Below are 244,951 nucleotides of genomic sequence, written 5' to 3' on the forward strand. Positions count from 1 at the left end.
CACACAGGATAATGATCAGTTATATACCACACACAGGATAATGATCAGTTATATACACACACAGGATAATGATCAGTTATATATATACAGTTATATACCACACACAGGATAATGATCAGTTATATACCACACACAGGTTATATACCACACACAGGATAATGATCAGTTATATACACACACACAGTTATATACCACACACAGGATAATGATCAGTTATATACACACACAGGATAATATATACACACACAGTTATATACCACACACAGGATAATGAGTTATATACACACACAGGATAATGATCAGTTATATTCAACACACAGGATAATGATCAGTTATATACCAGTTATATACACACAGGATAATGATCAGTTATATACCACACAGGATAATGATCAGTTATATACAACACAGGATAATGATCAGTTATATACCACACACAGGATAATGATCAGTTATATACCACACAGGATAATGATAAGTTATATACCACACAGGATAATGATCAGTTATATACCACACACAGGATAATGATCAGTTATATACCACACAGGATAATGATCAGTTATATACCACACACAGGATAATGATCAGTTATATACCACACACAGGATAATGATTAGTTATATACCACACACAGGATAATGATCAGTTATATACCACACACAGGATAATGATCAGTTATATACCACACACAGGATAATGATCAGTTATATACCACACACAGGATAATGATCAGTTATATACCACACAGGATAATGATCAGTTATATACCACACAGGATAATGATCAGTTATATACCACACACAGGATAATGATAAGTTATATACCACACACAGGATAATGATCAGTTATATACCACACAGGATAATGATCAGTTATATACCACACAGGATAATGATAAGTTATATACCACACAGGATAATGATCAGTTATATACCACACAGGATAATGATCAGTTATATACCACACACAGGATAATGATCAGTTATATACCACACAGGATAATGATCAGTTATATACCACACACAGTTATATATATACCACACACAGGATAATGATACACACACAGTTATATACCACACACAGGATAATGATCAGTTATATACCACACACAGGATCAGTTATATACCACACACAGGATAATGATCAGTTATATATCAGTTATATACCACACACAGGATAATGTTATATACACACACAGGATAATGATCAGTTATATACACAGGATAATGATCAGTTATAAGTTATATACCACACACAGGATAATGATCAGTTATATACACACACAGGATAATGATCAGTTATATACACACACAGGATAATGATAGTTATATACCACACACAGGATAATGATCAGTTATATACCACACACAGGATAATGATCAGTTATATACCACACACAGGATAATGATCAGTTATATACCAGTTATATACACACAGGATAATGATCAGTTATATACCACACACCAGTTATATACACACAGGATAATGATCAGTTATATACACACACAGGATAATGATCAGTTATATACACACACAGGATAATGTTATATACCACACACAGTTATATACCACACACAGGATAATGATCAGTTATATACCACACACAGGATAATGATCAGTTATATACAACACAGGATAATGATCAGTTATATACCACACACAGGATAATGATCAGTTATATACAACACAGGATAATGATAAGTTATATACCACACACAGGATAATGATCAGTTATATACCACACACAGGATAATGATCAGTTATATACCACACAGGATAATGATCAGTTATATACAACACAGGATAATGATCAGTTATATACAACACAGGATAATGATCAGTTATATACAACACAGGATAATGATCAGTTATATACCACACACAGGATAATGATCAGTTATATACCACACACAGTATAATGATCAGTTATATACCACACACAGTATAATTATCAGTTATATAACACACAGGATAATGATCAGTTATATACCACACACAGGATAATGATCAGTTATATACCACACACTGGATAATGATCAGTTATATACCACACACAGGATAATGATCAGTTATATACCACACACAGGATAATGATCAGTTATATATATATCAGTTATATACACACACAGGATAATGATCAGTTATATACAACACAGGATAATGATCAGTTATATACACACACAGGAGTTAATACACACACAGGATAATGATCAGTTATATACCACACACTGGATAATGATCAGTTATATACCACACACAGGATAATGATCAGTTATATACCACACAGGATAATGATAAGTTATATACCACACAGGATAATGATAAGTTATATACCACACACAGGATAATATCAGTTATATACCACACAGATCAGTTATATACCACACACAGTTATATACACACACAGGATAATGATCAGTTATATACACACACAGGATAATGATCAGTTATATACACACACAGGATAATGATCAGTTATATACACACACAGGATAATGATCAGTTATATACCACACACAGGATATTGAACAGTTATATACCACTCATGATAATTATCAGTTATATACCACACACAGGATAATGATCAGTTATATACCACACACAGGATAATGATCAGTTATATACCACACACAGGATAATGATCAGTTATATACCACACAGAGGATAATGATCAGTTATATACACACACAGGGATACCACACACAGTTAATGATAAGTTATATACCACACACAGGATAATGATCAGTTATATACCACACAGGATAATGATCAGTTATATACCACACACAGGATAATGATCAGTTATATACCACACACAGGATAATGATCAGTTATATACCACACAGGATAATGATCAGTTATATACACACACAGGTTATATACACACACAGGATAATGATCAGTTATATACCACACACAGGATAATGATCAGTTATATACACACACATCAGTTATATACACACACAGGATAATGATCAGTTATATACCACACACAGGATAATGTTATATACCACACAGTTATATACCACACACAGGATAATGATCAGTTATATACCACACACAGGATAATGATCAGTTATATACCACACAGGATAATGATCAGTTATATACCACACACAGGATAATGATCAGTTATATACCACACAGGATAATGATAAGTTATATACCACACAGGATAATGATCAGTTATATACCACACACAGGATAATGATCAGTTATATACCACACAGGATAATGATCAGTTATATACCACACACAGGATAATGATCAGTTATATACCACACACAGGATAATGATCAGTTCTATACAACACAGGATAATGATCAGTTATATACCACACAGGATAATGATCAGTTATATACCACACAGGATAATGATATAAACCACACACAGGAAAAGTTATATACCACACAGGATAATGATCAGTTATATACCACACACAGGATAATGATCAGTTATATACAACACAGGATAATGATAAGTTATATACAACACAGGATAATGATCAGTTATATACCACACACAGGAGTTATATACCACACACAGGATAATGATCAGTTATATACCACACAGAGGATAATGATCAGTTATATACCACACACAGGATAATGATCAGTTATATACCACACAGGATAATGATCAGTTATATACCACACACAGGATAATGATCAGTTATATACCACACACAGGATAATGATCAGTTATATACCACACACAGGATAATGATCAGTTATATACCACACACAGGATAATGATCAGTTATATACCACACACAGGATAATGATCAGTTATATACCACACAGGATAATGATCAGTTATATACCACACACAGGATAATGATAAGTTATATACCACACAGGATAATGATCAGTTATATACCACACACAGGATAATGATCAGTTATATACCACACACAGGATAATGATAAGTTATATACCACACAGGATAATGATCAGTTATATACCACACACAGGATAATGATCAGTTATATACCACACACAGGATAATGATCAGTTATATACCACACAGGATAATGATAAGTTATATACCACACACAGGATAATGATCAGTTATATACCACACACAGGATAATGATCAGTTATATACCACACACAGGATAATGATCAGTTATATACCACACACAGGATAATGATCAGTTATATACCACACACAGGATAATGATAAGTTATATACCACACACAGGATAATGATCAGTTATATACCACACACTGGATAATGATCAGTTATATACCACACACAGGATAATGATCAGTTATATACCACACAGAATAATGATCAGTTATATACCACACACTGGATAATGATGTTAAGGTGTTATATCAACATAAACAATCACACTAAGGTGTTATCGTTACATAAACAATAACACTAAGTTGTTATTGTGACATATACAATCACACTAAGGTTTTATTGTTATATAAACAATCACACTAAGGTGTTATATTAAAATAAACAATCACACTAAGGTGTTAACGTTATATAAACAATCACACTAGGATGTTATTGTAACATATACAATCACACTAAGGTGTTATCCTAACATAAACAATCACACCGTTATATAAACAACCACACTAAGATATTATCGTAACATATACAATCACACTAAGGTGTTATCGTAACATAAACAACCACACTAAGGTTTTATCGTTATATAAACACTCATACTAAGGTGTTATCGTTATATAAACTATTACACTAAGGTGTTATCGTAACATAAACAATCACACGAAAGCGTTATCGTAACATAAACAATCACACCAATGTGTTATCGTTATATAAACAACCACACTAAGGTGTTATCGTAACATAAACAATCACACTAATGTGCTATGGTAACATAAACAACCACACTAAGGTTTTATCGTTATATAAACAATCACAGTAAGGAGTTATCGTAACATTAACAATCACACTAAGGTGTAATCGTAACATAAACAATCACACTAAGGTAATATCGTAACATAAACAATCACACTAAGGTGTAATCGTAACATAAACAATCACACTAAGGTGTTATCGTAACATATACAATCACACTAAGGTGTAATCGTAACATAAACAACAACATTAAGGTTTTATCGTAACATAAACAATCACACTAAGGTGTTATCGAAACATAAACAATCACACTAAGGTGTTATGGTAACATATACAATCACACTAAGGTGTTATCGTAACATAAACAATCACACTAAGGTGTTATCGTAACATAAACAATCACACTAAGGTGTAATCGTAACATAAACAATCACACTAAGGAGTTATCGTAACATAAACAATAACACTAAGGTGTAATCGTAACATAAACAATCACACTAAGGTAATATCGTAACATAAACAATCACACTAAGGTAATATCGTAACATAAACAATCACACTAAGGTGTAATCGTAACATAAACAATCACACTAAGGTGTAATCGTAACATAAACAATCACACTAAGGTGTAATCGTAACATAAACAATCACACTAAGGTAATACCGTAACATAAACAATCACACTAAGGTGTAATCGTAACATAAACAATCACACTAAGGTGTTATCGTAACATAAACAATCACACTAAGGTGTAATCGTAACATATACAATCACACTAAGGTGTAATCGTAACATAAACAATCACACTAAGGTGTAATCGTAACATAAACAATCACACTAAGGTGTAATCGTAACATATACAATCACACTAAGGTGTAATCGTAACATAAACAATCACACTAAGGTGTTATCGTAACATAAACAACCACACTAAGGTTTCATCGTTATATAAACAATCACACTAAGGTGTTATCGTAACATAAACAATCACACTAAGGTGTAATCGTAACATAAACAATCACACTAAGGTGTTATCGTAACATAAACAACCACACTAAGATATTATCGTAACATAAACAATCACACTAAGGAGTTATCGTAACATAAACAATAACACTAAGGTGTTATCACTATATAAACAATAACGCTAATGTGTTATTGTAATATAAACAAGCACACTAAGGTGTTATGGTAACATAAACACTCATACTAAGGTGTTATCGTAAAATAAACAATCACACTAAGGTGTTATCGTTATATAACCAATCACACTAAGGTAACAAAACAATCACACCAATGTTATCGTAAAATAAACAATCACACTAAGGTGTTATCGTTATATAACCAATCACACTAGGGTGTTATGGTAACATTATACAATCACACTAATGTGTTATCGAAACATAAACAATCACACTAAGGTATTATGGTAACATATGCAATCACACTGAGGTGTTATCGTAACATCAACAACCAAACTATGATGTTATCGTAACATAAAGGTTATATAAACAATCACACTAAGGTGTTATCGTAACATAAACAATCATAACGTTATATAAAATATCACACTAAGGTGTAATCGCTATATAAACCATCACACTAGGGAGTTATGGTAACATATACAATCACACTGAGGTGTTATCGTAACATCAACAACCAAACTATCGTGTTATCGTAACATAAACGTTATATAAACAATCACACTAAGGTGTTATCGTAACATAAACAATCATAACGTTATATAAAATATCACACTAAGGTTTTATCGTTATATAAACAATCACAGTAAGGTGTTATGGTAACATATGCAATCACACTGAGGTGTTATCGTAACATCAACAACCAAACTATCGTGTTATCGTAACATAAACGTTATATAAACAATCACACTAAGGTGTTATCGTAACATAAACAATCATAACGTTATATAAAATATCACACTAAGGTGTAATCGCTATATAAACAATCACACTAAGGTTTTATCGTAACATAAACAATCACACTAAGGTGTTATCGTAACATAAACAACCACATTAAGGTTTTATCGTTATATAAACAATCACACTAAGGTGTTATCGTAACATAAACAATCATAACGTTATATAAAATATCACACTAAGGTGTAATCGTAACATATATAAACCATCACAGTAAGGTGTTATGGTAACATATGCAATCACACTGAGGTGTTATCGTAACATCAACAACCAAACTATCGTGTTATCGTAACATAAACGTTATATAAACAATCATACTAAGATGTTATCGTTATATAAACCATTACACTAAGGTGTTATGGTAACATATACAATCACACTAAGGTGTTATCGTAACATAAACAATCACACTAAGGTGTAATCGTAACAGAAAAAATCACAATTAATTGTTATCGTAACATAAACAATCACACTAAGGAGTTATCGTAACATAAACAATAACACTAAGGTGTTATCACTATATAAACAATAACGCTAATGTGTTATTGTAATATAAACAATCACACTAAGGTGTTATCGTAACATAAACAATCACACCAATGTGCTATCCTAACATAAACAATAACACTAAGGTGTTATCACTATATAAACAATAACGCTAATGTGTTATTGTAATATAAACAATCACACTAAGGTGTTATCCTAACATAAACAATCACACCAAAGTGTTATCGGTATATAAACAACCACACTAAGGTGTTATCGAAACATAAACAATCACACTAAGGTGTTATCGTAACATAAACAAATACACTAAGGAGTTATCGTAACATAAACAATAACACTAAGGTGTTATCACTATATAAACAATAACGCTAATGTGTTATTGTAATATAAACAATCACACTAAGGTGTTATCGTAACATAAACAATCACACTAAGGTGTTATGGTAACATATACAACCAAACAGAGGTGTTATCGTAATATAAACAATCACACTAATGTGTTATCGTAACATAAACAACCATAACATTATATAAACTATCGTACTAATGTGTTATCGTAACATAAACACTCATACTAAGGTGTTATCGTAACATAAACAATCACACTAAGGTGTTATCGTAACATAAACAAACACACTAAGGTGTTATCGTAATATTAACAATCACACTAAGGTGTTATGGTAACATATGCAATCACACTGAGGTGTTATCGTAACATCAACAACCAAACTATGGTGTTATCGTAACATAAACGTTATATAAACAATCACACTAAGGTGTTATCGTAACATAAACAATCACACTAATGTGTTATCGTAACATAAACAATCATACTAATGTGTTATCGTTATATAGAAAAAGCATTCAAATATATATTTAATTGCAAATGAAATGTAGTACCACCTACAATGTAGATAATGATGAACGATAACAAATTACAAGTACGGACTATACCAGATTATGTTGATAACATAATTAATAGCATCTGATTTCAAAGACCGGTAAAACATGGTGGGTGATATAGGTGAAATGATAACTATAATACTATATATCTGTACACCGGACATTGGTGTCGACGACCCTTAAATATCCATTTTGAAATATCATTATTGAGAATTAGGTATTGGTTTTTGAAATCTGTTTCAGCCAGCGTGCGCAGCGTTACGGTGTTTTCTTGGACCTCATTCTGTGTTACACCACACAGAAGCAGACAACTGATTATTACTGTAATCGGTATGCTGGGTTTTCATTTACTGAGTACATACTCGAACCTTCATCCCTATGATGGCGATACTACATGGCTTCTAAGTTTGTATAAAGTACATGTGAACAGCTAGGCTGTGTGTTAGGACGCTGTGTGCTCTGCGATCCCGCCCTTATCAATGAAGACAGTTCTAGTGGCCTTAGCCATAGAGCCGGTATGGCAGTAACAGTGAGGGAAATACGAAAATCCCGATAGAGAGCTGAAGAGTAGAGCCACAAATACACACATTTCATTTTACTTAAATGAAACGACGATGCACACGGCCAACAAGTTGAGTGTATGATAGGCTGTAGAGTGGACCTTTAGGTTACGACAGACCACGTTATCCGCTCGTGAATATGAAGTCACCAGGAATACCGTTTATTTTGTCCTGTGTTGTGTTTTGGCACCATGTCATATTTGGAGAGTACCGCGAGTATGTGACAAGGCCAACCCTATACGGTACGATCCGGGGGGTCGTGACCAACCGCCTCGCGGGCGAGCACGTGGAACAATACTTGGGCGTGCCCTTCGCAGCCCCACCCAAACACAGCCTACGGTTTGAGGTATGTATGTCTGTAGCAATAGTAGTTCAATACGGTTACCGGTTGTCCATTTCACGAATGTTGTCAAACGCAGTAAAAGTTTGCAAATGCTATTTTACATTACAATTTATGTATAATGAAAAGTAAAGACATTAAGAAGTTTTCTTTAACCGATGAATGTCTGAACATTGCATTTTCAAACATCACATTATATCTCTGTGTTTTTGTGTAGCATTTTGGACAAATTATGAAAGAAACAAAACTTTGTAAACTGGGATCAAATACTTGACATCTATGGGTCTTTGCATCCTTCTATCGTGAATGATCTCGACCAGAGTTTTTTGTGGGTTTTAATATAGATAGCACTTGATAACAACTTCAAGTTACCTTTTTTGGTATTGCGCCTGAGCATTGCCAATTACAGAATTAGTTGTAAGCAATGCCAGTCTACTGCCATGATTACCTTAAGATAATTTCTGGTTATAACTGAAGGGTATGGTGAAGGAAGTACCCATGACACCATCAACTTAATAGTACTATTTCCTTCGTATATGTTTTAAAAGATCCAACAACTCTTCACAAAGCAATTCGACCAGAACTATGCAATGCTTTCGAAAACATAAAAAAAAAATCATTTATCCAGCTACACATTTATCCTGATTTTTCTTACTTCACAATGGACCAGTGCAAAATTTACTGGTTAGATTTTTTTTTTCTAATTTACCATTTTCGATGAAAGTTGAACTTTTATAATAAAATTACCAGATTGCATTGTAAACGAAAAGGACACGTGTAACAATGAAAGCCAGCATTGGTTTTAGTAATTTGAAAATCAATTTAGAGCTCGGCGAAATCAATCGGGCTAACATGCTTTCCTATAATGCATCATATTATCAGGTATGTATTTAAAAAAGACCCTCTCAGAATACTTAAAACCTCCTTCAAACTAGCACCTTTACATTTCGGCTGGTTTGATTTTCATAACTAGTCTCTCCTTCTACATTTTCTCGAATCTCACTCGAATCTTAGAAGGTAGTGCGGATCTTTTTGTTATTCAATATGTACTTCATCACATCTATTACTAAATCTATATATGAATGTGCAGTTAACTTGTGTTTCTTTGGTACAATCTTCTGAAAGAAGTACAATGTGTCTTTATGTCTGCAAAAATAACTTTGTATACATTTTCGTTGGGCACTGTTGATAAAACTGCATTTGCGTCATTACAATTATGCGGCGAGCCATCCGCTGATTGTACATGTTATATTTGTTATTATGATATTATTTATAGCTTTATAGATTTAACGCTACATTATTTACAGCTTTATAGATTTATCGCTACATTATTTACAGCTTTATAGATTTATCGCTACATTATTTATAGCTTTACAGATTTATCGCTACATTATTTACAGCTTTACAGATTTATCGCTACATTATTTACAGCTTTATAGATTTATCGCTACATTATTTATAGCTTTACAGATTTATCGCTACATTATTTACAGCTTTATAGATTTATCGCTACATTATTTATAGCTTTATAGATTTATCGCTACATTATTTACAGCTTTATATATTTATCGCTACATTATTTACAGCTTTACAGATTCATCGCTACATTATTTACAGCTTTACAGATTTATCGCTACATTAGTTATAACTTTACAGATTTATCGCTACATTATCTATAACTTTACTGATTTTTCGCTATATCCTTTATAACTTTACATATTTATCGCTACATTATTTATAGCTTTACAGATTTATCGCTACATTATTTACAGCTTTATAGATTTATCGCTACATTATTTACAGCTTTATAGATTTATCGCTACATTATTTATAGCTTTACAGATTTATCGCTACATTATTTACAGCTTTACAGATTTATCGCTACATTATTTACAGCTTTACAGATTTATCGCTACATTATTTACAGCTTTACAGATTTATCGCTACATTATCTATAACTTTACTGATTTTTCGCTACATTAGTTATAACTTTACATATTTATCGCTACATTATTTACAGCTTTATATATTTATATACAGCTACATTATTTAAGCTTTATAGATTTATTACAGCTTTACAGATTTATCGCTACATTATTTACAGCTTTACAGATTTATCGCTACATTAGTTATAACTTTACAGATTTATCGCTATATCATTGATAGGTTCAAAGATTTATCGCCACCTTATTTATAACTTTAAATATTTAACGCTATGATATTTAAAGCATTACGGATTTATTGCTAGATAATCTATAGCTTTGGAGATTATCGCTATATCATTTATAACTTTACAGATTGATCGCTATATTATGTAAAGCATTTCAGATTTGTTGCTAGATAATCTATAACTTCGGAGATTATCGCTATATCATTTATAACTTTACATATCTATCGCTACATTATTTATAGCTTTACAGATTTTTCGCTTTAGTATTTCGTCAATTAAAACTAAATAGATACTAAAGATTATTGTTGAAGATTCTACACAATATACATCAGTATAAGTATCTGTCTATACCTTATTCTGCAATACGTATCGCACAATATTATCAAATGTGAAAATGAAATTGTATCATTACTCCCACCGGACTAGTTTATTACATTTAAATACGTCTGTACTGTTTGGTAATTTCTTCGTTCCTTACCTATTCGGGGGAGAACGAGTTTGATTACTCTGCCAGCAATGAGAAGCCTCGGAGATGAACATAAGTGTGATAGAAATACAAGTATTGAGAACTGATTCCAGTAAGCATTCATATGGCCCATGATTACAGGAAAACTTTACACAGAGCGCAATTACAAAAAATCTGAGTGTAAGAGTCAACAAATGCACAAGTTGCGGGTAATCTATATATTTTGAAAAGTGTATTTTAGAATGGAATAGACATCAGATAACAGAATAAAGATACCTTGAGTTGAAGAAAAAGTCAGATGTACTTGTGCGATGTGCTCAAGTAACCGGCATAGAGGCGTGGTATATGGTATATAACAGCCATAGTGCTCATGGTATATGGTTAAGTTTGTATAACCGGGGACCAGACATGATATTCCTGGTACATGGTTAAGTTTGTATAACCGGGGACCAGACATGCTATTCCTGGTACATGGTTAAGTTTGTATAACCGGGGACCAGACATGATATACCTGGTATAAGGTTAAATTTGTATAACCGGAGACCAGACATGATATCCTGGTATAAGGTTAAGTTTGTATAACCGGAGACCAGACATGATATTCCAGGTATATGGTTAAGTTTGTATAACCGAGGACCAGACATGATATTCCAGGTATATGGTTAAGTTTGTATAACCGGGGACCAGACGTGATATACCTGGTATAAGGTTAAATTTGTATAACCGGAGACCAGACATGATATCCTGGTATAAGGTTAAGTTTGTATAACCGAGGACCAGACATGATATTCCAGGTATATGGTTAAGTTTGTATAACCGAGGACCAGACATGATATTCCAGGTATATGGTTAAGTTTGTATAACCGAGGACCAGATATGATATACCTGGTATAAGGTTAAGTTTCTATAACCGGGGACCAGACATGTATAATGGGGAACCAGACATGGTATTCCAGGTATATGGTTAAGTTTGTATAACCGAGGACCAGATATGATATACCTGGTATAAGGTTAAGTTTCTATAATCGGGGACCAGACATGGTATTCCAGGTATATGGTTAAGTTTGTATAACCGGGGACCAGACATGATATTCCAGGTATAAGGTTAAGTTTCTATAACCGGGGACCAGACATGTATAATCGGGGACCAGACATGGTATTCCAGGTATATGGTTAACTTTGTATGTACCCGGGAGAGTTACTGATTTGACACATTTCGTGCGTTTAGGCGATAGTCTTCGTGTATACAGATAGATGATGCTTTACTCACGGTCATATATGTTATAATTATTTTTATTATCGTGTCGTCTTTCTTCCATCTTTTCGGCCAGTATTTGAAATATTTTGTACTAATTAGAAAGTTCAATAAGGCAATTATTGCGATCTGCCTACCAGTATATAATACTACATGATAGATTGGTTATCTTAGAGAAAACGATCCGCCATCTATTATTATCACTAATCTTTATTCTCCTCTGCGGGGATTAGGTTACAATAAGTATGATAAAAACACTATAGAATTAAACTTAATAATGATAGATAGATAATCATAGACTGAGTCAGTTTAGTGGAATCCTGCCTGGTAGCGTCTCGATTCATGACGTCATATTAACAGAATAGGTAAACATGAGGTGTTTGTCTTAGGAACATCACATACTGAAGATGGTGTGATTTTGCACGTGCAGGATATCCGCACCAAGTACGGTTCTGAGAAATTCTTCATTTGTCATAGATACATTCAATTCTAAATTTCCCCGGCACTTCAATCAGGCGCCATTTCATCATATTGCAGTGTGACATCACTCAGTTCAGGATGACAGAGGTGACATTGTGATGGTGTGATGAATTTATTGACAGAATGTACGCTTTTGTTCTGTTTAACGTTCGTTGGTATCTAGATGAGTTATAATATCAGATCTCTTTCATCAGACACTTAAACTGGAGGTCACAGTTATTGTTTCTTATCTAAACATTTTTTCGTGTCGGCCATGGCCACACCTTGGGCATGCAGACCGAAATATGTGACAACACTGACACAAAACGGTAATGATCCAAAGAAAGCGCCTGGTATCTCTTCATGATAGATTATCCGGGTTGGCATTAAGTCTACGACAACGGGGAAGAAATGATTGAATAGACGATAGTCAGGGAGAATTAGTTTAAAGACGACGGTATGAGAAGAGATGTGTCCTCCCCAGGTAATTGGACAGGTAAGGTTGTAAGAAGATCCGAGTTTAGATAACAAGAATAGTTTCCTAACTGACTCAAGACGATCTTGACTTTTTGTCTCCTTGGATACCGATGTTTGATTTGATGATATAAAGTTCTAAAGCAATCGTGTTAGGTTAATATACAACTGAAGACAATGTAGAGAACTTCTTTCCAAAAGATTTTTTTTCTATAAACGACAAGCAAATTTTTAAGCATTCCATGTTTTAAAAAAAACAACGAAAATTGCAACATGCCAACAGATTCTTAATTTAAACTCAAAGTCGATTCAACTAGGTTAAATATGAACTAAAGAACTTCAAAAAGTGAAAAAAGAATAAGACAGGAAAAGGGTTTCGGTTCGTTTTTATATAGTAGAAATAGCAGGAAATATATGATAACCCTGCAGATAACATGTATTGAAACCGAGGCGTTCATTTACTATCATATATTGCAGCTCACCTACAAACACCATGTATAACTTGCTAATACATAGACCACGATACAAGATATCGCAGTGGTAGTACTTAATTCAAGTAGAAACACTAATGCGGCGGGTGATAGTCTAACTCAAGGACATGCTTGGATAAAATGGTTTTCCACTATAGATTTGTCAAGAGCTTACAGAATAACGATCACTTCATACACCATTTTCTGTAAATGCGCGTACAACACATGGTCCTGTTTAGACGGAAGAGGAAAAACATAGATGTATGTATATCATATATAAACACTTACAGTTCAAATACCGTTATGTTATCATTAACGTTATACCATGTGGTCGATTTTTCAGCTTGTGTGTGATTTAGATCTTCTAATCGCTGTTAACCGTGTGATTTATATATTGCTAACATCCCTTTTAACCCCAACGTAGAAATAACAATGCTTTAAAAATCTACGCCAGCGGTAGAGGAAGGGACTTTTCATCATAACAATAGCGCTCACATGTTTTCTCAGAGCGCTGTTTACAATTACCTACATGCACGGATCTAAGAAAACAGAGATAAAGAAACACGAGAAATAAAGAAGATACAAATGGACACGTGTTTTAACAAGCACTTGAAGTCCAACGGCTTCCAGTTGAAAGTCAAATGCAAATATGAGATGAGTTTGATATCATTGATTGATCTGTTTACAACATTGGAACATGAAAACAGCGTTAAAACGACGCTGATCTTGAATGCTAGAGCGTGTGTGCGTTTGATAGTCAGAGCGATACGTCCATCTACCGCAAACATACTCGAGACGTTGCTTGACAACGTAGACATGGATAGAATAGTATAATATTATTTCATGCGTTTGGGTGTCGGATATTCCATCCGAGGGGTCACAAAATGTCGTAAAATCTGAGACTTTGTCGAGGGTTTTAGAATATTTTGTGATCTCGAGGATGAAATATCTTATCCTCTACCCCGGCATAAGAGTATTTTTCGCTCATTTTTCGTTCTAAAATATTGGGCAAATAGCTTCAAACGTCGACAATATATAACAAAGGACGCCATATTACACAAAAATCATATTTTCAATTTTTGTTTTATTGATAAATTGACACGTGCATGCCTGTAGTGCTTGGGTGGGTATGTAATACAAGAAATGCGGACCTGGGTGTATTTCCCTGGAAAGACCAGTATTACACAGGTAGAAATGAGAGAAAAAAAAACAGTAGAAAAATGCTACGAAATAGCAAAGATGTGTTACCCTGAAAAAAAAGGTTTTTCTTGATCTGGACACTGTCTTTCACGTCGCATATTAATATTCACGAATCTTTCCACGCCTTCAGTGTACGGTTAGGATTTACAACCAATCAGCGTCCTGAAAATATGGCTTCTTTTTCTCTTGTCATTTTCATAGAGTAACTTTACGTAGTATGAAGTGATTATTGTAATATATTAGAATATCGACAATTACAACGTAAAACTCTGGTATTCCAGACCCATTGTTTCTGTCTACCGTAGTTCTCTACAATAGCTGTGTGATTAGCTTCATGGCCTATCACAAGTCGTACGTAAAACAGTTTACCTTCTCTTAGCAAACGTATTGGTATGTTGCCATGTGTATGTCCGTAACATCATTGAGCGGCATGGAATCTGTCAGTTTTTACAACGTTTACTAGAAAGTGCTGACCTAGTAGTAAAAAAATGTTAAACCTCATTTATGTTTACATAACACCGATTTACATCACGTTACCAAGCACAGGAATATATTATACTTTAATGATACATTTCTGATGTCATTTATTCTCCTACTGGCAATAGATGTTAAGTAATGTGTGTTGGCAACGCTCACTCTCTCATTGAAGCAGTACCTTGTTGCTTGACACTCTGAAATTTGGCGCCGGTTTAATGCGAGATTTCGTGTTGCCACATTGATCAGCGCAAGGATATATAATATAAATGATATTATGACGCTGAAAATGTCGATCTCAAATTTAGAACCAACAGGTAAAAAGTGAAAAAAAACATTTTGTAAGAGTCTGATGTTATCGCAACAGCTCGAACTATATCAATAGCCAGAGTTCAGAATGAAAAGAAAGACAAAAAAAAGAAAAGAAATGATAATGATAGCAGAGAGCGAGACAAAAGTCCTCGTATGCAGTATTTATCTTACTAATCAGTAAAGTTTGAAATTAGAACCCAGAAAGGAAAAAGTTACAAACTTGATTCATTCTGAGGATAAATTTTTAAATGTGCTACACTCTGAGGGTACGTTTACGAAGATGACATATTATAAGAGTAAATTTATAAACATTACATTCTGACAAAAATTTGCAAACGTTTTACATTACGAGTGCAGTTGCTATTGTAAAGGACGCGTTTTGTACCTGGACGCGCATGTCACCTTACCGCTGGGGGATTTCCTTTCGTCTCGGTGGTAGTGTTCAACATGGAAGTCTGGATTCATCGATTCCTTCCCTAGTGAAAGTTTTTTTTTCATTATCTACTTGCTTCCGGTTACACTTATAACATTTATCATGAAATCGTTAACAAACAGTCCAGAACGTCGGTATAAAAATCAATAAAAGATAACTTCTCTTCTCTTTCGTTCCTCGTCGATAAAATAAACCAGTCGCGGGGAAAAAGGGTCAAATTTTGTATCATTTTAATCAAGATAAAACATTTCAACACTAGAATCCCATCATGTTGTATTTACTTTACACAAACGCGACCCGGAAGCATGATTATTATGTCGTTCATATATTGTTGGCAATATTTATATCAAGAATTTTTTTACAGACCTCTGGTCATGCTGCCTTTAGTTATAGGAATGATTATGACCATAACACCAAACAATGTACAAAACCAATGTTAAATTTATCGATATTTTTCCATATTATCAGACCACAAAATCGGTTGAGAACGTGCCTCTCTTCAAACAAACTGCAACATCATCACATATAGACGCGTTGGCTCTTTTGTTGTGTTTAGATGGATCACAATCCAGTGAAGCAGTGGTGACTATTTTTCGTGAATGGTTCTTTCCCGTTAAGCGTGTTTTTTTTCTTTGAGTCAACGGAAATAAAACCGTCCTTTTATATTCCGTCCGTAATGCGCACGCTTCAGTATAGCAAAACAAGCTGTTGTAGCAGAATGGTAGAATGCAGCTGACCCAGGTAAACATGTATCTATAACTAGGTCACATGTAACTTGTCAGTGATATGGAATGCAGAAATAAACTGTCTTGACGTATGAATAAATGCGAAACATGATAATCAACCGGAAGTGACTGCTATGCGAGTTCCGGCTTATCACAACACGAAATAGTGTGACCATTGACAATCTGGAACATACACTGGCGTTTTTTTTTTCAAAAATGTAATACACTCTAGAATGCTTCACATGCTATCACAGAGTGAGATGAAACATTCCTGACTGAATCAGATACCCCTTTGCAAGGCGTTAACACCGAGTAAATAGATTCGTGTCCATCCCAGAATGCCGAGTGTCCTTGGAACATGCCCACGTGTTAGAGAAGCAAGGTAACTGACAGGGAAAAAACTGACTGCGAGTGACAAATACATTAGCGTCAGCCGTAGTAATAACGCCTGGGCATTTCTCCAGAAAAAAACTTCTACCCATAAAACAAATAGTGTTAAAATTAGGACCCATGCGGTCGTCTATTTGATAATATCTACAAATTGAAGGTGATAGAACGCGCAGTTGTTCGCTGTTACTACCAATATTATACAGTCTATCTACCAAAAGTACATCGTGGAGAATCAACAACGTTTCACGGCGACCTATATGCAGGTCAAAAAGTGCATTTTTTCTTCAGCATACCTACACATCTTGCTTGAATATTTGAGGCTAAGACCGCAGTTCAACGCAAGGCATTACACATCATTTCAAAATGATCAACTGATTTTACAATTTTGAATGTTAAGGTATTTGGATACTGCATTAAAGCGTATTCTAATTATTCCACAGTAAATCACTGGTACCTCCTTACTGCAATTAAAGCAAGTCTGGCATGTATGACATTGCACAACCCAAGGCAGAAAAACGTCGAGAAATTGTGTCCATTTCCAGGATTTTCTACATACCATCATTGCTGTGCACTGTGCAGTTGTATTCGACCGGGTAATATACTAAGTCATTACTATTACTCAACATCCGGGTCTGTATGTTTTCGTTAGCAGTAGGCCCCGCTCCTTCTTCTACCATCCCCCCTCCCCCCTCCCCCCCCCCAAAAAAAGAAAGGTAATTGAAGAAATAAAGATATATGCAAATGTATTATTATTTTTCATTATATTGAAAATATCTTAATTTTTGTTTTCCCCAATATTAGAAACTGTACCATTCGAATTCGACAAATAAAATATTTGAACCAATAATTCATTAAAGAAGATTGGAACTTTGATAAGTGCCATGCTTAGAAAAGATGGATAGAAAAAAAGAAACTCTGCTAAAACTGAATGAAAAAAATGCTACCAATTCCAAAAAAATAACGTCCAAGTTCACAAACTGTATATTTTGATTCAATGTACGCTTCACACTGATTCCGATAAATACATGATTTATTTTTGTCGGGATTTTGAATCTCCGTAATATAATGTATACTTCATTTAAAACTGAAGTGGACTGTATTTATTTTTAAAGTGAATAGGATTGTATTTTTTTTAATCTAGAACAAAATAATTGAATTCAAACGTATTAAACTAAAATGTTTACTTTTGGATTTCTAATCTTTTCCAGTTCTAATATACATTTCAAGTTTTCACTGCTTTGAATTTGATTGAAGTTCTCTATTTTTGACAACATATAAAGGATATATAAATATTTTTAGAGTTAAAGACAGGCCTGGTAGCACATTTTTCACTGAACGTCGAATTTCTAAGTAAACTATTAATGGAGCAGCCCTCCTGTTTGTCCGGTCCATGTTGAGAACCTGCTGAAAGGTAACTGTCCATCTCATTCAAGGACATTTTCCATACCACTACTAGTTTATTTCAGTGAGCTAATTTCCGGAAATTTGACCTAGTTTCCGTAGGACGCTATTTCCGGTACGAAATCGCTCGTCGTGCCCTTGGTTAAATCTTTTAAAGTGATTTACTGAACAAATCAGCGTGACAGTTGTAATCATCGGACATAGCTGACGATTAATAGATAAACTGAGACTCTGTATGTGGAATGTATACAACTCTAAACACCCTATTAGTAGGCAATGGACAACCTGTAGACGATTCACTGTTTACTTCTGAAGAATATATTAGCAACCATTATGAAAAAAAAAAGTGGGATTTGTCACTCAGAATAAACTATCAGTCACCCTAGGATAGCCCTTGGACAGTTCGCTTCTGTTATAAGTGTAATAAATATAACAGTTACCATCACACAGTCTGGACAGATCAATGCATTTCTGGAGGAGTCGTCGGACACGACCTCACAACACTCTTGTTAACTTTGTGTATGCTCTAGACAACGTACGGACAAGAACACTTCATAGTTTAAAGAAAAATTATACGAATTAAATAGGGAAAAGTAAGGGCAGATAACCGTGTATGTGATTCCATGTGTATCCAGCATTAAGTTTGTGGACAATTTACTGTGCCACTCTGTAACAAGACATTCCCATTAGTCTTGGTTACTCAGTACTATTATGATCATTCTAAACAGTAATTTGATTATCTAAACTCAAATTCAAGAAAACTAGAGGCAAAAATGAGCAAAGGGAAATATAGAAATTAAACTGTTGGTTTTATTGTTTTTTTCTTCAAAGATTTTGTTGCCTTTAGCAATGGTAGACATTGTCAACTTACTTTCGCGAGAATATTGGTAAATGCATTTTATCTACTTTTCTTTCTCTACTTCTATATAACATTGAAATATTTGCAAACCTTACTTCATTGTGATGACAAGGATATTCCGAAACTATTTCATAACGATGCGAGGCTTTGTTCTTTTGTTTTTGTTTTGTCTCCATTGCCGGTGTCCAGGTATGGTATGATGGTCTTTCTTACTATCAGTATAAAGACTTGCCATCTGAAAGCAATACAAAAATCAGTTTAAAATATATCAAAGTTTTGATAACTCGTACCGGGAGGTCGCTATCTATTAACTATTGAAAGAATAAAATCATCGTGTCACTGATTGACAGCAGAAAGAAACGAAACATCACCAATAAGTGTTGCTCATTTCAATCTTTTAAAGAAGCTAATCAAACACAAGTAGCAAAGAATAACATTAGATATCTTCAAACTGAAAATGAAACTTAATTACAGCTTTTATTTTTGAACTAACAACTGTTTATCTTTGTGGTTGCGTAAGTACCTTTTTTTCACCAAGTCCTTATATTAATAGGGAGGGTTTACATATTGCTGAATGCTCTGCAATCTTAACAGTGGCCTTGAGATGAAAATACCAACGAATCCTCTAAGGAAGGGTCCCCGAGCCTGAAAATTCAAGGCCTTGCTGGTTTTTCGGTATAATATATAACTTAGTTTATCCAGAGAGATTAAGAACGAAGTGAAAAACGTCAGCCTACACTCAAAAGTCCATGTTTGGTTGTCGAATTTCAGCTAAACTGACTTGGCCTACAAATCATTGAATATAATAATGCATAGATTAGAAATGAGCAATATATATAACAGTCCGAACAATGAATTCTAAAACTTTCATTAAACAGGTTGTAGTAACAGTCTTCATTGAACTAAATACTAGCAGCATTTTCGCCAACATGATGTCTTTTTAACTTTTCCTACCTTCACTGACGAGTTATTAAGGAACTAGTTGTATCTACTTAGGGGATAGTGTGCTTGTTTTTTATACATATAATGGAGATTCGATAATGAATTATGTTTTAACACTCGAACATGCTTATCACCATTCTTAAAAAAATTAAGTCTAAGAGCGTTGTGATCATCGTGATATAAAGGAAATTCAACAAAAACTAAGACATGATTGTAAGAAGATTATTGTAAACTCAAAATGCCATCGACCATAAAGAAAGTCTTTTATCATTATTATTGCCTGCGCAACTTTTCGCCAATCAAAACACTCCTTTTAACCAAAGATGACGTGGAAACTTTTCTAGTCAAGTGGTCGGTATATTCAGGTAAGGATGTAGATTGAGGCAGATTAAAAGGCTGCAAATGTTTCTCTGCGTGGATTATCTGTCTGAATTGATGCTCATATTGATTCCTGATGTGGACATACCTTAAATCCGCCATGACTATCTTTGAATTGTTAATTTAATTGTTTACTAAAGTAGATCGATAAAGCAATGGACATCGGGGAGAGACATCGACAAAAGATCATGATGGGGTACGTTTCTTTCAAATACAGATAGGGATTTATATATTGTCTTCTATATTATTATCCAATAAAGGTAGGAGACAATACCAAGTAATTTTATTAAGTTGTAATATTATAACTGAAGTTGATCCCGGGATTGAGAAGTTTACCTTTAGTATCGATTAGGCACATTGTATCGTCTATATCCACATTCTGACATTACCGACAAACTCGAAGCAGAGAAAATTCGATCGGAACATGTTACAAAAATATCATCGTTTCTCCATTTCATATTTTCGTGACATATCTTAGCATGTCGTCATACTAAACTTCTCCACTGCCAAATTCATGTCAATCATCTGCCTCAAGGATAAGATGGCCACCATTTTTGGGCAACTGTCAGAATTCATGAGTATGTCGGCGATGAGATCGATCATGTAATTATCCAATAAAAAGAAGTGTTACATAACCGTAATTTTTTTAATATTCCGCATACACAACTATTGTCTTAATCTCTCCCAGAGTGCATTGCGATACCCAATAACACATCTTTTCAAGATTCTTGAAAAACGTATTTGTGTAAAATGTTGAAGAATGTTTTTTTATTTTTTTTTATTTTGGATTATTCTTTGGAAAATAAATGTTTGTTCATCTCGAAAATGACTACATTAGTTTATAAACGTCATGGATTATATCGCAGTAAATGAATTTTGGGTAAACATCACCAACCGTCATGTTAACATTTTGTACTTTCACTTTTCAATTGCCGACGTGTTCTCGAGATACATTAGGATATACTGTGATAGCAGTGACAATTTAGGCTAATTCGTCTACAGTATTGACACATAACCTCTCAAAAAGTCCAAATGCTGTTTATTTTAGGTGATCGGTGCCATACAAAACAGTCTACAGCTATGTCCTTCGTTCAAGTTGACCTCGCGGTCAGGGTCAAAGTTTGACGTCGTGTAAAACTATGGCGGCATTCCTGAAAACACCAACGAATAACACAGCTGTAGACTGTTTTGTATGTCATAGATCAGAGCGAAATACAACATTTGGGTTATCTGAAATGTGTCAGTTATCACCGATGTTACAGTATATTACAATTTATCGCAAGAACACGTCGGTAGTTGAAAAGTGACGGTTGGTGATTATTACTAAAATTTAATCTTCCGCGATATAATCCATGATGTTTATAACCATATAAATTAATGTAGCCATTTTCCAGATGAACAAACATCAATTTTCAAACAGAAAAAGGATGATATACTTAAATTATTTGACACAAATACGTTTTTCAAGGTCCTTGAAATGGCGTGAGCAATTTAACAGTTATTGGGGTACCGCAGGAGGGATTGGTTGTCAGCGTAACGTCAAACTATCTGACGTCAAAGAGCGTGCTTATATTTCCCGAACTTTTTCTTAAAACCTGTTTATTTTATGTTTGGATCGGCTATTTTTCATCTGTGATTCCTTTTAATATATGATAAAAAAATATGGTTTTCTGTTTTATATATATATATGTATATTAAAACCATTAAATATCTTTTATATAATACCTTGCCTTCTCTACGTTACTGAATTCAAATTTTAATCGCCCAAAACTCTAGAATTTGTCTACTTAATATGCATACCATAATATAGCATACATTTTATTCACGTTTGCTTTCGTCTGTTCCTGTCCTTTATCCGAGTTGTCTTTAATGTGCTTCCATTTGGCCTTTATTGACCATTTGACTGGCGCTGCCAGTTGTGTATTTATTTGTAGTTGACGGCTGTAACGTGTGGATGACGTGTGATCACATTTATTTGTGGGCATTTGATCGAAGACAGAATACACACCAGCATATTTATGTGAGGCCTGGACTGACGACATTCAGTAATTCTTCTGTCCTATCTGTTGGTTGTATTGATTGCACTGGACAGTTAACAAGGTCGGTCCCCAAACCAAAGCTTACTGATAAACGATCCGTGTTATACTCCACATTACCAGTCAGGACCAGCAAATTCTATGTAGCATCGTCGGGATACGAAAAATGACCTGTCTCAATATATATGGTGTTTTGTGTAGCTACTTTTTATTTATCAAGCTAAGCTTTCTAACATATTGTCAATAATCCTAATAATTTCGAAGCATTTTATAAGAAAACGTATCACCGAAAATCAGTGTTTTTACAAGTACCCGACCCTCTCAACTCAGATCAACTTGATGTATCTTACATAGACTCTACCAATGACATGGACACTTTACTTACTTCTCGTGTTAATTACTACCTCCATGCATTACTATAAAGCTTGCTGCAGACGCTGGACCTGTAACACCCTCTAAGTTTCGAGGCCTTGCTGCCAGAAAGTTCTCTTCAAATTTTTCTTTTATATATATAGATTTGAGATGAATTAGATTTATTGGTTTGAAATGTTTCTTGACAAGGAAAATGATGATATTAACCAGCATATATGTTAACCATGATATATTATATAGTTGTCTTCTTTCTGTGTGTACGACCATTTATATATGTATATAGTATAAGATAATCGTCTTCTTTTTTATGCATGTGATCTTGTATGACACAAAATTGTATTATTTATGACACAAATATCTTGTTTTAAGTAATCTAATTCGAAGAGTCAGGATGATATATAGTCGTGGTTCGTCCGTCGTGCGCCGTCCATTTAAAGTTCCACTTGTGGGATTGGCCTGAACGATATGATATTTTTTATAGATTCCTTTTAAATAATTCACTGTATAATTTAAGTACTGCATTGATACTTTTGATTGTGATAATTTTTTTTTAAATCAAGAAAATGCCAACACGGCAACATAATCAAAATCCAAACTCAAATTCCATAAAACTAGGGCAAAATATTAACAAAAGAAATATTTACGCGGAGATTCCTAAAAAAAAAGTACAAGGATAATAAAACCATGTGTTCTAGAAGCGTAAGCGTCCTCTGCTTCATCGACGACACCCGCCATGTACACCTTGGTCAATCCAAGTAAGCAGCGTTACGTTCTCAAATGAGAACAAGGTATACAACAACGGAACCAACAGGCAAACTAACAAATTTCATCAAAGTGCATCCTTTGAATCCCTGTGTTACGAGTTTGTCCGTCAGTTGACGACTTCTTGCAAGAAAATCGTGATAAGTCAGTATTCTACAAAGATATTAAAATTACGATACATAATGGTAGTATCATTACTTGAACATTTTTAGGTATAAAATGGCTATGCTATCATAAATATCTCAAATATGGAGATTTCCGTATCGCTAAAGACAAACTGACATTTACAATCACGTTATGACCTTCCATTAACTCCGTGTTAACCTGCGCTCTATTCATATGACGTCATTTTGACGCCATGTTGACCTATATACATGTCAACGTTTCGCACGTCGCCATGGACAACAGTTATTACAGCTTTACCGAAATAAGTCAGACGAATAGGATTTTTAGGAAGCTCTGGCAGTAAATTTATGATTTTTACATAACTGACGTCGTTGTGTGATCGATAAAATATTACATTCGTTCAAATTTCAGTCCACATTAATTAGTTAATACATGTCTGTTACATTTTATAATGACGTTCCACCCAGGAATACACACATTAATGCTATTGTTATACTTAAACTGTCATACATACTGTATTTTATACTGATGTGTCTGGCATTCATCATTTATAGTCTATTACGGTTAAAACTTGTACAGTTTTTAAAAACGTTAATAGGGAGAAAAGCGTCACACATAATCATACCATATTAAACTATAAAAGTATATATGTTTCAATATAAATCTCGCCATTACAGATATAATAGTTTTGGATTATTTTTGACGAATTTTCTTTGACATTTATCTCTCATGAATAAAACATTCAACTTCGACTTTAAGTTGCCAAAGTGTTTAAATATCAATCGCAGTTGATGCCATGAACATAACTCATCCACATAGGTATAAGTCATTTGTGTTTCCATCGTACAGTTGGATGGTTAACATTTATGGTGGACACAAGTCCCTGGGGGTAAACCGTATCCCTGCCACATCAAAGTTCTTGTGAATAGTGGCACTTTGCGGAGTGTTCACGTGTACCCGACATTCTCTGAAAGTTATCTAATACTGAAAATTTACGAAACTGAGTACAGCGCATCGCCGTGTTTATTTGTCAACATTCGTCTCGGTCGAATTGATCACGTGTATGGTGACTTTTAGTTAATTATTTGTTAGATGTTTTTTCTGATACTAAATTTGTGTTGAAAGATATTATTTACTTATTGGTATCATCATCTCATTTCTCATTTTTGGAAACGTTCCAATGCTTGGATTATACGTAGGCTAATTTTGTGGATATTGTCGACGATGTATATGGCGACACTTTCCCGGAACATCGCAATTATCCTCTCCGTTATTTTCCTGGACTTTCCTTATTTTTCTTATATTCATAGGAATAAAAGTCAGTTTCTGGAATAGAAAAAAGACTTTTTCGCTAGGTGTGGAGGGATGCAGGTTAATTAAAATTATCGAGAAGTTTCACGGTCGTCATTGCGATCCCGTTAACCGACCCTGTTCTCATGTTGAGAACATGACATTGCATGGCTTAACTATTTGGATCTGTATGGTGGGTAATGAAGTATAATGCGCTTAGCATCGATAAACATTTTACTTCATTCTTTTGTACCTTCTTTTTGTAGTTTCCGTCATATATTTAGACCTTTTTCGATAGGTTCTGGTTGTACACGATAAAAACATCGTTATTTTTTTCCTCTGTCTGCATAACCAACACTGAGGTACACTTAATTTACAATAAAACACGAGGTACTGATATCAGTCTCCTTTTGAGTGGGCGTGGGTAGGACGCAGTGTACACAAGTGCTAGATATACAAGATATTATAGACACAACAGAGAGGGATACATTGCAATGATTCGGTAAGGAAAGTGAAAATAGATCAACAACATTAATATTTCAATATAATAACTGTTCATTACACTCATTTATTTCCTTCTAAAACATCGGCATTATTCAGTGCTTTCTGGCGTGCCTCTAAATATGATAAATATGTGGTAAAGGACATCTTACTTCTGACCTTTAAAATCTTACCGCTGATGTTGTAATACCATCTGATGGTTCACGACCTTACGGATCTGCTAAAAAAACATGGTTGACATTTTGTTACGTTGTATAAGAACGAATTTCATAACAATGGGCATCAAATTAAGACTGCATAGTATAAGGACACGCGTACTGCCACCTACAATACACATGTACCGGAATTGCATTCCATTTTTTAAAATCCATTGTTATAGGTACAAAAATAATTGTTTGAAATAACCATTGAAATCATCCAACTATTGAATTACGTAATCATTGGATTAGGGTCATAAAATCAGTTCACGTATAGCAGCTGTTACAATGGCGCATGCACGATGACGTCACGAAAGGAAAAAGTAATGTAGTTTTATATTCCACGTTCGACTTAAAAGTATTTTCGTGAATTTTATCCTTGGTTGTTTACAAACCATCATCAAGTCACATTAGGAACAGAATACCGTGGTCGATAGGCAACGTTTTGATAAGAGCTTTTGTAATTGTGAGGTTCATTTCTTTAAGATAATCGCAACGCTATATTGGATAACTTTTATGAAAACCGACAGCATTTGTGACATAAACCTGCATGTTGATGTTTACATGATAACGATAGAAATATATAAATTTAGGTTTGTATCTGTCAGCTGAACATTTTAGACATTTTTCATCTAATGAGACGTGTATTCCATAGAAGATTTAGTGACATACCAACCAAAATGAATCTGGAATCATTGCACTCACGGGAGATGTCCCTGTTGTTATTTTAGGAAGTCGGAACTTTTTCGATTGACCAATCAAAGGTTGTGTTATATCGCGCTAAACCACAGAGCCACCGTTTTAACTCACTCCAGTTAATTGTTGTAATACAACACTAGCCACGATGACGTCATTATGAATTCTAAAATTTGTGTCAATATTTTGTTTGACACACTTCACGGGTTCAATGCCAATCTTATAATACAAATGTGAAAAAAATTAATGAAGTACATGTATTTATTATTATTAGCAGACATACGGCCTAGTTTGCTTACACAAATAAGAATTACCTCATGCTATATAGAGAAGTATTGATATCATCTATACTTTTTCTTAAACAAGGTTTTTAGCTGGCTCAGGCTGTTGTTTGAAAGATCATTCATCCTAAAATCTTTCAAAGTTGAGCGCAACATCTGCCAACAACGATGATGTTTTGTCGTTTAACACTAAGATATATAGACTATGTTGACGATATATCCATGGGTATTTGAATTCGAGGACACAGTAATATCTTCTAACCTCTATCTTAACTTTAAAATGATGACATTTTATTGCAAAGCTTATTATTTCAATGCTGTTTTTTCTGAATTTTCCAGTCCTTAATAGTAGTATTTCTGCATTCCGTACCTCATTTGTATGCTTATTCCGTTAAATATGATTTCCGGTTTTGATAACGTCTGCTGTAAGACGGTCATTCATCACTCAGACTATGAGACGGTGCTATGGTAACTATCATTTTGGAAAATGTTCTATTATTGAAAATGTCATACTTATGTTGTAATCCTGTAACTTTTTTACAACATTTCGCTACGATCTTTTTTTAATTTTTTTTTATACTGTAGTTATTTCCGTGTCGGTTTATATCATGGCCCTAATGTATCGTCCGCCGAGTTACTACAGTCATGTCTATACGCCGAAGCGCCATGAAGATTTATCTAATTGCTTTTAACCGATTGATTGATTCGGTAAGACTTTATTGATCTACCCGATGCCAGTAATAACTGGCGTGAGTAATTTTCAGGCTGACGTAATGCTAATTAAAGGTTTTATAGAGAAAAGATATAATCATGTCTGTCTTTCGACAGATATCGGTCATCGCCTGATAAACCATGAGATTGCCTACCGCGTTTCAGATGCGTTGTACGATTAAATAGAGTTTGTATAATGTTGTCTGTTTAGTTTGTCCACTACACGGCTCCCTTGTTATGCAGTGTACGTGTGTTTCATATCATTTACATTTTTAATATAATCTATTGTATTGAAAACCGATCATATTTAGTCATCTTAATGTACTTGATAACTCTCTGATAAAAACTTGTAAAATTACAAAATATTGTGTGATTATTAATATTTAATAAATTTGCTGTAGTCTTTTAACTGCAAATTATTTGGTTTTAACTTAACAAGGCAAGGCTACATGTACTCAATGATCGCTGAATTTTTATTTATTTATGACCATCATCGACATGTCAGAATAAAGTGTCTTGGTCAGTAATTAATATAGTCGTATAGCTATAAGTAACGTTACCATGGTAACATATGCAAACACGATAGGTAACGTATTTAAGTACAAGTTACGTCACCAAAGAAAAATGTAATATCACCATGGAAATTGATGTAGACACAGTAAGTGACGTATTTTGTAACGTCACCATGGAAACTTATGTAGACACAGTAATTGTATAACGACACCATAGAAACTGGTGTAGACACGGTAAGTAGCGTTTACTTTGACGTCACCATGGAAACTGATGTGGACAGTGTAAACAACGTTTGTGTAACGCCATCATGGGACTGGACATGTTAAGTAACGCTTTTGTCACGTCACTATGAAAACTGATGGAGACGCAATACATTCATTTATATGCGAATCCTCGCGAAACTTATATACAACTCTTATAAGTGTGTGTAAATATACAATGATTACTGATGTACTGTCGGCGGTAACCATGTTAACAAGCATGATAAGTATGTGGTAGGTTACCACAGAGACTAATATAACATGATAAGTATGTGGTTAGTTACCACAGAGACTGACATACTTCAGATTAATGACTTAAACACAACAGAAATTCGGTAACATAGATACAGATAAGCATATCTGAACAACACGACCAGACTGTATTTTTGACAGAAGAAAGGACTCGTCGGGAATTTCAATGATTGTTTAATGTTAATTTAATATCACATGTGAAGAGATCAGTTTACATATCGCTTGGTATGCTCGGCCCCTACAGATCCCCACAGACCCCATCATATCCAGCCATGTCCCCACAGGTCCCGACGTAACACCTTTAATCGACATGTAATCGTTTCGGGTCTACATCATTTGTTGCAGTGATCTTCCCAGAGGGTACTACAATCTGTCTGTCTACAGGCACTGCTGTAAATAAAGCAAACTAACAGGCATGAAAGTGTTTCATGTTGAAATGTTAAACAAGGTCAATGCTCCCGGACTGGAAACTGCATTTAGTATAGCTAGATTGTCATCTTAGCCTTTCCTTTATATCTTATCGCTAATGGTTTCTTTTGAGGTTACTAGACTTCAAGTTCAATTATCTTTTAATAAAATATTTCTTGGAAACAAACGCAGAAAATGCCGACATTTAAAATTATTGCCAAATATGTTGTTAATTTCATAGAAATTCCCATAAATCTGTTTTTTTTTTTCTGAACATATTTTTTTTTTCAAATCCTCAGATCTTTAAGATCACACGAATACTGGTACATGTACTTCCGTGTGTCTGCCTTATCATCGTTAGACCACACGTCCTCCTGGTTAATCGGTCCCTCGTGAGACGTGAAGGCCGTGTCGGTCAGTGATGACCAAAGGCTGGAAGTAGTCGAAGAAAGCCCTGCTTTGCATGTCTTATCGCTTTGCACTGAAACACGCGCATCCCTTATACAAATACGGAGCGATCAAAACATGTACAGGATTTAAACTAACAACAATAAACACATTTCCTCTGCCACATTGCCCTGGTCGAATCACCTCTTTGGTACATAAATCTGCAGTCGGTCAATTGTCTACGTAAGTGCAATATAAAAAAAATCTTACTAATTTCCGTACGAGACAAAATCCGATAGATGTCTTAAGAAGCCTATTAGGCTACAGAGGAGACACTAGTTTTGCATGAACTTACATTCTGCGCCGACAAAACAGGAAGGGAACAATGGTATTGTATTGTTATACAGGGAAATATGACCTTGTGCTGTTGTGTAGGATATTATGACATTGTAATATTGTGTAGAGAACTGAGACCTTGTAGTGTTCTGTACAGAACGATGACCTTGAACAGATGTAAAGGTCACTATGAACTTGTACAGTTTTTGAAGGGAAATATAACCTTGTATTTTTGTGAAGGGATCTATAGCCTTGCTGTGAAGGGAACTACAGAATTATACTGTTGTGGTGCAGGAACTATGACCTGAACCTTTGTATAGGGTACTACGGCCCGGTACCCATGTGTAGAGAACCATGGACTTGTACGTTTGTGAAGGGAAATATGACCTTGTACTTTTGTGATGAAGGGAACTATGACCTTGTACTTTTGTGATGAAGGGAACTATGACCTTGTACTTTTGTGATGAAGGGAACTATGACCTTGTACTTTTGTGATGAAGGGAACTATGACCTTGTATTTTTGTGATGAAGGGACTATGACCTTGTACTGTTGTGATGAAGGGAATTATGACCTTGTACTTTTGTGATGAAGGGTACTATGACCTTGTACTTTTGTGATGAAGGGAACTATGACCTTGTACTTTTGTGATGAAGGGAACTATGACCTTGTACTGTTGTGATGAAGGGAACTATGACCTTGTACTTTGGTGATGAAGAGAACTATGACCTTGTACTGTTGTGATGAAAGGAACTATGACCTTGTACTTTTGTGATGAAGGGTACTATGACCTTGTACTTTTGGGGTGACGGGAACTATGACCTTGTACTTTGGTGATGAAGGGAACTATGACCTTGTACTGTTGTGATGAAGGGAACTATGACCTTATACTTTTGAGATGAAGGGAACAATGACCTTGTACTAAGGGAACTATGACCTTGTACTTTTGTGATGAAGGGAACTATGACCTTGTACTTTTGTGATGAAGGGAACTATGACCTTGTACTGTTGTGATGAAGGGAACTATGACCTTGTACTTTTGTGATGAAGGGAACTATGACCTTGTACTAAGGGAACTATGACCTTGTACTAAGGGAACTATGACCTTGTACTGTTGTGATGAAGGGAACTATGACCTTGTACTTTTGTGATGAAGGGAACAATGACCTTGTACTAATGGAACTATGACCTTGTACTTTTGTGATGAAGGGAACTATGACCTTGTACTTTTGTGATGAAGGGAACTATGACCTTGTACTAAGGGAACTATGACCTTGTACTTTTGTGATGAAGGGAACTATGACCTTGTACTTTTGTGATGAAGGAAACTATGACCTTGTACTGTTGTGGTGAAGGGAAATATGACCTTGTACTTTTATAAAAGGAATAATGACCATGAAATTTTATATATTGGTTAATGACATTTTTAAAGCGAACTATGGAATTATTTTGTGGTGGTGAAGTGAACTTTGACCTTGTACTGTTGTTTAGTTAACTTGTAACTTCAGCCTCGTTCTGTTATAAAAAATCTGACTTTGTACTGTTGTATAGGGAACTATGATATTGTACTGTAATAATCAAAACACGACACTTTCTGTAATTTGACTGAAATGTAAGCGATATTTCAACGGGAAACCATAAATTTTCTTTTTAGATAGATATCACATTTCTAATAGAAATGTGAAAATAATATGTCAAAAATTAATCAATGGTTCATATCGTAGTAAGGATATTGCCAGTGTCTTTTAAACGGACTATTCTACCGTTCTCTGTAGTTACCTGTCAGTGACATCTTAACCATTAGTTAACAATTGATATTGATTTAGAGCGCGAAATATTCTACACTTTGAACATCTTATCGATTGTTGGACTTTAAAACAATTCATTAATATGATATCGATTCATTGGATTACGTAACCTCAGGTGAAGTTCTGAGGTGCGGGTTTTTGTTTTATTCCGGGAACCAGTCTGTGCTAACGTGGTTGTGTCCATGGACAAGACTTTTTATCCTTATTACTTTGGATGGTATGCGACGGACCTTCCGTGAGTTGTTCAGTTGGTTAGCCTGCAGCTACATCTAGATGACACCGACTCTTTATAAACCAAAACAAACAGACATATTAAAGGCAATCCGATTTTTTATGTAATCCAGGTGCAAGTGCAACGCGAGAATATGTTTAAGTTATCGACGATACAAGCTACTTAACGATACCATAAAGAATCAAAGCTTTATCACGTGTTACAGTCATAGTTAAATCTCGCGGGAAAATCCAGACAATAAATATACATGTAGACTGGTGTTTCACATGCAAAATTGGTCAATTAATTTATCCAAGGCGAGTATGTGAAACTTTATCTGCTTATTTTTCTATCAGTGTACAGTGCAAAACGGAAAAAAATCAAGATTTCTGGTTTAACCTTGAGCTGATTTAGATCTATCTTTGTACTTAACATCCCATCTGTGCCACAAATCCGAATATATGGAAAGTATCCCATAAACCCTTATCAGACTATTTCATAAGTACATATGTGTGTGTTGGATAGGGATAGTCAACCCGAGGGTCATGAAAAGTGATAAAGCCCCTCAGCTGAGCTTCAGGTTTTAACAAAACCTTTTTTTGAAACACATCATTAGTTAGCAAACAACAATTACTATACAAATGTATTTGAAATATGCCTGACTTGTCAATATGCGCGCGTAAATGTATTTTATATTACACTCGCAGACGTGTTATATATGCCCAGTAAACCCGGATGTAATACCCAAGACAGACCAATAAATTACACACGTAGAAATGAGAGAAACATACAGACCAACATAACACAGGTAGAAACACTCAGTAACACACAGGTGTTATGCCTAGGACAAACCAATATCACACAGACAGAAATGATAGCAACACTCAGATAACACAGGTGTAATGTCCAGGACAGACCAATATTATACAGACAGAAACGATAACAACATTCAGATAACACAGGTGTAATGTCCAGGACAGACCAATATTATACAGACAGAAATGATAGCAACACTCAGATAACACAGGTGTAATGTCCAGGACAGACCAATATTATACAGACAGAAATGATAGAAACACCCAGGTAACACAGGTGTAATGCCCTGGACAGACCAATATTACACAGACAGAAATAATAGAGACACCCAGGTAACACGGGCGTAATTTCCAGAACAGACCAATATTACACATGTAGAAATAATAGAGACACCCAGGTAACACAGGTGTAATGCCCTGGACAGACCAATATTACACGGGTAGAAATGATAGAGACATTCAGTTAACACAGGTGTAATAAACAGGACAGGTCAATATTACACGGGTAGAAACGAGAGAAAATTTATGAAATACATAATCGATATTCCTCCTGGAATACCGACAGCTTGGCTTGCCCATCACCCTGACGTTATCGACGCGAGTAAAACTATAGCGTTCTGTGAGTTGTTTGTGTCGGAAACGATGACCGGTCAAATTCCACATTTGAAATATGTGTCGTGAGACATGTAATAATAATATATCATTACAAAGATGATGGACAATAATAATTTGTATCTTTCATATATGACACCCAGGTACGGCTGACGACCGACTCTCATTATAGTCTCCATGTCAAATTATAATCGGTGGCCACAATAGCACGTGATTGACCGATCACTTTCCAACTGCGCGGTAATCACGGACTACTTCCGACCAGAGGATAGTGTAATGTACATGTTGCCGTTATGGACTGGCATGCTATCACAGCAGACATTCATTGCTTCCGTTAGGCAGGAGACAACGGTGATCCAGGTAGACAGCCAACAGCACTTAAGGTTTTGAGTTATCTAGTCGTGTTCTACTTCGTGGTAATTTTCTCTTACTTATCAAAGAGATCAAAATCCAAGGACCAATTCCTTCTCTATAATTATAAAGACAGGAACTAGTCTATATTCCGGGTAGAATTTAACATGGAAACACTCCGCGTATCGTCATAACATGACAATACTCCGTGTATCGACACAATATGACAATACTCCGTGTACCGACACAATATGACAATACTCTGTGTACCGACACAAAATGACAATACTCCGTGTACCGACACAATATGACAATACTCCGTGTACCGATACAACATGACACTACTCCGTGTACCGACAAAACATGACAATACTCCGTGTACCGACACAACATGACAATACTCCGTGTACCGACACAATATGACAATACTCCGTGTACCGATACAACATGACACTATTCCGTGTACCGACACAATATGACAATACTCCGTGTACCGACATAACATGACAAAACTCCGTGTACCGACACAATATGACAATATTCCGTGTATCGACACAACATGACAATACTCCGTGTACCGACACAACATGACAATACTCCGTGTACCGACACAATATGACAATATTCCGTGTATCGACACAACATGACAATATTCCGTGTTCAGATACAACATGACAATATTCCGAGTACCGACACAACATGACAATACTTTGTGTATCTACACACCAAGACAATAATCAGTGTGCCGACACAACATGAAATACTCTATGTGGAGAAGTTATTGTTTATGGGTCAGTATTAAACTTCATATGTCGGTTCCCATCGGTCCTTAGGTCCACACTGTCTATTTTTTAGACAGATCAAAAAAATAAATGACTGACAGACGTCCACCTAAGGTAATAACATTTACATTTACCGTTTTATTCACGGTCAATTTTTACACATGATCCCATTTGTCCTTATAGCTATATATTGTCCGTTCTGAAACTGTTTGGAGAAATAAAACGGCCGACAGATGATCATTTTTTATTTTGACATTTATTGGTTTGTTTTTCCTGTTTCTTGAAAATATATCATGTATTATTCTTAAATAACGTTCTTGTCGGTCCCATGTTGTGTATTGTCCGTTTTGCGACTGATAGGGAAACAAAATGGCCGATAGGTAACCATCTTGGGTTTTGAACATGTGATTTGTTACTGCTATTTCCTAAAAAAAAATGCTGCTACCGTTGAATACTGTTACCATATGATTAATTCCCTGTTCCACACAGCTTAAATCTCAAAGCAAGTAAGACTCTGTCACGCTGATAGAACAGTACTTTGACAATAGGAAATCGTTGAAAATATATTCCAGTTTCAATAACAGTTTTATTGCAATATAGATGTAAGAGAGCGGAGGAGCACTACATATCAATTATCTAGGTCAACTTTCTATCCTTCAAGTAATATAAATCTGAGATTGAATGAAATCACGTGATCTAACAAGGAAGTGGTATTGGGCTTATTAATTCTGAACGTTTTAACTGTCCAATGAAATGTCAGCATACACGTGATACCCTGTAGATATTGCAGGTCAGTAACTGATAAAACAATCATACTACAGATAGTGTGAACCAACTGTATTATACAAACAATGACCCTCATTCAGAGAAAAAATATTCACATCGATTTTTCAAGTCTCAACGCAACCGTCAGATTACAGCTGTCAGTCAACGCAATACACATGTATGGAAGACGGAGCTGTCTGAAAACGAGCACAGATATTTTACCTACCACTGGAGCTGTCCGGGGACCCATCCCCTGTACTTAACGGATTGACGGAGTTGTCCAGAGAACCATCACCTGTACTTAACGGATTAACGGAGCTGTCCAGAGAACCATCACCTGTACTTAACGGAGTAACGGAGCTGTCCAGAGAACCATCACCTGTACTTAACGGACTAACGGAGCTGTCCAGAGAACCATCACCTGTACTTAACGGAGTAACGGAGCTGTCCAGAGAACCATCACCTGTACTTAACGGACTAACGGAGCTGTCCAGAGAACCATCACCTGTACTTAACGGATGAACGGAGTTGTCCAGAGAACCATCACCCGTACTTAACGGATTAACAGAGTTGTCCAGACACGGATCACCTGTACTTAACGGAGTCCAGAGAACCATCAGACAACCATCAACTGTACCTTACGGATTAACGGAGGTGTCCAGACAACCATCCCCTCTACCTTACGGATTAACGAAGTTGTCCAGAAAACCATCACCTGTACTTAACGGACTAACGGGGTTGTCCAGAGAACCATCACCTGTACTTAACGGAGCTGTCCAGACTGTACCTTACGGATTAACGGGTTGTCCAGAGAACCATCACCTGTACCTTACAACTGTAACCTAACGGAAAACCATCACTGTACCTTAACGGATTAACGGGGTTGTCCAGACAACCATCCCCTGTACCTTACGGATTAACGGGGTTGTCCAGACAACCATCACCTACCTTACTTAACGGAGGTGGACTTACCTTCCAGAGAACCATCACGGACTAACGGAGTTACCTTACGGACTAACGGGGTTGTCCAGACAACCATCAACTGTACCTTACGGATTAACGGAGGTGTCCAGACAACCATCCCCTCTACCTTACGGATTAACGAAGTTGTCCAGAAAACCATCACCTGTACTTAACGGACTAACGGGGTTGTCCAGAGAACCATCACCTGTACTTAACGGACTAACGGGGTTGTCCAGAGAACCATCACCTGTACCTTACGGACTAACGGGGTTGTCCAGACAACCATCAACTGTACCTTACGGATTAACGGAGGTGTCCAGACAACCATCCCCTGTACCTTACGGATTAACGGAGTTGTCCAGGGAACCATCCCCTGTACCTTACGGATTAACGGAGTTGTCCAGGGAACCATCCCCTGTACCTTACGGACTAACGGAGTTGTCCAGACAACCATTACCTGTACCTTACGGATTGACGGAGGTGTCCAGACAACCATCACCTGCACCTTACGGATTAACGGAGTTGTCCAGGGAACCAGCACAGGTACACGTTAACTGATAAGAACCAGCACGAATACGTGATTGAATTATTTTAATATCCAGAGAAGTCATCCCTTGTAATTCGTGGAGCTAACGGAGCGGTTCAGAGAATCCGTACTGGTCCTTTGATCACTATCGGCGCTGTCCGGGAAAACAGCATCGTTACTCTACAAACTAACGGAGAGGTGTATTTCTTGCCATGATTATATACAAGTATTATGTGTGATGTAGGTCTTGCAGATAAAATGTAGGATTTTGCGCAGGTAACGTCATTAGACAACTCAGAATGATGTAATTAATAAAAACCCCTCTGTATAACAGGCAAGTTTCAAATAATTCCCAACTTTGATAGAAACACATCAAATACACGATCGCATCTGCTCCTGCCATGAAAGTAGCTATTCTCAAATCGAATGTTCATTCGGACAAAGAGCCCGTTTTGTGGATTTTGTGGCGTCTGGTCTGTACCAGAGAAATTGTGAATTCGAAATGAGGACTTTATGAGAATTTAACGTTTTCAATCTCAATCTGTAATTTTCTAAGAAACATAAATTGAATATCCGACCCGCCACCGCACCGTCGGCCCACCATAAAACTGGGAACGACGACCAGTTAATGACCTGAAAGACTAGTATCCAGTAATTGAATGTTGGCGAAGTAATTAATTTAGTTTAAATGTGCTTATAAACTTCTACAAAACGCTGTATGGTAAAAAAAAATAATTGAGTGTTTAAAAACCCAGTGTTATCTTCACAGCTGATCTTAATGTAAACAGAAAACTTCGTGTAGACTTACACAACGAGAACAACGTAAATGCCGAGTTCGTGATAAACAGTTAATGTCAAGGCTAAATTGAACAGCAAACTAAGCTAACAGAAGCCAACCAGAAGCCGCTCACTTACGCGGTACGTATTGGAATTCCTGTTACAGAATTTACAGTGCCTTAAACGGGATAAAAGAGTCTGATCTGATACGGAAACTATAACTGTATTACATATATATTGATAGCAATTTTCTGATAGAAACATTGTGATTGATACAGATATTCTGTGAGTGCATATGAAACGTATACCATATTAGGCTTTGCAGGTGTTACGAATGTAATCCAGGGTCTAAATAACGAAACTTCACATACTGATCAATATCGCAATATGCATCTATCATCAATTAAATCGAGATAACATTAATTTAATGGTATAAAGGCAAAAGCCATATTTATGTCGTCATCAATATTATGACGTCATAATTGTAAAATGTGATACAAGTTATTCTCAGAAGGAGTGGTATAGTAATGATGCATACAGATATTATAAGAAAATTATTGATTTCAATGTAACGTTCCCTTTAAGATAGTTCCTAATAGGAGGTATTTAGCGTGACGCATCTTCTCGGGAGCGTAGTTAACGGTGTTGTGATGTAATATATTTCGTTAGATATAAAAGAATAAAGGCATACCATTGTTATTTTAAGACAAATATTTCCATTGTCATAAAGGCTTACTAGATTGGTAACAGTAACATGTGAGTTTATTTTGGGTATTTTATGTAACTAGAGTCTCGTCAGTTTATATAACATGAGAGTCAGGTATGTATTTGAAAATTGTTGACTTACCTCCAGGAAACGATCCCTTGTAACTACAAGTATTTTTTTTTACACGTTGTTTCTTGTACATTCCGGTAAAAGATATAGGAATTGAATTGTGAACGTTCATCTTAAGGACTGAGATAAAAATAGCAGATGTAAATTTTTAAATTCGTGAAATTATAAAAGGAAGTTCATGAATGACCTAAAACTAATAAAACAGACGAGTTTTGTTGTGTGTTACGTACGTGTTGTGTGACATAATAATGTTAATACGAAACAGGCAAGCATTATATCTGAAACACGTCATTACAGGAGCCAGTTTTAAAAAGAGGATTTCAGGACGTCCGATTGAATATTCAGTAGTGAGGACTTCCGAGTGTATATTCAGACGTCAGGACGTCCGATAGAATATTCAGTCGTGAGGACGTCCTAGAGTATATTCGGTCGTCAGGACCTCCGAGAGTGTATTCAGTCGTCAGGACGGACGAGAGTGCATTCAGTCGTCAGGACGTCTAGAGTGTATTCAGTCGTGAGGACGTCCTAGAGTATATTCAGTCGTCAGGACGTCCGAGATTATATCCAGTCGTCAGGACGGACGAAAGTATATTCAGTCGTCAGGACGTCCAAGAATATATTCAGTCGTCAGGACGTCCGAGAGTATATTCAGTCGTCAGGACTTCCGAGAGTGTATTCAGTTGTCAGGACGTCCGAGAGTATATTCAGTCGTCAGGACGTCCTAGAATATATTCAGCCGTCAGAATACCTAGAGTATGTTCAGCTATCAAAATGCCAGCAGCATGCTTACCTTGACCTGAGTCCTCTCCGATAATTTTTGAGAACAATCCATTTTTCCAGGGCTTACTTAGAGCGTATCCAGAATAATTTGTTTTGTCTGTTTCTGGGTTATCGCCCGTGAACAATCAGTGTCATTTTGAAGCGGTGTATCCTTGTAGCAGCTGATTTCTACTTCACTGAACAACATACGGGAGACCCGTCGCATGCCATCCAAATCAGTTAGAAACTCAGACCACAACGGGTAGGGAGCGCCGAACCAAGCACCTTACCAGAGTGCAAAAGTTTTAACTGACTGAGTTGTCGAGGGCCCTTTCCTGAATCAGAAGAGCAGCAAGGATTTTATCTTCAGTTTTGTACATTTTTTCTGGAATTCTGAAGATTTTTGTGTCCTGAACAGCAGTCTGCTACATAGCGTATATGTTATATATATACATTAGTGAGAATGTGAACTTAATGAACCAGATCCTTCGCTAACAAGGTACGCATTCAGCATCATTTGGAATCATACAGACACAACTGGGCCTCACGCAGGTACAAGTAGAGCTGCGATGCATCAGAAGACGGAGGGAAGAGAGGAGGAGAATCACGCGCTTGGCACGCAGGTTACACGGAACATACTCAAGTACCACACAGGTACCACTCGTCCAACAAGGTTCACGCGAAACTCACGCAAATCTCGGCATGTTATAATACGTGCAGTACATCAAACCCGTATATTTGCCCTGGGTTTCCGGACTTGCGAGAGTCACAGCCGGTCACACGCGGTTCCTACAGAGAACTTCCACTTGCCAAACATGAGAGGTTTTACATTCATTCAAACTAGATCTACATCTAGGTCATCCTAAGCTCTAGTCACAATGTCAGTCACGCTGCTGACTGATCCGAATTTACTCTGAATCGTCGTCAAAATGTCCTAAATGTTCTTTTAAAATAACAGTGAATTAATATGTCCATAATATAGTAAAATACAATATGATTTGTAGAACCAGTAGACAATGAAGGTTACACTGGATTTTGTAAACACATTGACGCTCTGTCGGTAACCAAATTCGGTGGTATATCGTGAAAATGAATTGCCAATTATGTATGTTACTTAAAAATAGATAGCAGTCACATAGACCTTGTGTTGTTTGGTAAAATACATACGCCTCCGCGTCTTACTATTCTACAACACGCTTGTTTGATGGGGTTGAAAATGAGTTGAACGCTAGCCATCAGTAATGAAGTTTAATGTACTTTTATAGTAAAACACAAAACAACATGATTTTGGATACACTGATGATGATTAGCATATGTAAACACACTTAAAGAACACAAGATGTTCTCAAGACAACGTACAGAAAATTCATTAGATATTTACTGTCTCTGTAAGTATTTGTTTTAAATGAGCGAATGGGTGCGGATAGTGAAGTAGGAAAACTCATTTGCAAAAATTGCTTGTGTCGTAGACTGTTTTATTGTACTGTAGGTGAATTTGAACTGCTAAAGTTAGGAGACGAGATAAATTTCTAGGAGCAAAAAGATGGAACGATGATGCAAATGGATTGTCCACTGATAGAGAACGTAGAAAACTATACAACAGAAAATGTAGATCTATCAGCGAAACAGATTATAAATTGTGTGAAAATTTCGTCGATGTTAAACATGCTTTTGGTATTTCCCAATCCGTTACCAACCGTAATGATTGAAAAAAATACAGGAAAACGTTAGTTCTCTAAAGGATATCAATCGGCTTGACAGATTTATCTAAACTCTGAGAGATGATACGAATGTACGGCGATGTAGTCGTGAAAGACCTTGGCGATAAGGAACGTAAGTATCGTAAAGAGTTTTGCCGTGAACGCACGTAAATCCCAGTGACATAAATTTTTATATTGTAAGGTATAGAAAACTAAAAAATTGCCGCAAATATTGATAAAAGTTAAATAAAAACACCAAGGGTATTTTCTTTTTTAATACACATTTCAACATTTAATGGCGATGGTTATGTAACGGATTTTTAAAATTGAATAATTTTCATGATCCAATTTTCGAAAAATACTCCGACGCTAGCTTAAAAACGGTGGCCTTCTTTCCAGTTGAGATATATGTTTGACAAATTCATTGTAACGACCGACCCAAAGGTGTCATCTTTTCTGCCCTTCAAGTGAGTTTGTTGTTAATGTCAGAACGACGATACAGACGTCATCTGTCCTGTAACGTCATGTGATATTCTCAATACAGAGATTAAATACAGTTTTAATATCACGACTAAAATAAAATCATGTCACATGATGTCGTCTCCAAGTATAACTGGATAATTCTATACGAAATGGTACGTAAATACCATTCTCCACTTGAAAGAAATGTACTGACAACTTCTGGTGGGTCTGACGTCACGGTCTCTTGTCGATACCTCTCCACGATGACTGGGAGATAGACGTTATAGTTTTGGATGTCGTACACTAAGAATCAACATGAATTACCATTATGAGAAATAATGTAGTTAGAGAATCATTGTAAGCCTTTTCATATGTATTGACAAATTGACTGGTAAGTGGGCAGAGATTCTATGTCATCAATGGTTTAAAAGAGCGTTTTGATTTGAACACATGAGGGACCGTTGTAATTTTAAAAAATGCATATCTTAGTTTTTGTTGAATTTCGTTGGTATTGCGATCATAGCATCACTTTTAAAATAAAATTATTTTAGAAGGATAGTATGTTTATTTTATTATATACTAAAGATTAGATCACGATTTTTGGTGCGTCTCGTGTTAAAATGACAGAATTCATGATCTTATCTCCAGTAACAAGCATGCTGTCCCCATTCTAAAATAACGAAAGTGTTGATTTTTTATTAGAAATCGTTTGACTTGGTTTATTTATTTATTTTTTTGTTTGTTTGGGTTTTTTTTAATCACATGATTGGAAAGTTTTGCTTAATTTGGCGGGAAAATTGGCGACTAAGTTATCAGTTTACCCTTAGTTTGTATATCAAGCTTATCCTGATGACGCTATTCTAATTGAATATTCTCTCAAAGATTGGTTTACAACATATCTATTCAAAATTCGGTAAACATTTTTGAAAGTTGAGAACATCTACACTCAGCTACTCGGATGGTTTGTGAAGAATCGGAGAAACTCGCACCGAGTGTAAGTATCAAAGTTTGCGTGAATGTTTTTTTAGATTTATCAGGCCCTTGTGACGAGTGAAGACACTTTACGAACGCTTTTTATTTCAGAAGTGGTTTAGTAGGGTCATTTGACGAAATAAAAACCAGCGAATTGCATATATATGACCTTCTACTGCAGCGCAGACATTTTACTTCCAATGTATCCTTTTATAGTTTTCATGTAAAACATAATTAAAGTTGTAAATAATTCAAACTGACTGAAAAACATGCAATACTGTTTTAGACGCATATGCCAAAAGCTTGTCGAAAAGAAAACATATTTGATTTCCCGTTTATAATCATCTACCGGTATTCATTTGAGTTCCGGTTTAAGTGTACTGAAACTTGCAAGTCTTGTCAGTCAAAACATATATCATAAAAATATGTCCTTTCAAAAAGGAAATAATACACATCAATATCAATAACGTTAAGACTTCAAAATGTTATTGTTCTGTTTTTCTGACATTGACAAAACCGGAAGAGCGACACGATCGCTTGTTCTCTGTTAATGGTATCTCTGAACACAATACAAAGCATGCTGGTTCCCCCTTCAAATGAATTGAATAATCCATCCCGGTCCAGTTTAACTTACAACCGCTATCAGGTGTAGAGCAATATATCTTTTAACAGACAAACATGCATCATACTGTTCTTAATGTCATATAAAGACCTCGTTACGAGGGGTGACAATTTATTTGATCTGTTGGCAGCTACAAAGAGGGTTGATAGCACTTCTGTCGACGAATTGTATCGCAGAGTTGCCTTATCATATAACAGTGAGCTAGTTAATAGGGTTAAGGTTAGGGTTTATCTGCATGCAAATTTTGGTAGCGTTTGATCGTTTCTGGAGTGCTAACATTGTTGCAGATATTTTTATGTATCTTACTCCACCCATGGGCTGGAGTATTCAAACAGTCTTCTATTAACAGCAGCAATTTGTGTAAAACTTTACCTTTTTTTTCAATGTTTTTCCTATCATATTTCAGTTAAAAACTTCGATATAAGATTTACGTACATAACAGAACATATTAACAAGGTTTTAGGTGATACGTGTACGCGTAAATAAACTTAGAACCCAAATAAACACAGAAACCAAATAAACATAGAAAATGAAGCTGAGCGAATCACAGTTGTTCCACAATAAAACTCAGTAGCTACCGTGAACTGAAAGAGAGGAAGACGGAACATGTGACGTAGCAGAACAACAATCTGGTGATAAAGGGTAACAAACTGATTCACAACCGTGAGCTTCATAGGCATTTCTAGGGGTAAAGTTTATTAAAAGTTTGTTTGAAAAACGGACGACAACTGCTGCTAAGTATAAAAGTTTGTTTGCGAAACGGACGACAACTGCTGCTAACTATAAAAGTATGTTTGCAAAATCAACAACAACAGATATGTTTGCAAACCGTAAAAATGCAAAACGGATAACACCTTATTCAAATGTATGTTTTCAAAATGGTCAAAAGCTGTTAGTGATAATGAAGCGTTTAAAAAACTTTCCAGAAGTATGTTTGCAAAACGGACAACAACAGGTAATCATAGGGGTATATTTGCACAAAACGGAAATAACAGTTTAGCATAGGAGTATGTTTGAAAAACGGAAATAACAGCTGATTCTTGAGCTGTAAGTGAACAATTGAAAACGAATATTCCATAAAGCAACGATAGACAAGGAGGAAGTATTCACATCTCTCTCTCTCTCTCTCTCTCTCTCTCTCTCTCTCTCTCTCTCTCTCTCTCTCATTGTTTTAGAAAGGGTTTTTGATAAGTTTGTAAGTAAAATTTGTACCCAATCCTATTGCTACTTAAGTCAAAAACAAAGCAACAACAAAAACTGTAGAGCTATGTTGGCAAAACAAACAGCAAGATTTTACTCTAAAGACGTGTATTCAAAACAGACAAGTTCTAAGTCTAGAGATATGTAGCATATATTACCAATTGCAAAACTTAAAGTGTGCAATTCAGCTGCTTAAGGAAAAGATATAACGCAAAGCTGGCGATACCAAAATTTGCCATTGAATGTGTACCACAACCATACCTCTGACAACCTGAAAACAAACAATCACTGGTTTAAAAAAACGAAGATATTCAAATTCATCGTAATATTTCCAGTGTATGAGAGTAACTGCGCGAGTGTTGACACAGTTGCTAGGACGACCACTAAATGTGTATTTACACAAGAACGCAGTCATATCGCATTCTTCTCATCAAGTTTTAAATGACATCATTACCAACAAACAAGAAAGTGAGACGTAATATAAGATTTTAATGCATGCTATAGTACGTTTTGTGCAGCGATCGTTACTCCTATCCAATAACATTGATACGATTTACTTCCTTTACCGACAGTGCCTCTCACCCCATTACCGACGTCGGTTATGTAGTTTAATGGGATGTATCGTACATCAGGTGACAGCACCGTACTCTAACACAATCAGCTCAACTAGGCTCTGCATAAAGCCGTTATGATATAAGTTTGTGTGGAAGTTTCCAGCCGTAATCTGTCTTCGACGGTTGTATAGACCTACACATGATGAATTGACACGTTTCAAATGAGTTTTCTTTATACTTTTAATATTTATGAGTCAGAATCACAGGGAGACAAAATTGATATATTCATATAACGACGGATACACAAATTGCATATTGGGACAAAGTGGTTTCTATTTAAATGTTCACAGGTTGTTTCGACATTTTTGATCCATTAAACGTCTCGTTGAATATGCAATAAACATGCGAGGGAGAGGGGGGTGGAAAGAAATGTTAAAATATTGTATCTCAATTAAAATCTGTGGTAGAACTGAAGTCGTAGATGAAACTCATTTTACATAAGTATGCTCAGCTTATTGATATTAAGAACATCATATATCAGACAGTATTTGTACAGTCGACCATCTTTCTGTAAAATGAATCAATAGTTTATTTCCGGCAATAACGCGAATAACCTCAGAATTTCGTAAGGTATTTTAATCACGCTTTGATTAAGTAAAACATCTTTTTAATGTTTGATCAATAACTTAAAATCTTCTTCATTGCTTGTAAAAATTCCACAGAAAGGATTTTCGTCTGGTGTTTTTCAAACCACTTTGGGTTTTGTCATTATAATGTATGTTTTTGTCTCATGACGTCATAATGAAGTTTTTACAGGATGTATCAAAGTGTGTTGTGCCAATTACGTAAGTGAGCTGTGGTGTGTATATATGTATATATAATTGTTTTGGCTGTGTTCGCGGCCATCTTGCATTGATGAAATATGGTATAATCATTATATACATGTACATTGTAATTCCATGTGCTGTCTCAAACGAAACAAACAAAATATGAATTTAAAAACGTTTAATTGTCACGTGTGTATTGTCACTGTACTATTTGATATGCTTCACCTTGCAGCGCCCCCAAAGACCCCGGTCCTGGGAGGGTGTCTTGGATACTCTCGAGCTTCCTCCTGCCTGTCCTCAGATGCACGATTTCCAATATGTCCACCAACATTACCCCGACTTCTGGAACGAAGACGAGGACTGTCTCTATCTCAACATATTTGTTCCCTTGGTAAGTGTTTAGTACCACCACGAGTACAGTACTACAGTCCTAAAAAATATGATAACTCCTTGAAAGTACAAAACTTGGTCGTCATCATAGATTTATTGTAAATACAGCTACTTAATACCATCATAACACCATCGTAAATTATTGTTAATTTTATTTAATCGTTTCGAATGAGAGGTGATGAATTTTCAAAAAATGGAAAACATAGATTACATATAACCAACACCCCCCCCCTCCCCACCTTACTTTCCACGCCCTCAGATCAAACCAAACGCATTCCAAAATGGTGAGATTGACGACATTATCCAGCACAGGGCTGTTGTACGAGATATGGAACCGGAAATATCATATATACACGTATAAGTATATTTTTATCGTAAACACAATCAAAAGGAGCATCCGACACGATATAGCACCACCTTGTTGGCGTAGCGCGTGCGGGGGCGGACTCTGGGTCATGCGTTATAATTAGCGTCTACATGTGTATTAAAAGAATCGAGATGAACGATTTTTGTGCATAGAGATAAATACAAACTTTCATCTCGGTTGACGCCAGAAGAGAAAAGTTTAAAATAGCTCGCCTGCTGGTGACGTAGTATGTAAACAAGTGTTGGAAATATGCACGTGGCTTTGAAAATTTGCACGCTCCTGTTAGAATCTTTATTTAGTTGTGGTAGTTGTTTTATCATTTGTTGTCATGTTAAGTGCTTTAATACTTGAAGACTTAATTCGTCCCTATATAGTGAATGGGATGTAAGAAAATCTGTAAATATGTGCTGTCTACAAACCCCCGTGTTTAAATATCATTAACATTGCTCGCTACAAATCCTTGTGTAAACAAAAAAAAATACCGTCATGTTAACGAAATCATAATGCAAACAAAACATTCGATGAAAATGGGAACAAAACAAAATAAAGATTTACACGGAAACTCCAGCAAAAGTTCAAGGAGAATAAGGTCAGGTAATCTTGCTCACTAATCCTGTGTTTACATATCAGTAATATTGCTCACTAATCCTGTGTTCACATATCAGTAATATTGCTCACTAATCCCTGTGTTGACTATCAGTAATATTGCTCACTAATCCCTGTGTTTACATATCAGTAATTTTGCTCACTAATCCTGTATTTACATATCAGTAATATTGCTCACTAATCCCTGTGTTGACTATCAGTAATATTGCTCACTAATCCCTGTGTTTACATATCAGTAATTTTGCTCACTAATCCTGTATTTACATATCAGTAATATTGCTCACCAATCCCTGTGTTTACATATCAGTAATATTGCTCACTAATCCCTGTTTACATATCAGTAATTTTGCTCACTAATCCTGTATTTACATATCAGTAATATTGCTCACTAATCCTGTGTTCACATATCAGTAATATTGCTCACTAATCCCTGTGTTGACTATCAGTAATATTGTTCACTAATCCCTGTGTTGACTATCAGTAATATTGCTCACTAATCCCTGTGTTTACATATCAGTAATTTTGCTCACTAATCCTGTATTTACATATCAGTAATATTGCTCACCAATCCCTGTGTTTACATATCAGTAATATTGCTCACTAATCCTGTGTTGACTATCAGTAATATTGCTCGCTTCTCATGTCATCGCTTACAAAACTATAGCATAACTTATCAATAACGTTATATACCAGTTATGACGAACACTGACTACCAAAAGTATAGAATTGGTTTATATAATCATGGTTTGAAGATCGCTTGGTGTTTTTGTTATAAACTATAATTGTTTATATATTCCAATGAACTTGCAAAGCAGGCAGGAGAGTTATTTCCTAAGCCAGACTATAATTGTGACCGGCAGATAAATTAATTACAGTATGGTTTCTCACTGCAGATCGCTGTAGGTAATTCGACAAGCGTTTTTTACAACACTTCAGATCTAATTATGGGCTGTAAATCTGGTCCATGTCAAATCGCAAGGGACGACAGACAGAATACATAAAAAAACACCTTGATGGAACACATAGCTGTCTATCGGGGTAACTTACTATGAAGGTTAGGGGGCAGAATCAATCACACAAATTTATTGCAAGGACAGAAAATGTTTAAAATGGTGTAAGGGGGCGGGGCATGTCGTTGAGAAATTATCGGTTTGATGTTATATGGATGTAGTGGGTTAGGGGCTGTAGGGACAGCTCCAGGCTATCATCCGGGAGTAAAAGGGGTTAGAGAAGGGTAGGGGCAGTATAGTGCACGTGATCATCACTCTGAAAGGTAATGGGAATTGTCGGGTAGGGGTGCAGCAACAGAGATTAAAATTTGGGAGGAAACGTGGAGCGGTAAGCTATGGAGAGGACTAAAGACTACTCCGAAGGTAGCACAACAAGAAGGGTTACTCATCGGGAGAGAGCATAGAAGTAAGGAAAAAGGGAGAGGAGAAGGGGCCGGAGCTACAAATGGTTATCCCAAGTGTTATTCGACTTAAACACACAAAACATCCCTAGGAAGAAAATATAATTGATACAGTGATAACTCTGCATGATAATCTCGAAAAACAGGACAGCTTGTTTTCATCCTAATTAATACGGTATCGCTGGTAATTTCCACGACACGATTTTCTTTTAAAACGACAGAGAAATATTTGAATTTTTCCGATTTTGACGTAAAAAGACATATAATACACTCATGTCTATATTTCAAGGATTTAATTTTCACGTTAATGTACCGCGAAATAGCGAATATATTATCCACGGGAAACTAACCAGCAATACGGTAGCTTGAAATCACTGACTTGTGTGTACCCAGAATCCCAGTGCAGACTTAAGGCTGACAAGTCATCAACTGCCGGAATATATCTTCTTGGACTACTGATGAAGGAAAGAAAAAATCGACAACTCTTTACCATGTTTATAGACGTTGTTTAAAACTTTGATCTCGCCTGGAGGACACGTCTACTCATGAAGATTGGCTGTACATTAAATTTTCGCTTCATGATGCTATCAATATTTGTCGATGTAAAAGGAATCGTTTTGTTTTATGGGCCGTTCGCGAAATTCTTCTGCATCATCAGTTGTGTTTGACACACCGACATTTTTTCGATATCTTCTCTACGTTCTTAACTTGTGATTATTTTATCGATTGACTACCTGCACACTAGATCAGACGGGAATTTTCACACTCGATCTGATGGGAACCTGCACACTAGATCAGACGGGAATTTTCACACTCGATCTGATGGGAACCTGCACACTAGATCAGACAGGAATTTTCACACTCGATCTGATGGGAACCTGCACACTAGATCAGACGGGAATTTTCACACTCGATCTGACGGGAACCTGCACACTAGATCAGACGGGAATTTTCACACTCGATCTGATGGGAACCTGCACACTAGATCAGACGGGAATTTTCACACTCGATCTGATGGGAACCTGCACACTAGATCAGACGGGAATTTTCACACTCGATCTGACGGGAATCTGCACACTCGATCTGATGAAAACCTGCACACCTGATCTGATGGGAACCTGCACACTAGATCTGATGGGAACCTGCACACTCGATCAGATGAAAATCTGCACACCCGATCTGATGGGAATCTGCACACTAGATCTGATGGGAACCTGCACACTAGATCTTATGAGAATCTGCACACTAGATATGATGGGAACCTGCACACTAGATCTTATGAGAATCTGCACACTAGATATGATGAAAACCTGCAGACTCGATCTGATGGGAACATGTACAATAGATCTGATGGGAACCTGTACACTCGATCTTATGAGAATATGCAAACTAGATCTGGGGGGAACCTGCACACTCGATCAGATGGGAGTCTGCACACTAAACCTGGTCAGAATCTGCACACTAAACCTGGTCAGAATCTGCACACTAAACCTGGTCAGAACCTGCACACTCGATCTGGAAGGAACCTGTTCACCTTGTCTTCGGGCGCCGACGCTCAAGGTTTGGATTATGTTCATTAGAGAGATGCTTTAACCGATCACAAGTCCATGTGGCTCGAACAGGGCAGACCTCCTGAAGAATGATAGACCACTATCATGGCGCTGCATATTGTTCATCTCAGCAAAACCAGAAAATACCAGCACCTGAATCTATTCAAACTGACGGTGTCACATTTCCAATCAAGTCAGCAGCGTCCTCTTACTTTAGCAAAGTTTAATGAGAGATTCTCAATGGTAGTGTCGTTGATAAGGATCGGGATGCTTGACTCAAACATATCCAACAGACCTTTGAAACAGCCGATATGATGTAATATAAGTTCGCAAATGAAAAAAGAAAACAGAGGAAATGAGCCGCATCACTCACGCCTATCAAATTCATCCGCAGTATATGCATCGGTGAACGAATCAGGAACTACTCTCCAAACGGGACATCAGAAATGATTTAATGTCACTGAAGTACCAAGGATGATCATACTCCGTGGCGAGCGCATTTATAGCAATACAATAGGTATTCTTGTATTTCTTCCTCGGGCTAGTTTTAATGTCAAGAGAAAAACATATTAATCACACTTTTTATCTGGTGCTGAAGTGCGTCGATTAAATCATCTTTACGCATGACGTCAAGGACAGGAGTGTGTCTGAACATTCGGTCTAGTTTTCTCAAGGTCTTTAATAACGTAGAAATGTATCTTCCCTTGAACAGAGTGTAGGTTAAAAGGAAACACATGGATTTACTCTATGTTTCATATAGTTAAAGCCTATTTGCTGACAACTGTGCATAGAAAAGTTTGATATTAACCGAGTTTGAAGTTTACATATGTGAGACGCGTTTGTGAATACTATTGATATAAGACAATGGTAATATTTGCCGGTACAGTATAAAACAGTGGACTAAGATATTTCATTCAAGAATGCTTTATATAATGATGTAATGTGTTTGAGATGGTTCGATATCAAAGACATCATATACAATTTATGTTGATGGGAAACATTATGACCAGTAAAATCTTGATCATATATATACAGTTTCTTTACAAAGTATACAAACGGATTTCTGGAGGTTGATAATTAGTTTATCAACCTGAAAGAGTTTTGCATTAACCGAAGTTGACGAACGTGATTTATGTGACCGAGATTGAAGTAATTTATGTATATGTTCGTAATGCTGATGTAGTGAATATGGTACCATGTCATTCAAATGATAAAAGAAAGTACGAGATTGGCTCAACAACGACCATAATTACGAAAACTTGAAAGGATTCCAAATTTATCGGCAACTTCTCGACAGAGAAACAACCCCATGTTGTTACTAGAGCGAACACGTTGACCTGGTATCATGTAGATATATTGACTTTTTTATAATTTAGATCATAAATTAATCAAGAACTTAAAATACCAATCGATTTGAAATTTTATTTTAATTCATTGTCTTTTTTTCTTCTCAAAAATGAGTTTGTTGCACTGACAGTAGAGAAACCAATATAGAAGAGTATAAGACAAATATGTTAGATGTTGTAAACTGCATTCGAGATAATCTGTGAGATTCTCTATGTCATTAACTTCACAGTGAGATGCTGTATCAATCTCTAGTTCGTTATATCCAACATACCACATAAACGTCTAAAGTGATGGAGCGAGGTCAAAGCGAAGGAAATGAAATGCAGACTTCACACGATAAACCACGGACTTAAAAATTAAATACAAGAATATTGCAACTAAAGCTGATCCCGGCATTCAGATATTTAATGACATAATAAACGATATCAATTACCGAAAGCCGTCAAACCTCCGACTGCCTCCCGTCGTGTCCGATTAACCATGGAGACACTATCATACTCCCTATAGGCCTACTGAGCAGACTCTGTGGTCCGTCCTATTTTTGGAGCTCTCCTGTTTGGAGGCGTGATTGGTGCATTGGATGTCTCTGAACTTCTTGGCATGTTTATGTTTTGTACCTAGTCAATTGGAAATTTATTTCACATTTTAACTTCTCTCTAGGTATTAAGATATCCATTCATGAAATATGTGAAATTATTTGGCACGATAACAAATTTGATTGCATAACTATCTGTGAGAAGATCAGGGTTGCGAGGCACATGCTGATTGAGACCAAACTATCCTGGGATATACTCTAATGAAATTACAGAAGCGATTAGGCCACATTCCGACCCATTCACAAAACGCTTTCGAGAATTTATCGCAGCGTTGAGATAAAGGAAAAAATTCAAATACTCAACTGTTGATCTCCTGGAATTTAGAAATGACTAAAAATAAAAAAAGAAAATTTTGGAATGTGCTTGTAAAAAAATACTGGTTGCCAGTCAAAATTAACAAATTATCAACTGTGCAGAACACAGCTGATGAAGGAGTTTTATTTCTGTATCATCGATAGTGCTGAGTTATCATTTTTCACATCGTATTTCGGATTTGTATTAATGTGAACTATCGAGTTTGAATATCATTGGAATATATTAATTTATGTCTCAGATGCGCTCTTTTTATTGACACATCAAATATTACAAAGCGTTGTTTTACAGAAAATCTCAAACGATGTTCAGTTTATTTTTTTTCCAATTCTGGAATATTTTTATAAAGGAGTTATGACAGTCGCATGGTGATATTGTGTTTTTTTTATCACGTTTGTTTCTACATTGTAAACATCAGTAAACCGATATCACCCTCAGAATAAAGTTCGGGACATAATTTCCCCACTAAGTTACTATGGAGAGTTATCTCACTGTTGATAATATTATAGATATAATACACCGGCTTTTGGAATATTGATGTGGCAAACAACGCAGTTTTATAACGACTGGCTGTAAAATTGATATAATATAAATGGATTGGATATTCATGTGTCCATAATTTATCTAATTATGTGCTTCAGAATACGTCTACAAATAATCCACTTCCGGTGTTGCTGTACATCCACGGTGGGTCCAATGAAGTCGGAATGGGTGGCATGTTTGACGGGGATATTCTGGCAGGATTCGGGGACATCATCGTCATCAATTTCAACTACAGACTCGGGGCCTTCGGTAAATAGCAACACTTAATAACTACATTTTCTCGAAATATCAGAAATCACGACGTTCAGTTAAAACTTAGGTCTAAGCTGCAGCGAACTTCTGATAGATATAATCGAAGTGATTTTTATTACGAGAGGTATTTCATATTGTACGTAAAACGGTTTGTTAAGTGGTAGGCAATGTGATGACGAAACACAGTTCTAGTATGAAATTTTGGTTTGGACTGTGTCTTAAGAAGACGCTTACTCTTCCGGAACACCTTGTCTTATTCTCCTTGTACTTTGGTATGACTCTCTGTGTAAACCTTTCTTTCGTTCATAATTTTCCCTCTTTTTTCATGGAATTTCAGGTCGGATTATGATTATGTTGACATGTTGGTATTTTCTTGACTTGTTGCTTACATATCGCCAGACAACTCAAATACTTGGTATATATTAACACAATGATATTCTATTCTCAACATTGAATTGTATACATATCGACTGATCACCTATGCAACAGTATATTTCCGAGGTCTGGAAAGGAACAAGAAGAACTCATTTAAAATATTTGATATATTCCATGTTTGTACCGATTGACGAGTTAAACCTTGGTTATGACTACCATATCATATCTCTGTCACCTAGAGCTAATCACCCACGACATCGCCATTGTATTTTACAACACACAAGTCTTTTTAATCTGCAGCGAATGACGCACAATAAATCTGAATACACAATCCCGAACTTACACATAATCAAAGTATTATGCAATGTCCTTTCGCGGAGACGAGTCAACAATAGAACACCCCTAAAGGATGACAGCTCGAGATTGCAATATCCTTTTTAACAAACAGTAGACAATGGCACTATCAGTGTTTCGGATGTGTGGCTTTATTGTAGCGCCCTCTGACGGTGACACCTCTGACAGTGACAGGTTTCTCATTTGTATTTACATTGTAACGCCAGTGGAACGGTTGGAACTGTTAATTTCCATTCTGCGTTGACCTTCAGGCTTCTTTGGTGCGAAGGAGGAAGGTTTAGAGGGAAACTATGGGTTCCTCGACCAGGTGGCAGCCATGAGATGGGTCAATGGCAACATCCATTTTTTTGGCGGTGATCCTAAACGCGTGACGATAGATGGTCACAGCGCAGGCGCAGCGGATGTAGGATTCCATTTAATTTCTCCTCTTACTAAAGGTACTTTCAAGTAGAAATATGGTAACTGTAGTAATACTCTATATATCGGCAGTGACCCCGATCATAACGACAAAAATGTGTTACTGATAACGAAACAACAGCATACACATAAAACAAAACACAAAAACGAAAATTACGGATTGTTTTGATTAATGTCAATTTGCCGCCATATTTACCTGAGACATTTGCTATATGAATCAAAATCATTTTTTGTAAATGACGGGTAAATTAGACAAATTAGGACATTTTCTTCAAACACATTCAACAATCGTATCATTTTATAGGTTTATTCCAGTATGCCGTCATACAGAGCGGATCACCTTTGGCTTTCTGGGCCATGGCGAAATCTTCCTGGAAAAAGGGATACAATGTAAATCTGACTTGTCAGGATTACTGGTGTCCCTCGGGCTCCAACTCCGTAGACTATAAACAGTTCCTGAAGGAGCTGCCCATGAGCCAGATCAGGTTTATACCAGGAAGGGTAAATATTTACTCATTTATTCTATCAATATTTCACACTTGATTTTAGTCTTTAAATCATGGCACAGTTAAGATATAAATTTGCTCCAAATTGAAAATATTCATGTTTATGGAAATGCAACAAGCGGTTTAATCTGATAAGATATGGAAGTTAAACAGATAAGTCGAGTTTGGCCTAAAATAATATACGGAAATAATAACATTTCCAAATTTTTACCTGGTGTAATATTCAATATGATTCTTTTAGCGTTCCTCTGTACTCTAAGTCATTGTAGGTACCTCTAGCGTTCCTCTGTACTCTAAGTCATTGTAGGTACCTCTAGCGTTCCTCTGTACTCTAAGTCATTGTAGGTACCTCTAGCGTTCCTCTGTACTCTAAGTCATTGTAGGTACCTCTAGCGTTCCTCTGTACTCTAAGTCATTGTAAGTACCTCTAGCGTTCCTCTGTACTCTAAGTCATTGTAGGTACCTCTAGCGTTCCTCTGTACTCTAAGTCATTGTAGGTACCTCTAGCGTTCCTCTGTACTCTAAGTCATTGTAGGTACCTCTAGCGTTCCTCTGTACTCTAAGTCATTGTAGGTACCTCTAGCGTTCCTCTGTACTCTAAGTCATTGTAGGTACCTCTAGCGTTCCTCTGTACTCTAAGTCATTGTAGGTACCTCTAGCGTTCCTCTGTACTCTAAGTCATTGTAGGTACCTCTAGCGTTCCTCTGTACTCTAAGTCATTGTAGGTACCTCTAGCGTTGCGTTCCTCTGTACTCTAAGTCATTGTAAGTACCTCTAGCGTTCCTCTGTACTCTAAGTCATTGTAGGTACCTTTAGCGTTCCTCTGTACTCTAAGTCATTGTAGGTACCTCTAGCATTCCTTTGTACAGTTAGTGATCTCAAGTGGAAGCTTTCGTTCTTATAATGCAACACAGAATTGCTTTTATTAAAAAGAAGTTTTCGGCTTTCTTCGACAATTGTATTAAAAACAACCGGTTCACTAAGACATTTAGATCGATATGATAAAGACGGATGGGTTTGCTTATATCAAATTACAAACACGCTGTCAGCAACGAGTTTTTGGTTGTAATCGCTTGAGAGGTGATAGCCGATCATAACACATAGGCTAGGTTGATATTACGATATTTTACGTATGACAATTTTTGTTTTGGCCTCGTCTATGATATCCGATGTAAATTGATTTTTTAAAAAAAATTAATTGCTAAGTCATTTATCAGCTACACCTATATACGATGAAACCGCCACGCTCATGTTTCCGGTACACACTGATCCGTTGTATTTACATCATGACTCCGTGCGTTGATATCACCAAAGGGATTATACTCTTTTGGATATGAGAGGACTAAGACATTTAGATTTGGTTTAAACTAATTTCTAGTTTCCTTACAGACGACAGCAAGTAACCTGATAACCTTTCCCGCCGTCGTTGATGGTTACTATCTAAAGGAGAGACCGGAAATGACGTTCCAGACAGGCAGATTCCATGGCGAGGCCTATCTGATGTCTTTCACCAGAGATGAGGGTTCAGAACATGGTAGACAAATAGATTTTGTTTTAAAATGAAGCATTACATGCAATGATCTAGGCTAGAGTCTGGTGGTCTTACACGTCGTTGAAGCGGTTACATCTTATCGCAAATCTCAAATTAATCATCCAAGATTTGTTAGAGGGATCCTCTAGTGTTTGCCTGTACAATTTCGTACTTCCTTTGATGTGTTCAGGCAATGATTACATCACAAGCTATTTTTGCTTAAAGTTAAATATGTTTCCCAACCTAATTTGCGAAGGGGCTCCGACAAGAAAATTGTTTAACAGTTTGTCAATTCAATTGTTAAAAATCCACCTTTTAAATATATCTGATTACTGGTTACCATCAAAGTATGTATTATTAATATTTCAAAGCTCCGCTCCATACTCTCAAAGCAACTTTTTAGAATACACGACCAACGATGTCCTTTACTTATGCTTGATCTTCGACATTTCACCTCATTCTACATATACATAAACTTGTTTCTCGAGTTTTTTTTCTTTATCTGGCCTTCGACATTCAAAATATTCCATGTTTACGTGTGCCTTATGTAACTTTTCTTTAAACCACCTTCGATAGTACAATAGCTTCTATATACACTTGTGTCTTGTGTAACTTCAGCATTCCTGAACTACGATATTTCATCCGTTTATATATTTACTTATGCCCCATGCGGTTCATTTATCGATGAACTTCATCAATGCCGTCGGTTTCTAGATGAATTAATTTTGTCGGTTTTTCATTTTCAGCTCAAGTACTTCTGGACCAGTATGATAAAAAGGAGGAATTTTCAAAAGAAATGTTTAAGAAAGTGTTACAGCTTTACAAATCAGCATTTCCTAACGTTTGTGGCCTTACAGGTACAAAACAATGTAATTTCCATTTCTCCTTGAAACTGTCTCGCTATTTTCAAACTTTGAATAGTACTTGAGATTTTTTTTTGGTGTTTTTTCTTCATTTAACATAGGGCGTTACCGATATCATCAATTTTTAACAGGGGATGCATTAACAAGAAGCTCCTTTCTTCTAGCCTCTACAACGGAAATAACCAGTTTCCTGGATAACGTTAATTTGACATTTATCTTAACATTTAATATAGAAAATGTTCCAGTGGTAAGATGCCTGAGCTCTCAGCCGACATTTTAATGATTTTATAAAAGTGCCGAACTATTTGTTGCAGAATTGATCCTGCATGAGTACTCTAACTGGAACTACCTCCGCCGAGAGAATGAGTCCCTTCTCAACTTTATCGAGGTACTGTTTTGTATTGTATAACGACTAATTAAAGTCTAGGTAAACACATCTATTAGAAGTGTGGTCAGAACTATATTTGTCCTGTATTTGCTTAACTGTTATAATGAATCTATGTCTTCTTGCTTCTGTGAGAACTTCTCGAATACTTGAGATTCAGATGTGTGACCTTATCGCTTTTAATGCTATTCAAAGTAAACGCATATCTAAAAAATGTATTACGTTAGTTAGATGATAGAGTAAGCTTTGTGAATTGTTCTTTAATAAAAGAACTCGTAATCTCTTTTTTGAAATGAAATTTTTGGACATATTTTATTAAGATTTCCTGTCGTTTTAGATAATATAATCAGGGGGTTAATAGAATTGACACCATTACCTCGATGGCTGGTATGTCGTCACTTTGACTAATATAAAATCATAATAAATTTCACATTGGGCTTACTATAAAATTCTACCACCTCATTAGGACTGACAGATAGGAACACAACCATCCGTTGGAATAGCCGCATGTGCAATTATTAAGTGTTCATAACATGGTGGAAGCCATTTGGATCTTGAATACGTGTGAACGTGTTATCACAATGTTCAAGGGGAAGTGATGCGGTATCATTTCACGGAGATTATACGGAAGCTCTCTGGTATTTACTTCTAAACTGACACTTCACATCAAAGCAAGGCCTTCGACGTCTTCAGATCTAATCAACGATACGTCAAGAAATGGGAATGGTATGGGGAGCTATCCATGATACCAGTAGATGAAAGTGATGATATCCTACTAGAAAATTAACCAACTGACGCCAATTCAATTCTTACACAACAGATCATCACTGATTTTGCACGCTACTATTGTCGACGTATAAATGTGTAATAATTATGCTTGATCCTTTGTCTATCTGCTTTTCCTTTGTTTAACATTTTACAGACCAATGCAGTTGGTAATGGACACAGAACGTTTGCATTGGAAGTAAAATCCGTTTAAGTTGGATGCTTATTACACCAATAGACGCATTAAATGGATCTCCAGCCTTTGCATATTTATGTAGAACACACGTGTCTCTCACTCTGGACAGGTTTATCCATGAAGTTTATTCGGTGTTAGATTTCTTTGTCTCACCTTTGGTTCGAGATTAAGGATTTCCCTGTCAGAGTATTAAAATGACATGACAAGAACAATTTCTTTTGTATCTTGGACGTCACGTCTACAAAGCGAAACAGTGGGACAACAAAAACACATACGTTATGAGACTAGCCAGCAGGGTGAGAGAAAAATAATAATTCAACCTCTTGTTGAAATGGTACAGGAAAAGAATAAAACACGACTTTGTAACTATACAGAAGGTTAGGTATACCTATTGTATATCGTAATTTAATTTCATCATACTAAATATGGCTTCAGCCCATGTGTATGCGACCTCGATATAGTGCTATATTCAGCATTGTTGTTGTTTTATCAACAATATGTTTACTTAATATGCAAGAGGTTGGAGAAAATGGTCAATCATATGTAGAAATTAGGTAAAATGGATATTGTACTATCGGGTATACAATTTGTATCAGAATGTCTGACTCGAGTTTTGCTTGAATAAGACTGGATCAGCGGAGTCACCAAAGCTATGAAGGAGTCGTACCAGCAGTCCCTAATCCCTCCATAAAACCATGTACTGAAACGTTCTGCTGGAAAATAATTTAGTTAGATAGTTAGATCTTGTATTGGTACACCTATTGGTTTTTAATGGAAATTGATAAATCGATTGGAATTTGAGACACTTTTATGACAGATCAAATCTACTCAAGTAAATTAACAGAACATTTTATCTCCACTGAAAGTTTGTGTTCTGATTAACAAGACACATGAATCAAGGTAAAACCCGATATTTAGAACAGGTAGAATAACGAAAGGGTGAACGTAATGCTGAAATACTGAATGTTAATTATGTTCAAGGAGTAAATATTTCACCAAAGTTTGTCGGAGAGAGTTCAAATGAACAAAAGATTTGGAATAAATTCAGAATTTTTTTCATTAGAAAAGACAATATGGCTTACATAAATAAAACCAGGACAGTAGTGTAATTCCTTGATAAAACGTTTTGTAAAATGGACAGGTAGACTATTATAGACTCTGTGATTGATTACACTTTGTAGCGCAATATATATTTATCTTCACATCCACAGTTCTCAAGTAGTCTTGGTCATGTCAAATTTTCACATTTCCTTTTGTTTTAAGCGTCTGCAATTACTGAAACTACTTTCTGATATTTTGGAGAGACGGGTCGTAATTTTGGGGAAAAATATATTGAAATGAAATTAACACTGTACCACAATGTAATATAATTCTTTGATATTTGTTATACTAAATTGACCCTGGTCAAGTGAAAGCGTCCTTTTTATTTGACCTTTGATCTATTCTGCCACCTCAAACTCTTCTGTAGCTAACTGTAGTAGCTAACTGCATTACATTTACCATATGATGCAGAAATTCAACGACAATGAGTTTTCCATGATTTTACTGTTTACTTTGTATCAGATTTATAAAATAATGATGATATATATAACTTGAAAAGTTTATTTATGTAGTGAAATGCGTTGTTATGTTTCATTGTTGTTATAAAGACACAGAATGGTAGGCAATCAGATTTTTCGGTCTTGCGTCATTGGTATACTGGTTACATAGGTATCTATTTAGTTGGTCGTCTTGATAAGTAAATCATTCATAAAACATGTGTCAAGCGAAGATGTCACCAGTTTTTATCAGAAATGCTGACTTTTCACAGAAAGCACCGATTCCAGAAACAGAAATGTCATTTTTCTCTCGGTGGGAAAACTGGCGAACTCGTAACACAGGATTTCAAAAGATGCAGGTTGATGAAAATCATGGTCGTCATAGTGATTTCATTGTGAAATATTCTGTTTCTTTGTGTGATATGAAGCTACTGGTGTTTGATGCTCGTTAGTTTGTCTGTTATTGTTGTTATCATTTGAAAACGTGACGTTACTTAATTGGATTGATCAAGATTTACATGGCAGGTGTCGTCGATGAAATAGAAGACGCTTGCTCTTCGAAACATCTGGTCTTATTCCCTTCGTACTTTTCCAGAGTCTTCGTATAAATCTTTCACTTGAACATATCTTGCCATTGTTTTACGGAATTTTAGTTTGTATAATGATTATGTACATGTTAGTTTTTTCTTGGTGTTTTTTCAACAGTTCCAAACCATTCTATAAGCTACTGACTGCATTTGTCTTATCTGCTGTCTGTACGGAAAAATCTAAACACTGTTAGTGGCAATCACTGGTTAAGGTACATTACTTGGAGGACGTATCTGTCATGGAATCTTACAGAAGCTAGAGACAACGCTATTTTCTAAATCAATGTTTTTGATTTATAGAGGTGTTGCAACAAAGTATATGGTTAGTGATTTTAATAAATCGATATGTCCTCCTTTTAGATGGAGAGTGATCTGGTTTTTGTCGCCCCAATGATTAACATGGCCAACATGATGGCAGAATGGACGAGACGCTTGTTTCTATTCCGATTTGAGCACACATCTCATCTTGCACCAGGACCAAAATGGAAGGGTATGATATTATACCAGCATTATTACTGAATGCCACCAACAGACCACAGTAACGTTACAATGTCAGTATATTAACGTTTTAGAATGACGCCACAAAGTTATCATTTGAAATTATCCGAGCTGAGGTCGGTGCTATTAATGTTCGCTAACATTTTGTAGACGACTGTTTTGTTTATGCCGTACATTAGCATGTTTTCTAAATGGTTAAATGTTTTACCCGAGTCCGTTAGCGATGTGTAAAAACTCTTTTTTTCAAATACATATTTGTATATGTGTTAAAGTATGGTTATATATTGAAGTCATTTAGTTCATAATATATCATTTTCTTCAATTATTACCAAAAAAAATTGTAAATCAAAAATAAAGTTAATGTTCATATTGTACCAAAACATATCCACTCGCCATCTAGGTTGCCTGATAAACTTATATGGATGTTCATGATCGCTCTGCAATGTATTGCCTGTCGTAGTTTTTCTACTCTTCACTAGACTTCACCTCGAAAATACAACAAGTCTAATGACCAAAAACATATTGTAACGTAACTTATTAGTCATCTGTACCGTTCAAAATGAATCAAATATATTTTGCTGTTTTACTGTATTGTTTATCAACAGGTGTTCCGCATGGCCGAGACTTGTTTTACATATTCGGAGCTCCATTAGTCGGACACCCCCTTTACACGTATAGCGAGACGGACAAACAGGCCAGTCGCACCGTGATGACTCTATGGAGTAACTTCGTAAAACATGGGTGTGTAGAAATGATTTTTTTTCATAAATATTCTGCAAAACCCGCCCACATATCTAAAAAATATATTGATTTGGCTGAAATTGGTCAGTCTTCCTTCTATCGTGTTTATATATCGATATTTGATCACCTTACGGAAATACTCGCTTACGGTTCATGTTCAGTAATTTCAATATCCATGTCCTTTAACTCAGTAAATGATAAGTGTTTGCCCCTCAAAACACCCAAGTTGGAATTTCTTGACAAAACAAGTGTTTATTTCCAATTTATGCATTTTAATTGCAAACTTATGCATATATCGTATGTTTCTACGAAAACGGCAAGTCATCCCATTCTCTAGGTTTTCGTATTAATTCACTTCTTGATTTAAGCTCATATATTACAAAGTGTTGAGAAATTATGCAATGTAATATACATTGTATGTCGATAAGACACCACATCCTTGAGATAAAAGGCTTTGGTGTTATGAATGAAATATTTGGCTTCTGTGAGGAAGAGGTGCGTGACTCGATGGAAGGGATATTGTTTCAAAAAAATTACCAAAATGTGGTATGAAGCATTTACAGGTCAAAGGTCAGCGAAGTCATGCTGTTAGATGGCCTTATAAAAAGTGATTGCTCCTTTGATATCGACGGAAAAAGGTCACGTGTCAAGGAATTGTAACCTAATCTGGTTTAAACTGATTTATATCTATAAAGAATTCTTAAGAGATACTCTGCAAGTATTCTTTGTGGACTTACCGATGTGCCCAATAAGTGTTCGCTAACATTGTTTCATTCATACGATCTCCAATAGAGAGATAATAAGCCTGTAGTAATATATCTCACTGTCAAATCTGACTTCTAAACAGTGAACAATGCTTAAATTTTGGCATGATTCGTGCAAACAGTTTCCTTCATTTACACATTATGAGAACAACGGATTTCAGTGATTGAGATCTTGTAGATAAAACACTTTAAATAAATTTACACTGTAAAGAAATGGAAGATTCGCCTTCTTGTAGCGTAAAGATTTCTTAACAGTAACCAAAATATGTTTACGACTATCTCGCTGTAACTGACGTCTAGTCAACGAATCAACATCAACAAAGAAAGGGGATATAACTCTCATATATAAACTACCTGACGTGAATTGGTTTTATCTGGCAATGAGATAAAAGCTAGCCTTATTGTGGTAATTTCACGTTTTCCTTTTGTTTCATATTGTTTATGATAATTATGACCATGTCCCTTTGTAAACTGCAGGATAGAACGTGTTGTCGAAAATATCTTAAAGTCCTATTATCACTGGAAGGATACAATTTGCACTATGTTACAATAAACGATAATTGTTCTGAAGAAATACCTACATGTGCATGCATTTAATTATTTTCTATTTCCCATCGCGGTTGCATGTTTGTATATTTCTCCTGTGAAGTAGGAAGGAGATTCATTACTCACCTATCTATACGTTAATGTTATCATTACTCCTATAAAATGCTCCCATTGTTAAATAGCACAAGGTTTCGATTATTGAGGATATTGTTAGTTATTCAATATGACAACAAATTATTCAGACTAGATGTGTTAGTGCGATAGACCTGTGGACTATGGAGCTCTTTAGTGGGATTGGCTTTGTAGAAGGTATACCACTCATGTCTGACAAAGCCTGGCCGCCAGATTTAATTAATTAAATCCAAATGATAAATTATACAGTCCTTCTAGGATTTGTCAGTGATAATAAATGCCTATATTTTGTAACATAGAAAGCGCCTGAGGAATCCAAGTTGACCGAAAAAAGTATTTAATTCTACAAGTGGAGTTGTACTCTTCAACAAATTCTTAAATAATCTCAAAAAAAAAGGTTTTTCATGTTTTTATTGCGAATTTTGCGAATGAATTAAAACGTGGCACTTGGTCCACAGCAGTATCTACCATTTGCAATCTTAAAGATAGCTTAGCTTGCAGAACGTCGCCTCAAACTTTCCACAATTTGGTTGTTATACATTCAGACTCTAACCATTGTGGTGATGCTGACACAAGTGATATTAATTGTACTAGAGACTTTCCTGTGATGTTTTGATTCCTTATGTCGTCATGTACCTAGCTTTAACCCCAGACCTGCACACAGCCATCATTTTATTGATGATTAATTCTACATTAAAGAAATAAAACACATTTAGATTTACTTTATTTATTTTATGTTTCAGTAGCCTTTTAAATTTATTTAAATTTGAAGAATTGCCAAACTATGTAACTCTCTTGATAAATTTTGATACACCTTGTGTGACCACTCCAACCTTGTGTTACTGTAAAACAGAATTAACCAGAGGTATCGAAATGGCAGACAAGCAGCTTTACATCCTTGACAAAAGGTGCTCAGTGATATTGATTATATTGTTTTATTGTTTAGATTCCTGACCCTGGACGGAGAGACACCGTACCTTATCTACAACACGTCAACGCGCTCCATTAATCGTCTACTCTTGGACGAAGAGAAACTGAACATCCAAGCCCACCCCAACTTCAAGCCTAGAAAAATGGCATTTTGGAACACATTTCTACCTCAGATGGACAAGTCTGGCTGTATCTGTTCCGCCAGTGGCTTGTCCTTATATGTAGACTACGTCCTCCTGTCAATATCCTTACTATTATCTGTGTGGTGTGTGGGGCGTGGACTAGACAGCTGATGATTCACATGGCTTTGTACTGTTGAATATTTTTATATATTTCCACCTTCATAAAATACATGAAATTCAATTATTGAAAATAGGGTGCTGCAAAATGGCACAAGTGCACCATGCGTATTCATCAATTTGCCAGAGACTGTCTCGGAAAGCAATAAAGCGTTGGACTCTTACTGGAAACTGACCAGTTATGTCCGGTCCATCATTGTCCGAGATGTCTGTCTGTCGCTGTAACAGTATATACGACCCAGACGTAATGCCAGTAGATATGGCGATCAGCTTTAACATCGAGACAGATCGATGGTATCGGTCTACCTATGTTGATACTCCGTTACGGATACGAGTGTTATGACTCGTGTAATGCACCTATTTTATTTGCCGGAGACTGGAAAACTAAGAACAATAGACAATTAGAAAATATCATGTTAACACAAGCTACAGTATCATTAGCATCAATACAATAACTTTCAGAATCAGAAGTGTCTAACTTTAGTAGTTTACGCAATAGTGTTGGAATGTCACATCCAAGACATTTGTCATAACACTATGAATTATTTTAGCCATAGGCTTCAGAAAATGAAACCATATACGTAATATCAACTGATTTTATCAAAATTTTTGCAAAAACTGAGTTTATGTTAATGCTTCAAAATGTTCTTAATTTCGTTTGGCAGTCATTTTTTCATTCGCATTTTTATATTATATAACAATTAGTTTTTTACCACTTTCTAACTGGGTATTGATCATGTATAGCAGAATTCTACTAAACTGAACAAGTTTATGTGTATGTTGTTAACAGTTTGAAATTCAAGGTTATCAACGGAAATGTATTTATCTTTAATTGTGTTATGTTATTTGTAATTTAGTTATAATTTTATATGTATTGATAGGTTGTGGTTTTTACCTGTATATGTACAATACGTTATCATGTATATCAATACAAAATATATTTGTAACAATTCGTTAATTTACCTGTACAGTTAATAAGTCATATTTCATTATACAAATATTTATAATTGTATATTACTCGTTTAGCTGTATCAACGAACACAAGATGCAGATTAATTTATGTTTATTTTTCATGTTTTTCTTAATTATTAATTCATTAGTTTTTTCATCTTTTCTTTCTAACAAATAAAAATGTCTCCAGATTTCAAAATGAAATTCCCAGATCAACGTTTAAAAGAAAAGATGACATGGCGTCGTTTCATCTAGAATTTTTCCAAATTTTTTGTCAAATATAAGTAAACATCAACACCAATGTCTCCTCTTTGGCGACTCTGGTTATTGTTGTTTATTATCTGTGTGTCGATATTGTTAAAAAAAGGGTAGAAATTTTTTCTCAATTAATTTTTTATCTGCTGCTGTTTTCTTTACTGTTTTTAGTTTTCTGTAATACAACTGTAAATTATAAAAAAAAAATATATACTTCAGCGATTCTGATCATCAAATTGTTGAACAAATTGATCATAACCCTGCTAGGAAAAAATTTGAATTAAAAAAAAACCAACAAATTGATTTCTTTCAGACAACTGGTGGAAAATTTTGTATGTATGCATAACGGATCAAAATCGTTTTCATAAAAAAAATGGAATTTCATCGCCACACTCCTTCCAACTATCTGACAGTCTGACCTTTAACCATTAAACTAATTTGGAAATGTTCACATATAGCATGAGCGATCAGAGATCTAGATCAATATCGATTCAGGAAGATTTTCACCATAACTCTCCTTATATTATAAATACATAGAGCATCGGTCAAAATCATTGTCCACTGTTAATGTCACACACATATAAGTGGCTAAAGACCGTCCCTTGTCTGGGTATAACAGGGAACAAGTGTTGTTGACCTCTTCCTGTGTTTGTTTGAGGGTTTTTCACATTTCTCCTATTCATAAATATTTAAATCGACTGAAATAATGTTATGTTGTTATTTTCTGGAAAACTGAAAATTATATCCGTGAACTCTATCATATATTTCGAATTTCGTCCCGCGGATTTATATAAAATATCTAAGTGGTTTTAAACATCATTGACGAATGGTTTGAAAATTACCTTTTCTCCAGTAATTTGTCCTGCAAAAGACGAGTCTGTTCAATGTAAATATGCACGTTATATCAAATGTTGTTATCAATGTTCTTCAGAACAGTACGTATATCACCATCGATGTTGTCTCTATCTCATAGCATTGCTACTTGTAATGAAGATCTTAAATATTTATCATTATCTGTCATATATATTAAAGCAAAATGCCATTACCTATGAACAACTTTATGAGAAAATATTGTCAGCTTTTTTTCTTGTCACTTACAGTTACCAACATGTAGCAGCAAAGGACTCATTGACAACGGTGATGTCGCATTATGTTTTACAATAATGTTGTCGCATTGAGTTATATCTAAACTCAAGCTTATTCGCATTGAGCTAAATCTAAACTCGTGCTTATTTCCATTGAGCTATAACTAAACTCGTGCTTGTTAGCATTGAGCTATATCTAAACTCGTGCTTATTCGCATTGAGCTATATCTTAACTCGTGCTTATTCACATTGAGCTATATCTTAACTCGTGCTTATTCGCATTGAGCTAAATATAAACTCGTGCTTATTAGCATTGAGCTAAATCTAAACTCGTGCTTATTAGCATTGAGCTATATCTACAACTATGGTTTCAGAGTGAACTTAGCTATAAATGAATTTATAGTGAACTATGTATATATAAAGCTATGGTTTCGCAGTGAGTGATATCTATGGTCATGGTTTCGGAGTGAACTTTGAGTTACATATATAAGACCATGCTATTGTACTAAGATTAAATTGTAATCATTGTAGTTAGCTATACCTGTAACTATGGTTACGCTGTGATTTATGACATAAGCTATGATGCAGCAATGTGCTCCAGCAAAATTTCAAGCCAAAAACAATGTATCCCCAAGGCATGTCAAAATGCATACCTAACCAAGAGTAAATAACATATCAAGCAACTTTGGAAGTAAGTGAAGTATAGCATAGTTTAAGCGTTTTAGGCAAAAGCATTACTTGTGCAAAGATTAAAACAAATGCACATAGCATGTGCTTTCCACGTTTCGTCAGCTTGTTATCTTACCGCTGTTAAACAACTAGTCAACATGTAACTCATATTTAGGGAATTTTCTTAAATTGGTATGCATCAGCATTCTTTTGTTTAACATTACTATATGTGTTATGTTTGTTTATAATACACAAAGTCTATTTATTATTGCATTGCACTGCGGTGGTAGGAACGAACGCCATTCTGTTTTAAATGATAATTAATCTGATATTGCTTGGTTTCTGGAAATCTACATTACCGTTACAAAAAAAATGAATTCATTCCAATGAATTAAAGACAGTATCAAACTTATTTATCATCAATAAATCAATAATCATAGCATAACGAATATCAGTTTCTTCTTGAAGCATGGAACACGGTAATTTTATTATCCCATACAGAAATCATTGGTCAGGTGAGTCGATCATTCTCTATTTCAAAATATTCGATCTGTTACTGGAAGGTATAACTCCCCAATAGTAACATAGCAGGGCCAATTATCAGGATGTTGTTGTTATGTGTATATCTTGTATAATTCTGGAAATATATGTGTTCTATTTGTTTATACTGTGTATAAATGTATATTCATATATGCTTGTTGTAGAGACAAGTGAAATAAAGTACTTTTTCTTCATACTGTGTTTCAATCCTTTATATACAGCAGTCAAAACGTTCCCTTTGAAACACTTTCTCTTGTCGAGTTGCTTTACATTCTGCCTTTAAGCTTTTCGGTAGATATACCTGATACAAGGTTTCTTTTCAACTCATGATCACTGAGATTTGTTTATTACAATTGTCATCCCCATCTGATAGCAAAATTAACTTCTTTAAAAAGCCTCCGTTCCAACTGATAGATCTCTGTAACACGTCTCCTTTCCTACTGATAGCCAGGTAGATCTCTGTAACACGTCTCCTTTCCTACTGATAGATCTCTGTAACACGTCTCCTTTCCTACTGATAGCCAGATAGATCTCTGTAACACGTCTCCTTTCCTACTGATAGATCTCTGTAACACGTCTCCTTTCCTACTGATAGATCTCTGTAGCACGTCTCCTTTCCTACTGATAGCCAGATAGATCTCTGTAACACGTCTCCTTTCCTACTGATAGATCTCTGTAACACGTCTCCTTTCCTACTGATAGATCTCTGGAACACGTCTCCTTTCCTACTGATAGTCAGATAGATCTCTGTAATACGTCTCCTTTCCTACTGATAGATCTCTGTAACACGTCTCCTTTCCTACTAATAGCCAGATAGATCTCTGTAACACGTCTCCTTTCCTACTGATAGATCTCTGTAACACGTCTCCTTTCCTACTAATAGCCCGATAGATCTCTGTAACACGTCTCCTTTCCTACTGATAGATCTCTGTAACACGTCTCCTTTCCTACTGATAGATCTCTGTAACACGTCCCCTTTCCTACTGATAGATCTCTGTAACACGTCTCCTTTCCTGCTGATAGATCTCTGTAACATGTCTCCTTTCCTACTGATAGATATATGTAACACGTCTCCTTTCCTACTGATAGATCTCTGTAACACGTCCCCTTTCCTACTGATAGATCTCTGTAACACGTCCCCTTTCCTGCTGATAGATCTCTGTAACACGTCTCCTTTCCTACTGATAGCCAGATAGATCTTTGTCAAAGTACATATACGTTTAAGCAATGTACGGTTGGAAGAAGTCCTGTTTATTGTACAGAACGTGACAAAGTTCTACATCGATAACGTCAGAATGTTTTTTTTATAACATTCCACGAGTAAATCGGAAACACAATACTTGACATCCGTACATCAACATGTCAACATTGTATCTTTTAGTTGCCAAATCAAGCTTACAATTCAAGAATTCGTTGAAAACAAAAATCTTGTAAACTGATCTTTAAACGTATCAACATTATACACGTGCTAACAACACGCGTAGGCACAATACCCGATCGCATGCCAAGCAGCACAATCATGCATTAAAGGTACACCTGTGTGAACTTATATTGTATTTGGTCAGGTACCACTCCATCTTCGTCTGCTGATATTTATCTTGATTCATATCGTTAATTTCCTATATTATTTAAATTTAATCGCCGTATTATTCAAGATGGAATGTTAATTACAAACAAACCATTAGTTCTTAGTGTTTTAGATCCGCCGTTATCTTCAAACTATCCTTTATTTACCTGTAGGAGTACCACACGCTGTTAAAAATTCATGTTCTCCGAGTACCTGACTTTGATTTTTGTGTTGGCATATGTTTTAATCCATCCCTATATATGTTACATGTTGAATCTAATATTGTTATGTATAAGGGGAGCCTGCATTCAACCATCAATGCAATCTCTGGTAACTACCACGAGTGTCCCAAACATCCGATGATAAAAAACCCTTAAGGACTAGGTCATGTCAGTCAGGAATGATGATAAAGATTTTTTTAAATGCATATTTGTAAATTTGGCTTGTCCAACAACCACCGATAGGACAATGATAGGAAATATAGGAACAAGAGAAAATCTTGAAAAATATCTACAACGTCACTTTCTAAAGCAACATCGCAACTGCGAAGGTTCTCTTGTTTTGGATTCGATTACAATTTGAAAGAAAAAATCCATTAATCACGAACTTCCATTAAATCTTAGCATCAAATGAAATATTCTTTCTACTTCACCTCACAAGCTATTCTGACAAATTTAATTTAAACCTGACTTCGGATTTCAATGATGTGAAAAGATTGTGGAAGGACGGAGGGGGTATGATGGATGGAATTTGATGTATGACTCCCACCTCTGGGAAACCATTTCCATGACCCTGGTTTCAGTTTTCGAATAGCTATTATTTATTTAGTTTTCTGTTCTTCTTGTTGATCCCATGATACTTGGAAAAATGATTAAACACTTTTGTGTGTAAATGATATTCAAATGGTAGCATTCCTAACAAGTCATTGACCTCTGCTTTAAATTCATTGCCTATGTATGGCTGGGGACTTTTAATCTCTTCAAAATATATCGAGATACAGTCTTCAAAGTAATGCATCTGACGGTATATACACTCCAACTATAGGTTACAGGAGCATGTACATATTCTTCAACGTTTGAAGCAAAATTCGTCATTCTCTGTATCATTATCCCACGCTATGTGACTTGAAACAATACTGGTATCCCATGTGTCATGGTTGGTGTAGTAGTTACAGCTGGTGAAAGAATGGTTCTCTCCTTCGTCATATCATAACTCCACATATGAAATGGACAGATATGTAATTCAGTGATCCATTCCTTTTCCATGCGAAACTTTTTGATTGAAATTCCTAGCTAGATATAGTTTTTTGAATCCAGATGGACATTCAGTACTGAATATAACCCATATGAGTAAACTGTTAAATAAAATACAACCAAAAGTCCATACATATTTCCACAGGGGAGTTAGAGGCTTCTCCTATGACGAAATAGCGAATTCACAAGTATATAGACATGTCAAAACGTGTCTTAAGGATGGCGTTAATTCATTGATAAATGATCAACAATTCAGCAGATTCACATACCATGAAACATTGCTTCCCAAAACTAGCCAATTCGGACTGGCACTCGGTGGCGACAGTAACATAGCATACCTTCACATAAAAAACACTAGTAGCTGTTGAGTAAATAACGACTCTCAAAATCATTGCTTGCCTGGTGGGATCGGGGGACATTTTAAACGGAGGCTCACAGAAAGAATCAAACCCCAAAACTTTCTAGTAAAAAAATGAAAGCTTATTTGTTAGTATTGTGAAAAGGCCGAACGGGAGTTCAGACAAATCCAAAAGATAAAACGTTCTTAAGATTTCTTTGTTTCTGTGTATTCGTAGTCTTGACAACCGACAAAGCAACTTCACCAATAGTGACGCAAACTGATATTCTAGTAAAAACAAGATCTAAACAGGCATTTTGGTAGGAGAATCTCAGTAAATACAAGGGCCAGAAGAACCATGGGTGGAATAAAAGATCCGAACCAAACGAACAAAAGATATTTCCAATTTTCCATTTTTTTGGATAGCTGATGTCACATCGATTATCAAGAATGACTCAGAGAAAAATCTCACAGTAGTATGTTACAAGTAACAACCATCAGAATTCTTTGCGTCCTTCAATCATTGTACAACCAAACTGCGAGGATGCCTTTAAGAATGATCCGACTGTTTAGAGATCCAGGAAACACAGACCTAGATTTCAGCGAAACTGCCGAAAGAGTCTCTAGCTTAAAGCGACATGGTTCTCGATCTAAAGAGACCCGGAGTCAGGACAGACATTCGAGGATGGATTAGAGGCTGTCTCAGAGGTTCGAGATCACCTGAGAGTAAAGGAGTGACGTTTCCATTGATGTTCTCAAAGGCATTGTCTTGTAAATGAAATATGTTACCAGCAATATCCCTACTCAACAATGACTCAAATCTACCGCAGATAAAACCGAATAGATACGATAAAAAGAGATCTGATTACCATACTTAAATCATCAAGCACCACGAAATGATTATCTTAGGAAATTATGGACGTTGGAGCTGGAGAAAAAAACGACTATCGGTAACAGATGCGTGTTAAATAGGACCAAGATGTCCCATTATGGCAACAGAGCTGGGAGTGCTTGAAGCATTGTATCAGAAGATGGGCAAATTATATATATAGTTACTTTACTGATATATCTAGTTACTTTACTGATATATCTAGATACTTTACTGCTATATCTAGTTCCTAATATACTGCTAATATATCTAGTTACTGATATACTGATATATCTAGTTACTTTACTAATATATCTAGTTACTAATATACTGATATAGATATATCTAGTTACTTTACTAATATATCTAGTTACTTTACTAATATATCTAGTTACTTTACTAATATATCTAGTTACTTTACTGATATATCTAGTTACTTTACTGATATATCTAGTTACTTTACTGATATATATATCTAGTTACTTTACTAATATATCTATATATCTTTACTTTATATATCTAGTTACTTTACTGATATATCTAGTTACTTTACTAATATACTACTGATATATATCTTTACTAATAGTTACTTTACTGATATATCTAGTATACTAATATACTGATATGTCTAGTTACTTTACTGATATATCTAGTTACTTTACTGATATATCTAGTTACTTTTACTGATAGATCTAGTTACTTTACTAATATATCTAGTTACTTTACTAATTACTTTTCTATATATATCTAGTAGTTACTAATATACTAATATATCTAGTTACTTTACTGATATATCTAGTTACTTTACTGATATATCTAGTTACTTTACTAATATATCTAGTTACTTTACTAATATATCTAGTTACTTTACTAATATATCTAGTTACTTTACTGATATATCTAGTTACTTTACTGATATACTAGATATATCTAGTTACTTTTAATACTTTACTTTACTGATATATCTAGTTACTTTATGATATATCTAGTTACTTTACTGATACTATACTAATATATCTAGTTACTATTACTAATATATATCTAGATTACTTTACTAATATATCTAGTTACTTTATTCATATGTCTAGTCACTTTACTAATATATCTAGTTACTTTACTAATATATCTAGTTAATAATTAAAACGAAGGATTTATATCTGAACATAGAAGCCCAAAGGCCTGACTCCAGTAACGACTATTTAAGACTAAGTGAGTTATAAGTTCTATTTATACCCATATATTATAACTATTAATATATTCATTGTTAATGTAATTCACCGTATTTCAGCTATCAGCATGTACATATAGAAACCAATTGTTAGGCTGAGGTCAATATGATATTAACTGATTGATAACACTTTAATCAATTATCAGTGAATATTTTTAATACAAACATTTAAACAATAGTTCAAGTTTATAATTAGTCGCCTCTAACGATCCGATACAAACGGGGCTTCATGGGGTACATCTGAATTATAGTTCCATATTCTATATTATCCACATTAACGAACTGTTAACCAATCTGATGTAAATATATACTTTTTAAGATAGTGATCATTAACTGCCATCTGGTTGCATGTGCTGTTATCATTTTTCCATTATTTAGTGTGGTTTATATTGTAACCCTCGTAAATACTATCCGAAAATACCGCTAGGTTAGAGAGAACTTCTCTTTAGCTCGATCGGTTGAGCACGAAATTAGTAAGTCAGAGGTCCCGGGTTCGAAACCTAGCTGCAATATGTAAACCGTTCCGTTTTAAATCGTCATGTTGAACCATTCTGAAATATTCTATATATCGCCAGCCTTTTAAAAACTGTGTTCAATTATCAGTATCACCAGGGACGTATAATATAGTTATATACGTCCCTTGTGGCATAGTTCTCTTGAGATGTGAAAGAAAATACTAAAACAGTTTGAGTCGGGTTTAAATAGTTTTCTATAATTGTGACTACATAAAAACTGCACCTGCTGTTTGTGAGTGTGACAGTATTGGCCGGCGAACTGATGCATCCCATCAATGTTTTCTTGTCTTATTTATTACTGGTGTCAGCCTTACGATTCTGTCGAGGATAGATTCGTTTACGTGTATATAGTACCACGGACTTAGGAAGACTACATCTGTGTCCTTGATAGTTCTAATGTGTAAAATGTATACTGCACTTAAAATGGAAAGTAAATAAATCATTAAAATAAATGTTATGTTTTCAGGTCATGTCAAAGTTTGTATATATTTACACTAACGTATTAATGTTCGTAGTGTCTTACCTATCGTAATCAATTCAGTAAGAGTGAGCTCCCTTATCAGAAGTCTTTAAGGTGTTTACGTTTGTTCGATTGACTTCGCGTCGTCCGTTTTCTGTCTAATTATTGTCAACTAACGCTTACAATGGGATATCTGTTCCACATCTGCATATTTTCTGCGATAACTTTAATTTCAATCTTACCAACATCAGGTTCCAGTATAGATGATGTAAGTATCTGAACACAGAATGGATATTTTCTGCTGTGTCGAGTGATCAGTGGTGATATACGAAAGTCAGTGTAAGTGACTCGAACTGAACAGCCTGTGTCTGAATCAAACCGGATGCTCCTACTGATGAAATATATTTTGTACCTAAAACACTCATGGAAACAAAGGCGCTGTTTACTTTATGAATAATTATAAACTTTAGACTGCCAAACAGTGCACAATGGACAGTCACGTGCAGAGTAAATCTATATTTAGATCTTCATGCATTCGTTCATAAAGATGTATGTATAAGGGTTCAACTGAATTCCTTGACTTCATTGTAAATTGTTTTGGTTACGAGTTCTTGTTTTGAATTATAAACAACCTTTGCATGTAGCCATGACATGTAATATATGCAATCGTACTCGCCCTTACATATATCACATTAACAGCAGGGATAAGCTTTTTGCCGCTTATAATGATAATACAACATGATAATATAATGTATACAAAAGTCCTTTCACCTCAAATCAAACTTCACTCAAGTTCCTTTGTGCAAGTCCATAATTGCAGTTATTCATTTGAAAGGATGAAAGGGCTACACGAAAATCAATCCACCAGATACATTGACCAATTAGGGTCATATGCAAATAAGAGGTGGGCCCTCATAGGACTGGTCAAGCTTGGTTCTGCAAGCAAATTGTAGACAAGTGAAAAGAATTCACTCTCACATGTTACACCACCTGATGAATTGGCTGTTGTTCACGCAAATTCGTTCATACATATGCATGATTGCAGTCGGCTTGTTTTAATAAAAATACAGAAGTTATTTATACTAAAAGTAAAAAATACAACATGATTAATTATATTGTGTTTTCAGATATGTTTCCCATTGAGTTGTAAAAAGAAAAGTTCCCTGGAGTGTCAGAACAGCACACCACGAGGGAGATGTTGTGTGATAACATCTGAGAATGTGATATACATCACAAAGTAAGTATCATATACTACTTGTTACAGTAGATATACAGCTGTACATACCATACAAAATTAGAAAAAAGAGAAACAAAGCGATTGTTGAGTACCTCATCATTAATACTTATTCAGAAACCATGATCACTAATTAGTATCCCCATCCTTTGGTTACCATGGAAGCAAATAGTCAATATCACTGATTTCTGCATTTCCAGATATCTCCAAGACCATTCTGAGCAATATTAGTCAGGAAACTTCCTACACACATCTAGTGAATGGTCTAGTAGTACCTTCTGCTATAGAAGTGTTTTCAGTTTCAGGATTTCATTGGGTACACTGGATACAGTCAATTCATTGCATTTTCTGAAGATATCTCTGAAACTTTTTAAAAAAATAACTTCATGAATTACCAGTAGACTTCAGTCACCACTTCCTTTCCATCATTCACATTAACTTTTACCACTAAACATTCTATATGTAGATTTACCTCTGTGATGTATTATACTGATGACTGGGATCCCATTGTGGAGGATCTGAACCTTAATATCCTTGTTAATGATTATAATGACTGGCAGTTTATACATTTATAACAATCCTGATGAGTGCATTAAACCTGAGATTATGTCAGTATCTCCTAAAGCATGGGATCCAGATGCACAAGGAACAGATAATGTATCGAATGTCTGTTGAATTATTATGAATGACTTTTTGAGTTCTATTAACATTTTTATTATTCTGGGACTGATGAGTGCCAAACCAATAAATGATAGTACAATTCTAAGTAGATGCCTGCTGTCATACTTCCTTGTCTGATCAGATGGCATGTTGGTCCTCCACCATGAGTTTTCCTCTAACATGGAAAACAGCATTTCGACAGTGAATTGTCCCTTTAGCTGCAGAGCAGTAAAATGTTTGACAGAGCTTAAGGTATTTATTGATAATGATATATACATCAAATGTTTATTTTCATGTACATCTATAATATTTGATTTTTCAATTATTATTTTTTTCTTTTTTTTTAGGGTGGATCTTTCCAACTGTAACCTTCAGACTATTGATAAGAAACTTACAAATCACCCTAACTTAACCACTATGTAAGTATATATGCCAGCTGATACTTTATATAACTCAGAAAGTTTAAGTGGATACATTTTGGCCAGTTGTTACATAAAACAAGATAATTCCTGCATGAATAGGAAGTCATCTAGAATCACAAAGATGCATTTTTCAAATGAAAAACTTTGGAATAAATAGAAATAATGATTAAGGATAAAAATTAAGAAAATATCACTTCCCTGTTATACTCTACAACAGGTACGTATACATTTCTGATATGTAATTATAAGTAGACTATACAACTTGAATGAATATCCATGATACTAATGTTACCACTTTCATTTTTTTGCAGATTACTACAAGGAAATAATTTGACGAGCATAACAAGGGAAGATTTTTATCAAACCACACAAATTGACCTCCTGTGAGTTTACTTCATTTTTAGGCTATGCCTGACAGACCTATTCCTATGTCCTTTGCAGAAAACCATAAACTAGTCTGCAATACTATCAGTCAATTCTTTCCAGCAAGGTTGGAAGAATACCTAGCGAGAGAATGTAACGGTAGCGTTAATTTCAAGTCACTGCCAGATTTCAACTTGTGCTTATCTTCCATAGCAACCAGTATATCATAATTAAATTTATAAGAAAAACTAACCAAACTGAAACAAGATTTTACTCCAGATACTAATGACAATGAAGTCTGGTCTAAGTACTGTCAAATTCCACTGTAAATGGAAGTTCCTTTTGTTTTGAGGAGAGAATATGTGCAGAGGATTATCGAATTATTAAAGTGTCTCGAGTTTCACAATATTGGCCACTGTCAACTTCAAAAAAATCGCTGCAAAGTTTCAAAATTTGATTGACAAATCTAAATATCATCTCTATAATGTATTTTCTTTATACGTTCTGAAGTTTTGAATGATCATGTATGTACTGTATGCATATATCCTGATCTAAAATCATCAGCCAGAATGTTAATAGAAAAAGATACACATTATCATGTGATCAATATCATTAGGTACATGTGTACTTAGAATCATACAGGACATAATACAAACACAATACTAAAAACAGCAATGGAAACCTATTAAGACTACAGCGTTATTTTATCATTTGTCAGAGTGTTACAACCAAACCTGAGGTGCCCAGGGGGACCTAATGCATGGGAGTCTTATGGGCCAGACCACAAGACAGACACAACTCGTTGTAAAGGGGAGATACAGACTTGTCAGCTCCAAAATGGTATAGTATATAATATGTTCCAACAATGTATCAAACATTCTGTAGCATGTATAAGGATATTCCCAATGTGTGCCAGGACCAGGTGTATTACATTTCTTGCCAAAATGTTTCAGTCTCTTTTCAAGCCGTCCTAAGAGAAAGTTCAAGAAAATCTAAAGCATAAGACAAAATGTAATAAATTGTTGTTATTATAAGTAGATTCCCTTAGGATTTTTAAATATTCTTATTTTGTATACATATGTATTTCCTTATATTAAATGGGGATTTTATTGTGATGTTGCAGTAACCTGTCCGAACACCAACAGTGTGTGTCAACATGTGGGGCCTAACATGATGGAATGTGTATGTGTGGATGGTTACCATGGATACAAATGCTTAAGATCGGTTTGTATTGACTATAAAATTGTATTTCTTCTAAGGAAAATTTAGTTCATTCACCAATTAAAAATCAGCCAGGTACTGAAAAAGTATTACTCGGGCAGTGATCAGTTTGACAATAGTTCATAGTAATGTACACGTCTAGGCCTTGTACTGATTAAGATGTTGTCGGGGAGCCGATGTTTATGGAACATATATAGTACATAGCAATGTACACGTCTAGGCCTTGTACTGATTAAGATGTTGTCAGGGAACTGATGTTTATGGAGAATATAGAGTACATAGTAATGTACATGTCCAGGCATTGGAAAGGAGTTAAATGATCATGATTAATGAATGACTCTCTGTACCTCTTTGGCTACAGCATTGTTACATACATAAACCTCTTTCAACGTATAATTGCCAAGAAAATAGACTGGTTTTGTCAACATTTTATCACAGTTTGTTTAGAAAGAGCTTCAACCTATATACTTAAAAAGAGTTCATGATAATTTTTTAAAAAAATCCAAACTTTGAATTGTCCCTTTGATTTCTAATCTTACCAATTATTTGTTAATTGTAAAAGCAAAATACATTTTTATGTAGAAACATGCAGTGAGAAGACCATGATCAGATATGATAAATTATGTAATCATTTAATATCATCTAATGTGATAATCGACAGTTATTTTTCATGATCAGTCACTGGTACCTTAATATTTTCTTGTGTTTATGCTAAATAAAAATCCTCATTATGTATAAATATAGATTCCACTTGGCACTGATATTCATTCTTTTGTGAATTCTAGATAAGTTAGGTATTGTAGTTCAAGTTATAAAAAAGAACACAGGATACACTCACTTTATATGTATATTGAACACACACAGCTGATTCATTGATTAACCACACTGAAAAGCCTATCAGATATTTATTAATTGATAATCAATTATGGATTTTATCTGATTTTCCCGTCCCAATCAATTTTTCTTTACATTGATCCATAGTAGTCAGTTTCATAGAATTAAGTACTGCATACAATTTGCCATTGATACGTCAATTGATATTTAGAATGTTGTGCATTGTTTTTCCAGGGACAGTTCCCTTCTACCTGGTTTATGATTGGACTGGCAGTGTGTACTGTTGTACTCTCCATGGGGTTGTGGTTGGTTGAGAATCGATGTAAAAGATCAACAAGGGTACCCACACTTTAAACTGACTGAAATTTTTCACCGCCCAAGTCTTTCTTACCCATTAGATGGATGTATGGTTTAAAATGTTTACAGCCATTATTTGATACTGATACATTTTACTACATTCCCATTGCATTTCCATTATATTACAGCAAATTCACAGGGACTTGGTGCAAATTCCTAATCATGATTTACATATAGTTACTATATATATAAAGACCATAGGTTAGAAATTCGTGCCAAGTCCCTGTGAAAAAGTTACCATGTTCAAAAATTTAAATGTTTGTTTATCAATGTGTGTGTCATTCTTTGTGAAGAAACTTTATTTTTTTTGGATGTTGGAGAATGAGTATTCAGATTATAAAATACTTGCATAGGTGCTTTAAACTTTTCAGTTAGCAATCTTGATGTGTATTTCACAATTGGTTCCATTTTCATTATTTACAAAAAATATTGTTCTGTGAATTTAACTGTTACATGTCTAGGATAGCTAAAAGCTAACATTGATAATAGTGTTTGGAATCAGTGGCATAGCAAATGTTTTTAGGAGTGTATGCTTTCAAAAGAGGGTCTAGGGGCAAAGCCCTAGTGGGAGGGGGTTGGGGTCTGGGGGGCAAAGCCCTGGTGGGAGGGGGTTGGGGTGTTGGGGGCAAAGCCCCCTGAAGGTATCAGGTATTAGCTTATTAGAAATATCTTTTCTATTTACACCAACATATTTTATTCAACAAAAATGACAAAATGCAGTAATAATTTTTGTTAACAATTATCGCTGTTTCGAGTGTATGCTTAAGCATACAAACATATATTATTGCTACGTCACTGAAAATCAATACAAGCTCAAGTGTATTGATTCTAATTTTCATATTTTCTATTGGTCATGCCAGATCTACTGATAAACAAGTGACTTTTCAGATGTCTCTGCATATTGTTGGATGTTATGATTATCTGTGTATAAAAAGGTGTTTCAATAAAAAATGGTCCTTCTATGTACTGATGGCTTGATTTACATAACTGATATAAAAATTGAAATATTATGATATATGCATGTTTTTAATAAAAGGAAAAATTATATTAAGATTGAGTTGTTTCTTTCTGTACTACATATATATGCGAAAGCAGTAAGGAAAATGATGATGTGATCTAGACATTTTATGAAATGATGACAGGTGATGGTGTAACAACAGGTGATGGTAGATATTGTGTGTAACAACAACAGGTGATGGTAGATATTGTGTGTAACAACAACAGATGATGGTAGATATTGTGTGTAACAACGACAGGTGATGGTAGATATTGTGTGTAACAACAACAGGTGATGGTAGATATTGTGTGTAACAACGACAGGTGACGGTAGATATTCTATGTAACAACAACAGGTGATGGTATATATTGTGTGTAACGACAGGTGATGGTAGATATTGTGTAAAACAACGACAGGTGATGGTAGATATTGTGTGTAACGACAGGTGATGGTAGATATTGTGTATAACAACGACAGGTGGTGGTAGATATTGTGTGTAACAATGACAGGTGATTGTGGATATTGTGTGTAACAATGACAGCTGATGGTAGATATTGTGTGTAACAACAACGGGTGATGGTAGATATTGTGTGTAACAACGACAGGTGATGGTAGATATTGTGTGTAACGACGACAGGTGATGGTAGATATTGTGTGTAACAATGACAGGTGATGGTAGATATTGTGTGTAACAACGACAGGTGATGGTAGATATTGTGTGTAACAATGACAGGTGATGGTAGATACTGTATGTAACACCAACAGGTGATGGTAGATATTGTGTGTAACAACGACGGGTGATGGTAGATATTGTGTGTAACAACGACAGGTGATGGTAGATATTGTGTGTAATAACGACAGGTGATGGTAGATATATTTTGTGTAACAACAACAGATGATGGTAGATATTGTGTGTAACAACGACAGGTGATTGTAGATATTATGTGTAACAATGACAGGTGATGGTAGATATTGTGGGTAACAACAACAGGTGACGGTAGATATAGTGTGTAATAACGACAGGTGATGGTAGATATTGTGTGTAACAAGAACAGGTGATGGTAGATATTGTGTGTAACGACAGGTGATGGTAGATATTGTGTGTAACAACAACAACAGCTGATGGTAGATATTGTGTGTAACAACGACAGGTGATGGTAGATATTATGTGTAACAACGACAGGTGATGGTAGATATTGTGTGTAACAATGACAGGTGATGGTAGATATTGTGTGTAACAATGACAGGTGATGGTAGATATTATGTGTAACAACAACAACAGGTGATGGTAGATATTGTGTGTAATAAACACAGATGATAGTAGTGGAAGATCCAGGATTTGGACGTTGTATTATAACTGGAAGAAAAAGGGTAAAAAACACTCCAACACTGGATATGCAATAGATCAGTCCTGTCTTAACCATCACCATATTCTCTCCCATATCTCAGTTTAAAAAAAACAGACGAAGCCTATGTTCCTTAAAGGCCATCTGACGTTCAAACATGCAAAGGGTTTTGTCACTGTATGGATATAAAAAGGGCCAAATCCTCAGAATTTCTCTCTCCTAATAGATCAAATTTGGTTGAAATCCATTCAGGCGATTAGGCAGAGTAGCGTTTTAAAGTTAACATTTAAACTATTTTCCTATCTAGTGGCCTGTCCTCGGAGATTTATTCGATGTCTTTTTCTTAAAAAATTATTATCCGTTCTTCACACAACCCACTCAGATGGCCTTCACCCGTCAGGCTTCAGACCAAAACTTGTTTGATGTATAGTCAGATGGTCAAATGATGAGCCTGATATACTGAGACAGGAAACAGCACCACGCACCCGTTGCATACTTTTTTTTTGGCTAGACATACACTTGAAGTCAATATGAACAACAGTATGACAAACATTCTCGCTTATCACCATTTTAGAGTCAATATCTGTCCTTTTCTCTGTCCCGCTGTCTTCAGTGTCGTTCATTTTATTTTTAGTTCACGCAGAGACGTATATATCACATATATGTGTTGTATATGTCTCTGTGTAAACGCAAAATTTGGTATGATGTATGATTTTTTATGAAACATGTCAGGAATTGTTCGATTTACTTCGCGAGAGACTCGTCTCATATAAATAAACTCTACTCTCAGTGTATGGGCGGTAAAGTCATGGAGTTAAACCCCGATAGGCATTGTGAATCTTCACAAGATATGATGACGTCAACTTCAACACCTTCATTAGTGTATATACCTACAGGCAGACATTCAAGGGAATCTCACTATATTGTTAAGGAAATGTATCAAGCTAATTTGTTGAAAACCGCAGGTATTTTTAGATAATTCAACACGCGTGATTAAGTAAACGGAAGCATACCTACATTGTACGGAAGGATTCTAAAGGTTATCTAATGGATATCAGATATATGAAAAACAAACATTGAGTGTTCTAGAAGTTGTTGAATCAAAACGGAAAACAGAATATGTAAACATTATTGCCACACGAAAACTTCTCTTGATACAAACCGCAGATCAAACAAAACCAATTCGTTATGATTTGAATTCGCCCTTACAGAAAATGTCTCGAGTTCAACTTGCTCAAACTAAACAACATCATGCCGAGATGTAACAAAACGTTGATTTTTTTTAATGTCAGTTTCCAATTAAACTTGCGACAGCACTCGTATTCATAATGGCTTTTTTCCTCAACTCTAGCACGGACTTACATAGTGAGAGACTAACGAAAAGGAAAGACTTGTTTTTCATTGACTTGACTGAATGACACCCAAATTCATATCTCGCGATGTTGTTGTTTGTGAATTCTGGTAAGTTAGGTTTTGTTATTAAAGAAGTTTTGAGGAAAATGGTTCCTCATTCGCAACAATGACGTATAATACAGTATATAATACTATACATCCCCGTTATCAGTATAAGATCAAGAGCGATTTTGTAACTGTATCGGGACTAGTGCGAGTTACTTCCCCTCCAACGCAAGTAGGAAGGCTTGTCGACGTTCAATACGAAGTTTTTATTATGTTTTTGTTTCTATCTGGGGATACCGTTATCAAGCATTTCCCTTCTATTTTCGCTCTTAAAATGTAACAAACTAGCACTCCTTCATTATGTATATCTAAACAATCGTTTGATGGTCACTGATGAACCCCCCCAAAAAAATGTCTGGTTCCCTTTGACCTCATGACGTCATAGGAAAACTTCCTGAACTGATTTCGGGAGAGGAACAAGTTTTTGACAACGTGTGCAGCTATTGTTTTTTGTTTATTTCTCCGTCCGGTGGTGTTAGATATCTACTTAACGCGTGAAATGAAGAAATCCGGGGCAACCAGTCAGGATATAATGATGAATCTACTCGGAAACTCATCGGATAGTGACCCAGAGCTACTAAATTTGCCTCCACTGAAAGGCAAAAGGCCCAAAAAGTAAGTTTTGTCTCAAACTCGCACACGTCAACCCCTTCTCAATATTCCCTACCATCTGTCGCATCGTAACTAAGGCATGTTTCTGAATAACTGCTGACTGGGAAACATGTATTGATCAATACATACATGTACGTCACTGAAACTCATTCTCCGACTTAAAAGGGTCAGTGTTATATCAGCGTTACATCGCTCGGTGTTATTGAATATTGTTGATATAAATTCAAGTACAGCCCCAGGGGTCAGACAGATAGGACTGGCCCGATTGTTAGATAACACACAAACATATGCATGTTTGGACGCTAAGTAATGCTTCAACATATTTGGTTGATGCACAGAATGAGCATTGTGTACAAAGCGTTATCACAGACTTAAATCTGTTCAATATTATTATGGGATTTTACTATATAATTCATTAGCCCTTGCTTAATCATGAAACTAATACATTTTAATGTCTAAATGAATTGTAATGCCTTAAAAGAAATCATTTCCACATATATATGGAGGGGTTTCCATCAAAACGCATAATTATTTATATTCACAGGTAATAAGGATTTTCATTTTTTTTATCATCATGTGACATTTCACTTAAGTGGGAAAATTTTGCACTTATGCAGGAAGTCTTTTGTTATGATGAGACAAAATCACGATAATGGACATGCTTCAGTACTCAAGTACACAATTACGTACTTGTGTACTTAATATCAATTCTTATATTGTGTATATACATATATGCATAAATAATTTGGTTACTGCAGAGACGTATATATATATATGTTATATATGTCTCCGGTTATTGCCATGTATGTATTTATCAAATAGAATGGTCTTATTTTGAAATTGAACATTCAAACAAATATGTAATACTCAAAAAGTTGTTTAAGTTTGTTACAATGTGCAAAAACCTGAAACCTTTTCAACAAATAAAAAGCCTGACTTTGAATATCACAAATTATTCTATAAGACATGTATATCATATTATGTATATAGTATCCTTATGGTTTGGCTTTTCTAAAGTTAGAAACATTCAGTCCATATGGTGCAGCTGTTCTAAATTTACAAACATGGAGTCCATATATATCAGCCTGCATATAACAATCTTTTATCTTACCAGAATATGGGGAAATCTTAATGACATGATTGATACTCAATTTTGCTGGGAAATATTGCACAGAAATACAGGAATGGAAGTCGTTTTTGTAACAAGTCGCTTCAGTAACAGGTCATTTTCCAGAGTCCTCAAGACGTTTCAGGATTTGAACAAGATTTTTCGGGACATGTTCTGGGTGATTTGGTGCATTAAGGAAAATGAGAATGTAACTTACTGTAATTGCGTTTTAGTTTTGTTTTGTTTTGGGGGATGGGAAAATTGAATCACATTTCATATTATATTAATAAACATATCTATGACGTCACCTATGTATCACCACTTCGGAAGGATTGAGGTCATGTTGTGTATCACAAGAATGTCTGACCACAGACTAAAAAATTTTAAGTCCTTACTCTGACAGTGTCACCTCCAGCTCCAGTGAATGCACAGGGGTTTGTAGGATTGACTGATGCTTCTAAATATTGATTAATTATAGTCATATGAAGTAAACAATTTTGAAAGAAAAAATTGTTAGCGAAACACAAGATGACAAAATATACATGTTTTAAGTTTTTATTTGAAAATGTGAAAACATAACGACACATGTATAATAATTAATATTGTCACAAGGCATCAAAATTTGACTGTATATTTCTGTAAAACTATGGTCTATATTAAGTTAAATAACTATTATATGACTTTAAATTTTCCAGGCCACTGATTGGCTCATTTCCAATATGCTTAGCTGAAGAAATCATTATATTTACCTTGCGTGCTCCCAGCAGGTTAATGTAACAATTCAGCCATAACCCTTTTATAGTAACAAGGGGATTTCCAATATCTGATCACTGAGCGTCCAATCAGAACGCTGTTATTGGCAAACGAAAACAATAACGAAGATTGAGGATAATCCAGGGCAGCCTAAAAACAGGCTTGCCACCTTGGATGAGGCTAAATTCAAACAATTATTGACCGAGAACGGTTCCAAGAATACCAGAAAAGCTACAGGTTTAGCGGTGAAAAACTTGTTTTCGTTGAATTAAAACACTTCTGTTGACCAATATTTACATGTAGGGTGTTTTTGATGAAGCAGGAGATACACACTCTTTAGGAACACCTGGTCTAATTCTCCTTGTACTTTTCAGGATTCCCCTGTAAACCTTTCTTTTCTTCATGTTTTGCCATAGATTTATTTGGTCACCCAAGTCAAGGTCTTAGAGCGACCTATTTCGATCCCCATTGGTCCTGACTTGTGTGAATTTTAACATTTTCGACTTCTTCTGGAAAACCCCTGAACTGATTTCAATGAAAATTTACAAAAACCTTCCATGACTAAAGGTACACCATTGTAATTGTAAATTATATGATGTTTTACTGTTCCAGGATAGAAAATTTTATATTGAAAAATTAAAATTTTGAGTGCAATTTCTTTTAATTCGAAAGTTTGTTATCACTATTTCTTCAGAACTACTGTATAAATCATTCTCAACTTTCATATAAAGGGTTTTTTTTAGGTCCCTAGTTGTGCCTATTTGAGTTTGGGATTGATCAGAAAAAAAAATGGCCAACAGGCAGCCATCTTGGATTTTGCCTAGTAAAGATTGTTATTGATATTTCTTAAGAAGTACTGAATGGATATCTCTGAAATTTCATACGTATGTTCCCTTTGATCTCTCCTTGTGCTCATTTGATTTTGGGATTGATCAGAAGAAACAAATTGTTTCAAAGTGGCCATTTTGGATTTGGCAGGTAAAGATTATCATTTATTCCTGCAAAGGAATGTTCAAATGTCATATCATCAAGAGAAAAAACAGAAAATAAAGGAAAAAATTTAACTTTCAAAGAGCATATCAAGATCAAACAAAGGTGGGTGCCAAGATCCCTCTGGGATCTCTTGTTTTACAAAATCATTTCCATGACATATTACAAGAAGCATTATGACTCGGGTGACAGTTAAGGCCTTTGGGCCTCTTGTTGAATTAGGGTTTGTATTATGATTCTATCTACATCTTGTCTCTGTGTTTTTCCATACTTGGTATTTGGATGATGTTGAAAGAGCATTTAATTATATATTTCAGGAAGAAGAACTTTGACTCGGACACGAGCCTGTGTAGCTTCTCGACTTTCCTAAAGATGTTTTTTGTGTTGTTACTCATCTGTGCTGTGTCTGTTCTCATGGTCATATCCTTTTCCCTCTCTGGACAGGTGGCAGAACTCAAACAAAAACTCCTTGAACGTAAGTATTACAGCATGAAACATTTTTACTATTAAATCTCAATTAGAGTAAGTATAAGCATAACAAAACTGATATAGTACTATTGTTTTTAAATCTCCTGTTAGTTAGTTTTCCAAGCTTATCCCTGCTCTCAGTCTAGACTCCTATCCTCTGTCTAAACACTTACCTTCTGTCTTGACTCCATATCCTCTGTCTTGACCTCTACCCTCTCTCTGGACTAATTACTTTCTGTCTGAACTTCCTTTCATCAGTCTAGACTACCTACTCTCTGTGTAGATTCCATGCCCTCTGTCTGGACCCTGGCCTCTTAGACTCCTAACCCTGTATAGACTTCCTATGTCAAGATTCTCTATGTTTACGCTCTGTCTGGCCTGTTGCCTGTCTGGACTAATTATATATAACGTCCCTTTGTCTGGATTCCCTAACAGCTGTCTAAGACTCCCTATCCTCTATCTGGACTCTTTATACAGGACTCTCTAGCCTCTGTCTGGACCCCTACACTTTGTTTACACTCCCTATCCTCTATCTGGACTTCCTATTCTCTGTTACTGGACTATCTCACCTCTGTCTGGACCCGTACACTTTGTTTACACTCCCTATCTTCTATCTGGACTTCCTATTCTCTGTTACTGGACTATCTCACCTCTGTCTGGACCCGTACACTTTGTTTACACTCCCTATCCTCTATCTGGACTTCCTATTCTCTGTTACTGGACTATCTCACCTCTGTCTAGACCCCATATACATTGTTTAGGCTCCCTATCCTCTATCTGGATTCCCTATTCTCTGTTACAGGACTCTCTAGCCTCTGTCTGGACCCCTATACTATGTTTACACTCCCTATCCTCTATCTTGACTTCCTATTCTCTGTTACTGGACTTCCTATCCTCTATCTGGACTCCCTATTCTCTGTTACAGGACTCTCTAGCCTCTGTCTGGACCCTACGCTTTGTTTACACTCCGTATCCTCTATCTGGACTCCCTATTCTCTGTTACAGGACTCTCTAACCTCTGTCTGGACCCCTATACTTTGTTTACACTCCCTGTCCTCTATCTGGACTCCCTATTCTCTGTTACAGGACTCCCGAGCCTCTGTCTGGACCCTTACACTTTGTTTACACTCACTATCCTTTATCTGGACTCCCTATTCTCTGTTACAGGACTCTCTAGCCTCTGTCTGGACCCCTGTACTTTGTTTACACTCTGTATCCTCTATCTGGACTTCCAATTCTCTGTTACTGGACTTCCTATCCTCTATCTGGACTCCCTATTCTCTGTTACAGGACTCTCTAGCCTCTGTCTGGACCCTACGCTTTGTTTACACTTCGTATCCTCTATCTGGACTCCCTATTCTCTGTTACAGGACTCTCTAGCCTCTGTCTGGACCCTTATACTTTGTTTACACTCCCTATCCTCTATCTGGACTCCCTATTCTCTGTTACAGGACTCTCTAACCTCTGTCTGGACCCCTATACTTTGTTTACACTCCCTATCCTCTATCTGGACTCCCTATTCTCTGTATAGACTCCCTAACATTTATCTGGACCTCTACCCACTCTCTGGACTATTTACCACATGTCTGAACTCCCTGTCATCCGACAAGAGTACCTACAGGTAGAACAGGCCTGAACAGGCTCCCTGTCTTCTTTCCGGACTATGTTTTCACTGCCCTTTATCTGGACTCCTTACCCGGTATAGACTCTCTGTCCACTGTCAAGATTGCCTATGTTTACCCTCTGTCTAGACTCCCTATACTCTGTTTGGACAAATTACCCTCTCTTTGGACCCCCTATCTCTTTTTTTGGTTACTATTCTGTTTTGAACCGTTTACTCTGTCTTAACTCCTTATTCCCTGTCTCCATATCCTCTGTCTAGACTAATTACCCACTGTCTGAACCCTATTTCCTCTATCTAGACTAATAACCCTTTGTCTGGACTCCCTACTGTCAGTTTTTACTCCATTTCCAGTCTTGACCCCTACCCTCTGTTTGTACTCCCTTTCCTCTGTCTAACCTCAATTTCTTCTGTCTGGACTAATTACCCTCTGTCTGGACTCCTATCCTCTACCTGAACTCTCTAAGCCTGTTTGGACCCCTACCCTCTCTCTGGACTAATTACCCTCTGTTTGGACTTTTTCCTATGTTTGGGATCTTTATTGTCTGTCTTGACACCCTACCATCTATCTGGACTCTCTTTCCACTGGACCCTCAACCCTCTGTCTGGACCCCCTGTCAGCTGTCTGGACTTCTACCATCTTTCTAGATACCCTATCTCCTGTTTTGACTTTCTTGCCAGTGTCTGAACTAATTGCCCTCTGTCTGGACTCTCTTTCCTCTGTCTTGTCTAATTACCCTCTTTCTAGACTTCCTAGATACTGTCTGGACCCACTCTCTCTGTCTTTGGTCTGGACCCTTTTTTTATGTCAAGGCTCTCACCCTCTGCTTGAATCCCTACCCCCTGTCAAGTTTCCCTGGAAATAAATTGATATCTGAGCCAAATGGTGAAGAAAGTTGGCAACCCATGTGTCTGTCAAAGTTTGCCTCTGCTCTAACTGCTTTATTCCTTGAGAACTTCTTATAATTATCAAGCTTCACACATTCATAAAGGGGTCAAGGTCGCTGTAACTATGCTGGATATTTATTTTTATAGCAGTTTCATTCCTATTTGGATTTTGATCAAACTACACTTGCAAATAACCACATTTTCTTGGACAAACCAAGTATCAAGGTTGTTGAATCAAGGTCACATTCTGAGGCACCGTTTTCAGAAAATCATTGTCAGCACCCTGGCGAATTCACACACTTGTAAAGCATTTAAATGTCTTTTTTAAGTTCGAGTTTCAGGGTTGTGCAAAGATCAGTCATTATTACTAGAACAAAGAGAATTGGTATCTTGATTCCTTACAGCATTTTTATCAAACCTCACACACTAAGAAATGACAATAACTACACATAGGTGATGAAACTATGGTCAGATTGTCAAACTTATGTATTGCATTGTTTCATTAAATTCAGTCACAAATTCATTGAACAATTTTCTATTTCTCCCAATTAACAGCAAACATCTTTATAATCATTAGAGTGTCATAGCTTGTATAGGGCAGGTAGGGGACATGTATTACTTTAGCAATGTTCAATGTGCTTGTTTCCTATCTTAAAGTAATCGGTAAAAGCACAAAAAACTGTATACTAAAATTACTAGCCTTGTTGTGTTTTATACCACTTTTCTACAAAAGTTAACCAACAACAAAAAAATTAAGAATGAAAAGTAGTAGAAAGCTTACTAACATTCCAATCGAAAATATTTACTTAAATGACAGTAAAACAATTTTCTTGTGACCTTTGGCAAGGAGCTTCTCGGGTCTATTCAACAAGTAGTTATTTTTTAATGTACTTAATCTTTGTCAGCTTGTATTATTATGTAAATGAGCACACATATATTTTACTTCATTCTGTCTAAAACATGATGAAAATGTTGCTGCGTCAAATAAGGCTCAGAAACCATATATATAAACATTTTTATTCTTGACAAAACCTATAATTTACTGCATGGTAATATTTTTGTTATAAAATTAAAATGACTAAATTCTCACTGGACGAAGTGATTTTGGTCAGACTGATTGGTGTGAAGTTGATTACAGATGAATACTGAATTGTACACCTGGTAGATAAGACTGTGAGAAAGAAAGCTTTGATGACTTCTTGGCTCAGTGAACAAACACAAAAGCAATCAGCTGCTCATTTCCAGTAGACATTTTTTCCCCATTTGTCCTTGATTACCTGAAAAAAAATCCCGTTTAGTAGCTCCCATAAAATATAAAGCATTGGGGATATGCAATGAAACCATAACATGATGTAAAAAAAAAGCACAAATTCTAATAGCTCCCATAAAATATAAAGCATTGGGGATATGCAATGAAACCATAACATGATGTAAAAAAAAAGCACAAATTCTAGAGACCGCAAGCTCATATTTTCGTGACAATATCTACTCGTAAGAAATGTTTAGACTGTTTTTTTCACACGTGGCTAATCATTCATGCAAATTTTTGCGGCAGAAAAATTATAATACGTCCAATCAGGAGCCAGTATTATCTATTTTCCGTAAGCGTGGGTTTACAACTTGTCACTTCCGGTTCGGGACGAGAAACTGACACTTCAGAAACAGCAGTAAGGGGGATTTTTCTTATTGATCCGCCAATGCTGGATCAACAAAGTAAAATTAATGTTGAATTCAAACCATCCAAAAGGATGAAAAAGCGTCGGGAACTCGATGCTCTTGTTGGCAACGGCAAAACACGGCGGAAATCTAAAAGCGGTCATGAGCTCCTGCGTTCTGACAGCGAATCGTCCGAGATAGACGAATTCAGTCTTTCGGCTCAAAAATCTTTCATGCGGAAGTAAGTTGCGGTAATTTTGTTATTAAAGTGTTGTAAACTTACAAGTTAAGACTAAGTCGACTTTTTTCAGTCGTTTCTCTTGAAATACAATAGACATCATTTTGGCGCAGTCAAGTATGTCGACGATTTATCTGTTTATCGTAGTGTCACCTGTTTCTACGTAATGCAATGTTTGTTTTCTGTACGGTAGCTCGATATATAGGTTACTAACATGACCAATGTGAACTTCAAACACGTTATATATCATAAAGTTTAAAGGACGGATAAATCGCGTGAAATAATACAAATATCGTTTATTGGTATTGAATTCTTTAATGGACAACACTACTACAATACCACACACGTGTTAATATATATTTGAAAAAATATGAAATAAGAAATAACTCTTCTCAATCAGTTTTAAAAGAAATCTTACTGATGGTTCAGATATATTCTGATGATCACTGTAGGCCTATGCCTTTTTGAATTTCCAATTTCCAATTTCCAACTGCTTTTAACAGTAAAGGACATGGTTCAGCAGGATGCTCATGCGTAACAGTTTTCGGCATCTTCCTGGTTGGCACTTGCCTTTTAGCATGTGTGGCTCTGTTATGGATGCACTTTCAAATGAAACAAGACCTTGATGAAATGAGAGACAAAATCTCCTCAGGTATATTATATCACATTACTCAAAGTATATTGTGAATCAGATGCCTAGTTTATAGTACAAATAGAACAAAACAGTATTGTATAAGACATGTATGTTTTAGTTGAGTTATCATCCTGGAAATGGTCTGTTAATGCAGAAAAGTATGATGTAGGGTCAGGAAACATTGAAAAGTAGCAGCATATGTGGTGTTAAATATTGTGTTTGTTCACTCATGAGCCGTGAAGTCATTGAAGATTCTTTTCACAGTGTTATCTAATCCTGTAGTGCCCCATTCACTTTTAGCCTGTTTTTATTGTTGACTAAGCACTGACCTCCTTGACCAGAGCCATTTTGACAATCAATGAAGCTCTTTTTCGAAATAATGATACAAATTAAATTATTATGAAATTAAGCTTGAAAGTGAAAATTACTCTGTCTTTTCAATGCCATTGATATAGAAAAAAAATCTTAATATATCAATCTGAAAGTGATTGAAACATATGGTATTATTTTTCAGCTTCTAAAAAAAAATAACTTTTCATCACGAAATTTGATCTAGACATGTCAATTATTTAAAAAAAAAAAATAGTGACTATTAAAGATTATTTGTTATGCAAGTAAGCATGTTATTCAGCTTTTTTATTACTGTTCATTAATATATACACAGTCTTCTGTATCTTGTACGTTTTATAGTTATCTTCTAGTTTGACATAAACTGATGTCACACAGAGCTGTATTTATTACTACACACTGATCATACATCGGTGTGATTGATCAAACATCTAAAATGGTCATTTCACACCTGGCCATTGATCTTGGAACCAGCATTAACATCACCCGCAACTGACATGTTCCTAACTAACCAATAATATATTATTGAACATTTAAACATAGCGTATGCTCATTTTACCTGTATTTATTTTATGGGGATGGTATACATTCTCGCATATGGCTTTAACATGATGGTAACATTGATGCAATTTTGTGAGTAATGTTGTGGCCACTGAGTTTTGCAAATGATAACTGACAAGATACTGTTATATATTAACAATAACTATATTAAAGCAATGTTACATTTGTGTATTATTTTTACATTCTAAATTGTTGTAAATTTTAGTGGAATCAAGAAACCAGAATGGTTTGGGAGATTATCAAGATTTACGAAACAAAGTTCAGACTGTCAACCAAACAATCCAAGGGATCAAGGCTGGCGGTGATGTGCAAACAGAGCGCATGAAACAGACACTGACTAACATTACGTATAAGGTACCCTCATCTCCTTCTGTTTGATCACACTGTATGTAATATGTTTGAATATAGTGTAATACAAGGCTAACCCAGGAAGCCAACCTACAAATTCTGATTGGATGGTCTTATTTCAGGACAATCAATGTTTGTAATTTTACTGAACAGCAGTATATAGGTGGGCTTATTACCAGGTATGGACTTATTGCCAGATAAACAGTAGAAAAATATTTCATAGTTGACAATTGTAGCATAGAACATTGTATATACTTTTTGTTATGTTGAAATTTTTTAAACTTTGCAATATTGAAATGAAAAAGTTCATGCATCATGAAGCCGGAATTGCTATTCTTAAATATGCTACCAGGCTCCTATCCTTTTCATGATAATAATGTTACACGGTTACATCTCACTTACTGCAGACATGTACAGTATAGTTTGTCTGTTGTACTGTTTTCAGATCCACCAGTTGTCCATGACTACTGAATCCTTACAAGATGGATTGAAAGCAGCTCCAGAAATAAAGCAGATAGCAGCCAAAGTTCCTGTGGTAGTATCTGTAAGCAATTTACTTTCTTTAAATACCAATTGTATTTCATAGTAGAATTTCACAAAGAGAAAGCAATTAAGTAGTCTATTACTGTTTAACAAAGACATATATCAACCACAATTATAAATAGCTCATCAATTTTCCCTTATTAATTTGCATATCAGTCCATTGTACAGAAAAGAAAGGCTGTTTCAATATTATGTAAATATTTGACAAATGTAGAAAAGAAATGTGTAATTGTAAACCAGATATAAGAAGTAAGTTAAAACAGCATTGAATTTAAGAATTTTTTCTTACAGACTGCAGCAAAGCTGGGAGTGAGTGTCAAATCAATGCAAACAACAATTGATGAACTGTTAGATTTTAAGAAAAAAACAGAGACTGAGCTGGATGCTTTGATGGATAAGGTAGGTAGCTTGATTTTGAAATAGTATAGGCAAATATAAATATTTTTGGATAGATCATTACTATGAAATACCTTGTAATAATTTTCTCTTGAATTTCATCTGTTTTAAGTGTACTTTATCGAAATATTTTGTAGTTTTAGATATTAGGGTAGTTTCATTGCTTACCATTTTCAGAATACATGATTAAAGTCTTATACCATTTTTGTTTTTTATTTTTCAGACTAGTACACCAACCACTTCATCAGGGGATTCTTCAAGCATGAATATGAATTTTCAGCAAGATACACTGGATGTAAGAATACTTGTAACAAGTGGACAAATAATACCTTATACCTTCAAGCAACAATAAGTAGTATTTTTTATACAAACATATATCAATGATACTGCAATGGTCTGAAAGTGCAATATAAAAATAGGTAATTGTGAATTTGTTGCAGGAATTAATCTTAAAGAGTTAGATATGCCAAGTGTTACCATGTGTCTGTAGACATGTTTTATAAATATTTGAAGACAGAACAATGTCTTTGTAGTCTCTGTAGACAGAACTATGTCTGTAGACTCTTAGACAGAACTATGTCTCTGTACACAGAATTCTGTGTCTGTAGGCAGATTTTACTAGGTCTATGTATGCAGATTTCACTGTCTGTAGACAGGGCTTGGTGTGTCTATGTAGACAGGAAGCAATGCTTGATAATCTGGTTTGAATTTGCCACAAGACAGGACTGATTGTGTCTGGAGATAATAATGTGTCTGTAGACAAGAAAAGTATGTCTCTGTGAACAGTTTTTCTGGATCTGTAGACAGGACTGGGTATGTCTCTTTAGACATGTTATCATACTTTGTAGACAAATTTTATTTTGGTTCTGTAGACAGGTTTTACTGTCTCCATACATTACCATATTTGTCTCTGTAGACAGCCCACAGTGGCCTGTAACAATGTTTCTGGGGGATTAAGACTTGAATGGTATATTATAACCCATAAAGAGGACCAACAATATACCAGCGAGAAATTTACCACCCTCAGAAAAGTTGCTGGTATTCAACCAAATACTGTTCAATTTTACATCATAAGTTTGTCTTAGTTGACAGATTGTACTGTGTATCTAGACAGGACTAGATGTATTTCTGCAGACAGGTTTAAATGCTTTGTAGACAGGTTTGTGTTTCTTTTGCAGAAATTTAATGCTATGACCCAGACATTGGCAGCTGTAAACAGTTCCTTGTGGAGCAAGATAGACATTTGGCAGCAGGATTTTTCACAGAGACAGGTACATTACAGATTCAAAAAGACATTGGTGCTAATTTTCTGTTATTCTTGTCATTATATTTACAAGCCAACCATTAGTAAGCATTTACATATAAGTGTATTTAAAATGTTTCTTAGAAATGATAATATATCTTTGAAAGTGTCCTAATATTGGGGTCATGGCGAAATGCTCTGAGGAAAAGATTGTGGCACCCTGTCAATTAATGTTACTTCTATTTAATGACTACTTTTCAATATCACTTTTGTTGATATTCCACATCATGTTTTGGGGTGTATTTGTCTGATATGTGTACGATTTTGGTATTCACTAATCTCGTATTAAAGTTCACTGGACTCGAGCCAAAAAGAAATCAATTCAAGTGAAACAAAATGATAAAAGGAAGAAAGAAATAAAAAAGTGTCTGAGTTTTAAAGCCCAAGACATAATGGAGATCAGTGGTACATTTCCTTGTTAAGTGTTAACAGAATGGCGCTCCTTAAAGAACAGATGGTCATTAACATAAAATTTGCACTATTACATTAATACTTATTTGTTTTTTGCATTTATTACACATCCAGGTGAAATTATGTATTTCAGTTTCCAGTCTGTTGTAATGGATATAAAATGTACTAGCTATTGAAAAAAGTATCTTCATAAATAGATTTAAACACAAATATTGTTTTCCAGTTTCCTTTTATACAATCAGAATTACTGAATGTTTTCTTTCAGGCCAAATATATTGAGAATGCTACCAATTTCCTTAAGATGAAGATGCAGAAGACAAGTGATACTGATTTGGCTCTTAGTGGATCCACTTCACCCCCAGGGGGCAGAGAAGGGGGCGATGGTGAACACATGACTGCAGAGTTAACAGATGCAATGGAAGCTGAAGTCAATGATATTGTCCATCAGATGGTATGTGTAGTATTCTCTTCAAGATTTGTACACATGATGGTGTATGTGTTGTAAATGTTTTCCAGGGACTTCAGATGTAGATAATTTTTTTTTGGAGAGGAATTTGAATTTTTCACCATATCGCAAAATCAGATATGGAACTATATTCCTTTTCCCCTAGTACTCCACTTATAACTGCAGTGGTTTACATAACAACTGTTGTTCACTCTACAATTTCAGCAATTAGATTTAGACATTATTGTTTAAAACATATACAATGATTCTCTGTTTCAGAACAGGCTTTGAGTATTAACTTTGAAGTGGTATTTAAATAACTCCTCTTGAGTTTTTGAGGTTATATAATATGTGATGAAATTGTCATCAATTTGTTGAAAATGAAATTTTTTATTTTAAAATACAGAGCGATAGTTTTTTTCTTTAGTTGGCGTCAGTAAATTTTTACAGTGATTGATTGTTAGACTTGGATTCTCATATTTTCTTATTTGGAATTAATACCCAATGGTATTTCTTAATAGGTATTGGATATGGATCTGATGAACAGAACTGAAGCAGATTCTAAAGCATTGGACTCGCTACTCACAAAAATGGACAATGTCACAGCCATTGTACAGACATTGAGAGACCAGTTTAATAAGGTAGTGTCAATATACAATAGAACATCAATAAACTAAACAGAGATCACAATTAAATGCACTATACTGTATAAAGCTGTTGTGACGTTTAGCCCAAGGTTCCAGGACATTATTACCTTACCCAGATACTTTGTTCTCAAGCAAAAAAATTCATCTATAATTCTGTGTATAAACAATAAAGAATGCATTTAAAATTTGTGTCTGATTTCCTTTTTTTGTTGCCATATAAGGAGCAATTTTATATATATCTATCTTCTGTGTTGTTAGGTGCAGAAAGATCATGTGTCTCTAGGAAAGTCAGATGAGACCGATGTTGAACAGGCAGACCAAATGAATGAACTAAAACAGGATGTGAATACACAGATACAGGTGAGTGACCAAAGACAGAAAACTAACAAACAGATACAGTTGAATGACCAAAGACAGGAAACTAACACACAAATTGATTGACCAAAGACAGGACACCAAGATACTGGTTAGTGACCTGAGACAGGACACATAGATACTGGTTAGTGACCTGAGACAGGACTCCAAGATACTGGTTAGTGACCTGAGACAGGACACCAACACACAGACATCAGAGTTACCCGAGACAGGACACTAACACACAGACATCAGAGTGACCTGAGACAGGACATTAACACACAGACATCAGAGTGACCTGAGACAGGACACTAACACACAGACATCAGAGAGACCCGAGACAGGACATTAACACACAGACATCAGAGTGACCCGAGAAAGGACACTAACACACAGACATCAGAGTGACCCGAGACAGGACATTAACACACAGACATCAGAGTGACCTGAGACAGGACATTAACACACAGACATCAGAGTGACCTGAGACAGGACAGTCACACACAGACATCAGAGTGACCTGAGACAGGACATTAACACACAGACATCAGAGTGACCTGAGACAGGACATTAACACACAGACATAAGAGTGACCCGAGACAGGACACCAACACAGACATCAGAGTGACCCGAGACAGGACACCAACATAGACATCAAAGTGACCCGAGACAGTACACCAACACAGACATCAGAGTGCCCTGAGACAGGACACCAACACACATTTGGATATGTTTTGATGTACTGACCAGTATTATTTAAGGTTTAAAACCTATTGATATAAATTGTCTGTACACGGACACATACAATATCAAATATTGATACAGGGCATCATGATACATTTATCAAATTCAAATTATATTGCTTAAATCCTTGAATCTTCTGTTGGTACTAGAAAAATATCACTTACATGTATCTTTTGTTCACACATTACAGGATCTCAACAAGACTGTTCAAGGTTTATTACATGATTTTGGTGCCGTGTCCAAACACTACCTGACCATGTACTCTAATCAAGTGAAAGTCATGGCTACTGTGGAGGGCCTGAAGAACTACTTGGGAGGGATGGAGAAGAAACTTAACCAGATTTCTGGTAGGAATCACCTGATTGTCTAGTGTTTTATATTCAGAAAAAATTATTCTCTCTATGGTGCTTTTTTCTGTTTAATTTAGGATGATATTTATCTTTTCTTCATTCAGACATTCAGATGTTTGTTCTTTATTGTTAGCGGGCTCTCTAGTGAGACATGTACCATTCTGCTTTTTTGTTACTTTCATTGGCGTCACGTCTGTTGTACAGTGATTTGCAAAACTGTTAGTTGTTGGTATTAGAACTGTTCCTGAAATGAATGATTAAGGTTTGGGTCAGGGGAAAGATTTGTAACAAATCTCAAAAACTGTTGTACTTATCATCCGTTGTTTGTGTGTGAACTATCCCTTTGGTGTATTTGTGTGTTATACTTACTCTCTAGTGTGCCTTTGTTTTTTCTTACTACTCCTATAGTGTGTTTGTGTGTTGTGCAACCCCTATAGTGTGTTTGTGTGTTGTACAACCCCTATAGTGTGTTTGTGTGTTATACAACTCCTATAGTGTGTTTGTGTGTTGTACAACCCCTATAGTGTGTTTGTGTGTTGTACAACCCCTATAGTGTGTTTGTGTGTTGTACAACCCCTATAGTGTGTTTGTGTGTTATACAACTCCTAAAGTGTGTTTGTATGTTGTGCAACCCCTATAGTGTGTTTGTGTGTTGTACAACCCCTATGGTGTGTTTGTGTGCTGTGCAATCCCTATGGTGTGTTTGTGTGCTGTACAACCCCTATGGTGTGTTTGTGTGTTGTACAACCCCTATGGTGTATTTTTGTGTTATACAACCCCTTTGGTGTATTTGTGTGTTGTAAAACCCCTATGGTGTGTTTGTGTGTTGTATAACCCCTATGCTGTGTTTGTGTGTTGTACAACCCCTATGGTGTGTTTATGTGTTATACAACCCCTATGGTGTGTTTATGTGTCATATAACCCCTATGGTGTTTTTGTGTGTTCTACCACAATGGTTTTCTTAACAATACATCTATTATTACTATTCCTTATATACCTGTAAATATACATGTTATGCAGGGTTCTTTAATATATATGCATGTCTGAAGTATTTGTTGTGCTACTTCGTTAAGTTTCTGTTATCCTGCTGTTTATTACTGAAGAAGAAACAAGTCCCACTAGTCTTTGTACGACTCCGCTTGACTTTTGTTTGCTTAATGTTCGTTTAACAAAATGCATGAGCTGTACCTGCATGTGGATGTCATTGGTATTCAGCAGCATCTACAGAACCCTTGGATACTGATGAGAGTAAAGTAACCAACCTTGTCCCTAATAAAACCGAGTCCCCACAGCAGCCTGCCACAGTGGAAAACCAACCACATGTCACAAGTACACCTGACCAAATGACTTCTCTTAAAAATGACATAGTTGTCTCCCCTACATCAACATCAAAGTCAACTTTGATACAAGGTACAGATTTTAAATGATCATATTCAGGCAATTACTAAAAAAAACTGTTGCTAACACTATCATAGCTTATGATATCTTAAATCAAACACTGTCATGTCTCCTTATAAACCTAACAATGTCATGTCTCCTTATAAACCTAACCATGTCATGTCTCCTTATAAACCTAACAATATCATGTCTCCTTATAAACCTAACAATGTCATGTCTCCTTATAAACCAACAATGTCATGTCTCCTTATAAACCTAACAATGTCATGTCTCCTTATAAACCTAACAATGTCATGTCTCCTTATAAACCTAACAATGTCATGTCTCCTTATAAACCAACAATGTCATGTCTCCTTATAAACCTAACAATGTCATGTCTCCTTATAAACCTAACAATGTCATGTCTCCTTATAAACCTAACCATGTCATGTCTCCTTATAAATCTAACAATGTCATGTCTCCTTATAAACCTAACAATGTCATGTCTCCTTAAAAACCTAACCATGTCATGTCTCCTTATAAATCTAACAATGTCATGTCTCCTTATAAACCTAACCATGTCATGTCTCCTTATAAACCTAACAATGTCATGTCTCCTTATAAACCTAACCATGTCATGTCTCCTTATAAACCTAACAATGTCATGTCTCCTTATAAACCTAACCATGTCATGTCTCCTTATAAACCTAACCATGTCATGTCTCCTTATAAACCTAACAATGTCATGTCTCCTTATAAACCTAACCATGTCATGTCTCCTTATAAACCTAACCATGTCATGTCTCCTTATAAACCTAACCATGTCATGTCTCCTTATAAACCTAACAATGTCATGTCTCCTTATAAACCTAACCATGTCATGTCTCCTTATAAACCTAACAATGTCATGTCTCCTTAAAAACCTAACCATGTCATGTCTCCTTAAAAACCTAAGAATGTCATGCCATGTCTCCTAATATCCCTAATTATGCCATCACTCCTGATAAACCTAACTGTCATTTTTCCTTACAAACCTTATACTGTTGTTACTCCTTATAAACCTAACAATGATCTTTGCTACAGGCTGACTTAATACTGTAAAGCATTAAAATCAGTCCTATTGCATTTATCACCAACAGGACAAGTATGAATATATTATAAATGTCAGTACTGGGACTGCTTTGAAGGACAACAATTTTTCTTGGATAGTGTCACTGTTATGTACATGGTTGGTTTTTTAAAGCATAGATCAAGATGACCTGTCAGATGATCTGAATCTCTATTGTAATTACAGCCATATTTCTTTTGAAGTAAGAATGCTTTGTGGTCTTTGTAGGATCATTACTATGTAAAGGAAGAGTGTAGTTTTCCACAATTAATGTCCGAAAAATGTGCTAAGAATTATCAGGAGACAACCAAATAGAATATTATTTACTGTTAAAGAAGTATGTCCCTCAGAATGTTGGGGTATGGAACTTGAAAAAGAATTGATTTCATTAAGAAATCTTTGAAACACTCAGGTGAGAGATACAGTGACTTTGAACCCCTGGTTGAACTTGATCTAATTTGAAAGTGGGTGTAATTTGTCTGTCAACACCATTCCTGGGTAGACAAGCAATACAGGCCCATGAAAAATGAGTGTCATATAAAGTGTACTTGTGAGAATTTAGGAGAAAATTGAACATGCTTCTGAATGTTATGGATACAATTATGTTTCAGAAGAAGACCATTCAGGCATTCCGCCCCCACCACCACCTCCACCACACTTTCCTGTGGTGAAGATTCCAGGTATCAACAGTTTATCAGGTAAGATTCCACAGAAAAATTACTGATGTTAAATTGAGATTGTGCCAATTGCCCATTTGGTATTCAAACGGTTCTATTTTAACATACTGCTGGGCTGGTATTGTGCGTAAGGATTGTCATTTTTGATGTTGTTAAACATTTTAATGCTAATCATATCAGTTAGATATTAGGCCTGACTGCTGTCCTCACCATTAATCACAGCAATTAATGATTTAGCCTACTTCAGCACACTAAATATAGATATCAGAAAGATATCCAGAGGCCTCTTTATCTCTGTGCATAATGAATATCATTCCCACAATACAAATCAGTTTGATTTGAAGTTTTTTCAACAGTTGATCAGAGTACGTGACGGGGATCCCCCATCAGTGACAACCTTTAAGTACAATGCTTGCAAAGTTTCAGACAACAAGTCTGTCTTTGTCAATGACAAACAATTGACAACATTTCTTGCTGTAGTTTTTGGGAAGTCCATTACATAATCATTATTCTAGCCCATACCATAAAAGACTGTTTGACAAGCATTTTGACTGTTAACATCTTTATGAAGCACCTGTCATGTACTTACGATTTTCTGAAACACACATATATTGTATTAAAATAATCAATGTGAAAAGTTAATCTATATCAACCCGTGCTGTAATAATGTATGTCTTCATTCCCTCATATATCATGTATGTGATCTGAGTTACAAACAAATTTCTGTTTTGTTAAATTGATTCCTCAGCTGCACCCTGCACAGGCCTGGATTACATTTTGAAACAGATAACAACACTGAACCTATTGTCATTCTTAAAAGATTTCCTGATGGAACAGTTACCCTGACCGAATCACTCAAATAAACCATATACTGCCTGCTGCACAAATTATCTTATTATTGATGTTTTAAAAAAAAAAAAAAAAAAAATTAGCAGCCCCCTTTCTTTCCATTTGGCCCCCATTTTGGGGCCCAGCTTCCCTCTCGGTGCCAGAACTGGATTGAACACTTGTTCTGTCAGTTTATGTTTCATACTGCACGACAGACTTGAGATCAGTTCCATGTTGTTTAGGGAACAACTTTTGTACTATTTGACACAAATTTTCAGACATTAAAGAGTTCTCTACTCAGAATTGAAATTACATTCCTACTAGCAGCACTCTATGTTAATATTTATGAATCATTATTATCCCTACCACCGGGAAGTTGGAAAGTGTTACTATAATAAACCATTTCTGTCACCATTTTTTGTTTCTGTTCTATAGCATATGTTGAGCTTTCTTGAGCCAATCCTTGTCAAACTTATTTAAGATAATAGTTAATAAACACTTTCATGCCTAATTTATATATATATATATTTTTTTCAAAATGGATGTCACTGTGACATGACATGGGTACACCCAGTATGTTGCTCCTCCCAGTGGACAAGGTACTATGGAATGAGGTCTGATTTTATCTGAAGATATCATTTTGTTAAGAATGTTTACACTCATATTTTGAATTACCTCCTCCTGTATTTTTCAGCTATACATTCTACCCACATACATTAATATTGTTGTTGTAGATCTGAAGACAAGCTTCAGTCGCTGGGACAAAGATGGTAATGAGCTAGTATCAAGGCAAGATATGGATGGATTCATGCCAGAGGTTCCTTCTGAGGAACTGCTCAAACCTTATGATATTGATAATGATGGACTCTACAGTCTTGATGAAATGATTGCAGCCTTTGGTTATACTGAGATGGAGGCACCACGTAAGATTGCAATTTAGCTTAGATGTGATCATTGATAATCCAGTGTTCGACACAGTTCATTGACTCTGTAGGATATTTGAAGAGAAGTAATCTTGCTATTGAAAAAAGGGCTTTACCAATATAAATCCTGTGGGAGAGTTTGGGAGTATTACAACATCCTTTGCCACATGAAAATGTATTTGATTTCCTTTTAAAATTTCCGAATGGCAAGATCTATGAGATACTTAATGAATACAAAGAAGAAAGTTACTTACATACACTTAACAGATAAGGAAGTTACTTACATACACTTAACAGATAAGGAAGTTACTTACATACAGTGAACAGATAAGGAAGTTACTTACATACACTTAACAGATAAGGAAGTTACTTACATACAGTTATCAGATAAGGAAGTTACTTACATACACTTAACAGATAAGGAAGTTACTTACATACACTTAACAGATAAGGAAGTTACTTACATACACTTAACAGATAAGGAAGTTACTTACATACACTTAACAGATAAGAAAGTTACTTACATACAGTGAACAGATAAGGAAGTTACTTACATACAGTGAACAGATAAGGAAGTTACTTACATACAGTTAACAGATAAGGAAGTTACTTACATACACTTAACAGATAAGGAAGTTACTTACATACACTTAACAGATAAGGAAGTTACTTACATACAGTGAACAGATAAGGAAGTTACTTACATACAGTGAACAGATAAGGAAGTTACTTACATACAGTGAACAGATAAGGAAGTTACTTACATACAGTGAACAGATAAGGAAGTTACTTACATACACTTAACAGATAAGAAAGTTACTTACATACACTTAACAGATAAGAAAGTTACTTACATACAGTGAACAGATAAGGAAGTTACTTACATACAGTGAACAGATAAGGAAGTTACTTACATACACTTAACAGATAAGAAAGTTACTTAAATACAGTTATCAGATAAGGAAGTGACTTAAATACAGTTAACTGGTAAGAAAGTTACTTAAATACAGTTAACAGATGAGGAAGTTACTTACATACACTTAACAGATAAGGAAGTTACTTACATACAGTGAACAGATAAGGAAGTTACTTACATACACTTAACAGATAAGAAAGTTACTTAAATACAGTTATCAGATAAGGAAGTTACTTAAATACAGTTAACTGGTAAGAAAGTTACTTAAATACAGTTAACAGATGAGGAAGTTACTAAAATACAGTTAACCTGTTAAAAAATAAGCTGACTGTATTTTACTTTACATTACAGAACCAACTGAGGAGTCTAATTCTCAACAGTGAGTGACTTCACTGAAGGCGTAACATTTGTCTGTGATATTCTTGGTCTGCTTGTGTAGCAGACTCCACATAGAGGTTCATCTCTGCTGGCAAGGTGTTGGACCTCGTTGTTTCAGTTGTTGTGCCAAACATTACCTTGGTGATATCCCATCAGGCCACAGCGAGGAAACAAACTGGTGTATATATCGGGGATTATAGCGAATACTCTTTTCATCATTTTTCAGTTCAGAAAAATTAAAAATATTGGTTGATAAAGTGCATTTAGGTCAAACATAGCTAGGAAATTCCAGGCTCAGATATATTAGAATATCTGAATGTCAAGATATTTTCTTGATAGTTAAAACTTTCAGTGCTGTAAACACAAATGCATATTTTAACATTTTGTTACCATAATAGAAGTATGTTTCACCCAAGAAAGAATAAGTCCTGTGTAAAGTATATCAGCTTTTTTATACAGTGATATTTGTTTTTTTAGATGTTAAGCATGAAATAAGGAAGCTTTTCATCAGATTCTGTATTTACTCAGGTCTCAATAACCTAGGCTTATTGCAAGGAGGTTTCACTGACTTTTTCTTTGAATAAAAGACAGAACATTATCAAACCAGTGATTAAAAGACAGAACATCATCAAACCAGTGGTCCTTTGTCCCTATCCAAGCAGACTCCATAATCCTACTCATCATTACAAGTAAATTAAGTAAAAACATAAAAATTTATTTGTATATTCTATGTCCTTACCAGGTATCTTCTACTTTCATTTTGAATATGTATGTATAAGAACAACATTCCAGTCATCCTTTGTACCAAGAAATTTTTTGATCCCAAATTTGCGAGAAATGTTTTGATATGTGCTACCTTATTGAACAATTATAATCCATGTTTTTTTGAGGTTTTTTTTGTCTGTCCGTTTTCGTATGTATTTTCTTCCATCATTTGATCTTGGAATCATGTGGATTTCCAGGATTAAAATGTGCTATTAATGAATCCTTGATGAAAAAAAAAGACATACTAGATATGAAATCAGTCTTTAATCTGATAGCAACTCCTTCGTTGTCTATTGTTGGGTTATTATTGTATGCAACATGTACTACAAGCAGTTCCAGTCTGGTGATCCTTTAGGAATCTTACCAAGTTTGATTCCTCAACAAAAACAACGAAATGATAAAAAAAAAAGCAGTCCGGCATTATAACTACCCTTATCTCACAGACACTGGTAGTAAGGAATATTGATAAACCAATATATTTTTCATCCTCAATGAGTGAAGAAAGTAATTAAATTTATTAAGTTTATTACATACCAGCACGTCAACACTCGAATGGTCACAATACAGTGAAATTTTGTCATCCTCTACCCTCACCTCACTCATTTCACTGGCACTGGTCGTGAATATATCGGAATCCACTTTTGTGCCCAGTGTCATAAGATGTGTGAAGCTAGGTCAAATGGTTTAATGATAATTCTGATCATTTAAAGATTGGCCAGTCTTGTGGTATATTTAGTGTCAGCTCAATGACCTGGAAATGATGGACGTATATTTATATATCATTTAACTAGAGAAACTAAAGCAATAAATATATAGAGTGATATTTCTGTCCTAGGAGAAAGTGTTGTTTACTTGAGATTCCCTAAATCATGATATTGTTGGTGTGAGAAATTTTAACATGCTTACAAGCAACTGTATATTGCTTATTTTCATCAAATTGGTATTGTACGTAAGGCATAGTATAGTGTTTAATCACTCATTTTATGTGTGTTCAATTAGGCTCCAGGTATGGCACATATCCTATGTCGTGGTTCCATATACAAAGTGTATGTCGCCTATTATGTGACTCGCTGAGCACTGATAATGTTAATTTTGTTTAAGTACAGTCTCTTCGTGCCCTATATAAAAAAATCCAAATCCTTATTCTCCCTTTGAAATTTTTCATTAAAATATAATTGATGAAGAAATTTGGACGTTTAATCTGAAAGTTTCTGTTTGAACGTTCTTGATCTGCCTATATAAGTAGTAAACCAAGTTGTGATACTTGACTGTAATCTGACAAATAATTTATGTTTTCAATGCATGAGTGTGAGTGTTGCAAGAGGCAAAATGTATCAAAGTCCATGTAATGTAAGAGTATAATGATAATTCAGTGATGTGAGTATATGGTTGCGTACTAGTAAATTGTTGCTGTTATGTTAGACTATTAAAGGCTTAGTACTTAGTCATTATTATGCAAGTTATCAACTTGTATTTGTTAATGGTGTATAGAGAGGTGTGATATTTGTGCACATGTAGATCTTATGTAACCCAAGCCAAACGTTATATCAATATTCAAACAGAAATTAGTTATTTATTACACAGAGTGGTTACATAGGTGAAGTAGATGACAGTGTTTGTTGCCAGATCTAGGGAGTAACTTCTCACAAACACCAGTGCAAAGGTTTGCTAAACCTAGATTTATCTTCCTTATTCTTAAAATAGTAAAAACTGCAGCCAAAGCAAATAAGTAAATCCGAGGATTTTTAGAAACATTGAATCAAGTACACAAATACTTGTGTACAGAAACCGTAGTAAGACTTTTGTAGAATTTCCTGGTGCGTAACCGGAGTTGTACTATTAACCCACCATTTGAAGATAAAGAGTAGCTACTGTAATGTAATGAGACTAGCATATGTAGATATCTTTGATAAGGGATGTTCATGATTATTTGAAAATCTATATCATATGTATATTGATATCAGCTTGTATGTGTTGTATGTACAATGGTGTTAATTTTTACGTTTTGTTGACACATGAACAACATGATCAGTATGCTGTATTTCGGTGCAACTTTTACCAAGTTGTATATTTTTGCGATTCGTATTCTGGAATCTGTCACCTTTACAGTCATAATGTTCATTAAACTTTTCATCATACAGATGGAATGGAATTTATATGTTAAGATTAAAGTTGGCCGGTGTAAATTTGTGATAGAAATTTTACATTGCCTATATGATGTACAATCAGAAACGTACAGCACAGGTTTGTAGGACTGTAAAGTTGATGTATTCATGTGTAATCACTAACTAAAATTGATACGTTTAATTTGATTGATTTTGATTTTGCTAATGAATTTTGATATCTGGATATTGAAGCTGACAATGTTACATTGGCAATACCAATATGTATTACCTCATAATTTGATCAGAGTTCAATTACCAACATTTTGTATAGTGTGTTTGAAGTATATTCTGCCATGTTTTTTTCTTAAATATCTGCATACTAGACAAACATTTTTTAAGGCAACAAAAAAAAATCTGTTTTTTTTTATTTTTGAAGTGCTTACCTTTTTTGTTTTTTTTTTTTTTTTTTTTTGACTTGCTGAGTGTATTCAACTTACATGTGTTGACATGAAGTAGGGTTGGATATTTCCAGTATGACACTATTTCTGTAATATTTCCAATCTACTTGTAGTTGATGTATGGTTTTATCTAGTCACAACATATTTCTCATTATTGTTGATCATTGTTTTTGTAAAATTTCTGGCATCAAAGTCTTATTTTATGGGTTTATTGATAGATCCTTACACTTCAGCCATGGGACTCTTAAATGTAGATTCACAAACCCTCAATAAACAACATGTGTTGTCTGTAATGACCCTGATGTTGACCTATGGATTTAGTCCATAAGTTAATGTGAAAGGATGGTCAATAGAATATGGTTAACGATGATTATTCCAAAAATATTGTATAAACTACAGCCAGTCCTTGCTATATATTCTGTATAAACTAAGTAAAAAATATTCAAACTTTTTTTTATATTTCCAGAATTTAGTTGTGTTATTCAAGCCTCTCAAATATGTTTCATTCAGAATTTCAGAATCAATCATATAACCAGACATTTGTTTTAGTACAGTTCCATTCCTAACCGGTTCTGTTATCATTATATTGAGAACCAACAACTCACCTGATCCTTATCATTGAAGTTTTGTCTGAAGCTGGTTCGTTTCGTTCAAATTGATAACTTATCAAACAAACATTTCGCGTTTGTCTACTGCTTCATTTGTATCATTAAATAGGACTTTGATTGCTGTAAATAGTTGATTTATCATATCATGTGTTGTCCATCAATTTTATCACATTTATCATATACAGTTATTTAAGTACTAAAAGAAGACATCTTTGTGACCTACTGATAAGAGGTTAAAAGGATGTATGTATGTGTGTGAACTGTATGTCAGCTCTATTGTACTGTTAGGTTGTCATACAGTTGACTTCATGGTGTGTAGCATGAATATCTAATTATCAAATTATTTCTATATAGCCAGTACTTCTTTGTTTCTTACATATGCCTATTTCTTATCCTAACTGTTATACAAGTGTCAGTAGAAATTGTACACCGGTAATGCCACTATCATCATATTGTGAAATGTATATTATGGACAATGGTTGTTACACTATATAAGTCTTAATCTCACCACTTCTTTCCACTTTTGGAGTCTTCAGAAGTAATAAGTCTGAAAATGCCATAATTTGGTAACAAATAACAATCCATTTGATTAAGGAAATTGTTTCTCAGTGGTTGTGTCCAAGTTATCGATCACTGGGAACTTGTCATACTTGTTTATCATGGTGTTCATGTTTCACTTGTTACTTTGTGTTACAAGATCTGTGCCACAGAAATCCTATTTACTTAAAAGAATTACAAATGTCTTTATATTGAAGTAACATAATCTGTTACCTCTATTTAAGAACGCATTCCTTGATTCTCTGGTCCCATACACTGTATTTTATTTGGCTCTTCAGTTATCCTTAATGTAGCCGGTGTCATAATTTAGGACTTTTAAAAGTGAAAAAAATCAACCATGACTTCTGTATTTAGTATCATAGAATATGAATGTAGTATGATAACTACTATGTATATGACTCTGTTCTATATTGTTTTGGATCGTGGCATACTATTTGAATAGTAGTTCAATTCACATGTGATGTTTAAATCAATCATGTCCAGTTTCACATTCATCGACTAGATAGAAAGCTCATAAAAACCAGTCATTATTTTTTAGTACATATCTTGACAGTAACGAGACCAAATGTCATGACCTTAGTTACCAGTCATGTCCTTTAACCAAAACTGACCTGATGTCATGACCTTAGTAACCAGATGTATCATTTAACTAAAACTGACCTAATGTCAAGACCTTAGTTAACAGTCATGCCCATATGACCTTAGTTACCAGACAACAGACCTGATGTCATGACCTTAGTTACCAGACAACAGAGACCTGATGTCATGACCTGAGTGACTTGACATCCTTGTGGGTATTGTGGTTTTTTATAGAGTGGTGTAATGTTATTGTATGAGAGGTGTACAAGTGAATTTTTAATAAAATCTCTGTAAAAACAACATTGAATTCAGTGTAATCATTATCCCCGGCAGTATTAGATAGAAGGGATGTCATGACCAGTATTTTCTCCATCCCACCGATCATTGAATTCATGTTATCATTATGAATATTAGACCTGATGTCATGACCTTAGTTACCAGACAACAGAGATGATGGTGACCTTATACCACCGTCCATCATTGAATTCAGTGAAATCATTATCCCCGGCGGTATTAGATAGAAGGGAGGTGTGATGACACTTCTCCATCCCACCGTCCATCATTGAATTCAGTGTAATCATTATCCCCGGCAGTATTAGATAGAAGGGATGGTGACATTGAATTCAGTGTAATCTCCATCCCAGGGATGGTCCATCATTGAATTCAGTGTAATCATTATCCCCGGCAGTATTAGATAGAAGGGATAGAGTGGTCTCCATCCCACCGTCCATCATTGAATTCAGTGTAATCATTATCCCCGGCAGTATTAGATAGAAGGGATGGTGACATTCTCCATCCCACCGTCCATCATTGAATTCAGTGTAATCATTATCCCCGGAACTATTAGATAGAAGGGAGGTGTGGTGACACTTCTCCATCCCACCGTCCATCATTGAATTCAGTGTAATCATTATCCCCGGCAGTATTAGATAGAAGGGATGGTGACATTCTCCATCCCACCGTCCATCATTGAATTCAGTGTAATCATTATCCCCGGCAGTATTAGATAGAAGGGAGGTGTGGTGACACTTCTCCATCCCACCGTCCATCATTGAATTTGAATTCAGTGTCCATCATTGAATTCATTATCATTATCCCCGGCAGTATTAGATAGAAGGGATGGTGTATCCATCATTGAATTCAGTGTAATCATTATCCCCGGCAGTATTAGATAGAAGGGATGAGTGGTGACCTCCATCCCACCGTCCATCATTGAATTCAGTGAAATCATTATCCCCGGCGGTATTAGATAGAAGGGAGGTGTGATGACACTTCTCCATCCCACCGTCCATCATTGAATTCAGTGTAATCATTATCCCCGGCAGTATTAGATAGATGGAGTGGTGACATTCTCCATCCCACCGTCCATCATTGAATTCAGTGTAATCATTATCCCCGGCAGTATTAGATAGAAGGGATGAGTGGTGACCTCCATCCCACCGTCCATCATTGAATTCAGTGTAATCATTATCCCCGGCAGTATTAGATAGAAGGGATGGTGACATTCTCCATCCCACCGTCCATCATTGAATTCAGTGTAATCATAATTACCGGCAGTATTAGATAGAAGGGAGGTGTGGTGACATTCTCCATCCCACTGTCCATCATTGAATTCAGTGTAATCATTATCCCCGGCAGTATTAGATAGAAGGGATGGTGACATTCTCCATCCCACCGTCCATCATTGAATTCAGTGTAATCATTATCCCCGGCAGTATTAGATAGAAGGGAGGTGTGATGACACTTCTCCATCCCACCGTCCATCATTGAATTCAGTGTAATCATTATCCCCGGCAGTATTAGATAGAAGGGATGAGTGGTGACACTTCTCCATCCCACCGTCCATCATTGAATTCAGTGTAATCATTATCCCCGGCAGTATTAGATAGAAGGGAGGTGTGGTGACACTTCTCCATCCCACCGTCCATCATTGAATTCAGTGTAATCATTATCCCCGGCAGTATTAGATAGAAGGGATGAGTGGTGACACTTCTCCATCCCACCGTCCATCATTGAATTCGGTGTTATCATTATCCCCGGCAGTATTAGATAGAAGGGAGGTGTGGTGACACTTCTCCATCCCACCGTCCATCATTGAATTCGGTGTTATCATTATCCCCGGCAGTATTAGATAGAAGGGAGGAGTGGTGACATTCTCCATCCCACCGTCCATCATTGAATTCAGTGTAATCATTATCCCCGGCAGTATTAGATAGAAGGGAGGTGTGGTGACACTTCTCCATCCCACCGTCCATCATTGAATTCAGTGTAATCATTATCCCCGGCAGTATTAGATAGAAGGGATGAGTGGTGACATTCTCCATCCCACCGTCCATCATTGAATTCAGTGTAATCATTATCCCCGGCAGTATTAGATAGAAGGGATGGTGACCTCCATCCCACCGTCCATCATTGAATTCAGTGTAATCATTATCCCCGGCAGTATTAGATAGAAGGGATGAGTGGTGACCTCCATCCCACCGTCCATCATTGAATTCAGTGTAATCATTATCCCCGGCAGTATTAGATAGATGGAGTGGTGACATTCTCCATCCCACCGTCCACCATTGAATTCAGTGTAATCATTATCCCCGGCGGTATTAGATAGAAGTGAGGAGTGGTGACACTTCTACATCCCACCGTCCATCATTGAATTCAGTGTAATCATTATCCCCGGCAGTATTAGATAGAAGGGATGGTGACATTCTCCATCCCACCGTCCATCATTGAATTCAGTGTAATCATTATCCCCGGCAGTATTAGATAGAAGGGATGGTGACATTCTCCATCCCACCGTCCATCATTGAATTCAGTGTAATCATTATTCCAGGCGGTATTAGATAGAAGGGCTGGTGACATTCTCCATCCCACCGTCCATCATTGAATTCAGTGTAATCATTATCCCCGGCAGTATTAGATAGAAGGGATGGTGACATTCTCCATCCCACCGTCCATCATTGAATTCAGTGTAATCATTATCCCCGGCAGTATTAGATAGAAGGGATGAGTGGTGACATTCTCCATCCCACCGTCCATCATTGAATTCAGTGTAATCATTATCCCCGGCAGTATTAGATAGAAGGGATGGTGACATTCTCCATCCCACCGTCCATCATTGAATTCAGTGTAATCATTATCCCCGGCAGTATTAGATAGAAGGGATGGTGACATTCTCCATCCCACCGTCCATCATTGAATTCAGTGTAATCATTATCCCCGGCAGTATTAGATAGAAGGGATGGTGACATTCTCCATCCCACCGTCCATCATTGAATTCAGTGTAATCATTATTACCGGCAGTATTAGATAGAAGGGAGGTGTGGTGACATTCTCCATCCCACCGTCCATCATTGAATTCAGTGTAATCATTATCCCCGGCAGTATTAGATAGAGGGAGGGTGGTGACATTCTCCATCCCACCGTCCATCATTGAATTCAGTGTAATCATTATCCCCGGCAGTATTAGATAGAAGGGAGGTGTGGTGACACTTCTCCATCCCACCGTCCATCATTGAATTCAGTGTAATCATTATCCCCGGCAGTATTAGATAGAAGGGAGGTGTGGTGACATTCTCCATCCCACCGTCCATCATTGAATTCAGTGTAATCATTATCCCCGGCAGTATTAGATAGAAGGGATGGTGACATTCTCCATCCCACCGTCCATCATTGAATTCAGTGTAATCATTATCCCCGGCAGTATTAGATAGAAGGGAGGTGTGGTGACACTTCTCCATCCCACCGTCCATCATTGAATTCAGTGTAATCATTATCCACGGCAGTATTAGATAGAAGGGAGGTGTGGTGACATTCTCCATCCCACCGTCCATCATTGAATTCAGTGTAATCATTATCCCCGGCAGTATTAGATAGAAGGGAGGTGTGGTGACATTCTCCATCCCACCGTCCATCATTGAATTCAGTGTAATCATTATCCCCGGCAGTATTAGATAGAAGGGATGGTGACATTCTCCATCCCACCGTCCATCATTGAATTCAGTGTAATCATTATCCCCGGCAGTATTAGATAGAAGGGATGGTGTGGTGACATTCTCCATCCCACCGTCCATCATTGAATTCAGTGTAATCATTATCCCCGGCAGTATTAGATAGAAGGGATGGTGACATTCTCCATCCCACCGTCCATCATTGAATTCAGTGTAATCATTATCCCCGGCAGTATTAGATAGAAGGGATGGTGACATTCTCCATCCCACCGTCCATCATTGAATTCAGTGTAATCATTATCCCCGGCAGTATTAGATAGAAGGGATGGTGACATTCTCCATCCCACCGTCCATCATTGAATTCAGTGTAATCATTATCCCCGGCAGTATTAGATAGAAGGGAGGTGTGGTGACATTCTCCATCCCACCGTCCATCATTGAATTCAGTGTAATCATGATTACCGGCAGTATTAGATAGAAGGGCTGGTGACATTCTCCATCCCACCGTCCATCATTGAATTCAGTGTAATCATTATTACCGGCAGTATTAGATAGAAGGGAGGTGTGGTGACATTCTCCATCCCACCGTCCATCATTGAATTCAGTGTAATCATTATTACCGGCAGTATTAGATAGAAGGGATGGTGACATTCTCCATCCCACCGTCCATTTTTATGTGACATTCTCCATCCCACCGTCCATCATTGAATTCAGTGTAATCATTATTACCGGCAGTATTAGATGTTGGTGACGTCCATCCCACCGTCCATCATTGAATTCAGTGTAATCATTAACCGGCAGTATTGATAGAAATGTTGATATTAACATTTAAATTCTTTTGTTCCGTGGTGTACATGTTGTAGTGATATTACAAGGGAAAACCAAAAAAAAATATCAGAATTTACCATCACACTCTGCACCATCCTCTAGAAAGAGATTTCCCGACACCTACCCCTACCCCCGACACGAGATTCCACCGCGGTACCACCAACACCGGGTTTTCCTGAAGCGCGTTTAAATAAATTTCTTAAATATTCTTACTTACATATTGGAGGAGTTATAAGGATAAAATCTGCGGACGACAGACAGACAGACCGGTCGTGATTCTAGTATGGCCTGCCTACATTTTGTTTTGTTGCTCCAATCAAAAATCCAAAACAATTAACGACAGATCTGGTTTAACATTAGGCGAATCGGCAAACGTCGGAGATAACACACAGAAATAATCTTATTTAAAGTCGTCCCAACTGCGCTCGATGAACATATGTTTATTGTTTTTGAAGCCTCTTAGAACATTATAACAATATTTCTTTTATCATTTTTACCTCACAACAATAACCTTATCCTTCCATCTCCCTTCCTAACGTTTTCGTCGCCATGTTATTTTTATTCTGCTTGAAGATCAACGACTCTAAAAGAAATATGCTGTTTAGGAAGACGAGAAACATTTTTTTCTTCAACTGTGCATCGAACACATCGTTACGAAATGGGTCACGATGATAAACATTTTTATATAAATTGCGCTTTGCTGACCATGAACTCTTTTTGATCAACATTTTGTCCTTGTGATATGTAGCTTCATATTTGATTCTTGTGTATTTGCTATATAATCGTAAGAATTAAGGAGAGTTGGCCTGGAATTGTTTTAAAGTTTTGTATATTACAGGAATCAATATAAGTATATTTATAACCTAAATTTGGTTTCGGTCCTGAAAGAAACCCTGGAAATAAAAAAGTACAAAATATGATTTATATAGACCGATAACAGAACGCTACGCGTGACAATATTATATTGAATATATGTCCATGATTTTACATGTACGAAAAGTTTGCAATATTGTGTGGCCTGAGAGAATTTATTAAATCTTTCTCCCTTAAAAAAGAAAATATTTACACTCCAACGCCCAATTTAGTTTCCCATTTTGTTACATCATGTTTATTTCACACCAAACGCACAACTCCCCCCCTCCCCCTTCTTCCTCTAAAAAATGCGCAAGTTACAGAGATTTCACAATATATTCGATTTGGAACTGAATTAGTTTTGTAACCAGAAAGAGGAATTAACGACGGTAGTGGTTAGACGGTTGTTAGAAATACTTTGACTGAAAACACATCATGTTTCCATCTGAATTTGATAAATAGGCGAGCCCTCGTCCTTGAATGACATGTATTCACGTGGGAAAGTCCATGTCACTTTTAGGGGTGAGCATTCTATAACCCATAAACATTGTATTAATTCAAATGAACTTGACGTACAAATTATACCAAACATAACTATGGCGATAATTTATATATCATTAATGATGGAAAGTGTACAGAGTGAGTTATCACAGAAAAATCCACCTCGGGTAGAACGTCAATAAATGTTCATAGCGAGCTAACTACCCTCCCTCGGACAACTATACTAAACTGTGCCATTTGGTTAGTTTTTGTGAATATTTTGATGGTGACCACTGGCCTATCTTCGCTGTTAACGAAACTGGATTTACTGGGGGACATGACAGCACTAGGTATGTCTATTTTAATTAATTACCTGTGATAGTTAATTATACAATATTACACCTATTAGCACAAGTAATTTTTAAGGTAGGAACAACTTACGTAACAGGTCAGGCAAGTTTGTCTTCGTCAATATGACATTTGAGTATATCAAAATATAATCATGTGGTAAGTGTGTTTATTTACACCAATGATGATGGTTAGCAATCAAAACATGATCGCCGTTCCGTCATGTTACAGGTGTACTCACGGCACGCGCTGTGTTTACACAAAACACGTGGCACGTGTTAAGTGCAAGACAACATATATACAAATTATGCGGTTTGGAGTATATCTCGGCGGTCTATCGTATATAACTATATGGTTTTCATGTCTATGTCAAACATTTCTCGAATACAACCAAATATCGCACGATTACTTCTTGAACCATTTAACAAACCTACAAGATGAAGAGACAACGGTTCTTACAGATATATCAACATTCCAGGTAATATCCTTACTACGATCTCCAGTCAAAACTTAAACATATACTTACCTGGAAATATCTTCCATTTATCTCACCTCATATAAAAAAAATCGATTACGATTTGCAGAGTTGTGTCGGCAGTCGTTACTAAGATGTTTTGACGGCATTAACAAGGCTACAGTTAGGGACATTACTAAGGTTCCGTGACGTTTCGTTCGATAAGAATAGGGTTCGGGACCAATAGGGTCTGCACCAGTTGTATTGCATGGTGGAGTAATATATTTAAGAAGCTTATACAGACAAGTTTCGCCAATATGACGCAATGGAGATAGAATTGTCTTATTCTGTGATTATGTTTTTGTTTTATCTCTTTATTTATTTATTTATTTATTCATTTATTTTTGCTTTTGTTTTTTAATGTTTTTGTTTATTTAACCGCAAATGCACACATGATATAACGTTGCGACGATATTATTGCCTCTTAATGGTATAGAAACGTTATCACATGTATGTATTTATGAACCCATTCAAAAAACAAAGCAGTTTTAAAAATTGACACAATCGATTTCAGTTGATATTAAGTATTGATCGTAAAAAATATTAATGACATATTGGCAGGCTATCTCCTTTGGAACTTTAAAACCTTTTTTGTTGTGATGCTGTAGAAATTAACACTTGACGTTTTTACCATGTACTCCGTGTTTTGTGTTACAGTAGGCTAGATATGGCATCACCAGACGCCATTCCTACCCAGGAGACGACCGGACCCCCTGACGATTCCGACGACTCGAATTGGGGAATCATCGTTCCCATCGTCCTCGTCGGTTTATTCATTGTCAGCGTCATCGTATTTCTTTACTGTCATTACATTCGGAGAAAACGACAGGAAAGTCCACCCGATACCACCAACACGTCACTGAGTCGCTTTTCTCGAAGTCTGGTCGGTAGTTCGACAACGGGAATAGACTATGTACGCAGTTCGACCAGGTCGACAACGCCCTTGCGGTCTAGCTTGCGCGGCGACCAGGCGTTCGTAATGCCGATGGCGCCTCACTATCATAGCGGAAGTCAGCCAAAGTTCACGTTCTACTGGGACAAGGACAATTGGAAGCTGTGTCCTGATAGCGTCAACACTATGCGCGGACATCTGAACCCTCTCTCCCCTATTGACGAGATGGACTCATCGCTTATGTCAGAGGACGTTTACACTGACGTGTCCAAAAGTTATGACGTCGGCGCACAGGCGCCATTTTCACCTTATCATTTGACGTGGGTGACACCACAGGCGCCGCCACCGTCTTACGAGGAATCGGAAATTGGATCTCCGGAGAAACGGCTTCGACTCATGTCCATCAATACCACCAACAGTGAGGATACTTACAGTACTTGTCAGACGTTCGACAAAGACTCGAACGCTTTCCACGTCCACAACAACACGCCTAATACAGACGCTGAATTCTCGGCACAGTGCACCAGTTGTCCTCCCAAAAGTGTCGTTTTAACCAGTGCTGTACTATCAGAGGCACTAACGAATACAAATCTTACAAATTCCCATATGACGTCATATCCTTCAACACCTCTGTCCTCAACAGGTGCCAGTATTTCTTCCTCTAGTCTAGACTCTGGGGAAGATGACGACACATCATTTGTGACGTCATACCACGACACTAGTTATCACATTTCGAGACAAAGCGTGAATAATCAGTCAGTGTATACGTCAGCGCGTGGAAGTCAAGAGGAAAGTGAGGTAAGCGGAGTTCCCAGCCTGCCGAGCAGTATTTTATACTACCATCAGAAAATGGCTGGTAATAGGAATGTGGAGTGGATGGAATGCCCGCCCAGAGCGTTTTCTCACCCTTACAATCAAAGCATGGCCAGTAGTATGGGTTCGGCAGAGTCACACTATACAGACAACACGTCGTTGCTTCCGAATGTTGGCAGTAGCAACACTTCAGGAAACCCTTCTATGTCGACGTCCATACCGCATTCCAACTTGCCCGGAGTGGTGGAGCAGAATAGTCAAGGAACATTCAGTCCTGGCGACCTGTCAAAACTTGTAAATGAGCTGTCTTCCATAAGACCAAGTTCAACAGAACCAACGTCCATCAACAAAGGCATCGTCAACAGCGCGTGCGCGTACGAGAACAATATCGGCGAGAGTTACGTGACGGAACAAATATTGCCACAAAATGCCTCGGACGGTGACGGAAACTTACGTCACAGCATCACGGAACTGTTCCGCAGCTGGAGCGTGACGGCAGAATTGGACTACAGTTCTATGAGTTCCCGTGGCACCACGTCCATGAATACCCCACAGCATGAGAACTCCTTCGCGTGGGACAACTTCCCTTGGCACAAAAATAAAGAGAAACAAGGACAGCACCATGAACTAACCCCTCACTTATTGGAGGACTACAACCATAACATTGTCGAACCTTGTGCCAGCGTCAGTGCTACGGATGTCAACCGACTGGCCACTCCGGGCAGGAAAGTGACATTTGACGTACCTGTGCTTGTCAGCAAGACGTACTGGGTCTGATAATGTCGCATATGAGGGTTTTTTTTTTCGGAATTAACCAAGTAACAATGATCCGATGTTGTATACATATTTTGGTAACGCAACTTTGTTATGTGACGATGCTATCAGAGACATTCGTTACAATTGTTTGTAAATAGAGACAAATACCAAGGACTAAGTGCTATTATCGAGATTCCTCAGAAGTTCACTGGACGATACTACTGACGGATTTGCGTGTTAAAATTGTACGACAAAACGATGATACCGACATGTGTTACGTCGGTCTTCGTTGTTGTTCCACTTTTGTGAACTTTTGCTCTGGAGAAAAATCTAAATATAGACTGAATACGTTATAACAGTCAACGTGATTTGTATGTTATTTTTAATGCTATAAAATTGAATACACAATTTCAATGTATTGTCTTCTTTTTTAACCCCTTGCCAATTTGCAGATAACACGGGTACTGAACTCTAAGCCTCGGAGCAGATATCTAAGCTGTTGTAGTGGTAATAATGGCGACATTTGAGGATCAGAGTACCACTGTGACATTTTTAAGTAGATAGCACTATCGTTCGTGCGATTGGTAAAATTTGAAACCAACTTACTACTTGAAGTTCACCTCGACTATTTGATTAAATTACTGAGTAAACGATTCCATGGATGGTTTCGATGTGACTTGTTACCACAGACACGGGAGACTAAATATCACGTGTAACAACAGACAAGAGAGACTAAATATCACGTGTAACAACAGACACGTGAAACTAAATATGATGTGTAACAACAGACAAGAGAGACTAAATATGTGTAACAACAGACACGTGAGACTAAATATGATGTGTGACAACAAAAACGTGAGACTAAAGATGATGTGTAACAACAGACACATGAGACTAAATATGATGTGTAACAACAGAAACGTGAGACTAAAGATGATGTGTAACAACAGACACGAGAGGCTAAATATGACGTGTAACAGCAGATACGAGAGATTTAACGTGACGTGTAACAACAGACACGAGAGACTAAATATGACGTGTAACAATAGACACGAGAGACTAAATATGACGTGTAACAATAGACACGAGAGACTAGATATCACGAGTAACAACAGACACGAGAGACTAAACATCACGTGTAACAACAGACACGTGAGACTAAATATGACCTGTAACAACAGACACGAGAAACTAAATATGACGTGTAACAACAGACACGAGAGACTAAATATGACGTGTAACAACAGACACGAGAGACTAAATATGACGTGTAACAACAGACACGAGAGACTAAATATGACGTGTAACAACAGACACGTGAGACTAAATATGACGTGTAACAACAGACACGAGAGACTAAATATCACGTGTAACAATAGACACGAGAGACTAAATATCACGTGTAACAACAGACACGAGAGACTAAATATGACGTGTAACAACAGACACGAGAGACTAAATATGACGTGTAACAACAGACACGAGAGACTAAATATGACGTGTAACAACAGACACGGGAGACTAAATATCACGTGTAACAATAGACACGGGAGACTAAATATCACGTGTAACAACAGACATGAGAGACTAAATATCACGTGTAACAACAGACACGAGAGGCTAAATATGACGTGTAACAACAGACACGATAGACTAAATATGACGTGTAACAACAGACACGAGAGACTAAATATCACGTGTAACAACAGACACGAGAGGCTAAATATGACGTGTAACAACAGACACGAGAGGCTAAATATGACGTGTAACAACAGACACGAGAGGCTAAATATGACGTGTAACAACAGACACGAGAGATTTAACGTGACGTGTAACAACAGACACGAGAGATTTAATGTGACGTGTAACAACAGACATGAGAGACTAAATATGACGAGTAACAACAGACACGAGAGGCTAAATATCACGTGTAACAACAGACACGAGAGACTAAATATCACTTGTAACAACAGAAACGAGAGATTTAACGTGACGTGTAACAACAGGCACGAGAGATTTAACGTGACGTGTAACAACAGACACGAGAGACTAAATATGACGTGTAACAACAGACACGAGAGACTTAATATGGCGTTTAACAACAGACACGAGAGACTAAATATGACGTGTAAAAAGACACGAGAGACTAAATATGACGTGTAACAACAGACATGAGAGACTAAATATGACGTGTAACAGCAGACACGAGAGACTAAATATGACGTGTAACAACAGACACGAGAGGCTAAATATGACGTGTAACAACAGACACGAGAGGCTAAATATGACGTGTAACAATAGACACGTGAGACTAAATATGACGTGTAACAACAGACACGTGAGACTGAATATCACGTGTAACAACAGACACGAGAGACTAGATATGACGTGTAACAACAGACACGAGAGACTAAATACGACGTGTAACAACAGACACGAGAGACTAAATATCACGTGTAACAATAGACACGAGAGACAAAATATGACGTGTAAGAATAGACACGAGAGACTAAATATCACGTGTAACAATAGACACGAGAGAGTAGATATCACGTGTAACAACAGACACGAGAAACTAAATATGACGTGTAACAACAGACACGATAGACTAAATATGACGTGTAACAACAGACACGAGAGACTAAATATCACGTGTAACAACAGGCACGAGAGGCTAAATATGACGTGTAACAACAGACACGAGAGGCTAAATATGACGTGTAACAACAGACACGAGAGGCTAAATATGACGTGTAACAACAGACACGAGAGATTTAACGTGACGTGTAACAACAGACACGAGAGATTTAATGTGACGTGTAACAACAGACATGAGAGACTAAATATGACGAGTAACAACAGACACGAGAGGCTAAATATCACGTGTAACAACAGACACGAGAGACTAAATATCACTTGTAACAACAGAAACGAGAGATTTAACGTGACGTGTAACAACAGGCACGAGAGATTTAACGTGACGTGTAACAACAGACACGAGAGACTAAATATGACGTGTAACAACAGACACGTGAGACTGAATATCACGTGTAACAACAGACACGAGAGACTAGATATGACGTGTAACAACAGACACGAGAGACTAAATACGACGTGTAACAACGGACACGAGAGACTAAATATCACGTGTAACAATAGACACGAGAGACAAAATATGACGTGTAAGAATAGACACGAGAGACTAAATATCACGTGTAACAATAGACACGAGAGAGTAGATATCACGTGTAACAACAGACACGAGAGACTAAATATCACGTGTAACAATAGACATGAGAGACTAAATATCACGTGTAACAACAGACACGTGAGACTAAATATGACCTGTAACAACGGACACGAGAGACTAAATATGACATGTAACAATAGACACGAGAGACTAAATATCACGTGTAACAACAGACACGAGAGGCTAAATATCACGTGTAACAACAGACACGAGAGACTAAATATCACGTGTAACAACAGACACGAGAGACTAAATATCACGTGTAACAACAGACACGAGAGACTAAAAATGACGTGTAACAATAGACACGAGAGACTAAATATCATGTGTAACAACAGACACGTAACACTAAATATCACGTGTAACAACAGACACGAGAGACTAAATATGACGTGTAACAATAGACACGAGAGACTAAATATGACGTGTAACAACAGACACGAGAGACTAAATATCACGTGTAACAACAGACACGTAAGACTAAATATCACATGTAACAACAGACACGTAAGACTAAATATCGCGTGTAACAACAGACACGTGAGACTAAATATGACCTGTAACAACGGACACGAGAGACTAAATATGACATGTAACAATAGACACGAGAGACTAAATATCACGTGTAACAACAGACACGAGAGGTTAAATATCACGTGTAACAACAGACACGAGAGACTAAATATCACGTGTAACAACAGACACGAGAGACTAAATATCACGTGTAACAACAGACACGAGAGACTAAAAATGACGTGTAACAATAGACACGAGAGACTAAATATCATGTGTAACAACAGACACGTAACACTAAATATCACGTGTAACAACAGACACGAGAGACTAAATATGACGTGTAACAATAGACACGAGAGACTAAATATGACGTGTAACAACAGACACGAGAGACTAAATATCACGTGTAACAACAGACACGAGAGACTAAATATCACGTGTAACAACAGACACGAGAGACTAAATATCACGTGTAACAACAGACACGAGAGACTAAATATCACTTGTAACAACAGACACGAGAGACTAAATATCACGTGTAACAATAGACACGAGAGACTAAAAATGACGTGTAACAACAGACACGAGAAACTAAATATCACGTGTAACAACAGACACGAGAGACTAAATATGACGTGTAACAACAGACACGAGAGACTAAATATCACGTGTAACAATAGACACGAGAGACTAGCTATGACGTATAGCAACAGACAGTTTCAGAAATATAAATCTAGGATCTGTAACTCTTGTACAGAGTAAATGTTGCTGATGCTGGATGAAACCTACATTTTATGCATCAATGACTTCGTTCAAAATCCGATCCAAAATTGCATTTCCTATACATAATACTACAACGGTTGCTGTAACAAAGGATGTTCTACGGAATGCATTTCATACTTCAACGAATCAGTTTTAAAATCAGCGCAGTCCACGGATTGTTCTCATAATTGCGGCGATTAGATAATGTGACGAAACTCAGGATTTATGGAAGTAAATTGTTTTACAGAATAACGGCACCATTGTTCACTACATTTATAGGTTAGGTTACGACAAATATTATTATCCAAGCAAAGTATAGGTCTCAACATAAATAACAAGGTATGGACCATTTTTTGTTACAGATGTAAAAAGATATCCAATAGTCTGGATATCCAACAGTCTGATGTAAACAGATATCCAACAGTCTGATGTAAACAGATATCCAACAGTCTGATGTAACCAGATCTCCAACAGTCTGATGTAACCAGATATCCAACAGTGTGATGTAATCAGATATCCAACAGTCTGATGTAATCAGATATCCAACAGTGTGATGTAATCAGATATCCAACAGTCTGATGTAAACAGATATCCAACAGTCTGATGTAAACAGATATCCAACAGTCTGATGTAAACAGATATCCAACAGTCTGATGTAAACAGATATCCAACAGTCTGATGTAAACAGATATCCAACAGTCTGATGTAACCAGATCTCCAACAGTCTGATGTTAACAGATATCCAACAGTCTGATGTTAACAGATATCCAACAGTCTGATGTAACCAGGTATCCAACAGTCTGATGTAAACAGATATCCAACAGTGTGATGTAATCAGATATCCAACAGTCTGATATGAACAGATATCCAACAGTCTGATGTAACCAGATCTCCAACAGTCTGATGTTAACAGATATCCAACAGTCTGATATGAACAGATATCCAACAGTGTGATGTAACCAGATATCCAACAGTCTGATGTAAACAGATATCCAACAGTGTGATGTAATCAGATATCCAACAGTCTGATGTAACCAGGTATCCAACAGTCTGATATAAACAGATATCCAACAGTCTGATGTAACCAGGTATCCAACAGTCTGATGTAACCAGGTATCCAACAGTCTGATGTAACCAGGTATCCAACAGTCTGATGTTAACAGATATCCAACAGTCTGATGTAACCAGGTATCCAACAGTGTGATGTAATCAGATATCCAACAGTGTGATGTAACCAGATATCCAACAGTCTGATGTTAACAGATCTCCAACAGTGTGATGTAAACAGATATCCAACAGTCTGATGTAACCAGATATCCAACAGTCTGATGTAACCAGATATCCAACAGTCTGATGTAAACAGATATCCAACAGTCTGATGTAAACAGATATCCAACAGTCTGATGTAACCAGATATCCAACAGTCTGATGTAAACAGATATCCAACAGTCTGATGTAAACAGATACCCAACAGTGTGATGTAAACAGATATCCAACAGTGTGATGTAACAGTGTGATGTAATCAGATATCCAACAGTCTGATGTAACCAGATCTCCAACAGTCTGATGTTAACAGATATACAACAGTGTGATGTAACCAGATATCCAACAGTCTGATGTAAACAGATACCCAACAGTCTGATGTAAACAGATATCCAAGTCTGATGTAAACAGATATCCAACAGTTTGATGTAAACAGATATCCAACAGTCTGTTGTAACCAGATACCCAACAGCCTGATGTAACCAGATATCCAACAGTCTGTTGTAACCAGATACCCAACAGCCTGATGTAACCAGATATCCAACAGTCTGATGTAAACAGATATACAACAGTTTGATGTAACCAGATATCCAACAGTCTGTTGTAACCAGATACCCAACAGCCTGATGTAACCAGATATCCAACAGTCTGATGTAACCAGATATCCAACAGTCTGATGTAAACAGATATCCAACAGTCTGATGTAAACAGATATCCAACAGTCTGATGTAAACAGATATCCAAGTCTGATGTAAACAGATATCCAACAGTCTGATGTAAACAGATATCCAACAGTCTGATGTAAACAGATCTCCAACAGTGTGATGTAAACAGATATCCAACAGTCTGATGTAAACAGATATCCAACAGTCTGATGTAAACAGATATCCAACAGTCTGTTGTAACCAGATACCCAACAGTCTGATGTAACCAGATATCCAACAGCCTGATGTAACCAGATATACAACAGCCTGATGTAACCAGATATCCAACAGTCTGATGTAAACAAACATAAGTTGTCATTCCTTAGAATATGTATAATAACAAAAACAGTGTTCTGAGCAGTAAAATGAGATTTTTTATTCTGAGTACAAATTCACAACCTATTATGTCATCAATTTCTCCATCATAGTTCTACTGGTGTTAACACCGCAAATGATAACATTCTGGACCTGGGTTACAACAATAACTTACTCTTCTGGAGAAAAAGTTACAAGGGAAGTCACTCTCACCAGCGTTTACCATGACAGGCAAATATAATACAAGGTTACAAGAGTAGGCATAACTACCTGGGTAGGAATATTTACCTGTGAAGTCATATTTACCTGGGAATGAATGTTTACCTAGGTATACTATTTACCTGTGTAGTCATATTTACCTGGGAATGAATGTTTACCTAGGTATGACTATTTACCTGTGTAGTCATATTTACCTGGGAATGAATGTTTACCTAGGTATACTATTTACCTGGGAAGGCATATTTACCTAGGTAACTATATTCACCTTGGTAGGAATATCTTATGCGTAGACATATATGCTTGAATAGGCATTTTGTTGCGTAAAGTTTTTAATTAGGTAGCTATATTCACCTCAGTAGAATCATTCACTTGGGTAAATCAAACTAAATATCCAACATTTTCACATTAGATCAACACCTCACTTTCTTAACAAATTTTATTGTACAATCAATCTTTAAAGAGAAACATTTAAACAATTCACATTTTCCCTGGTAATTCTAGCTATAGTTAGATTTTTCTCTCTTGAAAATGACATACTGTAAACATATATATTTTAGTGGTAGTAATATTTTAGCGTTTTTTGTGGTAAAAGTACATATGTTAATTATGAGTATGCTAATCACACTTTCTATATGCTTTTTATATAACTTTTGGATGCCTGAATTTACCATTGCCAAAAAGTGACCATCCGCAAAAATAAATATGTTTACAGTACAGCACTGTATTTCTTCACCTCAATTTCATGTCACAATCATTCAAGCATAAATAAACAAAAACAACATCAGAAAGAAACATTCTACTTTGGTACTCAAACTTGATTGCTCATCTTATGATTCAAATTCCAGTACTTGTGTGTTCATCCTATATACTGGTAAGGTCACAGATAAGAGAGATAATAGCACTATGATTCCTGAACACAGACGATACTGGAAGTCACAACATAATTTGTTGATAGGTACATGCAGTCCTATATTTTCACTGTTGATTAGACAGATCTTCATACTGCTGGGTTGGTACCACTATCATATACATGTATAAGCAAACATACAATCATAGGTTTTATTAGTAGTTGTAGCAAAAGACCATTTTTGTTACTGAAATGTTTCAAATATCATATTGATCTCTCAATGTTTTCATGTTATAATTGACATTTTTCGTTTTCTTAAATGATCACTTTTTTCAGCAGTGAAATTTCAAATTTTCAGTACATCTGCCAACTACTTGACCATGATTATACAAAACAATGTCTTCTGCATGTACTTCTGCATGTACTTGAGTTATTGGCCAAACTTCGTGACCCTGTGTCTTTCAGTTCTTAAGAGGAAGATTTTAAGAGAAAAGTTGATTGATACACAACAAATAAACAAATAACAGATGCTGCACCACACCATCAGCTCTGATGAGCTTTGTAACAGGTGAGCTAAAAGTACCAACACAGATTTATTTTAAAACCACACTCATGTATTTTATATGTACAAATTCTCACAATGTCTATAAATTAAAACAATTTTAAGCCTTAAGAGTGGTAATAGTCTGCTATAGCCGTTAGTGACCAGAGGTCAGCTCCTGTCTTACACTACTAGTGACCACAGGTTAGCCTTTTATGACTGACATGATCAGACAGTGACCTTACATCACCACACTAGTTACCACAGAATTAGTCTTCATTGATTTAGGGCCATTTATAAGGATTGACCCAACCAAACATTAGGTCAAGGTCACTAAAAATCACAGGTAATTAAAGATAGATGCGACGCAGATCTCCTGGGGCGGTGATCATGTTACACTGGGGACACAACTTTTTGGCACCCTGAAAAAACAAAAATTAACATTAGACATGAAGGACATACAAAATCTGATAAAGTGTCTTAGTAAGGTCAATATCAATGAAGCAAAAATATTTCATTTGACATTCATTTATAGTAAATTGTGTAACAAAATTAGTTCATGTTTTTCTATACTTTAAAAACCCCATTAATACAAAACTATCCTTATTTAACATTCTAAAAGCCAATCGGCCTTGATTAAAACACCCAATACATATATCATCCCCTTATGATGTAGGTGGTGTACAGGGTATTTAGGAGTAGGATGTGGAATGTTGTATCTGTGAGTAGAACTGGTTGACAGCAGAACAGGCAAATTGTATCTCTGAGTGGGGCAATGAAGATGGCACTTGTGAGTGAGCAGGGCAAATGGTATCTGTGAAGTGGGGCAGGACAAATGGTAACTGTGAGTGGGGCAGGGAAGATGGTACCTGTGAGAGGTCAGGACAAATGGTATCTATGAGTGGGGCAGGACAAATGGTACCTGTGAATGAGGCAGGACAAATGGTATCTGTGAGTGGGCAGGACAAATGGTATCTGTGAGTGAGGCAGGATAAATGGTATCTGTGAGTTTGGCAGGACAAATTGTATCTGTGAGTGAGGCAGGACAAATGATATCTGTGAGTGGGCAGGGCAAATGGTATCTGTGAGTGACGCAGGGCAGATGGTACCTGTGAGTTGGGCAGGACAAATGGTAACTGTGAGTGGGGCAGGGCAGATGGTACCTGTGAGTGGTCAGGACAAATGGTATCTATGAGTGGGGCAGGACAAATGGTATCTGTGAGTGAGGCAGGACAAATGGTATCTGTGAGTGAGGCAGGACAAATGGTATCTGTGAGTGAGGCAGGACAAATGGTATCTATGAGTGGGGCAGGACAAATTGTATCTGTGAGTGAGGCAGGACAAATGGTATCTGTGAGTGGTCAGGACAAATGGTATCTGTGAGTGAGGCAGGACAAATGGCATCTGTGAGTGGTCAGGACAGATGGTATCTGTGAGTGAGGCAGGACAAATGGTATCTGTGAGTGAGGCAGGGCAAATGGTATCTGTGAGTGAGGCAGGACAAATGGTATCTGTGAGTGGGCAGGACAAATGGTATCTGTGAGTGAGGCAGGACAAATGGTATCTGTGAGTGAGGCAGGACAAATGGTATCTGTGAGTGGTCAGGACAAATGGTATCTGTGAGTGAGGCTTATATACAAATGGCAATCTGTTACTTATATACAACAGTGTACAAACAATGAGTATGGGCAGGTAACAAATGTTACTTATATACCAGGTGTTACAAACAGTTTATATCACAATGTTACATATATACAACAGGTGTAACAAACAGTGTTTTATATACAACAGGTGTAACAACAATGTTACTCATATACAACACGTGTAACAAACCATACACTTACAAACAATGTTACTTATATAACACGGTAACAAACAATGTTTATATATAGGTCTAACAAAAATACATATAATGTACATGTGTTACAAACAATGTTACTTATATACAACAGGTGTAACAAACAATGTTACTTATATACAACAGGTGTTACAAACAATGTTACTTATATACAACAGGTGTAACAAACAATGTTACTTATATACAACAGGTGTTACAAACAATGTTACTTATATACAACAGGTGTAACAAACAATGTTACATATATACAACAGGTGTAACAAACAATGTTACTTATATACAACAGGTGTAACAAACAATGTTACTAATATACAACAGGTGTAACAAACAATGTTACTTATATACAACAGGTGTAACAAACAATGTTACTTATATACAACAGGTGTAACAAACAATGTTACTTATATACAACAGGTGTAACAAACAATGTTACTAATATACAACACGTGTAACAAACAATGTTACTTATATACAACAGGTGTAACAAACAATGTTACTTATATACAACACGTGTAACAAACAATGTTACTTATATACAACCTACATAGAATCATCTACACAACAAAGTTTTAACCAACTCCTATATATAAACACACAAACACACGTGATACACAAACAATTTTCCTTTATATACACCCTGTTATGGTGTAGATAGTGTACAGAGTAGTTGTGAGTGGGATGTGGCATGTTGTATCTGTGATTAGAACTGGTTGAATTGAAACTGTTATTTACTGGCATACCTCACTCTTACTTCAAATTTTAAAACAAAAGCTATCGCTTTATGTCTTGATAAGTACCAGTTTGCACAAGAAAATATTTTCAAAATAATCCACAGCACCATTTTTCATATATATCTATAGGTATACTAACCATACATATGAGACATTTAGGGATTTCTTTCTTTGATGTTTCTTTCGACTTTAACCTCGCTTTCAGAGCTTCAATGACCTCAGCAGCAGAACCATTTATGTCCATGCTGAAACAAAATTACAAACATGCTTACCTCCCTTCAACCATGTCTGCTGTGTGATAAATAGCCAATGTAAGTGGTCCATTTGTTACACAGAGGACAATATCACAATCATCTAGTATATTACAAAACCATTCTCTAAAACATCACTCAGAAGTTCCATTCAATCTTAATATAATATAATACACAAAAATTCGGATATAACAACATTCTATCATAAATTTTAGATATTTCATGAGTTATTTCAAATATTCAAAATTGACAATTTCAAACACATTTCATATATCAATTAAGTTACAGTTAAATTTAAAAGATGAAAGTTTGGTGTGAAGTTACTCTGTAAATTAAAATATTTATACACAAATCTTTTTTAATTGAAAACTTATTGGTACAGAAGTTTGTACATCAAGAGAAACGTAGAAAGGTTCTGCTAGTTCCTCATACATTCCAGGCAAGTAAACGGCAAAAATGCAAATTCAACAAAATAATGTGGATGCAGGGCTGCTTAAATGTTGATAAAGACTATACATAACCTCTGACTTAATGCTAATACTCCAACTAGTCTCACATATGCCTAAAGTGAAGATATTATTGATCTTCCATCAAACTTAGAAATCAGAAATATAGTCACCAGAGTAACAACAATGAATGTGACAGAGACAGACAGACAGACAGACAGACGGACAGAGACAGACAGGAAACATTTATCAAAAATGATTTCATTATTTAAGTTTACCTGTCTGGGTAAGTAGGTGAACTACCGGGACTTGAGCTACTACTGCCCTCCATCTCAGTCGCTTCTTGAGCACTTGATACTACAAAGTAGACAGACACTTTTGTAAATTGGATGCTAAGGAAACCATTTCTAAATTACAAGAGAACTTCATGTTGCATAATCCTTGAATTGTTCTATGTGACATTTAAAAGTCTGTCAACAAAAATACAAAATTTTACCTTATGGCATAAACACAGTAAAAATTAATTATGAAGAAAAATTTAACTTTTTATGGAAAAAAGATTGTGTTGGGAATAAATGACATTACGTTTATGTAAAACTTAAAATACTCAAAACATTTAAAAACTTTCTTTGATAAATATAGAAATACTTAAAAATAGCATCAAAGTTTGACAAAGCCATTTATGAGTTACTTCCCTTGTCATGAAATTTCCCTTAAAATTGCCATAAAGACAATAAGAGAGAGAAGAGATGGTTGTTGTAGTATACTACTCACCATTGCACTGTGAAGTAGATGGATCACCCGGTGAAATATTTCTGTAAGAGAAAACAACATACTTTATGAAATGAGATCTATAATTGTCTTGCTATATTTATCTGTATGGACGTAATCCAAGATCCTTTGATTTGTTTGATGTCCCAATCTGTAAATAACTACAGACCGACTGACATCAGTAAGAAAAACCTAAAATGTCATTCTATCCGTAAATATTCAGTGTAGTTGATCAGGAATGTTACACGACGCTTATTAACATCTTCTATAAGTGTCACAAGCATGTGACATGTCAAAGCAAGTGCTTGCATCGTTAACGACACTTAACTTGTGATGCTGTTTTCTGGGATTCTACCAAATGTCAAAGTTTGGTTACTTTGATCTCCTATACAAAGACATGTATAGTCAGGGGGCACTGCACTGCCTGCTTTAAAGTTTCCTTGTGTTACACACGATGATGCAACAGTATCAAGAGAAGTACATACGGCCATCTTGGTACAATACTATAAAAGTTTCAATCTAGAAAATACCTCTAAACAACCACAGTGTATTATTAATCACAGCAGCATTAACTTTAATATACACAAGCCTTGGAGCTATCTGTGACCTATATTTGTACAACACCTGGAACAGTCCATACTTCAAAGTCAATGATAACCAACTGGGTTCACATCTATATATGTACAAGGACTCTAGAACCTGGGCTTGTAATTACCAAGTTCACTTTTCAGTCACCTTAATGATCATCCTCTAAAAGGCTTTCTCTGACCTTGAGCATACCACATCTATGAGCCTATCTGTGACCTTAAGTGTATCATCTCTATGAGCCTTTCTCTGACCTTAAGTGTACCACCCCTAAGAGCATTCCTGTGACCTTAAGTGTATCATTTCTAAGAGTCTTTCTCTGACCTTAAGTGTATCATCTCTATGAGCCTTTCTCTGACCTTAAGTGTATCATCTCTAAGAGCCTTTCTCTGACCTTAAGTGTATCATCTCTAAGAGCCTTTCTCTGACTTTAAGTGTATCATCTCTAAGAGCCTTTCTCTGACCTTAAGTGTATCATCTCTATGAGCCTTTCTCTGACCTTAAGTGTATCATCTCTAAGAGCCTTTCTCTGACCTTAAGTGTATCATCTCTAAGAGCCTTTCTCTGACCTTAAGTGTATCATCTCTATGAGCCTTTCTCTGACCTTAAGTGTATCATCTCTAAGAGCCTTTCTCTGACCTTAAGTGTATCATCTCTATGAGCCTTTCTCTGACCTTAAGTGTATCATCTCTAAGAGCCTTTCTCTGACCTTAAGTGTATCATCTCTAAGAGCCTTTCTCTGACCTTAAGTGTATCATTCATCTCTAAGAGCCTTTCTCTGACCTTAAGTGTATCATCTCTAAGAGTCTTTCTCTGACCTTAAGTGTATCATCTCTAAGAGCCTTTCTCTGACCTTAAGTGTATCATCTCTATGAGCCTTTCTCTGACCTTAAGTGTATCATCTCTATGAGCCTGTCTCTGACCTTAAGTGTATCATCTCTATGAGCCTTTCTCTGACCTTAAGTGTATCATCTCTAAGAGTCTTTCTCTGACCTTAAGTGTATCATCTCTAAGAGTCTTTCTCTGACCTTAAGTGTATCATCTCTATGAGCCTGTCTCTGACCTTAAGTGTATCATCTCTATGAGCCTTTCTCTGACCTTAAGTGTATCATCTCTATGAGTCTTTCTCTGACCTTAAGTGTATCATTTCTAAGAGCCTTTCTCTGACCTTAAGTGTATCATCTCTATGAGCCTTTCTATGACCTTAAGTGTATTATCTCTATGAGCCTTTCTCTGACCTAAGTGTATCATCTTCTCCCTGACCTTAAGTGTATCATCTCTATGAGCCTTTCTCTGACCTTAAGTGTATCATCTCTAAGAGCCTTTCTCTGACCTTAAGTGTATCATCTCTATGAGCCTTTCTCTGACCTTAAGTGTATCATCTCTCAGAGTCTTTCTCTGACCTTAAGTGTATCATCTCTCAGAGTCTTTCTCTGACCTTAAGTGTATCATCTCTCAGAGCCTTTCTCTGACCTTAAGTGTATCATCTCGATGAGCCTATCTGTGACCTTAAGTGTATCATCTCTAAGAGCCTTTCTCTGACCTTAAGTGTATCATCTCTATGAGCCTTTCTCTGACCTTAAGTGTATCATCTCTAAGAGCCTTTCTCTGACGTTAAGTGTATCATCTCTCAGAGTCTTTCTCTGACCTTAAGTGTATCATCTCTATGAGCCTTTCTCTGACCTTAAGTGTATCATCTCTAAGAGCCTTTCTCTGACCTTAAGTGTATCATCTCTAAGAGCCTTTCTCTGACCTTAAGTGTATCATCTCTATGAGCCTTTCTCTGACCTTAAGTGTATCATCTCTAAGAGTCTTTCTCTGACCTTAAGTGTATCATCTCTATGAGCCTTTCTCTGACCTTAAGTGTATCATCTCTAAGAGCCTTTCTCTGACCTTAAGTGTATCATCTCTAAGAGCCTTTCTCTGACCTTAAGTGTATCATCTCTAAGAGCCTTTCTCTGACCTTAAGTGTATCATCTCTAAGAGTCTTTCTCTGACCTTAAGTGTATCATCTCTAAGAGCCTTTCTCTGACCTTAAGTGTATCATCTCTATGAGCCTTTCTCTGACCTTAAGTGTATCATCTCTATGAGCCTGTCTCTGACCTTAAGTGTATCATCTCTATGAGCCTTTCTCTGACCTTAAGTGTATCATCTCTAAGAGTCTTTCTCTGACCTTAAGTGTATCATCTCTAAGAGTCTTTCTCTGACCTTAAGTGTATCATCTCTATGAGCCTGTCTCTGACCTTAAGTGTATCATCTCTATGAGCCTTTCTCTGACCTTAAGTGTATCATCTCTATGAGTCTTTCTCTGACCTTAAGTGTATCATTTCTAAGAGCCTTTCTCTGACCTTAAGTGTATCATCTCTATGAGCCTTTCTATGACCTTAAGTGTATTATCTCTATGAGCCTTTCTCTGACCTAAGTGTATCATCTCTAAGAGCCTTTCCCTGACCTTAAGTGTATCATCTCTATGAGCCTTTCTCTGACCTTAAGTGTATCATCTCTAAGAGCCTTTCTCTGACCTTAAGTGTATCATCTCTATGAGCCTTTCTCTGACCTTAAGTGTATCATCTCTCAGAGTCTTTCTCTGACCTTAAGTGTATCATCTCTCAGAGTCTTTCTCTGACCTTAAGTGTATCATCTCTCAGAGCCTTTCTCTGACCTTAAGTGTATCATCTCTAAGAGTCTTTCTCTGACCTTAAGTGTATCATCTCTCAGAGTCTTTCTCTGACCTTAAGTGCATCACTTCTAAAGTTCTTAGCTTACCTAATTCTGCATCAACAAGAGCTTTTCAACTTACCGTAGAACAGCACCCCTCAGAGCCTTCCTCTCCAGATCTTCTGATGGCTCATCTGAACGGCATGGTAAGATGTCTCCTTCATTAAATCTGGGTCAAGTTAAGGGACATAATTCCCATCAGACTTACTATCTAAGTATCATCCTGGATATAAACAAGTGCATCTCACCCAACATGTCTAGAAAATATTAAATAAGACAATCTAAGGATTAATCTTTTGTTTTTTTGTTGTTTTTTTGTTTGTTTTAAGAGATCATTGATCCAACTGAGCACAAGAAAACTTGTGTAAACCTATTTATGGATAGTTTATCGACTGCTCCATTGGGTATATCACCTCATAAACTATCATTGCGATTTATAATGAAAGGTATGATTGATTAAATCCACAAGAATGTTGTTTTTATTTCAATCTTATAATATCGGTTTACGATTGCAAATGACGGTTCTAGACTATCAGTTTCAGTCACAAAGATGTGATGGACAGATTCTTGTGAAAAACTTGATACCGTCTCCTACTGGTGTACTGGTAAATTGCATAATTTTTTTTTTCATTCTGCCAATTTTTAAAAATAAACCGCACTCCAGACCGGCAATGAAAAAAGTTGCAGCTTATAATCCAGTAAATATGGTAAACAAAATGGAAGATTAACACTTATGTTTCTGATAATTTAACAATAGCATCATTCAAAGTGTAAAACATAAGTAATATTGTATGTACATTCACAATGACTTCAATGTCAAGTTTATCCATAGGAAACAGACATTCAAAACAGATGTTGACAGAAAGCTTAACCCCACCCATTTTCTAAGTGACAACAACAGAAGTGAGTTCAGGCACTTCAATAATCTTATTAACATATAAAAAATGCACGTTTTACTGATTACCATATTTCCATAATTGTATCAGTCGGGATGGAATAAATCATTCCATATTTATATGAAATTAGGTATTGGAGACTTCATATATATGTATTCATACACCTGAACTGGGCCATGTTCTACACTTCAGTTACTGAAAAATACAGAGTTAACAGCATTGCTCACACTTATCGATTCAGAAACAATTGTAAATACTACCGTATAACTATCATATACAGATATCTGTTGTGATCGCAGCAAAGAAGACATGTTTAGAATTGTTAGCCTTTGGTAAGGTTGTCTCTTGAAACATAACTTAAACAGACTTGGATGAAAGTCTCTTGAAACCAGGACACTTCCCGTACACTTAGTGGAGAACAACTGACCTCTGTGATCTTGAACAAAGGCCAATCATACATACCTAAACACAACAGCAGTATCATCTAACACAAGAATTTCACGAAATAATGCAGCTGACAAATATCACATTAGTATTTGATATTGACATGCTCTTAAAGATGTTTGCAAAAGTATATAGACTTAAGAAGTATTATTAAACTGTTAAAGACCCTGGAGGTAGGGAGTGTTACAGAGATGTGTCTAAGACAAGGATACTGTGCTGTTCCATACTGTTCCGAGTCATCTCCATCTACGTTCAGATCAATATCCTCCTCCATGGATTTTTTTAGATTCATCACCTGGAATCCTGTACCTGTAAAATAAGGGCAAACCATTGTAGCCATCATTGATATAACATTATCTGAATAGGGTTTCATACAGGGTATAAATTCATCTCTATTGGTACATTATAAGCTTCCATACTCATTCTACCTGTAATTGGTATTGGTGTCTGTATATATTACTCTTATCCTTGTTATCACAATAAGTTGTGGCAGATGTGATTTTACTGAATAACATTCATGGTTACAACAGTCCAGTATACCTCTAGTTATAGTCGAGAGGTCATGAAGAGGTCACAGGATCCATAAAAAAAATCTTGATTTTAAAACAATTATGAGAGCACTGCAGGAAAGGAATCCATGACCATCGAGACTTGACAACATGTCATATTCAAAATTCTACTGATGCATTCTGCCTTGAAAACAAATTAGGAAAAGATGGCAACACATCCAGTTCAGACAAGTAAAGTTAAGTTTTCTTATTGGATGTATTGCTGTAACAAAATATTCATGTAGAACTCTAATTCTCGAAAAAGTTCAAGGTCAAACACCAAGGGTCAATATTAGCGTTCTTCAGTAGAGTTTGTTATTTTGGTTTGACATTGGTATTAGAGCACAAAATCAAAGGCCCCAATTATCTGACAGGACAGACTCTTTGCTTGTGTGTAGGCTGACGGGCGTGTTGACTCACTGTCGCAGTGATGTTTGATTTGGTAACGCGAATGCAGCCACAGTGTTGATCTCCCGTGATTGAAATTGTAAATGATGATGATATAATACAGAGATTTGAGACATGGAATACTTTTTTCTGGGATGATAAAAAAATCTCGTATTCAAATTGACGAGATATTAAAATGTCTTCGGAGCTGATGCTGATTTGTGTTGGCAGATACAGACTTGACTAAACATTGCTTGTTTGTCTATGACAGTTGATAAGCACATGACCATTTACTGGAGTTCCTATCGTAACTGTCTGTTCCAGGGAGTTTAAACAAGACAGTGCCCAATATATTAAAGACTACAGCACACTCACAAACCTCTGTATTAATACAAACACAATACTCAGAAATAAAATGTACAGTGTTTCTACAACACCATTCTTACTTATGATATACAATCACGAAAAAAGTCAATTTTAAATGATAGATATGCTGCTTAATATTACTGCTAACCTGAACATTTAGCAAAGTTAGAAAATTTTATTATCTATAACAGGAGATACTGAATAGACAATTGTTTTAACTGATAAAATATTCATTGTAGCTCAATCATGAAATAAAAAAAAATTAACATCAATTTTATTGATTTATTTAACAGATTTAAAATTCACTATAAATTCCTTTCTTTGACTTTTACCCGACCAGCCATATTAAATCATCCGTACAAGTTTACATACATGATTTAAAATTTGCAAAAAAAATATTTAAAACACCTGAAGGCAAATGCTAGACAGCAGTATGATCTGTACACACCTGAGAATCCACCCTGTAACATAGTAGTAGCTCTGATTCTAGTCTGTCCTGCCCACGTATATTCTTCATAGGTGTCTCCATCCCCCTCCACATCCACAGGTTCATCCTCAATTTCATTACGCTAAAGACAAACAAATCCATGTTCAAAAACACACACACATTTGATCTAGCATGTCTACTTTATTTGGAAAAATAAACATCTTTATCTAATATATGAACCTTACATTCATATGGCAATATCTATTTAAACAACTATCTAAAGTTGCTGAGATTTTGTTTTTCTTTCCCAAAGAGAGTATAACCCATCAAGGTTGCCGTACCTTTTTAAGACAGATCTCCACATGGCCATTGAGTTCCTCAGGTGTGCCACTCAGTCTCTCGTTACAAATGGGACAGATAGTTTCTTCCGTCTTCTTCTTCCTTGTCCTGCTCCGACCTGTCACCATAATAGAATTAGAGACATTTAAGCCCTTGCCTGCATAACAAAACCGTAAATTCTTCTTAAACACTTTCCTACAAGGAAAAACTTCTCTGTTCAATCTACATTCACTTTGAAGAATAATACCTGAATTGCACCTCTCATTCCTAGAAGATTTACAAAAGTTGAGGTCTACAAAAATAAAAAAAAAATCCAGATAAATTAAAAAATTTTATAATTCAATCTTCAAGAATAATAACTTAAGTATATGCAAGACAACCACCCACTCCTCCATATTCCTGGAATATAATTTATATATAAAGAAGAGAGGGGGCCTATTTCTTGTAAAATGTCTGTACTGGTAAGACAGATACAGATCTGGAGCTGAGGAATGTTTTAATCAACGGGAATCATCTCCACTGACCACGGTCAGTGCAGCTTACAGTACAACAGAGAACCGTTGTATCAGACGAGAGTTTAGCTGTAGTACAGCAGCTAATGAGTGGTCTCTCGTGATAATAACTAATGTTTTCGGTTATTTATGATTTCTGTCATTTGCTTTAGATAAGAATGCATTTCTGTTGAATTTGTAAGACATTTTGACATAACTACGAGGTGGCACAGCTATAATTAAGTCAGCCTGCGACATCACAGCATGATGTTTTTCTCTGGTTTAAATGAGAGGTGCATTGCCTGCAAAAACATGATCATAATCAATTACAATCGAAACAAAATTTAAATCTGTTTTTTATTTTAAATTAAATGACCTGAAATAAAGGTAAGACCCAAAAGAGAGAAAAAAGGCCTAGGTACATATGATATTTCATCGTTAATTATTTATTTGACGTAATCTAGACCGCACATCTTGTTGGTTCTATTGTAACCGTAGTAATTTGTCTATGTTTCCTTGACACCAGTAAAAAATCTGTAACACCCAGAGGCATCTGCTTGTTTTTATCGTAAGCCTCAATCAAAATTCCCGGAGTGCATCAACCCCCATAGTGACAAAATTCAGACAGTCTTTTGAGCACACGATTCTGATGTAAATGAACACACTGACAACTTACTAGTAAGCCGGGACTGCCGATTACATTTGATCCTCTGGTACGTCTGTAAAAAAAAAAAAAAAATTCAATACGATTACGTTCACGACTCACTGCTTCTACACCTCTGAACAAAGCTTGTTTTCTACAGGCAATTTCTGCTGAAAAGGCGCCTGACATTTTCACAGGTTCCGGATGGTATATACTGCCAAGAGGGACTGTCTCAGTTACCTTCACAAGACAATATACCCCAGATAACATATCACACCGGCCATAAGTCATAGGCCAAAACCACCCCGCACACACAAAGACCAGATACGTGCTAAATGGGCATTACCATATCGCCAAACGCTTTGGTTACATCTACATGTGTATTAAGTTAAAAGGCCTGTATGTCAACCTTCAGATCACAAGTAATAGTGCCTTTAGAGAGGAGATCATAGCGATATCATTATCCCTATATATTAATTTTAAGAAGCAACTGTATGGCCAATATAATACACTAATCACGGTTGTATGCTGATTTTTCATTACCGAATCTCACCAAAGGTTTTGGTTACAAACGGCTTAGGTATTCAATTGCTATCTTGAATACTTCATACTAAAGATCACAAGTAACAGTGCTGCTTCTCTGCTTGTTACAGACATATTATTATCATACATTATTTAGTGGTCTAGGGTTAACTTTAAACTTATACACAATGATTCAACAAAATATAGTTACACAAAGTACTTCACCATGATCAAAGATAGCTATATTTTCTAAAACAAATCCAAATGATAACTGAACATGTAATATATGGGCCTTCCTGTTGGTCTGTGTAGGATTAAGTGAAAAAATAAAAGGCCAAGGTAAAAAAGCTAATAGTGCTTAATTCAGAACAATAAGTCTGTAACAATTTTTTGTGTAGGTCATTACTGTAACCAAGGTGATTAATCTGTAAAGGTCAAGGCTGAAACCACGGTGATTATCTGTGAAGGTCAAGGCTGAAACCAAGGTGATTATCTGGGAAGGTCAAGGCTGAAACCAAGGTAATTACCTGTGAATCAAGGAGGACTGTAAGCCTTATACATGTGTAATGATTGTAACCATGGTAATTTATCTGTTTAATGACTGTAACCATGGTGAGTTATTAGTGCTGTGTTAGTCAGGACTAAAACAACAGTAATTTATCTGTGTGGGCAGAACTGTAACTATGAACATTTATCAATGTGTAGGCCAGAACTGTATGGGTGATGCTTGATTGGTGTGAGTTAAGACCTTAAGGATAAAGATTTATCTGTGTGGGTTAGGACTGATTGTATGGTAATTTATCTGTTTTGGTTAGGACTTTAAGGATGGTAATTTATCTGTGTGGGTTAGGACTGATTGTATGGTAATTCATCTGTGTGGGTTAGGACTGTAAGGATGGTAATTTATCTGTGTGGGTTAGGACTGATTGTATGGTAATTTATCTGTTTTGGTTAGGACTGTAAGGATGGTAATTTATCTGTGTGGGTTAGGACTGTAAGGATGGTAATTTATATGTGTGGGTTAGGACTGGAGGGATGGTACTTTATCTGTGTGGGTTAGAACTGTAAGGATGGTAATTCATCTGTTTTGGTTAGGACTGTAAGGATGGTAATTCATCTGTGTGGGTTAGGACTGATTGTATGGTAATTTATCTGTTTTGGTTAGGACTGTAAGGATGGTAATTTATATGTGTGGGTTAGGACTGGAGGGATGGTAATTTATCTGTGTGGGTTAGAACTGTAAGGATGATAATTTATCTGTTTTGGTTAGGACTTTAAGGATGGTAATTTATCTGTGTGGGTTAGGACTGGAGGGATGGTAATTTATCTGTGTGGGTTAGGACTGATTGTATGGTAATTTATCTGTTTTGGTTAGGACTGTAAGGATGGTAATTTATATGTGTGGGTTAGGACTGGAGGGATGGTAATTTATCTGTGTGGGTTAGGACTGTAAGGATGATAATTTATCTGTTTTGGTTAGGACTGTAAGGATGGTAATTCATCTGTGTGGGTTAGGACTGATTGTATGGTAATTTATCTGTGTGGGTTAGGACTGGAGGGATGGTAATTTATCTGTGTGGGTTAGGACTGTAAGGATGATAATTTATCTGTTTTGGTTAGGACTGTAAGGATGGTAATTTATCTGTGTGGGTTAGGACTGATTGTATGGTAATTTATCTGTGTGGGTTAGAACTGTAAGGATGGTAATTTATCTTTGTGGGTTAGGCCTGGAGGGATGGTAATTTATCTGTGTGGGTTAGGACTGATTGTATGGTAATTTATCTGTTTTGGTTAGGACTGTAAGGATGGTAATTTATATGTGTGGGTTAGGACTGGAGGGATGGTAATTTATCTGTGTGGGTTAGGACTGGAGGGATGGTAATTTATCTGTGTGGGTTAGGACTGTAAGGATGGTAATTTATCTGTGTAGGTTAGGACTGATTGTATGGTAATTTATCTGTGTGGGTTAGGACTGTAAGGATGGTAATTTATCTGTGTGGGTTAGGACTGGAGGGATGGTAATTTATCTGTGTGGGTTAGGACTGTAAGGATGGTAATTTATCTTTGTGGGTTAGGACTGTAGGGATGGTAATTTATCTGTGTGGGTTAGGACTGGAGGGATGGTAATTTATCTGTGTGGGTTAGGACTGGAGGGATGGTAATTTATCTGTGTGGGTTAGGACTGTAAGGATGGTAATTTATCTGTGTGTGTTAGGACTGTAAGGATGGTAATTTATCTGTGTGGGTTAGGACTGGAGGGATGGTAATTTATCTGTGTGGGTTAGGACTGGAGGGATGGTAATTTATCTGTTTTTGTTAGGACTGTAAGGATGGTAATTTATCTGTGTGGGTTAGGACTGGAGGGATGGTAATTTATCTGTGTGGGTTAGGACTGGAGGGATGGTAATTTATCTGTGTGGGTTAGGACTGGAGGGATGGTAATTTATCTGTGTGGGTTAGGACTGTAAGGATGGTAATTTATCTGTGTGGGTTAGGACTGTAAGGATGGTAATTTATCTGTGTGTGTTAGGACTGTAAGGATGGTAATTTATCTGTGTGGGTTAGGACTGGAGGGATGGTAATTTATCTGTGTGGGTTAGGACTGGAGGGATGGTAATTTATCTGTGTTTGTTAGGACTGTAAGGATGGTAATTTATCTGTGTGGGTTAGGACTGGAGGGATGGTAATTTATCTGTGTGGGTTAGGACTGGAGGGATGGTAATTTATCTGTGTGGGTTAGGACTGTAAGGATGGTAATTTATCTGTGTGGGTTAGGACTGGAGGGATGGTAATTTATCTGTGTGGGTTAGGACTGGAGGGATGGTAATTTATCTGTGTGGGTTAGGACTGGAGGGATGGTAATTTATCTGTGTGGGTTAGGACTGGAGGGATGGTAATTTATCTGTGTGTGTTAGGACTGGAGGGATGGTAATTTATCTGTGTGGGTTAGGACTGTAAGGATGGTAATTTATCTGTGTGGGTTAGGACTGGAGGGATGGTAATTTATCTGTGTGGGTTAGGACTGGAGGGGTGGTAATTTATCTGTGTGGGTTAGGACTGGAGGGATGGTAATTTATCTGTGTGGGTTAGGACTGGAGGGGTGGTAATTTATCTGTGTGGGTTAGGACTGGAGGGATGGTAATTTATCTGTGTGGGTTATAATTGTAATCATAATCTATGGGAGTTTTAACTGGTGTAGTAAATCAAAAACTTCTAATTCCATATTAACACAAATATACCATCCCATACAATCTGAGGGTACAATAATTCTATTATACCATACACCTATAACAGGCTACTCCTTTTTTAATCCTAAACAGTAACTACAGTAACTGATTAAGTTACCTGTCCAGGTATATTTCATCCCTGATTACCTGTGCTGGTTTATTAGTCGAGTCATTAGTCATGAGTTGGTACCTCCACTGCTTTCCACCTACATGGACAGTTACTTAAGTGGACTTCCCGTTATCTCACATGAATCAGCAGACTTAAGTATTTAAAAATCTATTATCCAAAAATTACAAATAGAATTCTTCAAAAGAAGTGATAATTTTTTGATGTTATCTTGTATTACTTTACTTCTTTAATTACAAATTAATTAAGACTATCATCTGACTAACTTCATAAAGAGGAAAAAAATCTGATAATAGTATTAATACCTACAGATTTGTAAGAATTAGTAAACCACAGGCATAGCCGCCTGGAGAACCCAACCCTCTGGATTTATCACTATGGAGAAGCTAAAAAGGGCGTGGAGAGATAGGTAAAGGGTGGTCTTCCTGAACCATTCATCATAATATTTCTCTAAACGAAGCTTCATCTTACCAATCTCAGATTTTTTTGGCAATACCATCATGATTCTATACATGTATTAATACCTACCAGACAAGGAACTAATTATACAAGACAAACGGCACTGTAATTACACTTAATCGTTTAATGCTCGTAAAAAAATAATCACCCACACCTCCACAGAATGCTATAGAATTTGTACTTTAAACATAACAAGGCTCATCTTTCGTTTTAATTTGAGAAACTCTACGGGAACAAAAAAACAGCCATGAGGAGATTATACTTGAAGACATGCGACATCGCTGTCGTCGCAGTCCATGGCAGATACCAAACAAAGACATTTCCGTGATATTGTCAATCAGATTAAATCTCGGGACGACTCGCAAAATAAATGGGTGAAAATCTTACAGGACCCAGGTACCTTCATAGATCAAAGATGAACTTCAGATGACTTCAACGATAAGAGAAAAAAAAATGTTGCCATACTAAGCCGAAGAGTAGAATCTGATACACACACCACTTTAAACGGACCGACTGCACCGTTGCATAATATGGACTGATGTGCCGAACAAGACTCAAGGGTCAAGTTTCTCTAATTATACAAGATCACTTTTTTCAAAGCTTTTATTTTATGTCTTCAAGCAACAGATGTATTTAAATAGCAGTTTTCAAAAATGGATTTGAACTACCAATTTGAAGGTGAAGTCAATGATACGACTTTTAAGTATGTTATTAATTAGCGTACAGATTTATTTTTTAATACGTTAAAACTAACCTTCTTGAAGAACGTGAATTGGCTATTTTTTCTTTAGTTAGATTAAATTGCTGTAATTAATTACCTTTTCACAGGATAAGTCTTTGTAAACAATTGCTACGATTTCTGATGCCTGCCTCTCTGGGTGAGAGGAACTGCCCAGTAATTGGACTTCACAGACCACCAGTCAAGTATTCGTAGGTTGTTAGATACAACATACCTGTATCTGATATATCATGCCCAAATACTTAGATCAGAGTTGTCACATGACACCTAGACTGTAATCAATATGGAATTTTTTGCCTGTTCATAATGACTGAATTTAGAACACTTTATATAGGGTTATAAAAAGATATTCCTGTCCAAAATAAAAAAAAAAATTTTTTTTTTTATATAATTCATGACATATCGATCTGACATCAAATGAATTTGGGATTGCTGAAATAAAGAAGAATTTTCTTAAATATCTTTTGATTTAAGAACTTCCACACCTAAATTTTCCCCTTACAATAGCTTACAATTCTGTATTATCATTTAAATTCCTATAGATTTGATCTTGGCTAACAATGGACATCAAAGAAACCACATTTTTTTTATTCTGTTTACCAAAACTACAATCTGCATTATCTTGGGTTTTTTTTTTTTTTTTTCAAATCATGATTCCGGATTTCAAATTTTTTTGATAATTTACAAAACAATGATAGCTACAAAAATGAAGTAATTGTTTATAAAGATCGTATAACAGAAGTGTCCCATGGTGCCAGAGATAGTTAACAAGAATCAATTTGACAACAACCAGTACTTTGAAGGTTAAATGACTATTGTGAGAATGTGACGCAGGTACAATAGCAGTAAATATATATAATTAACACTACAAATTTATGGTAAGTATAAATTACTTTGGCACCTATTCCGGTCAGCCCTAATGGTAATGACTCTGTACCAATCACCAGAACCTAATTAATGAGATAATGTACAACCCTACCTGACAGGGAACAATGTGAGAATATCGAGCGGCCATATTTGTTCACACCTAAATGACATATCGTGAAGAAAAACTTGCTGTAGTCACAATGGAAGTAATTATCAATACCAATTTTGAAATTGAAAACACAAAACATCAGTGTTGGGTGAATAGTTTAGGACAGGATGATACATTCACCTGTCAAAATTTCAAGTATAAGGTGAAAACATATACCCCAGCTCTGATATCCTCGGTGACCACACGAACCAGTCATCAATGTGCCCAACCATCTCCACTCCGACAGGCCACAGTCTCAACAGTAGCACAAATTGTTTACAAAAAATTTGTCTTCATTTTGTTTCTACAGCGTGCATTCATGGGTCAATTAATATAATGACCTCAGCTCAATGGAGCTGTTCTCTGTTTCCTCCAAGTTGTAGGTTCAGACAATCTGTCCCCGTGTAAACCAGTATCAGACATATCACCTAGCTCATTAGCCTGTCCATCTGCCCTACAACCTAACACTATTAACTCAACAAATAACTTCACAAAAACATTCATTAATGGACCAGATTGGTATCGTATCATTTCAGTTATTCATCTGTTATTGAATATAGTTAAACTAAATATCATCCATAACGGAGTGAATTTTGAATTTTGCTAATGGAATTGACTGAAAAGTCATTCATGTGATGTTGATTATAACTAAATATTATCTGTAATGGGACAGAATTTTGTATTGACTGAATATACTGACTATTATTTGCTATTATTTGACCTCAGAAATTTTTCCTCAGAATCATAATTATTCACACCTGATTAAAACCAAGTATTAAACATCTTTCAATAATATTAGCTTTAATATATCAACAACTGAAATACTTAAAATAGCATGAATTTCAACTCCAAATTTTGCTGTATTTTTTCACAATAACTTTGCATTAATAAAACCATTTAAGTAATTAGACATTTAATATTTAAAACTAATTTGCATATCGCAACAACTTAAGTCAGATTACCCAGATATTTCACAATACCTAATAAAATTAGCTAATTGCCAATCCTAAAAGTGTTTGTTTGTCATCTACTTACATTGGAAGAATAAGATAGATTTTACAATGAGATATAAACTATTCAGAATCATCTAACATAAAATCTTTCTCTCCTGTATAAAGAAACTCTTACTTTGTCCTGTATAAAGAAACTCTTCCTCTCTCCTGTATATAGAAACTCTTCCTCTCTCCTGTATAAAGAAACTCTTACTTTGTCCTGTATAAAGAAACTCTTCCTCTCTCCTGTATATAGAAACTCTTCCTCTCTCCTGTATAAAGAAACTCTTCCTCTCTCCTGTATATAGAAACTCTTACTTTGTCCTGTATAAAGAAACTCTTACTTTGTCCTGTATAAAGAAACTCTTCCTCTCTCCTGTATAAAGAAACTCTTCCTCTCTCCTGTATATAGAAACTCTTACTTTGTCCTGTATAAAGAAACTCTTACTTTGTCCTGTATAAAGAAACTCTTCCTCTCTCCTGTATATAGAAACTCTTCCTCTCTCCTGTATAAAGAAACTCTTATTCTCCCCTGTATAAAGAAACTCTTACTCTCCCCTGTATAAAGAAACTCTTACTCTCCCCTGTATATAGAAACTCTTCCTCTCTCCTGTATATAGAAACTCTTCCTCTCTCCTGTATATAGAAACTCTTCCTCTCTCCTGTATAAAGAAACTCTTATTCTCCCCTGTATAAAGAAACTCTTACTCTCTCCTGTATAAAGAAACTCTCATTCTCCCCTGTATAAAGAAACTCTTATTCTCCCCTGTATAAAGAAACTCTTATTCTCACCTGTATGTAGAAACTCTTATTCTCCCCTGTATAAAGAAACTCTTATTCTCCCCTGTATAAAGAAACTCTTATTCTCCCCTGTATAAAGAAACTCTTATTCTCCCCTGTATAAAGAAACTCTTATTCTCCTCTGTATAAAGAAACTCTTATTCTCCTCTGTATAAAGAAACTCTTACTCTCTCCTGTATAAAGAAACTCTTACTCTCCCCTGTATAAAGAAACTCTTACTCTCCCCTGTATAAAGAAACTCTTACTCTCTCCTGTATAAAGAAACTCTCATTCTCCCCTGTATAAAGAAACTCTTATTCTCCCCTGTATAAAGAAACTCTTACTCTCCCCTGTATAAAGAAACTCTTACTCTCTCCTGTATAAAGAAACTCTCATTCTCCCCTGTATAAAGAAACTCTTATTCTCCCCTGTATAAAGAAACTCTTATTCTCCCCTGTAAAGAAACTCTTATTCTCCCCTGTATAAAGAAACTCTTATTCTCCCCTGTATGTAGAAACTCTTATTCTCCCCTGTATAAAGAAACTCTTATTCTCCCCTGTATAAAGAAACTCTTATTCTCCTCTGTATAAAGAAACTCTTATTCTCCCCTGTATAAAGAAACTCTTACTCTCTCCTGTATAAAGAAACTCTCTCCTGTATTACTCTCTCCTGTATATAGAAACTGTATCTTATTCTCCCCTGTATCTCTCTCCTCCTGTATAAAGAAACTCTTATTCTCCCCTGTATAAAGAAACTCTTATTCTCTCCTGTATAAAGAAACTCTTCCTCTCTCCTGTATATAGAAACTCTTCCTCTCTCCTGTATAAAGAAACTCTTACTCTCTCCTGTATATAGAAACTCTTCCTCTCTCCTGTATAAAGAAACTCTTACTCTCCCCTGTATAAAGAAACTCTTCCTCTCTCCTGTATATAGAAACTCTTCCTCTCTCCTGTATAAAGAAACTCTTACTCTCCCCTGTATAAAGAAACTCTCCCCTGTATAAAGAAACTCTTACTCTCCCCTGTATAAAGAAACTCTTACTCTCTCTCCTGTATAGAAAAATTCTCTCCTGAAACTCTTATTCTCCTGTATAAAGAAACTCTGTATTCTCCCTGTAGAAACTCTTACTCTCTCCTGTATATAGAAACTCTTCTCTCCCTGTATATAGAAACTCTTCCTCTCTCCTGTATATAGAAACTCTTCTCTCTCTCTCCTGTATATAGAAACTCTTAAAGAAACTCTTATTCTCCCTGTATAAAGAAACTCTTATTCTCTCTCCTGTATATAGAAACTCTTACTCTCCCCTGTATAAAGAAACTCTTATCTCCTAAAGAAAACTCTCTCTGTCTCCTGTATATAGAAACTCTTAGAAACTCTCTCTCCTGTATATAGAAACTCTTCTCTCCCCTGTATAAAGAAACTCTTACTCTCCCCTGTATATAGAAACTCTTACTCTCCCCTGTATATAGAAACTCTTATTCTCCCTGTATAAAGAAAATTCTCTCTGTATTCCCTGTATAAAGAAACCCTGTATAAAGAAACTCTCTCCTGTATATAGAAACTCTTCCTCTCTCCTGTATAAAGAAACTCTTCCTCTACTGTCTCCTGTATATAGAAACTCTTCCTCTCTCCTGTATAAAGAAACTCTTACTGTCTCCTGTATATAGAATCTCTTACTCTCCCCTGTATATAGAAACTCTTCCTCTCTCCTGTATAAAGAAACTCTTACTCTCCCCTGTATAAAGAAACTCTTACTCTCCCCTGTATAAAGAAACTCTTCCTCTCTCCTGTATATAGAATCTCTTACTCTCCCCTGTATATAGAAACTCTTCCTCTCTCCTGTATATAGAAACTCTTACTGTCTCCTGTATATAGAAACTCTTACTCTCTCCTGTATAAAGAAACTCTTACTCTCCCCTGTATATAGAAACTCTTCCTCTCTCCTGTATAAAGAAACTCTTACTGTCTCCTGTATATAGAAACTCTTACTCTCCCCTGTATATAGAAACTCTTTCTCTCTCCTGTATTATTCACTTCATAATCTTACAACTTTCTAAGATTAGGAAATCAATACACCTGAAAATTGATCTCTCCCTTAAAATAAATGTAAATGCACTTTAATAAATCAAAGTTTTGAATTTCTACTTGAGAAATCTTTTCAAATGCTCATATTTTTTATTTTCACATTACAGCTCAAGTTCAAACTTTTTAAATCTCAATCAGAGAGTGCAATGGTACTTTTAGTTCCATTAATTTGAGAATACTTCACACATTCACTGTCCTACCAGCAGCAGAAATTCATATATCTTTTTTTTTCCGTTTGAGTAAAGGTACTTTTATTTATTTCACTTAATTCCTGAGTAATTCAATTTTGTATCAAAAGAGAGGAGAGAAAGCTTTGTGGAGTTTTCTTTGACATAGTATACACGGCGGTGAAACCCTTTAATGTTGTATCATCTGATCCGTGGGGAGTTATCATACTTGATTTGTGTACTTATAACGTTGATGTTACTATACAAGTCTATTATCATAGAGAATGCTGACAAATCTTGGAGTATCTCCTATCTAAACTCGACTAATTACCTTGAAAAGCGGGCAGATAAAGCAAATTACTTTGTCATTATTGACAACAATTTATCAGTAGATTCTGAACTGATCACTTTCATTTCATATCATTCAGACAGCCATATTTCGTGATTATGAAATTATCAGCTACTACATGTGACTACTTGGTTGAGCCTGTAATGCAGCTGATCCGTAATGAAGAAAATCTTTGTGGCCCACTCATGCCGCTACTTAACACTTAATCCTATTCTGTGATAACAGCGCGGGTATTTGATGTCTCTTAACAACAGGACAACATGCTCACAATTTCTGGATAGCTTCTTTACGTCTGTGAACAAGATCCTGACCACAGTATAAAACTAGAGATTAGTTTTGGTCAGTGGAGAGCTTTCATTCGACAGTCTTTATCCTCTTTGTATAAACATTTCTTGCTGAATTTCTAACATTATCATTATAGTCGAAAGGTACCATGACAATGGGCTGCAACATGACCTCACCACACTGCACTGTTTTGTCAATTTTTCTTCCAAATGAGGAGTTTCCTGTATGCTAACTCTAGAAAATAACTTGATGATCAGTTGTGAGACAGCACTAGATTACCACTAGATACACACAAAAACCAGTCCTTGTAGACTATTAGGGGCTACCAAGTCTACCGCATGTCACTGGGGGGACAGGGTACAAAATTTGTCTTTCAGTAAGGAAAAAACAAAAAGAAAAAAAAAAAGAATACTTTTTATAAACTTCTGTTTTTTTTTCTTTCTTTTTCAAACTTTTGTGATAAATTCTTGATTTTTTATGGATTTATCAAATCAATGATTTAAATTTGGGTCCAGATTAAAATCCCATGTACAGGAGGAGTCCCTTATGTTCCCTCCTGGTGGTGAGAAACACTAAATGATTATAAATTATTGTGACAGAATTCAATAAACAAAAAAAAATTGCAAATATTTTTTTCCAATAATTTGTAATGAGGTGCTATACTGGGAGAAAATGACAACACTAATCGGTAAATTAAACATGGAATTGCCGGTTGTGCTGTGGTCACACAAGTCTATCTCAGGCCCTCGTGTTTAGAAATGACATCAGTCTGTAATTATGACACAAAAAAAACAAACATCCCAACAATACAATATACACGGTATATTTACCCTATCAAACATACATTGCTTTTCAATAAATAATTCTCAATCAGTCTTTTGTGAGCCTACCTTCTCAGTACTTTAACAGATCTTTCTACTTTCGCACCTGGTAAATTTCTCTAAATAATTATTACTTTCTCAGAGGGACATTGGCCATATATGGTAAGGTATGATTATTTTGCGGTGAACTTTACCGCCCTAGTTGAGTGAGCATATCGAATTAACAGTGCACTCTATTGCACACCTCCTCTTAAAGACACTTTATTTAACCCCCACCCTCTCATTCAGTACTTGTTTTATTAAGTGATATTTATAAAAAGGTAATTCACAAATGAACAACAGATTGCTGTGCCTGGTAAACAGACTGGTTAACAGTACCATAGGGGATGGCTGCACTACACTTCACACGTCCTATTACAAACAAAATACAAATTTACGAAAAGAAGCTACAATTTGACAGAAATTTAATTTCACTGAAATGAAATGAAATTTATTGAATAAAGCCAAGGTTTCACCTCATAATGTTTTGAATATCTTGGTATTCTTTTTTATATTTACATGTATTTTTTCAAAATGTTTTATTTTTAGTTTTGACAATCCTTTTTATAAATATGTGTCTCTGATTAATTCATTCACTCGGTACTGTATACTGTGTTTCCTAGTAGATCAATTACAACAACAAAACAACGCTTCATTTTTATTTCTTACATACATTAGTACCGAATACCTAACCTTGAGTTTGTACATTAACCGTTGTGATAAATTTGTGTTCAAATGAGTTTGTGATTCCAGATAAACTGTCTATTGATACATTTGTGTTTAAAACAAAAATTCTGTTGAAGTTGAGAAACTTGCAGTTTCCCAAAACATGTCTGTAGTTAGATTAACAACCGATAAACCAACTATATTGCTCTCATGACATTTTTGCTTTTTTTTCGGTAATTTTTCATCAGCAATTATATTTAAGTTTCACAGACATCTACATTTTAAATAAGATTTTTCCACAGAAATGTTACAGCCAATTACACAGGAAACATGTCCTCTGGTAGCAACTCAAAATGCAATCAGAGAACGGAATTGGCCCTATGTCCATCGACGGAATTCCCCATGGACTTTTTTCCATCAAGACAGAGACAGATAAAATGTAACATGGATAAGAATTGAATTGTGTAATTTAAGACAACTGCTGGAAAGACTCTCTTGGTCACTTATCTAACTTCCAACATAGGTAGTGACATCTGCGACCAAGTCTATACTCACTATTCAATGTGACACTTTTGCTTTTTCTGAAATTCTAGGATCCGGCGTGATGGTCCCCAAAAGAGTCTTGCATGGATATTTCTCTATCAGGATGGGTCGACACCCATTAAACGATACGCTATAAATGTTCTTTTCAATAATTGATATGTAAAGGGAAAACCTACCAAAATCTTTATCTCAATTTAATGGTTTAAGAAAAGAATATTTCCAATACATGTCCACCGTACATATGTTACACCTTATAAAACTGAAAATAATTGAGATGTGTCGAATTAAAAAAATTGTACTGACTTAATTTGCAGCCTAGTCGCTACAGAAAGCACCTGCTCCACAAGTTAAGTGGCATCAACACACAAAACCAGCTCAACCAGGGGCACATGAAAAACGTTGAAATGTAATTGGATTCGAGATTAGAGATCTTGTGATGGAGCTAGATGGGTATTTATGAGTGTGATGTAAAGTGTGTGTACCCTTTCTTGTTCAATTTACTGGTGTCCAATCTTTGTGCTTTTGTTTAACAATTAAAAAACAAGACATCATGTACTGTAAAACTGTAGCTAATTCAAGACAATTTCAAAAGTCTTGAAAAGGATAATTTTCTAAAAACTGAAGTATTGTAAAATTTAGAAGAAAATTTCCACCGTTAAACCTAGAAGTGTCCATGATCTAAAAAAAAAAGCCCCAACAATCACAGGAGTTTTTTGTAACAGTTGTAGTATTTTTGTCGTTGTAAAATACATAACAGAAATCAAACTTCTTGAATAAAGTAACTTGAACTACACTCTGCAATGTAAACTGCACATGGCACTAACTGCCATCCCATGTTGATAATTGAAACCAAGTTTGAATTATTTTAAACAGAAAATAAAGAATCAAAAGAAACCAAAGGGCCTGAATTGTGCATCTGTTCTGCAGTTTACTAAAATAAATGTCAGTTTGAACTTCTACAATCTTCAAATCTCATTCCCTTAGCATGCACTACTTATAGTTCATTGTTCATGGATAATTTGCTCTTGAAAAGAAGAATTCAAAATTTTTTAACACATTTGAACAATGTGACCTTGAAATCAAGTCATGGTTATTCAATTAGGTAGCACTTTATCAGAAATTGTCCAATATAAGTATCCTAGCCATTTGATTAATGAAGAGAAGTTAACAGGAGATAACAGCATTTAACCCCCATGACTTTCAAAGTGTGTCAAGGTCATCCATTTCAACAAACTTGTAGCCCTTCTTCATGACCCTAGGCCTGGGCCTTTTGGTAATTGACAAGAATGTTTTTGAGCACGTCAACAAATGGTCACCTGTGTGACCTTGAAAGTAGGTCAAGGTATTTCATTTAAACAGACTTAATAGACCTTCATCCCAGCATATTACAGGCCCAATATCAGTAACCTGGACCATTTGGTTATTGATAAGAAATCATTTGAACATTTTAATATATTTGAGCCATGTAAATTGAAATTAGACTAATGTCATTCAATTGACTTTATGTAGTAGCCCTTCATCTCAGCATGTTACAAGCCAAATATAAAAACTCTAGGCCTTTCGGTTATTGAAAAAAAGTCATTTGAAGACTCAAACAAATTTGCATGCTGGAACTCTTGAGATTAACACAACTTCTTAAAGCTTATACAGACACTTACATTAACAAAAAGGTTTTTTGTCATGCTGAAATAAAAGCCATTTTTTCTGATGGCAAAACTTCATGTAACTATCTCTATATGGTACCATGGTCAACCAGAATTTTCAATGATCTCTTAACTACCCAAAGCTCAACGACAAACGACAGATCATTAACATGACAGTAAAGTTAAGTCATAGGAACAGATCGACATGACAGCCAAGTCAAATGAACAGATAAACATGACAGCAAAGTCAAATGAACAGATAAACATGACAGCAAAGTCAAATGAACAGATAAACATGACTGTAAGTCACAGGAACAGATAAACATGACTGTAAGTCACAGGAACAGATAAACATGACAGCCAAGTCAAATGAACAGATAAACATGACAGCAAAGTCACAGGAACAGATAAACATGACAGCAAAGTCACAGGAACAGATAAACATGACAGCAAAGTCAAATGAACAGATAAACATGACTGTAAGTCAAAGGAACAGATAAACATGACTGCAAGTCACAGGAACATATATACATGACAGCAAAGTCAAATGAACAGATAAACATGACAGTAAAGTCAAATGAACAGATAAACATGACAGCAATGTCAAATGAACAGATAAACATGACAGCAAAGTCACAGGAACAGATAAACATGACAGTAAAGTCAAATGAACAGATAAACATGACAGCAAAGTCACAGGAACAGATAAACATGACAGCAAAGTCAAATGAACAGATAAATATGACAGCAAAGTCAAATGAACAGATAAACATGACTGTAAGTCACAGGAACAGATAAACATGACAGCAAAGTCAAATGAACAGATAGACATGACAGCCAAGTCAAATGAACAGATAAACATGACAGCAAAGTCAAATGAACAGATAAACATGACAGCAAAGTCAAATGAACAGATAAACATGACTGTAAGTCACAGGAACAGATAAACATGACTGTAAGTCATAGGAACAGATAAACATGACAGCCAAGTCAAATGAACAGATAAACATGACAGCCAAGTCAAATGAACAGATAAACATGACAGCAAAGTCACAGGAACATATACACATGACAGCAAAGTCAAATGAACAGATAAACATGACAGCAAAGTCAAATGAACAGATAAACATGACAGCAAAGTCAAATGAACAGATAAACATGACAGCAAAGTCAAATGAACAGATAAACATGACAGCAAAGTCACAGGAACAGATAAACATGACTGTAAGTCACAGGAACAGATAAACATGACTGTAAGTCACAGGAACAGATAAACATGACTGTAAGTCACAGGAACAGATAAACATGACTGTAAGTCACAGGAACAGATAAATATGACTGTAAGTCACAGGAACAGATAAACATGACTGTAAGTCACAGGAACAGATAAACATGACTGTAAGTCACAGGAACAGGAAAAAATATACTTAAAGAAAAAACTTACATCAAACCTGGATAGTGATGCAGCCTCAATGGAGGGCGAGTCCTTCCCTCGGCGACCAGACGGAGATGGAAGTGACTGCGAACAAAATCAGTATGAAAATCTGACATTAATCAAGAAACATTTGTATCAGTTCAACAGTAAGAATATTTTAAATGGAGGATTTAGAAGTGGAAAGAATATTGTTTTAACATGTTACATACATGTATGATCAGAGTCTGACACTAATGCTTGAGCTATGAAAGTATGGGCATATTTCAGTCAGTCGGAGACTTAATGTACATGTCAGTTAAAAACACTAATTGTTACTAGCATATATTTTCATGGATATTTTGGTATTGTAAATTGTGTGGAAAAATAATAATTTGGTTCAAAGATTTAAGGATTTGAACAAATGTGCTTACTATAATAAGTTTCCAGTTTCATCAATACCAATTCGAAATAGTTATGTTGTAGACATTAAATTTTATGAAGGGGCAATAACTCTGTAATTATGGGGCTGTGGGCCTTAACTTTGATAAATTGCACATTATCTTAGTATGATAAACGTATACACTATGTTTCATTGTCCTATTTTAAGTGCATGCAAAGTCATTATCAGGACACAAAATTTAAACAAAGGACAATAATTTGGCAGTTGTGGATCCTGATTTTGGTAATCTCACAACGACTAAGTATATCCAATTTATGCTGCTAATAATTTTATCTATATAATAAATTTTAACACACAGTAATAACTCTGTAAATAAGGGTCTGTAGACCTTGAATCCAGTGCACCGTTCATTCATTGCCATTGTGTAACTGCTGTGCACACCAACTTTCATGATCGTTGCTTAACTGTAGGCAAAGTTAGGCTCAGAACAAGAAAATAACAGACAGAATGACTAACGGACAAAACGACAACTATGTGCTCCCGCTCCAACCCCGAAATTTTTTGGGAGCATCAGAAAGTTTTCACAGTTCAATACCATTGAGTGTTTTAATTAACAACCAATTGGAGAGACAATATAACTAAAAGCCAGTACAACACCAGAAACGGACTGATATACTTGGTGTTAAGTGTTAAATGTAGTAATATTCAATTAATTACCCAATAGATCATTATTCTAATACTTTGGAATTTTAAAAAATAATTAAAGATTAAGAATAAACTGCTGTAAGAAAATTTCTTTCAAGATTTCAGCAATATAACTAATTCTCAGTTCTCAGAGATTTATTTTAACGAAATTCTGAACCACAATTGAAGTGTACAGCCTTCTTTCAGTTGTAAATTCAGTTACAAGGTTGAGGGGTTGAGGCCTAAATTAACTTCTGATTTAGAAAGGTGTCTTGTAGTTTTGTTTTAATAGCATTCGTAGTTATAACAAAAAAATATGATTTGTATGGCTTCATATTTGAGTGAACAAGTCACTGAATTAAAACATGCTTAGGATATCCGTATGATAGTTACCAAACTTTTCAGAAACAGGTCTTTGTCAGGCTCAAACACACAAATCTTAAACTACATCTAAGGTTGTGTAATAGTAACCAGTAAAGTTTAACTAATAAAATCTGTGTTATGATATGTGGCTATCAATCACACGTTTCCTTCAACTGCAAACTTTGTCAAAATAAACAGAACTTGAAAGAAAGTTGATTTACATTATACAAGACAATGAGAACATCATATTTTCTCTTTGGGAAATTTTCTTCAGGTTGTTATGTCAATAACATAAAAACATGTATATCACATTTTCTATAAAAAGGCATGGCTATCAGATAATGACTCATTAAAGCTTATGTTAGATCACTATTGGACGGGTGACTTTATTATGACATACATGCCTTACCATTACATTCAGAACCATTGTACAAGCAACAGAACAGCTTGTGACTCTGTCAGATAGATTGCTGCTAATGTGTACCTTTAATACGTCAGAATGAACTCCTTAAAATGAACCAGGATCCTTCCTACAGACTATTCACAACCACAAACAAATTAAGTTCAGATAAATTTATTTCCCATTTTATTTTCTATCTCTAAAAAGACCAGATTGAATTTAAAAGTACAATTAAAGGAACGCCACATGTTGGCCACCAGCTTCCCTTCATACCCGTAACACTAGGAGGTATCTTGGATTTCTTTACCATATCTGGGCTGTATTTAAATTCAATCAACTTATTAGACTGCAACAGTTGAAGCTGTCTACGTTGACAACACTTATGGTGGGATTACAGGCTACCTGTAACACTATCCTGTCATCACTGTAGTTTCCTTTCCCATAATTATTTAACATGTTTTTATTGCAGTTTAACTCACTTGCCCATCGTTTTTTTACCTCCAAGTGAAAACTTAGATCAGGTGGGGTTTTTTTTTTTTTTGTAATTTTGGAATTTGTTACCTGACATATTGAGAATATTATACAATGACAAGGACAAAGACAAAGTTTAAATACCAGACTCCTTTGATAACAATGAGTAAACATATCAGGTTGTGAAATCCACTGACAATACTACTGACTTGCTCTCTGAGAAGAATAGAGGCAAGTTGAACACTTTCAACAAGTCATAAACTATCGTGTTTCAGACATCTGTACAACCACAAATACTACTACGGCACAGACACGATATGAAGACGACACAAAAACCTGATGAATAATGAGCTTGGTTGTGACACAACTTGACAAAACTTTTCAAAGCTTAACTCAAACTGCATTTTTCTCTGTGATCTGAGAAGTGTAATAGGAGGATAGTCAACAGTATCATTACTGGCCTAAAGGCAAGCTGACGGACATGAAACTTGACGGTTTAGAGTTGGTTTTAAAGGTGTCCTCCACAATTCTATTTCTATCTTCAAACCCAGTTAAAACCATGTGAAATTACCTGTTTCAGGCCTATAAACTTCATTGTGTAATACTTAAAACATCACATCTCCACATGTACGTTTTATAATCAAATAAAACCACCATAAAAATCTCATCACTGCTTTCCAAGTAGCTGCAGACTGTTGCTGCAAAACGTGTTAGAAGTGGCCTTGTTCCTTTGATGTATGACCACGTCTTACTGTCCTTTATTTCTATAGCGATACCTTATACAGATAAATGGCCAACATAATCTCCTGTCGACTGGTTATTGTCAAGTAATCATCTTAAATTGCGTAATTTTATGATAAATAAACAGTTAATCAAAAAGTAATGAAAACTGATAAGAGACAGATATTTGAGGTATGCCTTCAGTCAGACACAAAGCTGTCCTGACTCCATAGCAATACCATACCTCTGACTATCTTATCAAATCTAATTGAAAAAAAAAGTAAAAAGTTTTTTATTTTCTCCATCTTGTATAATTCAGTACCATTCCATATAAAGAAAACAACAAACATGTTATAAATACTTGGTTGTTGTAGATGAATGTAATTTTAAAAAAATAATCAAAATCTATCTACCCTTTACCTAAATCTAATAGAATCACTGTATTTTTGGTATTACTTAGCATCAGAGATGGAAACAGTTCCATAAATAAATGTGCAAAAAAATTTCAAGAAGTACTCACCTTTCGACCTTGAGGAGTTGTGTCCCTTGATCTCCTGCCACACCTTGAAGAAAAAGAAAGATTTCATTTGATATTCGTAAGGAAACTTGATATGGTATAGATAAAAAAAACAGATATAGATCAGGGAACATGGTTTGGTACAGATCAGGGGACATGGTTTGGTATAGATCAGGGGACATGGTTTGGTACAGATCAGGGGACATGGTTTGGTACAGATCAGGGGACATGGTTTGGTACAGATCAGGGAACAAGGTTTGGTACAGATCAGGGAACACGGTTTGGTACAGATCAGGGAACATAGTTTGGTACAGATCAGGGAACACGGTTTGGTGTAGATCAGGGAACAAGGTTTCGTATAGATCTGGGCACACGGTTTGGTATAGATCAGGGAACACGGTTTGGTACAGATCAGGGAACACGGTTTGGTACAGATCTGGGAACACAGTTTGGTATAGATCAGGGAACACGGTTTGGTATAGATCAGGGAACACGGTTTGGTATAGATCAGGGAACACAGTTTGGTATAGATCAGGGAACATGGTTTGGTACTGATCAGGGAACAAGGTTTGGTACAGATCAGGGAACACGGTTTGGTACTGATCAGGGAACACGGTTTGGTATAGATCAGGGAACACGGTTTGGTACAGATCAGGGAACATGGTTTGGTACAGATCAGGGAACAAGGTTTGGTACAGATCAGGGAACATGGTTTGGTACAGATCAGGGAACATGGTTTGGTACAGATCAGGGAACAAGGTTTGGTACAGATCAGGGAACATGGTTTGGTACAGATCAGGGAACAAGGTTTGGTACTGATCAGGGAACATGGTTTGGTATAGATCAGGGAACAAGGTTTGGTACTGATCAGGGAACAAGGTTTGGTACTGATCAGGGAACATGGTTTGGTATAGATCAGGGAACATGGTTTGGTATAGATCAGGGAACATGGTTTGGTATAGATCAGGGAACATGGTTTGGTATAGATCAGGGAACATGGTTTGGTACAGATCAGGGAACATGGCTTGGTACAGATCAGGGGACACGGTTTGATGTAGATCAGGGAACATGGTTTGGTACAGATCAGGGAACAAGGTTTGGTACTGATCAGGGAACATGGTTTGGTATAGATCAGGGAACATGGTTTGGTATAGATCAGGGAACATGGTTTGGTATAGATCAGGGAACATGGTTTGGTACAGATCAGGGAACATGGTTTGGTACAGATCAGGGAACATGGTTTGGTACAGATCAGGGAACATGGTTTGGTACAGATCAGGGAACACGGTTTGGTACAGATCAGGGGACACGGTTTGGTACAGATCAGGGAACATGGTTTGGTACAGATCAGGGAACATGGTTTGGTATAGATCAGGGAACATGGTTTGGTATAGATCAGGGAACACGGTTTGGTACAGATCAGGGAACACGGTTTGGTACAGATCAGGGAACACGGTTTGGTACAGATCAGGGAACACGGTTTGGTACAGATCAGGGAACACGGTTTGGTACAGATCAGGGGACACGGTTTGGTATAGATCAGGGAACATGGTTTGGTATAGATCAGGGAACATGGTTTGGTATAGATCAGGGAACATGGTTTGGTATAGATCAGGGAACATGGTTTGGTACAGATCAGGGAACATGGTTTGGTACAGATCAGGGAACATGGTTTGGTACAGATCAGGGAACATGGTTTGGTATAGATCAGGGAACATGGTTTGGTACAGATCAGGGAACATGGTTTGGTATAGATCAGGGAACATGGTTTGGTATAGATCAGGGAACATGGTTTGGTATAGATCAGGGAACATGGTTTGGTACAGATCAGGGAACATGGTTTTTGGTATAGATCAGGGAACATGGTTTGGATATGGTTTGGTACTGATCAGGGAACATGGTTTGGTATAGATCAGGGGAACATGGTTTGGTATCAGATCAGGGAACATGGTTTGGTACAGATCAGGGAACATGGTTTGGTACAGATCAGGGAACATGGTTTGGTACAGATCAGGGAACATGGTTTGGTACAGATCAGGGAACATGGTTTGGTACAGATCAGGGAACATGGTTTGGTATAGATCAGGGAACATGGTTTGGTACAGATCAGGGAACATGGTTTGGTACAGATCAGGGAACATGGTTTGGTATAGATCAGGGAACATGGTTTGGTATAGATCAGGGAACATGGTTTGGTACAGATCAGGGAACATGGTTTGGTACAGATCAGGGAACACGGTTTGGTATAGATCAGGGAACACGGTTTGGTACAGATCACATGGTTTGGTATAGATCAGGGAACAAGGTTTGGTACTGATCAGGGAACAAGGTTTGGTACTGATCAGGGAACATGGTTTGGTACAGATCAGGGAACATGGTTTGATGTAGATCAGGGAACATGGTTTGATGTAGATCAGGGAACATAATACATTCAGTATAATCCACAAAATAATGATAATAAAAATGACATCAGAACACAGATGTTCAGCGATACCCGGACACGGTAAGAATCACTGAGATGGAAAACCTGTCAACCAACCAAGTGTTGATAATCTTTCATAATCAAATCCAAGAAGACTGACTGTCATCTGTTTTACTTATATGATCAGTCTTTCAAAATCAAAAGGGCACAGCCTGAAACTTGATATGAAATTTTAAGAACTCCAGAAATAGCAAGAGGAAGAATTGTTTAAGGACTGACAATGGGCGGATTAACCCAGGAACATGGAAACAGCCTACCAACTGATGACGAGGAGCTAAAAAATAATTGTGAATCTTTCCATAACATTAACATGACAAAGAACTGGTATAGACTGGAACTGCATTAATTTCAGAAGAATATTAACTAATAAAAGCAATAGATTGAATACAAATCTTGGTCTTAATCAAGTTGCCTTTGTTTAGCTACTCTAGAGTTACAGTGAAAGTACCACTCAACAGCCACCAGGCAAATACAACTGAAGTGGCTAATGTTGAGAGCAATGACAGATGGGGCAGATAATCACACTGAACATATTATTGATATTCCTGGTTATACAAGAAAAATGAAATACATAATGACAAGAATATATCGCATGGCTGCAACACTACCTGTGACAAAAGCTGCTCATTGTTTCCTCTCCGTCTAATTGCCAATTATTATTAATCTACCAAATTCCATTTTATTGCATTTAAATTAGCATTGTTTAAAAACGATATTAGGATTGGTGACAAATCTTGTAATATAGGATATCTAATGTAAGGTTTATCTCCTTTTCTTCACAAAGACAGAGAATTTAATATATCTACACTATAAATAAAAGATGTACCAGGTAACAGACCGTTGTAACAGGACGATATGAAAAGTGACCTCACAATCTTACCTGCTACAGCAAGAACCAAAAACAGATACCTCAGACAATGTCCTGGTTTTTTTTTAATTGAGTGAGAAACTTTGAATAATGTCCTCGTTTTGTTTTATAGAGAGATCAACTTTGGGAAATGTCCTTGTTTTGTTTTATAGAGAGATCAACTTTGGAAAATGTCCTTGTTTTGTTTTATAGAGAGATCAACTTTGGAAAATGACCTCGTTTTGTGAAATGTCCTTGTTTTTTTTTATAGAGATCAACTTTGGGAAATGTCCTGTGTTGTTTGATAGAGAAATAAACTTTGGACAATGTCCTTGTTTTGTTTTATAGAAAGAGAAACTAAAGACAACACTCTGCTTTGTCCATTTTGTAACTTTGTGTTCTATCAGGTATTACTTTCTTAACAATAACTTTCTAACATCAAAAATGTTATTTAATTTCAATTTTATTTGATACTTCAAGCCAGGAGCCTATTTGAATATACATGTATGTTTCATACATCCTTACTTTCAATAAGTTTTGTTTTAATTTCTCTCATGTGGCCGCTGAATTTAAAATAGAGATAAAACTCAAATCTCTAATGAAGCTAAGTTAGAAACTGTTTATATTGACAAATCAAATAGCATGAATTCATTGATGAATTCCTCAAATGCAGGTTACACTTTAACATGTGCCATCAGTTTAGGACAAAAAGTTTTATCACAAGATCCCACTAATCTCTAAAGGTCTATACACAGTCAGCCAGTTTACAAATGTCCTAATGAAGATGGATCTCTGTGGAGAGTTTCACAAAATGATATTTTGTGACAGGGGATCTTAAGATGCAATCTTTTAATCACATATGTAACCATATATAATGACCATGTCTCTGATGTTGATAGATAAAACATTACAGGTGTAAGTATGGTCTACTCTCGTGTCGGACATGTAGGAAATATATAAAAACAGATAATTTAACAACTCTCTGTAACAAACCATTATTTCCAAACCAATACACTACATAATAACAGGCCAGCAATGCCAAAATAACAGCAATTTTCTCTCCTCCAGCAGTGGAGAGCGACAGACAATTTACACATAACCAATACAAAAAAACTACTCCCAAAGTACTTTACAGATGATTCCACCCAAACAGACATTAAAATAAGCACCTTTTCTATTCCACTTCTCAATTTTCTTGCAGAGTTCAGCTATCTCTATCTATAGAGTTTCCATGGTTTATTAGTTTGCTCCAAACCAGATGTCATTTTTCTTTTTTTGTCCGCAGTCTCATTTTTTGGAAGCTAACTATATTAGTGGCCATCCAGACAGTGGAGACCTAGGACCACTAACAAAAATGCAAGAGTAACTCAATTTTCTAGCAAAACAATTTGTCAACAAGTATTTCTTTCTGTCAAACTGCAGTAATATGACTTGGTGAAAAACTCATCACATGAGTGTAATTAACAAACCATGCCCTTAAAAGGCATGGCGAACTGACGAGTTGGGGCCAAAATATAAACCACTTAGAGTGTTAACTTGCCTGGTAATCATTTGATTGTGTTCTCTTGATCAAATTAGTCAATGACAAATGGAGAATTAGAGGACCTCTAGCTTTTCAAAATTTGATTACAATCCAATTCTGTAAATGAACTTGTTAGGAACACTGGTTAACCGCAAATATGGATGAGTGTCTTTCTTTGGCTGTCAGGTAAGTGCTGCTAATAAGAGAGTATGTGTCCCCTCCATCCTGGTGTAATATTTAATGTTCCTACATCTGGACTCAAATTATGCCTCCCTTCTACCCCTAGTATAATACTGTCCCTACATCTGGACCCAGAGTTCATGTTCCCTCTACCCCTAGTATAATACTGTCCCTACATCTGGACCCAGACTTCATGTTCCCTCTATGTCTGGTGTAATACTGTCCCTACATCTGGACCCAGAGTTCATGTTCCCTCTACCCCTAGTATAATACTGTCCCTACATCTGGACCCAGACTTCATGTTCCCTCTATGTCTGGTGTAATACTGTCCCTACATCTGGACCCAGAGTTCATGTTCCCTCTACCCCTAGTATAATACTGTCCCTACATCTGGACCCAGACTTCATGTTCCTTCTATGTCTGTTGTAATACTGCCCCTACATCTGGACCCAGAGTTCATGTTCTCTCTGTGTCTGGTGTAATACTGTCCCTACATCTGGACCCAGAGTTCATGTTCCCTCTACCCCTAGTATAATACTGTCCCTACATCTGGACCCAGACTTCATGTTCCCTCTATGTCTGGTGTAATACTGTCCCTACATCTGGACCCAGAGTTCATGTTCCCTCTACCCCTAGTATAATACTGTCCCTACATCTGGACCCAGACTTCATGTTCCTTCTATGTCTGGTGTAATACTGCCCCTACATCTGGACCCAGAGTTCATGTTCTCTCTGTGTCTGGTGTAATACTGTCCCTACATCTGGACCCAAAGTTCATGTTCCCTCTACATCATCTAGACTTATTATAATATATATACTGTATGAAAAGTTTCAGATGATATTTAATTCTATTTGTAAGGACACCTGACCATCTAGCAACATCCTATTTGAATAAAGTGTAAATCAATTATGATATTTCATACAAGTGAAATTTTAATTGATATAACTTTACCAGTCCATATCGTGTAAAGATATGACGTTTAATAATGGGTGCAGAGAGTATAAACAATAATGGGTGCAAGTTTATGGTTAATTTCTGTCGGCAACATTTGTTTAAACGACATCACATCCTCAGAACATATCTAAATGATCATATACTCTTATTACATAGACATTTATGTTTCAATAAGAATATTCCTTTGCTAAACCAAACTAAATTATTATGACAGATAATTTTTCATTTCCATCCCGAAGTGTGACAGTATATGCTGTAAAGTACAGAGCCCAAACTTGATTTAACACCAAGCATGATTAATGACGACTGATAGAAAACCTAGGGAGCCCTATCTGTAGATCTGTGTAGAGTACAAACCATCACATACCGACATTAGTTGTTACCAATTAAGTCTGTATTATTGTCTGCTGGATCTAGATAAACAATACAATTTTTCCAGTCATAATCACAAAATACATTCTAATCAAATTTCTGCCAGAATACACCAGTTTCCATCAACAAAGTAACTGCATAAAAATCAATTTACAAACATTACAACTGGGATCAAACGCTGTAACTCTTGTGTGTCACTTGTTCTTATTGAATATCAATGAATTAATATGCATATAAGTTGTCTAAAGTACTGTTATGGTAGTAATAACACACACAGTATAACACTGACTCTCTATTTTATGGGCAATAGATCACATGTGTTGTCACCCCTCTCTCCATCCTCTTTATACAACCTCAAGCTTTCTCAAACAACTCAATTTCTATTCTTTTTAAACACAGAACAAAATTCACAAAAATAGACAACATAATTTTTTTTTTTATTTCACAAAAAATTTATGAAAATTAAACAAAATGAATTTTTTCATTGTTTCTATAATCTTAATAAAAACACTAAACTTTATTCAAGCTAATCAGACTTTGAATCAAAGACGATCTGAACACAATATTAAAATCCATTCCAGGGCTTGCCAGTAGGCGACACAGGCAAAACAGCAATACAGCAAACCGCATCTGTTTCATCTCAAAAGTCCATTCTAATACAAAAATCATAGCTTACAAATACAAAATCAACTACTGTATTGATTTTTCAGTCAGAAAAAAAAGAATTTAATATACATTTCTGATTTTCATTTTCTCTTTATCTTGTTTAAAGTCGCTACAGAAAAGTGATGGATTCATTTGATATAAGTTTTCACAAAGGAATACAATAAGTACAGCAATGCTGTAATACATTTCTGATTGCCCATTGCCAGCATAAACAAATCCACATGAAGACAGCACAATGCTAAATCCCATTCCACGGTCGTTGTATTTCAATTACAAGCCATGTTTACAAGCTATGTACTGTTGCCCTTGTGACACACCATATACATATTGTACTCAATTTAAATCAAAATCCGAGGTCTAACTGATAATTACTTAGAAACTTGAGAAGCGAGTAATTTTTTTATTGAGTAAAAACTAACTAACATTCACAGCTGGTGACTGTTATAAATGCAGGGTATACTCCTACCTTCCACAATCTAATTAATTTGTATGTATTTGTATTACGTGTCCAGAAAAGATAGCACCTGTCTTTTACATCTTTGTAAGACTACTTATGTAGTACATCGCCCTGGTGAATGTTACCTATATATCACTGCCACAACAGTAGAATTAAATCTTCACCAAGTACATTAAATTCTCTATGTTTGACACGTATCTTATACAAGGTATGAATTTGATAAAATACCCGAGACTCTTTATCGGAATTCTATGAAATCCTTCTTCCTGATGCTCTGTTCCGCAATATCTTTCATCAGGTAATGTCTGTTGGTATTTTTAACTTTCACTAATGAATTAGGAAGCTTCTCATAATGACCTTATGCATTGTAGTCTTGGTAACCATCAGTAGTAATTTTATGTTTTGTTGAAATAATCTTTCATTAGCTGTCAGATCATGTGAATTTATGAAAAGTTGGAGCTGAAGTGTAGAAAAGTCAGATCGTGTTTCAGGAAGAAGTATAAGTGTTGTGACTGGGTTTGCGAGTTTCAGGATGAACAGGATGAGTGAAGGATGTCACATTACCACAGGAATATGTTGGATTATCGGTTTAGTATATCTTATTAAACAGGATCTCATGGCAGATCATCCTTTACACTGTCCTGTCTGTATAAACAAACATTTACCTCTACTTATAAATCGTGTTTAAATATAAATACATAAACTTCATTTATTTTACAACAATTGCGAAACAAGCTTTCAGCTTATATAAATCACTCTTGTTGGCTGGATGGAAGCATGCTGGGGTCTTACTGAGGGAGGAAACCGGAGCACACGATATTTAAACTACATCACATTGTTCCATAACTTTATGGAAAATATTTCGCAGATTAAATACTTAAATGTTTTGAAATTGACTATCTATTCTTGACCATTTCTTAAGCATCATCGTCTCTACGATAAGGACCATCACAGATAACACAAAATCTGTTAACTTTACTACGTGCTGTATGTAACTGTATAGCCATTTGTGACACTGATATATATAGTATAGCAATCATGTCTGTAAAGATTTATAACAACCAGATTTGTTTCCTGATCAGGTGAAGTAATCTAGTTTTATAGTTAAGAGGATATATCTTACCGTGTGTACCGATTGAGTTTGTCAAGTTCGAGGTTGAAATGGGCGTCAACCTCCCCTGGTCTCAGGGTGATACCACAGATAGGACAGCATGGTGTCTGGCCATCCAACACACATTTTCTCCTTTGCTCTGAAATCAACATCTATAATTAAATTTCACTGAAAACAAATTCAGGAATTTACATATTAAAGTTTGATCTGTCTATCACGACTGAAAAAGGAACAATTACGGGTTCAACTCTGACAGTAAATATAGTCTGTAATTTACATGCTGTTACAAAGTTCTATTCACTGGGTCCATTATGACAAAAAAATGCCACTCACAACAGAATCTAGTGGTAAATATCTTTACTAAGATTTATCTACTTTGAAAAAAAAAAAATTTTGCATACTTAACATGACATATACATATAACGATATTCCCAGTGTCTAACATCAGGGATAGCAGGGAAATGTATAGATGTGAGGCTTAACTTTAGTACACTAAGACAAATCTCAGGACTTATTCCCACATAAGTATTTATCTGGACATATAACCTGAGGGCTAATTTGTACATATAGATCTACCTGAGGGCTAACTTGTACAAAAAGATCTACTTGAGGGCCAAATTGTACATATAGATCTACCTGAGGGCCAAATTGTACATTTAGATGTAAGGGCTACCTTGTGAATTAAGATCAATTTCAGGGCTAACTGGTACAATAAGAGCTATCAAAGGGATATCTTATATCAAGATCTATTTGTGGGCTATCTTATACAATAAGATCTATTTTAGGGCTAGCTTATACAATAAGATCTATTTGAGGGCTAGCTTATACAGTAAGATCTATTTGAGGGCTAGCTTATACAGTAAGATCTATTTGAGGGCTAGCTTATACAGTAAGATCTATTTGAGGGCTAGCTTATACAATAAGATCTATTTGAGGGCTAGCTTATACAATAAGATCTATTTGAGGGTAAGCTTATACAATAAGATCTATTTGAGGGCTAGCTTATACAATAAGATCTATTTGAAGGCAAGCTTATACAGTAAGATCTATTTGAGGGCTAGCTTATACAATAAGATCTATTTGAGGGCTAGCTTATACAATAAGATCTATTTGAGGGCTAGCTTATACAATAAGATCTATTTGTGGGCTATCTTATACAATAAGATCTATTTGAGGGCAAGCTTATACAATAAGATCTATTTGAGGGCTAGCTTATACAATAAGATCTATTTGAGGGCAAGTTTATACAATAAGATCTATTTGAGGGCTAGCTTATACAATAAGATCTATTTGAGGGCAAGCTTATACAATAAGATCTATTTGAGGGCAAGCTTATACAATAAGATCTATTTGAGGGCTAGCTTATACAATAAGATCTATTTGAGGGCAAGTTTATACAATAAGATCTATTTGAGGGTTAGCTTATACAATAAGATCTATTTGAGGGCAAGCTTATACAATAAGATCTATTTGAGGGCTAGCTTATACATTTCAATCAGAGGCTAACTTGTGCAACAGGAGCTATCTGAGGGCTATGTAATACATTAAGACCTATCTGTGGGCTATATTGTACATTAAGATTTATCTGACTAAGGACTAACTTGACATTACAATCAATCTGAGGGCTTACTTGCACAATAAGAGCTATCACAGGGATATTTTATACATCAAGATCTATGTGAGTGCTAGCTTATAAAATTGAGAACTATTTGAGGGCTAACTTGTATATTAAGATCAATCTCAATCTGAGGGCTAACTTGTACAATAAGAGCTATCTCAGGGCTATCTTTTATATTCAAATTTATCTGAAGGGCACCTTGCTCATTAATATCTATCTAAGAGCTGTATCATACACATTACACCAAGATCTATCTGAGGGCTACTTTATACACTTTAGATCTGAGTGATACATTATGCATTAAGATCTATTTGATGTCGAACTTATACATTAAAATCAATATGAGGGCTAACTTGAACATAAAGATCCATCTGAGGGCTATCTGATCTTTCACACCAAGATTTATCTCAGGGGTAACTCATTCATGAATGTCTATCTCGGAACAATGTAATATACTGAAATCTATCTGAGTGTTACCCAAAGTCACTGTAAAATAAACATTACCTGGTCTAATTTGACTTAAGATAAGGAATCTTCCATTTAAGATTGGTACTGACTTTCACAAATTACATGCTAGGAAAAACCCAAGTAAGATGAATTACTTCAGACTGGACCCTAGGGAATGGTCATACTCTTCAAGCATTCCTTAGATTAGACACTGTGGAATGAGTAGACCCCAGGTAGAAACCAAACTCTGAGTCTAGCAATACCTTAAGACATATTGACATAATTTTACCTCCATGTCTATACTTTATTTTACTATTCTGTAATGGCAACACAGTATGACATCATAATGTGTCTTTTACGACGCCCTGATGAAGGAAATCTGATGCTAGTGACAGGTTTATACAAAGCTGATATTTTTACCACCCAAATCAAGTGAAAAGGCAAAGCTGATTTTTTTATTTTTTAAATTTGTCGACCTTTGACCTAACAACACCTCTACACAGCTTCTCAGACTTTGGTTTACAGTCTTTTAAAGGTTTTGACAGATCTGACCCCTGTTTTCTAAAAAACAGTTCAAGGTCGTTTCTTTTTGCAAACTTTGTCAGGCTTCATAAAAGAGACCTACCAGCCTAGTATCATGATTCTATTCCTTTTGTTTAATTAGAAAAAAGTTGTTTAAAAGGTTTTGACAAATTTGACCCCTGTCACTTTTAATAATCTATTCTTAAAAATATTGTCAGGGATCTATCAGCAAAATGTCATGCTTCTAGGCTTTTTGGTATTTTTTTTATTGCAGTCTATGTCTGGACTCATCCTAGCGACCTACCACTTAAATATGCTTCTACGTCCTTCGGTTAGTCAAAAGGTGATGTTCAAAGGTTTTGACTAACCCTTACCCTGTGATCTAGAATTTATATCAAAGTCATTTTACAAACTTTGCTGCGTTTCATCCCAGGGACTTACCAGCCAAATATCACTCTGTTTGTCCAAAGATGTTGTCTAAAGACTTTGTCAAATTTGATCCCTGTGACCTTGAATATAGGTCAAGGTAAATTCTTTTCACAAACTTGACCTTTTATGTGTTGACAGGCCCTTAGAAATGTAATAATAATAATAATTTCCACAAACTTTGTTAGGCTTCATCCCTGGAACCTATCCTGTAAATATCACAACTTTAGGTGAGTGGGTTATTAAGAAGGAGTCCTTTAAAGGAAAAAGTTGATGCCAAGCAGACAACTGGAGTGAATGTTCAAAAAGACAGAGCTGACATACTTGCCCACTAAATCAAGTGAAAAGACAAAGCTGACAAACTTACCAACTAAATTAAGTGAAAAGACAAAGCTGACAGACTTGCCTACTAAATTAAGTGAAAAGACAGAACGGACAAAACTTACCAACTAAATAAAGTGAAAAGACAGCTGACAGACATGCCTACTAAATCAAGTGAAAAATCAGAGCTGTTAAAATTCATCTCTGAGAACCAGTCATATGATAATGCTGACAGATTTACCTCCCAATTCAAGAATTCTAAAATTCAAATAAAAGATCAGCCATATCAGACCAGACGATAACTGTATACCTTTACTGATTTATCTGTTCTAAAATGATTTAAGAATTCCAAAAAAGTGGTTTCTGACTGTAGACTGTTACATAATGTAAAGCACTGTATGCCAGGCCCTTCACCTTATCAAGTTCACACTGTGTCATTCTGTATGCAATGCAACAGAATAAGTGACATGTTAAAACTCCTGTCCTACAGCCATATCAACCTCCTCAACATGCAGCTTTGCAGATTCATTAATGTTTCTTCTATCAGATTCATATCTAAAAATTTATGCAAATGATCTCTCAACAAAGCCAGCACTTGGACATTTGAATCTTTGGTTAACACAGCTATTTCCATTTGGTAGATTGTCAAACAATAAGACAGGAGCTTGGGACCATCAAGTGGGTGACAGCCCGTCACTCAACAGAGCTACACAATTATTAACTGGCTGTCACTTCCCTGCACAGTCCCAAACAAATGTGGAGATCTCTAATCCCGCCTAGTCCTATTTGACAGAGCACAGAACTTCAAATCTCTGTACAACTGTGTACAACTCCCAGTATGTCACGGTCAAAATCAATAGGCGGTAATACCTGGTTAATTATCAAGTTCCTCAGTAAACCCTGTATTCTAGATCACCCTAATCCCTACTAACAGAGCGGCTCTATACCCAGGCCAGAGATCACGCAGCACAGTGAGTTATCCCCCCATCCAAAACGTATCAGACGGTCCATCCACGATCACACTGGCACACCTTTTCAGGCTCAATGACAGATCACACCTTATCAGTGCCTGCCATCAAAGGATCAGGACTTTGGGATCAAACCCCTAAAATCCTCAAGCCTCAATCAAACGGTGGGGTTACTTAACAGCAGAATTGGGCCTTCACACAGTGTATCTTTATAACACAGCAAGAGGCTCGTTTCTTTGTCAAGAACTATGTCGACCTTTAGATTTTTTTCGGTGCTATTAAATATTTGGGAACAAAAAACAATAGAAAGGTCTAACTAACATCTGCCTAAGAAAATCCCTTAAGTATGTGTTACTGTCTCTACTGCAATATCTAGATACAGCACAGAGTTGTAACAGATACAGCATTATAATTCATAGATACAGCACTGAATTGTCTTGGCTGTTTGAGGGAGAATCAAGAGACATACCCAGCTATTTGAGGGAGAAATAGGAGACATACCCAGCTATTTGAGGGAGAATCAAGAGACATACCCAGCTATTTGAGGGAGAAATAGGAGACATACCCAGCTATTTGAGGGAGAATCAGGAGACATACCCAGCTATTTGAGGGAGAATCAGGAGACATACCCAGCTATTTGAGGGAGAAATAGGAGACATACCCAGCTAATTGAGGGAGAATCAGGAGACATACCCAGCTATTTGAGGGAGAATCAGGAGACATACCCAGCTGTCTGAGGCAGAATCAGGAGACATACCCAGCTATTTAAGGGAGAATCAGGAGACATACCCAGCTGTTTGAGGGAGAACTAGGAGATATACCCAGCTGTTTGAGGGAGAACTAGGAGATATACCCAGCTGTTTGAGGGAGAACTAGGAGATATATTCAGCTGTATTAGGGAGAATCAGCAGACATACCCAGCTGTTTGAGGGAGAATCAGGAGACATACCCAGCTGTTCGAGGGAGAACCAAGAGACATACTCAATTTTTGAGGGAGAACTAGGAGATATACCCAGCTGTATAAGGGAGAACCAGGAGACATATTCAGCTGTATAAGGGAGAACAAGGAGACATACCCAGCTGTATTAGGGAGAATCAGCAGACATACCCAGCTGTTTGAGGGAGAATCAGGAGACATACCCAGCTGTATTAGGGAGAATCAGCAGACATACCCAGCTGTTTGAGGGAGAATCAGGAGACATACCCAGCTGTTCGAGGGAGAACCAAGACACATACTCAATTTTTGAGGGAGAACCAGGAGATATACCCAGCTGTATAAGGGAGAACCAGGAGACATATTCAGCTGTATAAGGGAGAACAAGGAGACATACCCAGCTGTATAAGGGAGAATCAGGACATATACCAAGCTGTATAAGGGAGAACCAAAAGACACACCCAGCTGTATTAGGGAGAACCAGGAGACATACCCAGCTGTATTAGGGAGAACCAGGAGACATACCCAGCTGTATTAGGGAGAATCAGGAGACATACCCAGCTGTATTAGGGAGAACCAGGAGACATACCCAGCTGTATTAGGGAGAATCAGGAGACATACCCAGCTGTTTGAGGGAGAATCAGGAGACATACCCAGCTGTATTAGGGAGAATCAGCAGACATACCCAGCTGTTTGAGGGAGAATCAGGAGACATACCCAGCTGTTCGAGGGAGAACCAAGACACATACTCAATTTTTGAGGGAGAACCAGGAGATATACCCAGCTGTATAAGGGAGAACCAGGAGACATATTCAGCTGTATAAGGGAGAACAAGGAGACATACCCAGCTGTATAAGGGAGAATCAGGACATATACCAAGCTGTATAAGGGAGAACCAAAAGACACACCCAGCTGTATTAGGGAGAACCAGGAGACATACCCAGCTGTATTAGGGAGAACCAGGAGACATACCCAGCTGTATTAGGGAGAATCAGGAGACATACCCAGCTGTATTAGGGAGAACCAGGAGACATACCCAGCTGTATTAGGGAGAATCAGGAGACATACCCAGCTGTTTGAGGGAGAATCAGGAGACATACCCAGCTATTTGAGGGAGAATCAGGAGACATACCCAGCTATTTGAGGGAGAATCAGGAGACATACCCAGCTGTTCGAGGGAGAACCAAGAGACATACTCAATTTTTGAGGGAGAACTAGGAGATATACCCAGCTGTTTAAGGGAGAATCAGCAGACATATTCAGCTGTATAAGGGAGAATCAGCAGACATACCCAGCTGTTTGAGGGAGAATCAGGAGACATACCCAGCTGTTGGAGGGAGAACCAAGAGACATACTCAATTTTTGAGGGAGAACCAGGAGACATATTCAGCTGTATAAGGGAGAACAAGGAGACATACCCAGCTGTTTGAGGGAGAATCAGCAGACATACCCAGCTGTATTAGGGAGAATCAGGAGACATACCCAGCTGTATTAGGGAGAACCAGGAGACATACCCAGCTGTATTAGGGAGAATCAGGAAACATACCCAGCTGTTTGAGGGAGAATCAGGAGACATACCCAGCTATTTGAGGGAGAATCAGGAGACATACCCAGCTATTTGAGGGAGAATCAGGAGACATACACAGCTGTATAAGGGAGAATCAGGAGACTTACCCAGCTGTTTGGAGAGAACCAGGAGACATACCCAGCTGTATAAGGGAGAATCAGGAGACATACCCAGCTGTATAAGGGAGAATCAGGACATACCCAGCTGGATGAGGGAGAAACAGGAGACATACTCAGCTGTATGAGGGAGAATCAGGAGACATACCCAGCTGTATAAGGGAGAATCAGGAGACATACCCAGCTGTATAAGGGAGAATTAGGACATATACCAAGCTGTATAAGGGAGAATCAGGAGACATACTCAGCTGTATAAGGGAGAATCAGGAGACATACACAGCTGTATAAGGGAGAATCAGGAGACTTACCCAGCTGTTTGGAGAGAACCAGGAGACATACCCAGCTGTATAAGGGAGAATCAGGAGACATACCCAGCTGTATAAGGGAGAATCAGGACATATACCAAGCTGTATAAGGGAGAATCAGGAGACATACTCAGCTGTTTGAGGGAGAATCAGGAGACATACCCAGCTGTATAAGGGAGAATCAGGAGACATACCCAGCTGTATAAGGGAGAATCAGGACATATACCAAGCTGTATAAGGGAGAATCAGGAGACATACTCAGCTGTTTGAGGGAGAATCAGGAGACATACTCAGCTATATAAGGGAGAACAAGGAGACTTACCCAGCTGTATAAGGTAGAATCAGGAGACATACCCAGCTGTTTGAGGGAGAACCAAGAGACATACCCAGCTGTATAAGGTAGAACCAGGAGACATACTCAGCTGTATTAGGGAGAATCAGGAGACATACCCCGCTGTATAAGGGAGAACCAAAAGACATACTTAGCTGTATAAGGGAGAACCAAGAGACATACTTAGCTGTATTAGGGAGAATCAGGAGACATACCCAGCTGTATTAGGGAGAATCAGCAGACATACCCAGCTGTAGAAGGGAGAACCAAGAGACATACTTAGCTGTATTAGGGAGAATCAGGAGAGACACCAAGCAGTATAAGGGAGAACCAGGAGACTTACTCAGCTGTTTTGGGAGAACTAGGAGACCTAATTAGGTGTTTGGGGAAAAACTAGAAGAACATTTGTGTCAGGCAATTACAACACTAGAAAATGGTGACATGTATCTGTAGAATTGGATGAATTAGCAATAAAAAGTAGCATTGGGAGAGGATAACAGCTGTAAAACACAGAACTGGGAGAAAAAAACAGCTATAAAATTTTCATAGATGGGAAAGAACCTTGGCAGTATGTTTCACTGGGTACGACACTAACTACTTAACAGGACAGTACTCCATGTACCCGTCAGTATGTGAACCCCCTGAAGGACTTGTAGGTCCTTCAAAGTGACATACACCACTCTAGCTCTACATGACAAACAGGCTTTATTTTGCTAAATATTTCTAGTCACACAGGATGGCCTGACAGATACTCAACATCTTAACAATTTTATGATTCTTACCTTATTCTAAAATGGCACGTAAAAAACTTGAGATGACTTAGGTATATTGACATTACGTAAGAGCACTTGAATTTCAACGACTTAACTAATGTACAGAACAGGTGTAGTTCTTTGTTTCATTGATTACCAATTGAGAGAAACCTAGAAACAGGGGGGGACTGTACTACGATGGAGGAACGCACATTTAAATTTTCACACCTGGCCCACCATAAAGGTGATTTAGCTTTGAAGTACCAGGTATCGCCTGTATAGAGCAGTACTACCTAATCCTACCACGGCCACCAAATCCGACCCTAACTTAATTCATGTTTACAAAATCTTTTTGACATGCCAATAACTCAATATTCAATCACCTCACTCCCACCTGTATTTGGCCCACAGAGCGTTAACATTGATAGGGAAGCAAGTTCATGGATTTAATATTCAAATAAATTCAGCTTTATATTTTGAAATATTTTGATCAAATGAAATTCTTCATAAATAGAAAGAAATATTTATTGTCATTTCCAAACATTTTCGATTATCTTTCCACAGATTCAAAGAATTCATCTTTAAAAATTAATTTGTCAAGAGTTCTGTTGGAAACCAACCTCGTTATGAAAGTTACCAACGAATATCAATCATGTGATCAAATCAAAATGCACTCGTATCACAAAATACAAACGTGACTCTTAGTTCAATGCGGATACAAAATCAAACAGTCGATCACCAGACAGATCTACAATCTTAAACATAGACATTGGGCAAATCTACCTGGGTCCCTGGTACGCTTCGTTCCAATTCATAATGACGCCACAGATTACAACCTTACGCAGACTAAATGCACTTATTCACTGCAAATCTCTGTATTACTATATCATTCCATCTTCTGTGTAAAACAATCTATTGATTCTGTCATCTGGTACTTTCCTGCAAGTGTAGTTATTTCATTACCCTAACAGAATTTGCTAATATTACACAGTGATATTGTTATAAACGTTCAAATACTTTAGTCAATCAATATTCAATTAAAGTAATTGTACTTGATTTTCAACACAAGTAATAGATGTTTGACATGAACAGACAACTTGAATTAGTGTAAAAACAATCACATCACAGTCTCAATGTGCAACACAGAATAAAACTGGAATTTATGGAAATGATTAATATCAATTTTGAAACAAAGTGTTCATATATGTACATGGATGTAGCAATGCAGGAAGTTACTTTCCACTGTAAAATAAAATGTTTCTGTTAAACTCAAATTTTCAGACTTTCAGAAAAAAATTTATTTTCTTTGATGTTTGATTTTGTGGATAAATAGTATTCACGAAATATTTTAATGCTAAGAAAATGTTTATCATAAACAATTTATTATTTCTTGAACGTCTTATTTTGTGGGTTAGCAGTACCCGTGAAATTAATGAAAATAACTTCCCCTCCAAAAGTAATCAGTTTACAGTAACTAAGATTGATGCAACATGCAGTCTAACTATGGTTTCAGTATTTGCTTTTTTCTCTTCCATTCTCTGTTGTTACATTTTCCCCAAGAAGTCCTAAGATGTGACCTGCGTTTTTTCTTTGTAAACTTTATACCTTATTCACTATGATATCAGCACACAACATCATTATAATATCTTAACATCGGAGTGATGTCACCATGCCTGTTGGCAGCATATAATCAGAGGGATACCTGTATGTGAATAGTTTGACCATACTGAAATAAACTCAGCCGGACATCAAAAGTCAATTCAGCCTAAGATTGAATAACTTAACTGTTGAGCTTTACCAGATTTTAAAAAAAAAATTAAAAAAAAAAAAAAAAACAGAAAATTTTATGAACTTGACGACATGTTGTGGAATAAATTATCAGTATTTTTGATAACCTTGAGCTCTGATGGCAACAATTATCAGTTACTGAGTGAGTAGGATTTAGATATGTTCCTGGCTACAAAATTGTTTACAAAATGGAAAATTTCTTCAAATTTAGATTTGGGATATCTCTTGTTTCATCAGCTTGACGAGAAACACGAGATAAACCTCAGTATCAACTATTTCATTTTGGTAATATAACAATGTAATAGGAAGCCTGAGTTGTTGCCTTGTGATGCCACAAATAAAACACAAAGACCTTCAATCAAAACTCTACCATGGCTTATGAAATAGAAGTCTGTAAATGTCATACCACTGTCCAATAATAAGCCCATCCTCTGACTTTTAAACGTAACGTGCTGGCTCCCTAATCTAGTTGTCCTGTAATAAGCAAACTTTCTGACTTTTGAAGGTAATGTGCTGGCTTCCGGGGCTTAATGTCCTGTAATAAGCCCATCCTCTTATTTTTTTAAAAGTAATGTGCTGGCTTCCTGGGCTTAATGTCCTGTAATAAGCCCATCCTCTTATTTTTCAAAAGTAATGTGCTGGCTTCCTGGGCTTAATGTCCTGTAATAAGCCCATCCTCTTATTTTTTAAAGTAATGTGTTGGCTCCCTACCCTGATTATTGCAGAATTAATACATGAATTAGTTTTTATAATAAATAACTTTTTTCCTAAAGGTGAGCAAAATACATGTATTTTGCTTTCAGTTTTATTTCAAGAAAAAAAAGATACACTTTCACAAGACATAAAGAGTGTATAACATCTTTATTTCATTCTGATAAACCAATATTGATTATTTGCAATAATCAAGAACTTACACTGCTACAAACCACAAATTTGACTTCAATGTGTCTCAATTCTAAAAAAAAAAAAAATCAAAAAATGTTTTTCTTTTAGCTGAAAAAATTATCAATAAATTTTGTTTTTATTTAATAACTTGTTGATTCCTTTCAGTAGTACATTGATTGTGACTTAATGTAGAGTTTACCATTAAGCCAATACCCCCATTGTGAACTTGACATTATCAAGGTGCCATTTCAGGAATGTACGTGCTTTGGAATTAATAATCATGACGGTATCAACTACCCTAGTCTATAGGTAAAACATAAATTGGCCCTACTTCTTAGCCAGATCCCTCAGATTTAGAGGCAATGTTGACAAGAGTTTTATACCGCGGCAATAACTCACCTGGGATCAATTTAAAATCTCAGGTACTATAATTGATTTCACAAACTTTCTTATGTGTGCTTATAACCCTCATTTATATGACAATATCAACATGGACTGACAGAAATTACCCAAAGTAGCTAAACTGGTATAGGGTGTATAATTGATTTGGACTACTCTCAGGATGATAAGACCTGTATATCAGATCCCTGTATTAACTACTAGTGCTGACACTCCCCAAGAACAATAACCCACTTTACATACTCAGCCCCTTCCTCTGATATACCACTGACCCAATGGGTAACAGCACTGTGTTAAGTTTTATTCAATTCTATTAGATGTTTTTGAAAGGAAATTGACAAACAAATCCCACAGACTGTCCATTCTGTGTATAATCATCATGATTGAGTGTGGAAAAGTCTACAGAAGGTGTTTCAAGATTTGGCACATCAAGGGAAAACACACCAATGAATAGGGTGTCTAAATTAATTTTCTACAGCTACATAATAGCTTGTATCATCTGAGAAAGTCCACAGTTTGAAGGTCTGGTTGAAAGCAAATTATAAATGTTAACTGTAGGGCTATCCCTTTGTGAACTCCTGACAAGAATTAACAAGATTTAGCATGACCCATTAGCAATGTATAACAGTATAAGTCAACATAATGCACTGTTTGTATATAACATCTCAAATACAGGGTGGGAACTTTTCTCACAGATAAAGAAATCACAGGCAATAAGTCAAAATTTTATGAAACATGGATGTACAAAAGACTTTTATCAAAACCCTTCAAAATAACAATACATTTCACATTGCAATATCATCTCCCTTTTTACAGGTGCTTCACTCGATTGACAGCCTTACAAGTTGATATTCAGTGCAATATCTTCAGTTTATTTTGAGTGTAGTAATTCGGTTAATATATCCTGTATAAATTTCAAGGTAATTTTCTCTGTAAAAGTTTTATTTTGCATTCAGTTTAATATTGCTAATTCATATTTTGTTTGAAAATTTCTAGTAGATATCCTGTGTAATATCTCTAGTTATTACCTAGTATAATATTTCCAGCAAATATATTCTGTTCCTAGTCAATACATACTTTCTACTAAATATTCAGAGTACCAGTAATATTTCTAGTAAATATTCTGGGCAATATTTCTAGATATTATTGTATTTCTAATTCTGTGCAATATTTTTAGTAAATATTCAGTGTAATGTTCCTAGTCAATACATATTTTGTGATATTTCTAACAAATATTCATAGTACTAGTAATATTACTAGTAAATATTCTGAGTAATATTTCTAATAAAAATTCAATCTAACATTTCAACTTGATAATTCATATAACATCAGTAATCAGTATCATATTTCTAGGCGATATTCCATGTAATATTTCTAGTAAATATTCTGTATGATATTTCTACTTTATATTGTGTGAAGTATATCCAGGCAATATTCTGTGTAATATTTTTTGTAAATATTCAGTAGTCATATATCTAGTAAATATTCAGTGTGTTTGTTCCTCATCAAAAATTCAGTGTAATATCTCTACTTGATTTTCTGTGTGGTATTTCAGTTGATATGGTAATATTTCAGTGTTTAGATTTCTATATAAAAAATTGATGTAGTATGTCCCTTACTGTAAATGTCTGACTGATATTTATTTACAGGATCATGTTATGCTTTGATATATAGTTTTAAAGAAGGCTATTTCATTCAAACTGAAAGACACTGAATAAGGTTTTCTTTCTTAATCACTTTAATAAAACAACTATCTTTATGTCATGTATAAAATATATATATCTAGTTCAAACAGAATTTCTTCTCAGATTTCTCATTTCATTTTCTGTACTAGACTCCTTCGTAACCAGATCAGTGATACCGTTCCACAATTCTTAGAATTTATCGGATATAACCAGAATAACCAGTATCTCAACTGGCATTGAATAAAAGTAGATCAGATTATTATAACAAAAGTGAATTTAAACTTTTTCTATTTGAAGATAAGTTTCCTTATTTTACAAATTTACTTTTTTTAGACGGTGCTGAAATTCAAAATTTTACACACTACTTTTAAGTGCAACAATAATGTCAACGACTGGACATGATGTTATTTTAGAAATCCTACACCTGACGAAGACGTATTATTAATTGATTTAATTTCTCAATAATTTTCCGTGCTGACAACTTCACTAAAAATCAAGCTTTTAATGCCATGCACTTGTCCAGAATGTGATTAACTTGAAGAAATTCTTTATTTAATCAGCCATTCCACTAGTCAATACAACTGATCTCCACTTCCTCCCAAGATTAAGTAGTGCTCGCGGGACTCACTACATTTACCAAGGTAGGCCTATTGAAGGCCTCAACACATTAAGGTGAACTATACAGCTATTTTGTTTCGATGAATATGCTGTGTTTTTGAACAGGTAAACAGACGAGAGATTTAAGTTTTCGTGATTTTGCTCCGACGACAGTTTGATGGAGATAAACGAGCACACAGCCAAATGTGTTAGGATTAGGTCTTTATACGATGGATAGAAGGTCGCTATTTCAAATAACCCTTTCCGATCATAGCCATTTGATGAGTAGTAATTTTCGGAAAACGGCAAGGAGGAAATATTCCATAAATCATTGCTATTGAAGTATCACTTTTAAACATATTTTGGCATGAAATTTATGCCTAAGCTGCATGTAATTTACACATTTGTATGGCACAGCCCCCTTTTCGCCGTTTTTTTCCCCTTTAAACATAAAACATTTTGATGCATGATTTGAAGTGATGGTCGAACAAAAGCATATCTCATTGGTGCTTTGTCATGGGATTTTAACCAAAAAAAAACAGTTTTCAAATTTAGAATATGAATTGTTTAGTTACAGCCCATTAGTATGAAATCTAGCAATAAAGATGGAAGTAATATTTGAATCAGATTGAAATAGTCGAGATCGGTAAGGCTGTTACCTTGGATGGGAATGGTATGAGGGGGGACTTAATCACAATTTGACGAGGGAATAAGCTTGTGCATCTGTCCTTTATATCAAAGAGCTGCGGCCAGGTAAGAATGGAGGAGTACTAAATCAAAACGTGACAAGTAAATATAGTGAGGAGCGTGACACCAACACAATAAGGTCCAAATGACAAATTGACCAAATTATGCATTTATTCCAAGAGAGGGTGATCTGTATCGCAAGACAATAACCAAGGGTCTTAACTCCGGGAGGACATCATTGAAATACTATTCCCTGGCCTGGGAAAGCTTAAGTTAAAGGCCAGTAGAATATTCAATGCATATAAAACGCCAACTAGCTGCCACCTAAACAAACTGCTTTTTTTATGAGGACGAAATAAAACCCAACTTTTGCCCAATCCCTCCATAATGGAAAAATTTGTTGTGGACTGTCGCTTGGAGGAGACTGGGTGATTCGTTGAGCACCGGCTGTATTAAGTGTTCAGGACCCACTTAGCACAAGCTGATTAAATAAAACAACTTCCATCAGTGTTAAAATAACACTTGTTCACTTTTCATTTAAATCGGAGTAGTTAATGGTCACTGTGTGATTGGGATGTAATCCAAATTCATGAATTTGGGGGAAGACATCTCCACCGCAGTTTAAAACTGTCATGGCTTGATCTGTATGGGGCTTTGGGAAGGGTGATAAATTCCTATCTAATAGTTTTCGCCTTGTCATCTGATTCCACAATAAGCTTGCATAACCTGCCTATTTGATAAAATACAAATCCGTGTGCTGTGATTGGAGACATAAATAACTGTTTTTCATCAGATAAGAAATAGCTAGGGATACGTACCCCACATAGGACGAGACCAGATAAGTTCCTCCAAGTTATACTACTCTAAACCATCCCAAACAAGAAGATTACAATTTCTATTATCTTGGCGAGAAAATTTCTGCATTTATGTTACAAATTACTCTAGCCATAAATCTGAATGACTTACAACTATCAGAAAGGATGAAACGGGTGCTGATAAGTGTCCCTTCCTGCACCACCCTCTAATCCACCCAAACATGTCAACTCCTGTACTTTGGACCATCATAAATTCAGAGTTCTGTCTGCTATGACAAAAATCACAATCGATTGAATGTTTGATTTAGAAACTCAATTATATTCTTCAAAATGGTCCAAACTAATTGATATAATAAGGCTGATATTATATATGCACAAGTTTTCAACTTTGAAAAATGTTTTCTTCTACGAAATGTCTCAGTCACAGTTGTCAAAATCTGTTGCTAATTAATGTACAATTCCACAGTGGTGAACTCCTAACTATAAAAGCCCTTCACTGTTTTCTAAAGTGTAATATCATTGACTACTGAATACCGTATGCTTTACTACTGTATAGTTTTCGGTTAACATTAATGGTTTCCTAACCAAAATTAATCAGGTCGTTAATTCTCCACAGGGACATGATACATCAACTCTCTCAGTTTTACTAATCTGAAGAAAATTTGACACAAATTTCACCTTTTTATGTGACTTTCTGTTTTTCTTAATATCTTATATAAAATATAGTATATTACTGAGCAAAATGTAGATTCTACTAAAAATAGAATAAAACGTGAAACTATACAGTGTACAGAAGGATTCCCATTATTCTTAATTTATCAAAGTTTATATATAACATCATTAAGCGATGAGAAAATTTCCATTTCTAGTTGACTCTTATCAATTATCTATCAGTACTCCGACTTCTATCAAATCCTGTTATTTAATATAGCCATTTGTTTCAACAGATCAAGCCAAAATAATGACAAAAATTAGCATTTCTGACAAGGAAATGAAATCTTATTAACAAAGTACTGTAAACAGGTGCTCTCCAGTGTTGGGCATACTGAAAGCAGGAAGGTCCATGTATGTGTGTCTAAGAATCCCACACAGGACACATGTTATAAGTCTAGTAAACATATGCATATTTGTTTGTAAAGTTTTGCCAGCAGGAAATTCCCTCAATTCTGGAATACTGTAAACTAACTTATTTTCACACAGAATTAATTTTTGCATATTTCGCAGGTGATTAAAATTCGTGAATATTTACCCCCACAAAATAGTTCAATCACAGGTACAGTAGGCCTTTTACATGTAAACTCTAGTCGACCAGCAGATGACTGTCATACAATACATCTCATAAAACAGTAATAATTTCACATATTAAAGCTAGTTTCCATTAAGCATTAGCTTTGTACTTGTCTGATGTAAAACCAGTCCTAAATACATGGATGTAAGACTACCTATCATGAAATAAGATCAACAGGAAAATTTGTTACACTTTGAAAATGCACAATTATGGCGATGCAAAATTCAGTTGGTTAACAATCTTTTGACATAATTGACAAAGAATTCTGGAACACCAAGTATGTACACATAGATATTCAACTTCTGTTGATTAGAAATGAAATATTTTGAAACAAAAGCTATTATCCCTATATGTTCCAAATTAGAACGTTTGGCACAAATTGGCAGACTCCTGGATTTCCTAGTTCAACTTCCAAGTTTCCTCTGATAAATTAGAATTAGTGTACATTGAGTATGGATATTATAAAGCCTCAAATCCAGTCACATTTTAAACTGTTCCAACATACAAAACTCCAAAGAAGCTTGAAAATTGACAATTGAAATATGAAAAATAGGAAGCAGACTATAAACGTAGATATTAATTGCCTATAAATGTCATTCTTACAGAATTGTATTATTATGTTTTTTTATTTGAATGACAGGTAGATGCGGCCTCGGACCATCATAGTGTTTGATAGAGATGTATAAGTCTGGACAGAGTGAAGGCTGCTACATGTAAGCCTAGTACACTGGCTTACATCATCGTGATCATGTCGGGAAAATTGGACATATTTATTAGCAACAACCTGTCTGTATGGACAATCAATACAACATCTATAAAAAACGATATTCATTTAGTATATAGGCAATTTTTTATATACATACATGAATTACATAAAAAAAAGGGTTATACTTACACTAAAAAAAGTCATGAGCTTATAACAATATTTCACATTTTTACAAACATATGATGAAAATTTCATAAATTCTTTCAATGAAATAAAATTTTGTCTACACATACGTGATAAAAAAAGTTTGATGTAAAATTGACTTAAACATCTAGAGAAGATGTCTTTTAGATGACCTGAAGTAAATGGAGAAATTTCTTCTTTCAACTTGCCCACGCCAATCCAGACATCAGTAGTATGGAAAACTTCAGACAGATATAGTAGGTTACTTCTTAACAGAGCTCTTCTCTTTTTATAATTTCAAAATTATAAGACTAAGGCCAATTATATTAAATATAACAAAATTAATTTTATGCACGTGTGGCTAAGGTTCAATGCCATGGAGGACAAAGATATTGTATATCTGAATGGGTAGAGACATATACCTACTGTAAATCTATACCTACTTACTGACACCTACATCTGTACACTGGGTATGAACACAGGACTGCTGTAAACGGCTTAGATTACTTCATTTAATACTTTTCCTTCTATACTCAGTGAGAGGTTGGACAATGGTTGGGGTCGCTTGTCTTATAGTATTTCTATAATATTGCGATCAAATTTCTATAACAATAGCATCATACTTACTATACGTCACTCACAGGTATTAGTCGAAACATATTTAATTATGACACAACCAACCCCCCAACCCCACTGCCTCTTCCTCCTAGGAATCTATGTTTTTGTACCTGTACCTGTAGTTGGGTTTTTCTCTAACTTTCCACCTATTGTATTTTCTCCTGATTATAATATTGTAACAGAATGACCTTTATATTAACCAGTTATGGTTACAGCAGTGTTGGTTCTATTTTAGAATTCATTTGCCATACATTTCATCAGATGAGCTTAAAACATTGAAAACTCAGAAATTTACAGCAATATATTGTATCTATCCCTATAGATTCATTACAAAACTTATTTAATTATCTTGCATACCAGTAAGTTTAGTGGAAGAAAGATATTTTAAGCACATTAATACAATTGTAACTAAATGTGTACTTCTAAAGTAATTAACATCAACAAACACTTGCTATGTTATCCAATAGTTTTCGTTAAATTGGATTTTTTATTCACTTTTACCACTAATGTGACAAATTATAGGCACAAGAAACTTGAAAACCATGTCCCACTACAACATAATCTTATCTCCAATATGTTTCCTTGTACATGTACAGTATGTAAACACTTGCCAGTCTAACAAACAGATTTGAATTGATTCAAATACGCTATAGAGCTGGGTGTCAAACATAGTGTACCAATTTTCTGGTAATTTGCTGATAAAAATCAGAAAATCGGTTTACATTTCACACTTGAACCTAAAAAAAGTGACAAATGTTGTGATAGGCCACAGGGGGTGGACACTGACCAGTCTGTTGGCATTGAGATTACATGTTACCTGACACCTAACCTGTGTCCAGGCACTATGGCCATTGTTGGGTCAGTAAGTTACCCACCACGGTCCTGCTCCCGAGGCAAGCTAGTCACTTAGCAAGGCCATAAGGTTCCAAGACCCCAACACAAAGACCAAGTAACTCTGCTTTTCAAGGAGACATGTAAAGAGCTTAGTTCAATAAAAAGTTAATAATATCCCCCAAGGAAATAGGTATTTTATTATCTACCTATGACAGTGATAGACATCTTCTGATTAACTTGGCAAATTATAAGGACTGCCCACCACCACACGTTTTAGTCTATGTAGACCCTCTGGTCTCTGGTTAAAGGGACAGGGCTACAATATTTTATTTGTATTGTTAATAAAGATATGAAAAGTGACTTATAACTGTAGTCATCCTAACCTTCTACTGACACAACAGACCATCTCTTATATCTGTGGCCATCCCAACCTTCTACTGACACAACACACCATCTCTTATGACTGTGGCCATCCTAACCTTCTACTGCCACACCACACCATCTCTTATAACTGTGGCCATTCTGACCTTCTACTGACACAACACACCATCTCTTATGACTGTGGCCATCCTAACCTTCTACTGCCACAACACACCATCTCTTATAACTGTGGCCATCCTGACCTTCTACTGACACAACACACCATATCTTATAACTGTAGCCATCATAACCTTCTACTGACACAACACACCATCTCTTATAACTGTGGCCATCATAACCTTCTACTGACACAACACACCATCTCTTATAACTGTGGCCATCATAACCTTCTACTGACACAACACACCATCTCTTATAACTGTGGCCATCATAACCTTCTACTGACACAACACACCATCTCTTATAACTGTGGCCATCATAACCTTCTACTGACACAATAGATCATCTCTTATAACTGTGGCCATCCTAACCTTCTACTGACACAACACACCATCTCTTATAACTGTGGCCATCCTAACCTTCTACTGACACAACACACCTTCTCTTATAACTGTGGCCATCCTAACCTTCTACTGACACAACACACCTTCTCTTATAACTGTGGCCATCCTAACCTTCTACTGACACAACACACCTTCTCTTATAACTGTGGCCATCATAATCTTCTACTGATACAATAGATCATCTCTTATAACTGTGGCCATCCTAACCTTCTACTGATACAATAGATCATCTCTTATAACTGTGGCCATCATAACCTTCTACTGACACAACACACCATCTCTTATGACTGTGGCCATCCTAACCTTCTACTGACACAACACATCATCTCTTATAACTGTGGCCATCATAACCTTTCACTGACACAACACACCATCTCTTATAACTGTGGCCATCCTAACCTTCTACTGACACAACACACCATCTCTTATATTTGATCTACAGACTTTTTAAGTGCTACAGGAACTGACAAAAAGTATTAAAATGGAAGCATATATGATTATTTCACATAATATTTAAAACCAACAAATAATATATCTGGCATATATATAGGCAATATCATTATCATTATTATATTGGTTTTCCCCAGATTCTCCAGTTACCTCCCGGGTTAAGACTTCTCAAGTATGTCCGTCCAAGCCAACTTGATATAACTTAATCACAATTCATCAATTGTAAGAAAATAAATAATAAAGAATAACATCACTACATATACCGGAAATGATTGAGTCCTTTCTGCACCAGGAGAAATGTCTTTGATTGTATCAGTCTTTAAAATGTCTATTTCAACAATAAAGTATACCAGCATAACCTTCAGAGTTACAAACAAAAATATCTCAATTCAAGAAAAAAAAAGTTTCCTGTTTTGTTTAATTTTAATTTTCAAATTTAATTTGTTAAATTATCAAAACTTATCAACTGAAGTCATTATTTTGTCAGAAATCAATATTAAGAAATAATTCGTCAGAGAATGTTGGAAGTTTCATTAAGCAGCAAGGTGCACTTGTAAGAAGGTATGGGGCGGAGCTTTCAGAATAATGAAAAGCCTGTTAGGATACTGATGTTAAATAAAAAAAAATGTGTGTCTCCCATATTTCACATTAAACGTAATTTCTATATTGATACACAAGTACATACAATTAATATATATCACTTAAAACAGAAAACAGGTTCCAATAACAAAGAGTTTTAATTTCACAAAATTGTGTGCATATTTGCAGAGAAAATATCCTATTTTCCCAATTTATGTCAGCAAAACTGTTGAATAATTCAGGTAGAAAAAAAACGAAAAAATAATTCAAGTTCTCAGTTTACACGTAGAAGAATACACATCTCTAACTGCCCTATCAAAAATGAAATTAAAGGAGGAGGTGGGTGGTGAAGAAAAATATGTATATTAAATTCCATAAAAATTTTGAAAGAATGAATGAAAGATAATTTGTGGAATAATTAATTGGAAAATGTCTAAATAAAATTCATTTCATTTCTAAAATCAATCAAAACACCAGAATTAATTTTCTCGATCATCTTTAACACTTTTTTTCTAACTATATAACACTTTAAAAATTGGTACATGGTATTGATATTTTATTCCTGGTTATGAACATAATATTGCATAATTAATGTGCATAATTTGTAGTTATGGTTTTTTGTGTAGGTTTGCATATTGTTTTGTGAAAGAGAAATACATTGAAAGGAATAGAATAAAAAAAATTACGAAAAATGTGTTGTTAAACAGACCTGCAAATTTTATAAATCTTAATATTATGTAGTTTAAAGAGTACAAAGGAGATTTGCTTAATAACAATATGCTTTCATATCCTCAATTTCAGCATTACCGGTAATGTAATCCTATTCATGAATATGTTTCCATGAAAAATACAACAGTGAAGTTTCTATTTAAATTTTGTTGTGATAATGTTATTTTGAATGAAAAATAACAATATAGTATGTTTTAAGTTCGACTTAATGTAATAAAACAAAGTAAAATTTCTGTCTTAATTATAATAAATTATAACAAGAACTGGTTGACCTTCCTTTATTGAACAATTCTGCACAGAATTATTTTACCATGGATCCTTAACAACATTATTGTCTATCACAGTAACTGCAATTCCTTCAATTTTGAGAAGAGACCATTTTATTTTAATCACTTCCAAAATCTTTAATCTCCCTAGAAAATGGTTACAGGACTATTTTCACATGAGAAGAACTGAAGGAATGACCCTCACTTTCGACCCTCGCCTACAGGGGGATATCTTGTACTTTCGCATGGCCACTAATTGACAACTGTCTGGTCACCAGAGTGAAATAATATTTTAGGTTTAAAATTCTAACTAATATTCCCTAAAGTATAACAATTCTATCGGTTGTAATAAAAGTGTCCATTATTGAAGGGAGACGTGCAATGATGTACTTTACCGTCAAATTAACACCATCTATTCAAATTCGTGTTGACAAGCAAAACAGATGTTTACTTCCTTCCCCCCTCCCCCCAAAAGAAAAATATATATATATATATATATATCCAATTCATTTTTTTAATATAATTTCCAAGCTTTTTATATACACTCAGTAATTATTTGAAAAAAAAAATTTAAACTCTAGAGTTAGCGGTACAAAAGGGAGTACCGTGACACATGTTGTTACAGTATTAGATATAAGAAATATATTTATATATGATAAACAAAATGAAAATTACTATGAAAAATTTATCAGAAAGGAAATGAAATGTTCCACTATATGTAATATGTTAATTGATAAGTAGATACTAAACATTAATTAATTTTCATTTAAGTTTACAGCCCTTGACCTGATCAAAACAGTCATACAACACAATATTTAACAAGCTCTAATATCAAATGTTTAACAATGACAATTACTAAAAATTGCATATTTAATAGCAATTCAATTTTATCCTAGCATGTTAAAGTGTATTTATAATTTCAAATCATGATAGTTTGTATTGAGAGACCGTCATTGTGTACATCTGGTCATTGGGCAAGAATAACAACATGAACAAGAATGAAAATTGAATTTTTTCTTTCAATTACAATCAATTACTGGAAAAAAATTAATTAAATTAATTATTATGAGAGGAAGAAGTTAATTATACTGACTTTCATTTATAGATGAAAATATGAAGTTTTATCCGTCCCTGTTTTTGAAAAGATGATACAAGTACAACTGATATAGCTAATGTGATTTTTTCTCTATCTCTCTCTCTCTTTTCTTTGGCTTTAATTCAAGTTCACTTAAACTACAATTCTTTAACACAACGTACGAAATGTTCCATGTATTGTTAATATATGAAGAGCAATAATTTATTTTTCTGAACTATTATGAAATTGATTTGAAACAAAAATGTATACAGTTTTTTATAAAACATATTTCATCCGTGAATGAAAATTGTTTCGAAACCTTTCATATATAATACTTAAGAAGATATTTCATCTGATATGTGTAGAAAGAAACTTCAGATATTGTTACAATGTTATTCGTAACACAATACAAGTAAACATAGTTTTTCTTCTCTATCAAATCCTCACAGGACTTTTGAGAAAACCTACTGGAATAATAGGTCTGCAGAGTACTGACTTCTGGTGATCAGTAGACAGAGGACTGTAAGTGGATTATAACCATGCCAATATTATTAAAAAGTTTAAACAAAAATATATGCGGAACGAGACAGCAGTAATGCACAATGGTTGTAGGTTATATATAGCTGGTGTCAGTGGGTACAGACACACATAATATCAGTGTACATAGCCACACATAATGATTCAACTGTAAATAATATTTATTATAATTGTTAACTATCAGAAATGTGACCCTACTGTCACCAACTGATGGGTTTTTCATGAATAGATTAAAGTCATTCTTCTTTCTACAATTTAAAGGTTACGGGAAAATTGTGGAAAGTTTAAATAGAAGAATCCTAATTTGTATTACCTAACGAGGTTTGGACAAAGGGATCAGTCCAGCGCTTGTAATATTAAACAAGGCAATGGCTTTTTTTTCTATGGCAGTTTAGCTGATGGAAATGATAAATTTCCACTAATTATCACTACCACACACAAGCTGTGCAGTACAGATATAATGAATTTCAATAAAATATGAAATATTACTTGCTCAATTTCATTGATTTTTAAACGATTAAATCATTTCAGTATTTTGTTAGGTCAGCATGAGCTCCCGTTCTCTTTACTGATCAAATGTCAGTTCAATAACTAAGTTTGAACCGACAGATTATTCCATTAGAATCATTTCTCTGGTACAATATTGAATCAGAGATACAATATTATGTTTTATTTAATAATTTTCAATAAGAAAAAAGATATTTTTGAGGGATTAGTATTTCATGAAATAATAATAAAAAAAAAATTGTCAGAATAAGAAAACTTTTCAGGTAACAAATTAATTAACAACTTACTTCGGAGTGATCTGCCTTCCGGATCTGGGGTTCCACTGTCAAAGTCTCCCCCATCCGAAAAGTTTTCAGAATTGGTTACAGAGCTAATACTGGAGGGGCGTTCTTCCTTAACGAACGGTGTGGATCCCTTACTCTCCAGACCCTCCTGGGCAGGGTCAGAACTGTCCCTGTCCAACTTTTCCGATGAGGAATAACTTGAGCTGGACTCGTCAAGTTTGGGTTTCTTAGCCAAAGAAAATGCTGAATGATAGTTCTCTACACCTTCAGGATTACTGACAGGACGAAATGCACTCCCTCCCCCGGGGTTGATCAGCCCCATCCCTCGTTCCAGGTTTGCACGTACATATGGGGGAACGGGTGTGTACAGGGGAGGGGGAAAATGTTCCCCGGGCCTGTACATTGTAAAGGGAGGTGTACCAAAAGGTGTTGGCATGTCCTTCTCCACATTTTGTCCTTGGAAGTGGTGGGGGGGAGCGGGCATCCGTGCCCCCTCATGATTTTCAGCTGTTGATGCCAACACCATCAGTGCTGGAGAAGTTAGTGGATTGGGTACAAATGAAGTATTTTCCATGATACCTGGGTTTCCCGCTTGAGCTGCTGCCACAGCCGCTGCATGATGAGAAAAAAACGGATTTTTGTGCCACAAATTAAAACGAAACATTGCAAAATCTGAAATACTGCTCATGTTGTAATAGTTTTCAGGAAAAGCTGTCCCTTTCCTATTTTTTGAGCAATTCATGAATTTTGATTAAATAAAAACAGTCCAGTCCTATATGTCCGTAGATCACTTCAGGTAGTAAACACTAAATAATATTCCAATAATTGTCTTCTTTATAGTCCGATTACCAGATGAGCTATTGTAATACAGATGGGTATGTTCATTGGTTTGGACTATTTATCTGACTGGGGCAATATTGGAACAGCCCACTTTAAATATATTATCTTACAAGACTGAAGTGTCAAGTGGTAGCGTCACATGCGCAGTAGCGACAGCTTCCATATATGGCAACTGTCAATAATGGTCTACCTATAGGAATTCCCCTTCACGTAAATAAGATAAATATTTCTAGAAATAAGACTTTATGTTGAAAATAAAACACTTTCCATCATAAGTTAGCTATAAGGATGCTTCAAACTGCGAAAAAATGGAAAGGACATCGATTTTTAGAGACAGATGGTACTCGATTGAAAAGTGCGCTTTTTGTAAACAAACCGAGCACTGGGTTGAGTTCTAGTCAAAACTACCACGGGACTGATTAATAAATTGACAAAAACAAATATGGCTTTACGATAAATAATCAGATAATGCACATAAATAGATCCAATTTTAGCACTTGAAACAATTATACGGGCACTTTAATTTGGGATGACAAAGATATCATACGGATAAATTTGGCAATACTCACTGAATACTAGGATAACACCTTCGGCATTTGTGCCTCGTTCTCATCGGGAAATTCCCATTGAGAATTGTGGGTAAAATGAGGATTCCCTTCCGTGTTCTTAAAATAGCCAAATTGATTAGTAAGAGGGCTGTTTACACTGTAATGCTACGTGACGGTTAAAAGAAAGGATATGTTTTGATTCATATCAATATTTCTGATCTTCGAACTTTCACAATGGAATACGATATTTCTCACAAGTAGAAATAACAACGCCTACTGTTGGTAAATGAAGTCAGCGATAACAGATTTTAGTTAACCGTGAAATATACATTTTTTTTGTAAGTCTTGGCGCAGAGATAGGTTATGTTATATACGTCTCTAGTGCATGTATCTAGGAAATGATTAAATAAAAACAATTGTTATGATAGGTATTCTCAGAGACATGTATTTTAATGGTATTATCGTTTCCGACTTTCCTATTTTAGAAAACACATTCATAAAAACTTAAGAGATTGTGGAATAATTAATGTTGGTACCTAATTATAATCTCAGTTAATGGTATGTACAAGATATGTTTTTTTACGAAAATAGGTATGAAGATTACCTTTAATAAAACCTTTGTATCTGTTATAACTGGGAGGTAAATGACGATGAATTCGGTCACTGATAATTACTCCACGGTTACTGTATAATAATTAATGTAGATTTGTCAATAAGTTTATTTGTCTATTACGAATTATCTTTATTAACAGATTAGAAAAAATGCAATATTGACTCTTAAAAAGGTTATGATGTTGAAATTTCTGTGTTACTAAGAATAATTCTTAATATGAATTGAAACTGCATTATCATTATCGTCGTCGTCGTCGTCGTCGTCGTCGTCGTCGTCATCATCATCATCATCATCATCATCATCATCATCAACAACAACATTTTTCATTTTCTTTTTACCTTTTTTTATTCTCTTTTTTTTTCAACAATATAACCCAGAATGTTAAGTTGTAACAAGAACACATGTTTTCAGTCCCGTGACTTTGAGTTATTCAAATAATATTTTCATTGAAATTGGTTTTAAAGGCTATGATTATTATAATAGAATACAAGAACGGCAATTTGGGAGCCGCCAGTACAACGCATTGTCCTTAACTGACAGAATGATTAGTGAGGGAACTCCCGGTCAATGAGTGCTTCAAACAATGCATTTACACACTCATTATGTAATCGACCTATTAAAAAAATTAAAACCATTGTAAACAAGAATCGTTTGAAGCTTTTGTGGTGCAACGAGATCTAGACAAGATAATTTACAAATGATGCGGTGATAATTTTTGATTTAACAAAATTTGTGTATATCAAATTTTATGCCTCCTGTGTGGTATGCGAGACATTGTAAACAGCAGTTGTAGTGTAATTAACACTGAGTGGTCAAAGTTAACACGAGATTATCTGGTGCACCTAGTTAGTACATTAGCACAATAGCAAACATACCATTCGTTAGACTATAGAGAATTATGTCTCCAAACAACTATATCACGACACACAGTATGCAGTAGAATATTGAAGTGGTGTGGACAACATATTGATTTAATTCATTTTCTCTCGTATTTCTGTAGCCAGCGTTTCATTTTAATGTGTTTTGAAATAGTCATTGGTAAGACGGCACTGAACTCGGCCATCAAGACTTCAAATATACATAAATAAACGATAGCAAAACCATCCTCGGGTTGAAAACTTTGATAATATCTCTGAAAATTAAATATAATTTTATTATTGATTCATCATACCTTACTCTAACGATCTTGTTGACAAATGTAAATAATTTGTAGGTAATATTGTTTCACATAAAAACAAAAAATAAAAATGTAAACAAAACCGTTGTCTAAATTGCTAATATATATATAGATATATATATATATGAAATCACTTCATAATTTTAAAAAACGCCGATTCTCTAAAAAGGCCTCGCTCTAAAACACGATCTCAACTATTAGGCGTTAGGTTGTTCCTAGATATCATGGAAATCCGGAATTCTGTTTAACCAGCAGAAACTCCGGTTACATAACTCCATAGTTTTAAATCCAAATTAGACAGAGAAAGACAAACATGATCTGATATTGTGACTTCATTTCAAATTTATAGTAACAAAAATAGAAATATGGTTGTAAGTCAGACAGGAAGCGACGCACAAATACTCCTGTCCTGATTATTCTAATCCCAGCGACTTGATTCAGGATACATATCAAATATCAAATTATCTTCCGAAAAAAATTTATATATAAAGTACAGAGATTTATTGCTGTTTCAAGGAGTTTATGATTAATAACCTCTTAATCTCCGTTTTACTGATGCAGTGATACATTGTCGAACGAAGAAGTCGTTAAGTGTTGCTACCTGGCAGATATTCCGGTATTGCTAGGGAGGACAACGACATTGCGCCACAACGTGGAGTGTGAACGACAAACCGTTACAATATGAAGTTATATATTCTGTATTGTTCAGGGAAGAAAAATTACACATTACTTGCTTCACGATGTCGAAACATATGGTAATATCTTATTTTTTGTTCTTTTTCTGAATTTTGTTTGTTTCTTAGGTTTTGTGTGTGTGTCTGTTAGGAAGCGTGAGTGGGTGTTTCAACCAGCATCATGGAAAATGAAGTTTGCTGCAGGTAGTATATTAGTTAATACATATATTGTAAATGGGGCGGATTGGAGTAGCTTGCATCTGTGTAAAGTCCTGTCTCTGTCACTCAGCCGACGGTGTATTCTTCATTTTTTGGCTCAGTTGGTATAGCCGTGGATTTTCACGCCAGAGATCCGGGTTCGACTCCTGTCATAGCACTAGACAGGAACGTGGTTTTCATTGTTTTATTACAGTGTTAGCAAAGAGATTCCACAGGGAACAACGGTTAGGGTTGACATTAAGGGAATTTCAAGAAAAATAGGAGAGGGGTGTGGTTATGTAAAAAAGAGTGGGTGTGGCTGATTGATGTGTTATGTACCGGTCTGTCACTCAGCTGACGTCGGTAGACCCGTATATTGTTACGTCGTAGATCTGGGTTCGATTCCTATCAGGGCACACTCGACAGGAATGTATTTTTCCCTTATTGTGTTGATTTATTTATAAGTAGTAATATGTTTGCTGCGTCAAGCATTTTGGAGAATTCGTTGACTAGACACGTAGACAAAAATATTATTGTCACAATAAAACTAGGTCTAGATTAAAAAAAAATCAGACAACTTAGTCTGTGACGAACTTGTTGACAAAATGCCAAAGCATTTGTAGGCAATGTTGTTTTTTTTTCAACAAAACGCTGTTTAACATTCTGATAACAAAATTTTCACTTCATATATATCTGGCTCTAAAACATATCTCAACGATTAAGTATTAGGTTGTTCCTAGATATCATGGTAATCCGGACTTCTATTGAACCAGCAGTAATTTCAGTTTCATCACTTGAAGATTTTTTAACTTCCATATCAGGAAAATAACGTGATCTGATACTGAGCCTCTAATGAAAAAAATATGGTACTTCGTCAGGTAAGATGTGACGCTGTTGTGGTCACCCGTCCTGATTGTAACTTGATTCTGGAGATTTATCAAATAATAAATTATCGCCTGAAAAACACATATTATATAAAAGTAAAGAGCTGCTACATAAAGTTTGTTATTAATTATCACTGAATCGTTATTTACATTGCTGATGTTTGCTACCACTCACTATAATCCGACCTTTTTGCTAATTTTGTAATGTAAATCCTATTTTCTTGTTTTCATGGCTGACTGACTGTGACTCGTACAAGAGTGCTAGTAATACTTCGTTAATGTTATACGTTTTAGCAATTCATTTTACCGTGTACATAAATCATATTATTGACTAACATCATGGTCTTGAATTCTTGATATGATGTACACGAATTTCGCTGTTGTAGTATAATAACCTCGTTTTATTGACGAGAAATATTGTCGCGCGAGGATGCCCTTATATGTTAGAAAAAAAACAACATCTCCGGTAGAAATCATTGCTATCTGACAGAATTTAGTAGAAGTTCCGGTGTTGTAAGCGCTATTGGCAAACACATTTGTGCCATGACGTGGAGTTTTGGTCGAAGAGTCATTGAACTATACATGTATATTTTGTACTGCGCGTGTCTTTGACCGAAATATTTGTTATTGTCTATTCTATATTAGCTATTGGTACATAAAAGTAATGGCAAATCATGCGTAGTGTCGGCTTCATTTCTTATAATGTCTATGATAGTAAGTGTCAGGAAATATTCTCAAGGAAGTGTGATGTTGTCTCCTTTCAAGGTATCGTATCGTAATTACATAAGATATACAACATATTTTGGAATCAATCACGGACACTCTCCAGTAGATCAATTTGAGCGACAATCAGTACAACGTTCTTGTTGCTCCAGTGATGGAAAAAAAAACAAGTTCGAGGAAGGAAAATCACAGATCACCTCAACAGGAAAAAAAATGGCTGCACGATGTGGAAACATGTTGAGGGAACATATAACGAAGAAAGAGCTGGGTAATATTATCAGTCTTCATTGTCTTGGTTTTATTAGTGGTGGTTTGGTTGGCATTCTTTCAAAAATAGATTTTACAGTAGGTGTGACGAAACAAAATCATGTATAGATTATCTCCCTTCTCGATTAGATAATATTTTTTTGTTTGACATTGTTGTCATGGTTACTGCAACATCCTCTACATCCGGTGAGTTGGTTGAGCCGTGGATTATCACGTTTTAGACCGAGTTCGATTCTGGTCGGGGCATTCGGCGGGAATGTATGTGATGTTCCCTTTTGCTCTCAGTGTATTCATTTATTTATTTATTTATTTTAAGTTTTTGAAATCTATTTGTTGAATAAACCACATCGAAGAATTCGTTGATTAAAGATGTAGACAAAATATTACTTACCAACAATTCGTACAGGTTTAGATTAACAGTTTATGCAGGCCTACACTTTAAACGCATCTACGTATCTGCAGTAATTCTACCTACTGCTGTGACTGTCTATAAAGAACTGTAGATTGAGTATATATCATTGTCACTATACCTAGTCATCAAAACTGTGCTGTCCTTTTCACGACCGTGGTTTTAGGTTTTTCAACATGAACGTGTCACCCAAAGACTTCCCAGGAGAAATATATGAATGTTCTTACGTCAATGTACAGACTGATATTAATCATAAATTCGCTCATTACTTCCGTGCAATTTCCTTTTGGAAATAAAAACGGTGAATTGTGCATTTTATGCACTACCCGATGTACATTACTAGTATCGATAAACCTCAGGTAATATGCGCCGAAGGAGCACAGGTGATGGCGCTTCGGAAGTTTTATTCAAATTGCGATTAGCGCGGAGCTGATATTACAAATAAACGTTTTGTCAAGCGACTAATTGCGCCGGTGGGATGCACAATAGAGGGCGCATTTTACCGTGTAAATCTTCTTCACAAAAACGTTTTATTATCTGCCAGAGAGCGAATACTAACACAGAAGGGACAGGCTGCTATGACAACGCCCGAGCGAGGCACACAGGAGGCAGTCATAAAAATCTCTCTTCTAATATTATGAACTCAACACGTGCGCGTTTTGTCGATGTAACGACTTTATAATTGATATTAAAAATGGGGTTGTTATTCAAAATTCAGAGTTTAGAAACTGAATTAAGTATGGATTATTTGGTTTTGTCAGTTGGAAATCCCACTAAATTGGAAATAGATGGACGGTACTTAGACGGGGAGAGGTGAGGAACGATATAGGCTTATCTCAAACACACAACTTACATTTTAAAATCATGACAGATAGATCTTTTATTCAACGTAATTTGTGGTCTTTAGAATATCATAGTGAATTTTAATGTGGATTTACGAAATTCCTTCAAGAGTTTTAAGTTCTTGAGAAACTTTCATTCTCTTTCTCGAGCCAACAAAGTGTCGAGTCGCTGCATAAAAATGGCAGTTTTTTTGACATTATAATATTTATACCTTTACCGTCAACAATAAAACGTGTAGGACATATATTGTGTGATTCGGTGAGTTGTTCGGGTCTTTGATCATCTGTTGACATGTTTATCTCCACAAGAGATTAACCTGGATGTTCTATCAGAAAGGGACGTGTAAATTCTATCGATGAAATACTCCAGAATTTGATGTAATTTATTCTATAACATGTACGATAGAATGTTACAAAGTAGATCTCCGATATGTACGCTGATAATGTAAGCCTCGCGCCAACTACAAACAGTTACCGCCGCCAATTGCAACTCCGCACCATCGCTGTGGCAGCAGTAAACGGTGTAATTAACTGAACAATGTTCTAATTGACACGATCGCGTGCGACACATTGTAGAGAGTCAGGTCAAGATGTGCTTTGGATAAGATGCCTTCAAGTGGAAAGTTTGTTAGATACCAAGCAATGTCGGACACCGACCCATTTTGCATGAGACAATCCGACATTTTTGCACTTGCCACTTGTCAATATGATAAACACAAGTTATGTTGATATGATGCTATGTTCATTGTCTTTTGATACGGAATATTTACTTCAGATAAAGCAGTGATCAGTTGTAATAACTTGTGCCAAGTTACCCTGATTAATTAGCACGTGGCTTATTGGAAGTCATAATGCAGACTCTATATAAATTAATGGCAAAAATTGAAAAAATTCATTATACTGTAAATCTTTTCAACAGAGGTAAAATATTTCAAAGATATATATTGGAGTGTGAAACAGACGGATTCGTCATGAATACATTCGTTTCCTGTCAAATGAATTGAAAAGTGTTTTGTTCATACACTATGTAAAATTATATTTCTTTACGAATATGTGCCAGCGTTTTACTTGAAGTCACCTTTTGTCTGACATCCGTACCTTGTATAAAACTTAACATCTGGAGCTTGCGAACAAACCTATCCTATTTTTCTATATTTTGCCCACAAATTTAAAGCGCAGCGTTCAGTTAGGCAATGCGGGTTGCTAACTGTGGCTCGTGGTCTGCTACCGTGTAATGCGGGCTGCTAATTGTGGTTCGTGTTCTGCTACCGTGTAATGCGGGTTGCTAATTGTGGTCCGTGTTCTGCTACCGTGTAATGCGGGTTGTTAATTGTGGCTCGTGTTCTGCTACCGTGTAATGCGAGTTGCTGATTGTGGCTCGTGTTCTGCTACCGTGTAATGCGGGTTTCTAATTGTGGTCTGTGTTCTGCTACTGTGTAATGCGGGTTGCTAATTGTGGTCCGTGTTCTGCTACCGTGTAATGCGGGTTGTTAATTGTGGCTCGTGTTCTGCTACCGTGTAATGCGGGTTGCTAATTGTGGCTCGTGTTCTGCTACCGTGTAATGCGGGTTGTTAATTGTGGCTCGTGTTCTGCTACCGTGTAATGCGAGTTGCTGATTGTGGCTCGTGTTCTGCTACCGTGTAATGCGGGTTTCTAATTGTGGTCTGTGTTCTGCTACTGTGTAATGCGGGTTGCTAATTGTGGTCCGTGTTCTGCTACCGTGTAATGCGGGTTGTTAATTGTGGCTCGTGTTCTGCTACCGTGTAATGCGGGTTGCTAATTGTGGCTCGTGTTCTGCTACCGTGTAATGCGGGTTTCTAATTGTGGTCTGTGTTCTGCTACTGTGTAATGCGGGTTGCTAATTTTGGTCTGTGTTCTGCTACCGTGTAATGCGGGTTGCTAATTGTGGCTCGTGGCCTGCTACCGTGAAATGCGGTTGATAATTGTGGCTCGTGGCCTGCTACCGTGTAATGCGGGTTGCTAATTTTGGTTCGTGTCCTGCTACCGTGTAATGCGGGTTGCTAATTGTGGTCCGTGTTCTGCTACCGTGTAATGCGGGTTGCTAATTGTGGTCAGTGTTCTGCTACCGTGAAATGCGGTTGATAATTGCGGCTCGTGGCCTGCTACCGTGTAATGCGAGTTGCTAATTTTGGCTCGTGGCCTGCTACCGTGAAATGCGGTTGCTAATTGTGGCTAGTGGCCTGCTACCGTGTAATGCGGGTTGCTAATTGTGGTCTGTGTTCTGCTACCGTGTAATGCGGGTTGCTAATTGTGGTCCGTGTTCTGCTACCGTGTAATGCGGGTTGCTAATTTTGGTTCGTGTTCTGCTACCGTGTAATGCGGGTTGCTAATTGTGGCTCGTGGCCTGCTACCGTGTAATGCGGGTTGCTAATTGTGGTCAGTGTTCTGCTACCGTGAAATGCGGTTGATAATTGCGGCTCGTGGCCTGCTACCGTGTAATACAAGTTGCTAATTTTGGCTCGTGGCCTGCTACCTTGAAATGCGGTTGCTAATTGTGGCTAGTGGCCTGCTACCGTGTAATGCGGGTTGCTAATTGTGGTCCGTGTTCTGCTACCGTGTAATGCGGGTTGCTAATTGTGGTCAGTGTTCTGCTACCGTGAAATGCGGTTGATAATTGCGGCTCGTGGCCTGCTACCGTGTAATGCGAGTAGCTAATTTTGGCTCGTGGCCTGCTACCGTGAAATGCGGTTGCTAATTGTGGCTAGTGGCCTGCTACCGTGTAATGCGGGTTGCTAATTGTGGTCCGTGTTCTGCTACCGTGTAATGCGGGTTTCTAATTGTGGTCTGTGTTCTGCTACCGTGTAATGCGGGTTGCTAATTGTGGTCCGTGTTCTGCTACCGTGTAATGAGGGTTGCTAATTTTGGTTCGTGTTCTGCTACCGTGTAATGCGATTGATAATTGTGGCTCGTGTTCTGCTACCGTGTAATGCGGGTTGCTAATTGTGCTAATTTTGCTAATTGTGGCTCGTGTTCTGCTACCGTGTAATGCGATTGATAATTGTGGCTCGTGTTCTGCTACCGTGTAATGCGGGTTGCTAATTGTGGCTCGTGTTCTGCGGGTTGCTAATTGTGGCTCGTGTTCTGCTACCGTGTAATGCGGGTTGCTAATTGTGGCTCGTGTTCTGCTACCGTGTAATGCGGGTTGTTAATTGTGGCTCGTGTTCTGCTACCGTGTAATGCGAGTTGCTGATTGTGGCTCGTGTTCTGCGGGTTGCTAATTGTGGCTCGTGTTCTGCTACCGTGCTTAGTATCATACGGAATGTTAATTATAGCTCGTTTCCCTTAACAGTATTTATTGCGGATGCTAAACACTTTCAGGCGTTAAAATAACCTCTAATATTTGTAGGTTTACAGTATCTTGTGATCCGGCACAAAATAATGCGTAGTTGAATTTGTAGCTTTCATAACTTGGTACGTCGACAGCTGACAGATATTGGTTGATGCGTCTGGGAAAGTTTTATGGTCGTCACAATAATCTCGGGTTTACTTCCTTGTGCTATATGAAGTTGACAATCCTTGACGTTTCGTTGTTGTTGACTTTGTTCTCATTTGGGAACGTGGCATTTTTATTAGTACTAGGATAGACCAGCCTTAATGTTTTCTACTACATTACAATGTGGTTGTATCCTGTTTTACATGATAACTTTTTCGTATCCTGTTTTATATCATAACGTGTTTGTATCCTGTCTTACATTATAACAAGTTTGTGTCCTGTTTTACATTATAACAAGTATGTATCCTGTTTGACATTGTAACAAGTTTGTGTCCTGTTTTACATTATAACAAATCTGTGCCCTGTTTTATATTATAACAAGCATGTGTCCTGTTTTATATTATAACAAGTTTGTGTCCTGTTTTACATTATAACAAGTTTGTGTCCTGTTTTACATTATAACAAATTTGTGTCCTGTTTTACATTATAACAAGTTTGTGTCCTGTTTTACATTATAACAAGCATGTGTCCTGTTTTGCATTATAACAAGTTTGTCTCCTGTTTTACATTATAACAAGTTTGAAGCCTGTTTTACATTATAACAAGTTTGTGTCCTGTTTTATATTATAGCAACTTTGTGTCCTGTTTTACATTATAACAAGTTTGTCTCCTGTTTTATATTATAACAAGTTTGTGTCCTGTTTTACATTATAACAAATCTGTGCCCTGTTTTATATTATAACAAGTTTGTGTCCTGTTTTATATTATAACAAGTTTGAGTCCTGTTTTACATTATAACAAATTTGTGTCCTGTTTTACATTATAACAAGTTTGTGTCCTGTTTTACATTATAACAAATCTGTGCCCTGTTTTATATTATAACAAGTTTGTGTCCTGTTTTATATTATAACAAGTTTGAGTCCTGTTTTATATTATAACAAGTTTGAGTCCTGTTTTACATTATAACAAATTTGTGTCCTGTTTTACATTATAACAAGTTTGTGTCCTGTTTTACATTATAACAAATCTGTGCCCTGTTTTATATTATAACAAGTTTGTGTCCTGTTTTATATTATAACAAGTTTGAGTCCTGTTTTACATTATAACAAATTTGTGTCCTGTTTTACATTATAACAAGTTTGTGTCCTGTTTTACATTATAACAAGCATGTGTCCTGTTTTTACATACAAGTGTTTGTAGGATTTTTTAAGTTATAACAAGTTTTTTTTCCTGTTTTACATTATAACATGTCTGTGTCCTGTTTAACATGAAAATAAGTCAAATAAAAAAATAATAAAAAAAATTCAGAAAAAAAAACCTGAAATACATTTTACCACCCTGGATACACATAACCCTTCCTCTTCTACTGAAAACTGCCTTTTAGAATCCATAACCTCCATCTACCACCTGTCTCAAGTTTTCTGACAAGTAAACAGAACAACATTTATCTGCAAGTCAAACCACTCCCACTTTTCCCTAATTTCCACCACACTCCCTTAGCTGGTTTTTGCTATAAAGTTAAAAGTGATTTGAATTTGTGTTGTACCTTGTGGGATCTTAGCTCATGGCAAATGTTAACAAGGTTGTGCCATTGGCTACTCCAGGTCAAATTAATTAAAGTTCTGATTACTAAATCTATTATCTTGATAATAATAAAACTCCCCACAAAACCACAAACACATGTCCTCTCTGTCTTATCATTGTATTTGTTTAGTTTCACATTACCAAACAATTTTTTTTTTGTGATTCAAACGCTGAAAAAATTTAATGTTTTAAAAAGTCTCAGTCTCATGAATATTATTTCCCAACAAAACAACGAGCACAATTTTGAAATGATAAATGTCTGACAAGTTGAAGGTCAAAGGAGTTGTATACATCTTCTCACAATAAAGTAGGATTGTTTCTGTCCTCGTCCAGGGTGGTCTATACTCAAGAGATTTTTTATAAAGATAAATCAGACAGATACACATTGTTATATTGTGTAACACTCTAACACCAAGATCTCGTGAAAAGACTCAACAGATACATACATTGCCATGAGGTAGTACTGTGAATGCGAAAGGGGAAATAACTCTACCATAAGTTCTAAATTACATCTTCAGTGCCATTTTCTGTCATCAGTTCACCAAGTTGAACCAGTAATATTGGATTATGAATTGAGAACAGACATACTTGTCTCTTTTCCCTATCTGAAAAGCCATGACCAAGCATTTTGAGGCCTGTATTATATTGACAGATCCATCCTGTTTTACATCTGAAATGTTGATGAGCTGGTTTGTCTTTGTAGATGACTGAAGCTTAGTAAGTAAGGATATAACAGGTAAATAAGAATATATTCACATCTTCTAAACTTAGTTGGGTTTCTTGTTTTTTTTTTTCACGAGGGAGAGATTTATTTCACTCAGTCACACTGAAGTCTGAAACAAGAGGTCACAATTCATTACGTTTATATGTTGTTCATACAGAGATTAATGACCCTTAATAGATTACATCAGGAGGACATTGTTTTAACTACTGCAATTCTCCATGGTACATCCAGATTAAACTGACTTTATACCATCACCAGAGCAGATGTGCTGTTAGCTGATGCCTTCAGGATATCACAGCTATTGATGAGGTATAAAGACCACTGATCTGGGAGTAAACACATCTTCAACATAGTACACAATGATAAGATATTCATACTAGAAAAAAACTCAAACAGAAGCAATTCTTTGGTGAAAAATTGTATTAAAAATCATGTCAAATACAAATTCATACCAATCGATAAAGAAATATATCAATATAAGATTTACGAGAACTGTTGTTTACAAGACATTACAGAAGTAACACAGCAGATTGCTTATTAACTAAACCCTGAATATCAGACCTTTATACAAATCTTAGTCTCTACTGTATAACTTTGCATCTTATACAAATCTTAGTCTCTACTGTATAACTTTGTATCTTCACCAAATACATAAGATATCTAAAATCTATTATATAGGTTTGTTGCGTATAAAACACAATGCTGTCCTGTGTGTATCTTATAGCAGACATATATCAGGGAAATTAAGAGCTAGTAGTTACAGTTGTAGGATACAAAAAAAGCTACAGTCATATTGAGTGTATAGAAAAAATAGTGATAAATAAAGATGAAGGCCATGGCCTAGTTAGAGTTACAGGATAGGCAAAATCTACGCTCATACCGAGTGTATATCAGACATGGTTACAAAAGATATGAAGGCCCAGTTATAGGACACATGAAATTTACACTGGTGATGACAGGGGCCAGGTTTTCCAGTTATTGCAATGTAAAATCGATATGAAGATACATTTATTTATAGCTATTTCAGCAATAAAAAATCCACTCTCTCTCTCCCAAATCATATCTAAGGGAAGATAACTCTTTCATTCTTTATATATTCTAGCACTCATTGGAACGTTTACACAAATGCAGTAAACTAGAAAATTAAAAAAAAAATCCAATCTGGCAATTCAATAGCTGCATACAAAATTGTCAAAAGAACATGACTTAGCTTAAAATGGAAATAATTCACAACTAAAACCGTTTCTAAAACAAACTACAGATTGAAAATTTAAAAAAACATGCAATACATTCCAGACACTTTACTTTCAACAATGCATATGATGTTTCTGAGTATGCCTGTAGATGTGGTCCCTACTGTATGTCATGTCTGTAGATTTGGTCCTAACTGAATAGAAGATTTTGTTTTCAGTGTGTAGCTGTGGTCCTGACTGTATGTCTTGTCTGTGTAGATTTGGTTTTGACTATATGTCATGTCGGAATATTTGGTTCTGACTATATGTCATGTCTAAAGATTTGATTTTGAATGTATGTCACGTCTGTAGATGTGGATTAGACTGTATGTAATGTCTATAGATGTGGTTTTGACTATATATCATGACTGCAGATTTTGCTCTGATGCGGGACAGGTAATTGAAACCCAGCAAAAGACATGGTCCAATTTTTTTTGGAAGAATGTCAGCATCACACAAAGTTTCAAACAAAGCAGTCAAATTATCACAAATATATCTCTTATTGAACAATTACAAAATATAAATATCTTAAATATTAAATGAATATACAGGATTTACAGGACGTACTTGAAGTACTGATCATGGGGTGATGAAATCAGCAAATATTACAATGACATTTTTGGTGTATCAGAGATCAACCTTATTAAAGATATTACTACTACAGACTCAAACATATTAAGAAGAGTTATCACTAAAAACCATGATACAGATCTATCATATGAAAAATTCTGAGATGAAATTCTACATTCCTCTAAAAAGACAGCTGTTTCTATTGTAAATATGGATATTTGGTAGAATAAAAAGGGAAAATAAAGGATTTCCAAGTATAGAAAGAAAACATTGGACAATTTAGACTTAAATCAAATTATTTAAACACAAATACATGATGACAATGACATTTACACGACTAAGTGATCTGTGAACAGCATCTATTTAATCAACTTGTTTTTCTAGTCCTCCATGTGCCAGTCAAACCTCAAAGGCACATTGCAGAGTGTAAAAATATGTACATAAGATTTTTTTTCTTCCACAAATAAAAAATGTGCATTTCTAATGGATAGCTTAGCCTTTAGAAACAATACACCTCAGGCAACAACACACTAACATCATTGGTGATAATTGTTGGTGTTTTTAATCCTTTGGTTTACTTTCTGATAATGTATGGTGCACCTGTTTTAGTGATCGCTATGAAATTTGATTAAATAATTAGGAAATTTACGTTCACATATTCAAACTATACAGCATTATCATTTTCAATATTATCAATTCTAGGTCATATAACCATACAAAACTTTATACATTCATTTAGTCAAACTTGTCTGAAAGGCCGTCTTTATACAAAGGTCACCTGTCAATAAAGTCCACCTGTGTACAAAGGCCACCTCTGTATAAAGGCCACTTTTCTCTGCTCCAGTGAGAAGCCTTTATAGACATGTTTGTACTTGTAGATACATGTACTCTGTACACCAGTGGAATACAAAAATAAAAATATTGATAAAGTACCTAAGGACAATATCGTAACCTGTTGACAGTAATGACCTTGAGAATACCAGTGATGTCTACCATGTAGACAAGCTCAGATAAAAAGCACTACATCATGATGTCATTTACAGTAAGTACTATTTCTCGTCAGACAGTCTTCTTGACCAATAGATATTTTAATAATGTTCACTTGACTGTCTTTGATGACAATATAATCACAATAATTATGTGTTATATTGAACGACTATTTTAATCCAATGATTGAGGTCTAAATGCTTTAACAGATATATTCTCCTTGGTTGGTTCCATGAACTGCTCCTCAGCTATAAAGACATTGAACAATGGCTCCAATAATTTGTACATTTCCTCGGTTTGAAAGTCTAAGTTCTGTAGTATATCACAACTTGTAAACAGAGATCCTCACCATCTCAAGAATAGCTGTAAAATAAAGTATAAAGTTTTAACAAAAATACAAACTGTAAGTCGAAACTCAGGACAAAATGTGGCAGATAGAAAAAGTAAAAAGCTGTTTTACATTGTATGATATTAATATAACTTGTCACCAGGGACAAATTAACCCACCTACACGGTCAACAATACTTAATCACAAAACGCTGTACAAGTTTTATCACGGCAGGAAAAACAACCTGATATATCACAAAAGAAAAGAGCAAATAAGTCCAACAGGTTCACATGGGAAAATATCAACAAGCATGTTGAAGTATTAAAGAAGAAAATACATGTACCATTTAGTGTCCTGACTCTATAGATTTTTTGGTCTTGGGGTGAATTGGAAAAAATATCCCAGGAGACACGCATCTTAAATAATTATCTAAAATATTACACGTTTCGAAAATTTTAGAAAGTAAAGTTTTAATGAAATACAAGTAAATACTGAATCGCCGAAACTATCTTCAAGAAAACAACAGGCACAAATAGTATCTGATTATTCTGAATTAATGTCCACACAACAGAGAGGGTCAAATGAAGCCATATTAGTCACATTACACACTAATGTAATGGTAACCTGGACAGGAGGGTGTGAAACTCCACCCAGTCCTTTCAAATTGTCAGTGTGTCACCCAGTCCTTTCAAACTGTCAATGAGTCCTATTATACTGTCGATGTGTCAACAAGTCCTACAAAACTGTCAATATGTCAACCTTTCTTATAAAATTGTCAATGTGTCAATCCATCCCATTATATAGTCAATGTGTCAATCCATCCCATTATATAGTCAATGTGTCAACCTGTCATCTTAAAATGGCAATAGGTTAACTGTCCTATAATACTGACAATGAGTTAACCAGTCCTGTAATACTGACAATGAGTTCACCAGTCCTGTAATACTCACAATGAGTTAACCAGTCCTGTAATACTCACAATGAGTTAACCAGTCCTATATTACTGACAATGAGTTAACCAGTCCTGTAATACTCACAATGAGTTCACCAGTCCTATAATACTCACAATGAGTTCACCAGTCCTATAATACTCACAATGAGTTCACCAGTCCTATAATATTCACAATGAGTTCACCAGTCCTATAATACTCACAATGAGTTAACCAGTCCTGTAATACTCACAATGAGTAAACCAGTCCTGTAATACTCACAATGAGTAAACCAGTCCTGTAATACTCACAATGAGTAAACCAGTCCTATATTAATGACAATGAGTTTAACAGTCCTGTAATACTGACAATGAGTTAACCAGTCCTGTAATACTCACAATGAGTTAAACAGTCCTATATTACTGACAATGAGTTTAACAGTCCTGTAATACTGACAATGAGTTAACCAGTCCTGTAATACTCACAATGAGTAAACCAGTCCTATATTAATGACAATGAGTTAACCAGTCCTATAATACTCACAATGAGTTTAACAGTCCTATATTACTGACAATGAGTTAAACAGTCCTGTGATACTCGCAATGAGTTAACCAGCCCTATATTACTGACAATGAGTTAACCAGTCCTGTAATACTCACAATGAGTTAACCAGCCCTATATTACTGACAATGAGTTAACCAGTCCTGTAATACTCGCAATGAGTTAACCAGCCCTATATTACTGACAATGAGTTAACAAGTCCTGTAATACTCGCAATGAGTTAACCAGCCCTATATTACTGACAATGAGTTAACCAGTCCTGTAATACTCACAATGAGTTAACAATTATATAATACTCACAATGAGTTAACCAGCCCTATATTACTGACAATGAGTTAAACAGTCCTGTAATACTCGCAATGAGTTAACCAGCCCTATATTACTGACAATGAGTTAACAAGTCCTGTAATACAATGAGTTAACAGTCCATACTCACAATGAGTTAAACAGTCCAATGAGTTAACCAGCCCTATATTACTGACAATGAGTTAACCAGTCCTGTAATACTCACAATGAGTTAACAATTATATAATACTCACAATGAGTTAAACAGTCCTATAATACTGACAATGAGTTAAACAGTCCTGTAATACTGACAATGAGTTAAACAGTCCTATATTACTGACAATGAGTTAAACAGTCATGTAATACTCGCAATGAGTTAACCAGCCCTATATTACTGACAATGAGTTAACCAGTCCTGTAATACTCGCAATGAGTTAACCAGCCCTATATTACTGACAATGAGTTAACCAGTCCTGTAATACTCGCAATGAGTTAACCAGCCCTATATTACTGACAATGAGTTAACCAGTCCTGTAATACTCACAATGAGTTAACAATTCTATAATACTGACAATGAGTTAACCAGACCTATAATACTCACAATGAGTTAACCAGTCCTATAATACTCACAATGAGTTAACCAGTCCTGTAATACTCACAATGAGTTAACCAGTCCTATATTACTGACAATGAGTTAACCAGTACTGTAATACTCACAATGAGTTCACCAGTCCTATAATACTCACAATGAGTTCACCAGTCCTATAATACTCACAATGAGTTCACCAGTCCTATAATACTCACAATGAGTTCACCAGTCCTATAATACTCACAATGAGTTAACCAGTCCTGTAATACTCACAATGAGTAAACCAGTCCTGTAATACTCACAATGAGTAATACTGAAAATGAGTCAACCAGTCCTGTTTTACGGACAATTTGGTTATCCAATATGTAATCCCTGACAGGATCTAATCTAAAGCTAAATAAACTACTTACCTGTTGAGGATTGATCCACAGGCTTTGCTTAGGAGTTCAATACTTTTATCAACCTCCTCATCTGTCATGTTCGCATTCACAGAGAGCCTTATACTGAAACATAACAGTGAAACATAATACAATAGTGTTTACGTTTTGATCTCTGTAAAGCATCAGCTAAGTTAAACATATATGAGACATAATTCAAAACAGGATATTTAATCTGGATAAAATAGTATGTATTGGCCTTGATTGAATATTGGTCAATTCAAATGAACATAAGAACAATTAAATGCTTCTCATATTTTGCTAATTCTAGGACTGTTCAAGCAGATTTTAAGGGATTTGTCAGAAATCTTCCTGTTAGTGTAAGTCAAAATAATGGCCAAATTTGTATGATAAACTTAAATTGGTGTATATCTCTTTTACGAAAAAGTGCTGTATAAAATCTATTTTCATCATAATCTTCACACCCTTACATTACAAATTGACTATCGTAAATGGACAAGTTAAGATACCTTGGGGATGGTGTGATGTGTTCCTCAGACTCAAGGTATCTCGCCACTGTTATTGCCAAACCAAGATCTCTGGCCTGCAATTACACAAAACAAATAACAATTGTTTACAAATTCCGTCTACAACATAAGGTACTCCAACATGATGGCAGGTGAACTACATATGTTCTATATGACTGTAGTTATGACAGTATGAACTACATGTATCCTATATATGACTGCAGTAATGACAGTATGAACTACTTGAGTGCTATACATGAGACTGTAGACATGACAGTATGAATTACATGTATCCTATTAATCACTTACCTTGTCCACAATCTTCTCCAGTGTCTGTATGTTGATAGATCGATCATCATTGAGTTCCTCTAGTCTCACATGTTTAATTGGAGCAACAGGGTCACCCTGGACTTGCATTCCTGGTATTCTAATTATACGAAACAAAATCAATTTCAATCACTTCACATTACCCCTAGTCATTTGAATAACAATGCAAAGCATTACTTCTTTCAGGCCAAATATTGTATCACATTTCTGGATTTTTTTAAGTTTAGCTAATGCATATCAGAATATTACTTAATCTTAACTATCCATTTAGTTGTAAAATTCATCACAGAAAATTTAAACTGACAAAAGAATAAAATACTTTGAACAATATTCAATGGAAAGAAGCTTAGAGCAAAGATACAAAAGTAAGTGAATACCTAGATAACTTCTCATGAACTCTCTGGCAGTTGTTATTTAGTTTGGTTAGCAATGCTGAAAAACAGAAAAATAGCATTACACAGGCATCTTCATTAAAAAATAACTGTATGTTTTATTTTGATTTTATTTTGAATCTGAACTTTTGGTATTTCCATTTCTCACTTCAAATCTTAAAATCCAAATAAGAACAGTTTACTGAGGAGTATAACATGTAATATTTTCAATTATTATCTGCCTCTGATAACTTTATTTAACTGTAGAAACTTACAGGGATCCTGTTCCATAGTGTGGAGTGCCTCTATGGCTACTGTGGCAAGCATGGGCGGTAGAGACGCAGAGAAACAGTACCCAAGACCTGACAGGCGCTGAAACCAAACAAGATGATCTAATAACAAACGACCAGGCATATCAAATGCATGAAATTCTATTGTGTATCACCTCTTCCATCAGTATTTGTCCTTTGAGGAATTAATTAGGGTTGTAGATTTCTGTTTATATCATGATGTCCTTCCAGAGAATAATTTTAACTACAGCCTTCTATCATAGGTATGATTAGAGTTACATGTAATCATATTATCTATTGACTTAACTGGTGATCTATTACATTTTTCAGACTTACCTGGAGATCTATTACCTTTTTACATTTACCTGGTGATCTATTACGATTTTCCAGACTTACCTGGTGATTAATTGCATTTTCCAGACTTACCTGGTGATTAATTGCGTTTTTCAGACTTACCTGGTGATTAATTGCATTTTCCAGACTTACCTGGTGATTAATTGCGTTTTTCAGACTTACCTGGTGATTAATTACATTTTTCAGACTTACCTGGTGGTCTATTACATTTTTCAGACTTACCTGGTGATTAATTACATTTTTCAGACTTACCTGGTGGTCTATTACATTTTTCAGACTTACCTGGTGATTTATTACATTTTCCACACTTACCTGGTGATCTATTACATTTTCCAGACTTACCTGGTGATCTATTACATTTTCAAGACTTACCTGGTGATCTATTACATTTCCCAGACTTAACTGGTGATCTATTACATTTTTCAGACTTACCTGTGTCCCAGACTTAACTGGTGATCTATTACATTTTCCAGACTTACCTGGTGATATGTTACATTTTTCAGACTTACCTGGTGATTTATCACATTTTTCAGACTTACCTGGTGATTTATTACGATTTTCTGACTTACCTGGTGATCTATTACATATTTCTTCCCACAACAGAAGCCTCCACATGTTCCCATAGAGTTTTCAAGTGTTGCAGCAATTAAGTCTACCTCATCTCGCTGTAATAGGAGGAAAGATTCATTACTATTACAGAATAAGTTACATGTGTAACAGTTAACAATGAGAGTTTATTGTTCATCAGACAAACAACAAAAGGATTGTAGTACAACTGAAAAAGTTAGTTGATTCCTAACCATCTTATGTCAATGCTAGTGCACTTAACATTGGTTATTTGTCTAATGAAAGTGACCTTTAAGTCATCGACATGTCACTCAAATCTTTTATTGGTTGTGACATAAGAACTAATATTCTTTTCTGACATTTTGTTTTCCCGATCAGTCTTAGAACTGAAGAGACACAACTGTAGTTCATGGGGAATGCCTATATCAGATGTGGGAAGATACATCAAGGACTTCTAAACAACTCTTATATTACAGAACCAGGGAAATGCTATCTTTCAGGTTTCTAGGGTACACTTACTGAAATGCCATAGTATTCTGTTACCCCCTTGCCATTTGCCCCAAGCACACCAAATGACAGACTTTCCTCCATAAACAGTCGTAGCTTGTATTTCCACTTCAGAGCAACCTGAAAACAATATACCGCATAAAAAAAAATCTTTCAGACCCAATATTTTAGTCATTTAACACATTCTTACTGAAAACACTGTGACAGCAAAGGCAATGCTATGCTATCAAGAACTTAACAATTCGATGCTTTCTAAGATTGGAATAAAATATCATTTCGATATGATGTATAATTTCAGGCTAAATTAGGTTCATGTATTGAAAACAATATAGTAATATGCAGTTTAACATAAATACATAAATATTCAGTCTTATATACCAACAATATCTGACGACTGTATTTAACCAGTGGTTCTTTATAGTTGTCATTTTTATTTGTCATTTTCTTACATGAAAAAATCTACGATTAATTTTGCTAAATGAGGGAGAGTTTTAGACTTTACACACTAAGTAATATATACAAAACAACATTAAATATTATACAACACCTTCATCCTTAGTACTACTTACCAGTTGAGGGAGCGGACAGATATCAGCGTAGTTCATGTACAATCCTTCTACTACTAAAAACCGACGGGTGACTTTGGCTTTCTTAGGAATCTGTAATACAAATTAATACAACATACAAAACTTTAAAAGAAACAACTTTCAAGCCTTCTTCTAACCACAATAAAATTGTTTCTTATATTTGATAAATTTTCAGAAATATAGATCAGCCGATCCAATTTTTTTGACTTTCTATGTCTAAGCAGAGAAACACTGCCTTAATTACCAGTTAATTATTGCTAATTAACCTTACACAGGTGGTAATTTACAGCCAAACTTTGTTAAGTCGAACACGGAAAACTCAAATACCCTGTTTATCTCAAAGTGCTTTGAAAGTCTCTACATAATTCTCTCTTAATCTTAGTAATGAAGACTCAGAAAAGTTGAATTTGGAAAACTCGGAAAACTCCAATATAATTTGAAGTAAAAACTTGGTCCCAGGAAATCAAAATCTTACCCAAAAGTACCTCTTAATTTAAAGTTTAGTGATGAATAGCACATTGAACTTCTGACAAAGTGTTACAACAGACTGTGTCTCAATACATGGTTATCATAGCACACCCTCTGCCCCTGTACCTCTTTCATAACCCGAACAGCTGAAAACACAACACTAGTCTGGTACTTAAGCATAAGCATATCTAACTTTGATGTCAATAGAGAAAGCCTAAAAACAGTACATCAGTTTCCACCGAGAAGGTGATATCAAGGTGGTGTCAAGTGTCATTATTTTCAAGTGTGATATTTTATCAATAATGTTTGTTGTTTTAGCATAATCTGTAGTTCTCAGGATATATTTTCAACTGCACTGACACTCTAACACAGTGATTTTGTGTTGAGTGTGTAGTCGTACACTTTTATTTCTGGTTTGAAACTTCCATCTGTTGACTGCAAAGTTAGAACTACAAGCATTCTGATATTACCTGTTTATTTCATATTATATTTCATCATTTCTAACATGATAAAGTTTCACATGACTTTTGAATAAATGGCTGGATTATGTTATTCTCGTCTCTGGTAACTAGAAATTGGCATGTATTTCTGTACATCAATGACCTAAAAAGCCTCCTTTTTTTTGTTTGCTATGAAAGGCTATATATTATATAAAATCTTTTGGAATGAATTGAAACTTGTTTAACCTGATTACTTGAATAACTCCAAGTTTTTCACCACTCAGACGACTTAAGTTAACAAAGTTTGACTATTTCACTATGGTTATAGATGAAATACAGCAGAAAAGCAAAATAAGGTTACCACAATACTGAAAACTGTAGTGTGTGTTTCTGTCATATTTCTGGGTTCACGGACCAAATTATTTCAAGCATATGTAGTGGTGTGTGTGCAAGTATTTCAAAGTGAGGTAACAACCATTTAATTTAGATTTAATATTAAGCTTCCAATGTTAAAACTAGGCATATCAAATTAATGTTTTTCTCTTCACCTTTCTGTCTTCCTCTTGTTGAATCTTCAGTAACCTCTCCAAATCTTCCATGTCATTGTGTTTGAACCATTTGATGGCACTCCGAGATGCTACCAGACCTTTCTGTATGGCAAAGCACACTCCGTCATCACTGTATAAAGAAATGCAACAGACAATATACTGAACCTGAATTTTCAAAGAAAGAAAAAAATGTCTCCACTAGTAACTATTGAGATTTATTATGCGTCATTCAAGGGTAACCTCCATCAGTTGTTGGGAATAATAGATAGGTTATTAAAGGATTAGGTGGATACTTATCTATTAGGTTGCTAGTAACATACTTAGAAATTTAAAACTTGTAAGACCCTTAAGAACCACAAACTCATACAGGTGGTGCTGACAAGTCTTATATTAAAAATATCAACTTTCCAATCAAGTATCTCCCTTCAGTTGGATTTGATATAATCAATTCCTGAACTAATAATACATGCTTCTATAAAAACAAATGTTTAAAAGGTTTTTTTTTCTTTTTAGAAAGTATTACGTCAATATCTAAATTGGTGATTAATATTCCTTGTAACAGCTATTTTATCATGTTTATTCAGGTAAATAAGAATATATTTATCTATATTTAATATATATAAAAGTTAAAGAGAAATATTTGTATTCTGGAGTTTTCATCGCATGTATACTGGTAAATATCCACTTTTTCACCTAAAGTCAAGTAAATCTAATGGTGAATACTGCCACCACATGCAATGAAAACTCTTTGAATCAACAAAGGTACACTGGAATTAAAACTAGGATAGCAGTAGTAAACAAACACAACTGAACCTACACAAATATCACATCACCACGTTTGGAGTAAGCTGGGATTGCACTGGCTATGGTGGCGAAGCCGTAGGAGTACAGGATGGTTTCTTCACAATCCATAAATTTGGCTATCTTCTCCTCCAGGTCCAGATGTACATCTACATAAAAAATATAACTTTTATCACCTGCTATGAATATTGGGGGAATGAAAGCACATGGTGAGGTGAAGAGCACAGGAGAGTACAGTGTGAAAGTTTTAACTATGAAAATTCAATATATCTTTACCAAAAACACCACAACTGATGTTGTGTAGACTAAACATTGTACCACACAAACCACAACTACATTCCAGCTGGTGTGTCGTACAGACTTACCCATTGTACCATAGAAACCTCTAGGACCACATGATCCCACACCGTACTTTCTCATTGTCTTTATGGCAGCATCCTGCAACAGTCCATTTAAGATGTTTTATAAATATTTGGCAAAAGACAAACACTGTCAAAAATTCACCAGTATTTCAGGTCTTTCATGAACGTCCTTATCACATGCATCATTGATAGGAAGCTGAGTTAAAGCAAGGATCACCCTGGTTATAGTAATGTGTTACCGGTATGTAGGATTTTTTCAGGTTTTTTCTTTCTAAAAATTCAATGTGTTGTATTACCAGTCAGTGTTTATATGATCTTGAACAAACAAAAAATAATTTTCTTAACCAACAATGTAAACTTGAAACATCTATGCTTTAAAACAAAAACTTGCAATATAACTTTCTATTCAAATTGAATATTCCTACATTATGCAAAGGTGCCATTGAAGACATAGTGCTAACAGAAGATTTTTTAAGTCTGATCAGAGTGATGTGGTATTTAATTATTAATCTTTCTTGCTACCAAAGGCTATATATTATAAAAAAAACTATTTTGGAATTTGTTGAAACTGGTTTAATTTGATTACTAGATAACAAATAAGTTTTTCACAACTCAGACAACTTCAATTCAACAAAGTCTGACTATTCCACTATGATTATAAACGTAATACAGCAGAATAGCCACAATGCAGAAAAATGTAGTGTGTTTCTGTCATATTTCTGGCAACACGTTCTTGCTGCAAGAACTACTGATAGTCATATTAGCACTTGAGATTCTTTTCCAAGAAGGAAACCCAAACTTTCCTGAATTTTCACACCACCTTTATAGTATCACAAATCTACCACAGCCTGAAGTCATCATCACACAATCAGCTGTTTACTGTTTGAATTTCCGTAAGATCTAAAGACTAGATTTAAAATTTGTTTCATAATTTTGACTAATAAATAATTTCATATTTCATTTTACATACATGTATATATGTTTGATTAAAACAAAGCAATTCCAACAACTTATGCTATCTGCCTTGACACTGACCTCTATGCTTGGCATTCCCGCCATCCCTAGGAAGTTCAAAGTTGCCATGTTCACACACTTTTTCCCATTGATTTCCACATACTTCCCTGGTTTTCTGCAAAAAATCAATAAGAAAACAGTCTTTATTTCATGCAAATGCTGACACACCACAGCTGTACTAGATTTTATATAGCCTTTTTGCAGTGAGAAGACCTTATGACCAATTCTCTCTAACATACATGTTTGAATATATCTGCGTATTTTTAAAACAACTCATATCTCTTACTTTCTTATGACACTAAAATTGTTAATGCCACATAATTTTACAATACTAAAGAAGGGGATAGCAATGAAGATTAACTGTATTTAACTACAAACTGATCCCCTCCCACAAATAATACCCCTCCTTCCTTTCCTTCATTTTATTTCACTGGGAGAGGAGCTTATGTGTTTTAAAATAACTACCTCCCACTGACATTAGATTTGTTATCCATTCAGAACAGTACACTGTCAGACTTTCTCAGCATTTGTTCCTTGTAATAATTCCTACATGTATGGAGATACTTCACCAGAGAGGAGTATTACCCTGTCACAAGGTTTTTCTCCATAGACTGCAACACTGGATGATCTGGGGGCACATCTTGTTCCAGGGGATCAGGTACCCACTCAGCTATCAGTTCTTCCTCCTCCTGTCAACAACAACATAATAAGCTATTAACAATGTTGTCTTATTAATGACAATGTAAACTTGTTATGAGGAGATCTGTGTGTCATACAAATTCATTCCTGACACAGCTCTATCTTATAATGTTTCTATCTCATCTACCAATCACTGACCTCATTCATAAAAAGAAGTCGATCTCTGTATCCTACAAAAGAAAAGTGACACTGGCATATATACTAGTGTAGTAACATTTTATTACACTGTCAAGATTGAAGAGAAGCTTTGATGGAGGAAATTATCTTACAGTTTACAATTGAAGTCAGAGTATTTCATTCAATGATGGTTCTGGGGAAGAAGAAACATTCTAGTCTGCAGGTATAGTGTTTGGCAGGAGACACTTGTTATATTACAATTACTTTGTAGCTGAGCTATAGTGCCACACAGTTAGGCAAAGTGTGTCCAGTGTTCATGTCATCTTATTTCCTGTTATATCCGTCAAATGACCTGAGTCTACGTCAGTATGTTATCATTTATATCAAGAATATTTTAGTGACTCTATTTGCAATAGTCAATATTTGGCTCAGAAGGTGATTTTATATGAGAAGAAACACCAGATGCACAGGCTCACCGAATAGTATTACATATATACACATTGGTGCCAACATTGCCTAGCCTAAGCCAACAATGTTAGAAGTTCAACAGTGAGAAATTTTGACAGGCGCCATGTGTCTCAGATCCAGCAATACAATCAAAGGCCTTGTACACTTTTAGGAGTAGGACTAGCCAAACAATTATATATTCATATAGTTGATGATGAAATGTGAAGCTTACAATCATAGTACAAATAACACAGGCAAAACAGGATTCTATTGCCTCTTTACATATCCTTGTGAGGACAAATAGAACTGTCTATTGTATAACTTACCTTTTTCGTTAGAATAATTTCAGGACCACCAGCATAGGACTTGGAAAACACTAGCTTTATAATAAGTACTATCAGACAAGCTTCGAAGATCAGATGGTACACTGGGGCCTGTAAATAGTTTTGCACATAGACCAAGATTACCAATTAATTTCATACTCAATGGAAGTTTCATCGTTTAATAGTATATAGACGTCATGTGAAATACGTACACCTGATACGAGAGAGACATCTTACATATTGACATGGCTTTTGGAACGAATGAATTATTCTCCACAAATTTGGACATACTCCATATTATTTCGTGGTGTTATTTTTATATTCCTTTGACGTAAACTGACAGCAGTGTTCAGGTTTGAAGGAGGGCGAGTTATGAATTACACAATTGGTAAAAAATCCAAAATGTTAACATGGTAATTAATATTATACAACTTGCATTAATTACATAATTTTCTATTTTCGTGTTGTATAACCGATTAATTATTGACCCTGCCCATACAAGTCAGAATTGTCAGGTGGGCAATGGACTGGACTTATTCAGTACAACAATACAATATATTCAGATCATCACTAATATCAAGAATAATAAAATGAGAATGAAATCCTCCATGTATACGTGTCCAATATGTTATATACGTGCCTGCAAGAACGCTTCAACCATCTCATATAAGTCGGAGACTGGTGGGATCAACTGTACGGACGCCATGTTGGATACCTATTTAAAGGGACATAACTCTTTGAGAACGGAAAGGTGCGTGATCAACGAGATTCTAATCCGAAGCTCAGCAAGGACACGTTTTTTTCATATTATTTTTATTTTTCATTTAAATTCAGCTAAAAATAAAAACGTTGTGGGACATATAAACAAAAACCTTTCATTTATGTCCCTGTTGATCGTTAGGACCCCTTTCGGTAACATGTATCATTTCATGGTCCCGTAAAAACATACTTGTACAACACATCAAACAATTCAAAATTTTCAGTTGGAGTTTATGGCTACTAGAAGGATAGAAAGGTTATCCAGCCAGTGCACCTTAAGAAATACAAGTTCAAAAACTTGCAATAGTCCAAATCTCCAATATACCAATGACTTCAGAGAACAATTTATCACAAAGTGATAATGAAATTGAATAACTTCCTAAATTCAAAATTGCTTCCATTTTAGACCAATTTTTCAACTGGTTCCATGCTCAGTTCCCTAGTCATCAGTAACAGAGCTATATATAGTGTGGTTAATGATAAGAAGCAAGTGTATTACAACAACTCCATTAGATGAACTTGGTCCTCCCAGCATTTTGTCTTGAGCTGGTAGGGATATAAAATGTCTGATAAAAAAATTAAAATTGGTTGTTGCAAAATGACGATATGGATACAGGATGTTTGAGCATGTTTAATTGATGGCTGTCCAGTAAATTGAATGGAACTAAGCATGTCTAATTGGTTGTTGAGGTTGATTAAATGGTATGGATACTGGAAATGAGTACACCTGATTGTCTATAACCCTGAACTATTGATCCTAATTTCCAAACAGTCCATCTATCAACATGGTTTTATGTACTCTAATTTTCAATTGACAAATTCTTCTGTACTGGGTAGTTATCAAGCCAGTGATGTGAAGGATCTTGTTAGCAGATAGTGTTATTCTCATTAGTCTCCTCCTCGACACTCCAGGAATTACACTCACTATCACTCTCTACACCCCTGGAACATTTCATTGGATAACTAAAGGTTCCATGTGCAACACCTTGTTGATGATAAAAGACTAGTTTGATACTTTCATGTACATCAAGCAAATCTTCAGGTCGCTAAACAGTATGTTATACCAGTTTAAATTAAGATATTCTGCAAAGGGTCGTGACTGATAATTTTTTCCCTCTGAAACCTCCCCTTGATTACTTCACTTACACCTTCAATTTTGCCATGCTAAGTTCCAAGGGTGTAGCGAGTGATATCACTGGAGTATTGAGGATGCCTAGGTCTTAACCTTGATTAATGTCAACTCATAAAGGAAGGTTTCAATTAAATCCTATACTTCTATGAAGGACAATGAAATGTCAACTTGATCTTAGAGACAGGTGCTTTTGAGTAGTTTACCTTGAATGAAGTTGTCTTCAAGTGTTTGATTACTAAACCCAGGTATGGTTTTGATCTGGAGACCACAGTAAACATGACTTGTGCAGTGTTAAATCAATAAAAGGCAATTTTTTTTTTCAAAAGCCATAATTATCTTCATCTTCGAAGTCTGGTCTATCTGGTGATTGATAAATTGTGAATAGCACAAAAAGGTGAGAACTGTTACACAGATCTTGGGTAAGCTATCTCTGTTACAGAAACACGGAGTAACTATATCATGCCAGCAGGATATATTTCTGTGTTGAAACTTGTGATAAAGTGAGTCATCTGTCAATCATGTTTGCTAGGACTGCTTTGAAAAGTCTCAAGTAGGTATATATGTATTTGTGTTTGGCTTTATTCCCATAGCTAAATCACTGGATCTCCAAATGGACTTGTCAACAACATACTTATCGCCAACAGTTGATAGTACATATTCTCGGATGTATTAAAAAGAACAAAGAAAATATTTCTGGAGAAAACATCTTTATCTCTAATAATGATGACTTTCAAAATACTTCCAAGTGACATGATCAATAATGATAATTAATTACACAGTCAATATACATTTGGCAGTAGTTTGTCTATAATTACACAGAACAATGATGATGATTGGGCATTTCATTGGTGGACCCTTTGGTAACATGCCTAGCCAGTAGGAACATTCAAAGAAGAAATTACTTGCATGAAGCTAAAAAACATTTTTTGTCTCTAATGCTAAACATGTGATCCAAGGTGTCTATGTATACTATACTTTTATAATTTATTTAAAGGTTTTGTATTGAAATTCCTTGAAGTTGTATAGGAAAGTTTTTGAAAAAAAATGGAGCAAATTGTGTAATAATTTACATATTAGTATATTTATTCATAATATCTACTACAGAATCATACCCACAGAAACTGTGGATCTTCTTTGGCCAATATTCATGTACCTTTTAGGATGCATAATGAAGACCGGTAATTTCACCCAGTATCACATAGTGGACTCCTCTCCTATTGTCTTGGAATAGTTCACCAAGATTGACAGGGGTGAGAGTTTACATACAACAGCTGTATTTTAAAGAATTTTGTATTATATAGAGCATATTAATACTGAGAGCATAAGATGTAGTTCACTTTATAAATATATACAATACTAAAACATGATCAATAGAATATATACATCTATTAACAATGAAACAATGATGATCACATGTAGAAATTTTTTTATAGGCATCTCATGGGTGTTTATATATATGATTCAACATTAGGAATTAGGAAAATAAATGTGAACAATACAATGGAATCACAGTACATGCATTATAACCATTGTGGTTCTGTTCAGTTTTATACCTGTCACAAAGCCTTAACAAGTCTGCTTTGTTCCCTGTAAAAGTGTGTAGCGAGACATCAGTATTACAGAGAATAAAATAGAGAAAGACTAGTCTGTATCCCGAACGGAGCGCAAATAGTGTCAGGGAATGAAGTTTGACTGCATAGTAGTGAACTTTCTTTGGCTTCACCCTACAAATTCAGGATACTAGAAAACAGCAAGGTCAATGCACCAACATTTCAGCTATTGCACCAAGATATTGAGAAATGTGGCACAGTTAAATGACAAAGTCTCAACAATATTTTTTACCTAGCCAATCTCAAAAATGATAGATTACAACACCTAATCTATGTCTCACTTATCAAGTAAGCCTTCCGAAGAAATGTATGCATTTTGTCAAATGATATCAATGTCAAGAAATACATAAAATTTAAACATGCCACAATAGAAAATGTAAATTGCTGAAGTTACAATATTTCAAATATTGATCTTTCAACCACTCTCACAATTAACATTCTAAATCATTGCTAGATTTAATAACAACCTCAATAAATAAACCTTACAAAATGCAGCACAATAACAAACTTAAGACAACTTTTCAGAAATTCACCAATAACCCTTGAACGTTTTGGTAAATGACAAAGTGCAGCTATGAATTTATCATTAACATACCATCTTAACCATGATTTTGTACCCAGAAACTCTGTGTATGCAGCAAATTTACAGTGAGAATGTATGCAAGAAAAATAAGAGTAACAAGGCCCCAAACAAACCCACTGCCACACTAATGTGTATAGCCAGCCTTGTTCTATCTTTCAGTCTACAAAATGGTTCTGCATCAGTCTAGTTATGTGAAAACAGCATTTGTGACTGATGTAATAGAAAAAACAATAAGACTAATAAGAACTTCTTTATACTAGTTTTGATTTATGCCCTCAGGATACTTCAGACCAAATCTGATAAGAATCTGCCAAAGTCCCTGCTCCTCCTTCCCAGGAGAAGACCCCACTTAATTAACACCGAATGTAATTGCCCTTTCCTAATGTTTCTGCCCAAATTTAAAGAATCTACCTGAGCATCAAATAGAAACTGCATTTAAAGGGAAACCCCAAATTCCTTCCAGTGTTTGGATGTAATGCTTTAAAGAAAAGTTGATAGATGTTGATGACCGACAAATGACGGACACTGCACCACCATGTAAGGTACCGTAACTGGTCATTTATAAAGGGTGAATTAAACAAATCTGTTCATCAAACAAGTCATTGACTGACGTATACTAAGTGATGAATGATGATGAATTAGGAGCATTTAAATTTCATAATATGTAATTCACTGGTTTCAAGACCTATTCAATAATGGACTTTCAACGCAAAATCATTATCACAACATCTATGTCTTCTACTTTATATCAGGCTGCCATGTAAAATATTTTAGCTAGAAAAATTTGTGTGTCATTTTTTTTTTTTTTTTTTTTGACAAATATGCACAATATACCAACTAAGCATTATCCGGACAAATATGCCCAGTGTCAATTATTCATGATCATGGACAAAAAACAATAGTTCAAACCTAAATAACAAAAAACTGAGTTTGCAAAAACTTAAAACTTTCATGAAATTTAAGCCATGGTACACCTGATTTGCTGCCAAATAGGTCAGAGTTGAGGAACTTTTGATAACAAGTCTTTATTAATGATGGGTTCTTCATGGAATAGCGTAAGAGAAATGTTCTATGAATAATATTCACCAAACTCAAACACCATAATAAAGGATGCAATGATACATGCCTGATTTACAACCATCTTCATCAAAAGTAATCATATATTTTTGATAAATCCATCTCCAAAATGTCAATCATTCTGAACAATATACCAAAATGAATTTGAAAATTGCACAAGAAAGGCAGAACTTACATCAAGGGAATGAAGGGGTAAACTGCCGTGGTGTTTATTTCCTTTCATTCCCGCGCTGTAACCTTTACACGTAATCAAATTCTCTTGTCCTAGGCATACAAGTTTATAAAATGTCAATTAACAGCCATGCTCACAAGAATCAAATATCATATCCCCCAACATTTCATTTCCAACTATGAATGGATTTTGAGTAAGCTAATTCCGCCCTTATTTTCCTGTGAAATATTTTGCTGTAAGCTTCCACATTCCAATGATGGAGGTGAATTTGAAATATTGACCACCAATTGTTTATCATCCTGAGAAAATATTTACCTGAGAATGACCAATTTATGACTCTTTATACAACTAGTTGATGTTTTGTCCTGCCACAGCTAGTGTAAAATTAAGGTAGAAATTGTCATGGTAATGATGTGTAGAATTTATACAAATCAAACTTTCTCATTATTTCAACAACATCTACCAACATAAGTACATACTAAAATAAGTATCCTACCTACATTGGCTGTTAGGTCTAGAACTCCCAGAATTTTTAAAGTCCAGTCCTTTTCTATGATTGGGTACACTGCTTTGTATTGCTTCTCTATAAATCGTATTGAAAAAGTACCACTATTATCTATGTGTCATTGTGAAATAAATGAATTGTCTTATAGATACAAGAATTTTTGTGTATGCTATAAAAATAAAAAAAGGTCTTTCCAGTGTGCTCTAAGAAGCAAAATCACTATACCATACTATTATTTCTATATATTGGTAAATATAATGCGGGGGTGGGGGGGGGGGGGGGGAACACTAAAACATCTGGATATTTAACAATCAAATAACAATACCATCAGTATGAATGGTCTAATTTATCACAATCCCAAAATCTTACCAAATTCTAACTCATAAGTACCAACAAGAAGAAAATTAATGTTCCACTACTGCATTAAAATCAACATTTTTGACTCACTGCCAAATCAGTTTGATTGAAAATTTCATATCTTTGAGATCTCCATACAGAGAGAAGACGGGAAAAATATGTGAAGATGTAAGATCTACAATAGCCTCAGACTCTAGTGGTCAAAAGGTAAACAACTAACATGCATGTTGAACATCACAAAGGCAAGAAACTGGATACATTCTAAAGATAACACTGTACCAGTATGGTACTCACAGAATTAACATTAGGTTCATACACACTATATAACAGGTATCACATTTTTAACAATACATTTAACAGTGACAAACCTAACAGTAAAAACAATTAAGTACTACAGCCTATTATATAGGCGTTCTCTGTACACTATACAACAACAAAATCTTCCATTACATAAACAGGATTACTGCTATCAAACATGTCTACTTACATACAAAGAGTAAACTCAATTTTTTTTGCCCTATGTTTCAATCATTGCTATGTTGAAGTATTAATTCTATATACTCCTAGGTAAACACTTTGCATATATATTTATCATGTACAGGGATGTTGATAATGTTGAGGTGTTGATGAGAAATGTGTAACCTGTGGTGGTGTCAAGCTTAAGAAACTGGTGGGAAATGGGGAAACCTGGGCTTGGTCATAATGCTGATGAGAAATATTTAACCCAGACTTGTCAAGATATTTGTTAAAAAAAAAAAAAAAAACAAGTCTGTGCTGGTTTCAAGATGTTTGTGAGAAATGTGTAGCCTGGACTTTTATCAATATAATTGGTGGTGAGAAATGCTTAACTCGGTTAGGTGTTGAAATGCAAGAAATGTGTAGCCTGGACTGCTGGTGTTGGGATGTTGGTGAGAAATGTGTAACCTGGGTTGGTGCTGAGATGTTGGTGAGAAATGTGTAACCTGGGTTGGTGCTGAGATGTTGGTGAGAAATGTGTAACTTGGGCTGGTGCTGAGATGTTGGTGAGAAATGTGTAACCTGGACTGGTGCTGAGATGTTGGTAAGAAATGTGTAACCTGCACTATGTAGAGATGTTGGTGAGAAATGTGTAACCTGGGTTGGTGCTGAGATGTTGGTGAGAAATGTGGAACCTGGGCTGGTGCAGAGATGTTGGTGAGAAATGTGTAAACTGGGTTGGTGCTGAGATGTTGGTGAGAAATGTGTAAACTGGGTTGGTGCTGGGATGTTGGTGAGAAATGTGTAACCTGCACTATGTAGAGATGTTGGTGAGAAATGTGTAACCTGGACTGGTGCCGAGATATTGGTGAGAAATGTGTAACAGAAACTAGGTAGAGATGTTGATGAGAAACTTAAGCTGATGTTCATTTGTTATTTCAATCAATGAAAACAAAACTACATTATTTTGGTACTGATCTTGTGTTCACTATGTTATGAATAATCACAATTTCCACCGAGTCAAAGCCTATAGAAATATCAAGAAGTTCAATCTACCGGTATTTCTGAAGATTCTTGTACATCATTCTCTCTTCAAAATTATTGACACGAAACAATATGTAATGTTTGAAATTGGCCTTAAATAACCCTCTACTGAAACAATTTCATTTGTAAAAAACTCGATGCGTTTTTGTGTGATAAATATATATACATATTGTAATGACAGGCTGAGATTCTTAAAGGATACTAATCTAATTATTTTGCCTGGAAACAACTTGTTAATATATCGCAGAAATAGTTGACAGTCAAATACAAAATCCAGACTCACTTTGACACAATAAATGTAATTAGTACTTATTTGTTTGGATTTAACTATGTTTAAATTCACCTGTATATGGACGGCTTGGGAATCTATCCGAGATATCATAAGTTACTTTTCTGTACAGATATACTGAAGGTACTTAAAAAATCACATAACAATACTAAAAATCCCTGGCACAGATGTATATGATTATCATTATCATAATTCACAGAACAAAAACATAGAACTCACAATATTTGAATTCTAATAGGGATTGAGCTGAATTAAGTCCTCTGCTTTCATCTCTATTGTGCATTAGTTCTGCTGTCTACATGTATTGCTTTCTGTACTCAGTCACAGCCAACAGATTGTTATATAAAATGTTAATCTCACACCAGGTTATCTTTGGTGAAAAATTTTTACAAGCCATTATATACACTAACTGATTTATAATAAGTTTCTCTGTTACTTAACAATTCAATACATTTGAACATTCCCTTTAAATTGATCAACACATACATCTGTGTACTAAATGTTTTATCAGTGTCCAACAACTCTAAAACTGTTCTGTGTTGATTGATGTAGCCAGCATTTAACGATGTAACACTAGGAAAATACAAAATAGAAATACAACATAGCATATCAATTAAAACGGCCTCTAACAACGAAAGTACAACACAGCAATACTACTGTCGCATTATACATATAACATACACTTACTAATCAGATCCATTAACAAAAGCGACATTGTAAGAAATTCTCTTGTGTGTTCTTCCCATGAATTATATGCAATCATTGCATCAGATTAGAACAGATGATAAAACACATTATGTGCATTACATGGAATTAATCTTACTTTGTCTATAATTTTAAAACAATCAGAAAAGTAATAGTTCAGGTATTGAAATACTTTCTCAAGTTCATCTTCAATAACTATTGAAACAATCAAAATTCATAGAGAAAATGTTTTTTGTTACATGTAGCTTTCACTCTAATTCGAACACACTATATTGAACATGCTAATAATAACTTTCATCAAAATTTTTAACCTTCAATCATTAAAACTGTGATTTTTCAAAATTCATATTTGATATAACTGCCAAACTTCACATAAACAGGTATTTACCTAAACATAACAAATACACCCCGTCAATATGGGATTTTGTCATTAATAAGTCATTATCATAAAGGGAGAGTACTGTGTACACAAAAATTAAATGTGTCATCTTACCATTGAACTTTAAACGTAATATGATGAAGGCTCTCTTCAAAATTAATTACATTACATACATACCAAGCACATGTATATACCAAATGTAAACTCAACTGCAGCTCTATATTTGCCAATGAGAGTTCCAGATATGTGGACCTTTTTATTCAACTGTAGTTCTATATTTGCCAATGAGAGTTCCAGATATGTGGGCCTTTTTATTCAACTGTAGTTCTATATTTGCCAATAAGAATTCCAGATATGTGGACCTTTAATTCAACTGCAGCTCTACATTTGCCAATAAGAATTCCTGATATGTGGACCTTTTTATTCAACTGCAGCTCTATATCTGCCAATAAGAATTCCAGATATGTGGACCTTTAATTCAACTGCAGCTCTATATTTGCCAATGAGAGTTCCAGATATGTGGACCTTTAATTCAACTGCAGCTCTGTACTTGCCAATAAGAATTCCTGATATGTGGGCCTTTAATTCAACTGCAGCTCTATATTTGCCAATGAGAATTCCAGATATGTGGACCTTTAATTCAACTGCAGCTCTATATTTGACAATAAGAATTCCAGATATGAGGGCTGAACTAAGTTAACTATGTTTGTCTGTCATTTTTAATCTAATTGTATTGTTAATTCAGTCATCAATGTCAGCACTTTGTAATTGCTAAGCTATGAAATATTACATTATACATAATTATCAAGAATTTAATTAATATCTATATCAGTTACTTGAATAAACTTGATCTTGACCTGACAGCACAGATACACATAGAAGTGAAAAGACCAAAATTTGTTTTAAAAACTTAGCAAGCTACTGCTTTACAAGCAATACTGTCAGAAATAAATACCGTTAAATAATAAGCTTGTCAGCAGAACTTGAAAGACCAATTCAAAATAGAACGAATTCAGTTTACCTGAAGATAGATATAGGAAAATATCACAAAACACAAGTCAATTTAGGGTATACAACATCAATTCATTGATATATATATGGACTGTTTCTGTCTTGTTTAATATTTAGTAATGTATACCAGAAAACAATGTGTTGAGAACATTGCATATTTATAATTAAAATCTAATGAAGAAACCAGAAACAGAAGTATATTTGAAGTTCTATCTATCAGAAACAGGAATATATTCTATCATAATGAAGCTTTCTGATGGAAAACCCTGCATAACAAATCATAAATAGAGCACAACTTCATCTGGACACATACATTTATAACCATCAGGGAAAAAAAAAATTCATTTCTAAAATGAAGACAGTTGTTGACATTAATGACAAATACTATTGCAAACAAACGTCCAGTCAGACTGGAACCATCACAATGTAATATTAAGGATCAAATATATTCTACTAACAACTAGTAGTGTTTGTACTTGGTCATGTTTCCTTTGATAATCTTAATTTCTATCTTTACCTAGAGAATTTGTGTCATCATTCACTGTGTTGCAGTAGATTAGAACATCTAGCAAATATTCAAGATTGTCAAAACTCTTGAAATATGCACTGCCTATATTTGCACTTGGTAACAACCATGTTAGCAATGCATTGAGTCTGTGTTTGAGGGCTTTTAAACATATTTTGGGTTTTCTACACAATTCTACATACGATTCATATATTTTTATAGTTTTTGTCTGTTTAACACCGGATTGCGATTGATCACATGACAAATCTTTGTCAATGACTGCCGCTGATGAAGCTGTGTCTCCATCAGGAGCATTATCAGCATCACCTAAATGTAAATCACTAATACAGAATTTACTGTCTGGCTTTGTTGTTCGAGATTCCGTTCTGTGAGAGAAACTAGACTTAGACTCCTGTTTACCAAACAGAGGTGTATCTACACCCCCTGTCCAATCAAAGGGCGAGACACTTGACATTCTGCTTGCTTCGGAGATGTCTGAATAGGCAGGTAGATGTATGGCCTGATGAGAACTGATGCTGGTAAATGAAGTTGCTTGGTTTTCTACTTCCTCCTCGTCACAACTTGAATCATGCATTTCTTGATTTGAATCTCGTTTCCTGCTAGAATTCAGAAATTCTTGAAAAGATCCCTGAAATTTCTCTCCTGGCAGTTCTGAGGTCTTGCTCTTATCAGCTTGCCCTGAAATTGAAATCACACATGACCCAACTTTATGATTAGTATTGCACTTTGAATAACAACTGGTCCCAAGATCAGTATTTGGCCCCTCTTCAGTGAAGTATTTGGGACAACAGTCTCTGCAATCCCTGACCTGTGCACTATTATCATTCTGAGTTTCTGAATCACCTTCAGAATACGCACTATTGAAGTTTTTCAAATCAAAAAGTTTGTTGTCTGATTTACCAAATACCTCTGACGGACCTGACTGCAATAGTAACGAATTGCCTCCTGGATCTAACATATTTGTATCCTGATCTAATGTTTGGTGTTCATGATTTGCTCTGGTCTTTTCCAAAAATACTAAAAAGTCTTCAGAATAACTATGACCCTTTGAGACAGATACTTCTTCATCTTGTGTCTTGTCATCTGCACTGTAATCATCAAGAACAGGCATGTCATCGGAATCTTTGTCTGCAAAGAATATGTCATCAGGCTTTTCCAAACTAGGATATTCTGACAGGTCTACAGGGTCTGTACCACTATCAGAATATGTTGCTAGTGACTTGACATCATCTTTCTCACTTTCCAGATGATCAATGTCAAATGGTTCTGGAGTCTGTAGGATGTCAACCACTTGATCTATGAGTAAATCCACTTTTTCACTGTCAGGATTCATAGAACGAATGAATTCCTGGCATTGAGGAAATATGCTGCAGAAGAGTGTCACAATTTTGTTTCTCAAAGACACAAGCTGAACCATATCACGAATGAAATGTTTGTGTTCTCTGGACAGACTGTGTTTGCGAGAATGCCCACTGTGATGTTTTGTCCTCTTTCCATGAATAGAGTGAGATGAAGTCCCTACACAACATGGACACATGCTACTTCGAACTTTTCGAGATCTTTTCTTACGTGAGGAATGTGACTGGCTCTTGTTTGTTGACAGATGCAATGGTGCATCATCAGTAAAGCTGGGTTCTGGTGTGGTGGAGAGGAAGGACATGAATTGCTGCTGCCAATTGACAGGGGAGACGGATGACCTGGACGTTTTTTGGTGATTAACTTTACATGGTAATGGCACACTGGAAGAGAGCTGCTCAGCCACTGAAACATCCACAGAAAGTGGCTTTCTTTTGTCTAGGCACTCTTCCAGATCAAAGGCATTGGAGGCATTATTTATTTTTTCTTGACTTACAGAGTCTTTTTCATCTACAACACTCTCCTCTTCGTCCAGTGACACCACATCAATGATGCTTTCCTCTGTATCCCTGATTGGTGTGTTTTCATTCCTGGAAGGACATCCACATCCACCTTCTGTTCCGAGGTTATTATTTTGTTCAGGAGTTAAGCTACATTTGTCGCAGTCATTTAGTTTGTTACATACAGTACCTTCAGTAACTGACACTTGACCTTGCTTAGAACATCTTGGAACATAACTTGTCTGTAACACAGCACTTTCTGGTGAACCACAACTATTACTGCTATTGAACGGGGAATTTCCATTGCCTCTATTTCCAGATAACTCACTCCCTATCTCGGAAATGGGAAATTCTGAACAAACATTGGTATGTGAGAGACTAGAAGTTACCAACTGAGATAAAGTGAATGTTTCATCTTCCATTCGGGTAGAGCTGCTGAAAGTTCTGTGTGATTGTAACCTGCCAATGTGCTGCCTTTGAAGTTTGAATTTTGTGTTAACAGTATCAGGGTCAAGAATATGTGGTATTGAAGGTAGACATTTCTTCCTTACACCAAACCTCTGTTTTCTGTATTTTTTCAGCACCATTTTCTTAGCACAAAGGTATTGGTGACCTGTCTTTCCCATTTTTTTATGGTTCATGACTAGATTAAATGGTAGATCTACTGTCTGGTATGACAATCATCCTAAATCCCATTCTCAACAAGGTGTAAATCACTTCAGGTTTACATCTAAGTCACCATCACATTAGTAGGTTTCTTCTGCTAACTGATGTATCTGGAAAAAAAAAGTTTAGTTGTAATTAACATTGCTAAGTTTACAAAATTGCTTCAAATTTCAATATATAAAAAAACCCTTTTCAATTACACAGACTCAAGCTACGCCAATAACACCGAAAAAACAAATTGTTGAACCTACTATCAAAAGATCTGCATCTCAAAAATTTGACTTGATCTGCAAAACTTAACGTACCTTATTTGTACACTAAAACATACGATATATATTTGGGGGAAACAGTTTCATTGGATAATTCTCTCTCTGACATATGTATTCTGTTGCCATGCAATATACATGTATATCATACGGTCAATATCTAGAATCAGAGAAGCTTTCTTCCTGTGTCATTTGCTCCCCAAGCATACAAATAAGAGTAGGACTGAGTGAAGGAGCCTCAATTCCTTACACTCGGTAACAAAATGATCAATTCTGTACTTCACTGTCACACCCATTTTTTAGTTACTACATTTTTTGTTTTATACCTTTGCATGGTTTTTAAACCACAAAAAGATTGGAAATGTATATTTTACAATATTCAAAGTTATGAAAGCGAGGTTGAAGGTTTTTATCAAGGCAATTAATCTAGATTATTGCCTCTACATGTCCTTGTCTGACTAAGGTTAATGAAGGGACCTAGTATAGAGGGATAGGAAGGCTACAGGGAAGAAATTCTAGATAACTGGTCTTCCTGCATATACTGTATACACCTTATTCTCCTAAAGTACATAATGTTTTGAAAACAATAAGTAGTAGAAAGCTGAGTAATTTTCAAATTGATTGTGCTAACTATTGTACAAGCATTTTCTGTTAACTAGTGATATTTTTGAAAAACACAATGAAATGTTTAAAGAATTTATGACTGAAATGCCACCAAATATAAACAGATTCAGCCAGAAATATGAAGTTAATCCTTTAAAAAATTATGAGATTAAAACCTGAGTAATTTTCCGTTTGACACAAGTAGCGACAAAAGGAAACAGATATATGAAATTTGAGACAGATCCATTCAGTAGTTCTCAAGAAACAGGGATAACCATCTTTACAAGACAAAATCCAAGATGGCCACCTGTCAGCCATTTTTTTATCAGTCTCAAAATCAGACAGACACAACTCAGGATCAAGAGAAACATATACTTGAGAAAGATTTGTGCAGAATTTCTCAAGAAATAGCGATAACAAACTTTGAAAGTCAAACACCAAGGTGGCCATCTGATCAGAACCAAAATCAACAGACACAACAAGAAACAAACACACATAACTTAAGAAATATCTATGTTGTAATTCTCAAGAAAAAGCAATAACAATCTTCCAAAATCCAAGACGGCTACCAGTCTGAAATTTTGTCTTTCTGATCAGTCCCAAATTAAGTGGGCACAACTAGGGACACAAGAGAATCTACATATGAAATTTAAGAAAGATCCATCCTGTACTTCTCAAGACAATGATAACAAAACTGGTTTATGGAAGATAGACCACCGATGTAGGGCGATTTGAATAGCCCACCATCAACAATCTACCTGGTTACAAAATCAGAAGGTCAACATTTTAAGCTTTCATCAAGTCATTCATTGCTGAAGTTATTGACTGCAGTGTTTAAATTAGAATCTCAACGCTGGCTTTTGATATGCAGAGTTTAACAACATCTGAATGCTCATTACTAACAAACACTATTTCTACACCGAAAAAGTTCATGTTTCAAATGTGAACATTTCATCAATTGATAAGCTATTTTTGTCAGCCATGTCTAATACCTTTGGACTGTTCTAATGTTCAGGAAATAAGTTCTCATTCATGAACTATGGAGCAATGCTTTTAACTCAAGTGTCATGTAGAATTTGGCAACGAGTAAACAGTAAATATTATGTGATCATTCCAATAATTGATGATAGCTGGTTACATCTTTCAAAGAATAGCAAAATCAGTGCATATGGGGAAAAAAGGAGCAATTACAATTTTTTGTCCTTAAATAATTTACGCAATAAACAAAACAGTAAGTTCACTTTAGTGTTTAGTCAATTGTTAGTGTCAACTTCCAGTTATTATCAATTTTTCTAAAGAGTAAAATCCAGTCAATTATGCATCATACAAGAGAGGGTAAACCGTTTGCCTTAGTGATCCTTAGAACAGTTCCTCAAAAAACTTCCTCAATCAATCAAACCAAATCAGAAACAGATTCTGAAGGAGCAAGTCAATCAGTTGACATTTAGAATCTACAATTATAATGAATGAAATTATTTATATTTTTTAAATGGAACAATGCACTTCCGTCTTGCAAGATTGAAAAAATAATAAGAGCAAAGAGTTACATTTAACAGCAAAACTTGGTGAAACATATGTTTGTTTTGTTACATAGAGGTAAGTCAAACATGCTTTAGTGATGTATACTTTCTTTAAAATACAGAGAAAAATAGAGAAATATCGAATTGGTGTTTTTTATGAACTCTGAACGTCATTCAGAGGATATTGAAGGAGGCAGGTGGTTTACCTTCTCTTGTGTAATGCATAGTCGACTTGATTTTAAATGGGTTGTTTACGTGTAAGATTCGGGAACATGTTCATTGACTCAGAAACTTACTGTCTTCATGTAGGCCCAAGAACTGATGATTATGTCAAAATATTTACAATCCTTGTTTTGCAATGCTACGGAAAACGATGCACGGATGTGTAAGGCCTCTTATTCGCAAATAAGCGCGTGATTAACAGATTCCTATATAATAATTCAATTGATTATTGTACTGTTACACTCCGCCTTGAAATCGTTTCGTCCTCGACGAAACCATAACGAAATTGAAAACATGGCGGCCATAGATGTAAACATGCCAACTGTCAAACTTATATACATATTTAAATGTCGTATTAATGAATGATTCTCATCGACAGTAATTTAAATGTGATATTGATGTAAGTAAATTACTGTATACCTCAAAGTTAAGTTGGAATTTTCTGTTTAAATCTGTTTCCACAGTAGATTTCGGCTGGAACCTCTTGCTACTTGATTATTCTGGCGCGAAACGCCCTCTGTTGGGAATATTGGAAATTATTTCCGCTACGCATGCGGTATCACACTTCCGACAGCACACTTTTGCACCGATATATACTACTACTAGGTACACGATGGTTGAGCCTGCACCTAGATCTGCAACTGACGGACTTTCTTTTGATGAATTGAAAATGGGAAATCAAATCCAGTGTTTCGAAACAAAGCAACCAGACGGTAAATTCTGTGAAGTGTTTCTGTTATGTTAAGGCCGATATCATTTTTAAAGCTTTGGTAATCAGGCTTACGTAACTTTCTCAAAGAGCGACGAGGTCACTAGGGATTTAAGCCCACCATGTGATCAAATTGCCCTACGTCCGTTGTCCGTCGTCCGTTGTCCGTCCGCCAATTAACAATTTTCGTTATTGCTATTTCTTGAGAAGTACTGGATGGATCTTTCTCAAATTTTATTTGAAGGTTCCCCTTGGTCCCAGATTGTGCCTGTTTGATTTTTTGACGGATATGAAAAACAAAATGGCTGACAGGCGGCCATCTTGAATTTAAAAAAATAAGTTTGTTACCGCATTTTCTAGAGAAGAACTGAATGCGTCTGTCTCAAATTTCATATGTATATTCCCTTTGGTCTCTACTTGTGCCCATTTCATTTTGGGACTGATCTGAAGAAAAAAAGGCTTCCAGGTGACTATTTGGATTTGGTAGATAAAGAATATCATCGCTATTTTGCAAAGGAATAATAAAATTTCTTATCAAGAGCAAAAACAGAGAAGGAAAAAGAAGGTAAAAGATCCAACTTTCAAAGAGCAAACAAGATTAAACAATGATGGACGTCAAGATCCTTCTAGGATCTCTTGTTCTAAAAGCGTCAACTAGTGAAAACAAATGTTGTATGCCTCTTCAGAAAATATCACTTAATTACTAAAAAGAGTAAGCAGCATCAAAAGATAGCACAAAAACAATATGCTCCAGATCTTCTGATCTGGAGGCATTAAAAGATGAATTAAAAACAGACGTATCTCTGAATATTGATATTTTGTATCCGTAACTTGGCTGACATTCACTTGAAAATTTCTTGACTGGGTGTACTTTTAGGAGGGTCATAAATAGCAGTCTATGAAAGTGGTTGACATAAATAACTGTGATTACCTCTGCATGTCTTTTTTACAAAAAGTTTAACTTATTTATTAAATACATCCAACATGATATTTACAGATACGTTTGTAATGGTTGGACGAGAGTGAGATTGGATTGAACAAGAAAACATACTAATGATTGAAATTAAGTGCTGATCAAAATTAGGGTAATTTCCCCAAATACAGTGGGAAATGAAACTGCGTATATCTCTTTGTAACGCAGTAGTGATGACATTTAAGTTAACTAGACTTTCTATTTTTAAAAAAATTTTCAAAATACACAGTATTGAAAAGCTTAAAGATTTTCAAATTGATTGTGCTACCTATTTTGACAAATAATTTCGGATGTCTGCAAGCTGCTGTGTCCATTTCTGCCCTAAGGAACCAAATTAAAGATACGCATACCACTAAAAAATATCTAACTGATGGCAAAGGTAAAAATGATTTCCTGAACGTTAAAGAAGAGTGGAAAAAATGGGAAATATTACTAGAAACCATGTATCAAAAATTAAAAGCCATATAACTAGCCTTGACCAGTCCCTGATGTTTTTTCCCATATTCAATATATGAAAGGTTTTTTTCATCAAAATATAATTATTATGAAAAAGGAATTCTTAATTATTCCTCAAGCACCTTTTCTTTTCTCTGTGCTTTCCTCCATCTTTTCTTATCTATAAATGTCATTTTCTTTCTCTTTTTAGAAACAGTTCATAGCACCATGTTTTACAACTCATGAAATCATGAATTTGCCTTGCTTTAGTTACATGTATAAGAGTATAAGGAAATGCTAAAAGATATGATTTTTCATGTATTCAAAAATTAAGAATATTGAAAATGTGATTTTTTGTACTGTTGTAAAAATTTCAAAAATTGAAAAAAAAATGCAAAAAAAATATAATAATTTCTGTCAATTTTAATATTTTTATGTACAAAATCCATGTTAAAATTATTTCCAACTGAGTTACTGTTCTATATCATATACCCAATTCTGCAGGAAAATAATCATCTTTAAATTGGTGACATTAAAAAGTCTAGTAATTTTCCAGTTGACTTGTGTAACCTTTGTGATACATCACTTTCATTTGTTATTATAATTTTTGTTACAAAAATGTGATTCTCTTCTCACCGGCTGACAAAACAGCTCTGGTCAAGCTGGTTAGTGCTTAGCCCACACTAACTACATCATAGAGGCATAGGTAGATAATATTAGGTAACAGCAATAAGGATATGGGACTTTATGGCTTTAGGACTCACTGAACAAATACAAAATCTAACACCAAGGAATTTCCACTTGGCCTAGTTTCCTATCCTTCTCTTATATACATCCCTGGTTCAAATATCACTTCCGATGCAATTCCAACTGGCCATGCGGTTATATTTCAGTTCTAGATTTTGCTAGTAGTTGTCCAAAGCAATTTCGAATTCTCTGATGTCATTTGCCTGAACAACCATAACAGGGAGACAGTTCAAAATATTGATAGTTCTTGACCCAAATGAATATTTTTGTATTTCAATATTTCTTCCTTAATTTCTGTTAGTGTCTTCTGGGTCTTGATAATTCATCATGCTCGAGAAATCCTGTTTCTTTAAGGAATCCATATACTTGCCACATACTGTAAATGTGGACAGACTAACACTTTTAACAACTGTCTAAATGTGACTTCATCCAAATACACAAATGATCTACTTCTTGTAGAATATGCAAGAATAAGTAAAACAAATATTTTCATGCAAAACTGAAAAAAAACATAAGACATAGTCATAACTATTTAATTAGCATTAAACCAGGTACTGGAGCACCAGCAAATCTGGCTGTAAAGGAAGATTTGAATACACATATAGTAAAATCTTACGACAGGTATACTGGGCAAATGTAAACAATGGAGTCATACATGGTCTATATTATGATGTTCACATGGAAAAAGTGATTGAAGAATCAAGGGTCAGAATTCAAACAGTGATTGCGGAAAGAAATACTGCACACGAATCTGTATCTAAAGAATGTTTATCGGCAGGATGACACAAAGAGCGATTGACACCATTTTGGATTGACCTGCTCTATTGTATTTTACTATATAGGGAGGGAGTGTACGTGGACAAAAACAGAAGTATGAAATTCCCAAAATTCAGCTGAAATTGGACATATATGCCAGAAACATTCAGGTCACATGTTTTTTCGAACTGCATGAAAGCAGTGTGATTGTACCTTACCTATATGTTCATCAGATGTTACTATATAGCCAAAATCTGACAATGAAGCCAGATTTGCCAAGGCTTCAGTTTCTGTTATACAAAACTGGAACAACACATAAAAAGGCATACATGGAAAACGTCCAGATATATATTAGTATATACAGATAGTTCCTATTACAGCAGGTTGATGGAAGGAAAAAAAGGGAACTAACACTGAATCATCGGTAAATTCAACTATTAAAATGCTCATTGAATACACATTGTATGTTGAAAAGTGCATGAATGAATGAATGAATACACAATATCATAGTTTTAAAAGATAAGATAATATATTGTCAGCATAATTTTATTACCTTTTTTGGTAGTTTTCCTTAAGAAAGCTAAAAACATTTAAAAATAAACTGATTATTGAAAACCAGAACCCTGAGGATAGAGATCTAGGGGAAGTTGAATGGCTCCTAGGCACTGGCTTTAGGCTCCAGCCTAGTCTGTTGCTGTCTGTGTCTATGGTGGTAGATGTAGACAAGGTCAGTAGCTGAGCTGTCCAGCTCATAGCCTATCAGGATACCTCCAATAAACTTCTTGAAGATCCAGGTCATTCACCAATACTCAAGTAGCCCTGGCAGGGTAGACTGGCACACAAATCCCCAACAGAAAGTTTATTATAAAGGCTTTAGAACATCCTTAATCAAACAAGTTAAATGATTATGTATGACTTTCTCAAAAATGTTTGAGATCGCACCCGAGATACTAATCTGAAATTTTCATTATTAAGAGGGTAATTTTTCTTTAAGATCGGTATAAATCAGTATGCTTAGCTTTGAAAGGAAATTGCTTTTTGACTTACAGAAATTTAAAGTGATTTAGAAGGGATGACATAGGTAAATATGACTGTGGCTTGGGGCTTCCATACAAATTCTGAAGGAACAAAACCACATTACTAAGTGAAATAAAGAGCAGTTCAGCAATTAAATTACATATATAGATATTATGTCATACTTTAGACAACCAACAATTGTAAATCAAACATAATTATCAGTTTACTATTGATAATGATATTTACAACTTATACACTGTATATGATAACAACTACCAGGTGATAGTTGAGTGGACATGCACCGATCAATAGATTACTTGGCAATCAATAGGATAAAGCTAACCATGAACAAAGCATACATATCATGATCAGGGTCAGTATTTCATGAAACTGTTCTCATGCTCAAGCCTTATGCCTTGTATAAGTTAAAAATTAATAAATAAGACTGATTTTGCCAAAGATTTTAAATAAATTTTGAAAGGACTTCAAGTCAAAGTTATATTCAATGTTTATATTTGACATTTGTATTATTTTATATGATTTAGGCGAATTATAAAAAAGTCTGCTTTAGCACAAAATCTATGCTTGAGCATGAGAATGGTTTCATGAATACGGACCCATAACAACAGAATTAGGATGCTTGGTTTTTGCATAGTTATTCATGATTAAGAAACATATGTGAACACAATGCATCATATACTGTTATGTTGTTGATCGAAAGGTTTCAGATTTGAAATACCTGTTGTTATTACACCTAAGTTTTCAATATATTTATATACATGTATATATGATGACAAATATGTAGTCTAATCCTGCTATTGTGTTTTTGTTTTTGCAGCTTGCTTCGCCCTGGGGAACTTATTTGCTCAAGTAGATAAACGTGAAGACAAAGCAGCCAAATTATACCAGTACGCCTGTGATACATACAAACATGCACCAAGCTGTTATTACCTCAGCAACTATTTTTATTATGCAAGAGGTTGGGTTTTGTTTCTTTTACTTTAAAAGTATAATTATATCTTATCAAAATTTGACAGATATTCTTGAAGTTTAATTACTATGAGGAAATATTAAATTGTTACACATGTATTGTAATACATATATACTATATATATATATATTGGTCTTTGACTGACAGCAGGTATGACTCAGGATGGTTTTACAATATTTTAGAAATATATCTGACGATAATAACCCCACGCATCTATGTAGTGCACTGCTGTTCAGCAAAGCAATATCTTTTCCTTATCCTGTGATACGTCCCAACACCCCACCCCACATCCTTGACTTCATCAATAGTCACATATTAGTCGCTTTGGAGATTGGGATGGTTGTCTTTGCAAGCTAAATATAGAACTTCAATTATACAATTTTATTGTATTCTACATTTTCCGTAAAATTCTCTTTTCGCTAGATTGTATGTGATACTGAAATCCAAATAAATGAAATCATTGCTTTATATCTTAGAGAAGAGGTGGGGGGAGGAGAGTATGTTTTCCGATATCAACAGTATCAAACATTGTTTTTCACCTCAATTTTGTTTTTTCTTTTACAGGTAATTTATATAAAGATACTAAAAAGTTCCTTGAGTATGGAAACTTGGGATGTGACTATGGAAATGGAGATTCATGTAAAGCATTGGCTGGTTTCTTTCACCCAGAGCATACCAATATCCCATTTGCCGAAGAAAGTGATTTTAAAATGCAAGATTTTAATAAAACTATGAAATACTTTGAAAAAGGATGTCAGAACAATAGTGGAAAATGCTGTTATGAGGCTGGGAAAGTATACTTATACGGATGTGAGAAATTCAAGTTTGACAAGCATCCAGAGAAAGCTTTAGCTTTCAATATCAAAGCATGTGAGAGAGGAGAAAGAGGGGGCTGTTTTCTTGCTTATCACCAGTATAAAGATGGCGAAGGAGTTAAGGCTAATGATAGACTTGCAAAACTTTGTTTATCAAAGTTTGAAAATATGGATATAGACGTTGATTTATCACGATAAATTCCAAAGATTCTTTTGTTTTTGGTTCTGTAGTGCTTGTGGTGTACACATGCCTGTTGCGATTTTATCTGGATGTCTATTTTTGAAAATAAATTATGAAATAATGAAATTTATTAATGTGATTCTTTTGAGTATATTGTGATATACAGAAGTTGATATATGTTACAGTTCTCTCCTATAGAGAACCTGTGAGGAGTTTAACAATAGCTTGTTATGTGCTAACCTTGCCCAGAGGGCCAAGTGAGTTTATGGATTTCCTTGCCGTTCATCAATCAACTTTCCCTACAAATCACTGAAAGTCATTAACAGATGGAGTAAAACTTTACCAAAATTGCTCAGAAGCAACCATTGGGGAATTGGACTCATTGATGTATAAATAGTGGGTCTGAGCCGCAAGGGCCATAGCGAAGGAACCCCAAAAGGGCAAATTAGCAAATGAATTATTGGATTATGTCCAAATTTCATCTGAAACAGTTTTAAGTGAAGGGAACTCAACTTTTAGTCAATTATCATCTGATGACCATCATAGATTTGGGAGTAAAAGATTATTTTCGCTATTTCTGCAAAGGAATGTTCAAATTTCCTATGATTTTGAGCAGAAACAGAGGAGGAGAGAAGACAAAAGATTTCACTTTTAAAAAACAAAGATCAAACAATGGTGGGCATTAAGATCGCTATGGGATGGATCGCTTGTGTAAAACTTGCTGGTTTCAGCCAGCTGGGGCAGGAGTAGCAGGGCACAATAGGGCAAATAGAGTCTTTAAAATCCTTTATAGCTCACATGGTCTGAAAGACTGTTGAGTTAATGGTGTGGCGTCTGGCATCCGCCACTAGTCATGAATGAATGAGGTAATTTTGACCAAATTTGGCCAGAAGCTTCCTTAGTGGAAGGGAACTTAGGCAAGGCCCCAAAGGAGTTGTTTAAGCAAATTCTATACAATCTTCTTCTGTAGGAATGATTACGTTTTGCTCAAATTTGTTCTGAAGCATCCTTGGGTGAAGGGAAATCAATTTTATATATATGAACAGTGAGTATCTGCCTCCAAGGGAGGGGAGGTTTTTGGCCCAACAGGGGAAATAGAGCAAATTTCTTGTAAAAGTCTTCTTTCTTGTAGGAATGAATTGATTGTGGCCAAAGTTTGCCTGAAGTATCCTTCAGTAAAGGGGGTTCCGTTTGGTTCAACCAGTGGGCCAGGCACCTTTGGATGGTAGGGCCAGAGCCCATTAAAGGAAAGAGAAAATTTGGTGTAATTCTCTTGCCCTTCTGTAGGGATAAATGGATTTTGCCCAAATTTTGTCAGATGCATCATTGTGCGAAGAGAAATCAGGTCCCTGGATGCCGAGAACCATCATTTATACAAACTTGTTTCCATCCTTGGTAAGAAGAATCAAGTGATGGTTCTTGAGGCAGGAACCAAAAGTGAAAATAGAGGAAATCTATTAGAATGCTTCTCCTGCATGAATGCTTGGATTCTGACCTAATTTGGTCTAATCTTAATCATCCTTGATTGAATTGAAATCGATTGTATATTGATAGGTTGGGACTGGCCCGATTCTGCATAAATGGTGAGTCATGGCACCCTGGGGCAGAAGCCCAATATAAACTAATCCAATGCCAGGAAAGGAAATCAATCTTGTATGTAAGAAGGTATCTTGGGCCCCAGTGCAGGGAAATTTGAGCATATCCCTTGAAATCCTTCTTCTGCAGGAATTAGATTCTGTCCCAATTTGATTTCAATCTCCTTTGTAGAAGAATCAATTCTGTATAAATGGAGGGTCTGCATCTCCTGGGAAGGAAGGGGCGGGGGCCTAGAAGGAAAATCCTTCAAATTCTTCTGCAGTAACGCTTGGATTTGGTCTAAGTATGGTCTAAAGCTCGTTAATTGAAGGATAATTAGTTTTACATAAATGGTTGGTCTAGGTCTAGTGATATGAAAAGGATGGGGTGGGGGGGGGGGGGTGTTTTTTGGGTTACTGAGGTTTCATGTTTATAACATTTAATTTTAACTGGGTTAAATTTTAGTGTCAAAAAAGTTTGGTATTTTGCCTGGAAAGTACTTCATAATGACATTATAAGCCAGAAAGATCAATATTCCATCTCATATGCAATTCATATTATTGTGTCTGGGTAAAATGAATCAAAGCTGATTTGAATAATGTATAAAAGATGATAATCACAAGACAGAAGTCACCTCATCACATAACTATTTTCCTCTGGAGATTCAATGCTATAATCATATCATTTTCTAAGTTTTGAGCAAAGTGTCTATGCAAACTTGCAAATAACAACACTTACTGATAAAATGACCTATTTGTACTAATTACATGGAGAGTTGTATAATGGCATTTGGCATCTAGTTTGTTTCTCCAACTTTATCACGTAGATAATACTAAACAAATGATGAAAATTCTCTTTCTGTTCATTAAAATTTGAAAATGTCTGCCTTACATTCCTAAATTCATTCTTTTTATTTATAATAATTGAACTTTTGAAAATTTCTTCGGTGCAGTCATTTGTTTAGATATATAGAATGTAATTAAAAATTGTCCAAAGGTTTGACATCTGATGTTTCTGCAGAGCTTTGAATAGGTTCTTTCTAAAATTTTAATATTTTAATTTCATGATAACCATTTCTTCAGAACTGCAGAAGTGCTTTCCTAAATCAAATTTAATCTAGTTTTCTTGATGGCTGTTAGTGGTCTTTTTGGACTCTGACATTGAAACTTTGTGATCTTTCTATTCCTCATAAAGTATTGAATTAGTCCAGTTATGACATGGAAATGAGTTGCTATATTTATGCCACAT

The 244,951-nt window shown here is 35.7% G+C and overlaps 8 protein-coding genes across 10 annotated transcripts; 5 read left to right on the top strand and 3 right to left on the bottom strand.

Moving 5' to 3' along the window:
• The first annotated feature begins 8,890 nt into the window (after positions 1 to 8,890).
• LOC132552202 (pyrethroid hydrolase Ces2e-like) lies at positions 8,891 to 65,106 on the top strand. The gene is made up of 11 exons (XM_060216351.1): positions 8,891 to 9,102; positions 46,404 to 46,562; positions 53,392 to 53,542; positions 54,526 to 54,711; positions 54,996 to 55,192; positions 56,587 to 56,731; positions 57,475 to 57,585; positions 57,906 to 57,979; positions 61,423 to 61,552; positions 62,166 to 62,301; positions 64,690 to 65,106. The coding sequence occupies exons 1-11, from the start codon at positions 8,896 to 8,898 to the stop codon at positions 64,964 to 64,966; spliced, it is 1,773 nt and encodes a 590-aa protein (XP_060072334.1). The 5' UTR covers positions 8,891 to 8,895; the 3' UTR covers positions 64,967 to 65,106.
• A 9,719-nt stretch (positions 65,107 to 74,825) lies between these two features.
• On the top strand, positions 74,826 to 80,347 carry LOC132552196 (all-trans retinoic acid-induced differentiation factor-like). Its single transcript, XM_060216345.1, has 7 exons — positions 74,826 to 74,968; positions 75,828 to 75,937; positions 76,942 to 77,013; positions 77,328 to 77,399; positions 78,098 to 78,219; positions 78,503 to 78,603; positions 79,669 to 80,347. Exons 1-7 carry the CDS (start codon positions 74,885 to 74,887, stop codon positions 79,786 to 79,788), a joined length of 681 nt encoding a protein of 226 aa, XP_060072328.1. The 5' UTR covers positions 74,826 to 74,884; the 3' UTR covers positions 79,789 to 80,347.
• A 3,738-nt stretch (positions 80,348 to 84,085) lies between these two features.
• LOC132552167 (EF-hand calcium-binding domain-containing protein 14-like) lies at positions 84,086 to 109,624 on the top strand. 3 transcript variants are annotated; one of them, XM_060216310.1, is made up of 14 exons: positions 84,086 to 84,207; positions 87,373 to 87,530; positions 93,675 to 93,823; positions 94,263 to 94,361; positions 94,652 to 94,759; positions 94,980 to 95,051; positions 95,935 to 96,027; positions 96,736 to 96,921; positions 97,437 to 97,556; positions 97,821 to 97,922; positions 98,851 to 99,007; positions 102,107 to 102,193; positions 103,735 to 103,923; positions 105,191 to 109,624. In XM_060216310.1, exons 1-14 carry the CDS (start codon positions 84,092 to 84,094, stop codon positions 105,220 to 105,222), a joined length of 1,668 nt encoding a protein of 555 aa, XP_060072293.1. In that variant the 5' UTR covers positions 84,086 to 84,091; the 3' UTR covers positions 105,223 to 109,624. The 3 variants fall into 3 exon arrangements, with proteins under 3 accessions (XP_060072293.1, XP_060072291.1, XP_060072292.1); XM_060216308.1 differs by lacking the exons at positions 84,086 to 84,207; positions 87,373 to 87,530 and adding exons at positions 91,728 to 91,929; positions 92,430 to 92,578; XM_060216309.1 differs by lacking the exons at positions 84,086 to 84,207; positions 87,373 to 87,530 and adding exons at positions 91,728 to 91,929; positions 92,430 to 92,578 and having other exon boundaries at positions 102,110 to 102,193.
• Positions 109,625 to 117,182: 7,558 nt separating this feature from the next.
• On the top strand, positions 117,183 to 119,741 carry LOC132552150 (uncharacterized). Its single transcript, XM_060216291.1, has 2 exons — positions 117,183 to 117,223; positions 117,917 to 119,741. The coding sequence occupies exons 1-2, from the start codon at positions 117,183 to 117,185 to the stop codon at positions 119,739 to 119,741; spliced, it is 1,866 nt and encodes a 621-aa protein (XP_060072274.1).
• Positions 119,742 to 128,487: 8,746 nt separating this feature from the next.
• LOC132552147 (E3 ubiquitin-protein ligase Rnf220-like) lies at positions 128,488 to 192,963 on the bottom strand. The gene is made up of 13 exons (XM_060216287.1): positions 192,225 to 192,963; positions 168,071 to 168,197; positions 159,470 to 159,512; positions 155,942 to 156,016; positions 140,072 to 140,114; positions 138,907 to 139,022; positions 138,587 to 138,707; positions 137,050 to 137,146; positions 135,580 to 135,666; positions 132,198 to 132,238; positions 131,702 to 131,780; positions 130,866 to 130,971; positions 128,488 to 128,559 (listed from the first exon to the last, which is right to left on the bottom strand). Exons 1-13 carry the CDS (start codon positions 192,961 to 192,963, stop codon positions 128,488 to 128,490), a joined length of 1,746 nt encoding a protein of 581 aa, XP_060072270.1.
• A 12,635-nt stretch (positions 192,964 to 205,598) lies between these two features.
• LOC132552163 (serine palmitoyltransferase 1-like) lies at positions 205,599 to 220,472 on the bottom strand. The gene is made up of 16 exons (XM_060216305.1): positions 220,407 to 220,472; positions 219,770 to 219,877; positions 218,766 to 218,869; positions 218,202 to 218,295; positions 217,170 to 217,242; positions 216,821 to 216,953; positions 216,004 to 216,133; positions 214,530 to 214,619; positions 213,973 to 214,080; positions 213,456 to 213,551; positions 212,518 to 212,614; positions 212,249 to 212,303; positions 211,854 to 211,971; positions 211,548 to 211,621; positions 211,051 to 211,143; positions 205,599 to 208,311 (listed from the first exon to the last, which is right to left on the bottom strand). Exons 1-16 carry the CDS (start codon positions 220,470 to 220,472, stop codon positions 208,302 to 208,304), a joined length of 1,449 nt encoding a protein of 482 aa, XP_060072288.1. The 3' UTR covers positions 205,599 to 208,301.
• A 9,873-nt stretch (positions 220,473 to 230,345) lies between these two features.
• LOC132552148 (uncharacterized) lies at positions 230,346 to 232,868 on the bottom strand. Its single transcript, XM_060216289.1, has one exon. The coding sequence runs from the start codon at positions 232,866 to 232,868 to the stop codon at positions 230,346 to 230,348; it is 2,523 nt and encodes an 840-aa protein (XP_060072272.1).
• A 3,232-nt stretch (positions 232,869 to 236,100) lies between these two features.
• LOC132552200 (cytochrome c oxidase assembly factor 7B-like) lies at positions 236,101 to 242,254 on the top strand. Its single transcript, XM_060216349.1, has 3 exons — positions 236,101 to 236,217; positions 240,980 to 241,120; positions 241,697 to 242,254. Exons 1-3 carry the CDS (start codon positions 236,118 to 236,120, stop codon positions 242,143 to 242,145), a joined length of 690 nt encoding a protein of 229 aa, XP_060072332.1. The 5' UTR covers positions 236,101 to 236,117; the 3' UTR covers positions 242,146 to 242,254.
• Positions 242,255 to 244,951: the final 2,697 nt, after the last annotated feature.

Source organism: Ylistrum balloti, unplaced genomic scaffold, assembly GCF_031769215.1.
Source record: "Ylistrum balloti isolate Yb309-2 unplaced genomic scaffold, AGI_CSIRO_Ybal_v1 Utg370240, whole genome shotgun sequence".
NCBI lineage: Eukaryota > Metazoa > Mollusca > Bivalvia > Pectinida > Pectinidae > Ylistrum > Ylistrum balloti.

What these genes read in the sequence shown, in the direction of transcription:
- LOC132552202 (XM_060216351.1), top strand. Translation starts at nt 8,896, where the DNA reads ATGAAGTCACCAGGAATACCGTTTATTTTGTCCTGTGTTGTGTTTTGG. An exon ending in TCAACATATTTGTTCCCTTG is followed by an intron (nt 46,563 to 53,391) that starts GTAAGTGTTTAG and finishes TATGTGCTTCAG; the next exon opens with AATACGTCTACAAATAATCC. An exon ending in TCAGGTTTATACCAGGAAGG is followed by an intron (nt 55,193 to 56,586) that starts GTAAATATTTAC and finishes GTTTCCTTACAG; the next exon opens with ACGACAGCAAGTAACCTGAT.
- LOC132552196 (XM_060216345.1), top strand. Translation starts at nt 74,885, where the DNA reads ATGGGATATCTGTTCCACATCTGCATATTTTCTGCGATAACTTTAATT. An exon ending in AATGTGATATACATCACAAA is followed by an intron (nt 75,938 to 76,941) that starts GTAAGTATCATA and finishes CTTTTTTTTTAG; the next exon opens with GGTGGATCTTTCCAACTGTA. An exon ending in GATACAAATGCTTAAGATCG is followed by an intron (nt 78,604 to 79,668) that starts GTTTGTATTGAC and finishes TTGTTTTTCCAG; the next exon opens with GGACAGTTCCCTTCTACCTG.
- LOC132552167 (XM_060216308.1), top strand. Translation starts at nt 91,730, where the DNA reads ATGCTGGATCAACAAAGTAAAATTAATGTTGAATTCAAACCATCCAAA. An exon ending in TGGATGCTTTGATGGATAAG is followed by an intron (nt 94,760 to 94,979) that starts GTAGGTAGCTTG and finishes TTTATTTTTCAG; the next exon opens with ACTAGTACACCAACCACTTC. An exon ending in GAAACTTAACCAGATTTCTG is followed by an intron (nt 99,008 to 102,106) that starts GTAGGAATCACC and finishes ATTATGTTTCAG; the next exon opens with AAGAAGACCATTCAGGCATT.
- LOC132552150 (XM_060216291.1), top strand. Translation starts at nt 117,183, where the DNA reads ATGAAGAGACAACGGTTCTTACAGATATATCAACATTCCAG. An exon ending in CAGATATATCAACATTCCAG is followed by an intron (nt 117,224 to 117,916) that starts GTAATATCCTTA and finishes TTTGTGTTACAG; the next exon opens with TAGGCTAGATATGGCATCAC.
- LOC132552147 (XM_060216287.1), bottom strand. Translation starts at nt 192,963, where the DNA reads ATGAATTGCTCAAAAAATAGGAAAGGGACAGCTTTTCCTGAAAACTAT. An exon ending in ATCTACTTCACAGTGCAATG is followed by an intron (nt 131,781 to 132,197) that starts GTGAGTAGTATA and finishes TCTACTTTGTAG; the next exon opens with TATCAAGTGCTCAAGAAGCG. An exon ending in CTAAATGTCTCATATGTATG is followed by an intron (nt 128,560 to 130,865) that starts GTTAGTATACCT and finishes TTGTTTTTTCAG; the next exon opens with GGTGCCAAAAAGTTGTGTCC.
- LOC132552163 (XM_060216305.1), bottom strand. Translation starts at nt 220,472, where the DNA reads ATGGCGTCCGTACAGTTGATCCCACCAGTCTCCGACTTATATGAGATG. An exon ending in CGGGAATGCCAAGCATAGAG is followed by an intron (nt 217,243 to 218,201) that starts GTCAGTGTCAAG and finishes GGACTGTTGCAG; the next exon opens with GATGCTGCCATAAAGACAAT. An exon ending in CAGAATACTATGGCATTTCA is followed by an intron (nt 213,552 to 213,972) that starts GTAAGTGTACCC and finishes CTCCTATTACAG; the next exon opens with CGAGATGAGGTAGACTTAAT.
- LOC132552148 (XM_060216289.1), bottom strand. Translation starts at nt 232,868, where the DNA reads ATGAACCATAAAAAAATGGGAAAGACAGGTCACCAATACCTTTGTGCT.
- LOC132552200 (XM_060216349.1), top strand. Translation starts at nt 236,118, where the DNA reads ATGGTTGAGCCTGCACCTAGATCTGCAACTGACGGACTTTCTTTTGAT. An exon ending in CGAAACAAAGCAACCAGACG is followed by an intron (nt 236,218 to 240,979) that starts GTAAATTCTGTG and finishes TTGTTTTTGCAG; the next exon opens with CTTGCTTCGCCCTGGGGAAC. An exon ending in CTATTTTTATTATGCAAGAG is followed by an intron (nt 241,121 to 241,696) that starts GTTGGGTTTTGT and finishes TTTCTTTTACAG; the next exon opens with GTAATTTATATAAAGATACT.